General features: G+C 45.9%; 3 protein-coding genes and 2 long non-coding RNA genes across 6 annotated transcripts in view; 3 read left to right on the top strand and 2 right to left on the bottom strand.

Annotated features, from left to right (window-relative positions):
- The window catches only part of Kcnip1 (potassium voltage-gated channel interacting protein 1), a 367625-nt gene extending 234399 nt beyond the window's left edge, over positions 1–133226 (bottom strand). Inside the window, exon 1 of the mRNA XM_059270221.1 lies at positions 132958–133226. Coding sequence (XP_059126204.1) covers positions 132958–133045 — 88 coding nt within the window. The 5' untranslated portion in view covers positions 133046–133226. The remainder of the gene's footprint in view (positions 1–132957) is intronic.
- Positions 98854–106089, top strand: Kcnmb1 (potassium calcium-activated channel subfamily M regulatory beta subunit 1). Of its 2 annotated transcripts, XM_059270223.1 has the most exons (5): positions 98893–98972; positions 99371–99506; positions 100315–100472; positions 101730–101901; positions 105361–106089. In XM_059270223.1, the coding sequence occupies exons 3-5, from the start codon at positions 100339–100341 to the stop codon at positions 105628–105630; spliced, it is 576 nt and encodes a 191-aa protein (XP_059126206.1). In that variant the 5' UTR covers positions 98893–98972; positions 99371–99506; positions 100315–100338; the 3' UTR covers positions 105631–106089. The 2 variants fall into 2 exon arrangements, with proteins under 2 accessions (XP_059126205.1, XP_059126206.1); XM_059270222.1 differs by lacking the exon at positions 99371–99506 and having other exon boundaries at positions 98854–98972.
- A 46873-nt stretch (positions 133227–180099) lies between the features above and the next one.
- On the top strand, positions 180100–222405 carry Lcp2 (lymphocyte cytosolic protein 2). Its single transcript, XM_059270220.1, has 21 exons — positions 180100–180368; positions 184849–184911; positions 187969–188015; positions 201922–201987; positions 202390–202421; positions 203448–203485; positions 204589–204790; positions 206850–206947; positions 208441–208507; positions 208604–208687; positions 209514–209539; positions 209655–209674; positions 209776–209895; positions 211209–211239; positions 211676–211688; positions 212365–212494; positions 214475–214524; positions 216325–216419; positions 217131–217208; positions 218738–218893; positions 220876–222405. The coding sequence occupies exons 1-21, from the start codon at positions 180291–180293 to the stop codon at positions 220996–220998; spliced, it is 1617 nt and encodes a 538-aa protein (XP_059126203.1). The 5' UTR covers positions 180100–180290; the 3' UTR covers positions 220999–222405.
- Positions 222406–224255: 1850 nt separating this feature from the next.
- LOC131915892 (uncharacterized) lies at positions 224256–228568 on the bottom strand. Its single transcript, XR_009380463.1, has 3 exons — positions 228401–228568; positions 226626–226719; positions 224256–224528 (listed from the first exon to the last, which is right to left on the bottom strand). It is a non-coding gene; the product is annotated as an uncharacterized LOC131915892 (long non-coding RNA).
- A 37523-nt stretch (positions 228569–266091) lies between these two features.
- LOC131915891 (uncharacterized) lies at positions 266092–276421 on the top strand. The gene is made up of 4 exons (XR_009380462.1): positions 266092–266547; positions 268394–268537; positions 274016–274196; positions 275725–276421. It is a non-coding gene; the product is annotated as an uncharacterized LOC131915891 (long non-coding RNA).
- The last annotated feature ends 11937 nt before the right edge of the window (positions 276422–288358 follow it).

Raw genomic sequence — 288358 nt, 5'->3', positions numbered from 1 at the left:
TGCTGTAGGGAGATTTAGAAAGAAGACGAAGGAGTGAGTGGGGAGGGGAAGGGTATAGAGAAAGAAAGAACTTGGAGGAAGAAGAGGAGAGAGGGCACTGGAGCTAGAAACAGGAAGGAGACAAGGAAGAAAAGAAATGAAGAGGGGGAGGGGGAGAGAAAAACAGGCTGGTCATGGGGGCATCACAGAGCAGGAGAGCCTGAGAGCGGCGCCTCCAGCCACCACCAACACTCGAGACAGGGAGAATCCTGGCCTGGATTTAGGGGGGAAGCCAGTGCCTAGTTAGTGTCTTCTGACTCTCTGATGTGCGACAGGATCTAAATGATCTATTAAAGCAGAGTGGATTCTACAAATGCCTCCACCCACCACCACCTCCCGGGAAAAACACGCTATATTTGTGAAGTGACTCATCCTGGCTGCCACAACCCCTAGAGATCTGAGGCAGAATGCTTCATGCTTCTCATGGGTTCACCTTCAAAGGACCACAAGACAGCAGGGATGGGTCAGGAGGGATGAGAGTGCGTGGACAAGGAAAACTGGATGAGTGAGTTTGTCAGTCAAGTTGGGATTGTTGCTCTTATCAATGGCCAGAGGGACAATGGCATGATGGTAAAATGTCGCCAACATGTCAACAAGGGATGTAATGCCCTCTTCCAGCCTCCACTGGCATCTGCACTCATGTGCACAAACCCATATTCATGCACACATAAACACATAACTTAAAATATAAATAAAATCTTTTAAGAAAGACTTTAGATGTTATAACTTTGAGGTAATAAAAACCACCCCATCCTCAGCCTGACCTTGATCCTTGCCTGAATTTCACAGTGTAATAGATGGAATATGGTGCTGGAGACTTAAACTATCAATGCTCACGTGCTACACGCAGCCTCCCACGGCCCAAGAACCCTTGCAGAAGAGAGAGTGGAAAGAGAGTAAGAGCCAGAGGCAGTGGATGACTGCGAGGAAGCATCTGGGCACAGCAGAGTGGTTGCACATAGGAACTCACAGCGGTTCCAAAAACAAACAAACAAACAAGTGCATGAAACCAAACCAAACCAAACCAAACAACCAATGCCCAAATTCTACCGAAGAAAAATTCCATAGGAATATCTGGAGACTGTGGCTTTGGGGTGGTGGGTCTTTAGAACATTAACAGCATATATACCAGGCTCTGGGTTTTGCCACTAACTAACCTGCTATGAGAAAATATCTTTTGGTTACCTCCAGCCCTGGAATGGTGTTGGGAGTATCACACCAGTGGACATCTTGTCTAAGAGGCAGGTATTATAGCATGAAGGGTTGGGCATGGGATAACACCATTGATACCTTTTCTTGCCCAGAAGCCTGTATACCACCTTCCAGTACTATGAAAGCTAACCATCTGAGAGAGTTTCCTGGTCAGTTCAAGATTGTTTTTGTTTTGTTTTATTATTTTTTCCTAACAGCTCTTTTTAACAGGTTTCTCTCCCCTAGGTTCTCAACTGGTCTGATACATCACACTAGAGCGAATGCTAACCCAGCACATTCAGAGTGAGGGAGAGATTGTCTAACAGCCCATCTCCGCAGCTACATTCTGGTAATCATATCAGCCGGAAGCAAAACGAATTATCAGTTAATAAGGGACACGGATTCAAGGAATTCACGCTATACAGAAACAAAGAATAAACTTATCTTTAAGAGCTCAGAGACAAGAGCAGCTATTTCAATTCTGATGTGCCTGTCTAGTTCATTCAGGAAAGCATCCACTGTGGATTAAGTCTTTCTGTCACCATAAAATAAACATCTACCCTCTTAGTGGGTGGGAGGGTTATTAGATACGGTTAGATGTGGGCTCCCTTTGCCAAGACAGATCTGCCCTCGCTCTTACACACTCCAAAGGCCTGAAGATTAATGAGAAATAGTGAACATTTTAAGCCTATTTATTTCTTGAATATGAACTATAAGAAAGTGAAACATAGTGAGTAGTTCGAATGAGGGGTTAAGATGCTATCTGAGTAGGCTGTTGGTAAGACAGACTGGAAATATTTACGTTAGCGAAGCATACCTGAGCAATGCTGAAGTTAAATTACAGACACTAATCTAAACTCCTCAAGTTAACTCTTTTCCCTTCTCTGTTACTGAGTGAGCACAGTGGCAATGGTATCGATGTCCATTACCAATTCCCACCTGCCTCTAAACTCCAGGTTTTGTATCTAATATTTTCTCTACCAAAACAAACAGGGAAGATATACATAGGGTCAAATCAGATCATACCTGGAGACTCTTCTGTAACCAGAAAGCAAAAGTGATCTCAGGAGTACCCAGAGAACCTACACAAAAACTAAGAAACTGGACTGAGAAGGTTTTTCCTGACTAAGCTGACAGAGTATCACATACAACTGATAATTTAATCAATTAAAACACGTGTAATCTGTGAGGGAACATAAATTCCCAACCAGCTCCCAAGAGAGCAGTTGCTATAAATGATGAACATGACAAGATTTCATTCTCCACCACTGTGATATCATATCTGTATACATGGATGCTGCTAGTCCTTCTATTAAATACATGTTAGCTTGTTATGCCTGGGAAGGTTCTATGCTCTGTCTTGTAAGGAAGAGTGCATTTCGAATACATCTAATAGTTTGGGAAGAAATAGAAAAGAGGAGTTCTGCCCAATGGCACAAAAAGGAACCAATAACACTGCAGGAGAAGTAGTCAAATGTCCTCATGAGTACAGAAAACTGCTGGTTTCCTAGGAGATGAAATGTGTTCAAAGAAAACCTCTGTTCATGGGAAAGAAGACCCATGTGAAAGAGATGTCTGCATTCTTAGTCAGGCCACATTGCAGCTTAAACACAATAATGTAGAGAAGCTTTTTAGGATCCCAAATAAGAATAAGTAACCCCTAGCCTATAGATGACATTACTTGCCCTTTTCAAGAAGAAATCTATATTTGCAGGATTGGATGATTTGACATGCTAATTCTGGGAAACAATCACATGAAATGTAAAATAGTAGCTTGTAAGCAACCCACCTCTTATATACAGCCATGATCTTCCCATGTGCCTGGGCGGTCTCAGCGTTAAGTAGAAGCATGCAGTTTTTAATCACTACAATGTTTTGTGTGCACTTGGATGGTTTTTAAGTGTTGGAAGCATTTAAGAGAGGCTGACATACTAAATTTATTATTTTAATTAAAAGTGTTGGGGAGTGTTGTTAAATAATTTTGTAAGCAATGCTTGTAACTTTGTGAGATTTTAGTTGGTTCAATTTTTAATGTCTTGACTTATCAATTATGCACATAGTGTTTGAATGTCAAGAGGAATGCTGTTTAATAGCTTCATAAGGTTGGGAAGTTGAACATTAAAGTACAAATAGAGTTTTCCTCGCAATAAATGCTCTGGAAATGTAAAGGATCCATCAATGTATATCAGCCCAAACTCCTGGGTGGGCTTCTGAGCAGACAAGATGAGATAGTACTCATAGGTCTATACTAAGAGTGGAAGGGAGACATGTTTCCTGAGCTTTTCTGTATGTTGTACTATTTGACGTGCATATTAGTCTGGAGATTCAAATGGAAAAGGTATTCATATCTCACAGGAATTGACCCAGGGAATGTATCCAGATCCTATGCAAAAGATGAGAGAGACAGAGGAGTCAGGCCGCCTGATCTCCCACTCAGTTGAATCCAGTGCTTTCTGCAAGTCTACCCAGACCCCAAACTCATGCCCCACCCACATTCTGATATCTTTGTGTTAGGAAATTTTGTATCACCATGAGGAAATTCCTCTCACAAACAACTTAAAAGGGAAAAAGGGTTGTTTTGGTGCAGGGCTTTAGAGCGTTCACTTCAAGGACACTTGGTCCCACATGCTTGTGTAGAACACAGTGATGGTGGGAACAAGTGGCAGGCTGTGGAGAGCTGTTCACTTCATGGCAGAGAAGAAGTAACGGGGGTGCGGGGGCAAGGATCCCCCCAAGAACCCTCCTCCAGTGAGCTCCTTCCTTCAGCATCATATTGACTACTAAAGTTTTCAGAACCTTCCAGAATAATACAACCAGCTGGAGATCAGACTCCCAACACAAGAGCCTTTAAGGCAGTGGTTCCCAACCTCCCTAATGCTACGACACTTTAACACAGTTCCTCACATTGTGATGACCCCCAACCATAAAATTATTATTTTTGCTGCTTCATATCTGTAATTTTGCTACTGTTATATCACATAATGCAAATATCTGTTCTTTCTGATGGTCTAAGGCAACCTCTGTGAAAGGGTTATTCCACTCCAAAGGGGTTGTGACCCACAAGTGGTTGTGAACCAGTGCTTTAAGGAAACATGTCATATTCAAACCGTAACACCATGGGTTTTCTTTTCATCAAAAAAAAAAAAAAAAAAAAAAAAGGGTAGTGCCTAGGAAGCAATATGCAATCACCTTCTCAGTACCCCTGCCAGCGACTTCTTCTCCCAGGCACAAATTCAAACAGAGGGCTCCCTGAGAGCTGGCTTCCAGTGGGACTCACAATGTGCCTCCTCTGCTCTGCTGTCTCCCTCACAGGTGACTTGCACTCTTTACTCTTCAAAGAAATTAGGATTGAAATAGTTGGGAGCAAATGCCGTACAAATGCTGTCAGCCCCTCTTCTCCCTTCCCTTTTCATTAACCGCACTGAGAGGCATGCATAAAACCCAGACTCACATCTCCACACTGCTGTTTCTTTTGCAAGCAGCATTCAGCTGGCCATGCCATTTCTGTTCACCTTCAGTACCTCCAATGCCCTGCAGCACTGCAATCTTGAAAGCTAACACCTGGCAGGGAACCTTTCCCCTGGACTTCAGAGCTCATAACTGTGCCCTAGTTAAAAGAAATCCAAGGTGCCAGCATTCTCGCCTAGACACTCAGACACACCAGCGTTTTGTCTTGTAATGGGAAACTGATGGGGAGATATTTTCTCTGGGGATCCCACAGCAAGAATGGCCCTGAGAATCCCACAGTTTTGTAGAAGACCGTCAGCTCAGGCTGTGTTCGGTGTCCAGGGCCACCAGGAGTGAGACTTCCTGGTGAGAATGGCCAAGGGACAATCCGTTTGTGTAGGAGTCTAAACCAGCCTCAGAACAGTCCTGAGTGGTTACCCTCGTGGGACATGGACCAGGACAGCTGAGTGTTGCTGGGTCTTCTAGTCCATCAAAAGGAGCCAAATTAAAGGAACTCACATCTCCTGTACCTCGCTGTGATCTGTCTCTGACCCGCAAGCCATCAAACTTTCTTATAGTTGCACAGTGAGTAGCAAAGAACTTACAAAAAGTATCTAAAGATCACAGCTTCCAAAGGCATACTTGGACAAAGGCCCTATTGTCACCAGGCCCACCAGGACATCTGTTATGTGGCCTCTGCTGCCTTCTGTCCTTCTTGAACAGCTCTCCTGATAGGCTGCCTTCAGTAAAGCCTCAACCTGCCGGGAGGCTTGAAGACCTCAGCAGCTCCAGTTCCATAAGCTGTCCCTGCAGGAAGTCCCCACACACATCACCTCACAACCATCCAACAGTGCGTTTGACATTTTTTTTTGTCATCCTGGGTTCCAAGTATTATTTTACAAAGCTGTGAAGATGTAAACGCTCAGGACCCGGAGGTCAGATCCATTGCTGTGCCTCATACTGGCCTATAGAGGGCAGCACTCAAAACTGGTCAATGAATAAGAAGTGACCAGTAACTGGGAATGATTGATTCTAATCTAGGCTATCTAGGAAATACTTGAGAGCCAAACCACAGAACAAACGTCATTAGAAGGCACTTGTCACTCTGATTTTTAGAAGGAAATGCTTATTTTCTGAGAGATATAAACCTTAGAGTGAATTTACAGATTCTGCAGATTTACAGGAAATGACTTCATCTCTGGCCATGTGATGTTATGCTACTGATTTGTTTTATTAAGAAACATTCAGTTTTTAGGAAAATAGAATGGAAAATAAACAGGGCATTTTCACCTTGTCCCCACACAGATGCCATCCCCTACACCAGAGTGGCTTATTTCCACCGTCTAGGATTTTACCTTTGCATATCGTTATAGCTCAGTGTTCGTGGTTTACGTTAGAGTTTGTTCTGGGTGTTGTAGAGAGGCTACTTCTAATTAAACAGTTTACATTTTAAGAGTCTCTTTGTGAGCTGTATTTACATTGGTCATCACTGTTGGATGTTTGCTTCGTGGTGATGCAGGCTGGGCTAAGTTGTGAAATAACAATGCTTTTCCTTAAGAAAAAGCCAAATCCTGATCCCCAAAGCCAAAGTCGGCAGAAATAGTTTATCTCACTTACCAGAATTTGCCTTAGCAGTCAGAATTCCAGGCTAGTAACCATATCAGTGAGCCATTTTCCTGCCCAAATCATAACTTTGACACACACACACACACACACACACACACACACACACACAGACCAAAAGTTAAAACAAACAAACCAACAAACCCCAAAAGATAAACAAACAAAAAAACAAGTTAAAACATGCCTGTTTCTAAACACCCCACACAGGGGTTGTTTTGATTCACACTGTGATTACCAACTATGTGTCTGCAACTAAATCAGTTTCAAAAGACAGATACGGGGCTGCGGATTGGAGGACAAGTCTCCATCTAATGAAGGGCAGACTCCAAGGCCCCGAGTCTGAATGGTGGATTCAAAGGGGGAGCATGGCACCAATGCTTCACCACCTACTGGTGTAATTAATCCGAGATCTATCAGTCTGAACTTTCACATCAGAAACAAACTTACATTAGTAACATCCTAATTCTCTGCATTTGTTCCCCAGGTCCTCAAGGCACAGTCCTTGCCACCTCTCAACCCATCACTGACTGAATCACTCAGGATTCGGTCCTGAGGTGGGAGTCAGGTCCGTTTCCAGGAGGAGTTGATTCCTGAATAAAATTGGGTCTGCCAACAAGGAAGAGAGGGAGGGAAGCAAATGGAAATGGCCTAGATTGGTGGTCCTCAACCTCCCTAAGGCTGCAACCCTTTAATACAGTTCCTCATGTTGTGGTGACTCCAACCATAAAAGTATTTTTGTTGCTACTTCATAACTGTAATTTTGCTACTGTTGTGAATCATAATGTAAATATCTGTGTTTTCCAATGGTGTTAGGCGACCCCTGTGACAGGGTCATTTGACCCCCTGAAAGGGTTGCGACCCACAGGTTGGGAACTGCTGGGCTAGATGCTCACAGCTGGCGTTTGGGGGGGCTGTTGAAGATCTACAGGCAAGAGCCCCTCAAAGGAGATCTTGCTCCAGTTGTGTGGGGAGAAATATCCAAAGGAGAAGGATATTTTGGGACTTCTTGTAACTTTGTGACTTTCTCCTTTTGTTTTGTTATTTTTATCTTCGTGTCCTTGTCTTACTATCAGTGAGAACCCTTAACTTAGAAAAAGAAAATTAAGGAAGAAAGAAAAGCGTTATGTTTGTTCCTGGGACGGGGTGTGGAAGACTATCTCCCTGTGATTCCAGCTGGAAGCCAGAGGCTCCATGTAGCAAGGACCCTCTTTGGACAGAGCAAGCACATAAGCTCACAACGACCTGGTCAAACAGCCTTTGGGTAAGTACCTGACATGTAGTAGATGGTCAATGTGTTATTGCGGTGAAGGTGTAGGTTCAGTACCATAGAGAAGCCAGAGAGAAGTAGAAAGGCTTGGAGGTCGCTCAGACTTGGGTTCTGCTCCCAGCACTGTGGGTTCCCAGTTGCATGCCCTAGAGCAAGTCATTGATGTCTTCTGCCCTGGGCCTGTGCATTCCAATATTTTAAAATGGAATATGGCTTGCTCAGCCCTGTGCCAGCTACCCTAACACCCCCTGGCTCCTTTCTTACCTCTTGGCGCAGGGCTAAGGGCATGACATTGGCAGAGACTCTAGGACCACAATGCCAGTTGAGGATTTGTGGATGAAGCAGAAATAGTGAACCGCACCTCTTGTGGCTTTCCACAAGTGTGGCTGTGTCAGGAGTAAGTGTCCCTCCCCAGCCCCACATCAGGCTGCTGGGGCCCACACTCAACTGAAGTGCTGCACTCCTTTCGTTTCAGAGAAAGGCTACTCAGAATGGAACGGGTCCTGATTCCCACCCTGGTTTGTCCAGAGCCATGATCTCATCAATGAGCAGGTGGAGTCTGGAGTTGGCCCAGCTCTACAACTTTAGATGTGTTCTTCTCCCTTTCCTGGGCCGTTGCGTTTTGATCTATAAGGGAGGGCAACCCAAGAACTGATTTTATAACACTAGTCATGATCAGGGAAGCTGGGGTGTTTACCAGAACCATCTGTGCGCGTCAAACCCTTGGCACAGAGCCTGTGTTTGCAAAGCATTTAGGAAATATTAGCTATTATTTATTGTGATTATTGGGGACCCCTCCCTTCTCCAAAAGAGCAGCCCCTCGGGCCTGTGGGGCTGAGAGTCCTATTCTCACCTGTCAGTTGGCTCCCATCAGGCTGCCAGACACTTCTCATCCCCAGGGCTTTCTGCCACCTCTCTGTGCCCCTGTCAGGTCTGAATGGAAACGCATCCCATTTTGCAGGCATGAAAGCTGGAGCCTAAGGGAGACGCATTTCCCCCTTAAACTCCGTGTAGCTGTCTGCTGAAGAAGGGGGCTTAGTGCCAGGTCTCCTGACCTGTGTCCGGTGCAGTTTGTGTTCTGCCCTTGGGAAGGAAGAGCAGGGGAAGAGGGTTGGCAGGGAAAGGGCCTGGCGGGCCTGTTTCCCCAGCCTAGCTCCTCCAGAGCCCAGAAAGGGCTCTGACACTCCCCTACCCCGCAGCCTGTGCTGTCCCACCTGGCTGCCAGGAGGCCTCCAACAGAGAAGTGAAAAATGAGCCACTAAATGTATTATGACTCGTGAGCCTGTCTTAATAATTAAGTTTTATTAAAATGAACACCAAGAAATTTCCTGACATGGCCTGCCTGGTGGAGTCCATCAAAAGGTGATAAATGAGCGGGTTCTGAAGACAGGGAGGATCCAGAGTGGGGAGTGGGGAAGGGGAAAGAGACCTCCGTGGGGAAGCTGGTAGGAGGCAGGAGGAGACTCAGGAGCCTTGAGCAAAGAGACAGTCCTGACCAGCTACCCTGCTTGCTGGGTTTCTTCTGGATTACAGCCAAGGCAGGCGGCCTTGCAGAGTGGCTGTTGATTGTAGCTTCCTAATCATCTCTGGCTTTAGATCCCGGCCAACCACTTCTCATACCGCCCCCCCCCCAACCCCTGCCACCTTCTCTTCCTTGAGCTGGAAAAGTGCCAGAGGAAGAAGTAGTCTGCTACCCTTATGGGAACGTTGGCTCCCTCTTCTGTAGACACTGATGAGACACAGAATTGGCACTGCTTCCTTCTGAAAAGGCTCTGTGTGTGGAGATGGGGTGAGCTAGAGCAACTCCATCATTTGGAGCAAAATCCACTACTCTCCAATCAGTCCTGATTGCTTTTGTACAGCAAATGAACGAGCATTTCTACCCACTCTTTCTAGAGACCTTGAGTGAGGATCAGCCCTGTTCTCATAGTCTATTGTAAGAAGATCCTATCCGATGGGATCCCAGCATATGGCTGTCTGGGGTGGGAAGGGGCTAGGAGTCATTGTGTAATGGGGTTCACGTTTCTCCCTACTTGTTCTAAGGGCTGCATCAGAGGTGAGTCCCGGGGTGGTTGGCAAAGGGCACAGAGACAAAGGACCTCCAGTATCCTAAGCAAGCCGACACCCGAGTTGAGTTTTGCATCTGTGGGACTCTTTAGTATGAGAAAGGCAGGAGAGAAGACAGCTGAGCCTGGAGTCTGGACAAGCACTGGGAATGCAGTCTCCCAGCAACAGTGTGGCCATGGGGCAGTCTTTGACTGCCTCTTCAGTTTCCACACGCAGAGACTAAAGATTTTAAGGTGCTCAGCTGATAACCCTGTCCTCAATCAATAGCCTGGAATAATGACACTCAGGACCTTGCCAGAATATAGTCATGAACCTCTATCAACCCCTTTTCCCATTAGGAAAGAAAGAAAATCTCTCTTGATGGAATTCTTGTTTGTGGAGAATTGACTGAAGGACGTTCATTTCCCAGGACTCTGCATTTTGCCCCTGAATCAAGTCAGAAAACTGTACTCAAGGAAAGTGAAATCAATGGAACCAAATGGACAAGACAGAAATAGCCCTCACTACAAATGGGAATCAGCCAGGGATGCTGCGAGGGGAGCTCACTAGCTATTTGGAGCAAGATAAAACTGAAACCTTGCACCTCACATGTAAGCATGGCTGAGCTAACATTCGCATGGGAGGCAGGAGAGAGAAAGAACAAGACAGAGACTTCAAAATACAGAAAGGAAACAATAGCTAGTGATTTTATAATTGAGTAGGGGGGAAATCTCCTAAGAAGAGCAGTCACAAAGCCACAAAGAAACGGTGACAAATAGGATTATAAAAACAGAGAAGTTCCCATTTGCCAGAAACAAACATCACAAAATTAAAAGAAAAGGGCCAGGGTGGGAGGAGAGGAGAGGCATTCAGTGTGAAACCAGTGATGGTCCGGGTTTGAATGAGATGTCTCTCATAAGTCTTGGGCGTTTGAGGACTGGGTCTCCAGTTAGAGGCTGTTTGAGGAGGGTTAGGAGGTGTGGCCTTGTTGGGGAGGGGTGTCATTGGAGGTAGGCTTCCTGTTTGTGGTTTGAGATGTGAACTCTCAGCTGCTCCAGCACCATACCTGCCTGCCTGCTGTCATGCTTCCCCTCTTGACAGTGACTGACTCTTATCCCTCCGGAATCACAAACCCCAATTAAATCCTTCCTTCTCTAGTTACCTGGGCCATGGTGTCCTATCACAGTAAAAGAAAAGTAACCAAGGTACAAGTGTTTTAAGCAGAGGATGTAATCTAGGGCATGGAGTGGATAATTGTCATGGTTTTATATTCTGAAAAAAAAATGCCGAGTGCAGTGATGCATACCTGTAGTACCAGATTCTCAGAGTATAGCAAGGACTTGTTTGTCTCAAAACACAAATCTCTCTGGCCACATTGGGGATTGTAGAATTATAGAAATCCTATTGGAAGTGGGGAGAAAGGTGGAGTTGGTGGGAACCAGAGAAAGGCTCTTGGTGATAGGTCAGATTGGAGACCATGGCCACTGGAGGCCATGCATGTGATAAGTAGCATGACTGTGAGTGAGTGATATTTGGGAGCAGAGATATACTCAAGGAGTTAGTGGTACACTGGATCAAGGGGCTAGAGGTACAGATGACTTCTAGTTTCTAGGATCACATATCTGGCTAATGGTGGCACCATCCGTGGGGACACCAAAAAAAAAAAAAAGAAAGAAAGAAAGAAAGATTTAGTGGTGTGGGTGTCAGGTCTATATTTTCTTCCAACTTACAGAGTTTGAGATGCCTTTGATCAAGGTAAGCCTCATGGGCCAGAAACTTGAGCTGTCCACAAGGCCCCATATTGGGTTTAATCTCCTCTGTCACCATCTTAAAATCCTTTATAGCTTCAAAGCAAAGTGACTTGTATTTTCATTTCAGACTGAGCTCAGCTAACTATGTAACATGTCCTCCTTTGAGCTATTTTTGAGGAGATACTGATGAACAGTGATCTGGATCTTACAGGAGCTCAAAGGACCTTCCTGGGATGGAAGTAATCACTTCCAGAAAGTGCCTGAGATGACAAGAGGTTAGCAAAGGATTGAGTTTGGACGTCCTTGTAGATGGCTACAAGGATCTGAGAGTTCACGAAGTGGCAGGAGAAGGCAGGAAAAAACAGGAAGCCTGGGAAAGGGAGCACATAGGGAAAGTAGCATCTACGGTGGTTTAAATAAGAATGGCCCCCAAAGGCTCGTAGATTTGAATGCTTAGTCTCCATGGAGTGGCACTCTTTGAAAGGATTAGAAGGATTAGGAAGTGTGGCATTGTTAGAGTAGGTGTGGCTTTGTTGGAGGAAGCGTGTCATAGAGGACAGGATTGGAGGTTGCGAAACCCCAAGCCAGGCCCAGTCTCTTTCTCTGTGTGTGTGTCTCTATCTCTGTCTCTGGGTCTCTCTCTCTTTCTGTCTCTGTCTCTGTCTGTGTGTCTCTCTGTGTCTCTCTGTCTCTCTGTGTCTGTCTGTGTCTCTGTCTCTGTCTTTCTCTCTCTCTCTCTCTCTCTCTCTCTCTCTCTCTCTCTCTCTGCCAGCAGACCAGGATGTAGCTCTCAGTTCCTGCTCCAGCACCATGCTTGCTGCCATGCTCTCTGTCACGATGATAATGGACTAAGCCTCTAAAACTGTAAGCAAGCCCCCAATTAAGTGCTTTATTTCCTAAGAGTTGCCTTGGTCATGGTGTCTCTTCACAGTCATAAAACAGCGATAAGAGATAGCATCTAAATAGCCAGAGATCAAGAAAAATGCAACCTGAGAAGCCTAGTGGGCAAGTGTAATGGTTAGTTCTCATTACCCCTTGACACAACGTAGAATTACCTGAAAAGAGGGACTCACTAGGACATCATCTAAGTCAGGTTGGCCTATGAGCATGTCTCTGGAGAACTGTCTTATTATAGTATGTGGCTTGAGAAGTCCTGCCTACTGTGGGCAGCACCATTCCTCGGGCCTGGAGTCCTGAACTGTATGAGAATGGAAAGAGTGAGCTGAGCACTAAGCATGCATGTACTCTGTTTCTCATCTCTGACTGAGGATGTGATCTACCCAGTTGTTTTAAGTTCCCACCGTGCTGTCTTGACTTCCCTTGCTCTGATGGACTGTAACCTGAAATTGTGAACTAAAATAAACCCTTTCTCTCCCAAGCTGGTGTTTGCCAGGGTATTTTAATCACAGCTACAGATATAACACTAGGACATTGATGAAGGCACAGGTCACCAGTGTGTGTGTGTGTGTGTGTGTGTGTATGCGTGTGCATGCATTCGTGCTGAGAGGGTTTGTGGTTGATCATGACAAGTGGCCAGGATGAGGCTGTGAGCCCCATCCAGTGTGATGGGCAGAGGGAGGGATTTTAATGTTTATTTTTGTAAGAGATGTGAACATGTTAGTAAGTATCTTATTAAGCAGAGGAGCTGTAGAGTATCTGACACAGAACAAGTCTCTATAAAAGTAGAGCAAGGGTTATGTGTGCATGCAAAAAGAATTCTGGGAAGATACACAAGAAGCTTATAACAATACTCCCTCTAAGAAGTGGGTCAAAGGGTTCACTGTATTTCTTCTCTGGATTTTTTTCAACACAAGCATATGTTTTTTAAATAATGAAAACTATTAATTTGATGCCCTCAAGGGCATTTCTTGGACACCAAAAGAACTGATCAAAGGTTTCTCTGGCTTTTAAAATTAATCTTCAATTTATTAAAGTTACAAATTTATTCAGACCTAAGTTCTTCCATAAGCTTTGAAATTTAGCTTATAAGTCTTATTATTTATTTATAAGTGCAGCAAATTTTAACAGTCACTTTTAAGGGGACCTTTGAGAAATGTTGCTACTCATTTACAAATGTCTTTAATTTAATTGCTGTAAAGACTGTAAACTGCATTTGTAAACACTTAACATAGTTGGATTCTTTTTTAAATACTAAAAAATCTCCTCAAGTATATAAGTAACTGCTGTAAATCTAATCTGTTGAACTTACAATTACTTATAAAAAGCTTAAATTCTTCTCTAGGTTCCAATACTTAAGTGTAGTAAAGCTTCAACTTAAAATCTAGTGCCAAAATCAGTTTCCCAAAAATCCCACTCTGGAATGGAAAGGTTACTTTCTAACTCAGAAAAGAGCGCATCTTCATCAATCATAAGAATATAAGCATAGCTTCTTTCCAGCACAAATGTCTTCATGGGAGTCTTGACTCTCTTTACATTTCTATGTTTAATTCTGAAAGGCGATCACCCACAACACGGCTCCCCTATCCTGAGACACAGGCAGGACTTATCCTGTGTGCTTTGCAGCACGCCTGTGCTTCTGCCTATGTACCTGCTTTCTTTCTGCCTGGCCCCCCGAACTTCCCCTGCCCTGGCTAAGGGTTTTGTTTTGACCCTTTTGTGTTTTAAAGCACCTGCTGGGCATTATTCTTTCTTGCCCTGTGTTATTGATAATTTCCTCTCAACTTGAACATTTCACGTCAGCATTTTGTCTATCTCTTTATTAAAGGAAAGTTAAAAATGTTGACTTCCCACCAGGATTAGATATTTAAGGAATGATAGACATTAGAGTCATTTCTTAACCTCTGCTCACTTAACACATCCCAGAAGAACTTCTCTAATATTACTGATGACATTTGTGCTTTGGCGTCCACCAGTGGTTTTTGAGTCTTGGTTTTACTCAGCTTCTCAGTAACATTGCACTCATGACTCTATTTGGAACATTAAACTTCCTTGCCTACTGTGGCATCATCCTTGCCTGATTCTTGTCCTTCCCTCCTGGCTATGGGATAAATGTTTGTGCCTCTATCTCCCACCTCCACACACTGAAGAGCTAACTCCTAAGGTGATAGTAGCTGGAAGTGAGCCCTTGAGAGGTGACGAGAGTGGAGTCTCATGAATGGGATTAGTGTGCCTCTCAATGACTTACACATTTGCCTTGTCCTTTACACCCTACAAGAAATACCAAGAAGTAACCATCAATGGACCAGAATGTAGACCAGGCACCAAAGTTCCTGGCACTTTGACCTTGGCCTTCCAGCATTTAGAACTGTGAGAATTAACTTCTGTTATAAGTGACCAGTCTATAGGATTCTACTAGCTCATCCTCCATGGGCTGAGACAGCTTCTATGTTCCAAAGGCTGGGTTTCTTCCAATCTTTCTCCTAGGTCTTGTGTTTCCACTCTCCAGTCTTGTTGATAAACTCACCTGCTCTTTAAATTCAACCACCATGTCTTTTCAAATGGCACCTCCATGTGAATTTCCACTCTAGACCCTCCCTCTAAGCCCCAGAGTGATATGCCCACCTGCTGACAGGGCGTATCCACTTGGATATCAGTCTGAACTTGAACCTAAGCCCTCTCTTTGCCAACCATGTCCTCCTCCTGGTGAATTATGTTACACAGTTGCACAGGCCATAATTGGTGCACTCTTGGCACTTTCTACTCTCTCTACTCCATATGTCACCTTAAATGGAAACTCCAGTCATTTCTTTCCAGAACACTGAAGTTGCCATCTCACTGGCTTTCCACATCTGTTCTGCATTCCCCACCACATCCTCACCTGCTCTCCAAGCAACAGCTTCTAAGATGTGAAGTTTATCACTATCTACAACCCCTCCATGGTTTGTGTGGTTTTAAAGAAAACTAGAGTTCATAACACCTTTTTATTCATTCTCTTTTGTTGCACGATATTTTGATCGTGTTCTGACAAACAAAGCTTGCTTGGAGTCAGAAGACGGAGCTAGCCACTAGCCAACCAAAATTAACCACAGGGATTTTGGAGGAATGTAGACAGATAGGACAGGAAGTAGGAAGGCGGGGCAGAGAAGGATCTCAGCCTTTTAGGAGGAAGGAAAGGAGCAGGTAGGAGAGGACTGGTGGCTTCTCTGCTTCTTCAGATTCTTACCCTGATATCTGACTCCTGAATTTTTATTAATAAAGATAATTAGAATAACACTTCACTCTTTCCTCTTCCTGCACCTTGTAGCCTAGAGACATTGACCTTTCAGTCACAAGCAAGGATCACTTCCTGGAATCTTGTATGTGCTCTATTTCTAGAGCCTAGAATGTTCTCTTGAGTGTCTCATACCTGTATGAGTAGCAAATTTCTACTTATTTTTCAGATCCAAGTTCAGAACACTTTTCTGCTCTCCTAGTCTGACGAGATTCAGAGCATTATCTCCATTGCTGAGTGTGTATGTGTGTGTGTGTGTGTGTGTGTGTGTGTGTGTGAAGTCTGTTTCTCTCAGCGAATTGTAATCCCCTTGAAGTCAGAGAACATGAATTTCTTATCTCTTTAGCTTCTGCAGACCCCAGCAGCACTTGGTCTATAGTAGGTGTTCGATAAATTAAAAGGCACATGATGAGGCCCAGGCCTGGCACTTGGGTTCCTGGGTGAAGAAGTGTCTCTGAGGAGCAAATGCTGAGGGAATAACAATTTTCTCATATAACTGGTATGGGAGGAAGACATGGGGAAGGAGGAGGGGAAGAGGAATAGCCAGGGGTGGTTTATAGCCTTAAACCAGAACCCAGCTGCTTTTCAAATATTTTCCCGAGGAATGTGCAGTTATGTCCACATACTAATAAGAACTAATGAGTGTGCTGTTTGATATCTCCAGAGGGATTGTTGGGCAGAAAATTTTCATCCTTTGTCCCCCTCCCACAAGCACCCTGACAGGCTTTAGCACGTTGGCTCAGATGGTTCTGCTGGCTGCTTTGTTCCTCAGTTTCCAGCACCTCCCAGGGCTCACATCTCACACGGGCCACTCTGAAAGATGGAAAGCATGTACAGGCACTAATGTCACCCTGAGTGGTGCAAGGCACTCCCTTATGGATCCCTAGGGCTTACCTCCATATTTATATCTAGACACTCATATCCATACCAGTTAAATAGAAAAGAATACCATTCACGGAGTGGGCACCTCCTGAAACATGACTAAGGTTTGACATGCCCCTAAATTGGATGTGTGCAGTAGCTGACCATGGATGAAGGCTATTGCCACTCTGAGGTTAGGATTCCAGAGTCCCCAGCTTCTTGGCTTCCTGCCTATAGTTCCTGTGTAGACAAAGCTTGGGAGTGCCATCGGTGGGGGTCAGAGCATGCAATGGTGAATATGCACCCCCATTCATGCTTCCTGGGATCTTGGGCCTTGAATAACTCCCCCAAACTCCCAGCCTGGATTCTATATTTGAAACACTAAGGTAATCCTACCTGATTACAGCTCTGGGAGAGTTCAGGATGATCAACACTGCACACTTGGTTTGAGGTCAGTACACCCAAGACAGAGTGGGTACCATTTTGCTTTTTGTCAAGATTATTTTGTCGCTTTGCAGTTATTTCTTCATCCCTTTTCAGTTGCTATCAAGGACCATCTGATTGCATGATTCATAAAGGTAAAGGACTATTTGGCTCTCAGTTTTGAAGGTCTAAGAGCATGGCGGCAGCATCTGCTCTGTGTCTGCTGAGAGCCTCTTGCCGAAAGGGAGAAGAAGAGCCAGAAGAGCCTGTGTGGGTGAGAGCAAGGGCAGGTGCACTTGACACTGAGGGGCTCTTGTGGAACAGCATGAATCTCTTCAGGAGGGTGGCACGCCTATGACCTAATTACCTCTGAAAGATCCCAATACCTCTCAACGTTATAACATTTGAGATGAGACCTTTAATATAACACAGGTCAACAAACCATATTCAGACTGTAGAAGGGTCCCTTGTAACACACATGCATTCCAGCTTTCTCATTTCTGTTACAGAAGAAAAAAGACACAGGCCGTAGGGTTTTAATTGGGGATAGTATTGAATCTATAAATCATTTGTTATATTAGGTATCACCATATTAACAATGCAATTTTGTTTCCTTTTTTGAGCCAGATCCTTGATAGGTAGCGGTTTGGCCTTGAATTTGCAGCTGCCCCATGTTGTGGACCTCTGTCCATCAGCATTACTGTGTTGAAATCAGAGGCACTGAGTGTCTACAGGAGATCCTCGCCTAAGATTCCAGCCATTGCCTCCCTCTCTTCTGTACCCCTCACCAGCTGCACATGACCCCAGGAGGTGCTAAAACACATAGGAGGAGGAAAGTGACCTGAATGGGACCCCGGTAACGCATCTCTTGGGAGGTCATCACCCACGCCATCACCAGGACTTTACAGTACTGTAGCTGCCTTTGAGTCATCCATGCTCCTAGAAGAAACCTCTGGTCTGTGCTCCTGGGAATAACCCTCCCCTGTGCTTCTCAGAGTAACCCCAGATAAACTCTTTGGTTCACCACATTTAACTTGAATAGGTTTCTTTGGTCTGTCCTTGGTGTTCTATCTGGGGTGAATAGACATTTGTTCATGTCTCTCGAGAAAAAGTATCCCACATTCTGTCCACCTTACCCCAGTCTTTGGAGGAAACTTTCTTCTCCTTCTCCCTGTCCCCAGTCCTCCCTCCCTCTCCCCAGTCCTCTCTCCCTGTCCCCAGTCCTCCCTCCCTCTCCCCAGTCCTCCCTCCCTCTCCCCAGTCCTCCCTTCCTTCCTTTCTTTCATTTCTCCCTCCCTCCATCCTTCCTTTTCTCCTCACGCTTATCCTTCTTCCTTTTTGTTTTGCATTAAGGGTTAAATCCAGAGCCTTATGCCTCCCTGTAGCCGTCAGTTTTAGAGTACACATTCTGTGTTTGTGTCAAGACCATTCATTAGGGTTAGGGGTAAAGCTCCTTGAGTCAGATGCTTGTCTAGCATGCATGAAGCCTTGGGCTCAATCCCCAGCACACAGGAAGTGGAAGAAAGAAGTCACCTTAGTTACACAGTGAGTTGGAGACAGCCTAAACTACATGAGACCCTGTTTTAATAAAACCAATATCAAACAAGCAAGCAAAAAGGATTATCCATAAAGATTTTATTTTTTTCATATTATCCTGTTTGAAATTAATTTTACAATTTTATTTTTGGCTATTTGTTTCTAAAATACAGAAATGCAACTGATTATATATTAATTTTATATCATATAACTTGATGAGCTTTTTTAGTTTTCATATTTATGACAATGAAGTCTTCGGACTTGTCTATACCTAAGTCCTAAGGAAAGCATCTCCAGTGTCTGTAAACAGAAGACTCATTTCTTGGGGTGAGGATGTTGGAAGGTGCTATGTGCTATAGGACGGAGGGCCCTGGAATGGTCCTAAGATCACTAGGGAGGAGGGAGGCCCTCAGAGCATATCACAGGGCCCGGTCTCCTCCGTTCTCTGCTTCCCAGCTCAGGGTGTGACCGTTCCTCTGGACACTTGCTCCTGTCACTGTCACTCTTAGCAGACGTAATTTCAGATCACCAGAATTGTTAGCCAAATAGTCATTTTCTCTCGATATGCAAGCTGTCTCGAGCATTTCACTAGTGTGTGTGTGTGTGTGTGTGTGTGTGTGTGTGTGTGTGTGTGTGTGTGTAGCACGAGTGCATGTGTGTGTACACATGGTGCAAATGTGCATGTGTGCACATGTGTGTGGAGGACAGAAATCAGCCTCATTTGTTGTTCCTCACAGGTCCTCTCACCCGGGACTTTGAGACAGGGTCACTCACTTGTCCTGGTACCGAACAATTAGTGTCCTGGTACCGAACAATTAGATGAGGCCAGCTGAACAGTGAGTCTCCAGGCTCCTCCTGCCTCTGCTGCTGCTGCTGTTTGCGATCACCGAAGAGGGAGGCTGGATTTGACCTGTTAAGTGGTTTTTCTGTATCTACTGAGATGACAACCCGGGAGGTTGTGTTTTGTTTTCTTTTGTCTGCCCCACCTCCCACCCCACTTAAATGATGTTGTAACTAATTTTTATGTTAAACTAACTTTTCACTTTTGGTGTAAATCTCATTTTGTCATGGCATTACACTTTCTAAAATATTGTTGGATTCAATTGGATAGTATTTTGTTAAGGATTTTCAGGTCCTCGGTGTTCATAAGCAGTACTGGCTGTAGTGGGATTTTTTTTTTTGTAATTGCTTTATATGCCTTTGATATTAGGGCAGCGCTGACCTCATAAGAGCTGGGAAATACCCTTTTTTTGTTTTTTAAAAAGGAGTAAAAAGAGTCTGTGAAGAATGTGTGATAATTTTTTTCTTAAGTGTTTGGTAGAATTCTATAGTGAAGCTAGCTGTATTTGAAGCTTTCCTTTGGGAAGACTGAAAATTACTAGTACTTTTCAATGCCTGGTTGGATTCTGTATATCATGTCCTTCCTTTGCTCTTGACCTTTAGATTGTTTTCTTGGTCAGTTTAGATACAATGTGCAAAGGGGTTGATGTGCTTAAGAATAATATGTATACTTCCAATGTTGAGTGTATTGTTCTACAGATCAATGTGCAGTCTATTTTTAGTATTTTTAGTATTTAGATATTTAGATATTTTTAGTATTGTCTACATAACTTACCTGCTATTATGCCAATTATTGAGAGTAGGGCACTAAAGTTCCCAAACATGATTGAGCTTTCCATTTATCTCTTCTTTTTTTTCAGTTTTTGTTTGTATATTATAGAAGTCATATTATTAAGAGGTCATATGTGTTTGTAACAGTCGTAGCTTTCTGGTATTTTGACAGTTTTTTCCTTCTCCTTTGTCTGTTGGAGCAATTTCATTGATTCTCAGTTTGTCAACACTGGTATAGTCATATGTACTGCCACTGAAGTTCATAGAGAGAAAAGTAGTGGAAACATCAATAGAATATGAAGATTAGAAGATCTATAAAACAACCAATTCCTAATGTTTTCTGGAAATTATGTGGTAGAGATTCCAGGATTGTGTAGCTTAAAGAGTTCTGACTACTGAAATATTCACAGTTCTGAAATGACTTCTGGCTCTGTCTACTATTTTTTTTTTTTTTTTGAGAAATCTACAGACAGGATTTCCTGACTTTTATCAGGAAAAATATAGCTTTCTCTAACAACCATCAGGAAGTTTCCTAAACTTCTCACCTGAATCCTTAGTTCTTAATTTATGTAAGGCAGCTCCCAGGAAACAGTTCAAATGTGTCCCAGAGTCCCCTGACTCACAGGTAAAGCTCCTGATAAAGTTCAGTATCTGCTCCAAGCCACTTGGAATCTGCTCAGGTTGGGGGACAAGCCTTATTCTTTCTTTAGGCTTGTCGATAGCTTCCTAGGATGACTCATCTCTGGTGTGGGTACAATTTGTTCTCTCCAGAACTCACACTGGGGTTTAACGCCCATTGTCACGAAGAGGAACTTAATCAGACTATGTGTTTGGAGGTCAGACTTTGAGGAAGTGATGGGAATCAGCCAAGGTCACATCACTGGGGCCTGGGATTGACTCCCATGGATGTATTAGAGAGAGCGGAGTGTGCATGCTTGTTCTTTGTCTCCCACTTTATAACACCCTGGACTGCCTCAAGATTCTACTCACAGTGAAGCCATCTGCAGGCATGGGCCCTTGACCTTGGACCAGAACCGTGACCCACATAAACTTTGTAATTAGTCCAGGGTGTCATGTTATCAGCAGCAAAAACAGACTGATATACTCCATGTCACTTGGAGACGTCTCATGTATATGTATAAAAATTTAATTTGTTTCTTTTTCTCCTTTTTTATGAGTTAATTAATTTAGTTCCCTGAGCTAACCATGATTAAAAACAAACAAACAAATAACTGAGTATGATGAGAAAAATGTACTCTCCTCTTTTAAAAAAAATGAATTATTCTTCTAGGAATAAAGTTGGCTTCCCTAGGACTTGACTGAATTCTAGAACCATCCAACCTTCCTGTGCTACCATAAATATATTTTTTTTATCATACTCTTCCTGTCACCCAGTTCCTCACGGATCACCTTCCCAACTTCATGTTCCTTCCCTCTCTTAAACAATGACCACAGCAACAACAAACAAAATAAAAATCCACTAAAAACATGGAGCCTGATTTGTGTTGGCCAGCTATTCCTGAGCAGGACAGGGTATTACCATCTAGCCCTGGCTGGCCTGGAATTTACTGTGTAGACCAAGCTGGCTACAAACTCACAGAGATCTGCCTGTTTCTACCTCTCAAGTGCTGAGATTAAAGGGATGCACTGCCACCATGCCTGGCCGAATCTAAGTCATTTCATAGTGTCTGTGTGTCAGGAGTATGGGTACAGTTTAGACATGTTTTCCTAGGTCTCAAGATCGTAATCAAGTACTAACTGGTCTGTCTATACTCTATTTGGTAGGCTCCGTTTGGGGGTACTGTGGTACTAAGACTACCCGGATGTCGGCAGAACTCATTCTTGATGGCTATACAACTGAGGGCTTCAGTTTCTCCATGTCTGTTTGCTGGAGGCCATCATCAGTGCCTAACAGCTGCCCACAGCTTCTCACCATGGCATTCCTCATCACACTTGCATGCCTTATCAAGTCAACAGGGAGAGTCTCTAGTACGCATCATCTAGCATAGGGGTCATGCAAGTCAATGCAACCATGGAAGTGACACACTATTACTTGGTCATGTTCTGTTGGTTAATAGCAAGCCATGGGTCTGAGCTACCTTCAGCGAGTGAGGGTCTTATGGAGACATGGATGGGATATGGCAGAGGTCACAGACAGCTAATCTGTAATCTGTCTACTTATTGGACTAGAATGCTCTTCAAGAGAGATGTCCCAAAGTTACCTTAAGGTCCTTTAAAAAGCAAACTGGGCCCGCCCAGGAGGTGATTCCCTTCCCAACCAGTACTTGGAAGCAGATCTGTCACCTGTGGAGGCTGTAGATAGCAGCACACTGTCTTCCTTCATCTCTCGGCACTAAACAACGTGTAGAAGGAAGTGGCAAAGACCATTACATGGAAAGAGAGGCCACTTTCCCTAATACAGTAACTTTGTTTTAAAGCTAAATTGAGAAGCTAAGTGACTGGATGATGTCCTTTTAATGGCAGCTGAGTGTAAATGTCTTTTGAAAGAAAATGCTCTTTCAGAAAAGATCATTTCCAATGCTCTTTCAAATCATCAATTTGGAGGGAGAAGGAAAATGTGATTAGAAGACCAAAACAATAAGGAATTTTCAGACCAGCAAAAGCGTTGACTGTGTGAACGTATAATTTAAGCTGCCAAAGTGCTCACACATTTTTGATGCCAAATATACTTAATCAGTAATAATCCTGCCCCTCAAGAAGGCTTCTAATTTGTTTTATGGCCATTTTAGATCTGTCGCCTTTCATTTCCTAAAATATAATCGGAGTTCAGCGACTCCATCTGTGAGCGACGCAATGATGAATTTGGGATGGCAGTGATATTCCTTAATCACGCCATTTCCTCGATTGTCACCTCATTTGAATTCACGGCTTTCAGAAAATTCAATTATATTTACAATGTCATCAAGAAAGTATGCAGATAAAGGACTGACAGCGTATCAGTTCACTTACTTGTAGGCTATCAGCGGAGGGCCAGGGAAGGTGCAAGAAGAAGTGAGCGAGGACAAGTTTGATACAAAGAATGGTAAAGCAGTCCTGATGTTCGGAGAATAGAAGGGGAAGGGTGACAATCTTAGACCCTTGAGTGTCAGCTCACCCTGTGCAGAGGATGTGACAGGAGCCATCATTGATCAAGCCTGGCCTAAGGATCCTCCTCAGAGCTCTCAGTGTCCTTTAACAGCATCTATGATGCCCTGGTCTTCATTCCAGAAGGAAACTAATGATGGGAGATTAGAGATTCTTATTGCCACCTTTATCATCTGGGATTCCTGTTGAGTGTCCGGTTCCACACACCAGGGACTTCTGGTGGCTGACGAGAGGCCTTACCTGGACTTTAATCTTGTCAGTAAAGATTCTCTGAGAGGAGAGAAAATTTATCACTCTTCACAGCTAACATCTGTTGGCATTCTGTCAGAATGATTTGGCCCATTAGCCAACTACTGTCAGAGAAGAACCAGTCCCTACAGTCTGTGCAGTTCTCAGCCCCAAGTGCCGTCCACCAGGGGCCCCCAGAATCTTTCCAGGGGAAACCTAGTGGAGAATGCCAACCCCTGGCACTGTAGTAGTGTCTGTTGGGTTGGAAGGATGGCTGTGAGCACCACTGCTGATCCATGTTCACAAGTACCTCTCAGAATCTGGAAGTTGCTGGGATAGCATTTGCTTTGTGCCCCTTTGGAAACATGTAGTCACCCAACTGGAATATTCTTTTTCATGGTATTTTAGCTGATGTTCCTTTAGATAAAACAGTCACAGACACTCAAGACTGAAGAGATGCCCTTCTCCATCCAGGTCTCCATCATGGACACAAACAGAAGCATGCAGAAGCACAGAATGAGACAATTCCCCAGAAAGCACCCAAAACAATATCTTATGCACAAGGGGATTGTTGTCTCCAGGAACCCCTGTGGGTACCAAAATCTGCAGATGCTCAAGTTTTTCATATAAATGTAGTAGTATTTGCATACTTTAAGTCATCCCTAAAAACTATTAATGGACAATTCAACGTAAATGGTCCCACAAATAGATGTTATATTGTATTGTTCAGAAAGAAATGACAAGAAAATGGTCAGTGTATGTTCAATGCAGAGACAATTTTTTTTTACTTTTTCTTCTTCCTCCTCCTCCTCTTCTTTTTCTTCTTCAAGACAAGATCTTATCATGTAGCTTTGGCTGAACTAGAACTCACTATGTAGACCAGGCTGGCATTGAACTTATAGAGAACCATCTGCCTCTATCTCCTGTGTACTGGGATTAAGGTGTATGCAACCACAGCCAGCCTTATTGACATATTTTTGATGTGTGGTTGATTGACTCTGTGAATGTGAACCTGTTAACATGGGCAGAACACCTATATCCAAGATTATTTATGTCAGCCAAGTGTTTTCCATCAGAAATATGTTATCATCATCATCAGTTTTTTATTAAGACATTTATAATAGAAATTCAGGGTGTACAGAACTAGGTGGTGTCAATATTCTTTAGCTGAAGAGCTCTAGGGACACTCCTATAGCTGAAAAGAGCTGTATTCATTGGCCTATTGCAGTGAGGACCAAATGCATCATAGGAGTAGTGAGGTGACTTCATAAGAAGTGTTAGAAAAGACCAAGTCTGCTTGTGGTAGATGACTTGGGGGAGTTTGAATGGATTCTATTAGGTGACAGGGGTGTCTACAGCTTCATGTCTTCAGGAAGCTGGTGATACTGCAGAAGGAATAACTCAGGGTGACCGTGGCCATGGAAACGTAAGCAGTAGTTACCCATTACCCACACTGGGTGAGCTGTCATCATTTAGTGCTTTGGATCATGCACATACGCTGTCATCTGCTCTCAAAGAGACTTTACAATGCTCTTGTTCCTCTCTTGCTCCACCAGTCTTGGCCTTATCTGATGTTGCATTCTGTGGAAACATTCAAGTTCAACAGGAGAGCACAGGGCCCAGCTGTGGGGACCAGGCTGGCTCCTGTTTGTAGGGGCCAAGAGGCTCTTTCTAAAAAAAATGTGCATTTTCAAGATCATAAAACTATCTTCCTATCCATGTTCTCAATAATTTTACTCTCTTCTCAAAGTGATTAAGCACCTGCTGTATGACAAGTGCCAGGTGACAGGACAACAGTCACAGATGGAGTCCCCATAGTCCTGTTTTCCAAATCCCCTGGCCTTCAGAGGAGACAACTCTGGTCACTATGATGGATGTTTAAGTAGAGAGTCACAAGATGTTCTTAGCTACAATTGTATGGGACTCAGCACAGCCAGGGAGAATTCCTACAAGAGCTAAGCCTCACACAGCCTAAAAGCCAACCCAGAATGGCTCAAGGAAAAGAAGGGGAGAGTGTTTCCCTGAGGGGACACTCGTAGAGAAACCTGCAAGGGGTTTAGTGGAAGCAGGAGTGAGGAGTGAGAGCAGAAAACAGGCAAGGGGCAGCGGGGTAGAGAGTCATGGTCCATCACGGTCTAGCTAATGTGTTACAATCATTTATATGAAGATACGTGTACAGGGTGACTAACATTGGTGGCCTAACTGGACACTTTTTGAGCTGGAGCCAGAGACCCTAGGACACATCACTGCTTCTAGTTCTTGGATCTGGAGAACAATGCACATGGAAGCTGAGAGGGTCGTCTCAGTCCAGAGCTCCTGATACACTGCTGCTTCCAGCATCGGCTGGTGCTCACTTGGCACTCGACACGCACCTAACCCCTTAGTGGGCCACTCTATTAGAACAGAATGGGCATTTTTTGCTTCTAAGTTACAGATGAAGACACTGAAGTTGGGTTAAACAGTTTTCGCCCTACAGTTCAACTAATCACTAGGAGAGCTGGAGCTGGGACCTGTCGTTTCTCCCTGGGCATGCCTGAGAGTCCCAAGTGCCTGTTCTGCTTTAAGTATTCATACTGTGCGGTTCATCTCGGTCTCAACTGTGGCTCAAGGATGTATACAGCCCAGGGTAGTACAGGCAGGCCCAAGTGCTGATGGGAAGAGGAAGGCTATTTTGAGGAGTTGGGAAAGGACTGAAAGTTTGGTGGCTTAGTTCGTGTTCTGTTGCAATCACAGAATATCTGAGCCTGGGTGCTTTATAAACAAACAAACAAACGATAACAAAAGTAGTATTTGTTTGATTCACAGTCCTGGGGACTAGGAAGTCCAAGGTCAGATGGCTGCAACTGATGAGAGCCACATGCTGCTTCAACTTGTGGTGGAGTACATGGAAAAGCAAATGAGCATATGTGAAAAAAAGAGGAGACTGAACTCTTGAGTTAGGCAACTGGATCTAGGGAGGAGAAAAGCATTCATTCATCCAGAATTCACAGACCTAGCCCTGTGGATCACCTCTCGACACTGTCACGCTGACAATTGGAGCCTCCATGTGTCCTTTGGTGGCAACAAAATACACTCAAATCATAGGGCTCAGCAAATGAAGAACTTTTTTGTAACTTTGCCAAGTTTGGGTCCAAAGTGCAGGGTTTGCAGTAGATGTTCGTAGTTGTCATAAATGAATGAGTTGACCAACCAAGTGTCTCCCTTCTGAATAGATGGCAACAGAAACACTGTGGAGCCAAGTCAGAGAGAGGCTGGAGTCTCACCTCTGAGGATGCTTCTGATGGAGTGTCCTGACTGTCAACTCGTATGTTAGCAGCACAGGGAGAAGTTGCTGCCTTGACCTAAGCATGGACCTGTGCACAAGTTCACCAGGTGGACAAATGGCCTGCCAGGTCACTTAAATGCTGTGGACTTCAGCATTCCCATCTGTAGGATGGAAACAACAATGCTCATTTCATAAAACGTTTGTGTGTTTTAAAAACTTATTTATTTTCATTGTTATGTGTATTGGTATTTTTCCTGCATGGGTGTCTGTTTATCACATGTGTGCAGTGCCAGAATAGGGCATCAGATCCTTAGGAACTGGAGTTACGGAAGGTTGTAAGTCACCGTGTGCATGCTCAGAACCAAACTCAGGTTCTCTGTAAGAGCAGTAAGTGCTCTTGAACCCTGAGCCATCTCTCTAGCCACTGCTTGGTTTGTTTCTCAGTCAGGACTCACCATGTAGCTGCAGCTGAGGATAGTGAGCATGGACTTTGATCCCCTCTCTCCACTCTAATACTATAATTACAGGCCTGTGACACCAAGCTTGAGATCAAATACAGGGCACTCTACCAACTGAATTGCATCCTGAGCCCTAGAAAGCCCATTTTAAATGTCTGTTAAGGTACACCATGGATAATGGATGCTGGGCAAAGGACAGCTTGTACCCAAACCAGGCATGGTAGTATTATGAATCACTCCATGGCTCAGCTTTATTTCCCCAGTCTGGGGAGAGGGATGGGGACAGGCCTTGTGTTGGCTGCAGAGTAGCTCACACACTATTATTTGTGTGCAGTGTCCTTTCATTTGCGACTTTACATCCTGCCTTTTCTTGAAAAACTATCAAAGAAATGGGTGTTGCTTTGGGAATTATTCCCCATGGTGGTCTTTCTATTAAGGAGTTGTCATGGCAACCTGCCCATTCAAGGGGCTTGCAGGTGGCCCACTCTTCTCCCGAGAAGCAGGCAGCTGTTCCTCTAAATGCTGGGGGTCTCAGCAACTGGGCAGCAATAGGGGAGTGCAGCAAAGTACGTTCTCCTTGAAGGTCTAAAATGTGGGTCTAGGATGATGTAGGATCTGGCATTTGGGAGACCCACAAGAGATGAAAATAGAACAAAACAAGTTAGCCCAATGCTGTGGATTCTGGGACAGAATTATCTTCCTGAGAACAAAAATGTAAGATGCCTTTTTGTAGTCAAGCATTAGTAGTAGGGATTTTTCCTGGAGATTGTTTTGTCCTGAAATAGTTCCACCCATCCAATCCTCTGTCTACCCACTCATCCACCCATCCATCCATTCACTCATCAAAATTAATAGACAAGACACAACATAAATGTAGTTTCTGTCTTCAATTAGATCACAGAATCGTGGACCAGGTAATACTGTGAGGTGTATATGGATTTGGGGTAATCTGGGAGAGTTCTCTGAGGCGGGGAGTGGGTCAAGCTTGACATTTGGATGGTTGGGTAGACATTTTACACAAGAAAAAAGAAGAGGAAAGACTGTTCTAGAGAGAATCGATGGCAAGTTTTGAAATTTTCAAAGTGAGATGAATATAGGGAACTCCAAAGGGGAACTAAGACCATCTGTCTCAGCCAGGCTCTTCATTTTAAACAACGAAGACACATGCTGACTCATCTAAGCAGAAAGGGGATTGATTAGGTAAGGTGACTCGGCTCACTGACCTCTGGGAGACACGCTGATTAACAAGTCTGTGAGCCAGGAGAAGCCCATGAAATATCACCACAGAACTGATCCTGTGAAGACATCCCTACCTGGCAGCTGGCACTGCTTGTGGGGACTGCATGACCAACATTTCTAAGGCTGATTTTGGGTGTTGCTCCTGAGAAGTGCATGTGGGAAATCCTCTGCTCCCGCTTTCACAAACACAGACCCTGTGTGGCTTCTAATTCTTTGGATCGTTGCTTCTAGTTCAAACCTTGGGGTACAAGAGTTTGATCAACTAGCCTGGTTCATTAATGTTTACGATGGATGCAAGGGAGGCTGACAGAGAAAATGTGACATTTCTAGCTTTATGGTAAGAATGGGCCCTGACTCATAAATCATGGTGTGATAAAACACTAGAGAAAGACATTCATGGAAAAATCTTTCCACGCATGAAGTCAGACATGGTAATTACGTTCAAAGGTATTTGCAGCCTGATACAAGGCACAGTGTTCACTGAAAATGATCTGAGACAGTGCAGAAAATGCAGAACTGAGCAGCAGAGAAGATAGGCAAGAAATAGAATGTATGAGCGTTAGGTTCATAGCTTATGATGTGGAAGGGAGCTACATGGTTACCCTGTGAGAATACTGCTAATCCTGACACCTTGTTGTCTCTCTGAGGTAATATAACTAGAGGATTAGAAAGGACTTCCTATGATGGGGGTGTCCTCCAACATCTACTTTCCCTACATCACTCATTAGTCTAGCCCTTCCAGGAACAATTTCTGTTCCATTTGTAATGGCATGTCAGCTCCGTACATTCAGGGCTGCAATTTCAAAATTAATTTCCTCAAAGTCCCCGACATCCCTTCCAATATTTCAGGCTCTGCCATAATGAATATGACACAGCTGCCTAAATCCTGATGGATTTGGGGGTCTTCAGTGGTCTGTGTCTAAGAGAGTGCTGAGAGGACTGGAGGAGGAGGAGGATCTTAACGCCTCAGTAGAACAGAAGCACTAATGGAGACCCGACTTAAGGATGGGACATTCAGATCACAGCTTCTCTAAAGCTCTCTTCCCAAGGACCAGGTACACAAATCCTTTTAAGCTCTTTGTCACAAAGACACAGGGGATATTGTATTTGTTTTTTCCCTAACATCCTTTTGCTTTACCTCCACTTTCTGCTTTGTTTGTTTGTTTGTTTATGTAAGTCTGCACTTCTGCTGTGTTGATATAGTCAGCACAGGGTTTTGAGAATGCCCACATTCCTCCAAAGTTCCCTCAGCGCTTACGGTGTGCAGAATCTTAGCTTTTGTACGATGCCAGTGTCATACATAGTCTGGGAGAACTAGAGGGTACTAGGCTTGTAGACGGGACTAGCGATGCTGACTAGTTGACTTTAACCAGAGGGGGTCACCCTCCTAGATTATCCATGCTGTCCCATGTCCTCACCAATACCCTTTACATGTAGGAAGGAAGACAGACACTGAGACTTAGACGTTTCCAGATTCTATGTTGATTTGGAGGTCATGAACCACAAGTGACCTGTAACAAGCAGATAAAATAAAATAAAAATGCAGGGTTAATCTTGATTGACAACTTAACAGAGAATCACTTAAGAGGCATACCTCTGGGTGTGTCTGTAAGGGTTGACACCAGAGAAGTTTAACTGAGGAGGAAGCCTTCCCTCAAAGCAGTCATTATCATCACATGGAGGGGGTCCTAGAGCAAATAAAAACGGGAATGGAGGAAGTCAGCAAAGCAATGGCGACCATTTCCTCCTCCTTCTTTCTGACTCTGGATGCAATGTGACCAGCTGCTCCACACTTTCAAATTTTACACCTTCACATTCTGTGCAAAAACAAACCCTTCCTTCTCTTAGTTGCCTTTGGTCAAGCATTTTGTCACAGCAACAAAAAAATCAACTAATAGAAATTGAGTACCAAGGTGTAGACTGTGAAGATAACTCAGGCCACGTGGTTGTAGACCTTTGGAACAGTTTTGTGGGAAGAGTGTGGAAAGGTTTGGAGGAGCAGGCTACAGAAACCCTGGACTACTGTAAGTAGAGTTGAACAGACCATTCTTATGGGAAATCGAAAGATCAGAATGCTGAGGGGAAACGTGAACAGTGGAGGCCAAGCTCATGAGGTTTCAAAAGGGAATACAAACTCCATTAAAGAGAAGCAGAGCCAAGCTGGCCACAATGCACACGGCTCCTGCAGCAGGCTAGAGGTGGAGACGGAGCAAAATCTCCCTGACACACCCCAGCTCCCGATATCCTGCACCAGGCTGCAGCTGATGATCTGCAGTGGTCATGCTGGGCTCCGTGCTCAGATGAGAGATACCACTGCCAAGCTGGTGCCCCCTTCTGCTCTTGCCGTCAGCCCTGCAGTTGCCGTGGGGGAGCCACAGCGGCTGAACTCAAGCCTGCAAGAAGGAGTCTGCAGACCCGCAGTATCTTTGGAACAACTTAAAAAAAAAAAAAAAAAAAAAAAAAAGAAGGTCTAATGAGAAGATGCTTTTAAAAAGTAGTTTAAGTAGTTTCATGAAATTGGAAAGAAAGATAGCGGAGCAGAACCGCGCCAGGGCGTCCATGTGTGCTTGGCAGAGAATGGCGGAACTAGAGACACCACAGGGAAAGATTGAGGAGCGCAATGAGAGAGCACAGAGGCAGCAAAGAACACGGTATTACTGAATGAGAGGCCTCAGCATGGAGCAACCGTTGCTGCTTGCCTTGCTGGAAGTAAGAGAGAGGAGCTCCCTTGGAAACATGTTGTTACTGAATAGGGTCAACCCTCCCCCTGAAGGTTGGCCCGCGGCATGGAGCTGCCACATACATGATGTCCATGATGTTTGAACTGCTGGGAAGAGGGGAACATGGGGCCTCGACACCGCCCACAGGCTGCAAGCACAACAGTTGTGCCCAGTGAGCCTTGGGGTGGCCAGCACCATGGGCAGGGAGGTGTGTGGCAGCCTGGAGCTCACACGGATTCTGTCCTCAGATGCCCCGCTGAGCCACAAGATCACCCTGACTCTGGGCAACAGCAAGATATCTGAGATGAGCCTCAGTGATGGTCCAGTAAATACAGTACTTCAGAAACCAGAAACCTTGAACCAGACCAATGAGTGTAATCAGTATCTGTGTACTATGTACTATGTGACACAGTGCCATTTGCAATGCCACTTTAACTATGTGATGGAGAGGTGGGAAAGATGGAGGTGGAGAGAGGCAGAACTAGAGATACAACAGCTTTGACAGGTGTGGGAGAAGACTGCAGTGGACAGGAGAGCATGTTGTGTCTGAGTAGGGCCAGCAAGGTGGTAGGCAGCAGCATGGAGCTTGCTCAGGCTCTGCCCCCAAAATACACTGACCAGTTGCATGATCACCCTGGCTCTGAGTGACAACAGGATGTCTGAGAAGGAGAACAGTTCATTTTATGGACTGGGACTCCTCCAAAGACATCCAGGCTCTATGCTGCCCCTGAAGCCCATGTTGGTATCTGTGATCCGTGCTACAGCCGGGGATGTGCTGGTGTTCATGGTATGTGCTGCTGCTCCAGGCCTTGTTGATGCCTGAGGTCCATATAGACGATGTCCATGGTCTGTACAGCTGCAGGAGGCCGTGTTGATGTCCATGGCCTGCTCTACCACCAGAGGCCAGGTAATTGCCTGTGGTCTGTGTAACCACCTGAGACCATGTTGATGTTCATGGTCCCGGTTACCACTGAAGGCCATGTAGACGTCTGTGGTCTGTGCTGCCACCTGAAGTCATGTTGGTGTCTATAGCCCATGTTGCCACCAAAGGCTGTGTTGATGTCCATGGTCAGTACTGCTGCCAGAAACCATGTGGAAGTCCATGATCTGCGCTGCCACTGACTGTAAAGCGTAAGGAAGCTTCTTTTGCGGTGGTATTGATGACTGCAGACTCACAGTTGATAATTAGAGACATAGAAGGCTTCTGTGACAATCCCCCAAAAGAGAAACAATCTAGACAGGAAGCCATTGAAGAGAACTCTTTAATACTGTGATAGGGATGCTGGAGTGTAGCTCTTCACAGAAAATGGCTTCTGGCAGGGTAGGGATTGGGGAAGGACTCGGTTTTCTTTAAGGGGCTGGTCACCGGAAGTTTGACCATGCTCCAGTGAGTATGATACTGGACTTGGTACTTCTTTATTTTGCTTTGTATTGTTTTCTTTCCTTTTTCTTTTCTTTGGGGAGGTCACGAGGGAGGGAAGGTGGGCCTGGGAAGATTGGGAAGTGAATGCGATCAGGGTGCACTATGTGAAATTTCCAAATAACCAATTAAAATATTATGTTGGAAAAAATAACTCCGTTAAAACATTGTGTTACATCCTGCAAAAAACAAATAAAATTCTAGCTACTTTCTGCCTGGAAATTCTGCATTCTGTCCTGAAAATCTGAGCGAGCCTACATTCCAAAATAATGCATTAAGTTGTTTGGTAGAGAGAATTTCAAGACAGCATGTATGTTAACGCAGGCTGTAGCATGGTTACTGTTCACTACTGTTAAACAGAGCTATAATGAAACAGAATATGAAGTTTGGGGATAAAAAAATGAGTAACAGGTTTTAGTTTTAGACCAGACTATTACGAAAAAAGCAGCTGTAATTGTTAAATATATTAGCACCACTAAACAGAAACCTCTTATTCTATGTTGGGATAATAGGAAAGATGCCATACAGGCAAGAACCCATCCTTTAAATGCTCCAACTTGTGAAGATGCACATTCATTTGCAAGGTGTGAACCTGTTCTGGGAATGCCGCTGGATACATACCCTGATTGTAAACAGCCACCCAGGAAGTGTTTTTTTCAGGCTTAACTGCCAAAGCACACGGCGGTCACCGTAGTTATGATAGAAGAGAGGCAGGCTACATCTCAAGTTGGTAGCAGAACTTGGCAGCATTGTCCACATGGTTTTGCAGACACGAAAAATCCAAGAGTGAGGGGTTATGGGGGAATTCCAACAGGTTTCAGAAAGTTGTTTAGATCAGGAAATTTGTAGCAGGGTCAGATTCTTTACAGGGGGGTCCTGAGAGGCCATTGTACAGAGCTGTGAAGGTAAAGTCCAATTTTCCATGGCTACCCCAGGATGCTGAAGACAGCACACTTATGGGGCATCTGCTGAGGAAAGCTGCAGGAGCTGAGAAAAGCTAACCCAAGAGAGAGACCATCGGTGCTACACGGAGCAGAACTGGAGGGTGAAGCTATCCAAGCCCTGTGGAACCTCGATGAGACCATCTAAAGCCCCAAGAGCTGAACATAAAGATTCAGGAATTGGTATTTGCCCTGCTGGGTTTCAATCTGGCTTTGGTCCAGTCTTTTCTTTCTAGTGTCCGTTTTTTCCCCCTGTTGAAATAGGTTCATTTATCCTGTGCCACTGTACATCAGAAATACGCAACTTGTATTTTGATTCTATTGGGGCTCAGAGTGAAGAGTTTGCCTTGAGTCTTCAAAGGCAATTGGGACTATTCAGCAGTGTTAGAACTGTTAAGACTTTAAGGATTCTTAGATATGAATGAAGTACCTTTTGCACTTCAGAAATACTCACAAACCATTGAGGAAGGTGAGTGGAATGCTATGATTAAATGTGATCTGCCTGGGGGGTCAGATTGACACATGGTTGACTCACGATGGTAAACCTTGATTGTCAACTAGATAGGATTTAAAGTCACTTAGAAGACACACCTCTGGGTGTGTCTAGGAGGGTCCCCTCACAGCAGGTAGCAGCATCCATGGACTGGGTCCTAGCGTAAATTAAAGGGAAAAGGAGGAGATCAACAAGAATTCTGCTTCTGACTAAATGATGTGTGACTGATATCCCAGCCTTCCACTGCCATACCCTCCTCACCATGATGGTACCCTCAAAACAGAATCTGGAATAAACGCTCCTTTCTTAAGTTGCCTTTGGTTAGGGATTTTGTCACAACAGGAAGAAAAGTAGCTTATACAAGTGGATTCTTCTCCAGGGCCTCCTAAGGGCATTCAGTCCCACTGAAACCTTGACTTTAATTCAGTGAGACACATTTTGGACTTCCGACCTCCAGATCACTAAGATAATAGAGCCGTGTTATTTTTAAGCCAGTCACTAAGTCATAGTTTGTGACAGCAGCAGCAGGTAAGGGATATCTTCTGAATTTCTGGGACTTTTATATAGAACAAGAAACCAAGAAAGGGCAAGGACCAGGCCCCTGAGAACACACAGGTCTGAATGAAGAACAATGGCACATTGGTAGACCGCCCCCCACCTTGCTGAATGATCACAGTGTCTTATGGTGGGGTATTAGATTGCTGTGGTGATGGGATAAAGTTGATCTGAGTGGAAAGAATATATTTTTATGATTCGGGCAGACAATCTTAAACCACATGTCATGTTCCTTTGACTGAGTCCCGTGATGCTGTGTTACTCCATCATTACAGACTCAGAAGGTCCCCTGGGATTTTGTCAGTCAGATAGGTTTCTGATTTTTATGCTCCAAGGGTCATGTCTTAGTTAGTGTTTCTATTGCTATGACAAAAACACCATGACCAAAAAGCAAGTTGGGGAGAAAATGGTTTATTTGGCTTAGACTTCCACATTGCTGTTTATCGATAAAGGAAGTCAGGGCAGGAACTCAAACAGGGCAGGATCCTGGCAGTGGGAGCATATGCAGAGGTCATGGAGGGGAGCTGCTTACTGGCTTGACTGCTCTGGCTTGCTCAGTCTGCTTTCTTATAGAACTCAGGACCACCAGGCCAGGGGTGGCACCACCCACCATGGGCTGGATCCTCCACCATTGATCCCTAAATGAGAAAAAGCCTTACAGCTGGATTTCATGGAGGCATTTTCTTACCAGAGGCTCATTCCTTTCTGATGACTCTAGCTTGTGTCAAGTTGACACAAAACCAGCCAATATAGGTCACATCTGCTGCTCTTGGTAACAGGATTGATAAGCATGGAAACTAGCGGTGAGTGAACTGGGAAGAGTAACTGCTCTGTTTAGAGCTCAGATTTTGATATTTATCTGCAGCATGTTGCCAGTGTTGTGGCTGTTGCTGCCACAAGGGCTTCTCCAAGCTTGGTCTTGGAGGTTGAGAACAGAAAAGATTGGGATCTGCATACTAAAATAGACTCTAATTAAAAATGCAGGAAAAGTTGAAGTAAAGGACCAATCCTTGGGCATTTGATGAGAACTGAACTATGCTAAATACAACTGCTTACACCCAAACGAAGGAATGGGAACATACATCTTGTTATTTATGTAGATTTGCATTTTTTTTCTTTTAGCTAAGAAATGCTTCTCCAGTTCTCCTTCAAGAAACTGCCCCTCCATCTCTCTGTCCTTTGGGCTAAGATGACATTTAATGAATCTCCTCACTCAAGACAAGTGATATAACTTAGAACTGGCCAATAATATCATCTATTCTTGTGGTCCTGATGATTGGCTCAAGGTTGGGTACATGCCAGAGGTGGCCAGTAAAATATTAGGATAGCAAAGCACAGAAGCTAATCTGGGGACTGCTAATGACTGTATTATCATCAGCCTTCAGGACAGCAAGGCCACCATGTAGATAACAGCAACAGAAAACAGATTTCCAAGCACTCTTTGAACATCTACTTCAAACTATACCCTAAACCCTATCTAGTCAGTCGTTTGGGGGCAATAAATGCCCCCATCCATTTTTGTCCTTTATTCACTTTGCGATGGGTTTATCTCTCTTGACATTGGAGTTGGAGCCTACAGAGAAATTCCATAAATTTTGAATTCCTATTCTGTGAGAAGGTGTGATACCAGGCATGAAGGAATACTCAATTGCATTAGAAGATGGAACATAGCTTTGGCAAGAGTAAAGTAAGTCTAAGTCAAACCACAGGTTAACACAGGAACCCTTATACCTTGAGTATACAGAGAAAGTAAGCTTAATTAAATCAAGATTTGGAAAGGTTCACATATATTTTGGTTTAGTTTTTGTTTGTTTGTTTGTTTGTTTGTTTTTACAAGCTCCTTGGGGAAGGACATGAGGGCTCATTTCTACCTCTTGGTGGAGTGCTGAGAACAAATGGAGATTGGACATGTGGCAGGTCCCATCTCACCCATAGCTAAGACAGAAGTTAAAGAGGCAACACTCAGGCGCTATGACCTGAACTGCAGAGACATCTCAGCACAAAGACCAAAGGCTAAGATGCAGATGACACACGACAAGACTTGGGCTCAGGGAACACAGAAAAAGTGTGCCCAAGTCGCCATGCCACAGCCTGTGGGATGTCTTTCTGTACACTGTAAATATGTGTTGCTCTGATTGGTTGATAAATAAAGCCATTTGGCCTATGGTAGGGCAGGATGGAGCCAGGTGGGAAAATCCAAGGGAGATAGTGAAAGGAGAAAGGAGAGGCAGGGGAAACACCATCCCGCCATCCGGGGAGTAGCATGCAATGGCACACAGGTAAAGCCACAGAACACATGGCGACATACAGATTAATAGAAATTGGCTGAGTTTAGTTATAAGAGCCAGCTAGCAAGAAGCTTGAGCCATAGGGCATGCCATACAGTTTGTAATTAATATAAGTCTCTGTACGTTTATTTGGGTCTGAGTGGCTGTGGGACTTCTGACTACATACCCAGAATTAATTATCCTGTTGCTGAGCATGCATGGTTGTGTATGCTTCTTGCTGACTGGTAATTGTTATCACATCTCAGTTATCAGATTGGCTGTTGCAGTATCAGAGTGCTTGTCTTCAAGTGAGCCTTAGGTAAGAGCTGATGCTGTCACTCTGCCAACATCATTTACTTCACATCATCTCATTACTAGGCATTGTGTTATCTCTCACCATCAAGAGAAGGACCAGTGTCACACAATTAAATACATTTAGACAGAGAAGGGACGGCTCATTTACAGAACTATCTTACAGTAGACTGTTACAAATGTTTCATTTTATCATTAGCGGTGGCTATTAATTTGTTGCTATTCCTAATTTGTAAATTAAAATTTATAATAGATGTAGCTAGGGAAAACAGTATATTCTGGGTCCAATACAATCCATTGTTTCAGGAGTCTTCTAGGGGTCTTGGGATATATTTACCCAGACAAAAATGCTGTATCTTATTCACCAACTCTTGTCTCCAAGCTCAGGTACTATCCCTGACACAGGACAGAGGCTACACTATTGTTTGTTAAATTGATGACTAAGTGAATTAATAATGTGCAGCAGTGTATCATTCTAGCTATGGCCTTCATGAAAACAATTCAGAAGTAAGGATTTGTGAGGGATGAGGGCAGTCTGCCCACTGAATGACCCCAATTCAATTATCCCTCTGCAAAGGATGGGTTGAGGAAGTTGGAATGGGCTTCATTTCTTCTCCAAGAATATTACATCTGGAGCCAAAGCACATAACAATGTCAATCAGAAATGCAATTGCCTGTGCCTGGGCTTGCTATCATCCCACACAGAGAGCCCTGAAGCGTAAGGGAAGTGGACTCTGAAGAGAAGGCTGCTGTTTGGTTTTTTCTTAAGAAAATGCAATTTTCAGTCTCTAGTGATAGTCCCTAAAGAGTTCAATAAATCATATTTTATTAGTCAGCTTTAAATTTTTTCTCAATTAAGTGTGTGTGTGCTTATGTGTGTGTGCATGTGTGTGTGTGTGGTGTGTGTGTGTGTGTGTGTGTGTGTATGTGAGTCTATGTGCATGTTGTGCCAAGTATGTAGAAGTCAGAGGACAACATCAAGTACCTCCTCAGGCACCATCCACCTTGTTTTTTGAGACAGGGTCCCCCACTCACTGGCTTGGGTTTTCACCTGATTAGGTGAGGTTGGCTGGCAAGAAAGGCTCAGAGATCCACCCATCTCCATTTCCCCAGAGCTGAGATGACAATCATGTGCTACGGTGACCAGCTTTCTCATGTGGGTTCTAGAGGGCTCAAATTCAGGTCCTCATGCTTGTGTGGTATGGTGATTTGAAAAAAAAAAATGGCCCCCATAGGGAGTAGCACTATTAGGAGTTATGGCTTTGTTAGAGTAGGTGTGACCTTGTTGGAGGAAGTGTGTCACTGTGGCAGTGGGCTTTGAAGCCTTCTATGCTCAAGCTATGGCCAGTGACACAATCGCTTCCTGTTGCCTGTGGATCAAGATGTAGAACTCTCAGGTCTTTTTCCAGCACCATGTCTGCTTGTGCACTGCCATGATTCCCCCATGATGATAATGGACTAAACCTCTGAAACTGTAAACTAGCCCCAATTAAATGTTTTCCTTTATAAGAGTTGCCTTGGTCATGGTGTCTCTTCACAGCAATAGAAAGCCTAAGACATCGTGGCAAGTATTTTACCAACAGAGCTATTCAGTTAGTCATAGCATCCTTTTGTTATGACAAAATGGCTGCAACAACCAACTCATTGAAGGAAAGTTCCCAGGGCAAAGCTGCACTTTCCACTGAACCTTCTGCCAGGCTGATTAACTGATTAAAACTTCAATGATGGTGGAGAGGTTGGGTTGTTGCAGGTCTGGAACTTGATGACAGTTATCTTGAGCTATCTCTAATCACTTAAATAGCCATTTCCTGCCAACCTCTGTGTTTGGCCTAACATCCTGTAAATAACAGGTCAAACCTTTCGGAATACATTAACAAAACCCTAGGTTCCACCAACCCAAAGGCTAAGCCGTCATCAGATAGCATTGAGACCTATAGCTGAGATTCTCCTCTTTGCTGTAACCTACCTACTAAATGTTCCTCAATGTATTTAAAAGTGCCTTGATCTTTTGACTTGCTGTTGTTGTTGTTGTTGTTGTTGCCGTAAAAACCTCTTCAAGTTGCTTCCATGTTGAAATATGGAATTTGGGATAACGTAACCCTCTATCCTCAGGTCATGGTCATTCCTATTTGCTTCAGAATAAACTGTCTCTTATCCTATTGAGGTGTGATCTGTGGGTTTTTTTTTTTTGTGTGTTGATATATTTTGCCTCATATTTTCAAAGGCTCCAGTCTTTGCTCCGTTGTCTCTATTACTTGTAGATCTTTGGTTAGGAAATGCATTATACAGGAGCATGTGTTGAAGAGGCTCATGGCAACTGAGAAGCAAAGAGAAAAATGAAAGTCAGGTATCAGTAGCCCCTTCAAAGGCACGTTCCCAATGGCATAACTTCCTCCCATCAGACTCTGCCTCCTAAAAGTTGTGTTACTTCCTGTTAGGGCTACAGGCTGGCCATCAAGCCTTTAACCCGTGAGCCTTTGGGGACATTTAATATCCAATTCCCAACATTTCCCTAGCCTCATCAGGGCATAGTACAAAAAGACATATGGAAGCCATGGTAGGCTCTCTAAAGATGTCTACATCCTAATTTGCAGATCCCGTAAATGTGTTAGGTGACATGGCAAAGGATCTTGTGGGAGTATAAAGAGTTAAGGTTGATAATTTGCTGACAGTTTCACTTAGAGTACTGTGTATGAGCCCAGCGTTATGTTATGAGGTCTGTTAAAAGACAGGAGGGAGAACCATAGAGAAGGCAGTATGAAAAGGCTTCAGCCATGAGGGTGGAAGAAGAAGAGACCAGGGACCAAGGATGTCCCCACTATGTTGGGTGGAAAGCCTCCCAAAGCAAGAAGAAACAGGGGACAGATTCTACCCCCAGAGCCTCCAGAAGGAAGGTTCCCCTACCCGCCTCTGTCAAAGAGTAAATTTGTGTTTGTCTCAAGCCAATGTGTTTCTGATGCATTCTTACAGCATCAGAGAAGAATCCCAAGGCTTGCTCCCAACATGTCTATGTGTTTAAAGTTATAAATGGAGTCAATTATAATGCTCGTTGAATGGGATGTGCTACGTGTGTCTACAATCAGACTTCTTGTCACTGTCACAAATACCTGACATTGGCAGTGTAAGGGAGGAGGTGTTTGTTTAGGAAGCCCAGGGTTTCCGAGACCTCAGTCCATCAGTGGGCAGGACAGTTCTCATCGTGACAGCCAGGAATACATACGGGAACAAACAGCCCGAATTATCGAGCCCCTCCTCCTTTCTCCTTTAGTCCATCCAGTCCTCAGTCTAGAGGATGGTGCCATCAACATTCAGGGTGGGACTCCCTCCCCTTAGTCAATCCTCTAGAAATGCCCTCATGAGTACAGTCAGAGATGTATGTGTCTTGCTGATCTGTTGGGCAGTCCTCAACCCAGTCAAGCTGGTAATCAGAATAAACTGTTAGACTAACAAGGTTTGGGGTTATGAGATTTCTTATTCCTGGGCATTTCCTCGACTGGAACACAGTAGTACTACTACCCCGGAGCTAGTTCTCTCTCCCTCCCCTCCCCCACCCCCGACTTGGCTAGATCCCTGTCAATTCCTTTGACTTCTTCTCATACCTAGAGGTACCTTGGCATATGGTTATGATATTCCATCTTGAGATCTCCTCCCCTCCATGAGAACAGCTAATTCCCAGAAAGACAAACCCAGACACATCTGGGAAACCCGCCTGTGCAGTCCTTGGTGTCTTAGTGGCCAGAGTATAGATAAAAGGGGGTGTCTGGCCGTACCCCGAGCCCTTCCAATTGTTTCTCCTGGGCAAAGGGAGCTGGCAGAGGGTCACCATGGTCATCAGAGGAAGCACCTCTGTCCAGACCTAAGGGTTGTCCTGATGACCACCCAAGGAATGTTGAGGACAGAGAGCTTTATTGCCACATAAAAATACCAGATTTTTCCAAACAATTCTCAAGTAGCATGTCTGTTACCTTTAGCGAAAATCTCATTGAGCCTAAGCCTGGCATTTCACACCTAGTAGACAGCCTGGGAGTGAATAAGTCTCCCTGAAGTCTGTGCTGATCCTCCATTCCCCAATGGAATGGTGTTGAGAGATGGTAGGCCTACTGAAAGTCACTAGGTTATATTAGGAACCAATGCCTGTCTCCCAAGGCTGGATTAATTTTCAGAGCAGTGAGTGGGTGCTCTGCTTTGTCTTCCAGGACTTCATTAGTCACTATACAGCAAAGTTGCCCCTCCCGTGTTGTTTTTTTTACACATGTCCACTTGTCCTTCTGCTTTTGATCATGGCTTGACGCAGCCAAAGGCCTTACTGGTCTCTGAACAGATGTAAATCACTCCGGGGTGTCTCGGCATCCAGAAACATGAGCCAAAATAAGTATCAAGCATCTGATATTCTGTGATAGGAACAGAAAATGGACTGAAATGAGCCCATAGTTCAATTCATGATGAGGGCTTGGAAACCAAATGGATCACAGCAAGAGGCACTGCAAAGGTCAAGGTCAGAACGAGTGTATGGGCATATGGAGAAAGTGGAATTGGCCTGGACATTTTCACTATTAGACACACGACCATGTCAAGCAGTTGAACCTCCTCTGGGAAGCACTATTCAGGACTAGGACAAATGGCTACTTCTCAGGGGTTTTGAGATAGGATTCCTGCACAGAGAGACATAAGAGTCCATGTCCCTTTCAACATGACCACATCAGAAAGCCTGCGCTCACTGACTAGCCCCTCTCTACACTTTTCCTCTGCTCTGAGATCCATGTTTGGGCTGAAGATGTCATTTGAAATGTGCCCCTCTCTCTGAGCACCAAGATTTCCACCCTAGGGGTGCTTTTGAGGACATCATAGGACTCAAATTGGTGATGTCATCTAGGCAGAAATAAGGAGCTGCTGGGTACAGTAAGCAAGCACTCTGAGTGTCCACAACCCAATTTGGCCAAGTTAGATGATCGCTCCTTGGAGGCATATTTTCTGCACATGAGGAAGGTGGGGGAAGCCTTTTGTTAACTGGATATGCAGGCCCAAGTCTAGGATGAGTCCTGGAAGGTCAACTTCTGAGCTCTTTGCAGAAGAAGAAAGAGCCACAGCTCAGAGTAGGACATCAACTTGATCAATGCCATCATTGCCAACGTTAGTGCATCCCTTCTAGGAGCAACAATCATCACCAGGCTCCTGGACCCTGGGGACCTGGCCCCGATGACTTACTTCCCCATCTTCCTTAAGGCTGACAGGGTCATGACCTCCTGGTCTCTGACCAGACTCTGCAGCTCATTCCCTAAGGTCTTCCCATGCTGTTTGCTCTTCAAGACACTCCCAGAAACATGGAGGATGGAAAGAAAGATCCCATAAATTGTTAGTAGCCAAACTAGGGTGGACTTAGCCATCTTACTATGCATGCCCACCGGTGACAGTGCTCAATAAAGGTTTGGAGAAAGGAAGGAAGCTCTGGCCCTGATGAGTTGCTTCCTCTGTCAAGACAGAGTGGCAGTGAGGCTTGCTATAATTCATGGTAGTCTATACTGTCTTGTTCATTGGAAGATCTCACTTTCTCCTTGAAACAAGCCTGTGGCCAGCTTCAGGTATCCTACCCTCAGGGAGGGTCCAAATGGGGCTTCAAGGGATGCAGATCCTGCTCTTTCCTCTGAGATTTGCTCTGCTACCTGAGTCCTTAGCCAGGAAGAGAGAAATCACTGATGGCCTGCAACCATCACCAAAGTGAATTCAGGTACAAATTCTCCATATGGTGGGCTCACCAGCCCTGAGGCTCAGAGGCATCCTCGTGGCTCCCAGCAGGGGTTTGCACAGGGCCTTCTCTCTCTGTCAGAGGTCTCCTTTGCTCTCTCTTCCTGAAGCCAGCCTGTTGTCTAAATTACAAAGCTTCCCTGCAGTGGTGCCCTGTTCTCTCTGCCTCTTACAGACTTCACACAGGCATGTATAACTAGTCACAGAGGAGCTAGGAGATCTGATGGCATCCCCACCAGTGTCCTCGGGCCACCGCTGGCCCTGGATGGCACCTGGAGGGACAGTTATAGAAGCTAATGTTTAGGTATAGGAAATAAAGTAAGTCACCTTTCTTACACAATGGAGGCTGCACACTAAAATCTGTGCCTAAGGCAAGTGTGCCATTTCTGATGAGGAAGCAGAGCCCTGGACAGGCAGGGAAATGAGGGGCCCAGGCTGGAGGAGGCTGCTTGGAGACTAGGCACTGGCATCAGGGGAGTGGAGGATGCCCATAGCCTGAGAGGTGGGATGGAGTTTGGGATAGAGGAATCCAGGCTCTATATCAAATATCAAATTCCCAATGACCTGACTCATGGGGCCATCTTTATTCTGGGGGAATCTGATCCAAGGACAAGCCCTGCCACTTCCTGTCATGTTGGAGTTTAGAGCCTTCCTAAGCTGATTTCCGTCAGTTCTGCCAACTCTCCTTGAAGCATCGGTAATGTCTCCATATTAGAGAAAGTGAGCAAGGCGAGGCCCAAGTTCCGCCACAAATCCAAGGTGGTAGCAGAATCTGAATGCTAAACCTTTGCATCCTTTTCCATTACTCAACCAAATAAGATCTCTCTACAGTCAGATTCCTCTTGGGAATTTCTACCCACAGACCCCTGCATCTTGTCTTCAAACCCCCACTTGTCCATGCTGTACTCAGGGTCCACTGCTATTGTGTCTGCAGCTATCTCAGCCCTGCTGTCTTGGTTACCTTTCCATTGCTGTGATAAAACACCATGACTTAGGCAACTTATAGAAGGAAGCATTTAATTAGGGATAGGAGCCCATCCCATTACGGATGGAAAACATGGCAACAGGCAGGTGTGGTGCCGAACTGAGAGCTGAAAGCTCACATCTGGATCAACAAACAGGAAGCAGACGTGCAGTGGGGATAGTAGGAGGAATTTGAAGCCTCAAAGCTCACCCCTGTGACACACCTCCTCCAACAAGACCATGCCCCCTAATCCTTCCCAAACAGTTCCAGGGTCTGAGAACAAGTATTTGAGCAGACGAGCCTATGGGGGCCATTCTCATTCAAACTACTATGACCGTTGTACTTTTTGTGGTTATAGTTGCCCATGGTCTAAAAATATTAAATGGAAAATTCCAGAAATAATATATAAATTTAGCATTTCATGACATTCCAAGAAGCACAGTGTGCAGTCTCTTGTTGCTTGCTCTGTTTTACCTGGATTGTGAGCCATCCATTTGTCTGCAGTCTCCATGGAGTATATGCTACCTGCCTATTAGTCACCTAGAAGCATTTTTGGCTGTCAGATTTCCTGACATGGCATCACAGTACTTGTGCAATGGTCTCACCTAATATTAACCCCAAAGAACAAGGGTGGTGATTCCTGCGATCCAGATACACAAAGGAAACTTAAAAGTGCTCTAAGCTGAATGGTTGAGCTAATAAGATATTTTGATAGATACCATATTTATAAAACTTATACTATAACACATTGTTATAATTGTTCTTCTTGTTTGTCTTTTCAAGACAAGGTTTCTCTGTGTAGCTTTGTCTGTTCTCAAACTCGCTGGCTTTGAACTTACAGAGATCTGCTTGCCTCTACCTTCTGAGTGCTGGGATTAAAGGTGTGCGACACCACTGCCTGGTTGTTCTTCTTATTAACAGTTATTGCTAGTCTCCTACAGTGCCCAAAGTATGAATTAACTTTGTGATATGTACATACATATGTACAGGAAGAAACACAGCTCACCTAGGATCCTGTACCACCTGTAGTTTAGAAATCCAGTGGGATCTTGGAGTGAGCAGTTCTGTTTCAGACACAGTCTCTTTACTGTGTTTCAACAGTGCTGTGGGCAGTGGCTTTTTAGCAGTGAGGCGATAATTTTATCTTTGACAGACATTAACTGTCTTGTTTTACATTACGTACACTCAGCTGGAGCTTTGTCATTTGAACAGAAACAAACTCTCTAGGAAGCCACGTCCACCTGTCTGCTCAGCATCCTGATGTCCATGGAACCTCTGGAGGTCTCCTGGGAGAGTCCAGGAGGTGCTCTCATCTGGGAGTCAGTTTGCTTTAGTTTCTCTTTTCTTCTAAGCCACTATGTGACTTTGGAGGGTCCTCAGCCTCCCGGCCAGCCCCCCAGTGTCCTAATCTGTGAAATAACTGAGCCCTGATGGGGAACAGTTCTCTTTGTTATCTGACCCCTTGTAATAGGTTGTTCAGGCTAACATCACACACCACTGCAGGATGGCTTAACAAAAGCCATTGCGTTGTCTCACGGTTCTGAGGTAGAAGGCAGCTGGGGGGGGGGTCCTTTCTGAGACCTCTTTTTCAGCTTACAGTCTCAGGGGTTCCTCACTCTGTACATTGCCTTCTGATCTCTTTGAAAAGGATATCAGTACTAGTCCCACCCTAACGACTTCATTTTAACTTGATTGCCTTTTGCGTATGCATGAGTATGTGCATGTGAGCATGCGCATATATGCTCATGTTGCAGGTACACATGTGTGTGCATGTGGAGGCCATAGGTCAACCCAGGGTATTGTTACTCAGGTGTCATTCACTTTGTTTTTTTGAGACAGAGTCTCTCACTTCTTTGGAACTCTCCAAATAGGCTAGGCTGGCTGGCCAGTGAGCCCCAGGAACCCACCTGTCTTCAACCTCTCTAGTGATGGAATTATAAGTGCATTCCTCAACACCTAGCTTCCCCCTGTTCCCCCATGGCTTCTGGGGATTGAATGGATCTGAGCTATCAACTGAGCTATCTGCCCCATGCCTAATTATCTCTTTATTAACACTATTTACATGATCACACTCTGAAGTATGAGAATTAGGACTATGACGTCAACAGAAGACTTGCAGGGGAAATGCATTGTGTCCTGTGACATCTTGATTGTTCTCTACGGCTAGTCAGGCAACCCCTAACCATGTGAAAGAAGAGAGGGCCTGTTCCTAGGACTATAAGCCCTCCAGACTCTGCAGGCCCACCTTCAGATTGGTGGACTGCCTGTTGGGTCACTCACCTGGTGGACTGCCCCAGGTGAGTACCCTTCTGTGATAGAACTATAGATTGGAGTTGAAAACCTACAAGGGGGGAGTATCTGTAAGTCTCTGGGGCTTGCCATGTCATCCCAGCTGATCCAGCCCCGAAATACTGAGGGGTACTTCCCCAGACCCAGTATCCCCCTGGGCAGCCTTGGCTGCTCCCATCGTAAGGGTAGCTTAGGCAGGCTTCTCAACACAGTCAAACTTGACTCTGCCTCTCACACCAGCAAGCGTCAAGCTTCTGACTGAGAATCAGCCAGAAGTGACAGATGGACAGAAGCCAAGAGTCCCCTGCCCTCACAGATCATGCCAGGCTTCCCTGACGTGGTCTGGGAGTAAGCTGTAGTGGCAGGTGGCAAGGACCCTTCCCTGAAGGCAGCCCAGGGCCTGGGCATATGGCCAAGACTGCAGCTACATCCCTCACCTGCATCCACCTGATTTCTGAGGTTCACAGAGCTGTAGTTTTGAGATTAAAATTCTTTCTTACTTCCATCCAGCAGCACGAGGCCAGGGAGCAGAGGAAGGGGGTGGGGGCAGTCCAGGGCTCCTGGTTGGTTCTTGGGTCTACACTGGAGATGCTAAGTACCTCCTTCCCGTCTCCCATGGCTCCTTCAAGGGGCAGAAGCAGTGGGAGGAGAGCTACAGGAGTGGAGAAACACAGGCAGCAGCGATGGGTGGCAATGGAAGGGACCCAGTGTTCCAGAAGTCACTGCAATCGCCTCATGTTGCCTCAAGGATGCTACTCTCTGGTCTTCACACCTCGGGGGTGAAGGGGACAGCGGGATCTAGGCAGCCAGCAGGTCTAGCGGTGACACACTCTCTACCTTAGATCTGGGTTCTGGCACAGGCTCTCTGAGTTTGTTTTCATTTGCTGATAACACACCACCACAGACAGTTACAGAGACATGAGGCTTATTTCGTCTGATGATTCAAAGGCCAAAGGACCTTATATAGTGGCAGCCTCCTTGCTGATAGAGTCCTGTGACCAAGCACCACATGGGGAGAGAGAGAGACAGAGTGTTGGAGGGAATTAGCCAGACTGTCATAGCAGCCCCCCACAGCCCATCAATCACAAGAATGATTAGTCCACTCATGAGGACCTTTTCCTAATCGCCTCTTAATGGCCTCACCTGATTCTAGCTCTTGATATGTCATAATGGGGATTAGGTTTCATGTGCGTTTTGGAAGAGACAAACCACACTGGAGCCCTGGTGCAGACCCCGAGTAGAGACGCTGGGCAGTGATTCATGGACAGAGCACTTCCAGCAGAAGCCACTGAGGTGCAGGAAAGGACATGAGGTATGTGATGTGGGCAGCCTGAGGCTCAAGCCTGACCACGGACTCCAGGAGGCTCTGTGGCACCCCAGGGTTTGGCTCACCTCAAGGCAAGGGATGTGTGCTCTCCCACTCCCGCATGGTGTCTGTGGGGGATTGACTGTGAGATCTCAAGGCTCCGGGTGCTAAGCAGTTAAAAGGCAGCTTCCTATGCCAGGACAGAATTCCTGAGTGTGACGATGACTGGGAAGATACTGAGTTAGTATGAAGGTTATTTTAAGCTGAGGATGCTATGGGTGAGCCCCTTCCCCGAGGTTCTCTTTTCTGTCCAGGGTGGCACCTCTATGGCTGCTGTTCTTTGCTCTGCTGCTGTACCAGGGTGTAACTCAGTTGCTGCTGTTCTTTGGATGTGACTGTTCCCCAATGACTTCACGTGGTGGAAGCTTGGTCCCATGTGACGACGTGAGACCTGCTGGGACCTTTAAGGTGTGGTAACTGGGTCATTCAGTATGTTGCTCTTGAAAGGGATTGAGGTAATTTTCATGGGACCCTAAGTTTATTCTCTAATGAGGCTTGGCTTAAAGGGAACAAGACCAACAACCCCTTCTGTCTGTCTGTCTGTCTGTCTATCTCTCTGTCTTGCCTTATGACCTCTCTCTCTTTATTGCATGTTCTTCTCCCCTAATCATCCACCATGAGGTGACACAGTCAAGGACCTTCATCTGAACCAGTGTCATGCTGGACTTTCTACTTCTAAAACTGTTAGCTAGTTAGAACTCTTTTTCTTCACACAGTAGCTAGCTTCAAGCATTTAATGCTATAATTCCTCTCCCAGGACATCTCCAGCCAGAAAAGATTATTTTCATATCCTAACCTTCCAAAAACCTTGGGTAACCAAGCCTTAAACTATCCCACTGAAGTCCTAACCCCACCTCTTTATCATCTAGTTGATATATAAGCTCCCATCCCAGCTCTTCAATCTCCGTAATGCATGTGAACAAAACCAGCTCCCTCCTGTTCATCTATCTATGGTCAATTAATTCACAGCAGCTCATCCCATCAGTAGAAACTAGGTTGACAAAAAGTTTCCCTTCGCATAGAATATCAGGCCACAGATGACAAAGTAGGAGTGTTGGGCATGGTGAAAGGGACCCAGGGGGTCAGCGCAGACAGACCGTGTCCGAGGGTGTACAGAAGTACACTGCAGACATCTGAGGCCCCACGGTGTACTACTCAGTGCAGGGTGCTGGTGGGAGCAGGAAACAGAGGTACCGGGGCATCCCTCCCATAGATAAAACATCAGTGAAGAAGAAACAGGTGGGAGTGAGGGGCAGGGGTGCTCAAGAGCAAGGGGCTGGCTGTGCAAAGACCTGGGGTGGGAAGGAGTGTGGGTGGCTTCAGAATGTTATGAACCTCCCCTCAAGAGAAGAGGATGAGAGAGCGCTCTGAGGCCAGTGGGATCGGAACATCATCACCAATCATCACCAGGTGGAGGAGGGGCTGGGGCTCATATGGGGGTCAAGGCAGCCTTGCTAAGGCTTTCAGCTGGGCAGATCCAATAACATTGGGGGGGGAAGTTCTCTCAGGGATCAAAGGAAGCAATTTCAGAGCTGGCAGGGTAGCAGAGGACTGGGGAGGAGGAGTACATATAGTCCAACTTGATAAGAGCCCCACTTACTCTCCAGTATGCTATGCTGTCTCACCGAACCTAAGCCTGTTTGATCCAGCTTAAGAGTGAGAGAGCAAGGGGCAGGGGTAAGGGGCTTCCCGCCTGCCATGGTCCCTGTCCAGAGTGGCCGCTTAGGTCTCCTCCCAGAGCCGGTGCTGAAGGGGAGGCCATGGTCTTCCCAGCCCTCCCTCCCCGTGAGTTTGCTGAGGACTGGTGCTGAAGGGGAGGCCGTGGTCTTCCCAGCCCTCCCTCCCTGTGAGTTTGCTGAGGACTGGTGCTGAAGGGGAGGCCGTGGTCTTCCCAGGCCTCCCTCCCCGTGAGTTTGCTGAGGACTGGTGCTGAAGGGGAGGCTGTGGTCTTCCCAGCCCTCCCTCCCTGTGAATTTGCTGAGGACTGACCCCTGTCTTTCAGTGTTTTTCAAGCCTTCCATCTGGCTTCACATCTGGGCCCTATTCCTCTGGTTGGTTGTGTGCTCTTTCTCTCTGTGCCCTGTCTCTGAGCTCTTGAACAGGGTTCTACAGAGGTTTCTACATCTGTTTGGAGGATAGTCTTACTGAACATGTACTTGTGGCTGTGAAGGGCTGGCATGTGGAGGCCAGTACATGCGATGGCATGCAGGATGCCTTAGCCCAAATACACCACCTTGGCATTTGAGAGAACTGCAGAAGCAAAGCCGCCCGGCAGCCTTCTCCCATCCTCCTTGGAAGCCAGCCATAAAAGGATTTTTGGTTCTGTGAGGTGAGTCTTAATAGTCTCTCTAAAGAGTCACCTCTCTTTGCGATTCCCAGGAAAGGATCTCTATCACTGAAGACACGGGGACACAGAAGGACTAGGACGAACAGGCCTGGATGAGTTCTCCTCTTTACAGCCACCAAATCACAGTCCCTTTGTTCAGTCACACGTTGTCATATCATGATCATCATAAGGACGCTCCGCTTTCTCTCTTGCTTTGGTCTTCATTTCTAGAGACTTGAAACAATATTAAGCAGCTGTGAATTTTCTCCTTTTCCTCTGTCTGATGCCTCAGCTGTGAACCTAACCAGGGGTGAGGAAACATCTCTTCTCTCCCACAGATGCGTTTCAAAAGCAGGCGTGTGTGTGTGTGTGTGTGTGTGTGTGTGTGTGTGTGTGTGTGTGTGTATGTGTGTGTGTGTCTGTGTCTGTGTGTCTCTATGTGTCTATGTGTGTATGTGTGTTGAAGGAACAAAGGCCCTGAGAAGCTTGTGGGTTCTAAGGAGCTGGCCAGGTGACAATATTCTTTTTGGTCTAGTCTGGGAGGCCTATAGGCAAATTCCTGGTCTGGAAGCCTTCCAGCACATCTATTTGCTCATGCTCACATGTGTGCACATACCTGTATGCTCACACTTACATGTGTGCATGCCTTACACACCTGGGAATGTGTTGACATGCACCACTCTGCCTCCCCATCAGATGTTTTACTGAATCAGTGCAATGAACCTCCCAGTCCCATGAAGACTGAGAATCACTGAGTAGGACAGGTGGACTCCACAATTCTGGCCACAAGCCTAGTGACTGCTCCTGCGACCCAGTAGGAGGCCTGTTGACCTTTGAAGATGAGGCCTTTGCCAGATATTGCAATATTCTTCACCTGCTTCCGACATTACCTCCTGTCAATTAAGTCTTGAATGACCAGGCATATTTGCATAATGGCTCTCCCCTTTCACTTGCATTAATTAATTATTGTAGAAGTCTGTTTCCCCTTCTCTTTGCCTACAGTACTGACTATAACTCTATGGCCTTCCATATCCAGCAGGGGAAGCTTGAGAAAATGTAGAGACTCACCCCTACCCTCTGCTCACTTCAGAGTTCTGCAGTGCAGCCAGAAGCTAGATTCTTACTTTACATAAAACTGGGGTTCATCTAGGGCTTTGCCAGTGACTGCCTGTGGGGAGTGAGGTAGGGGTGTGTGTGTGTGTGTGTGTGTGTGTGTGTGTGTGTGTGTGTGTGTGTGCTGTCAAGATCAGACAAGGGTGCCCCCTGGAGGTAGAAACAGGTAAGAGGAGAAGTAGGGATGAAGGAGCCTTCTGGGTAGCGATTCTTGAGAGAACATGAACCTTCCAAGTGTTCTCTGTGGGACATAACCCGAGACAACAGTGCTCTGAGCACTGGGCTCTGCTCATGCACAGGGGTCCTTGCTTAGTTCTCCTGGAGCCACACAGGCAGGGCAGATGGGGAGGGCTTCTCATTTCTGAGTCGACAGAGGGTGGGTAAGAGACATCAAGGCAGAACTAGTCAGAACCAGAGCCTTCAGTGAGCCTCACACTTCCTCCATCTGCAGGGTGCACCCAGCTCAACTCCCGGCCTCCCAAACTTGCCAAGAGGAACAGTGACCCCTTCCAGTCTACCTCACAGATGAGGCCACAGGAACATGGAAGCAAGAGTTGTTTGTTCTTTGAACAAAAGTACAAGGCTCCACTCTCATTTGAAGCAAAGTTTTGAAGCAGGCTAAAAGATACCCTGAAACACCCCGAAAGACATCCACCTGAGAGGTTGAATATTAGAGGCTTCCAATATTATTGTCCTACTGTGTTTTCTGTAAACACACACACACACACACACACACACACACACACACACACACACACAGAGTTTTGAAAGGTGCCTTGATTATCATCAGTGTTCAATTAATGCTAGATTCGGTTAGTGTCACTTTGGGACAAGACCTAGGGGTGGGCAAGGGTGACATTTGTCTATGATTAATCCAAGACTCTTCTCCTGTAGGGCAGAGGAAAGAGATGCAGAAAACAGGAGTCTAGACTTCAGTAAAATTTCTCCAGGAAAAAGCTAGGCTGGTGTGTAGAAGTTGGCCAGCACATGGCCTGTGCCTCCCTCTGCTGGTCATCAATGGAACTGGCTGGTGCATGCTCTTCCGCCCATCACAGGCCCCAATCACAAGGTGTGTAAGGAGTGCCAGGAGCTGGGAACTCGTTTCCACTCTGTTTTGGAGGAGGTTTATCATTTTAACTTCCTGGACACACCATGTTTGTGTCTGCTGTTCCTTCTATCTGCAGGGGCCAGCCACGACAAAGCTTCCTGCCTGTAGGTCAGTTCATGCCTGAGTATGTAGGTATGCATCCCACCTGAGGCATCCTTCTTAAAATTTCCAGCCCTGACTCCTGGGGAGGGACATGATGTGCTCTGTCTGAGTTACCACATAACTTGGAAGCTGATTTCAGACCCCAGGGCAACACTAGTTAAACACTGATGATACTCCAGTCTCCTTTTAAAGCGTGTGTGTGTGTGTGTGTGTGTGTGTGTGTGTGTGTGTGTACAGCAAGCTTAGTAGGACAATAATGATGTTGGGTCCTCAAAATAACATCCGAAGTTCAGCACTTTGATGTGCTGAGCTGCAAGGAGGGTCTCAGAGTCAGGGTCTCCCACCTCTTTCACCCCTGCTCTGCTGTCTCTTCATTCTCTTTCTCTTGATAGGCACAGGGATGGACTTTCTTGTGCGACCAACATAGTGTCCTTGAAAAGAATACAGCTATCTTAAATCCTTCCTAGGAATCTTACCAACACAGGGACAAGTCCAGAGAACTAGTTGTCCCTAACACCCAGGGTTCTGGCTGGTTTTATGTGTCAACTTGACATAAGCTAGAGTCATTAGAGAGGAAGGAGCCTCAGTTGAGGAAATGCCTCCATGAGATCCAGCTGTAGTGATCAATGGGGGAGGGCCCAGCCCACTGTGGGTGGTGCAGTGCCTGGGCTGGTTGTCCTGGGTTTTATAAGAAAGCAGGCTGAGCCAGCCAGTAGGCAGCTCCCCTCTAATGGCCTCTGCATCCGCTCCTGCCTCCAGGTTCCAGCCCTGCTTGAGTTCCTGTTCTGACTTCCTCCAATGATGGAGTATGATCTGGAAGTGTAAGCAGAATAAACCCTTCCCCCACCTCCCAACTTGCTTCTTGGTCATGATATTTTGTTGCTGCAATAGAAACCATAACTAAAACACCCAGGCAGACATTCCATCTATTCTTCAAGATTAACTCTGAGTGCACACCTGAGAGACTCCCCCTATGCAAAAGGCTGACCTTGAGTTCATGTCCTAGGTTAGGGGGAGTCATGAGACCCCACCGTCCTAGAGGGACTATTGGCAGTTAATGGTTGGTGGGGAGGGAGGAGTCATTTTCTTCAGTGGTGTAGCCCCTGACAAATCGTCCATGCTCCAGTAAACACCCCACCCCACCATGCTTATGTAACCCTAATTAAACTCGGTGGACTACACATACAGAGAGACATAAAGGAAGTAGGGGGTTTCTTAGGAAGACAAAGGGCTGCAGCAGAAGAAGGAAGAGGATAAGAAGGTAATGGGGCTGTAAATGAATGAAGTTCATTGTATGAAGTTATGGAATTGTCAAAGAATAAGTTATAACAACAGAAGTCAATCTTCATTCATGGCGAAGTTCTACCTCTTTTTTTTTTTTTTTTTTTTTGGTTTTTCGAGACAGGGTTTCTCTGTGTAGCTTTGCGCCTTTCCTGGAACTCACTTGGTAGCCCAGGCTGGCCTCGAACTCACAGAGATCCGCCTGGCTCTGCCTCCCGAGTGCTGGGATTAAAGGCGTGCGCCACCACCGCCCGGCGAAGTTCTACCTCTTACCTTCCCTAGCTTGTTCACAGGATGGTCTATCTCAGTCTAGTCCTTCATACACCACCGCCTGGCCCATTAGCTGCTGCAGTCCATCTCCCTCTAGTGCTCTCAGCTATACAGGATGCTCTATATAAACACCTGCTGTGGTTTGGATCTGAAATATTCCCGCAACTGATGGTTCTGGAACCTTCTCGAGGTGAGGCCAAGCTGGTGGAAGTGAGTCACTGGGGTTTATGCTGGCCGTGTTTCCCATAGCATTCTCTGCTTCTCGGTCCATTGTGATGTGAGTAGCCTATGCCATGTGCTCCTGCCACCATGGATTAATCTGTTGTGGAATATTATTTTAACTGCGCAAAGATGCGTCACATTTGTTTATGCTGTGGAATATTACTTTAACTATGTGAAGGTGTGTTACATCTGTTTCTGCTGCCTTTGTTAACAATGTAAAGATGTGCTTCATTTGTTTAATCACCTAAGGATGTGTTGCATTTGTTTCACCTGGCCTGCCTAAGGCACCTGATTGGGCTAATAAAAAGCTGAACAGCCAATAGCTAGGCAGAAGAGGGATAGGTGGGGCTGGCAGCAGAGAGAGTAGGAGGAGAAATCTAGGCTCAAGTAAGAAGAAGGAAAAGAGAATGAGAGAGAAAGAAAGGAACATGTGCAGGGCCAGAAGCCAGCCAGCCAGCCATGGAGACAGCAAAAAAGTAAGAAAGGAAGAAAAGAGGGAAGGAGGGAAGAGGAAGGAAGAAAAGAACGAAAGAAAGGAGAGTAAGAAAGAAAGAGAGAAAGGAAGAAAGGAAGGAAGGTAAAAAGCCCTGAGGCAAAACGTAAAGAGAAACAGATTAAAATAAGAACTAAGATAAGGATGAGCATTCCTAACTAATAACAACTGTCCGTGTCATGATTTGGGAGCTGGTTGGTGACCCAAAGGAAAGCCTGGCACACTAATCTGTCCCATGTGTCTTCCCCACTGTGATGGACTGGAGCCCTCTGAAATCATAAGCCCAAGTAAACCTTTTCTCCTTCTAGTTATTTCTGTTGGTTGCCATGGTTATGGTGAAGCAAAAGTTAACTAGTGTGGCATCTGAGCCCCACTGGGGCATTTGGTAACTGTTTTCCTGTGACTCTATGTGTGCTATGTAAATTTGCATGCCCTTTCCTCTCTTTAGTCTATTCACTGTTAGCTCATTTCAGGAAACCTCCAGAGGCTCTGCTGAACTAATATTATCCCCATGTTGTAGAAGACAAAAACAAATTCAAATATCACAAATAGTTTGAGATCCCACAGCACACAAGCGGGGTTTGAATTTGGACAGTATGACTCCTTAGTCCTTCCCCCATTGAATTACCTTGCTTAAGACCAGACAATCTAGAGACCAAAGCCCTAGAACCCACCACCAGTCACCCAGGCAGAGGATGAGTGATGAGGCCAGTGGGAGGCATGTCTGGATGGAGATGCAGAGGTCACAGGAAAGAGTGGGGACTCTACAGTCAGGTGGGAAAGGAAGGAGTCCTCCAGCTGTCCCCTTGAGCCATGAGACCCTGAGAAAACTGGTACCTTGCTCCGAGTCTCAAATTTCTCATCTGTAAATAGTGTCTCACTGCTTTCTCTGAGTTTTCAAATATAAAATGGAATCAAACACAGCCTTTAGCATAGTGTGTGGTAGTAGGAGGTCTTACCAAGGGCCAGCTCCCTTCCTTCCTTCCTTTGAAGTTGGACCCAGGCTGCCATCTGCAGCAGAGATGGTAAGAGCAACAGCAATGCTGATGATTTACAGGTAATTATTAGTGCCTTGTATTGTCAGCAAATGTGTGAGCTTTGGACGGACAGGTTGTCCCATCTTGGTGGGATGAACTGTATGAACATCCATAAAGTGTCAAAACACATTTTATGAATGAAGATGCCCTGGTGAGAATCTTCACTCTGTATACTAATCTGAACAGTTACTTTACAAACACAGATGTCAGGTTCTACTCATTTAGTTGGACTGGCACACATCCAGGTCATGACTTCCCAGGAGGTTTACAATTCTGTGTCCGAGATTGAGAGCCACTGAGAATATTTCCCTCTGCCATCCCTTACTCAACACTTAAATATCATTGAGATCTCAGATCAATTGTCACTTAAAGAAAAAAAAACCCTCTCATTGTGTAATTAATGCTGACCTTGAAATCAAAATCCTCCTGCCTCAGTCTCCTGAATCCTGGGTTTACGCTTTGCCTTTACCCTATTGTGTATCCCAGTTCTTTTTCTTCAGGGAGAATTTATCTCATGTTTATTTGTGTGGCTACAACAATGTCTGTCTCCCTAATGAAGTAGTTTTCCCATCTGTAGAAGGGAAAGACTGGTTCTGGCATCACAGCGTTGTTGTGAAGAAACAATATTAACAACAACAACAACAACAACAAGAATAACAATAACAAACAGGTGAAGAGCCTGGTTCAAGGTCATCCTTTTGATTGTGACTCCCTGCAAGCTGTCCTAGGAAGTCCTTAGGATAAAGCAGCGTCCTTTCTAGCTAGCATCAAATCGTGGCTTTGGATTTGTTCACTCTGGATTTGGACTGGTTCTTATGTCACCAGAACCTCCCCATTATATATGGACTCATATCATATTCTCTGAAACCACAAATCATGGTGTCCTTAAAGTGCCAGCTTCCAGCTATATCTGCACTTAGTGTCTCCACTGGTTTTTCTTTTTTGAATAACCAGATGATTCACTCACCAAGTACTTATTAAGTGAGGAACGTCAGGTGCTAGGCATCCTTCCAAATACTTTGCATATATCATCTCCTTTGAGTGGTTTTGCTGCAACTAATCTTTTCCTAAGAAAGGCCTGAAATCAATGTCTGCTGGGACAGATGAGACTAATATATATGAGTGCAGGAAGGAATCTGCTTTTTAGAAGGGAAAGAGAACCTCTGGGCTGCTAGGACTTGGGTTCAAGAAATATCCAGATCTCCAGCTTCACTGTTTCCAAAGAACTGCCTGCCTACCCTACATGTAAAGAAACCTGTATTCTCAGTAGAAGAATCCTCGTCATTTAGAATAGGTTTAAATCTTTTAAAGAGAAGAAAACAGTATAGACAAAAACCTGTACTGTGTGTTGGACAGTACTCACCAGTCTGCCAGGCAGGAGCCTCTGAGAGTGGACAGCTGTCCCGGAGGAAGCAGAGGGAGGGTCCCAGGGCAGAGGCAGAACAGAGGATCAAGAGAAAGGAGAGAGAAGAAACCGATGGCACAGAGGATAAAGATAGCTGGCTGTGAGTTCTGCAGGCAAGTGGCAGAACCAGGCAGGAAAGCCTGGTTCAAATGCCTCCGAGACCAGGAGCCCGGCCTTGGTGGATACTTGGTACCCTGGGGGAACTCAAGCAAAGCCTCAGACTTCCAGGGTCCCTGGGAGCTTGGATGAGACGGGAATGCGTGGACCACTCCTGTAGGGAGGATTCATCATTTGTGTTCACAGACCTTCCCCATCAGGGATAGGGTGGAGGTGAGATGTCCCTTCCTGGCCGAGGTGACTTACTGGAAACTTCTTTTCTGAGGGAGAGTTGAGCCAGCAAGTAGAGGACAGGAGGGACTTCCCTAGCTTGCTCTACCGCCTCCTTCCTGGGGTTTCTGAACCACACCCCTGGAAAGGAAGGACAAGCTGTGTTCTGGGTGTGCTGTGCCTTCCGGAGTCCCAGCTAGGGTTTGGGAAGGACTTGAGAGGGTGTCTACCATCCCCAAGTGTATAGAGCACTAGAAGGAGGCAGTGTATAGAGCACTAGGTACCATCAGCAGCAGCAGAGCCTCCTGGCTTGCACTGAGGTGGGAAGCATCACGCTTCACTTCCCAGGCCAACTGCCCGTGAAAGGAGGCTACTTTCTTCAAGTGCCTTAATTGGAATCCATTTCTCTGACTTGGTTCTGGTGGGGCATGGAGGGACAGGAGTGAAGGAAAGTCTGCTTGCAGGAGCTCAGCCAGCCTGGGAGGGAGAGGCAGAGACCGAGTAAATTCAGACCCTCTGGGACACTGGGCAGGTTGTTAATGGAAGGGCCAAGATCCTGTGATAGCATCACCCAGCCCAAACACAGAAAATAGTTTCAGCTGCCTTTCCCAGATCACCTCCTAGGAACTGAGATCTGCACATTTTTTCTTGTAACCTCCTTGGCCACGGTTTGTTTTATAGCTCTGTCCTCCACTGGGGCCCACTCAACAGGGACCTAGGCTTCCTAAGGTGAGACTTTGGTTCTGGATATGTCAGGTCCTGGGTTCTATCTATCCCAGTTCTGGCAGAGGGCATTGAAGGAGATATCCACCCATTTCCCCCTTGGATTTATAGATGGCTGTGTGAGGCTGTGATGTCTGCAGCTGACACAGCCAGCCTGTGACCGTTGATGTGACAGCAGACAGACCCACAGAGCCTTGACGTGGTGGAGCTGTTGCCAGGGCCCAAATCAGTTAGTTTGTTCCTTGACATTGAACTCAGTTGGTATGGTGTATTGTTTTCATAAAAATAAAAATCAGAACTGGAGATGTAGCTCAGTGGTAGGCCAATTGCTGGGGATGTTTGAGGCCTGTGGTACCATACTCAGAACTAGAGGTAAAAAGAATTTGAAAATTCCCAAAGGCCATATTGTACCTGAGTCTAGTTCCACACACACTATGGTTTGGACCTGGAATGGCCCCCAAAGACTCACGTGTGGGAGGTTTGATGCCCAGTCTAAGGGGCTACTGGGAGATGGCAGGGCTTTGGGGGGGGGCTTGGTGGTAGGAAGGTAGGTCATTGGAGACATGCCTTTGACAAAATTTCTAGACCCCAGCCCCTTCCTTTCTGTCTCTCTTGTTCCCATCACTTGCTCTACCTTTCCACAGGCCCCAAGGCTGTAAAAACCAGTTAATCGTGGACTTATAAAACCCTCTGAAACCATGTCTAGAAGTCAACTTTTCTTCCTTCTGGGCTATCTCAGGTACTTTGTCACAGTAGAGAGCCACTCTTGCAGAAAGCATGAAGCAGGATGTCACACACAATGCCTTAGTTAGGGCTTCTATTCCTGTGAAGAGGCACCATGACTGTAGCAACTCTTACAAAGGAAAACATTTAATTGGGGCTGGATTACAATTTTAGAAGTTTTAGTCCATTACCAACATGACGGGAAGCATAGTGGCACACAGGCAGACATGATGCTGGAGAGGTAGCTGAGAGTTCTACATCTGGATCCACAGAGAGCAGGAAAAGAATGGGACCTGGCGTGAACATCTGAAACCTCAAAAGCCTGCCCCCAGTGACACATTCCTCCAACAAAGCCACACCTACTCTATAAGAACACACCTCCTAGTAATGCCAGCCCCTGTGACCCTGTGGGGCCATTTTCATTTAAACTACCACACCCAAGATATCTGAAAACTCTTCTTCATTCCTGCCCTCTCCCCTGGATCCTCACTCTCCTGGCGGCACCACAACCTCAGATGCTCCCATCCCGTCTGCCCAGGCCTCCTCTCACTGCCTGGCTTCCTTCTGTGGGGCTGTTTGAGCTCCCCCATCTTCCCCACTGCAGATCCGAGAGCTGCCCATGTGGGGCACACACTAGAAGGTGATGATGTGAGCACATGCATGGGGAGGGCAGATTCGAAGCATGAGGAGTCTCCAGGTGGAAGAGGAAGGTGAGGCTTTCAAAAGGGAGGAATATTTGTAAGCCTATTTTCTTTCTACCATGCCCTGAAAAGGTTGTATTCCAAGTCAGGCCATCAGCCTCATCTGGGAGGCTCCTGCAGCAGGGGGCAGGGAGCCTGCTTTCTAGGACACTCATTGGCTTGACTTAGTGCATGTCCTGACCAAGAGGAGGACTTTTTCTTCTTCCCCAAGAGATAGCCCTAGAGTGTACAAAAGCTGCAGGTGGTGTGGTTTCTACCAGATCCCTGCTCCCTGTGTCAAAAAGGACCATTTTCTTATGCAAACTGGGAGAGAGGGATAGCTCTCAGTTTCAGCTTCCTTAGAGCACGAGCAAGCAAGTGCCTTCTAGGAGTGTTCCCCGCCACGGCACCAGGCATCTAGGTAGATAAACATTTCCTTCTAGGAAATCAGGCACAAGCAGACATCAGCACCTCCATGTCCGGGCCCCACATCCACCAGGCCCTGAAGACTGAGGTCCAGGCACACTGACACCTGAATACCAGATGCTGTTAATCATTCCATTTCACAGACTGCTAATACTGAGTCTCAGTGGTCATTGACTTGTTCAAGTCAAAGTGCACAGTGACTTTCAGATCTAGGAGTAATGCATGTGGCCCTGTGACTCAACCGGTGCCCTTTATCTTGTCCTACTATTAACTTTTGTAGAGGCAAAGCAAGAGGAGGGGGAGAAGGCCATGCTTCCAAATCGAGCTAGAAAATGACAGTGCTGTTAATGGAAGGAAAAGAGCAGCTGTCTTGCTGGGCTGATGCAACTGAAATTAAATCTCTCTCTCTCTCTCTCTCTCTCTCTCTCTCTCTCTCTCTCTCTCTGTATGTATGTATGTATGTGTGTGCAAGTAACTCCTTTTCGATTTCAAAGTACTAACAATGGTGATAACAGCACGTCAGGCACACTGGGCTCTGAGGACAAGAGACCCACAAGAGTGACCTGCCCTGGTGAGGCTCTGTACCAGGGTTCTAGACAGCATATAGGCACCAATGGACCTTTAAGAAGAAGGGACTCACTGCAGCCTAGGAAGCAGCAGCTTAAAAACTCCAGAGCTGGAGAAGTGACCCAGGAGGCTCTCTGGCATGTTGGTATTACGGTCACGAGGGGGGCTGTAATCTGTCCAGAGTGGAGAGGGGCCACTGGAGGCCTATTTATACTGTGAAGAGATAGAGTGTGCTGACCCAGGACTAGAGTTCAGGTCACAGCATCTCCCTTGCCAAGACAGAACTTGCCAGCCCTCTGGCTCTTGTCTTGGCCTGCTTTGGTCCCATTATTGCCAGCAGGTAGGAGTTATATGGAGCCCATGAACGTGACACTTTGTTCTCAGCCAGTCTTGTGTGACTTGCTGAGGATAGACACATACTTGGGTTTCAGGTAGGCTACTTCATTTACAGAGGCCTCAGTTTTCCCATCTGTAAAATGGGAATGATAATGCCTCTCTCTTCTGGTGCAGTACATCAGCCCAACAGAACACTTACCAAGGGACTGCTAATAATAATGAAAAAAGGCCCTGACTGCCTTCTTCTCCCCTGCCCCTCACTCATGTGCCCAGTGCCCAGCATGCTAGTGCAGTAGGGACCCATGCATCATGTCTGGGAAGTTCCAGAGTCATGCAAAATAGCTGCATGCAGGGGAAGGCGTGGTGTGCTGTCCGGGTAATGGTTACATAAGCAGCTGTTACCGCTGATGGCATCATGCAAACAATATGAAACATTTATTCAAGTGCCTCACACTCCTGGGAATTTGATTTAATCAGCCTGTACTTCTGCTCTCATTAGAATGAAGCCTGACAGCTCCGGTCCACCGCCCTACCTCCGCTCAGCAGCTTACAGCTACTGAAAGCAAATATTTTTACTGTGCGACAATTAAACATTTATGTAGCACCCAGCTCCCCATCTGGCCTGTGGATGAGAGGGGAGATGCAGTGAATTCGTGTTAGAGAAAGCTCCTGAAGAAGAAGAAAGCGCTGTCTACCAGAATGAACACACCATCTGAAGGGCATTGCCAGAGAAGGAAGCGGTCCATCGGTTCCTACGCTTCTCTGATGCTGAAGCTGGAGGCATCCAAGAGAAGCTGCTCCTCCCTGCTCTTCATCTCTGCTGTTCTGAGCCAAGTGGGATTTAAATTCTCATCTGTCACAACTTAGAACCCATGGGCGACGCTCAGAGGAGTCTCCTAAGATGTGGGACTTAAACTTACGGGGTACGGAAGTAACGCAGCCAAAATCCTGTCTTGTCTTTGCCACAGCCCTTGCAGATTTCCAACTCAGCTGTGGCCCTTTCCAGGCCTCGGTTTCTCTAGCTATAAAAAGCCAGAGACACAAGAATATTTCCTAAAATGTGCTTCCTGAAACTCATCTCAAGTGAGATCTCCTCAAATTAAAGGGCCTGTGAGGTGGCTGAGTGGGTCAAGTGTTTGCTGCCCAAGTATGAAGACCTGAGTTCGGATCCCCAGCATCCATGTGAAAAACAAAGTGGTATGGTCTGCGTCTCCAGTAATGGGGAGGCAGAGAAAGGTGGATCCTGTGGACTTGGCGGATAGACAGCCAGGGTGAAATTTTCCAGGCTCAAGGAGAGACTTAATCTCAAAAGACAAGTTGGGGAGGTGGGCAGATGGGTGGCTGCACATGACTGACAACTTGAGTTCAATCTCAGGGAACCCACATAAAGGACAGAATGGACCAGCAAGTTGTCCTCTGACCCGTGCCGCCACGGTACAGGTGCCACCCCTGTCTTCACACATGCATGCATAGTTTTAACAAATAAAATGGAAAAATAAGGTGGAAACTGATAGAGGATATCCATGTCAAACTCTAGCCCCTATGTAGTACACATGGGTGAACACACACACATGTATACACCACACAGAGTGGGGGGAAAAAGGAAAAAGATTCCATGGTTAAGAGAGTTTAGGGAAGCTGTTTACTTTGGCATCTGGAAAAGATATAGAATATTAAAGATTCTGAGAAGCCTACAGCCAAGAAGCCTGTTTTGTTGACTATCATCAATATCCTGAGTTTCTACCACTATTGATTCAGAGAACTGTCAGGCTGGATCATCTCCAAGGTTCCTTTGATTTTTAATCCTTCAAGTCAGCTTAGGCCAGCTTCCCTGCTCTGAACAGGAGGCTCACTAACCATCTTTGGAATAAATCGCAGCTGCACAGTTCCCTCCATATTAGTAGCTCTGCTAGGTCCCTTCCCGTGGTGTGTCTTCCTCTTCCTGTGGGCTCACAGCCCTTATAGCAGTGGAACCCTCCCGAGTCAGCTGCTAAAATGCTCAGATGCCCATTTTTCTGTTCTCTTGGCTTCCTATCCCACTCATAGAAACTGCAGACTGTTCATTGCTCAGTTTGAGATGAGAAAACTAAGGACCAGAGAAGTTGTGTGACTGAGACACAATCACACAGCCATAGATAGCAAAGCTGTCCTCAAATGTATATGTGTAATTTACATTCTATCCTGGGCTGCAGTTTAGCTCCATGTTCTCATATAATGTTATGAAGCACCTTTCTTACTATTCATGATGTTTTATTACTCCCAGAAAGATTATACTGTCCTTAAAGGAGTATTTGTTTACTTGCACAAGTGTAGTCTCTGACCAGAGAACAGCAAGATGCTGAGAACACATTCACTGCCAGGCCAGTGAATACCCAGCTGTCTCTTGTTCCCTCTGCCAGCCCTCTAAGCCAATCATCACACTCTCTGGAGTGATGTACTCAGTCAGCCTCATGCAAACCATGTATAAACTCCCCTCAGTGTGGGGCAAGTCAGAGGTCCAGAATCAAGTCATCTCTAACAAGGGTTCTCCATCAATCATCCACATGGGAAGAGGGCCTTGGTGAACCGGACCCCAGAATGATTGGCACCCCCCATGAGTGACTGCAAGTGAGGACAAGAACTCAGTAGGTGCAATAGTCTGGAAGCTGGGGTGTCCTCTGACATCTGGGGAGTGTGGCTAGCATCCTACCAAAAGCCCCAGGCTCTCCGGCACCAGGCCAGGGTGGAGCAGGATGGCCCTGTCCATGAACCAGAGCACCAAATTCCAGCTTCTAGAATTATAAGAAGGAAACCTATAATGTCTACATACCCCCCGCCCCTGCCCCCGCCCCAGTTTAAGATGCTTATGACAGCTGCTAAATGCACCAAAACAGAAGGAAGCTAACTTTTACCAAACATGGAAAGAGGTCTTGCCATTTCTGGGGACAAGACTTTCCCACAACCGTGCAGCAAAGGAGGGAACAGGGGATAAGGCGCTCTCACTTTTTTATGTGGCTTGTAGACGGAAGTTTCTGTCCCACCAGGAACTCCCAAATACCTGGCAGCTGACTCCTAAATATTTGACTCAGAAGTGTAAAAACTGGCTGTATTTCAAGAACATGAAAACTGCTACATGCTAAAAACAAAACAAACAGAAAACACTGAAAACACCACTTTTCTATCAAATCCTTTGTCACCAGCAAACAAAACCACACTACTGCCATGTCTGCCAGTAGGTCAGTGACTTGAATTGCCCTGGATGTGTGCCTGCCCTGGGGACCCTCAACACCAGTGCTTCCCACCCCAAGTTCTCTTTTGGAAGGGGGCAGGTTTCCAGGCAGATCTACTGATTCCAGATGCAGTCCATCCACGGTTTTCCAGGTGAGGAACATCTGCCCACCAGATGGCAGTGCACCTATGATATCACGCACAATATCTGCTTTGACCAGACAGAGACTAGAGTAGCCTTCTGCAAGCAGGCTAGCGGGGCCTGAAATGCTGCTAGACTGGAGTGGGATACCCTCTGGGGATGAAATACTACAGGACTCAAAGAGGAGGAGGAGTGGAGGAGGGGAGGAGGAGAAGGGGAGGGGGAGGAGGGAAGGAGGGGAGGAGGAGAAGGAAGGGAGGAGGAGAGGAGAAGAAGGGGAAGGGGGCAGCAAAATATCTCATGAATTATTATTCCATATGGATTTTGCAGATTAAATGATAATATTTTTGAGTATATTGGGTCAGATAAATGATATTAAAGAATGACTTACTTATCTTTCCTGTAGCATGGCTACTAGAAAATCTACTATGCCGAATGTGGCCTCACATCTCCCTGTTGGCTTGAGATAACGTGGAGAGGGGAAGGTGTCAGAGGCAAAGCTGCTGGACCAGTGGTCCAGTCCTGTATGACATGGAGAATGAAGCTTTGCAGATCTGCCTGGGCTTAAGCTGTGTCGCTTTAGTTTATTTCACAGTTTTGACTTAACCGTGTTAAGTGTTGGCTTCCCCATCTGTCAATGGACACAAAAATGCACTGTGTGGTTCATCCAGAAGCTGTGAAGGGAGAAGCAGAGCCACAAATCCTGTGTGCTCAGACCTCCATTCCAATGAGACTCTGAACAGCACCTCTTTTGTGAAGCGTCTCCCGGGGAAAGCAGTAAATTATATGGTCTCCGATGTTAATGAGCTAGCACATACTAAGCTCACACATACCAATGACAAGCATACAGCCATAGGGAAAGCTCACACAACTCTCATGTGGAAGATAAAGATTTCACTTTGTTAATTTCACGACATCTAACTTCAACCCCATTTCAGCATGAAACAGAAAACAGCCTTATCACTTTTGGTCTTATAGAACCTTCTGAATGGAAGGCAGAATTTGGGGTTGGTATATTTAAAAATAGGAGAATGGCTAGGACCAGAACTAGATTTTAAAGACCTAACAAAAGTCATAATAGTACAGAAGCAGGCAGGAACACAAAGACACCAGCCCGGAGGCTGGAGGAAGGAGGCGTAGAAAAAAGGCAGGAATCGGGTTGTTTGAAAACCATGCCGTCAAGCTGGAAATCAGAGGCTTCAGAGCACTGATAGCACGTGAGAAATGAGGAAACGGGCAGATAGAAACGTCTTTGTGGCTTGGGGGGGGGGGGGAGAGAAAGGGTGGAAAGTGGAGAATTTAGGCTGGCAGAGAAGATGAGAAGTCCTGTAATGGATAAGTGTCTGGGTCACCCAGAGGACAGTGTCTGTAGATAACAGAAGAGGAGGCCAGGCAGGACAGGTCAGTGGTAAATGTGCTTTACTCTAGGGGATTCACACAGGAAGGCTCGGGAGGGCGGGTGGGCGGGTAAATCCAATGAGCTCATAGTTGCTCCCTTCACGGGAAGCTGAGTCCAGGATGCTTTGCTAAGGGAGGAGCTTGAGTGCCTGCACCCACAACTCTGACTGTCCTTCTACCAAAGTAAATGAGGGGAGGGGCCACAGGGCCACAGGCAGAGAATAGAGGCTTGCATGGAGCTGACACCTGAAGGGGCAGTGACCCTCTGTAAAGGTGACCCATGGATCAGGAGCCGTCTCACACTGACTGATCCTGTGGATCACTGGCTCACGCTGTGGATCCTGGGGAGGGCAGAAGTCCTTTGTCATCTAGAAGAACAGGCTCGCTGATTCCTCTGGAGATCATGATTGCTGGCAGTCTATTCTCTTATCCAATAACTTTTATTGGGTTTGCTTCTTATTACAAATATAGCACATGTTCATTGTCGAGAAACGGGAGGTCATGAACAAGTAGAGAGAAGAAATTAAAAGTCGGGAGCAATCTTTCTCTCCAGAGAAAATGGCTGCTTATGAATGTACCATTTTTCTGGACTTTCCCCCGATGACCACAGTTCAGGTAACTTTTTCTGCTGGTATGTATGAAAAGATATAATTTAAAACAACCCCTGTTAGTGGAATTCTTTGTGGTCTGTATTTGAAACAGTTCTGCAAACTTGTGACCACAATTTTATACCTCTTGAGATACACCTCCTCCTCCTCTCCCCTCCCCTCCCCTCCCCTCCTCTCCCCTCCCCTCCCCTCTTCTTCCTCTCCTCTCCCTCTTTCTCTCTCCTCCCTTTCCCCACCCTCCACCCAGGTACTTCATGCATCCATGGTTTGGATTGAATTACTAAGCTCGGGGTGCCTAGAATCAATCCTACACATAGGGAAGTACTCCAAAAACACACGTCACTCTTGTCAAAATCTCATTCAGGAGCCAGCTGAATGTTCTCCATGTTAATGCGGAGATCTGGCTCTTCCTAAAGGGCTTCCACAGCATCTGGTTGTGGGATGAAGCAGAGACGGGGGAAAGCTGTTCTGACATCTGTCTCTAGGCTTCCAGGACGGCGTAACTGGGAATGGCGACTCCTAGGATCTTCGTAAGTGTGGATTCTTTCAGCTGAGATTTTGGAGGAGGACACAGCAAATTCAGGCCTCTTGCCTGGTCCAGTGCTGATAGTGTAGCTGACTATGGGCAAGCCCGTTCAAGTTAGAAAGGGACCCATGTTACTGAGATCCAAGCTGCCAGATAGCTTTGTCCCGAACAGACAACTGTCCCCATCTGCAGTGTGGCAAGGGACCAGGTCTGCTCCATCTCCGTCTTCAGGCTCAAGAGTTTAACCTGGATCTTAGGAACCTGCCCCAACATCCCACAGAGAAGCTATGTCATAGGGAGACAGGACAGCAGGAAGCGGGAGGGAACACACTTGAGGACATTTAGGGGGCTTCTGAAGGCTTTCATCCATCTAAGAATAATGCCTTCCCCCTCACCTTGGCCTCCAAAGCTTCCCCATCAAGCTTTATTGGCTCTTGACCCTTCTGTTACCATGCTACACACAGAGTAGCCTCTCCCAAGCTGAATCCATTCTGGCTTCACAGAGGCTGTTCCTTGGTCTGGAGTGCTCTCCTTAAACTCCTTACTGTCACTGTTCTGATACAGGACAGTTGTCAGCTCCACAGGAAGGCTCCCCTGCGTCTCCTCATCTCCACCACTGTAGAATGTGCACAACATCAGCTTTGCGGACAGAGGGACAATCAGGATAGGAATGGTCCTTCATGGGGTCGGACGACACTTTACCAGGGAGAGGCAGATAATAAAGCCAGGCATGAGTGGGTGCACCACAGAGAAAGGGCCCTGGGAGCCTGGACAGTGGAGCTCAAGCTGGGTTCAGAGCATGTGGTAGGAGGGCCCTGTGAGGAGATAACCTAAGACTGGAGTCACTGAAGAAAGAAGGCTCCAATTGTGCCTCCAGGGAAAAGAAGCCCTTACCAGAGATTCCCTTCATATCTACCTGCTGGGACACACACACACACACACACACACACACACACACACACACACACACAAACACAAACACACACACAGACACACACACACACACACACACAGACACACACACAGACACACACAGACACACACAGACACACACAGACACACACAGACACACACACACACACACACACACTTACAAGCACAGAAAGAGAGAGAGAGGGAGAGAGAGAGGGGGGAGGGAAGAAGAGAGAGAGAAGTCAGAGACACAAAACAATGATCCCTACTCCAAGAGTACACACCACACTTCAAGATCAGGGGCTCAAGTAGATTATGATAGGGTTTTATAAATAACGATTCTCCTCTCCCATCCCCCGCCTCTTAACTCTTAAAGGTTTTTTTTTTTTTCTTCTAGGAAAGTTCAAGACAGTTCAGATATATTTGGACTTGGATCCTGCTGGCAAAGAAAAAAGTTGAGGTCAAAGCAACATCACCCTGGTGACTCTGAAAGGGGGCGGGGCCGAGGTTGGGTGGAGTAATGCAGAGTTGCTCTCATTGTGTTGTCTTGCAAGCATCACCCTCCTGTTCACTGGTGCCTTCTCTTACACGGTAATCACAGCAGGGCTAACTGAGCGATAGTGATGTTTTCTGGCATTTAAACAGCCCTTAGGTTAACTTGCATCTCCACATCTCCACATCTCCACAGCACCTTGCAACAAGCTACTGCCATTACTGATCCCATTTTCCAAAGACGCTGAAGCTCAGGGAAGCCAAGCACCATGCCTGAGACAGAGATGTCGACAGGCTGTTGGGAGCTGCCGCCGCTGTCTCTCCCAACTTAAGGATCAGAGTCGTGTCTATAATGGCCCAGCTGCATCGTAAGCGCTGTGACATTTTAATTGTGCAAAGCTATGTTTAGAAAGGTTTCATTATGACAGGAAATGACCCCATTGAGTGACAGAGAAAGACATGCTCAATCCGCAAGTGTCCACTGTAGCCCTGCCTCCTGTCCCCAGCCGATCCAGGCAGGTGCTGGCCTGCAAGGGAGCAAGGGGTCCTGGCCTGGCTTGCTCCCTGGACCTTTAGGAACAGCTTCAGTATTAAACTGTGTCCCATTCTGAAGAGTAGGATGAACATTTTATGCCTTTCTACTCCAAGATGAGTCATTTCTTTGTCAAGTGAATCCACACTGCCTGTTGCCAACTCTCATACTGAGGTTTCTATTGCTGTGATAAAACACCACAACTGTAAGAACCCTGGGGAAGGAAGAGCATGCCCTGATCACAGTCCATCACCGAGGGAAGCCAAGGCAGGGTCTCAGCAGGGCAGGAAGCCCGGGGCAGGAATTGACTCAGACCTTGGAGGAGTGCTGCTTGCTGGCTTGTTTTCCATGGCTTGCTCAGTTTGATTTCTTATGCACCCAGGACCACCTACCTGCCCAGGGCAGCGGCACCCTCAATGGGACAAGCTTTTCCCACCTCAGTCATTAATCATGAAAATGCCCCCACAGACTTGCCCAGATAACAGGAGCTTGTGCCAAGTTGACAAGAACTAACCAGCACGCCCACCTACCAGTTATCTAGCATGCAGCTTGCTTTCAAGTCCTGGTTTTGCTTGTGGCTAAGTAACCTTTAGTCAGCTAACGAATGGCCTCAAAGAGAAGCAATGCTAGTCATTCAGACCTGGTAGGGTACCTGTTTTTAAAGTGCAGAGGTGGAAGTTTTTAATAGGAAAGGAAAAAATAACAATGCAATTGGTAAGTCATTTCAGCTCCTCTCTCACCTAAGTTGAGCTGCATGCTTACACAGGACAGAACATGGGTGCCTACTGGGCTTGTTCTCCAACATCTCCTAAGCTAAGGTCTTAGGATTCATCCCTCAAGGACAAGGGGACATTATTGTCAGTAAAATGTAGAGTGTGTTCAAAAAGAAAGTAGAGGTGTATGGGCATGTGGGGCTGTGGTGTGTGTGTGTGTGTGTGTGTGTGTGTGTGTGTGTGTGTGTGTGTGTGGCAGTGTGGGGTCCTATGGTGGAGGTGTGGGGACTGTGGAGGTGCTGTGAGAAATGTGTGGAGTGTACAAGGGTTATGGAGAGCTGTGTGGGTACCATGTGGGGTGTGTGTGCAGGACTGTGTGTGTGTTTGTGTGGCAGTGTGGGTGCTGTGTGGGGACTGTGGAGGTGCTGTTTGAAGTGTGTGGAATATGCAAGGGCTATGAAGGTGTGGAGGACTGTGTGTGTACTTGCTATGTGGGGTGTGGAGGGCTGTGAGGGTGCACTGTAAGTGGGGTGGAGGAATATTTACCTAGGGTGGTCAGGAAATCTCCCCAGGAAGTCAGCTGAGAGGCATTGAGCCATGTGTCTGTGGCTGGATGGGCAAAAAGCACTAGAGAAGAAACAGCTCTGGAGGCCCTAAGGTGAGAGCCAATGGACAAAGGACAAGAGGTCAGGCTCTGTTCTGGGTCACTAGAGGGCGCTGCACTTCAGTTCTCTCTAGACAGCAGCCGTGGGTACTGGGAGTGTTTGGATTCCTTCCTTCCTTCCTTCCTTCCTTCCTTCCTTCCTTCCTTCCTTCCTTCCTTCCTTCCTTCCTTTCCTCCCTCCCTCCCTTCTTTTTCTTTCTTTCTTTCTTTCTTTCTTTCTTTCTTTCTTTCTTTCTTTCTTTCTTTCTTTCTTTCTTTCTTTCTTTCTTTCTTTCTTTTTCTCTTTCACACTAGATCTGTGATCTACTTAAAACAATAACTCAGAAACCAAACTTCCGGATCAAAGGGTTCGAACACCCAAGCAGTAGGAATCTCCTCCCAGCCTCCCCCACCATAGCACTGACCTTGGGTCTTCAAATGCTAGATGAACCTTTCCCAATTTTTTTACATCACCGCTGGAACATTCAGAGACCTCATGGCTGCCTCAAACTGTTTGGCTTGGCCGTCAAGGCTTCCTCTGTTTGCCCTGAAGGTGTCTCCCATCTTTTTCCTCCTGCTACCCCATTGGACAGAATCTTAGCTTAGCCAACTCATATGTAACCCCAGAAAGCTAACACCTGAAAGAAGAGAATCTGGTGATGGGGAGCAAGTCAGGTAAGCTGCTCGTGGTGGCTGGGTGAGCCTGGCCACCCCTAGGTCCCAGTTTTCCATCACATCTGTTTTCAGCCATTTGTCCTTTCCCTTTTGTTCCGCCTGTGCTCATCCATAGGCATCACCCAGTGCCTTCTGTGGGCCAGCTCCCTGCTGAGAACAAGGCCCCACAGTGTGAGGTTTGAGCTCTGACCTGTGGCTACTCTGCCTAGAGACCTTGCCATTCTCTCTAAGATCCCACCTGCCACGGGAGACTTTTCTGGTCATCCAGAGCCCCTGGTCAGCTCTTCAAACACCTGCTTTTGACACTTGGTGTTTGTTAACTGACACTACCAGAAAATGCTATTTATTTTTATTTATTTATTTTTAATAATCCATGTTTCTTCTGTCTCCCTTGGCTGAAATTGGGAGAGGCCAGAGATCACATCTTATGTCAGTTTTTGAAACTCTCTGTGCTCTAGAAATCATCTGGAACATAGTAATTGCTTATCAGGTATTATTAAGTGTTGACTTCTTGTGAATCTAATTGTTACTTCAGCTCAAACAAGATTGATAGAGTCTGAATCCCTTAACCCAGCACATGGGGCTTTCCTTCAGGCCTCCACTAGAGCCACCTTCTTCTGGAAGCTTTCCAAGAGTCCTGATTTCAAGTTGACTGAGAGCTACCACCCTGCACACACATACACACACACACACACACACACACACACACACACACACACACACACAGGAAAAATTCGAAGGCTTCATTTGGAAGTCACACCTGCCCACTCTGGAATCCATTTCACTTGTGTACCATAGCACACCCAGCCAGCCCTGACCCCTCTGGCACATGCCCTCTGACACCATCAACCTCTCCTCCTGCATCTTGATCTGAATATGTTGTATCTTCCCATTATAACTGAGTTTTCTCCCTTCCTCCCAAACCGGAGCACTTTGCCCATGAGATGTGGGCCACTGTTTGCATTTATAGCAGCCTTATTAATCCTGCCCTGACCTCTGAGCTGCGAGCTCAGCCTGAGGAAACAGCTGCAGTTTCTCCCCACAGGGCCTATTAAAATGCTAGTCTTTTAATTGGTCCAAAGAGAAGATGAGCTAAAAAGAAAGAAAGAAAGGAAACACACACACACACACAGAGAGCAGGGTGTAAGAAGGACACACAGGTGCACCTGCATGACATCTATAATCCCCATATAGAAGGACCCACATCACCCTGCACCCAGCGGGTTGGCAAGACAGGGGGATCAGTAGGAGGTTGTGACCCTCTCATGTGTTTGAATTCTTCATGGCTACTCTGGAACTTGGGACAAAGCCTGCAAAACCAGCAGGCAGTATGAGCTTAAATATAGCTATTGACAAAACTGGCTTTGAAAACCGATAGGCAAGGGCTGAGGATGTAGCTCAGTAGTGGAGCACTTGCCTAGTATGCACAAGGCCCTGGGCTCCATCCCCAGCATCTACATACACAGCAGAGGTGGCGGTGTGTGTGTGTGTGTGTGTGGTGGTGGTGGGGTGTGGGGTGTTGGGGGGGTGGAGGAAGAGGAAAGCAGAGGAAAGGAGAAAGGAGGGACCGAAGGAAGGAAGGAAGGAAGGAAGGAAGGAAGGAAGGGAAGCAGTCAGGCAGACACATATAGCATGGAAAGCCTTTGTCTGTGTGGTCCTTGTGTTGGAGTGTGTCTGATGCTGCAATTACTGGTCAAAGTGCTCTCTGGATATTAGTCCTCTGAGGCCTCACAGCAACCCGGAGGAGGATACGTTATTTTTCCATTTCCAGGTGGAAATATTGAAGCACAATAAAAGTATGCAACTCAACCAAGCCACCCATCTCCTAGCTCTACGCAGCAGACACTTCACAATGAACCTGTGTGACCCCTCGTGGGATGACATTAAGACACTCTATTTACAGCAAAGGCCCCAAAGGGCAAAGTGAAAGGGACCCAGGCTGGATGCCAGCCCTCCTCTTGGCATGGAGTCATCACAAGGAATGGTACCTACGCAGCCTGGCTGCCTGTTCTGTGGCGCAGGTGAGGTGGGAATGCAGATTGGTTCTGTAACCTGAGCTCAAGTCTGCAACTCACAGGCTCTCTCCCTTGAGGAACTGGGCTGAGAGCTGGGGGGGGGGGGGGGGAGTGCCTCAGGCTTGTTAGTATGCCATCAGCAGTAGGTCAGGCAAGTTCCCAACACATTAAGATGGGGGGCGGGTGGCACTAAGAATTGGGGTCATCATTGTGAGGTTTCAAGGCCCCAGAAGGCAGGTCCTAGGGAGTTTCTGTATGAGTCTGAGTATATCTACAACCAACTCCTGGCCAAGCAAGGTGTGGGCGAAGCATCCAAGTGTAAGATTCCCAGTCTAGGAGATGGAGTAATGCGCAAGGGTGGCTTACTTGAAGCCCAGGTCCTCCTTTTACCCGCCCTGCCCCCATGTGACCTTGGCGGCATTGATAACCAGGCTGAGACTGAACCAGTACGGATTGCTGGATGCCTAGAACAGGGTCTGATGCCACAGCCTCTCCTATTTCTGGAGACTAGTGAGGCCCACCTGCCTCACTAGTCTCCCCTTCCACTCACAAGGTCGGCAGCCTGTGACCAGAGGAGATGATGTAGCTCCTGAATAAGAGCATTCCCACTGCAAGTGCCCAGGGCACATGCGCTGTTGGTGGCCTCCAGGTGTTCCAGTAGTGAACCATTTACAGAGCACTCACACTGCTCCCCCTCCGGACTGCACCCCCCATCTTTTTATCACCCACACAGAGAGCCGTGGCCCACATAATCTTTCTACTTCTCTTGTCTTGCGCTTTTGTTTTTACTTTTCAATGGAGACCTTTTGACAAAGACTGCAGGGACAGCTGGGAAGGCATTCTGTAAAACCAGGAGGCATTTAAAATAATTTTCCTTTCTGAAAAAGCCCACCAAACCAAATGAAACAAAACTACCTACAAGATTACCCCGATTATGTTCTCTGCGGGCCGAGAGGGAGAGGAGGCCTCCATTGGGAATGTGACCACTTGCTTTTTGTCTGGCCACTCTGCAGGATCTGTGGGGACTTCAGAACACCAATATGGTGTTCTGAATTATGTGTGGGGTGCTGAATAATTCTGTTTGTGCCCTCAAAAAAATCCCAGCATCTTGACCTCTGAGGAATTATTTGACAAAGAGCACATATGGTAAGCATTTTGGGGGAAGGGGGGAAGCAGATTACAGGGCAGGGTCTGGCTAAATTCTAGAGAGTCCCTAAGGATCAATGGGCTCACAGCAAGCATCTCCCACACCAAGCATCTCCCACACCACACAGCCCTGCTCTAAGCCAGGCCCTCAGGAGCAGGTAACTTCCATCAGCCAATCACAGTCTTTTTGCTATCTTTTCTTCACCCCTCCCCCCCCTTCCCCTCCCCACTCTTCCTCTGATTGATGCCCTCTGCTGGGATTTCAAGTTGACTTCAACCAGGTGACATCAGCAACAGCCCGTGTTCTTTTGTTCATTAGTCTGCATGCTCTGTCCATAGTCTCTCTCTCTCAGCTTATCTGCAGTCAGAAATGCTTGCTCTCCCCCTCCAACAGAGGAAAACCAAGACTGGAGGCTCAGTGGCTCAGCGACATTTAGCAGCTTGCCTGAAGCCACACAGCTGAGCCACTTTTGATTCAACCATGCTCACATCATTGAGGGCCAGGTCTTTAATTAGGACAACACTGTGAAGGTCACTGTCACCACCCTGCTGAGGAGGAGGTTGCATTTTGAGCAACAGTATAATCTGCACTCTTAAATCTGCAGCGGCAGGTCAGGAGCTTCAGGAGTGGGGCACAGTGACAGAGTACGGCCTGGTCTTCTGAGTGACTCTGTGAAGTGTGCAGCTAACTGGGGAGTGTGAGACAGTGTTCACCCAGAGATAGACAGGCGGATTCTAAATCATGTTCTGCAAATTGCCCATATCGTAGGGCAGAGCTTTCTAAACTGCATTTCAAAGAATTACGGCTCCCTAGAGTGTTGATGCCTTTTTTAAAAAATCCATTGGTCACACCCTGGTGTAACACTCAGCTAAGTGGTTAGTTTTGTTTCCTTACTGCAAGATTTGCCAGGGGCTTGATTCCCCTGATTGCCTCGAGACTCTCCAAGCTACCTTTCCTTAATTATGAGATGCTGTTGATTATGAGATGAGTCATTTATGTAATAACTACTTCCCCAGGAAATAGACACGTCACACCCAGTGTGTAGTCATGCCCACTTGACGTTATTTGGTGACCTGATAGATTGCATCATCTAGTAACCTACAGCTCCTACAGCTGCTGTAGCTTGGGTTGGTACACACCACGTGTGTGTGTGTGTGTGTGTGTGTGTGTGTGTGTGTGTGTGTGTGTGTAAGAAACTGTGGCTGGGCAAGACAGTGCAGAGGTTCCTCCATCTTGTATTCTTGCTGAGTCCATTCCAGGTTTAACTAGAATCCAATCTCCTTGATTGAGAATCCCATGGAAAACTATCAAAGGTCAGCTAACTTAATCAACTTTTGTTAAAACTACCTGTTTGTGAAGAATCCCCTCCAGCTAACCTCTTATCTTAGTGCCTGTTAAAACTGTTTGCTTTGAGCTGCTTACTCTGAGAAGCACTTCCCTGTCCCCATGGCTGCTATGTGAGATGCCAGGATGAGGTTTTCACTTTTAAGGAAAAAGCCCATGTTCTGGACACTTGGGGGCCACATCTAGGTCCCACTTGGATGTGGTCCCAGTCTTCTGGAATAAAGACCTTTAATTGGCTATGTATTGCGTCTGAGAGATCATCTTTGGTGAGCTCCACGTAAGAGTTTGGAGGTTCCATCGAGATCCCAGAGACTAGACCCAGGCATGTAGGGACGTCGGGACCCCCAGAAGCAGGAAGTGTGCACTGGGCAGTGAAGACTCTTAGAGAACATAAGGCCTGAGGTGTTTCAGGGCGCCAAGAAAATCCTTTCTGACCAATTGCTGCCGATTTTTCCAGAGGCACCCCAACACAGTCACCCAAAAGAATATATTGAAAGTCATTTGTTCTGAACACCTCTGGAGGTAAGTTTGGTCTGTAGAAGGGAATAGGACACAAGGGGGAGGTCAGATGTGACTGCAGACCCTGTGTCCAGGCTCTGTGTGAGATGGATGTCACCAGAGCCCCCTACCTTGTTGGATAAATGAATGCTTGGTGGCCACCTGCGATTTGGCTGCTTGTTGTTGTTGTCTGTGTCTCTTTAAGTCAGTCTGTCTCTTGCCCTTGTGCTGGGAGGGAAGGCAAGCTGCCTGAGAACCCTCTAAAGTATATGTTAAAACACTTTCAGAAAGGCGTCTCAGATAAGGATGATTGTGGTATTCATTTTTCTCCAGAAAGACTCTGTACTCTGTGAACATGAGTGGCCCTCTTTTAAGGTAGGATGGCTGGGGATCCAAAAATTCCTCAGGCAGTCAGGAAAGTCTGGAATTACGTTACAGGCTCTCCGGACCACCCAAATCAATCCCTTTATGCTGATCATTGGCTAACCCTTTCCCTTCATCCACCCCCATGGTTGAAAACTTGTGCTCTTTCTTTGGGAGTCAGGGTTCTCTTGGTCCAGCTAGGACATTCAGAAAGGTTGAAGGGTGCCACAGGTTCTTCCTGCTGTCTCTGAAGAGATGGATGTTCCTCTTCCTTATGTTCTGACTGGGTCAACAGAAAATGGTAGAGGAGCCAGAGGAAATGGAGGTCCTCCACCCCATTTATGGTATATGTCTCCTCCATCACCAGTGATTTATGTAACTGGAAGACCCCCAAACCCTCATTTTTTCAGAGAAGCCTCAGGCCCTTATCAGCCTGTTAGAAACTGTTTTCTATACACACCATCCAACTTGGCATGATTGGCATCCCTGGCCACTCTGTTTATACCGCCAAGGTGTAAGACTAAATCTGACTGGAAAGTAGGAAGTTGGCTCTGGGTCTGGGCAACAGGACACTGCCTGATGCAAAGGCCAGAGTAGAGCACACTTTCCTGACTAACCAACCCAATGGGATCCCAAGATGATGAAGTTAAGAGGTCACTGGGCACTTTTCACTAGACATTATTAGGGAGACTAAGAAAACCTACCAACTTGTCCAAGGTCAAGGCCCTCTGGGTTTCTGGAAAGGCTCTGTCAGACATACTAAGTATTTATTCCCATAGACCCAGGTGCCGCCCAAAACCAATAAGCCACTAATATTGCCTTTGTCATTAAGTCAACCCCAGACATAAAGAGGAAGCTCCAGAAATTGGAGGGATTTGATGGGATAAATAGGTCTCAACTTTTAGAAATTGTCCAGAAAGTTTACAATTGCTGAAATTCAGCTGAAGACAGACAAGGAAAGAAGCTCTCCCATGCAGTAACTGCTGCCCCTAGGGAAATGGACAAGAGAGGAAGTAGGAAATAGACTTGGAGAAAGGGAAAGAAAATGTCTAGAAAAAGACCAATGTGCCTATTGTAAGCAGAAGGGTCATTGAAAGAATGAATGTCTGAGCCAGAAAGAAAAAGAGGAAGAGAATTGTCCTGTCCTCCAACTAGCCAAATACTGATGGAGCCTGAGCTCCGTATGACTCTGCCCCTGGGAGCCCAGGATGATAACAAGAGTGGGGGGCAAACCCACTAACTTTCTAATGGACACCAGAGCAGCCCATTCTGTTTTGACAGAACAAACCCCTTGGGCCCCTCACCTCCAGGAAGACAAGGGGCAACAGGCCAAGCCGCCTACTTTTCATGGACAGCCTCCTGAATCATAGACCTAGGGGCAAGGTACTGTGACTCATTATTTTCTGGTTTTGCCAGAATGTTCATATCCATTGATTGGAATGCACTTATTACAAAAAGTCAGAACCACCATCTCATTGTGGGGAAACATGAACAGTTTAACTTTGGACTTAGACAAAGCATCTACCAATATTCTGGTCACCTGTCCTCTATCCAAGGACTACCTTTTACACAAGGACTTGGCCACCAGGAGGGAAGAGCTAGCCTCAGACTACCCACAGGAACTCAAAACAAGATATCATGATGTTTGGACCGAGGGAATTCAGCAGGCTTAACAGCACACTGACCACCATAGTTCAGTTATTAAGTTCTGCAGCACTGGTACAAATAACACCACATGAGTCAGGAGGCCAAGCAAGGAGTTCTCAAACACATCAGTTAATTGAGGGAGGAAGGAATTTTTGTCCCCTGCTATTCTTCATGGAACACTCCATTGCTTCCTGCCCTGAAGCCAAAACTCGAGACTTCTGACTGGTACAGGATTTGAGGGAAGTCAACACCGGGTAGAAATCATCCAATCCACAATCCCAAACCCTTACATTCTCCTAAGCTTGTTCCCCAACACCAAAGGAAGATCTATATGGCTCTAGATAGAAAAGATGCTTTCTTCTTCTTCCTACTGGCCCTAGTCAGCCAACCCATATTTGCCTTTGAATGGACTGACCAAGAGGGTGGATATATGGACTTAGTTGCCATAGGGGTTAAAAAACTCACCGACATTGTTTAATGAAGCCCCGAGTGCAGATCTGTTGGAATTTAGACAAAAATATTCACAAAGCACTCTGCTTCAGTCGGTAGATGACCTCATAGCTTCAACCACTGAGGATGAATGTGGATAGGCAACAGGGAGCCTTTAAAAAACCCTCCAAGATCTGGGGTACAGAGTCTCAGACAGAAAAGCTCAACTGTGTGTGTCCCTCAGATCCTATACCTAGGCTACAATCTAGAGGAAAGAAGGCAGATGCTTTCCCACAGCTGTATTTCAGCCATCCTGTGAATCCTCACCCCTCTACACATTGAAGAGATAGGTATGAGAATTCCTGGAGGCAGATGGATAATGGGATTTGCTGAGATAGGCAGCCCCTCTATGCCAGCACCAGGGGTACACAGCCTTTAGAATGAGCTGAACCTGAGCAGAGGGTCTTTGAAGCCTTGAGAAAGACCCTAGTGTCTGTCCTGGCCCTGGCCCACCTAGACATTATTAAACCACTCCATTTGTATGTGGATGAGGCCAGAAGCATTGCCAAGGGGGTCCTCATGCAAACCGTGGGACTTGGAAAAGACCAGGGGCATATCTGTCCAAGAGACTTGACCCAGTCATATCTAGATTGCTGGTGTATATAAGGGTCATAATTGCCACTGCTTGGTTGGTAAAAGAGGCTGACAAGTTAACTTCAGGACAAAAACTGCTCCTTACAGCCCCGTACTCTATTGAGGCCATCTTGAGGGGGACACCTGAGAGATGGATGTCTAACTCCTGGGTGGCTCAGTATCAAGCCCTGCTTCTGGATCAACCTGGCATTCACTTCCATAAGACATCAGCCCTCAAGCCTGCCATTCTCCTGCTGACCAATGACCCTGAGGAGCTCCTGCGTGACTGCCTGGAGGTAATTGACCTGATCCAGTCCATCAGGCCCAATATGCATGAGAGTGGTGGAGACTCAGGACAGGACTACCTGGGCACAACCTTGGAGCAGGGGAACCTTGGCTCAACACCCCGAGCATTTGGCTTTGACTCAAGCACTCCAAGGGGAAAAGACAAGACTATTACTATACACACTGATAGCTCATAGGCTTTTGTCATGGCCCATGTCCATGGGGCCCTATACAGGGAAAGAAGACTGCTAACCTCAGTAGGAAAAGAGATCAAAAACTGAGAAGAAATCTTAGCCCTATTGGAAGCTGTCTGGTTACCCAAGAAGGCAGTAATTGTCCACAGCAAAGGACACCAAAAAGGGCTGACTTGACTGTGTAAAAAGTGGCCCTAGAACCAGTGAGCCCTCTCCAAGTCTTGGTAGCCCTGCCAGAGTCCATCTTACAGGACTCTTTAGTAGAAATGATTCTGCAAAGTCAAAGAGACATAGATCTCTTGATGAAACAAGGATTGTGTAGCTTTAGGAGAAACCTGCTGTTTCTATGCCAACCAATCAGGTATAATTAGGGAAAACCTGGCCACGGTTAAAGAAAAGGAAGAAGGGAGGCAGGCATAGATCAGATAATTGGTATTAGTCTCTGTTTACCTGGTCCCCATGGCTGACCACCTTACTGTTAGCATTAGCTGGACCATTGATTCTTATCCTGATCAGACCCTGCATCTGCATGGCTAACTATATCAGACAGAGAATAAACTCAGTTAAGCTATTGGTCCTTAGGACCAACTATGCCCCCTAAACAAGGATCAGTCAATGATTTGACTCGTGCCATAGGGCCAGTGGGGAATGTGATGGGGTAAGACCTCCATCTTGCATTCCTGCTGAGGCCATTCCAGGTTTCACTAAAATCTGATCTCCTTGCCAAAGGTCAGGATGCCCTAACTAACTTACTTTAATTTTTGTTAAAACTGCCCATTTGTGTGGAACCCTCTCTAGCTATCCTAGCTTCTGTTGAAACTACTAGCTTTGAACTGCTTATTCTGTGAAGCATTCCCCCTCTCACCCCCAGAGCTGCCAAGTGAGATGCCAGGATGAGGTTTTTGCCTTAAAAAATCCCATGTTCCTAACACTTGGGTGTGGTCCCAGCCTGTTGGAATAAAGACTTTCAATTGGCTATAAACTGTGTCTGAGTGTTCATCTCTGGTGAGCTCCCCCATAACAAGACTAACGAGTTCCTTGGAGCATTTCTCCTCGTGAAGCAATGTGTGGTTCCTGATACATGACATGTAAGGCGTGCTCATTCCCAAAGCATTAGCACATGGAAGCAAACAAATTTGTTACTAGGAAGTATATCCCCGAGACTATGTTCAGAGAACCTTCTTTTTCAGGACTGGGGCACCTCAGGACAGTCTTTGGAAACCATGGGCCTGGGAGCAGGGTCCCTCAGAGATATGGCAGGAACTTGGACTGGTCTTCAAATAGGGCAGGAAAGGCTGAAGGAGATGGGAGGGCGTGGTGAGAGCAGAGCATGCCATTGGAGCTGCCTACAAAGTGGCAGGAAAATGGAGGCTTACTCTCAAGACCTGTTCTCTTAATGCCTTCTGGCCAGAATCATCATTTGTACAGAAACGGAGTATCTGTGGTGTACCAGGCACTCTGCAGGGGCTTGGAGAGAGCAGAAAACAAGCAGCCTAGCCACCACCTGCCACCACAATCCTTTACTGAGTCAAAGGAAAGGGTAGTTTCAGCCCTGGGCCAGCAGGTACCACAAGAACCCACAAGAGGGCGCTCCTCCAGCCAGGGAGTAAGCAGATGAGGGCTTCCCAGAGGAAGCTGTCTTTAAGTGGAAGTACGGATAGCAGGAAGACAAAAGAGGAAAAAAAAAGTCATTCTGATATCAGACAGAGAATGGGATTCTGGAAGAAGAAAGGGTAGTTTAGAGAGGGTTGAGGGGACTGGTGGGAAGTTGAGAATCATTGAGGGAAAGGGCCATCAAGACTTGAAGACCACAAGAGCTCATGGGGCTATAGAGATTAATGGGGATTAAGACCATGGGCTCCGCAGCCAGGCCAGCCTCTTTCTCAATCCCTGCCATCCCATTGCAAGACCCTAGATAAGTAACTTCCCAGAGCAAGCCTCTGTATCGTATGTGCGCAATGCCTGCCCTGTAGCTAAGTGTCTTACTGAAGGGCGCTGGCCTTGAAGTAGTACAGCTTGGCTGTGACACATCAGCTGAGACATCCTCTGCACCTTATCTGGCCTCCATTTGTCCCCTGGTCGAAGGAGATGGCCCCGTCTCCTTCTTTCAATTAAGAAACCCAAAAATGATCATTGAAAACAACGGAGCTGCAAGGAAGGGGCGGGGCTAGTGGAGAACCTCAACTGCGGATGCAGTCACTGTCCAAAGAGCAGGCCATAGGTGACTGCTCCGTCTCTCAACCCTTCTGTGGTATTTTTTAAAATGATAACAGTTTTATATTTTCCAACAGAAGCAAAGTAAAGGTATCAGCCAATGTGGAGACTGTCCTTACTCTTTATAAATCCCTGTCCCTTGGCTGTCACTGGGGTGTAGGGTTCTCATCTGGACCTGGGCCTGGCGTCCCTCAACGCAGAACTTATGACTTTCTTCCCTAGCTGTTTGCTTCCCACTTAGCAGCCCTCAGACCCCAGGCTGCTTTCCCCTGCCTCCCCTCAGAACCAAGCTACCCTGAGGATTTCTTCACTGGATTTTGTCACAAGTTGAGTTCACCATGAGCTAGGAAACAGCACGGGTTGTTCAGCCTACAGGGCCAAGCACAGGATTCTTCAAGATGGTGCCAGGCTCACATTGCTAAACTGGTCCCCTGCTCACTTGACTTTGCATCTGGGGCCTCCAGTCTCAGAATCCTCTGCAGCTGGTTCCTAAAGAGAATCACATCATATACATGTCTCCTTTCTGGTCTTGGACCTCATTGATATGGAGGGCCTGGGCTTCTCCACACACAGGCAACAGCAGTACCCTCATTGGGTCAGGATGCTCCTGATGAGGCATGGTCTTTGGGATAAGGAAGGAGACAGATTGTGAGACAGAACCCTCACAAGGTTCTGTGAAGCCAAGCAGGAAGAATGGACCTGGGAAGGGATGGGTATAGTTCCTCTGGATACCAGGTTGGGCAGTTGGGTCTGGCCCTTGCTGAACACTTTCCAGGTATTCAACCTTGAACAGGCCACTTGCCCTTTGGACCAAAGTCACTTTTTAAGAATTCAGTAGTCGCAATTATCACTGTCTGCCCTATGTTGCCAATGTCCACACAATAGCCCTTTGTGGCTACGATGGCTGTTTAGAGATGAGAAAAGTAAGGCGGAGAGGCTAAGCCACTCTGTCAGCATCAGTGAAAGGTTCTGACACTAGGTGCCTTGGACCCAAAGTGAGAGAGCCCTCCAACACCTGGACATTGGACCAGTGGTTTCTAAAACATTCAAATCTATCTTAACCATTTTACTGCTCGTGGTACCCAACCTGCCCATCTTCCAGTCATCATCCAAAAATCTTGAAGTTTGCTATCTGAGAGGAAGACATAATAATCACGAATACAGTGTGACGCTCTTCTAGTGAGTTAGTGTTTTAAAGTCAAAGGACCTGAGGAAGGAGGAGATGGATGACCTCCTCCTTGAGGAGGAAGTGTCTTCGGCTGTTGGGTGGTTCATGCCATGCGACATGGGAGGAAGCCATGTTTCAGAGCCCAGTGGACATCTGACGGTGGGCTCCACCTCCCAGCTATTGTTGGTTGTGTGGTGTTGCCGTGAGCTCACTTGGAATCTTGACGTACAGGAGCTTGGTGTACAGCTGGGAGGACTGCCAGAGGCAGCCTGAGATAGCCCATCTTTGTAGTGTCCCCGACTTCCCAGATCAGGGTATAATGGTCACAATACTGACCTTCAGAGAACAGCATCACAGATGTTTTTGGACCAAGGAGGGCCCATCAGTCTGCTTCCTTCCAGCTCCCTGGCCAGAGACACCAGGCCAGTGGGAGGAGGCAGGGAATCTGGAATGCATTGCAGCTTTGCTCGTGCCCAAGCTGCTAGGTAAAGTGTCCCAGTACAGTTAGGCAAAATGCACGGAAATATAAAAAACAATTTGAACCCACAGATAAATTATTTTTATGCATCGGGCATAAATAAATTTCAATAAAGAAAGAGCAGCCACAACAACAACAATACCACTTGCTCTTTCTGCCTCTGCTTTTAGAGTCAGTTTCAGAGAAACAATCAAAACCACAGAAATAACCACGTCAAGGTGTTCTTTGCAGTCCTACCTATAAGCAGGAGAACTGGAAGTAAGTTTTCCTTTTTGCTTAAAAAATAAAGAGATGTCTAAATAAGCAGTAGTCTGTCCACTTTCCAACCATTATATAAGTATTAAAAATAATGACACCAAGACTTCGCATTGACAAGGAAGAACTGTTCTAAAAACAAACATGAACACGGAACTTGCGGCAGTCACAGGGGCTGGTAAAAATGGCTGCTGCATTGTAGGTTTTCCACCAGCAGGTGATCTCCCCTTACTGCAGTAGACCTGGGCTGGCTTTGTGATCTGCTTGGGCCAATAGACTGCAGTGTAAGTGACATAACTAAGTTCCAAACTTGGCCTCAAGGGGACGTTTAGCCTCTCCTTCTACTGCTTCTGGATCCTGTCACCACAGCCTTGTCTAGTCCAACAAGAAACCCATGGCACAGCCCAGCTGACAGCGGCCAATCCACAGTCATAGAGAAGGCTGGTCCAAGTGATGTGATCGCAGTGTGAGTGAGCCCTCTGGGGATGAGCCTGGCCCAGATGAACTAACCTACCATGCCATCCACCTTCCTGCCCATTATTCCCAATTAAAGAAATATTTACCCTTGGCAGGGAGCAGGGCAGAAGGATCTTCAAGGAAGGGGGGGGGGGATAACAGAGCACTGGTGGTGTGAATAGGAAAAGGAGAATAATGGGTAGGGATGTAGATGGCATGGTAGGGCAGTTCATCTCGGCTGGGCTGATCCCAGCAGATTGATGAGCCATTGTTGCCACTAAGTTTTGGGGTGCTCTGTCATGCAGCAATGGATGACAGATATACTCTGCAATGGTAACCATGTAGATCCAAACCATTTATAAATGGAAGAATTCCAGAAGGGAAGATTCTAAAATACACACAGCACATTTACTAAACAGTGGCATTATAGATGATTTTTAATTTGTGTCAAAGTTTAAGACTACACTTAACTATTTATAATGAAAAATAAATGCAGGTTTTAAAAAGTGCAAAGGGAGGCTGAGTTTTCTTCTCTAGAGAGCTTTAATTCAACCTTTCTGGCACATTTGTGCTCAGGCTTAGGACCTCATCATCAATTTCTGGCTACGACAGACACTGGGTGGAGGGAACTGAGCTGTGTCTTCTGCTCAGGGTAGGGACACAGCTCTGAGCTGTTTTCAACGGTCTCCTTTACCTCCCCCACTCAATTCCTACGGCACTCAGAGACTGAACAGTGCAAGAATGCCACTCCATGCTCCCATTTATTCACTGTGCTTGAGAGCTCCGAAACAGAGCCAATGAAGTAGGATGTGCCTGGCATTTAGAATGTGGAGGCCATTTCTCGGCCTGTTTCTTGGTCCTTTCTGCCCCCCTAGACAGTTGGAGATGAGCTAGCCAATGCCTCTTTCCTCCTGGCCTCGTGTGTGAGACACACAATAAAACAGAGTCCTCCAAAGTTGGAGTAAGTACTTAATCACAGTAATTGTGTATGTTCATGAGGTCCCTGTGTGTGCAGTGTAGAATGAGCAGTTCAGGGTAACAGGCACCTCTGTGTCCTTGAACACTCAGCTGAGTGTGTGTGTGTGTGTGTGTGTGTGTGTGTTGGGAGCCATTAGACTCCTGCTAGTTTTTCATAAAATATATAACGTACCATTTAAGCTGTAAGTCTCCCTGCTGTACTGCAAAGCCCTAGAGTATATTCCTTGCGTATCATTTGCTTTTGATTGAAAGTGGGACAGTTTTGAAGATGAAGGCCTGCTAAGGTGAGCCAAGCCTGAAGAACCACCCTGAAAAAATCATGAACCATTTCTGTTGCTAAGGTTTGGAGTTTATCGTCACATGACCACGGATGACTGACGCAGTACTCTACAAAGATATGGCTGGATTCAGAACCTGGAATGGGAACGTGTGGTCACTTTACCCATAGCCCAATTTATCTGTATGGATTTACAGCCAAGAAGCACAGTTCAGCCTGCCAGAGGACTTTAAACAAAGGAGAGATAAAGGTCTTGTTTTCCTATAGACACACGAAAAAGAAGATCACACCATAATTCACAATTATGCACCTCATATTTCTCCTCTTCTATTTTTTTCCTAATGGAAACTGCTCCAAAACTTTCACGTGTCAAACCCAAGAAAATTTTCTAGGACATAGGGCCCACGTGGATTTCCTGTTCTTTTTCAGCTGCCCCCTCTTCGATCTGTATTACCTTTCTGCCTCCCGCCTCTTCAACTCTAGCTCCTCATTTGTTCCCAGAGGGATGGCTGAGGGTGGGAGGAGAAATGGGAGTCAGAGACCTAGCAGTATTTTTGGAATAGGAGGGCCTTGAGAGGTCCATGCCAATATGTTTCTTTCTTTTTAGATTTATTCTATTTTTAAATTGTATATGTGCACGTGTGCCTGTGTGTGGGTGTGTGGCTGTAAGTGGGAATATCTGTGGAGCCCAAAAGAGAACATCAGATCTCCTGGAGCTGTAGTCACAGGCAACTGTGATCCACCTGAAGTGGGTGCTGGAAACAAATTCATGTCCTCTGCAATAGAAGTGTGTTCTCTGGTGAAATTGATCCATCTCCAGCCCCATAAGTCAATGAATCTTATTGATTGTATGTGTGACTGTATTTGTTAACTTTCTTTAGAAAAAATATTTATCATTGATGGGAGCTAAGGAGAAAGACCTTCACCCAAGAGGAATAATAGAACACATCCAGGAGTATGTGGGCAGCACAAACTAGATTTGATGGGTTATTTTAAAAAAGTAGAACATGAAGTTGGGGAAATAGGAAGATTGGCATGGACCTGAGAGGAGTTAGGGAGAGGAGGGGAGGGAAAATATGATCAATACACATTGTATGGAATTCTCAAGGGATTAATAAAACATTAAAACATTTATTTTATTTTTATGTATATATATATGCTTGCATGTTTGCATACATAAATGCCCACATGAGGGTAGGTATCCTCAGAGACCAGAAGAGGGTGCCAGACCTCCTGGAGTTGGAGTTTCAGGCTGCTGTGAGCCACTTCATGTGCATGTGGGAACAGGACTTGGGTGGGTCCTCTTCAAGAGCAACAAGCTCTCCACTGTGGAGCCACCTCTCTGGTCCCTAGTTATTCCTCTTGTTGCTAAGACCAGATGATTGACAAGAGACAACTTAAGGAGGGAAAGGGTTATTTTGACTCACAATTAATAGGGATACAGTCTATGTCCATTGTAGCTGGAGTTCTTTCTATGTCCACTCAGCTCCTGCAGCCGCTCAGACCCAAGTAAACACACAGAGACTTATATTACTTATAAACTGTATGGCTGTGGCAGGCTTCTTGCTATGTAGTTCTTCTATCTTAAATTAACCCATTTCTATAAATCTGTACCTTGCCACATGGCTCATGGCTTACTGGTATCTTTACATCTTACTTCTCATGGCAGCAGGTGGCAGCATCTCCTGACTCAGCTTTCCACCTCCCAGAATTCTCCTCTCTCTTATCCCACCTATACTATACTTCCTGCCTGGCTACTGGCCAATCAGTGTTTTATTTATCAATCAATCAGAGGAACACAGTCACAGCATACAGAAAAACACCCCCAGCAGTCTATCATAGCAGTAGAAGCCACCTGGTCCTTGGTGCTGATTAGGAAGCAGAGTGAGAGAGCTCAGCTGGCTTCCTCTGTTTTCTCTTTTTGTTCAGTCTGGGATTCCAGCCCATGGGATATGCTCAGTGGCCTTAGTCAAATCATTTAACTTTTCTGGATCTGCAGTTTCTCTTCTAAAAATAAAAGAATGAATTATGGGCATGAGGAAGAAACGGGTGAATGCAACCATGGCTGGCTGGCCAATGAAAGCTGACACCATTTCCTTGAAACATTTAAAAGTGCCAGTCGTGCTGAGAAACAACTGTCAAATCCAGGGCCTACATTTCCCAGTTCCCCTTGGAACTAGATGGGATCACGTGACCAGGGCCCACCAAGGGTACATGAAAATAAGTACCGACTCCTACTTGAAGGCCAATGCGTGTGTCAAACCTTTAATCACCCACATTCTTCCTCTGACTCTCTTGACAACTCAACTGCTGCACAGCTCCAGAGTGACCTCAAGGCCACACCATACGGGAGGTACAAGACAGAAGGAATTTGGTTCCTCCTCTGGAAGGGAGACCCTTAGGCCGGACTCTCTGTCCTGGACTTTGAAGGAGTGAGATATGCAGGGCAACTGGGCAAAGCCAAGAAATTAGGGAGTGGTTGCAGTGGTTTGTTGATCTGGTTAAATCACCTCTAGCCTGGGATTGGAACCTAGATTAAATCAGGTGACTATAGTGGCTTGAATGGTGGCCCTTCAAAGGCATGTCACGTCCAAAGCCATGAGCCTTGGTGTATTCTGTCATCTGATATAATTAGGGAGTTTGAGTGTTTTCTTTCTTCTGTGATGAGAATTGAACCCAGGTCTTTGCATGCTAGACAAGCATTGTACCTGGGTGGACCTTAGACTGCCTTCATCCTTTGAGATCATCTAGGGTTACCTGGGTGGACCTTAGACTCATGCTGTGTGTCTGTGGAAGAGACTCGCGGGTAGAAGACACTGACGGAGAGGAGAAAGCTCTGAGAAGATGGAGGTGCTGGTTGAAGTGATGCAGACACCAGTCAAGGAAGCATAGGAGCCACCAGAAGCTGGAAGAGGCAGGAAGGACCCTCCAGCTCCCAGAGGAGCTCAGGACCACTCTCACACCGTGGCGGCGGCTTTCAGCCTGTAGACCCAAGAGGGGAATCTTCTCTGTGGTTAAGTCTTTTGGTGTGTGGTCATCTGCTCTAGTGCTACAGTGAGGAGTGTGCTGGGCCTGGCCCAGTGCCTAGCATGAGGAAGGCACTCAGGAAATGACAGCTTTCAATAAACAGATTCCAATACCTACCCACTGGCCTCCTTAGAGGGTCCCAGAGAGAAGGCAGGACTCAAGTCTGCTTTGTGAACCCCCAGGGAAGTGTTCAGGGAAGTCAGAACGGTGTTTATGATGAGGGAAAGGGGGCGAGAGCTTGAGCTTGCTGAGTGGTTTTTATTACTTATGGATCACAGACAGAAGTTTTCATTAATGTGTAACAAAAGGGATTAAAAAGTCTCTCCCTGGAGTGTCTCTTTTGATCATCCTGGGAAGCAGGTTGGCACTACCCGCCCGGGAGATGGCCCTGGGGCACAGAGCCTGGTTCAAAGCTTGGTGAAAACTATCAGGCCAGCTGAATCCTACTTCAGACAGAGGTCCAGTGAGGCTCCAAGGACTCGCTTGAGAAGAGTCTGTCTCAGTCAGTAGCCACAGGTGGTTGTTTCCATTGAGATTAATTAAAATGAAATCTATTTCTCTCCTCTGTACATTTCAAGGCTCTGGTGTGTGCCCAGTGGCTACTGTGTTGGAAAGCTTGTGTCCACAGCAAATTTGCACAAAGAATGTCCTCCTGGAGTTCTAAGACAGCAAGGGCCAGGAGTTCTTTGTGCCACCACCTATGCCATCAGAAAGGCTTTGTCTCTGCCTCGGTATCCCCATCTCTAAAAGGAGGACTGTTGAAGAACTGACTTCATGGGGTCGGACTGAGTGAGGTGCCTCAGTCCAGGTGTTCATTGGGGGAAGCGCCTGCCACACATGTCAATGCTCAGAGACTGAGTTCTCTCGCAGAAGAATCTACAGAGGAGAAGTGAGAACACAATCTAGGAGTCAGGAGGCCTGGGGTCCCCGCTGGCTTCTGACACTCCCAAGAGGCTGCAGAGTCAGGCTTGAGTTCCAATCCATGCTTCAAAGCCGAGTGGCATTGAATCACTCCATTCTCTCTGGGCTCTGTTAGATCACTGGTAGAGTACTGTGTGTATCTTATTGGACCCCATACTTACAGAAAAAGACAAGGGCCCAGCACCCTTTTAGAAACAAGATTCTTTGGCCCCGATCCCTGCTGTTAGGAATCTATTGGAGAGAAATGGTCAAAGCAACTGCCTGACATTCTAAGATTGCCACTGAAGAGTAATCTATATCAGTAAAACTCCAAAAACAGTCAAAATGTCTCACAAGTTGAAAACAACAGAATATTGTAGGCACACACAGAAGGTGGACTTTTCCAGAAGCATGAAATACTATTTTGTAAGATAGTATTGCATGAATGTGTCTCTATTTAAACCGAGAACACATTTACAATTATGCAGTCTACTGTATACAATACATTTCTGAACTTGTTTCTAGAAAGGCTTTGTATCTTTAGAACATAACCCATCGATATTGACAATGGTTTCCCTGATTGGACTTGATTAACTTTTATATTCTTCTTTTTGTTCTATGTTTATCAAATTCCCTGGAATGTGCACCTGTTAGCTTTGAACGCAAACACTACAAACAGAGGAAGTTGTCAGCCCGCATGCTCTTGAAGGACCTGCCCAGGGCTGGCATTCCACGAGTAGATAATGAATGTCTGCAGAATGGCCTGCTGGGTGGCAGGGGGTGAGGAGACTGTCTTTAGGGGTTTTCTTCCTTTGAACCTTTAAAAAGGGAAATTTGGGGACAAATGAAACATTTTTCTATTGATATGCAGATGAGAGATGGGTGCCAGTAGCTTAAAGAAAGCAAGTTAAAGCTGGCATGACATAGTTGTCGTTCTTCTAAACTCAAAGTGTCAAGTACAGCCATCCTTCAGTGTCTGTGCGGGATTAGCTCCAGGACCCATGGATAGCCAAATTTTCAGATGCTCACAGTCCTCTTACACAACGGCCTTGCTTCCTGCCTGTATGGCTCCTATTGCACATTGCACATGCTCTGCCAGTGTGTCACACTACAGGACTAGGGAATAGTGACAAGAAACAAGTCTGTCCATGCAAAGTGCATATACAGGATTTCTCCCCCAACCCCCAAATATTTCTGATCAGCCTGGATCCCTGGATGCAGAACCGGAAGGTACAGAGGCCACTATTGTGACAAAGATATGTGGTATCGGCCCATCTCACATCCATGCTATGAGGCCATAATTGGTAGAAATATATTGAAAAAGACACGTGGTACAAGCCATAATCTGAAGATGGTAGAAACCCTTTGTCCTAGAATCTTTGTCGGCCTGGTCTTTATTATAGAAAAATAACCTAGAATGTGTAAACACATTATTTGGATAGCACTGAAGCCCTGGCTATGTAACCTAGGTTTTCTCAGCTCTCATCCACCTGAGGCTACAAAGGAGTAACTTTAATATTGATATGCAAGCCTGCAGAGCTCTCTGTCTTTATCCCTGTATCTGGGGGTTGCAGATTCCCCATGGGCTCAGACTCTTTGATCCATCCTACTTGTAGGTTTTCATGCTGCCAAAGCTCACAGGGGAGTCTGGCTGTTAGATGTGTATGCCCTGCAGACCTGCTCCACACCCCAACAGTCTCTCAGCCCTGGAAGTTAAGCAGAGGGGCCACAGGAGAAAGCTGATGTCTACTTGCCAGTTATACCCAGCGAGTAGGGTCAAGTGATTGGAAAAGGAGTCCCAGGAACAGCTAACTCAGGGAACAGGTGAGATAGAGAACAGCCCCAGGAAGGTAAGGTGAGGCAGTTATTCCCAAGTTTCTCCCTGAGGGAGAGGGCATCCCCTCTCAAGAGCCTCCTGTTAAATCTGGACTTAGCTCTCCCTCCCCCATCTCCTGTGCCAACCTGACCAGCATGTAGGTTGCTCTGTTTCCCTCCACATCAGCCTCAGGGTTGCCCATGGACCATATCAACTCATGGTGTATATCAAGATCAAGACCAAGCGTATCAAGTGGTGTGATGATGAACTAGCTCTTTAAGGACAGGAAAAAGAAAAGAGGAAGGAAATGGCTTTCAGTCTGTGCTGTTTGTGTATTTCCATGCTGTAAAGGTAGAAATTCTCCCTGCCCTAGATTTCCAGCTCCTGATGATCTGTCGGACTCTAACACTGCCTCGCAAAGGCTCTCAAGGGATCAGCAAGATTCAGCTACAGCACACCAGCCCTGCCTGATGTGGGAGTCTCCGGCCTTTACCACGGTAGTGGCTGGTTTCAGGGATGAGGAGGGTTCCCCGTCAATGGGAGACACTGCCTGAGGCTACTGCGGAGCAGAATTGGAAAGAACCACTTTGTTGTCTCAGCCCCAGGGTGGCATTGCTTGTGTTTTGAGCCCCACAAGCCATCATGACAGATGAATTCCCTCAGTTTCCAGCAAATTCATGCCCTGCACACTCTGGCCCAGGTCAGACTGGGGCAGGGCTAGAAAGGTCCTCTTGGGTCTCAAATTGGGACAAATGGCTAATGAGACGTCTATTAACATCAAGGCAGACTCTGGCTGCCGGGTCCTCCCAGCATCCCTCAGTCCCTACCCATTACAGGGTGCTCCTGGCTGGCATACTCCGCCCCCTACTCTAAACTTCTCCAGCCCAAGGACTGGGCTGCCCTTCCCCCAGCTGCTCTTCCCTATGTAATCCAGCCATTTTGTCTACGCCGGCCCTTTTATCTTTTGGCCTCTCTGTCTACTGGTCTCCTGGCTCTCTCCTCTCCATCCTCCTTCACCTCACATAGCTCAGCTTAGTAGTCTGGTCATGTCCACTCTGGATTCTCCCAGATGTCTCTGTGTCTACTGTATTCTTCCTTATATGTGTAATAAAAGCCTCAACCCCTTAGGAGCAGGCATGTCCTCCTTTTTATTTACTTATTTTGTTCAGGTCTCATCTGCTGTAACTTGTATATGCTTTCAACGTGTTCCCTCAAGGGCACTGGAAGCCTAGTCCTCAGTGCGGATGCCAAGGTGGTGGAGTTTGTAGGCGGTAGAGCCTAGTGGGAGGTTATTAAGTCACCAGGGGCCGCACTGTGGAAAAAGACTAATGTTTTTCTCTACAAACCTCAGACAGACCTCACAAAGGCAGGCCATTATATATATATAAAAGTAAGCCTGGCCCCAGAACGTCTCTGGCTTCCTGTCTGTCTATATGATTCTCTCTCTCTCTCTCTCTCTCTCTCTCTCTCTCTCTCTCTCTCTCTCACTTTCTCTCTCTCCCTCCCTTCCTCCCTTCCCCTCCCCCGTCTTGCTGCTGTCCACCATGCTATCCACCATGTTATAATGCAGACAAGGAGACCCTCGCCAGAGACTGATAGATAAGGACATCCAGTCTTCGACTTCCAGCATCCGGAGATATGCATCCCTTCTTTATAACTTCCCACCCTCAGGGGCTTTGTTAGAACATCCAAAAATGGGCCAAGATACCACTGTATTGGCTTCTTATACCTCTATGGTATTTTCATTTCTATCACTGAGTTGGACCCTGAAATGAAATCTTATAAATCCATTGTACTTGTACTCATCAATTGATGAGCATGGCCTGGGTGTATAGGGTGAAACAAGCCTGCTTCGTACAATAGACACTAACAAGAAAGAAAACACCATTGTTCCCAAGATGATTAATCTTCATGGTTAATTTGACTGTATTTAGAATCACCATAGTAACATACTATGAGAAATTGAGCAGGGAAGACCCACCCTTAATATATCCTGTAGCCTAGGGTCTCAGACTGAATAAAACAGGTAAATTGAGCACCAGCATGCATCTCTCTCCAGTTCTTGACTGAGGACACTATGTGACCAGCTGCCTGGTGCTTCTGATGCCACACCTACCCCACTGCAATGGACTGTAATCTCTCAAACTGTGAGCCGAAACAGAACCTTCCTTAAGTTGCTGCTGTCAACTCCTACAGTCCTTAAACATCCGCCAACCCAGCGTGGATGATGCCCGTCCTGGGCTAGTCACATAACGGAAACTGTGCAACCTCTTCAGGAGGATGTTTTTGGTACACACACAAAAGTGGTGACAATATTCTGTGACATGAAACAAAAGGATTTTCTCCAATCAAATGACCACTGCCACTCAAAGCTCCAGGGTTCTGGGTATATTTTTCTAGGAGCTCAAGATCTGATACAGAATAAGAAAAGTGACAGTCCCTGGTCTTAGTGAGTTTGTGCTCTGGTGGAGACGATGATGATGATGGAGGGTGTGTATAGGTCAGTGTGACACTACCTGAAGAAAGAAGTGAGGCAAAGCACTCGCCATTGGAGGAGAGGGCACGTGAGTCCTTCATACGAGTATGGATGGACACATGCCATCTAGAGATTGCCGTTATGTCTGGGCTTCTTCCTGCACTCTTTGTTGTCCAGCTTTTCCACAAAGACAGGTGATTTTGTAACAAGGGGCAGCCATTGCTACACAGTCAGACTGAGCTTTGGCCATGCTCTGCCTGTCTCCAAGAGGGCATTCCAGGTGTTGAACAACATGGTGTCAACAGCATTGCAAGGTAAAACATCTGGTCATGAAGGAAGGAAAATGGGCCGAGGGATATGTGGTTAAACGAGGCAGAAAAAAGAGGTTCCTCCTCCTTGGGGGTGACCACATCAGGCTATTTGCCTTGCCTTTTCATGATGTTTAATTCTCATACTGACATTTCATTTTGCTGTTGTGGTATTTTGTCTTTCCAATGCTATAAACATTCTCCCCTACTTATTTCCTCTGTGTTTGTTTTTTGCAGTAGTTGCCCTTATTTGTGGAGAATGAATTGCAAGACCCCAGAGGATGTCTGCAATGGCAAACAGTACCAAATTCTACACATACTATAATGTTTTCTATATACACATATCTATGACAAAGTTTAATTTGTAAATTAGGTGCAGAAAAATTAACCATAACTAACAATAACACAGAACAACATGATGATGTAAGACAATGAAAGTAATTTAAAACTTATGAATTATTTACCTCTGGAATTTTCCATGTTATATTTTCAGACTGCTGTTGACCATGGGGAAGCGAAGCTGCCAAGACCAAAACCATGGTTAAGGGGAGATCACTGTGCTCTCTTTTGAGTACATCATTTCCCTTTTTTTCTTTTCCTTTTCTTTTTTCTTTCTTTCTCTTGTAGTTTTAACAATCTGACCTCCTACAAAGGATAAGGCTGATCATATTTGTCTAGGCACAGGGGGCACTGAGCTGTCTGTCCCGGGGCCACTGATTCACTCTCCCTGCCACATTCAGAAAATAATACACACTGGGCAGAGGCTCCAGACCTGGCTGGTTTATGCGACTCATTCGCCTAAGTTGGTGGAAACTAGATGCTGATTCAAAGACACTTACATAAATAAGCGGATGCCAAGTTGGAAAAGGGCCTATGGGGGGCTGAGGGGGGCTGTAGCTCAGCTGCAATAGACACCATAGAGCAGTGTTTCTCAACCTGTGGATTGCTACCCCTGGTGAGGTCAAATGGCCCTCTCATGGGGTTCAAATATCAGATACCCTGCATATCAGATGTTTACATTGTGATTCACACCAGTATCAAAATTACAGTTATGAAGTAGCGATAAAAATAATTGTGTGATTGGGGATCACCACAACATGAGGAACTATATTAAAGGGTCACAGCATTAGGAAGGAACCACAGCCAGAGAGACACACTGATCCTCTTGGCAACTGCTCCCATGGAAGTCATGGGTGAAAGAGGGCCTGTGGAATCAGTGGGCACAGATTCAGATCCAGGGTCCATTATAGTCCATGCTGGGGCATGGCGCTGGGAAAATCCCTGGTTTTCTGTGTTGACAGAAAACACAGGCCTTTGTGGAGATTGCTGAGAGGAATGAATGTGTATTTGTGTACTTTACAAGACTTTTCTTGGACACCTGAAACCACAGAGACCACCAAACCCCATGTAGAATGGGTTTCTTTCTACATGCACACCTATGACAAAGTTAAATTTATAAATTAGGCACAGTAAGAGATAATAACTACTAGTCATTAAAACAGTATACCATAATTAAAGTTTTTAAAACTTACGAACATTCTATTAAATATTTTCTGACCATGGTTAAACATGGAAAACTGAAGCAGCAAAAAGCAGACCCTCTGATAAGGGAAGACCGTGTTCCATACAGGTTTGTGTTCTGATTGGATTATTCAATGTCTGTCATGGTTGGAAGGCTTGGTCACCAGCAGATGGCGCTACTGGAAGGTGGTAGAAATGTTAGGAAGCCTTGTAGGAGAAAGTAGGTCACTGGGCGTGTGATTTTGAAGGGTGTATCTTCCACATGTTCTGAACTCTTTCTCTGTTTGTATCCTGTCCCTCACAAAGTGAGCAGCCCCCTCCACCACATGCTCCTCTCTTCACAGTGTTCTTCCTTACTACAGTCCTGAGGCCATATAGCCAGTCTACCAGAGCCGAAACCTCTGAACACAAGAGTCATGGCTACCAGCCATAGAAAGCTGACTAATAATAGCCTGTGCCATGGTACATTGTAGATGCTCAGTAAATATAAACACCCTCTCTTGGCTGCCCTTTGGTTCCAATTGTTCAGCAATGTGAGTTGATGGGAGGGTAGATCTGATGTTTCTAAGCTCCGAATTGCCACTCAATAAATCAGTCTCAGGTTTTGATTCCTACTGGCTGGATCCTTCCACCACCAGCAGCAACAGGGACCACCCCATTTAAAACCACTTGTCGTATGCTTGTTACGACAGCTGTGCAACGAATCACCTCAAAGCACACCCCAGGACATGAACCTTTCATTTACTCTTCTTGGATTTGTAGATGATTTGGAGTTCAGAGGGCCGGAGGGTTAGTTTGTTCCTGCTCTGTGGTCCAAGGCTCCCAGCTAGGAGGCTTGAATCCTCTCCAGCTCAGGACTGGAACCCTCTGTGGGTGTGATCACTCTCATGTCCAGAAAGAAAAGCTAACTGCCTGCAACCTGTATTCAGCTTCCTGTGGTATGGAGGCTGTTTCCAAGAGGAGTGTCCCAAGAGAAGGTGTCCAGTGGATGCTGGAGCCCTAAGCAAAACTTAGCCTTGGTGATCAGTGTCCCCACCAGCATATTCTGTTGTCTGGGTGGGCAGTTACGGAGATCCACCCAGGCTAGAGGAAAGCCATGAGTGTTGCTCTGTGGAGAGCATGGACGGTATATGGAGTAGCTGTCTCTGAAACATACGATTTCAACACTATGTTCCAGGTTCTTAGATGAGCTCCCATTCCTCAAAAGTTACACAGGGCAGATGGTGCAATGACCTCACTCCTGGAGATGGATAGAACAAGGCTCCAGGTGGCCTGCCTTGGGCAAAGTAAACCAATGAACTTCAGCTACATCCCTATAAAATGGATAGAAAGCCTCTACCCCAGAGTACCACTGTGAGCCTCATACTTACTATTACAGAGGTTGTTGGAAGGATAAAGTTGGAGGTTTTTCATGATTTCTGACTGTCTTAGTTAGGGTTTTATTGCTGTGAACAGACATCATGACTACGGAAATTCTTATGAAGGAAAACATTTAATTTGGGCTGGCTTACAGTTTCAGAGGTTTAGTCAATTACTGTCATGGTGAGAAGCATGGCAGCATGCAGGTAGACCTGGTGCTGGAGAAGGAGCTGAGGGTTCTACATCTTGATCCACAGGCAACAGGAAGTGAACTATGACACTGGGTGTAGCTTGAGCATAGGAGACCTCAAAGCCCACCCCCACAGTGACACAGTTCCTCCAACAAGGCCACACCTCCTAATAGTGCCACTCCTTATGGGAGCCATTTTCTATCAAAACACCAAACTGACATTCCAAGAATCATCAAATTTTCCAGGCATGGCACCTTTGTCTCCTTCATGTGTGGCCACCTGTCACACATATTAACCTAACCCTCCCATATTCAGCCGTGATCCAAGATTTTCACGAGCTTATCCTGGAGGGAGAGCAAGGCTTGCCTGTGCATTCTGGTTGTTGCTCAGTTGACTGCAGCAGGTGCTGTCCCTGATTCATTCCATCTTCCAAAAGGGAAAAAAAATCACTGGGAACCTCATCAGTGTTTATAAATTCCAATTGTGTAAACTTTCCTCACCATTAAGTGGATTATTAACAAACCCTTTGCTCACATTCATAAAGAACCATCTATTGCCCATAGTTCTCTCCCAAAAGGAGAAGGAGTTTCTAAATTACTTTGTATGTCCCAGGAGAAAGCTTCTGGTCCTTGAAGGGACCATGGCCCATCATTGGAAAATCTTCTCCTAAGGACTTATCTCAGATTCATATTTCTTCTTCATTGTCAATTTTCCTGTCCCCTATGCTTTAAGAGATCTCTGTCTGTGGGCCTGGGTGGGTAAGAATCTTCACCTGCATGAGGACTGAGTTCAAATCCCCAGTACCCACATAAAAAGCTGGACATAGCTGGGTGCATGCCTGCAAACCCAGCACTGTACGCAGCAGGGGCATGGGGTTGCTGGAAAATGGCTGCCTATCCTCCTAGCTCTAGGTTCAGTGAAAGATCCTTTATAAGGTGGGGCATGATGGAGCAGAATGCCCAGTGTCCCCCTTCAGTCTCCATACATGCACACATGTTTAAATATACCACACACATATACACACATACCATACACACATAATACATACACCACACATATCCACACACACATATATACCACACACATGCACACACACACACACACACACACACACACACACACACACACACACTAACAAATCTCCATTTCTCTGAGGCCCATGAAATAGACAATTGGCTCTCTTGTTAGAGTCATTGAGGAAATGGAAAGGGGATAGTGATCACCACTAGAATATCAAGGAGCCCAGAGTGACAGCTTTCCTTCTGGGCCTCAAGCCACCTCATCAACAGGTGGCAGGCTTCTGTGAGAGGTTCGGGAGCACTCACTGGACAGGAATATCTAAACTGCAAACAGTGCTCTGGGATTAGGGACACTAGAGGTGACTTCTATAACTTCAGGTGTCTGGGAACATACCAGGGGTGTGACATGAGGTGTTGGGCAGGGATGGCTGGGATCTGTCACTGCGAGGGGCTAGCTTCTAATTTAGCTCTGCCCATCAAGTAGAGAAACTATGGGCTGGGCATCAAGTCTGCAGGCCTCAGTCTCATGCGGATGCCTATCAGGGTACCATGGTGTGTGTGTGCATGCGTGCGTGCGTGCGTGTGTGTGTGTGTGTGTGTGTGTGTGTGTGTGTGTCTTGTTTTTCTTGCTTTTTCAACTCTCCTTTTTAAAAAAAAATTTGAGGCAAGGTTTCTTTGTGTAGTCTTGGCTATTCTGGAACTCACTCTGTAGACCAGGCTGGCCTTGAACTCACAGAGATCCACCTGCCTCTGCCTCCTGAGTGCTGGGATTAAAAGTGTGTGCTACCCTCAACCTTAAACTCTAAACTCCTCTCTTTAATTCACGAGAACCTGGAGTGCAGAGGCAGGTTTGCCCCCAGTACCAATATTCAGTTGTCTTATTGGTTGCAACAACTATCTACCAACTGCCTAAGACAAAGTCAGTCTGTGGGAGGTCTCCAACAGGGCACTGTCCCTGGACCTGGATGATCTGCTGGAAGCAGCTGGGGGGCCCACTGCTCCCAACCTCAGTACCAGTGGTCTTTAAAATGTATCCTTCCTTCTCTGGACTCCGCCATCTCTAACTTCACCACAATCCTGAACAAAGTTAAGTTTTCAGAATGCTAATGATACAAGTGAGAAAACAGAGGCCTGAGAGGTGCCATGACTTGTTCAGAGTCACACAGGATGTCAGTGACAAAGGCAGGAGGTCGTGGCTACTCTGGGTTGGATATACCAGGGTTGGTGACATGCCCAACCCCTATACCTCCCTCCCCTGCACCACACAAGGAAAATCATTTCCTATTCTTAGCTTCTCTGCCTGCCCGAGAGATGGAGTGTAGAAGAAACATTCCCGTATATATAAGGATGGTCTTATGAGGGGGGCAATGGGTTTTGCTGTTTGACATGTTTCCCAGGAGACTCTGGGAAATGCAGGGGCAGAATCCCCAATAGGGCTTCAGGGCTAGGTACCTGCTTGTGGAGTTTTTGTCCAGAGGCAAGCTGTGTGCTCAGACTTGACCATGTTTGGGCATGGAGACTCGACCCAGATGGGACTGAAGACTGCTTCCCTGGAGACCAACTGGGAGACCAAACTTCCTGCTAAAGCCTGATGACGTGGCATGGGGGTGGGGGCCGGATAGAAAGAAACCATCTGCCGGTGGAGACCCGGGGAACTGTGAGTACCGCATCCCAGAGAGCTTGGGAAGGGCTTCTGGGAGGTCGATGCTGTGGGGTGACAGTGGGAGACAGCAGCCTACAGTGGCACAGACAGGGTGGTAGAAACCCTACCTGCCCTGCTGCCCATCAGAGTTATGGCACCAGAGAGCCTGGTGTGTTGACCCAGGTCTGGGAGTCACTTCAGTGGCCAGCCTGGAGATCGGGACCAGTCTTGTCACTTGTCATCAGTAGAGGGACAACAGTAGATAGGCCTGGCAGAGTGCTCCATGCTTTTTCGACTCTCCAGTTAATGATAGCTACTGTTTATGAAGGGCTTCCATTGTAGCAAATTTGTGATGCTTGACGGTATTGGTAGCTCCCTGATGTGGGTACTATTTTTCTTGGCTTGTTTTACAGTCACGTGGTTGCTAAGCAGCAAAGCCAGGACTTGATCTCCTGTCTGATGACCTCAGACCCTCTCTTCTCTACACTCGCCCAAATCCCTACACCTTCTGTTTCAAGTCCTTCTAAGGAAGAGGTTGTCACCCCATTGGTAAAACTACACAAGACTCTTAACCCTTTTCCAACTTTCCTAAATCCAGCTCAGACCTAGGGCGACTTTTCTACACAGAAAGTTCCATCGAAGGAGTCTTGAGACATTTAACCTCTCACAACCAGGATAGTCTCCCTATAGTCTAACCGAAATCTCTTCTTTTATCACAATAACCCATTTCTTCCTGTCTAGGCCACGGGGGATATCAAAGGTTCACATCCTTCTTCCTGCGGGAGAGCCTCATTAAGCCTACTCTATCCCAGATTCCCACCTCTGTTTTCCATTTAAACAGAATCCATGACTGAGCACAGGAGTTGCTGTTTCTTTTAGAACTTACTCCATGGGGCTGGTGAGCCGTCAGGACATCTCAGGCAGGTGGGACTGGGACATGTCCCAGGAGCTGGACCACTCTGGAACAGATGTTTCCTTTTTCTGCCCTTCTGAGCTTCCATGCTCTAGCCTTCACCAGGCTCCTACTGTCATTGGTCTTGGGAATGCCCAGCAGTCTAGGAGGGCTCCCTGGAGGAAGCTGGCATGCCACAGGGGAATTCCTGGCAAGTGTGCCAGCTTCTCAGAGAGATAATTGCTGATAATGGATTCTGGGTATTGAAAAACTAATCATAGGCTGTTACCAGAAGGCCTGGGGCCAGGGTGGGGCCCCTGTGAGGTCACAGCCCTGTGGAAGTTGCAACGCTCCGTGCATAATAAGAGCGATATTGGTATTTGATCACATCCTCTCTCACCACACCTCTTTTCTATGGACTATCAACTGGGTGGGTCTCATTTCTCTTTGCCTCCATGGTCCTAGAAATGACTGCTGTCCCCGGTGGCCATGGGGAAGAAGCTGGTGATGGCCCAGAAGCGTGGAGAGACACGAGCCCTCTGCCTGGGAGTGACAATGGTAGTGTGTGCGGCCATCACCTACTACATCCTGGGTACCACTGTGCTGCCCCTCTACCAGAAAAGGTATGGACCTCCCCACTGCCTGGATCCCCACAGGCCTAGGAACCCCATCCTTCTACCTGCCCTGCCCTTGACCCCTCACAGCAGGCTGGGTAGACCTGGCATCCCTCATCCTTAAGCTTAGGGGTTCCAATGCTGGAGAAGAAGACTGTGAGAGTCCTGCTGGTCTGGGACCTGGTGATGTCGGGTTCAGATGCCCTTTGTCATAAAAAACAGCTCTTCAGTGAGAGTGTGATCTTCGGGGGAGAACTGGAATGACAGATTGGCAGCAGTCTGCATAAATGACTCTGAGATGGGAGTTCTCTCTTTGGGGAGCATGCCTCTCTGTGTCTGTGTTTTTCCAATAAGTGGGGAATGTCTGTACTGAGCTGACATCTGTTCCCCCAAACTCTAGGCAGAAATCTTGGAGAGTGCTCCACACCCTCATGCCTCTCTCTTCCCAGCATGCCATCCTTCCAGCTTTTAAAGAAGAGCCATGGAGTTCCTGACAGCTGTTGTCTTTGGAACAGACTCACAGTGCTCTCTCAGCCCACCATTTGCTGAGGGAGGCCTCTGGGCATATTCTGGCTCCTGACAACCCTCTCCTGTCTAACAGGATACAGGGAGCAAAGTCACAGTCCATTTGCTTAGGAGGTGGCCTCTCCTGGGCCTGCTCCGCATTCATGCTTTACAATGCCACAGTCATGCCAGGCCAGAGTGTCACCCAAATGAGGTGCTGCTGGGCAGTCGTGTGCCTCTCCACTCTATGCTGCTTCCTTCCAACCCTGACCACATCAAGCCCCTCATAGAGTTCCTCATTTTTTAGGAGAAAGGGCAGAGATTCTGAAGCGATTTAGCCCTTGTCTCAGGTGATGTGTGTCCCCATTCCCCAAAAGTCACCTATCCCATCTGAGGTTTTCATCTACACCTGTGACTTGGGGATGAGCAGGCTTGGCTGCTCATCACAATCCTGTAATGAGCACTTTAAAGAAAATCAGAGTCTGGGCCCAAGCTCCTGAGAAATTCTGCCCCACTTTCTCTTAAAGTGGGACTCAGCCTTTTAAAAAGTTTTCAGGTGTGAGGTGGGTAGCAAGATCAGAGAACCATTACGTAGAAAACATCCAAGAGCCAACCAGTCTGAGATTGTTCCATGCTTACAGCCGAATGGAGGTGCCAGCCCTGGGCCTCTCCAAAGACTCTCAGTGAACAGAGATTCTAAGTTGGTATGTGTCACTCTTGTTCTGAGGTGTGTGTGTTTGTGTGTGTGTGTTGTCTCCCCAGTGTGTGGACCCAGGAATCTATCTGTCACCTGATTGAAACCAACATCAAGGACCATGACGAGTTGGAAGGCAGGAAGGTGCCCCAGTACCCATGCCTGTGGGTCAATGTATCAGCTGTGGGCAGATGGGCTGTACTGTATCACACAGAGGACACTCGGGACCAAAACCAGCAGGTAATGAATGGGGGCTGGGTATATTAGCCCTGACAGGTCTGTGAGCTTGTCCCCGGTTGCCCATGTCACTAAAGCCAAGGTACATTAACCGACCTGAATGGGATCTTATGGCTGGAATGAGGTGGAGTCAGCCTCAGACCTTCAGTGTTGGAATCAGACAGACGTGAGTGGTTTAAATTTACCCCTCATTGGCTGTGCAACTGGGGGAAGGCCACTGAGGCCCTAGGAGTCTCAGTTTTCACTCTTGTAAATGGGTGCTAGTGCCATACCCAGAAGTGCTATACTGAAGTCCAGTGCCATGTCCAAATGTGCAAAGTCCCGTGTTGGCAAATGGTGGGCCCTCAGAGAAGAGAAGCAGTTGTTAGTAGTTACTTCTTCCACCAACCGAGTCCAGGAATGGAGATGGGTGAATCCGTGGGCCACCTGGAAGCTGGAGCTACAGCAACCTCCATAACAAACATGTAAGAGTGTTTCCCTCAAATTGCACCCCCTCCTGCCAATCACCATCAAAGCCCTCCCTACTGAACGAGCTGGTTCCCTGCCCTCCTTTCCTTCACTTCCCCCACCCATTCAACAACCTCTGAGCCTTCCCAAGTTGGGCTCACGGGTCTCAAGAGGAGAGAGCGTATATAGGAAGACTGATTCCAGAAATGCCACCTGATAGAGTGGGGTCAGAAGCGGCTGAAGGGTACCAGGGTCTGTTTCCTGAGAACCTCTCCCATATAACTATGGAATTAATATTGGCATACAAATTGGGGCATCTCAACTCTGGCTACGTATGAGAACTGCCTAGACTTAACAAAATCAGAGTACTACACCAGACCAACTGAGGCAGAATCCCTGAGTACAGACCAGTTGGTGGAGATCCCCAGATGAGTCTAAGTTTGGATATTATTGCTATGAGCTACTGGAGGCCCAGGGTCACCATTCAAGTGAGGTTGAGAAGACATAGCCAGCAGCCATGTAGGGTCAGCCACCAGACGGAAGCTGGGCCACAGCGGTTCCCAGGACAGGTGTGTGGCCTTGTCACAAGCATGATACTGATAGACTCGAGGCTGATGGGATGGAGGGGCAAGGTGCCTGGTGTGGTGTTTGGGGTGGTGGTGGTGTGGAAGCGAGGTGTGGCAGTGCTCAGAAGTCAGACTTTGGTCATTGTTAGCATGACTGTGTGGGACAAGAACATTGAGGCCTAGCATGGTTAGCTCCTACCAGTGGTTCATGCTTCTTCTTTGGCATCCAGCAACCGTAATTTATCCCAGAAGTGAGAAAAACATTTTCAAAGATGAGAAATGGTGCCATTCTCCTGGCACACTGGGTTGAGGCTGCCTTTTAATCCTGAGGCTGCCAGCCCAGGGAAGCTAGAAGCTACTTTAAACCCTGCTTGGGTTGTGAACAGTGTATATTACTTCTTTTCCAGTGAGGGAAAAAGGGGGCTGTTAAACCACAGCACCCACAACCCACGAACAGAGAGTGAAGGGCAGTCTGGCATTGTGGGACAGTCAAACACATTTCATTCTCTGGCCCAGCATTAGGATGTGTGCCGGGCTGATGTTCCAGGTTGGTAGTATGCCTCTAGACATGCCAGGCTCTCATTCCTCCTCCACGGCCTTCTCTGTCTCCCCCCATGGACCTCAGTCTAAGGGGAAGGAGCTCTTGGCAGCCTGTCCTAACAAGAGTGAAGCCTCAGATTAGAGGCAGGGGCTCCTTCATTTCAGCTCATGCAGGTAACTCGGGGATGGTTGTACCAGGGCAGGTAGAGAGAGGTAAAAGGTCCCAGGCCTTGCCTCAGCCTGGAGAGGAAACTCCTGGCAAGGGTCTTGACAAACAGATCAAGAATGTAGACTCTAGAGGAACTGCAAGCAGGCAAAAGACACAGCAGTGCCCTGGGATGGGTGCAGACCCCTACATCAGAGCTCATGCTTCAAGTGGGAAAGCAGCAGTTACTCCAATTTCATAGGTAAAGCAACAATATTATTATTATTAATAATTCTTCCACTTTTTGAACTTACAAGATCTGGGCTCTCGCTAAGTGCTTTACATAAGTTTCCTAGTTTAATCTCCAGGGAGGTTCTGGGCAGGCACCACTGTAAATGACTTCACAAGGTTTAAGAGATTGTACCAGATGCCAAGGTCACACAGCTTGGAAGCCGTGTCTGGCTCTACAGAGAAACCTGCGCTCAATGGTCAAGGTTACCCAGTGACGGTCCTGCTACTAAACATTCCACAGTGCCCAACACTTCTGAGGACCAGATTCCCCGGGAGCTTCAGCTCTCCCTGGCTCACTGGGGTCTTGCACCTGCCTGCAGCTCCCCTGTTTCCCTGATATTAGCACCACGATGAAGCATCTCTGTGCTGCTAGACTGGGTGCCTGTGGAGCATGCAGCTTGGGAGGTAACTGAGTCCTGGGAAGACACTAGTTCACCACTTGCCCATTGGGCCTCAGGTTTACATATTTGATCTTGGACATGACTACTTCACTAGAATATGGTCCTTGAATGTCTGTCTCTACTTCCCCTGTGCCTGTACCCCACAGGGTAGGAGCTTATGCCGAAGGGCACCCCAGAGGTATTCTCCTGCAGGTCTACAGAGAGGCCCATCCTTGCAAAGTATCTCTTGAGGTTCATACGGGCGGCACCCAGTCCTGGCACAGGAAGATGAAAGCCAGGTCTCCACTCTGGGCTGTCTCTGCAGAGCTTTGCAGCTGGGTCTCTTCATCTCAACAGGCCAGAAGGTTCCTAACAGCAACGATCAGTGCCAGAGTTTAAATGTATGCTGCGCTCTGCCTGCCTGGAGCTCTTCTCTGCACTTTCTCTTTTTCCTTTGGATTCTGTCACAGACCCGCTTGCCAATATATTTTCTTTGGTTCACACAGGATTAGACTTCAAAGAGTCTTCTATTTGGGACTTTAGCCAGGATTTTGAAATCCTGGGAGTTTGCAGGGAAATCGGGTTTTCTGGCTTCTCTGGATGTGTTGGTGGATGATGTGGTGTCTCTTGTCCACAGGAGTGATGACGTCCCTTCAGGATGTGGCTGGCTCACACCCCTCTGACTTGACACTGTCTGCCTAGCTTCCCTCTTCAGTATTACCTGCATGAGTGTGCATACAGAAACCCCTAGTCCCTGCACTTGTGTGAGCCATGATTCTCTGGCCCATTGCTGTGACACTATTAACCCATCTCAGTAATGAAGCCATAAAGGGTCAGAGAGGGTGAGCAATTTGCCTAAGATTTCACAGCAAATAGATTCCAATTGAGCCCTGCATCCAGGTGTACAGCATCATGTTGAGCGGCTCCAACCCCACCGTCTACACACAGATACCAACCATGCTCTCCAGGGGCTGACTCCCAAGCCATCATTTTATTTGTTTGTTTGTGTGTTTTTTCATACCCCAAAGCCTCACTCTGAGCCTCTTTGAAGTGAGCATTTGAAAGCCTAAGCTCCCTTGCTTCTCCTCCACAGTGCTCCTATATCCCTGGCAACCTGGACAACTACCAGATGGCCCTGGCTGATGTGGAGAAGGTCAGAGGCAATTTCCATGAGCACCAGACTTTCTACTGCTTCTCTGCACCCCAAGTCAATGAGACCACCGTTGTGTATCGGCGCCTCTATGGGCCTCAAGTCCTCCTCTTCTCCTTCTTCTGGCCCACCTTCCTGCTGACTGGGGGCCTCCTCATTATTGCCATGGTGAAACTCAACAGGTCCCTATCCATCTTGGCAGCTCAGAGGTAGAACAATCGACTCTGCCCCACAGCGCGGGAGTCACCGGGGACAGCAGGGCTCACAGGCAGGGTTGCTCATCACTCTTCCTCTTCTTTTGTTTGTTCAACGTCATTTTCTACTCAAGAATGTTTAATAGCTTTCCAGTGCCTTTGGATGACAACGAGCTAGCTAGCTACAGCTCCTTGCTCCCTGTCCTCAATTGGTTCATGCTGTTAACTACTATGTCGGTATATACGCCCCAGATGATGAATATTGTCACCTCTGTTCCTATGTTCTCTCTCTTAGCTCAAATGCCTGCCTATCGCTCCCGGGATATTCTCCTTGGCCAAATTCAGCTTCTTTCAATTGTCACAAAAACAAGAGCTCTCATTTATAGGGCAACTTAGTGTATTGCTTTTTGTTGAGGACATTAAGTCACACATTATTCTGAAATTAAAAATTGCCGCTGTCCTTCAATATCCACAGGAACTAGTTCCGAGACTCCCTCAGATGCCAAAAATCCCTTAATATAAAGTGATGCAGTGTGTATGTGTGTGTGTGTGTGTGTGTGAGAGAGAGAGAGAGAGACAGACAGACAGACAGACAGACAGAGACAGAGAGAGACAGAGACAGAGAGACCTCTGCACACCTTCCTATGTGCCTCACAACATCTCCAGGTGACCAATAACACCCACCACCATGTTAATGCTGTAAATGGTTTTCATTTTCTATTGTTTAGGGAATTATGATGAGAAAGGGTCCATCTATGCTCACTACAGATGCAATTTTCCCCCAAATACTTTCAATCTGCAGTTGATTGAATGCAATGGGGCAGAACCTCCTGATACAGAGTCCAAGAATATTCACACAATAACAAAAGTCTTTGAGGAAATAAACACATCAAAACATTAACTGTGGCATGGTGGTTAATTTTAATTTTCTTCCTTATCCCTGTTCATTTTTGTTATTTTCATTTTTCAATAATAGGAAGATCATATACCGTTTTGTTGATTTTAATCTGAAAAGCAATACAGAGCTGTTATTTTGGAGAACGTTGAAAGGGGGCCACCCTCAGGGAGACGAGGGCGGGCTATGAGGGGCTGTTTCTCCTGTTAGAGACAGGCTGAGACGACACAGTGTTAGCCTCCCTGGATGGAAGAATGGCATTTACTAGGATGAGAATTTGCAGTTCATATTGCAGGTGATTTCAATATGTCCCCTATAAACATAGATGTTGGACGTTTAACACATTGAATGTTAACGATACTAATACGAGGTGATTAGGGTTAGAAGGAGGCCCCCAACTGGTACCATCAGCTTTACAAGACCAGGAAGTTGGACCTGAGGTAGCATGTTCCTCTGCTGCTCTTCTCGATGCTCTTCCAACACGGGTGCCTGGTGGGCAGGTGAACAGCACCATTATATCCTTGCCACCAGTCTGATAATTCTGCCCAGGTTGCCCTGACATCTGCTGTTACCCTCCAGTTTCTTACCTGTGGCCCTTCCTTTCAAGGACAAGCCGCTCATTGTTCCCCAGAGCATCTCTGTCTGGGGGTGAGCACAGTCTCAGGAGTCTTCAGGAAAGCCCACATTCTGCTACTGTGGTATAGTTTACAAGATGCTACCACTGGGGAAGAGTCATGACCGGGTAGCAGGTATCTCTCTGTATTGTTTTTTACAACTACACGTGAATCTGTAATCATCCCCCCCACTTCAAATTCAATTTAAAAAGAGAAAGCAAATGTCCCAACAAGGAGTCCGACTTTAAGGGGTTACTTTCTGCAGGTTCCAGCAGGAGAAAACAGACACATCCTTCCAGAAGAATCAGTATGTAGGGATGCCTAGCCTCCCCTGCCTGATGCATTAGTCATGATGACCTTCATTTTCTTTTGAAAAACTGTTGCCCTCCTGTCAGCCAGATGGGCTGCTCCCATCAAAGCCACACCTCTCTGTGCGTGCGGAACTGCGTGGCCAGCCTGAGTATGAACAATGGGCATTTGAGTGTGTCAGAGTCAGATGCACAGGAAAGATAATCTTGTCAACAACGGCTGCCTGCAGACAGAGAGCCCTCTCCCATCCCGGATAAGTCACTGCTGATGAGCATCAGGTGCTTTCTGTACCTTTGCATTGATCCTCACAGGCCACAACTTACACCTGCAGAGGTGTGCCCGGTCTGTTCCTCAGCTGGCCTTTCCCCTCAATCAGACACCTCATGGAGATCAGAGACAGTAGGACCCCTGAGCTGCTGATTTGAAGTGGAAAGAATCCTTGTGAGACACCCTAGTGGTGCCAGGCCTCAGATGGCTCCAGCTCTCTAGCCAAGGCCATGACTAAAAGAAAGTGGGTCTCTTCCATTTTTGAAGGTTCCCAAGGGAAAACCTTCCTCTGCTCTCTGTAAAGCTGGAAGGCAGGTGGCAAAGATGATACATGCTTGCCTTCAGGGGGCTGTCTGTCTTCTTGCTTTGTCCCCAGTTCTATGACCGCCATTATTAAGGGTGATAAGGAACTGAATGGTGTACATTTCAAATCCTGTAATATAGAAACCTTAATTTTTGTGATTTGCTGAAATAATCTCTGTTTCCCTCTAAACCAACAAGTTTCAGCCCAAGTTCTCCTGCTGTTAACCCCCTTAGGTCAGCCAGTGGCAGAGTTACTACTGATATAACAGGTGGCTGGTTAAACTGTCTAGTACCCTTTTATTTCCTCTTGTTTTTGGAGGAATTTGAATTCCATGAAATATCTGGGAAGATGCTGTTTGAACAAGTGAAGCTGTCCAGTTCCTTACCAGCTGAGGTCCCTTCACAAGCAGATGAAAGAGAAGCAGCAGATGCAGGTCAGAGGCACGGAGAGCCTCCCTAGAGTGAAGGGCAGCTGCCCTTAAACTGAAGACACAGGAGGCCACTACCCTTCGGTAAGGACACTGAGACAGAAATTACATCTTTCTCTCCTTGTTCTCCTAAACACATGTGGTCAGAAGTTCCAGATCAAGATAGTGAGATATACCTATCATAGCCAATCAAATATAGAACATTGATTGGAGCTCAGCTGCTGCTTGGTTAACTAGACATTAAAGATATCTTCAAAAAATATACAACAGAGGCGTGAGAGATGGCTCAGTGGTTAAGGGTGTGTGTTGCCCTTGTAGAGGACCAGGATTTGGTTCCCAGCACCCACATCAGGCAACACATATCTGCCTGTAACTCCAGCTCCGGGGGGATCTAACACCTCTGAGTTCCAGGGGCACCTGCACCCACGTGCACATGCCCACACTTAGACACACACACACACACACACAATTAAAAATAAAAATAAATCTTTTAAAATGTAAAACAATGGGATTTCTCTGGATAAAATTTTGTAAGATGAAATTATTTTTCATAAAACGTTTTTGTAACATGCATAGATTTACTATTACTTTAAAATAAAGAAATTGAAATGAAATATTTTATAGTTCCTTGTTTTAATTTGTAAAATGGCAACTACTAATAACTATGACCAATACACACCAACATTCCTTGGAGCTTCAATATTTTTCAAAAGTATAATAAGTCCTGAGCACAGACAGCTTAGGGGTTGGGTTGGTGCATCTAGAGATAAAGATGATATCTCTTCCCACCATGCCCATGGAAATACAACGCTGTCCTCTTCAGAGTACTTCAGATTGCCACTGAGACACAGATGGGAGGTTTTAGTTCTCTGGATTGCCTCTGTGTCTCAGTTCATGATATTACAGAAAGGTCAGTGGATGGGTTATCTCCTGACCTACAAACACTTGGATCATTTGTTTGCATGTCAGATCAATGCAAAATTCAGGGTCTTCCCGGGTTACCCAACTCCTCCCTACTGATGTACAATACACTGTTGTCAGTCAGCTTCCCTGAAGGGGGGTTGGGAGATGGGGAGTGGAGGTACGTGGAAGCAGCAAACTCCAGACTGGATGTGAATCAAGTGTGCGATATATCCCCAGGCTTGTTTCTCTCCCAAGCTGCAGTCAAAGGTGGGTTACAGGGACTTTGGTTCCTCATAATCCCCATCATTCCATACGACCCGCACTCCTGATGGAATAAAATTAGAGGCTCACTAAACATGTATCCTCAAAACGGGTCTTCTCCTCCTACGCACTGTGAAGGGCAATCTTGTGTGAGAGCACCGACGACCTGTGGAGTCTCTTGCTAACTCTGTGTAGCATCAAAACTGCATTACACTGGAGGAAGCTCACATGGTGTCAGAACTGGTTGGTGTCAGAGGAGAAACAACTTTCCCATCTTCCGTCAGAAGCACCGCCAGGGAGAAAACCCTCATATTTCCACATTTCTCTTTAGTGACAGTCTACATCAACACTTTTGATGAATAACTCACTGGACCAAGCTGTAGCCCTTCCATTCCGGGATATATTTAGCTAACCATTCCCCCAAGAGACAATCTGTCATCCCTAATAGTAATAAGAACTAACATTTGTGGAGCACCTGTGTGCCGGGATGTGGGCCAAGTCTTTCCATGTGTGGCTCATTTAACAGTAACGGCATCCTTTGAGGTTAATATTGGCCTCTCCATTTCATAGATGAGATAACTGAGGCATGAGGAAGGGGCTTAACTTGCCCTAGAAGTTAGCAAGTAGAGGAGCTGAGATAAAACCTAGACAGTACAGCTTTCTTTACTATGGCTCTAACCACTGAGTACCTTGTTCTCCTGTCTCTGCCCCTTGATCAAGTGTGCAAAGGCCGAATGTTGAGAGCATGTAAGCTGCCTCCATGGCACCCCACCCCCACCCCGGGGGCCTAGGCTCTCACAGCTCCGCTGTGCTGTTCTTCTAGAGAGCCAGTAACCGAGAATATTTCCCGAATATGAACACTTGATATGTGGGTGCTGCCAAGAACAACTGGGGCTGCCTACAGTGTGCCAGAAGCCACAGTTTCTGGCCCATGACCCATCTGGCCACTTGAAACCCAGGCATTCTGCAATCTCCTGAATCCTTGCATTGCTGGCCACTATTCCAAAGCAGAATAGGACGGCAGGTTTGATGGGACCTTCTCAGTGACCCCACCCTTCTCTTGTGGCCCTTTCTTCCTTTAGCCAGTGTTCACAAACCACAGACTTAATAATCATCTCTAGAGTTTTCCCAGTAGTTGACAGCATAATCATTTATGTTTATCTTTATCATTAATAAAAATTTGGCCATGAGACATCTTCTTGGCATCTAACTGCATTTTCTGTGGATATGCTGGCCATGGTCCTTCAGGCCCTTCCATTTTTTCCAATCCTTGAAAGTGAATTTTCTGTGTCACCAGGGAAAACACTAGCGTGGAACAGTCAGGATCCTTGATGAAGCTCCTGGCCCCATCCAAGATCTGCAGCCATGCTGGAGCACTACAGTCGCCTCTTGGATCTCACTTCTTGTGTGGAAATTGGTAACACATCCAAACAGAATTGTGCCTTGCATGCCCTGTTCTCAGGCCATTGCACCAAGAAGGTGCAGACAGCATTTATTTTCACTCTCTCAGGGCATCTCTTCAAGGGCTCGTTCTCATTCTACAATTCCCGAGCTAAGTGCCTGTTCGCTGTGACATTATTATAGGACCCCGACTGTATTTTTGTGTTTGTCTTTAGTGATAAAGCTTGTAGGAAAGAAGATTTAGAAAACCAGGAGTTCAAATTGCTTTGTCTATGACCTTGGGCAGTTCATTTAACTTCCCCAAGGCTCAATTTCCTCAACTGGGAAAAGAGAGAAACTTCATTTGTTTTATAGGGTGCTTGGCATGGCCGAGTGCAGCCAGCAGAGTACCTGGTGCATTGAAGATGCTCTGGAATGTTTGTCCCTTTCTAGCCAGCTGGCCCTCCAACTCCAACCACGCAGATGCTTTTCTGTTGCGAGCTCTGAGGAACTCTCACTAGAACTTTCCTTCTGGAGAGTGCGACCGAGAACTGCCATGCTCATCTTTCCTTCCCTGTTCGTCTTAAAAATGTCACTTACCAGGGCACTGTGTCTTTGCTTGGAAGTCCTTGACTATGCCCAGATAAACTGAGATCTTGAAGGAAAGCCATCTTGCCCTTGGGACCCACACCGCTGTCTTGTCACACCATCTCAAGAATCAAAGAACTTTGGCTTTGAGAGTCCACTTCGTGGCAGAATCATTACCCATAATAATGATAGGGCTGGACAAAATAATCTTCCCAGTGTGAGGCAGCCAAATCCCTTGGCCCAGAAATCAGGCTTAATTGGAAATTAAATTGCATTTCCATGCCACCTGCAGGATGCCTGTATCCACAGCTAATTTATCAAGGTGATGCCTTATCTGGAGGAAGCCCATGGGAACGGAGTGGCTGCCTCAGCAAAATTGCAAGCTCCTAACTGATGAAAGAATGTTCTTTACCATTTAGCTTGAACTCCTCCAGTTTCTCATTTGGAGCTTTTATGTGCCCATTAGCTATTTCTCTGACAGGCCCTAGAAATACGGATATCAGTGGAACCTGGCTCCATGTTCTAGTGTTAATGGGCCAGTGGCAAAGAGTCACATAGGCAAAAGATTCCAAAGCCACAGCATTTAGTCATCTGGGACTGGGTAGCACAGGGAGATAGAGCGTACAGTGGATGGACTCTGGCAGAGGATTTGATTTTTGTCTTGAGCATGGATGCAGACAGTTTACAGTAATTGGGGGTTGTGCTAGCCAGCTTCTTCACAAAGCTCTGAGCTATTCATCCCATCCTCTGGACAGGAAACAGATATGCTAGGGTTTTCATCATCCGTAGTATATTTACTAATGAAGAGCCCAAGGCTTAGAAGGTGAGTCACTTGCCTGAGGTCACTACTTTGCATCTAATAATCACAGAACTGGAACTGAAACTCGGGTAACTTCTACAGAACCTTTGCCTTTGAACTCTACACTCTAGTGTTCTCTTTTTTCCGTCAACTTTTAGATGTGAAATTGTCTAACTATGACTATTAGAATGTGTAGTGCTCACCCCGACTCACTGAGGATTATCATTACTCCGTTGGAATTGCACTCCCTGTCTTTCTGTGTCTCTCTTTTCCTCTATGCATTTCCGCATCCCCATGTGTGTTTATGTGTGTACATACCACCTAAGAATTAGATTCAGAAACACAAAACACAGGACACAGAGATCAATTTGGCTGGACCAGAATATGGATGTGGTAGGGACAGACAGGGACAGACAGTGACTGACTTCATGGGGTTCGGCTGGGAGGACCAGGCCAACTCTCATATAGAGTGGACAGCATATATTCAACAAGATCATAGCAGAGGATTTCTCAGATCTAGGGAGAGATGGTTATCCGGACCTAAGAGTCTTAGAACTCCAAACAGACAACACGAAAAGAACACCAACTCATTATGTTATCGTTAGAGTACCAAGGATGCAGAAGGAAGAAAGGAGATAGAAAGTGACAGGAGAGAAACTCCAGGTCACACACAAAGACAAATCCATCAAAAGAACAGAGACTGCTCAAGAGTAGCTCTCAAAGCCAGGAGGGCATGAACTGATGTGTTTCTTCTGAAAGGCAGTAACTGCCAGTCTCGATGACTATATCCAGCAAAGCTACTCTTAATAATAGAAGAAAGACATTCTCTGATAAACACAAACTAAAGGAATCGATGACTACCAAACTATCCCTGCAGACTGGAGGGAAAGATAAACACATCCATTAGGCCACAGGGAAGACTAAATTACACCAAAATAGATAAGCAACCGAGGGATAGGAAAGTACCACCCAATATAAAAACAACAAAATGACAGAAATTAGTACATACCTTTCAATAACAACTCTAATGACATCAGTTCTCTGATCAAAAGATGCAGAAGAGCAGATGGGATAGAAAATAGGGCCCAACTGTTGGTTGTCTTCAAGACATGTACCTTATTGGCAAAGACAAGAAAGCCTTGGGGTGAAAGGATGGGAAAAGGTATTCTAACCATCAGATGAAACAAAAAAGTAAGTATAGTCATACTAGTATTTCACAAAATAGACATCAAGTCAAAATTAGAGGAGATGAAGAAGGTTCGTTAAGGTGCAGGCTGACCAAGTCAGCTGCCGTCCAGGCCCAGATCCAGTGCTTTGAGGCAGTCCACCCCAACACTCACTCCATCTGTGAGCTGCTGAACTGTGTGGAGGAGCCGGTGCTACAGAACAAGATCTGGGAGCACTTTATCACCAATGAAGATGAAAACCTGGAGCACGGCTGTAATTGGAGATGGTGACAGCCACCAGCAACCACCATGGACCTCAGAGCAGCTCTGAGGAGCCTGAGAGACCAACGGAGGCTCTAAGAGGAGTGTAGTGGTGGCAGCAGAGGAGGAGTCTACAGAGCCCACAGTATCCCTGGAACAACTGAAGAAAGGAAGATCCTATGGGAAGATGCTTCTAAAAAAGTAGACTCACAAAATTGGAAGGAAAGATGGCGGAACAGAGCTTTGAGCCCTCTGAAGAGAATGATGGAACTACAGAGGCGGCAATGGATGATAGGGGAGCAACGTGGGAGCACACCACAGTGGACAAAGAACATGGCGTTGCTGGATAGAGCTTATCCTTGGCCAGAGGGCCAGCTAGCAGCATGGAGCTGCTGCTGCTGCTGCTCGCCGTCCGGGAGAAGTAGAGGTCAGGGATGTGGCACTGCCTGCATGCAGCAAGCACAATGGTCATGCCTGGTGTCTCTGTGGTGGTCCACATTGAGAGTAGGGAGGTATGTGGCGGTCTGGAGCTTGCTCAGATCCTGCCTCCAGATGCCATCTAGCTGCAACATCACCCTGATCCTGGGTAACAGCACAATATCCAAGTTCTGGCAATGGTTCCATATTTATGGTGCTTCAGAAACCAGAAACCCTGAACCAGACCAATGACTCATTGTGACGAATATTTACGTATAAAGCTGTTTGGGCAAAAAAAAAAATTATACTGTGTTACACACTGCAAGTTTGCAGTGCCACCTTGATGAACAAACATGCAATGAAGAGGTGGAAAAGAGAGAGGAATGTAGTGGCATGTGGGTGGTGAGGAGAGGCAGAGCTAGAGATACAAGAGCAGTAGCAGGTGTGAGAGAAGGCTGTTGTGGACAGGGGAGCATGTCACTGCCAAGTAGGGCTTTTAGAATGGTGTGCAGCAGCCCGGAGCTCTCACAGGCTCTGCCCCTGAATATGCTGTCCAGCCACAGGAATGCCCTGACTCTGAGCAACTACAAGATGTCCTAGATGGAGAATGGCTCATTCTCTGGAATAGGCCTCCTCAAAAGACCCTCGTGGTCCATCCTGCACCTGGAAGCAATGTTGGTATCTGTGGTCTGTGCTACAGCTCAGGGACATGCTGGTGTCCATGGTCCATGCTGCTGCCCCAGACCATGTTAAGGCCTGAGGTCCTTGTAAATGTCCATGGTCTGTGCTGCCTTTTGGAGCCCATGTCAATGTCTGTGGCCTGTGCTACTGCCAGAGGCAAGGTGGATGCATGTGCTCCAAGACCATGTTGATATCCAAGGTCCACGTGGCCAGTGATGGTCGTGTTGATGTCTATGGTCTATGCTGTGGCTGGAGGTTATGTGGGTGTCCATGGTCTATACTCTCAAAATAACCCATGTTGTTGCCCATAGTCCATGTTACCACCAAAGGCCATGTGAATGTCCATGGGCTGGGATGCCTCTGGATGCCATGTTGATATCTGTGGTCTGTGCTGCTGTCTAGGGTCAAGATGGTGCCCATGATCTGTGCTCCAATGGGGGCAGTATTGATGTCCATGGTCTGTAGTGCCACTAGAGACCATGCTGAGGTCTATGGTCTGTGCTGATGCTGGGGGACAGGCCCCTGTGGATGTGCATGATCCCTGCTGTAACTGGAAACCATGTGGAAGTCGATGATTCATGCTGCCACTGACTATAAAGTGCAAGGAAGCTTCTTTTGCAGTGATATTGGTATCTGCAGACTCGCAGTTGAGAATGAGAGACAGAAGGATTCTGTAACAACCCCTCCCTTAAAAAAAAACTCTAGATAAGAAGCCATTGAGGAGAACTCTTAAAACTTGTGATAGGGAGCCAGGCATGGTGGCTCATGCCTTTAGTCTCAGCACTCGGGAGGCAGAGGCAGGTAAATCTCTCCAGCCTAGTCTACAGTGTGAGTTCCGGGACAGCCAGGACTATATAGAGAGACTCTGTCTCAAAAAAAGCAAAAAACAAACAGATAAAGAAATTGTGATAGGGATGCTGAAGTATAGCTCTTCACAGTTGATAGCTTCTGCCAGGGGTGGGATTGAGGAAAGACTCAATTTTCTTTAAGGGGCTGGCCACGGGGAGTTTGACCGTGCTCCAGTGAGTATATGGGTAATTCAAAATGGACTAGGTATTTTTTTTCCTTTTTCTTTTCTTCTTCTTTTTTTTCTGGGAGGAAATCACAAGGGTGGGATGGACCAGGGAGGACTAGGAAATGAGTGTGATCAAGGTGCATTGTGTGAAATTCCCAAAGAATCAATAAAAATATTATATTGAAAAAAAGAAGATAATTTAAGGGGGAAATCCCCTAAAAATTTGAAACATCCACACATCAAACCAAGCATCTTCAGTTTAATAAAACAAACACTACTGGTTGTAAAGGCCCAGACTGATCTCAACAAAATATTTGTGGGTGACCACAATCACTTTTACCAATAGACAGGTCGGCCAGAAAAGCAAACAAACAAAAACCTATCAGAGTTCAATGACATCACAGATTAAATGAATTTAACAGGCATATACCAACTATTACACCCAAATATTGCAGAATATACATTAAATAATTTTGTGTATTTTATCTGACCACAATGAAACAAGACAAGAAATCAACTGGAAGAGAAGCTACAGCAAATATTCAAATCCATGGAGACTTAAAAAGATACTTTTTAAAATTAATTAATGCATCATTAAGAAATAAGAGAGGAAAAGATAAAACTTTTAGAATCAAATGAAGATGTAAACACAATATGTGGAAACCTGTGAGATATAATGGAAACAGTTCCATGAGTGAATTTTATAGCTATATTTTTTTAAACTCAGAAAGATCTCAGATAAGTAACTTGATGATGCACCCCAGTGTCTGAAAAAATCAAGAAGCTAAACATCTGATCAGTGTATGGAAAGACATCAGAAACACCAGTCCAGAAATTAATGAACTGGAAATGAAAATAATAGTACAAAACCCATGAAACAAAGAGTTTGTTCTTGAAAAAATAAACAAGACCCACAAACTCTTAAACTAACCAAACTAACGAGAGTGAAGACCCAAATTAATTAAGGAGATGAAAAGGGAAACATTATAACAAATACCAATGAAACTTAGTGGCCCATTAGGGCAACTCTGAAAATCTATCTTCCCATAAATTGGAAAACCTAAAAGAAACAAACACATTTCTAGATTAATCTATCAAAATCAGCCAAGAGGACTGAAAGTACTTCAACAAATTTATAGCAAGTTGTAAGTTTGAATCAGTGATATAATAGTCTCCCAACTGAAAAAAAACAAAAACAAAAACAAAAACAGAACAAGCCGGGTGGCGGGCATCTCATAGCTGAATTCTACAAAATCTTTAAAGAAAAATTAACACCAATGCTTTTCAAACTATTCCACAAAACGGAATGGTAGGGAATGCCACCAAGTTCATTTTATAAAATCATGATTACTCTAATAACCAAACTGGATATAGACATAACAAAAAGGAAAATTATTAGTGAATCTACCTGATGAACAAGGAGGTAAAAATTATTAATAAAATTCTTACAAATCAAATTCAATGATACATCAAAAGATCATTTGCCATGTTCAAGTTCCGTTTATTCCAGGGATCAAAGATTGTTTCAGTGTATTCAGATCAATAGATATACTACATTACACACATAGGGTAAAGGATAGAAATTATATGTGCATATTGATAGGGAAAAAAGGCCTTGGACAAACTCCAATATCTTTTTATGATAAAAAACCCTGAAGAAACTAAGACTATAAGGAGCATATCCTAACACAATAAAGGTTATATGTGATGAACCTATAATACGATGAACCTGTATTCAACATCATACTAACTGTGAAAAAACTCAAAGCATTTCCACCAAATTCAAGAATAAGACAGGATCATCTGCTTTCTTCTCTTTTATCCAATATAGTACTTGAAGTCTTAGCTAGGGTAATAAGAAAAGAGGTGTAAATAATAGGAGCACAAATAGGAATGAACTCAAACTATATAAAAATGAACCTAAAGTAGCTCCTGCTCCCAACTAAAACTCAGGTTAATTGTTTTAGTTTGTTTCTTTTCTAATTTAATTGTTTTGGTTTGTTTCTTTTCTAATTCACATTTTTCACCTGCACATCTGTCCACTGATTGGAAACACGTGGCACATAACCGTAGCTTTTCAATTCAGCATTTTCAAGTATTATGCAGTCCAAGTGAATGTCCAGAGGTCCTGTCAGTAGGTGAAGCAAAATGTATGTATTTTGCTTCTGTTTATTTCCCTGAAGTTTAGATCATCCCCGACTTCCACTTTAGTAAATAATGTGATAATACCATGGCAGACACCTCCGAATGAAAGTCTATGTGCAGTACACATGCCTTATGTAAGCCTAGAAGAGATTTCTCCATTAGGGTTGGATGGACAATCTCCTGCCTGGCCCATGTTTTGTCTGGTCGCAGTGTGGGAGGAAAGAGATGGGGAAGAAGTAGAGGCTACCGCAGCAAAGCAGAGAGACGCACTAAGGGCTGGACTTCAGGGGTAGCTCTGGGAATAACATTGAAGTAGCAGACGGGAGATGATTCACAGTTCCAGTCGCGAACGGCTAAGAGAAACAGTGAGGTTGGGAGAGAGAAAGATTGGCTATGGCTTTATAAGGGTTCAGCAGAGGTGACAGGCAGTCACTGGAGTAGCAGGGTCTCATGGCTTTCTCCTCCTTCCTCTTTCTTCTCCCTCCTCCTCTTTCTCCCTCTGTCCACCTATCCTTTGAGCACCCCTGTGCCAGACCTTGTGCCGAATGCTGAGCATTCCTAAACAACTAAGGCAAGGCCTCTGCCCTACCACAAGCTTTCAGTCCAACCAATGAGTCACCTGTAGGTCTGGAGCATAAGAAAATAGCCTAGGGAAAGGAAATTTGGGAGTCCCTTCTCAACTAAGTTCACCAGGTGAAGCTGAAGAGGGAGGGATCTTGCTGAGCCATCTTTTGGGGAGCTACCAGCTGTGGGAGGAGCCAGGTCACCCTATCCACATACCCCAGCCACCTTTCAGAGAAGGCTCTCCTTTGGGACCTTGCTTAGTGTGCCCTCAGTTTCTTCACCTATACCCAGGAGGCTGATAGTGGAGCTATCCCCGACTGTGTTGTTACAGCCTTGACTTCACTCTCTCATAGCCAGTTCAGGCTCTCAGTGGCATGTGAGGGTTATGCTTCGAAGTCTAAGATATAATCATTATGGGGACAATGTCTCGCACCTGCTTTTTGCCTACATCATGGTGCCCTGGGAGGCAGAAGCTCACAGGGAGTAGCAGATGCTCTTCTGGGTCCAGCCTTCAGTTTGCAAAGTGGGATTGTTCTGTCAGAGTGTGCCTGCCCAGGACACTTCAAGATTTGAGGCTGATTTCCCCATTTCCTGCTGAAAGAGTTCTCAGGGGAACGTTGCCCCAGCCACAGGTGACTGATCTAGCATTACATCTCAGAACTCTTACATCTACTTCTCCGGGCCCAGGAGGATGATGCAAAGTGGGGGCTTTGCTGTGCTGTTCTTTCTGCTGAAGGAGTGGAAGAAGGCTGGCTGAAGGGTGTGCAAGAAACAGGGAAAGTTCTGGATGCTAAAGTCACTCTAAGTGGACCATTAGCTCTGCTGCTCTGTCTACCAAGAGTGAAACTCTGATTCCATGTAGGGAAAGAGAAGGCAAAGAGAATGGTGGACAAATCGATGACCAGCTTCTGAACTACATAGGTCATTTCAGTGAATCAGTGATTTTCCAGGATGTGGGAGCCCCTGGTTTGACAGTAATACAATAAGGGGAGACTTAGACTAGTTCTTACAAATAGCAGCACAATATGAAAGCAAACACACTGTCGTTCATGAACTCTAATAAGGCACAAACCTTGCACTCAATACTTGTGTGCATTCCTTCAACCAACCTTCAGGATGGACCTTGCTGTACACATTGTATAAATGACAAAACAGAGGAGTGAGTTCCTAAGACGTCCCCATGTAATTAATACAAGTTGAAAGTGGTGGTGTATGATCTGGAGTCTAGTGAATTCCAAAATCATGCTTTCAGAAGGGCTTGGATATTCAGTGGATGAAGGGGAACCTGGGCAGGGGACATTCCATGCCTATACCTTCCATAAACATTTGCAGATGACATCATATCTCCAGAGACGATCTGCTCATTCAAGTGGAGCAGAGAGCAGAGTGGATGTCATTCCATTCCACCCACAGCTTCAGCCCCCCACCCCGCTTCCATACTGAAGTAAATCAAACTGCCCCCAGCTACAGTAACTAAGGAGGTGATAGCTCTCAGGATGATGGGCCCAAGGCTAGATGGCAGGCAGTTTTGCCAAGGGTAGGTGTGGATGGGAAGATGGACATGGGAAGGCAGGAAAATAACACTGGGGCACTTAGGCAGTATGCTGGGCAGAACCTGCAGGAAAGTAGACTTGGAGGTATAGATTCCAGGGTCAGCTTTGCTGACAGCAGAAAGCCAGCTGGCTGGGGAGCAGCCTCTAGACCCTAGGCTTCTAAACTGTCTGCACAACCCCGGCTTCCCCCCAGGGTCTATGTTCTAGGGTGTTGGCCAAGAGCAGGGGAAGCAGTGATGTCCAGCACACAGTTCCTACCTATAGGACTGGACTCCAGTGGATAAGCATGGATATCAGGGAGATGTAAGTCAAGGGAACACTGTGGGCTGTGGAGATGAGAAAGTTCTAGAGATCTACTGAGTAGTATGGCTATGGTGAGGCACATTGTCTTGATTCCTGTGGAAGAGACTTGATATCCTGAATACACTCACAAAGGTAATGGCATGTTGAGACAAATATGATAATTAGCTTGACTGTAGTAACCACTTCACTATGCACACACAATAAAACATCAAATATTGCTCTACACCATAAGTGCATATAATTTTAATACTTTTTTGTTTTGTTTTGTTTTGTTTTGTTTGATACAGAGTTTCTCTGTGTAGTTTTGGTGCCTGTCCTGGATCTCGCTCTGTAGCCCAGGCTGGCCTCGAACTCACAGAGATCCTCCTGGCTCTGCCTCCCGAGTGCTGGGATTAAAAGCGTGCACCACCACCATCCGCCATAATTTTAATACTATTTTTTTTAATGTGTACATGTTGTGTAGGAATATAATGTGCTGTGCAGGGAAACGAGGCAGCATTCGGTGACAGGATATGTCAAAGCATGTGTGGCTGGCTTCAAGAGGCAGCAGAGGGCTGAACGAAGCACAGGGCAGGGTTTCTGGAAAGGCCAGGACCCAGTCAGGAGAACAGTCGTCTACTTGCACAGCTGAGGCTGAAGAAGCTGGTTGGTACTGCAGCAAGGCCCCATTTATAGGGTGCATCGTTCAGGGTGGGGACAAAGGAAGAGAGCAGAAGTCTACAGAACAAACCAGGAAATGGCCATTGCAAGAAGTCTGCCTTCAACTTCACAGATGTCGAGACTGAGGGCTGGAGAGACAGCTCAGAAGTTAAGGGCACTTGCTGCTCTAACAGAGGACTGGGCTTCTGTTCCAAGCACTCACATCAGGAGGCTTACAGTCACCTGTAACTCTAGCTCCAGGGGCCCAATGCCCTCTCTGTCTTACTTGGGCACCTACACACATGGGGTGCATATATATACATTCAGGCATTCATAGGCACACAAAAAATAAAATAAATACACCTTTAAAAGGTTCTTCAAGAATCCATTGGAGGCAGTTTCCGCTTTGTATTTTTAAAATATCAGAATGCTGCACAGATAGATGAATGGCTAAGTACATCATGACACAGCCACACAATGAAATAATACTCCATTATTTAAAAAAGGAATTGAAATGCTAACCCAGGCTACAACATGAACAGATCTTGAAAACGTGCTAAGTGTACCAAGTCAGACACAAAAGAATACTAGTGTACTTGCACAAGGTACTTAGCATAGACAAAAATTGTAAGATAGACAGTGGAATGGTTATGGCCAGGGCTGGGAAGAACAGGAATTTGTGTTACAAAAATGAAAAATGTTCTGGAAATGAATGGTGGTGACATGAATGTACTCTAGACCACTGAACTGTGCACTTAAAAGTGGCTTAATAAATGTAATTTTATAGATATTTATCACAATAAAGAATATAAGAAAAAGGAATTTAATCTGCTTGAGCCACCTTTACAGAATACTACCAATCAGGAATGCCTTCAGTAACAAATTGATATTCTTTCAGGTCTAGAGGCCAAAGGTCAAAGTCAAGCTGGAGGAGTTGGTGTGGGGTGAGGCCTCTCTCCCCAGCTTGTAGGTGGCCACTTCCTCACATCCGTACTGTGTCTTCCTCTTTTGATAAGGACAGCAGTCCCATGAGTTCAGGGCCCCGCCCAAGTGACCTCATTAAACTACCTCGTTCGAGGTCCTGTCTCCAAATATAACCACATTGGGGGTTAGAACTTCAGCGTGTGAATTTTAACGGGGGCGCAGTAAAGTCTACAACAGAAGGTGACACTGGCTGGGGAGCTTGACTTGGGGTCTGTTCCTCTGAAACAAGTCACAGCTTTGATCTTCCAGGTGACGTTGGCAAGCGCTTCAAGCATTGGGGATACGAACAGAAAGCTTCCAAGGGGACCTGGGCTGAGTGTGGAGTTCCTTCTAAAGCCACAGCATTCGGTGGATGATGACAATGATTATCCCTCTTATTTTTATCATATTTGGGATGGCAGGCCACTAGTTCTGTTCTTATGAGTTGTGGGCAGAGTTCACCAGCACCGGTTTGTGAGTCTCTGCAAATTCAATATGCCTCACGGCTTAGAGATATTCCGAGCTCTGAGTGACCTTTAGTCCCAAACTGAAGTGTGTAGATCCTGAGCAAGAAGCCTGGGCTTGGCTTGACCTGCTAAGCACAGGTGGTTTGAAAACTGTCACTCAAACTGACCCAGTTTCATCAAAAGATTACATAAAGAAAGTTGAGGTAGGCTACAACCCCAGCCTCCCTGAGAAAAGCCCCAGGGTTGTGTCTCCCTACTGACTCTGTTCAGTTCTCTCCCTCCAAACAACTTCATCTAAGTAAGAAATGAAAATTGGTCACACTGGACTCAGAGCTGAAAATACTTGCCCAGTGGTGTTTACTCCCCTCTCCTTGAAATCTAGGCTGCTCGGCCAATTCTTCCCCACTTTCTGTTATTTGACTATAGAAGCTAACTGGTAGGTGTTGGTTTGGAGAGCTCAGGCCTTGAGGGTGCAGCCTTTCCTAGGAATGTGCTTCTTTAGTCTGAATGAAGCTCTTGACAACTTTATTTCTAAAGTAAGAATACGTACTGTCTCTTGATTCCTTCTTTAAGATGTGTGTGTGTAAGTGAGAGAAAGTAGTATGTGTGTATGTGTGTGAGAGAGAGTAGTGTGTGTGTGTGTGTGTGTGTGTGTGTGTGTGTGTGTGTGTGTGTGTGATAGAGATTGGGGGATACATACGGGAACTAGGAAACAGACAGCCCAGAATCTCGGCTCTGGCTCTGCCCCTTGCCGACAGGCAGCTCTTTTGTGTTACAGCTTTCTATTGCTGTGACAAAACACCGGAGCAAACAATCTAAAGCAGAGATTTATTCAGACTCATGGTGGCAGAGGTTTTATCCATGGCCAGTTGGCTTCACCGCTGTTAGTCTGTGATAAAGCAGAAAACATGGCAGAAGGGTGTGGAAGCGGAAGCTGCTCATGTCAGGGCAGTCAGGAAGCAGAGAGACAAAAAGGGCTGGAACCAGATAAACCTTTCTGATCATGTCCCCCTTGACCTCGTTCCTTGAATCAACTAAACCTCATTTCCATTACCCCCTTACTAATTCTATTAAATTATGAATCTATCAGTGGTTTAATCCATCAGTGCAGCTAACAGTTCATGACCACTTCCTAGTGGCTGGATGCACTAGCCGTGAACCAAACCTTGAAACCTGGAGCCTTTGAGGGGGCATTTTATATCCAACTTATAATACCCTTCTTTTCTCTGCAGCTTAGGTCTCCATTTCTGTAAATGGGGCTCAGGTGAGCTCCCCACCCTCGGGGTTTTTGTGCACAGTAAGATGGTAGGTGAAAGGGTGGGTGCAGAGCACAGAGGGCATGTTGGGCGATAGTACATGTTCAATCTTTGCTTCAAGTGTAGGTGTTAAATACTGACTCCAACGCTGGAACAGATCTTTGAAACCAGCGGTTCCTTCATTTGGGAGATGAACATGTGGAGGCCCAGAGAAGGGAAGCCACTGCTTAGTGACATGGATTGAAGGTTCATCTCCTCATAAAAAAACATTGTAGCTCTACCCACCCATTGTGATGGCATTTAGTGGTAATTTCTCTAAAAAAAATTTACTGATTTATTTTTATTGGCATATGTGTGTTGTACATAGTAGTGGGTTTTATGCAGACATTTAATTATATCATGTACACTGACCATATCCACCCCTCCTATATGCTCTCTCTCTCTCTCCTCTCCCTTGCTGGTCCCTTTCTTTTGATCAGATAGACCCCCATCTACTTAATGTCATATATATATATATATATATATATATATATATATATATATATGTGTGTGTGTGTGTGTGTGTGTGTGTGTGTGTGTGTGTGTGTGTGTGAACACCCCCCACCCCAACATACACACATGAGGTTTTTTTTAGTTGAAATCACATCATTTGCAGAGAGGTAGATGGAACTTTGGGTGGGTCTTTGGAAGGTGACTAGATTGGGACACTGGGGCCTTTATAAAAGAAGCCAGGCAGCCAGCTCCCGCTTGCTGATGTCAGAGCACAGATGACTGAAGAGAGGTCCCAGTACAACTGTGGGTCATCCTGTCACCCTGATTCTCAGACACTAGCTCCAGAATGAAGGACTAAATGACTTACGGCCACTTCGTTGGTGGCATTCCGTACAGCAGCACTTATGAAATAAGAAAATATGACAGTTTGGATTCAAGACCAGGCCTGACTCCAAGGTTGTTGCTCCTTGTACTCCACAGGACACAGGATGCAACCTTGGTTCACCCAGGCAGGCAGGACCAGGACTGGCCTGTGCTCACAGTCTTCTGCCCCCATCCAGCAGAGGAGAAAGGCTTACTTCAGGCTACAGACTGCAGATCTGTGGCACTCTGGAGGGTTGTTACTCTTGGTGCTAAGTGGCTTCCTCTGAGTTTTTTCCTGGGGTCTTGGCTTCTCCCCCCACCCTCATCTGGCCCAGGTGCCTGTAATATTCTACGTTGCTGCTTCCTCCCCTCTAAGATCTCCTTAGTGTTCTGATCTTCTGTGTGGTCCTCAGGTACTCGGCCCCTCGGGTTGGGATGTAGACACTGGGGAGAAGCTGACCCCACCTGAGCAGTAATGGACATCTCTGCAGGCACAACAACGGACAGCCACATGGACAACCAGTGCAGACTGCTTCCAGGAGGCTAAGAGTGGGGCGAAGCATGAGAAAACTGAGGTGGGTTCAAGGCAGGGTCCATGATTTTCACCCTAGATCACCAAAGACATGCGAGCTCATCCTTTCTGTCAAACCAACACAGGAGTTAGGAAGCCTGTGGAGTTGGAGTGCCAAGATATAGACAAAGACCAGACCTCAGAAAGGGACTTCCAGTACAGGTCCTGATACTGCTGCTATCTAGTTGTTATGGGCTCTCATGGGGTGCAGGTACTCGGGGCGCCTATTACCACAAGTTGAGTGGTTGTGTGGGTATCATATTCTCCACAGTGGCTGGCCAGTGAACACACAGACATCCAGGTAAAAGGAATCTGTTTAGCTATTGACAGATTCCCAGTTACAGAACTTGCCACTGAGGTGACTGGGGGCAGCTGAAATGACTTCAGTAGTACTGATCTAGGAGCCAGAAGTAGAGTCTGGACCAGGTACTGTTGTTTCTTCCAGCTTGGCCTCACATCTCCTTGCTATCAGCCACAGCTAAAGTATGTGAGGAAAGAAAAGTGGCCATCTTGAGCTTTACCAGACCACCGCTATACGCCAGGCACTGTGTGTGTGATATGCTGTCTCATTTGGTCTCGGTAGCTCCAGGACAGAACATCCCTGGCCTCACTGAGTAAAGGAAGAAGGAGTTCAAAATGGGAGTAGCTTGCCCAGGGGAAGCCTGCCAGACCTGGCAGGTTTGAACACAGTCTGTTTCGGGGAACTTGGGATCTGGGTTGACGAAGCATTCAGGGAAGATCCTGTAACCCTAAGAAGATTGGAGAGGGCGAGGGTTACAATGAAAGGAAAGGGGCTTTGGGGCCTCGGGTCTGCAGAGGGCCAAACAAGATCTGCTTTGCTTCCTTCTTCACCGTGTCACGGCATTGCAGCCCACAGCGCCCTCCTGCTATATAAGGGCCATTTCCAGCTACTTTTAATTTGGAGCAAACTAGCCGCTCCCCCGTGGTCCTGAAGTTAATAGGATGTCTGTGCAGCATGGCCAGGCTAAGCATCCTTGGATAAATTATTCTTGCCTGCATTAGGGTTCTCTAGAAGGGAGGCCAGGAAATTTAGGAGACACAGCTTTGGCAAGTGGTGGCGTGTGACTTTCATCTGACTGTGGAGACTCAAGAGAGCACCTGGCCAGCTGAAATAGGTCAGTGGAGTGACGGGCCTGTTATAGAGAAGCAAGGGTAGGAGACCTGGCGGGGGGTATGAAAGCTACTGCATGTGGCCAGAGCCAAAGGAAGTGCAGATCTCAGTGTGGTCGTCCTGCCCTGGGGCCTGGCAGGTAGCTAAGATCCAGGAACCCAGGGGTTGAGCTTTCTGCCTACGGCAGGGCACCAACCCTGAGGGGCGCCTGGACACAGGGAGTGAGTGGGGTGGGGCTGTCTGACGTGGGTCTAGTGCTGCTTATCTTGCTGCTGGGACAATGAGCTAACAGGAGTGTGGTGGTAGGAACCCTCTTCCCCAGCAAGGGGCTGAGCTTCCTAAGGAAGGGGTAGTGTCTTTTCTTTGATAGAGGCCGTTACCATATCTCACAGATCCCAAGTGGCAAGACCATTGATTTCCCAGACAAGTTCTAGCTGCCAGCTCAATGCCAGATGACCGACTACCCCAAATCATGCCTGCTCCTCAACAGATAAGAGCACTTTTCATAGTTTCTCTATAAAAAGAGGACATTGTGGGGAAGACCTCTCATGGGCATAAAGCCCATCTAACATCTGGCACATGCCTTAGCCCTGCCCACTTCTCCAAGAGGTAACAGGGATGCTGAAGAGCATGGGTGTGGCTGTCTTCTGTCCTTGGCCTGCAAGTGGTCCCTTTTCTTATAAAGCATGCTTTTTAACTCAGGTCAGGTCTCCTTCTGGAATTTGTCACAATTCCTGAATGGTAGGTGGCTGCTGAAGAGATCCAGCTGCTACATCAGTTCTCAACAAACCCACCAACACAATGAACAGGGAGCTGGGGTGGGGGACTCTCTGCTGGACGAGGTGGGTAGTGTCACAGGCGGGGGCATCTTCTACAGCTCCGTAAGTGAAGAACAATGTGCCTGTTCCTGGCTCCACGGGACCTGGTGTCTAATGTCAGCGCTGCTGCTTCCCGATTGGGCCACATGACCCAGCTAATCAGCTTCCTTCCCTTGTAAGACGGGGATGGCAATTCCTACTTCCAGGGTTGGGACTAGAGCCAGGCAAGGGGGTTGCACAAGAAGCAAAGAGAGCACACATCCTTAGTTCTCTGCAGCTGCAAGAAAGACATCTGCCCTACTAACTGCCTGCTCTTACTTCATGATCCTCAGTAAATTAAAAAAAAAAAAATCCATGCTCAGTTGGCCTTGCTATTCTCAGATCAAAAGCAAAGACCTTCCAGCACTCGGGGACCTTGTACCACTCACCCACACAGCTGGCAGACAACAAAGTTGGGATGCAAGCCCAGCTGGCCTAAGGCAGAAGCCACACCAGGTCCAAGGTCAAGCTTGTGAGGACCTGGAACAGCAGTAGAGAGGAGACATGGGGAACAGTGTGTCTTCAGGTCTATAGTCAAGTCTTTCCTTGCTTAGACAGGAACATCCTGGACTAAGCGGGAAAAAGAGTTGAAACCAAGGCTTTGTCCTTGACACAGATCCCAGTTCCCAGACTCCTCTTGTCCCATTGCCTCATGGGTGGCCTGGACTTGCTACATGCTCTCCTGGATTAGGTTCCTCCTTCCTGCTTACTGTGGCTTTGTTGTCTGTGCCTCGGGTGGCAAATTAGTTCCAATGCACAAAGGAGAGGCTTTGAGCCTTCCCAGTCAGAGTGCAGCCTGTACCACTTCCGGTCTCTGGTTCTTTGTCAAGGGCTGGGAATGAGGAAAGGGAGGCAGGTGCCCAGACCCCGAGTCTTTCCAGGCATGCAGCCAGAGGCTGGCCTTATACAGTAGGTGATGACCAGGCTGTGGGAGTCACACAGCTCCGCCCCCCCCATGTGTGTGTGTGTGTGTGTGTGTGTGTGTGTGTGTGTGTGTGTGTGTGATGCTGACTGACTGCCAATGTCTTTCTCAATTGTTATTTTTAGGGCCAAATTCTCTCAAAGAATCTGGATCTCTCCCATTCAACTAGACTGGCTGGTCAGCAAGCCCCAAGTGTCTTCCTGTCTCCACCTCCGTGATGTTGTGATTATAGACATAAGCCACCATGCCCAACATTCACAGGGATCCAAACTCAGGTCCTTATGCTTGGGTGGCAAGGACTTTACGCACTGAACCATCTCTTCAGCCCAAGAGCTATGTTCTTAACTCCTAGAAAGGGGTGATGTAACAGAGGTGTTCAAATATCCTTTGACAGGCTAGTGAGACGGCGCTGCAGGGAAAGACATTTGCTGAGACTCCTGATGACCTCAGCTTGATCCCCTGGTCCCATGTGGTGAAAAGAGAGAACTGACTTCTGCAAGTTTTCCTCTGATGTCCACGTACATGCAGTGGCATGCACGCCCGCGTGCGCACACACGTACACACACACACACACACACGCACGCACGCACGCACGCACGCACGCAAGCGCACACACACACATCACTAAATACAATAAAAAAATTTAATAAGTATTTTTGCTCCGAGAAGGCCTTCTGGAGAGCAAGCTGGACAGAGATTAAGCATCATCTGGTGCTGGACACCAGTGGCATAGGGATTGAGAGAGAGAATGTCCCTGCCCTGAGCACTCACAGCCCTGAGGGTACAGGCAGTTAGTAACAGGCACATTCACCCACATCAACCGAGGGCAGTAACAGAGGGTACTGATTCCATTTTATTGATTAAGAAACTGAGGCCAGAGGGATCTAGCCTAAAGCTTCCCTGCCTGGGTGGAGGGTCCTGCGATGGCCCAGTCTGATGCCTCCCATTACATTTGTGATTCGTGTGTGTGTGTGTGTGTGTGTGTGTGTGTGTGTGTAATTGCTTTTGAGACAGGGTTTTCTTATGTTTCCCAGGTTGATCTCCAATCCCTATGGTCAAGTTATCCCCATGCCTCAGCCTCCCAAAGAGTCAGGTTCATTAGGCACCTGCTCATTAGAAACCACCATGTCCAGCGTGGGAACTTTTTTTTAAAGCAAAAGCAAACCATCAAAGAGAAATCTAAAACAAATCCAAACAGAGCTGAAGCAGGGGAGTGCCAGAAGTCTGCTTGCCCAGCTCCTCTCTGAGGACATTTGAGACCGTGTGAAAGTCCAGGCAAAGCTCTGAAGGCTTCGTGTGGCCACGGCTCCTGGCCCTGCACAGAGTTCAGCTAGTGTTACCCTTCAGGTGCGGGACAGGTGATCCACAGTGATACCGAGAAAGTACCTGTGTGAGGCATCCCCCAGACCACAGGCTGCTGGCTCTGATGGACGGTACATTTTATTCACTTAATTCTGCTGATGAGCAAGGCTCTGTGGTCACCGCCCTGGCTACAGTGGGAATGGAGAATGTGAGCTTTGACCTCCCGCAGTGTAAAGCTCGTGGGGAGGGCAGCCTTTCAAATACTACCAAGAGGGACACAGATCACAAACTGTGACCAGGGCTAGGAAGGCAAACGTCATAACCAGTGAGATACATGTTCCGGGAGACCCGAGCAGTTATCTCTACAGCAGGTGGGAAATCTGGGCCTCTTGGTACCTTTGACCAGTCGCAAAAGTGGATGTTGGCATTAAGGGAAGGTGGCTGAGGACCAGGAGCTGGCAGAGGGGCTGGCATGATCTTTCCCCATTCCCCAGGCATTCCCAATGACATAGAGAAGGGGGAGATTCCCTAGACAAGAAGGGGAGCATGATAGATGCGTTCATTTCCCAATTCAGAGTAGGGCGGAGATTAATTCTGCTTTGGAGGGTTGGATTGTTGCAAATCTAGAACTCAGTGCAATGAATCACAGACAGCTGAAAGCAGAATGGAAAGCAGAAACCATTACACAATCATAACGTGTCCACACAGGATGGAGTCTGAATCGTACACGTTGTCTATGCATTGGAAAGCTTTTATTCTGGACTCAGTGAAGACCTTTTTCAGCTCTCCGGCTCCAGGTCTGGCCCAGCTCCCATTGCCATCACTAATTTGGCAAATATTTAACCAACACCTGGGTTCGGCAGTACTACTCTCCCTGCACACGCCTGGCCCAGAGCCATGGCTGTGTAAACATTTGGTCCTCTCTGCAGCGCTGAGGCCAAGGGTATAGGTAAAGTTCAGACACAATCCTCCCCCTCCCTCTGTGTGCTGCCTCCCCGAGACCTAGTTATTAGGAACCTGCCATTGAAGCAGCTCAGAAGAAGGCCAGGCAGCCACTTGGTCCCCAGTGTTAAGTCCCAATCAAGTCCCTTCTACGTCAGGTAGATCTTAGTTTCTGGGATTCTGACCAGGTGTGTGCATGCCTCTCTCTCTCTCTCTCTCTCTCTCTCTCTCTCTCTCTCTCTCTCTCTCTCTCTCTCTCTCTCTCTCTGTGTGTGTGTGTGTGTGTGTGTGTGTGCGCGTGCGCGCGCGCGCGCGCGCGCGTGCGCGCCCTGCTTCTGCACAGCTGGCCTCTCTGCAGAGATCATCGTTCTAGACCCACCAACTCTGCTGACATCATCTTCCCTCTCCTGCCCAGCCTGCCTCTTCTCCACCTCAGTTTAGAAGCTACAGTTCAGAGAAACCCCTCAGCCTGCCCGGGGACCTGTCTTCTGTGCTTACTGCCACGCCCACATCCCCCGTTTCTGTACATCTCAGTACTCAGTGTGGGGTCTAGGTGGGACCCATTTTAGGATCTGTGTCCCATTAGACCCTGCTTTTCTTTCAGGGAAATTTGCATCCATGAAATAATGTGTAGTATGTAAGTGTAGCATATCAGTGTCCAATACTTAAATATTGAGAAAATATCATCATACTCAGTTATTCAAATATTAATCTTTCCTCTCTCTGGAAGTCTGTGTCTCTCTTACACACACACACACACACACACACACACACACACACACACACACACGTCCTTTTGACACACTCTTTCCTTTGCTGACTCACTTTCTCATGCTTATCTCTTCTGTTGCATAGTTTCACTCCGGGGTATAGAGACCCACTTTCAGTTAGCTAAAGTTTCTGACCTTGGTCCTGGAGAGGGCTGAGGCTGGGTCCTCCAACATACATGCATACCCATCTCAGCCTCTGACCCACTTCTTTATATCTAGATACAGCCACGCATTCCACAAAGGGATTCCACATGTGGATTTCCTGGGCCCTTGCAACAGCACTCAGCAGGAGGTAATGAATTCATTTTACAGATGGAAAAAAAAATCAACCAGCCACAGAGAGGCTGTGGCTTTCCCAGGTGGCTACATTGGAGCCGAGGCCTAGGCTTCTTCTATCTGGGCTGGGGCTGTTTCTGGGGCATATCAGGGAGTAGAGGTGGGGTAGGATGCTACCTCACCTGTCAGCCCCTCGGTCTCAGAGGTTCTAGAACACCCTCACTTGTTAGGACAAACTTGGTTAAGTCTCATCCCCTGCTTTCTCCTCCTGGAAATGAAGCCACTGAGCATTGCTGCTACTGTGCCCTGCTCATGTCCCGATCTCTGCCCTAGGCCTCCTAATCCCCAACACTGGATGCTTAGTCCCCAGGATATCCTGGAAGGACAATGTCCTAGTTCAAGAAGAGGCTGTGGAAAGGATGGGAGTCATTAAAGACCCAGGAGAGATTGTAAGAGGCTCTCATAATCCTTGCCACAACAGCCACACAATTGACACCAGATAACCCTGTGCAGCTGGGTACCTGGGCAACGTCATGATTGATGGCCATCCACAGCTTTTGCCTCCTCAGATTCTAGGGTTTGAGGGCTCCCTCCCTCCCTGAAGTCTGCAGCTTCCAGTGTCTCTCTCCCCCAAAGACTTATTTTTCCAGTGAGAGGGCATGAATATTTAAAGACATTTTCCCAGCCACTGGAACCACACCACACTGCTGCTCTCCCTTTAAATTTATGCCCAGGAAGTTTGTCCGAGTTCCCCTCCATGTCCCACTCTCCCTGGCGCAGAGTATCAAATGGAGTCCCTGAGAAGTTAGCCTCCCCGTTGTCAGGAGGGTTACCAGGGCTGCTGGCTGGGTTTGGGGGCTGAAGATGTATGTGTAGTCCTGATTCTTCTCCACGGCCACGCAGAGAATTAATCTGCCAACCTCTTGACACTTCAGTACTTGGAGAAGCAAGAAAATCAGACATGGGGAGGAACAGTCGTCAGAGACAGCAGATCTGTGGACAGAGTCCAGGAGCACAGGACCCCCAAATCCCAACAGGGCAGCCTCAGCATAGACTGCGGAGCTGATCAGGATTCCGAGTTTACCACTGCAGAACTACTCCAGCCCCAGGGCCACCTCCTGCTGCCCCCCTTCAGCATCTCTGCTGTGCAGAATTACTCACAGCCCACTGCATCAAATCTCTCTCTTATCAACAAAACACAACACTCCCAGGATAAGTTTTTAAAACTCCAGTCACGCCAAGCCGCTTCCCAGGCTCCGGGAAGGGTTCCGTTTCTCTGCCCATCTATAACCAATCAGCCACACATCGCCAACTCCATTTCTAAAGTTCCAGGCAATTACAGCCTCCTGAGCTCCCTGGCGGGGCGCCTACCTGCCCAGGGCCAGATCAGGTTGTCAGCAGCCTCTGGCCCAGGTGCTTGTTCCTCAGCCTCCTCAGAGACTCAAGACTCCCGCGTGCCAGGAGTGACACACTCAGCACACACCAAGTGACCGGTCAGATCACATCAGGGCAGGACACAATGATGGAAGTCAGTCTCCCTACCTTTGCTGAGGGTCCCGGTGATGAGTTTAAAGACGGTCTGGGCAAATTTCACGAATCCGAGCCTGCATCTTTTGGAGCAGCCACTCATAATGGCAAAGGTGAGGCAGATTCTTCGGTCAGCACCCAGAAGGGATGGCACCCACCTCGTGTGCCTCTGGACCTTGGAGCCTGCCTAGGTGAACCCTGTGAGATGGATGCACCCCAGAAACCAGTCTCCGGGAACAGCACAGCTGCCTCTGCAGCGAGTCCAGCTCTGCATCCAGAGAGCCTGCAGGGCAAGCCCTCCCTCCCTCTCCACCCCCTCCTTCTGTCCACTCAAGTCCTCACCACAGGAGCACCTCGGGATGCCAGGGCTGGGACGACACTGCCAGGGTACCTAGGGCTCGGAGAAGACTGAGATGCGAGTGAAATTGAGCAGAGCAGGGAGGGAGGAGCTGGAACCCTCCCAGGCTTTGCTGACAGTCTTGCCTACATGGCAGCGGTAATGTAGCAATTAATACTCCAGTCAGAAGGGAGGGACTGCTACACTGAAAACACAGCCCCACAGCTCCTGCGCTCCGCAGGCTCACTTCATAGCTCACTCACTCTTCCACCCTGTCCTTCCCAGTTAAGCTAATAGATCAATTCTTGGAGCCTTGATCCGGATCCAGGAGCATGCCCCACAGAGCAGGAAGCTGCAGCTGCCCCAGGCACTCAGTGGAAAGTTTGCAGGCAGCCTGGGACCAGCCTGATTTGTATCACAGAGAGGCCAGGGTAAGTGGAGAGCCAGAGCTGAAACCCCAAGCAGCTGATCGCTCCATCTTGGGTGGGAAGACCATCAACAGCAGGTACTATGTGCCTCTCTGTCTCAGGATGGCCAGTGGCTCCATCTCCTGGCTTCAGGGGCCCCATCTCAAAAGGAACTGTTAGATCCTAACCTCTGCCCCTGCAGAGCATGCATAAGTACCTGCTGCCATTAACCCCAGAAAGACATAAAGGGGTGACAGAGGTTTCACTAAGTTCATCACAATGCAGTACTACGAACAGAAACTTCACGTAAAGTTATGTAAACCTTATGTAAAGTTCCACCATTGCTTAATAAACACTTGGCTGATATTTTGTGTAAGAAGACTGTGTGAGTTAGAAGAGACCTCAAGGGACATCTCATTGCTCCACAGTAGTTCCACTTCACTTTCTTGGTGACTCAGAAGGTCACTGTGGTGGACCTGGGCCATGAGCATCATCCACAGATGCTTTGCACCTATGTATACACAGCAGTTATGGAGTCCACCTCCTCTGAATCTAGCCATTCCCTGGGAAAATCTCTTCTTCTACACTGGCTCTTCTCTCTGTGACCTTCCCCTGCTAGTTGATCCATAGCAATATGTTGGAGAAGAGCTTTTGAATGGACCCCCGAATTGACAGGATGTCAGATAAACCAGACAGGGAAGTCAATCTTAAAGAAACAGACCTCAGCCCTTCGGGTGGTCACCAAAGAGGTTCAGCCCCAAGGAGAGCTCTGGGAGACAGTCTGCAAGCTTTTCTCTAAGCCCCCAGGCTTTCCAGCTTTGTTAGAGTGCCATGCCACCATTTACACATCGGTGCTGGCAGAGAATATCCTGTTGTGCTTGATGTCTTAGCCTCCGAGACAGCTACCTTATCTACCCTTTACCTTTGGGTATTAAAAGCCCCTGTTACAACACACATAGTTATGTCTGGGAATGTAAATGGTACTTAATCTTTTGTTCACTTATTCACTTGTCCAATATTTACTGAGCTCCCAGCATGCAGAAGAGATCTGGTGGGGGTCTGCATTCAGAAGCTGAAGCCAGTGTCTGATGTCAGCAGCAAACAACTTGAGCCTCCTTTTCCTTCTGCCTTTAATTCTGTCTGGGACACCCAGTCCGTTGGACAGTGTCGCCTATATGCACAGTAAGCCTTCCTTCATTTGGCCTATCCACATTCCAGTTCTTTCTGGAAGCACCCTACATACACATCTGATGTGTGCTTTGCCAATTCTCTGTGTCTCTCAATACAGACAGGCCAACAACTGAGATTCACCACCACACTTAGTCCTTACTGCTTGGGCTCTGAGGTTTAGCACCGGGCGGTGGTGGCGCACGCCTTTGATCCCAGCACTCGGGAGGCAGAGCCAGGCGGATCTCTGTGAGTTCGAGGCCAGCTTGGGCTACCAAGTGAGTTCCAGGAAAGGCGCAAAGCTACACAGAAAAACCCGGCCAGGCTCAGGTTTTTATCATTTCCAGCAGCAACTCAAACTCCAGCATTTGGATTCTTCTCTGTTCTCTACAAGGCATCATGTGTTTGAACTCTGTCGTAGATACATGAGTCAGGCCCAGAAAAGGTCAGCAGTGTCCAAAGTCCCACACAGCAGTGTCTCACGAACATAAGCTGTGTGTTCCTTGCACCAAGACCATTGGTAGAGAAGGAAGCATCGGGTTCACGGTAGGAGAATACAGGACAAAATCATGCTCAAAGACCATACTGTTCTACAAGAAACAGGAGACAAAGAGGGAAAGAACACTTGCTGGGCAAATTAGAGGATCTGAGCATGGATTCCAGCATGCAAGTAAAATGCTGGGCATGGTCACATGTGCACCTGTGACCCCAGCGTTGGTGGACAGAGACAGGAGGACCACTGGCTCTGTCCACCTAGATCCAGACCCATCGAGAGATCCTATCTTAGAAAATAAGGTGGAGAGAGATGAAACAGAACACTTAACCTCCTCCAATGGATGTCCTCTGCATGTGAGCACAGCCATATATGCCCCACCACCACAGAAAGGAAGGAAGAAAGAAAGGAAAAGAGGAAAGAAAGAAAGGAGGAAGGAGGGAAGGAAGGAAGGAAGGAGGAAGAAGGGAAGGAAGGAAGGAAGGAAGGAAGGAAGGAAGGAAGGAAGGAAGGAAGATAGAAACAAGCACTCAGGTAGCGTAGGGAAACCAGCTCACCAGCAGGCTTGTGATTCGCCTCTGCACCGCAGATGTGCATTACCAGGGGAACACAAGAAGTCAGATTTACTCTCCACCTGACTCCACTGGTGGGAATCTTTACACACTGGCTCCAGGAGCAAGTGGGACTCCAGGCAGTCTCTGGAAGGTTGCACCAGGGTGGGTGCACTGACTCATCTGAGCGCAAGGATAAGAGGGTGGACAGGACGTCCACATGAAAAGAACAGGAAGGCTGTCCTCCAGAGGACAGTGATGGTACCACCATGCACTGAGGTCCTTCTCTGAGCAAATGCCCTGAGCGTTTATTTTCCATAACACAAATCCTTATTAGAACTAGTGAGGCAGCCATTATTATAGCACTCATTTTATAGCCTAGATATAGAAAGTGATGTGATGGGGGTCAGGGAGGGAGGGATGGAGGAAGGGAGAGAGAGTGAGTGAGACTGACTCTCACTGGGTATTCTTGGCTGGCCTAAAATTCTTATATAGACCAAGCTGGCCTTAAACTCATAGAGATCTACCTGCCTTGTCTCCCAGCCTCCTGAGTGCTGAGATTAAAGGCATACGTATTTATTTCATGTCTTATTAGAGTTCCAAATTTAAGTGAATAGCATCTTTAGAGGGTTATGTTTGCCTTGCTACCGGAAAAAGCGAGCATTTGCCCATCATAGTCGTAAACTCAAGGAGAAAGCATAGTCCCTGGAATAACACTCTCTCCATGGTCATAGTTGCAGGGTAGGGAGAGGAGACGGGGTGGTCCAGCCAGGAAGCTGAACACAGGCTCTGCCTATCAGAGCATTTCGTGTAGGGACTCGGGAAGCTGGGACTCGAGAAACTGATGGGAACTTGGAGGAATCACAGAGGTGACATTATAGGAACCAGCTTCTACCTTTAGAGATGGACCAGGAGACAGGACACAAAGGAAAGGGAACGAGATCCCCTGGATCCGGAAGCTTGGCAGAAGGACCCTAGAAGGCAGAGACACAGTCCTTCCGGGAGGCTGTTGCTGGATGGTTTTGAGGTCTCTGGTCAGGAATGATGAGGATGTCTCTGGGTTTTTTTTTTTTGGTTTTTGTTTTTGTTTTGTTTTGTTTTGTTTTGTTGGAGTTCAAAATCACAATGATGATTCAACTCCTAGAGGCAAGAGTCCCTGCTCCTGCTGAGGGGATGCTGGCAGGAGAGGACAACCTGCAAGAAACATGTTCCTCCCTCCAGCCAGCCCTTCTTATGCTCTGTTGGAGGCTGGCATGGGGCCGCCGGCAAAGCAGACATGTGCTTCTCAGTTGTAGCTTGCACATCCCAAGTCCAGAAGGGAAGGAGGAACCCCGGACTTGGTCAAATGCTAAATAACCAGCACAGTCTAGATATCTTCTTTTCTAATACCCCACGAGCCTTCTACCTGCATTTGTTCACTCAACAAATATTTGTTCAACATCTTCTATAAGCCAGGGAGTAAGGATCCTCACGTGAGTCCTACAAAACCCCTTCCTATATGGAACTTGTAGCGTTTGAAGGGGTGGGGATGTTAGGACCCCAAACAAATGAAAAGGTGGGTAATTCTGGAGTGAAAATACTCGGCACTTCACAGTCAGCAGGACAGGAACCTCCCAGAACTTGCTGGCCAGTTCCTAAGAGAACAGCCGTGAAGAAGAAAAGGGGGAATTCTGTGGTAGTCACAATCATCATTCAGACATCAACAGGATTCCCCCCTCCCCCTGCTCTGGCCCAATACGGTTCTAGGTGTTGGATTTGGAGGATCGCACCCTAGTCATATTATAAACTCACGAAGCATTTGGATACAATTATTTACTCCACCCGTTTATAGATAGATAAGAAAGTGAAGGCTCAGTGGAGCCTCATTTCATGGAGGGCAAAGAAGGAGGTGGAGTCAATGCAGCTAGTGACTGAGGGGGGAGGCTGGGGGGGAGAAAACCTCCAGGATTCTAGAAGCAAAAATGGTAGAAGGGTTTGGAGGATGGGGTGTAGGGAGAGGGTGAGCTGTAGGTTCTGAATGTCTTAGGGGATGGCACCATCCCTGGGGGGTGGGAATTGGAGTAGGTACTCAGGAGAGTAGGTGAGGACGAGAATTCTCATAAATAAATTATTCTCATGGCTGCTAAGGAAGAAAATAAATGTAGCATCCTAGTAGGCTCCAAATATTATCATTTAAATGCAGGCTTACATAGGTGGATTTAAAAAAAAACAATTTCCTGAGATTTAAATATGATTTTATTTTTTCCTCCAAGCTTCAGAAAAATCAGTTCTGCTTGAGTGTGGGCCTCAGAGATGGAGTCCTCTTGCTCCAGGGTGGACTAGCTCCACGTTCTCTGTGGGAGTTTGCAGCTTCTCCATGTTATAATTGTGAACAAATGATGCCTGAGAAGCCAAGGGCAATTCATCAGCACTGTTTGCAGAGATTTTAGGGCTCATTGCATTGAGAGCAAGGCACCTCATCTTGGGATCTGCATGCACTCTGCTCTTGGCTGTCAGCAAGTCTGTGCCCCACTAGGCCCCCAGAATGATGGATGCTGCTGCAGGAGCTGTCAGGCAGAGATGAAAAGAGACCAGTGGTCCCTGAAGCTTCTCTTTCCCTGCCTGTTGCCCCTAGATATTGAGCATCTCTAAGCCCCACACTGACATGACGGCATGTCCTGTCCAATTCCATATTCTCCTATCCATGTTTGTATCCCGTGCTAAGAACAGACTAACTATGGCAGCTTACTGTGCAACCATGGATGGGGAAACCCTGCTTTAAATGGGATACCAAAGGCTATCAATTCGGGTGCTGGCTAATCCTGGCAGTAACCCATACCCAGCCTTATAGGGCAGACTAATTTTCCTCGTGCTTTCTATAGCCACTGGAAGCACAGCAAGCCCCACAAATACAGAGCCCAAATTCCTAAATAAAGTTTGATTCTGGATGCTACTTCACCTTTTCCCATAAAACCAATGTGTCCTGTGCCCCCAGGCACTTGGGAACTTGCTCTTTCTGAATGACCCTGCTGTTTTTCTCCCATATTCTGTATCTCGATCAACATCTTCAGCAGCCTGCCAGTGTTTCTAGGACACAATATCGGTAACCTCTCCCCTCCTCCTTTTCCTGTATAACTCAGCTAGCCCACACCAGTTCCTGACACACCTACTTCCTTAGGATCCCCAGACCTGCCCATTTCTTACTAGCTTAATGCACATGCACATGCACATGTCCCTCAAAGGGACACCCACATTCCACTCACCGGATTGAATGGTGGGCCCTTAAAGATGGTGTGCTATCCTGGAACCTGAAGAGGGTCTTTGCAAGTGAATCTCAATGAAGCAGTTTGGAAAGAAATCATCTTTGATTATTCAGGTAATTCCTAATCCGGTGACAAGTGTTCTCATGATTGACAGGAGAAGGTGGAAAGAGGAGGGATGGAGCACCAGGCAGAGATGGAAGTGATGCAGCTTGAGGCCATGAACTCCAGGACCAGCATGACAGATTCTCCTGTACCCTGTGGAGATAAGGACACTTGATTTTTGAAATCTGTCCTTCAGTATTCTGAAAGAAAGAGAAAAAAAAAAAACCTTGTCATTTGCAGTCACTTGGTCTGGAAAGATTCATTACAGCAGTCACAAGAAACTAATGCAGCCCATCTAAAGCAAAAATCACTGCAGGAATTAAGAAAAGTGTGAATTCTGGGAGCCACATGCCTGGTGACCTGCTCTACCAGCCATCCCAGTCACTTGGGGTGAGCTGGGTAAGATATTGTCTTTTAGGTATGCTCAGAGCGGCATGGGCTCTGAAATCTGAACTTTAATAACTCCTCCAGCCATTCTAAGGTGTGGGCCTTATAGCCTCTGTGGGCTGAATCCCCTGTGCTTGGCACAGGCTGAGGGCAGAAGAGATGCCGAGTTGGCATCTGGATGAATGGCACTTGCAATCACACAACTCATTTATAGCAGCCACACTCACGCTCCCTGCTCCCTTCCCTAAACGATGCCTTCCATGGTCCCCTGACCAGCAGGATCAGTCAATCCATGGAACCATGGAATAATGGAGTGGTGTCTGTGCACCTCATCAGTGTTCAGTGCTATGGTCTGCTGTGGCTTGTTCCTTAGCAGCACACATTGGAACAGAGTCCCCTCTGTGAGCTGAAATGAGGAATCATATTCTGAATTTGGTGTTTAAAGGTGCATTTTGAGAAGGAAACCAGAGTGGAGGCCCCACTATTGAATCTTAGTGGCTTTGTAAAGGAAGAGAAAAGCAGTACAGGACACATGCACACCCTCCCATCTCTCACCATACGATGCTCTGCACCACCTAGAGATGTCACCAGCAAAACAGCCATCATCACATGTGGCCCCTTAACAGATGCTGAGTCTCCAGAACCACGAGCCAAAATAAGTCTCTCTGCTTGTCACAGCTTACCCAGTCTGTGCTATTACGCTACTGTGACTTCATACTCTCTGTAAAGCCTCACCCAAGCCTCACTGGTCCCATTTTACAGATGAGGAAATTGAGTTCCAACAGTTGACATGACACAAAATGCCACATGGTTGGACCACAGCCACCAGCCTTCCTGCCTCCTTCTGCAGAGGCATGCTCACACCCATTCACCAGTTAAAGGTCTGATTTAAGTATCATGTTTTTCAGATGGTGCCTTTGGCTTTGGGGTAGTAATGACCAAAGAAAGCTGTCTTCTCCCCCTGAGGAACATGATCTCTAAATTTCTCCTTTTCATCCTTTTCTTTAACAGACCCCACACATTTGGAGCTGCACACAATGAAGGATGGGTGTAGGGTTTAGAGAAACTAGTAAGGAGAGTGGAGACTCCATGGAGAACAAAGAATAAGGCAGGGGAACATAGACAGAGCAAAGTCTCTGCCAGTCAACCCAGGACAGGAAGGGTAGCAAAGGTTCCAAACCTCTGGCAGAGCTTTGCAGCGTGAGTGCTAGACAGCAGACCCTGGAAAGTCCTCATCAGTAAAACAGCCTATCACAGTCTGCCAGGAAGACCTCTCCATCCTCTGGCACACAATGCCTTTCCCCTACCAAATGGGGTGAAATTCCATCTCTGCATATTTGTTCTTTTAATTTCTGACCTTTCCATCCCAAAATACAGACACTCCCAAGATGCTGCATCTGACTTTTCACCCCAGTATCACACCCTGACCTCCAGTTTCCTCGATTATGACCAGGGATGAGGCCATATCCTACCTGGGGGGGGGATCCATAAAAGTGAAGGGAAGAAGGCAACCTTGTTACAACGTGCATCAGGGACTCCACATACGGGGAGTGTGGGGGCTCAGATTTGAAATCTGAGTGCTCCAGCCACAGGGGAAACTGCTCCCTTACATCACAGGACTTTTTTCTCCTCTCAGGTGTTCTCATGTCTATCTTGACCTTCCTCCATCTGTCTTTCTGCAAGTCTTTCACAGCCTCCAGCTCCTAGGCAATGTTCACCGAAGGATCAGTAGTCCTCCTAATAGGTCTGCCAGGGCTGAGGAGGAACTTCTCCCCAGGGGTCCAGCCAGCAGGAAGATCTCTCTGGGGGTGACACTGATGAGGTTTTCAGCTGGAGATGAGTGTCCCAATGAGGTACACTCATCCGTCAGTGCTGTTTCGAGCTGGTGGGGACCACAATGCATGGATGCTCAAGTCCTTCTGTAAAAGGGCATGGTGTCCACATAAGTGTCTACTCTAAGTCATCTCTGGATCCCCTCTGATAGCCACTACAAATGTATTGGTTAGAGAACAATGTTAATAAAAACATCTATCTACTTTCAGTAGAGATGTGTCTACATTTTTATTAGTCTCCGCCCATTTACTTATTGGGTGATGGACACATGTTCAGGCCAGAGAATAATGCTCAGGTGAAGGTTCTCTCCTTCCACTATGTGGGTTCTAGGGGTCAAACTCAGGTCCCCAGGCTTGGTGGCAAGTGCCTTTACCCACTGAGCCATCTCACAAATCCTAATTTGCTGTTATTGTGTGGTTACTTGGATGTAGGACCTCATTTGGAACGTGTTGAGAGGGAGGGCGAGTAGATTTGGGAAAACTGGCATAATCCACTCTGTGTTCATAGATGCCCCCCAGTGCCCTCAGCTCGAGTTCTAGGTGTCCCCACAGCCTAGCCCTAAACAAGTTCACAGGAATATGCTTGACATGTTGATCTTTTTTTTTTGGGGGGGGGGGGGAGCTTGCTCAGTTAGATCCAAGAACGATCATAAAGGTCTTGGAGCCCCTGAGAACTGAATTGACTTGCTCCTGTGCTGTGGTTTGTGTGCGTCTCCCCAAAGTTCACACTGGGGAAACTCAAGCCCCGAATTCACTGCTAATAATTATAAGAGAAAAAGGAGGGACCTGAGTTGGCACAGCTCTCACCGTGGAGTGCCCTCTCCCGTGGCAGGATATAACATGAGGCCCTCATTACATGCCAGAGAGATGCTGGAGCTCTGTTCCTGGATTGCTAACTTCCAGAAAAACGATCTAAATAAACTTCTGCTCTTTAAAGATGAGCAGGGCTCAAACATTTTGACACAGAAACAGAAAACAGCTGATGACCATTATCTACATTCACACAGCTCAGTTACTCCGGTTCTTTAAACTTTTAATTTCTTATTTTAAACATGAAAGCAGAGGAGGCACTATTTGAGAGAGGGGGTGAACCATCAAGAGGGAGAAGTGGGGGACAGAGAAGGATAGTGGTAAATAACAAAGTATGGTGATAGACACATACGATGCTATTACAATGAAACCCCATTACTTTATATGCTAACAAAACTAATGGTAAGAGTGGGCACGAGCAGCTCTTCTGGTGTCCTAATGGCTGGGGGGCTTTCAGTGCTGAAATGAGGAAGTCCTGAGTCACAGTGTGGAAGCACAGTAGTCAGCACCCTGAACTGCAAGCAACTGCCTCGTTTCTGTCTGCATGCGGACTCTTGGTCATTTGAGTTTTATGTTTTGCTGCACACCCTGTCACAGATGGCCCTACATCTTCTGTGGTGCCACAGATGGTTAAGGAATAATGACAGTAGGCGCTCAGTCCTTTTTGCTTTTGTAGGTACTCAGAGGGCCATTTGTGCAGATTTGCTCACCACCAGGTCAGACTGCCTGTTCTTCTCCACCACCAGGCCACTTGACAGGAAAGGCTGAGGGGGGCAGGGACGGCGGTTACGTGAACAAGATCCAGGCTGGTCCAGGTCTTCATCAGAACGTTGCTCTAGAAACCCACTCAGAGACCTCCAATAAAGGGAACTTGGAGAGGTGTTTGCTAATTTATCAGGTGACTAAGAGTCCTTCAGATAGCCATCTCATTTTGATAATTACATTAGTGCTTGGAGGACCTCAGAGTCTTGTGCAATGGATGGACATCTGGAGACACTGGGAGCTTACACGGGTCCCATGGAGTAGGATGCTATGCAGGCACTGCTTCCCAGACTCTGGTCCATTGCCCACTACAGATTTGAGAAACCCGCCCCTTGTCATGGTGCCCAGTGCCTCAGATGGTGAAACCAACTAAACGATTAATGCAATTCAAGCCCAGCGCCAAGCTGGTGTGTTCCAGGAAGGGCCAGATTTGGAGGAGGGGCGTGAAGGTTTCCTGCTCAGAGTGACCTTTTTCTCCCCCCAGCCTGTAGCCCCACTGATCACAGAGGACACATCCTGAGTGATTACAGACACACGTTCTTCCCTGCAGCATAATGCAGATAGCTCCCACTTCTGTATTGACCAAGGTAGAGCTCGTCATCCGGGCGAGCCTTGTCTCCTTCATCATCCATAGGCTTGTCTACCAGTGAGAAATAAACCCAGTACACAAGGATTTGGTTTCTAAAGGCAAATTATTATATAACGCATTGAAGGATGATTCCTGAGGATGGCAGGTAGCTCGCTTTCTAGATCTTCTATCCCTGTGAGTTCAGACACCTCTCATAAGCCAGACAAATGAAGACCTTTAGTTCCACAGCCAACCCCTCCAGGGTGTCCTAATCCCCCAAGGACTTATGAGTATCAAATATCTGTGACTCTGCCTTCCTTACATATAAGCTATCTCTGAACACGAGCCCCAGAGCTGGGTGTCCTTGGACTTGGAGTTCCAGAGTAGGCTGAGGGACTGGAGCAGTTGTATCTGGAGGATTTTCCAGGTTTCTCCTGCCTTTTGGCTTCAGCATGGATGGAGAGAGATGTGAGCTACCTCAGAATGTCACTATAGGACTTCACATGACACACCTTCATTGAGGCTTTCTTGAGTTTGACTCTGTAGTCTTCATCTAGGGAACTAATGCCTTTTAGAGATCACTATGATTCAGAAATAGGAGAGGCCTGGCGGCCCTCTCTGGGTATCTGTAAGACACAGGCTGCTGCAGGGCTACCTGGCTTTGTCAGCTGTCAGTTTTCACCCCTTCATGTCTGTTACATGTATGAACGGGAGGACCAGGCATAGACTTTTTAAAGATGTGTTTATGCTATGTATGAGTGCTTTGCCTTCGTGTATGTAAACACATCACATACCTACAGTCCTGCAGAGGCCAGAGAGAGGATGTTGGATCACCTGGAACTGGAATTAACAGATGATTGTGAGCCACCATGTGCGTGCTGGGAACCAAGCCTGGGTCTTCTGCAAGAGTAGCAAGTGCTCTTAACTGCGGAGCCATCTCTTCTGCCCATAGAAATAAACTTCTTTCAAAGGTAGAGGGGGAGGGAAGGCTGCCCCTGAGCTGCTCTTTGGGAACGGGTTGGCTTGGGTGAGGTATGGGTCCTGAACACCCTCTTCAGAAGCAACAAGTGTCATAAGACACAACAGAAGACTTCTCCTATTCTAGAATCTCAGAAAAAATATTCATGTGAAGAGCCGAAGAGAGAGAAGATGGAGGCTGCCCTCCACCTACTGCGAACAGCTGGAGGGTTTTGAAGAACAGTACATCTAACAGTAGACTTTAAATTGTCTGCATGGCTCCCAGTCCCTTAAACCTCCTAGGAAGTAGGCCACACACAAAGCGTTTGTCAGGTTTTCCATTTTAAAAGTGGAAATTAAGGAATGTAATTGATGCGGAATAGATTAGTACATACAGAAAGCCGGGAAACTGCCAAGTCATTGGAAGCAACTGTTCAGAGCTCTAGGCACCTGGACAGCCCTTAACTCTACCTACCCATGTACCATGTCCCCACTACACACACGCCCCAATACACACAAATGCACACACACACACACACACACACACACACAAACACATGTATGTACACACAAACATATACACACAGATACATACACACAAATACAGACACACACACATACACACACAAACACATGTATGTACACACACACACGTATGTACACAGACACACACAGACACACATATACACACACACGTATGTTCACATACACACACATGTGTGTACACACACACACACACACACACACACACACACACACACACACACAGAGGCACAGTAGCAGAATGATTGGGAGAGAGAAGGATCCCATACACCATGGAGTCACATTCTCACAAAATTAATTTGGTTCCAAGCAACACAGCATCTTAGCTGATTTCTGACCTATGAAAATAACAAAAACACTAACGTCAGCTTGTACACTGTCCTTTCCAAAAGTACTTCCCTATATTTGTCTGTTTAACCACAGAATTCTGAGTCTCAACTTTCAGACAAGGAGAGTGCAGACTTAGGAGGTCACAAGACTGCCTCAAAGTGACACCTTCCAGGGTCTGTGCCCACGACTGTTGGATATCTGTTGACTCAGCAGAGAGGCATCTGTTTGCAGGAGTTTCCTAATCATTAGGGTATTAAGCAGTTCCAAAAATACAATAAGATACCTTCTAGAAGGTGAAGCTGAGCCAGGAAATGGAGTTGAAGACCCAACTCTGTCTTGGCTGTGGACAGGGTGAGGGGTGAGTAGAAAAGAGGCCAGCCCATTAGGCCAGCAAATGGAATGATGTGTGTTTGACCTGCCAGGGGAATGTTGGTGAGGAGGCTCAGTCTCCTGAGGAGATCTGAAAGGAACCACATACAGCCAGACCCCCAGGGACCTGCATGCATACAGATGGAGTTCAGAGTCATGATCTTCAGAAGAGTGAGAATTCTAAGATAGGTTGGCTTTCTGCCCTTGGGGACCACAGAGTAGCCAGTTTGTACCAGGACCCACTGATAACCTCCCTGACTGCAGGGGTGGCCTGTGGGTGTTTTCTGAAATGCCCCGCTTTGTCACTAGAGGGAGCCCATGTTCCCACTCCTTTCTGCTCCTGAGATGTGGGCTTAGGAGAGAGAAGTTCACTTTCTTTATAACCTCTCAACAGAATTTAGGGAATCAAGGGGCAGATGCTGTAATAGATGCATCTATAAAATGATTGCTGTTTCTAACGTATGTTGTGAGACCCTGCAATACCCAGCCTAAGCAATAATCCCACGATGAACTTACCACTCCATCCCTGGATTCAGACTCTTCTTACCACCGAACAAACGCAGGGTCTAGGGACCCCAGAGCCAGTGGACATAGATAGAAGAAGCAGAAGAAGTCACTCCATTGGGCCAAGTCACTATTGGAAAGATCTCTGGAAAGGGGAGGGAAAGCTATGGAAAAGCAGGATTTATTGGACCTCTCAGGTTTTCCTGGCCTGACCCTCTGATGGATTTCTTCATTCCAGCTATGTACCCAACAATGACAATAAGCCCACCACTCACCAAGGAGGCAGAATGCAGAGCGATTAGATCTATGGGCTCTGGATGCAGACAATTTTGCTTCCAACCCTCCCCAAACTACACAGAACTGCCACGGGTCCAGGAACCGTGTCTACCCTCTGTACCACAAAACCCCCAATGCCTAGAATAGAGCCTGGCACTGCAGGACATTAAATATTTTATGAAAAAAACAAGAACACCATTCTCCAGTGTGTGTGTGTGTGTGTGTGTGTGTGTGTGTGTGTGTGTGTGTGTGTGGTGTTTAACCTTGGACTAGTTACTTTGTGTCTTGCTCTGTTTTATTTGCAATGAAACAAAGGATACTAGGCGACAGAGTGGTGTAGGGCAAAGGAAAACACAGCTGAAGTCCCTGCTCGGAGTCAGCGGCCAGGTAGGCTTCAATGGCGGCAATTGGATCTAAGCAGATGCTCGTGTGTGTGTGTGTGTGTGTGTGTGTGTGTGTGTGTGTGTGTATGTGTGTATGTGTGTGTGTGTGTGTATGTGTGTATGTGTGTGTGTGTGTGTATGTGTGTATGTGTGTGTGTGTGTGTATGTGTGTGTGTGTGTGTGTATGTGTGTATGTGTGTATGTGTGTGTGTGTGTGTGTGTGTGTGTGTGTGTGTGTCTGAGGTCTAAAGCAATCCTTCTAGGGACACAAGCCTATTGTTATCTGACTTCACAGATGAGGAAACTAAGGCCAGAGAGCCTGAGTGATGTGCTCAACTTTATCTTGCTGGCAAGTGGTGATGGATCAGGATTTAAGGCTCTATGGTTTTGTTCCTATGCTTAGAACTATCCTGCATAGAGCCCTTCTGGATATTATATTCCATAAATGACAATGCATGGTTTCTGGTTGTCTTGTGCAGATTTCCTGTCAACCATTTCTGCATCTGGCACTAACTGCTGATGCCTGCTAGCATAGGTACCTGGTCCTCTAGTCAAGTGCAGGTGCCAACATCATCCCAGCCCACAGCTTGTTCAGATGCTGATTTCCATGGGTCTGAGACATGGAGATCAGCATCTCTACTGAGTTATGATACATCCTAACATACATATTCGTGGGGTGAAATGTGATGTTGATACATGTCCAATTTATGTAATGTTCAGATCAGGGTGGCTAGCATGCCTGTCGCCAGCATTCATCATCTCTTTGTGACAAGGACATCCAACAGCCTCTTGCTTAGCTGTTTTGAACTATGCACAACATTACTGTTAATCTTCACTGTCCTGCTGGGCAACAGAACACTAGGACGCACTCCTCTTAGCTAGATTTGAGCAACTTCTGCTTCCCCTTTCCAACCTCAGCCTACAGAACCACCATTCTGCCTTAACCTCTAGACCAACTTTGAGGATTCCGTGTGTGAGAAAGCTAATCCAGGATTTGTCTTCCTGGGCGTGGCTGATTTCACTTAGCGTGTCTCCTGTCTCCAGCTTCATCACAGGACTGCCTTCCTTTCTGTGGATGACATAGACCTGGATCTTTAACAAACACGTGGATAATTCTAATGCAAGTGCTCACCCTACTTTGGAAGTTCTCTCTCTCTCTCTCTCTCTCTCTCTCTCTCTCTCTCTCTCTCTCTCTCTCTCACACACACACACACACACACACACACACACACACACACACACTCCTTAGAATTATTTAGCAGTGGATCTCAGGCCCTTGTGGCTTTCAAGATCCTCTGCCTAAGACTGACTGACTCCATTTCTCCCTCCCCCAGCCTTCAGGTACCGTCTCTGTGGTCTGCCCTCCAAGGACAGTGCTGAGCTGGCTCCAAGGCAGCCACCCAACCCTGCAGAGAACATCACACCCAGAAAAGAGAGAGAGTGGGGAATTCGAGCTCTTCCCTGCCTCTCCCTTCTTCATCTCTCTCTGCTTCCACTTTGGAGAAAAGGAAAATTGCCCAGTAATCGCTCCTTGACAACCCCTGCTGGTCCACGGTGATTTGTTTTTGCTGGAATTATGAGGGATTGGTGCATTTAAGTGGGAAATCCATGAGCAGTGCAGACCCTAAAAACGCCACTCACATTTGATTTGGGTAAGGGTGCCCAAAGTCTCAAGTCACGTGTAGCCAGTGAGGTAGAGAGAGCAGCCCTGGGCTATCTGCAACAGTCAGGAGTGACAGTAATGTGGCTATGAAGTGGCCGTGTGTCACAGCCAAGTTGTGCACTTTCTCACAGGCTCCCATTCCATCCATGCTTGCAGAAAGACACTCATTTATTCCTGTTTTGCACATGAAGAAACTCAGAATCAAGAGAGATAGTGACTTGTCCACAGCCACTGAGGGACAGGGCAGGGACCCGAGGCCAAGACTAAGCATCCGTGTTTCAGGCTGAAATGTTACTCCCTTTCCCAGGAAAAGGGAGTCATGGCTCCAGACTTGTGGAAACTCCAAGTTATGTGTGCATTCCTTGTTCCTTTACAGAGGGTGTCAAGAAGGTGCCACAGCCAACCTTGGGCTTGGCATCTCTCTTGAGAGTCCAGGCTCCACAAGTCAAGGTGAGGCCCCTAGAGGGATGGGGGAGGGGAAGAAGACCCTGCAGCCCCCCCTGCCCCCCGGAGCTGTGGCACTTTTCATTGTTGATATTTGAATTAATTTTGGTTAGTGTATAGAGAAATGTCATTGAAACACTTTATAACATAGATATCATTATACTCTGTTCTTACTTCCACCCCCACTGTCCCCCATCCCGTATCGTCCCTTTTGCTGGTCCCCTTCCTCCTTCCAAACGGTTCTTCCTTCTGCTTTTATGTCAGCATCCACAGAAAAACAGATGGAGCTAGAGATGGTGTGAGGTGGAGTAGGTCAGATTCAAATATGGAACAAACACGTGCGTGCACACACACACACACACACACACACACACACACACACACGAGAGAGAGAGAGAGAGAGAGAGAGAGAGAGAGAGAGAGAGAGAGAGAGAGAGAGAGAGAGAGATTGTTTTTCTGGCTAACCTGGAACTCACTACATAGAGCAGGCTAAAAGCCACCTCAGTGACACCCCTCTGGAGACTCCCTGAGGGTCCCCGCAGAGTGCCTGCTCTGAGATCAGCAGCTGCCTGGGCACCAGCTCAGAGCCTGGGAGAAAGTAACACCACTGTTTACCATCACAGTCTTCCTGGTCTTGGAAACGCCTAGCTAAGCCTGTCTCCTGGTGTCCTGGATGTAAATAAACACTGACACGGCTGAGAAGAGTCGGACCGACCAAGAATCCACTGAGTTTCTGAGGAGCGGAACCTACTTGAAAGACACACCTGCGCTATCTCACCACCTGGAGGGAGCAAGGAGTGAACAACCAACGGGAGGGAACTGATGAACTAGCCTGCCTCCATCTTAGGCTTAAAAGCTATATTATAGTAAAGACAAACTAGGTTCATTCCTGTGCAGGATTAAACCTGTTTCTCAAGGATTGGGCTGTGCACCACCTGTAACCTAACTACAGTGCTTCTGTACTGCCTGTTTCAAGAAAGGGCAACCATGCCTTTGTTTTAAAAAGTTGTTTATAACCATCTTGCAACCCTACCTTTGTTTCAAAAGGTTGTTATGACAACCTGCCATGACCACCTTGAAATCATGTCTTTGTTTCAGGATGTAGTTATGACTAACTTGTGATGCTTAGGTTCTGCTCCTGTAACCCCGCCTATTATGCCCTCCAAATACCCCGTTTGGAAACTCCCTACCCACATCTATAAAAACCTTGTCTTCCCACACATCCAATGCTGACCTCTTGAACCTTGCCTTAGGGGGAGACTGCCCATGTAAACTAATTTATTTATTTATTTATTTTTATTATTATTATTTTTTGTTTGTTTTTCGAGACAGGGTTTCTCTGTGTAGCTTTGCACCTTTCCTGGAACTTGCTTTGTAGACCAGGCTAGCCTTGAACTCACAGAGATCCGCCTGGCTCTGCCTCCCGAGTGCTGGGATTAAAGGCGTGTGCCACCACCGCCCAGCATAAACTAATTTAAAAGCTTACTTTAATGAATTGTTTCCTAATTAATTTAGCCATGATGATTTGGGTCGAGGGTCATTTCCGTCCCATTTGGGACTAATAGGAACCAACCAGAAGAGTAGAGAAAGAGAAAGGTCCAGCAGAAGACAGTGGAGAAAGGGATGATAACTCAGGGAGAAGCATGGCCACAGAGGGTGTCTCTCTCATTCCACAGGGTAAAGAGTTTGGTAGGAGGCTTTCTGTCCCCAAGACAGATGAACTGGGGAGATTTGTTGGCAACCCTAGAAGAAGGCAAGCTTTCTCTAGAAAGGGGAGGCAGACACAGAACCCTGGAAGTGAAATCCACAGTCCTCTCCTCTTCTTCCTGCGAGGAACTGACCTAGTCTCTGAGGCTGAGGCTGCCCTGTGGTCCTGCACAGGTGTGGTACAAGCAGCAGCTTGTGGTGCTGAAGGAGGCGCTTCCACAGCCCATATTGGGATCCACAGTATGGGCAGCATCCCAACTCCACTTTAATCCAAGATCACACATTGATACAAGCGTCTTCGTGGTAAATGACCAAATAGGCCCTAACCTGGGGCAGGGGTGCGGTGGATGCAGGGCTCCAGAGAAGCCTGGTGCCACTTCCCTAGGCTGACCTTTGAGACCCTGCCACGAGGCCCTTCAAGATGCTTCAGCCCAGAGCACACTCCCATAATCTCTGGACACAATCCCTGATGTGATGGTATAGTCCAGGAAGAAACACTGGGGTCTTTATCAGACCAGCTGAAGGCTTGCAGGCTAACTATTCTTTCAGCTTTGCGGTCTTTCTTCGCTGAAACATTTCCTTTAGCTGTGGACCAAGAGGTAAGGAGACTGGAGAAGCTGCTCTGCCCTCTGCTGGGAAGAAATGACATGATCTCAGTTAATAACAGCCAAGGAGTTGGGCTCATGCTACCTGGGTTTGCAGGTTGTCTGAGGGGATAAACTTGCCATGGCCAAGTCTTTTTCTAGAATTATCTTCCTAAGACATCTTGCTTTCTGTTCTTCACCATGAGCTTTGTCGGGATCAACACCATGTAGTTTCTGTTAACCCTAAGACAAGAGGAAACAAGCAGACAGCTCTAAGATGACTGTCACTCAAGACTGTCAGATCACAGCTTTGCACAAAGGCCACCATGACCCTACATAACCAAGTTTCTCCAGAGATATCTGCTCAGCCACTTCCTGTCACCCACAGGCTCCCATTCTCCTGGCTATTCATTGCCATGGCCAAAGTGGGTTATATTATAATATCTTCTGTCTGTACCTTCATTTTTTTTCCCTTTAAAAACCTCCTTGAATACACAGTGGCCAGTGCACTCTGGTGTTCAGCGCTCTGCTGTAATGGAGGCTGTCTGTCACTGAGCGAGAGTCTGTGGTCTCTGGTGCCTCTCGATTGTCTACCGTAGGATACGGCTGGGACAAGTTCTTTCTAGCAAACCCTTGGCTAGGAGTATCTAGTTTCAATGTTTCTTTTCTCCCTCGAATTAGGCCCCGGTGTCTGTCTGATCCCTGGGTCCAGGAAGGAGTCTTGTGTTGACTAGCGACTGTTTGAATTTCTGTCTTCCTGTGGTTTCACCAGACAGTGATGTTGTTTTGCATCACCCCATTGCTGGGATTGGCGCAATGCTCTCGGCCCACCCTGTGACTCAGGGGTGGAGAGAGGGCCTCTGCTTCCTCAGAGAGGTGCTGGGAGTGTAGATCAGCCTCACTATCACCAAGGAGTGCCTCTGTGGTAGACTCTGAGTGGCCTAGGAGGGAGGCTGCCAGCAGAACTGACCCCTGGGGACAGCGAGCATGGTCAGAGCTGTGGCTGCTTTCCCAACCCCTTGACCTTCCCTGGTTCCTCTCCCCTCCACCCCACGTGGTGAGTTGAAGGATCAGGCTGGCAGGAGGCACAGGGAAGCATTTCCACCTGAGAAAGGAAGGAGAGCAGAAGAGGTCTGATCGGAGCCTTCTTGAGAGTTCATCTCCTTGTCTCCCAGGGAATCAGAGGACCAGCCCCTATGGCTGGTCACCTCCCCAGCAGGCTTCATTTCTTCTCCCTCCATGATGCCTGATGATGGTGGAGGAGAGGATGCCTGCTCCCTTCTCTTCTCGGCTCAGACTGTCCTGATGTCGGCAAAGGAGGGCATTGGGTGACCATCCTCACCACTTCCTTCACAGCCAGAGGTTTTAGGGGAGGGAAGAGAGGGTGGCAGGGGGGCTGGAGGGTGCTGTGGGGTTCTCCTGCCCTCTCCCTCCAAAGGCTGCTGCTCCCAGGGAAAATTTGGAAGCCTCAGAGCAGCTGTGACATCAAATATTAATGGCCTGCTTCCTTTCCCATGTCGTAACTTTGAATGTAGTTACTTGTACCTCCTTCTACCTGGGACCCTGCAGACTCTTCTAAAGGCCCCCATGCTGCTCACATCCCCCCAACTCTACTACCTCAGCTGTACACCATGAGCCCCAAGCCCCAAAGATTTCAAGTCCTTGACTGGGGACATAACATCCTTTCTGGGAACAGGGACTGTGTTCTTCCCAAGCTGTCATACAGTTATGGGGATTTCCCTTGGGTTTAGGGCCACAGCTTCTCAGTAACCCCCTTCGGCCCCAACTAATAGGAAGTCTTGTGCCCCAAACAAAACGGAATTGCCTGTGACTCATATCCAGCCCCAGCTTTTAAAAAATCTGCTTCTTGAGGTTGGAGGCTGGGCATGGAGTGAGACTAGGGTCTGCTGGGAGTGCAAGTGTGAATGTGTGTGAGTCAGAGAGAGGGTGTGCTCTGGTGGCCTTCCAATGAAATGCAGCAGGATTCTGGGTTCCAAGCCAGGGAAAACTATCTCTAAACCATTCACCTCCTTACCAGAAGGTACTCTGGCACCACCCAAACCTGTTTAGACATTTTTCCTTTCTTTTTATTATTTACTTATTTATATATTTTTGGTGTTGTGTAATTATGTTCATGTATGTGCAGATTCACAGAAGTGTGCAGGTATGTGTGTGTATATGTGAGTGTGTGTGTGTGTGCATGCATGTGTGTGTGTGTGTGTGTGTGTGTGTGTGTGCATGTGCAGACACATGTCATAGTGCAAATGAGAAGGTCAAAGGACAGTTTGCCAGTTCTCTCCTCCTACCATGTGAGTCCTGGGGATTAAACTCAGGTCATCAGGCTGGACAGCAGGCTCCTTTACCCACCAAACCATCTCACCAGCCCTCTATTCATTTATTTTCTCTCTTATATGTATGAATGTTTTCCCTCATATGTATATATGTGCCAGGTGTCCATGGAGGCCAGAAGAGGGTGTCAGATCTCCTGGAACTGGAGTTAACCATGGTTGTAACCTGCTATGTGGGTTCTAGGAACTGAACAAGAGCAGTAAGTCCTCTTAATGGCTGAACCACCTGTCCAGCCCTTCCATCTCTTTTTATTTTTTCTTAAGGAGAAGAAAAGCAAGTGGAAGTACATGAAAACAGAGAAGTGAGCCATGTGCTCCTGAAGTAAGTTCCCCAAGCACGTGGGAGAACAGAGAGATGTCTATATGGCATCCTGCACTCCAAGGCAGGGGAACAGAGAGATGTCTATATGGCATCCTGCACTCCAAGGCCGGGGAACAGAGATGTCTATATGGCATCCTGCACTCCACGGCTTAGCCTCATCCTGTGCTCCTGTCAATCTCCATCTCCCTCATCAGCCTTGAATTCCGAGCCCAGTGGGGAGGCCAGAAGGGCCACTGTGGGGACATTGCCACTTGCTTGGAGGCAGCTCTGCTAGAGGGTGGCCAGGGTAGCCAGAATAGCCAGGGTGTCTTCTTGAGGACATCAAGGGTGAAGTTGTTTTAGTTTTAGTTTTGCATATTGTTGTTGTTATAAGAGGGAAATGTCAATGTGCAGATAAACAAAATGGGGAACTGAGACTTGCCATGAGATTTTTTTTTTTTTTTTTTGAGCTGAGGATCGAACCCAGGGCCTTGTGCTTGTTAGGCAAGTGCTCTATCACTGAGCTAAATCCCCAACCCCCGCCATGAGACTTTTGCCTCTCTCTCTCTCTCTCTCTCTCTCTCTCTCTCTCTCTCTCTCTCTCTCTCTCTCTCTCTCTCCCCTTTCTCTCAAGACAGGGTCTCCTATGTAGCCCCGGCTGTTCTGGAACTCACTGTGTAGACCAGGCTAGCCTCAAACTCAAAGACAGCCACCAGCCTGTGCCTCCTAAGTGCATTTTCAAACACTGGCAGAACAACAGAGCTTCCTAATGGGTTAGCCTAATTTCATCATCGTTCTTAATTTAGTCTAAGACAAGAAAGGGAGTCATGTTCGCCAGCATCTTAACAAGAATCTTACTGAGTCACTTTATCTAATCTTCCTCTCTCAAACTCAGTCATACTTGCCTTTCAACTTCATGGTAGGGAAACTGAGGATAGGAAGTGTCTTATCCTTAGATCTGAGATAAGGAACTAACATTCCCAATCTAACATGATCATCAGCAAACGTCCAGCGTTTACCACATCCTCACTGTCTTCTAGCTCCCTCCCTCTTGCTCCAGTCTGGTCCTGCTTGCTCTGTTCTCTTCTGTTCCTCAAAACACTTGAAGATCGTTTTCACTTGAGGCTTTCCTGCACCTCTGTTCCCTGGGAACTGTGTTTTTAGTATTTACCTCTCGTCTGTTTGCTTTTTGTCCTATTTGTTTTATGTCCTATTTGTTCCTTTTTGTCCGGCTTGTTTTGTGATTTTTATTTTATTATTATTCTTTAGATGCCTGTGTTTTCTAAAGAGAGAGAGAGAAAGGGTACATGGATTCAGACGAGAGGGGAGGCGGGGAGGACCTGGAAAGAGTTAGGGGAGAAGAAACCATAATCACATGTATTGTATTTAAAAATCTGTTTTCAATAAAGGGAAGAAAAAAAGAAATGTTAACTATTGCAAAAATAAACTGGGTTTAGCTTTGCTGATAGATATGAACAGTATCCAACATGAAGTGGATGGCCAATAAATACATTAACTAAATAAATAAATATGAGGTGATTGTCTGCATGGAGTCATTAGGTAAGATCTAACCACACCCAAGGTGCACAAGTGCTGAGATGAACTGATAGTTGAGTGCTCAGTCCTAAACAAGACCCTCATATCATTTTCTGTAAGGTTCAGAGGATGCTGTGGAGGAGGGAGCAGGAAAAAAATGCAAGCACTGGAAGCCAGGGAGAAGGACTGAAATGTCATCTTCTTTGGGAAGACACAAGCCCTGTAATCACAAACTCACTGGATCTGTGGGTTCTTGTACCGGGTCTGCACAAAACGGGCATCCTATTAAGAGTCGGGATGGAGGAAGGCCTCGGAAGGCTCATCCACTCAGACATGAACTGTTGGCTCCTGATAGATCCAGGGAGAGAAGAATCCATTGACTTCAGCTGTGCAACCACCATGACTTCCCTGGACTTTAATGGGCAGCTTCAATCCAACAGCCACACAGCCCCGGGTAAACTAAATGCGGACAAAATGAAGCCAAAACTCATGAATTCAGGAAAAGAATTAGTGGGGAAGGGTTAATGGGAATGAGGGGGAGAGTGGGAGTCAGAACACATTCTATACATGTGTGAAATTGTCAAATAACAAAACTAACCAATAAAAAGGTAAAAAAAAAAAAAACACCTTAAGGACACCACTTGGTTATCCAATTCCAAATGCTCATCCCTTTGCAAATACACACATGTATACAAGTAACACTGTACAGACTGAGCATGTTGTATTTAGGAATAAATAAATAAATATATGCACATATGTAGCTGGAGAGTTTTCTCTCTGGTCCGCCAAGCCCCGGCAGTCCGACAGCCCACTTATAAAATAAACACACAGACGCTTACATTATTTAAACTGTTTGGCCTAATGGCTCAGGCTTCTAGCTATCTAATTCTTACATCTTAAATTAACCCATTTCTATAAGTCTATACCTTGCCACATGGCTCGTGGCTTACCGGCATCTTCACATGCTGCTTGTCATGGCGGAGGCTGGCAATGTCTCCCTCCTCCACCTTCCACTTTTCAGAATTCTCCTCTCTCCTTGTCCCACCTATACTTCCTGCCTGGCCACTGGCCAATCAGTGTTTTATTTATACAGAACGATATCCACAGCACACATATATATGCATATAACAATAAGTAATGAATAAAGAGGCCATGAATTCAAAAGAGAGCAAGGAGGGGTATATGGGAGAGTTTTGGGGAAAGGGCACAGGGAAATTATGGGATTATATTATCTCAAAAGATAAAGAAATAATGAAAAATTTCCCTATTTGAAAAAAGAACCACCATTACCACCAACAACAAAACAAACAAACCAACAAATGAAAACAGCAAATACCACCCTCTTGTAAGGTGATCAGGGTATTCCTTTTAAAGCACCCCTCTGGGACACCACCTTGTTTACTTTTATTGTGGAGCACTGTCCCCTAAGCATGACACCCATCACGATCTCTATCACAGTACTGTGAAGATTTGCAGAGGACCTTCAGAGTCAACCTGTTGATTTTCCCTCAGATGAGGGGCACCTGAGATCTCAGCCACTCTCTCCAGCACCTTCCAGATAACTGGATATCCATTTCCCCAGCCACATATGGTCTTAGGCGGAGATAGAATGTAGAGTCTGGAACGGTAACTGAAGGGGAGGTGCCATCTCTATGCTGTGGGGAAGTTCTCGTTCACTGTGGAGTGAAACCTTCAGGTGGTACAGCTGCTCTGTGATCAGCCACTCCTGTGAGTGACCTTTCAGCCATGCTTTGCCAGGAAGCCCAATGATCTCATTGCGTCTTTATTCAAGACTTGGGTGGACTCCTTACCGTGGTGCCCTGTCTGCAATGAATAGATGCTTGTCCCCGTCTCTCTGGGGAAAGCTCACACAGTCACTTTTCAGTGGCCATCACTCACTAGCTTGCTTATTTTGATTGTCCATGAGGCCCACTAGAAAGTATAGTTAGTGAGAATGGAAACTCAGTTTTCTTTTTCTTTTTCTTTTCTATCCACAGAACCTAGAGAAAGGTGACAGTGAAGACACTGGGAAATACTTGCTGGTTGGCTAGGCAGATGGATGGATGGGTAGACGGATGGATGGATGGATGGGTGGGTGGGTGGATGGATGGATGGATGGATGGATGGATGAGTGGGTGGATGGATGGATGGATGGATGGATGGATGGATGGATGGGTGGATGGATGGATGGATGGATGGGTAGATGGATGGATGGGTGGGTGGATGGATTGGTGGATGGATTGATTGGTGTGTTGATGAATAGATGGGTATGTGTATGGATACATAAGTGAGTGTTGGGCGGATACATGAAGAGATGAAGAGATGAGTGGATCTATAGATGGATGATAAATGAATGGATGGATGGCTTGATGTGTGGGTGGATGGATAGATTAGTGGATGATGGTTAGTGTCTACTATGTCCCAGTGGGGGTGTAGGAATAAATGAAAAGCTGTTGTCTGATCAAAGAGTCCACTAGGAAGTGCAAGAGACATTTTTTGTAGTCAGGTGTATCAAGACGTAGTAGGTGTTCTGAGCTCCGAGAGAGGCTAGAGGAACATTAGTGAGACAAAGGTGACTATGGAAAGCTGCTCAGGGGTAGTCACAACAATCTTGTCATAGGGCTTTCCCTGAGTCTATAGACAGTAGCTGTGGCCTATCCTGTAGAGAACCTTGGCCTTGGAGAAAAGACACGGGCAGGATTAGAAGAACAGAGCTCTGTGGTGTAATTGGAGTCTACAACAAACTTGAAAGAATAGTATAGCAAAGACCAATATTCTACCACCTAAGCGTGTTCATTAAAATAAACTTCCCATTTTAAAACATTTTTAAATGTGCAAGAAATTTGCAAAGAGTGTGTGTGGCATTCTCATGCATTTTATAGCTACCACGTTCCTTTATTATCAGCATCTTTTACAATACCTGGATTAATTAGTATTGGTAGATTTATATTACCTAGAACCCACACTTTACTCAGATTTCTCTAGCTTTTACCTACCATCCCTTTCTGTTCCCAGGTCGTACATCACATGTGCTCATCACTCTGCTGGCTAGCCTTTGTCAACTTGACACAAACTGAAGGGAACTTCAACCGAATAAATGCTTCCAATGAATTGGCATGTAGGTATGACAGTGGGCGTTTTCTTGATTGCTAATTGACATAGGAGAGTCCAGCCCACTGTGGATGGTACCCATCCTTAAGCAGGCAGTCCTGGGCTGAATAAGAATGCTACTGAGCAATCCGGATGAAGCAAGCCAGTATGCAGAGTTCCTTCACGGTCTCTGCTTCAGTTCCTGCCTCTAGGTTTCTGCCTTGGGGTCTTGCCCTGGTTTCTTTTGACGATGGACTGTGAACTATAAGCTGAAATAAACCCTTTCTTCTGACCAGTTACTATTGGTTATGTGTGGTGTTAATCACAGTAATAGAAATGTAAACTAAGAAATCTCTTGACTTTTTCTGTGTCTGATGACCTTGACAGGTGGAGGAGCACTTATAAGGTATTGTGTAGAATGTTTGTGAACTGGAATTTATCTGCATGGTTTTCTCAATTAGGCTGAAATAGGGTTGGGAAAGAAAGGCCACAAATGGAAAGTGGCCTCCTTCCCTGCTGACAGCAGGTACTTCCATAATGCTGTTACTGTTGGTGGTGATCTTGATGGCCTCATTAAAGTAGTATTTGCTACATGTCTTCAAGTGACCCTCTCCCTTTCCATGTGTGTTGTTTGGAGAGAAACCACTATGCGTCCCACACTTAAAGACTAGGGAGTTCCATTCCATCTCCTTAAGGACCATACAAAGCACCAATCATTACTTTCCCTAGCTCTGGAAAGGTCTTGGGTCTTCTAGAGAGGTTAATCTTCAGTTTTAGCCTTCTGTTGTGACTTTACATTTTCCTCTTTCCCCCATGAGCAGCCCTTCAGGAGCCCATGAAATTGAGGCTTTGGTTCATGGTGTTACTGGTGTGGAATAGCCCAGAATTCCACTTTCTTCCCCAAGGACACATTGATTCCAGTTGCTGGGCTGTTTTCCATTTAAATGTCCTTTAGCAATAAACACGCTACCTCCAAGAGTGGGCACTGGGCTCGTTTTGTTTGCAATTGGCAGCTTAGTCTGGAAAAGAGGGAGCTTCCAAAGTGCAGGGCAGCTTCTTCAAGTCCCCCTGGAAACTTAATGATCATTTCATGCTGTGTTGTCTTACATCGATGCTCCTATTTCTCGCTCTCCTACCCTTCCACCTCATGGAATTAGTTGGGTACCTGACACACAAATCAGATACATTGTCCAGGTTATGCATCCCTCATCTGAAAACCTCCAATCCAAAATGCTCCAAAATCTAAAACTTTTGAAAACTGATCTGATACTGAACTTGTGTGATGGCTCACAGTCAAAATGCAAGTGCAGTAAATATTTATAAAATTATATATACCCAAGTCCACACATGCACATAATTAAAGATAAGAAAAAGAAATAGTTAAGGAAAAGGAAGACTCAGGCTCAGCTGGAACACCTGTCCATGTGCCACTGGATTGTAGAGGTTGGAACCGCCATGAGGTCTTTGCAGCCTGGCTGGCAGAGGTCCCATGGATCCTTTCCATTCCCCACGTTCCAGCCTACTCAAACATCCCCCAAGTGTGTGAAACTCAAGCCTTCAGAACCGTTTGTGAAATCAGTTTTTGGGTACCAGGTTCCATTAGTTTTTCAAAGGGAATCCTTTTGTGTGATTGTAAACAAGTCTCAGGTTTGATCTCCACCTCTGAGCATTGTTGACTTATTTGTAGATAAGGAAGCTGAACTCTGGGTTAGGGAGGATTCCTAAGTTAAGGAATACCAAGTTCAGGCTGGGCTGGGCTGGATGTGGATCTCTGGTGTCCAGAAAAGACGATAGTCCTTCTGTTTTGTCTCCTCACTGAGACCAATTTGCTTCCTGAATTGTGCACTGCTCACGGCTGAGTTCAGGTTGGAACAGCTGGAAACTTAGTATTGAATAGAGCCACAACAGCAGGTACACAAAGCAGTATACGTGATATTGATGATATCGTGATGCAGACGTGAGCGTGTGCCTGCTCCACCACATTCCCTGCTGATTACATAATTCGTGATTTCCTGTGACTTGTTGCTCAGAAAATGGAAAACAGTATTTCAAAGCTTATTTATTTGGGGTGGGGTGTTCACCACCATGCAAGTGCGGAGGTCAGAGGACAACCTGCAGGAGTTAGTTCTCTCATCCCACTATGTAGATAATGGGGATCAAACTCAGGTTGTTGTGACAAGTGTCCTTACTCAGTAAGCCATCTTCCTGGCCCCCAAAATCATTTTTTAAAGTTAAAATAAATAAGTTGAATGAAAGTAGTACACGAAATAAATTGATGCAACGTGGTTTCTCTTAGGCAAGGCAAGAACACAATGGTGATGTGTGAATGTCTCCAACAGAGATGGAAGTACTGCTGAAGAAGATGGCCCAAATGGGTCAACTCAACTGCAAATCTGTATGTTTCCACCTCTTAGGGTCAGTGGATCCTCTTTAAACACCCACTTGCTCTTGGCAATCCTTTCTTTATATGCAAATATTGCAGAAAACCAGACCTAGGCAATAGTGATGGGCATTCTTGTCCCAGCGCCTAATGAGTAAGGATGGAGACAGGTTAAGGTTTTTCTGGTTATTTAGACAGAACTTTCACATGTGTAAAATAGAGAATCAAAAGTTCTTGCTGCTGTAAACTCAGGGACACAGGAGAAAGTGAATCTACAGGCAGGGGGCCCTGTAGGTGGCTTTGCAGGAGCTCCACCAGAGTCCCCTTTTGTCTGTGCACCCTTTTATTCCAACATTCACTGAAAGCATCTCACTGCTCTCTTGGCAGGTACCAGTCGCTGTGCTGAGTGCTGACACCCCAGACTGGACAACGATCCAGTTCTTTCCTGCAGAATGAGACAGATAGGGCACCAGCAGCTGACAGGGGCTGATACAGTAACATTGGCTATCATGTGGGCCAAAGGAACGGGGAAGGGACTCTGCATTTGTGGGGGAAGTGGATCGGTGATGGTTAGACAGGGTTTAGAAGGCTTTATTTAAGCCAAGTGGTTATTCAATTTAGACAACTTATTAATTTTAACTGTCTCTGTTTCCTTGTCTATGAATAGCAAGTAATAACACTTCTATAGACAGATAATAAACTTAGAGAGAAAGGGGAAACGCTATCCCATTACATGTACACTCTGTGTGCGAGCTTTATCCTCTCATCTATCAAGGGACACTTTGGTTTCTTCCAACCCTTGGCTATTGGGAATGAGTCTGCAGTGAACATGGAGTTGTGTATAACTCAGCCTTGAAAGTGGGGACTCTGTCCTGTGTGCAGCATGGAGGAGCTTTGAGGACATCATGATAAGTGAGATAGACCTGTCTCAGGACAGACACTGAATAGTTTCACACAGGTGGGCTATCCAACACAGTCAAACTCACAGGAATGAACACTGGAGTGATAGCTGACTGCAGCTGGGGGGATGAACTACTGTCCGAGGGCCATGAAATTTCAGCATCGAAGAGAAAACCTCCTAGAGATCCACCAGACAGCAAATACCAATGGCTAACAGTATGGTATGTGCACACATGCATGAAGGACATAGATTTCATTCTGTGTTTTGCACCATAGAGAAAAGGCTTAAGCAAAAATTTCTGGATATGCACTGCATGAATATTTACATTTGTAGAAAACAGATAAAAATGGGAGAGGATGAAGGCCCACTAATGTTTAGCAAAAGTTTGTGTCTAGGAAATGAGGAAAGAAATTCTACCAAGTTTTATTTCTTAGAACAAAGACATCTGAAACAAATGGGGGCAGAATATTACCTCAGCTAAGACAAAAATGGGTGTGCATTGCTGTTTATCATCTTTTACGACTTTTGAAATATTTATCAGTAGTAATTAAGAAGAAAATCATGTTTAACAAAGTGTTTGGCATAAGGAAGGGCTCAGAACGCTCAAGCCAAAAAACACAAACAGAACCCCAAGCTCACTCAGAAGTCTGGAGCTCCGAGAATGTGCTCTGACTCACACTCAGCTCACAGCTCCATGAGGCTGGGCTATGTGGGAGTGAGACAGAGAGCTAAGGTGGGGGAGGGGAGCTGGGGCACAATTGTGAAGAGTTACCACATCCTGATGTTGTGTGCTACTTGGAGTCCTTTAAGCCTGACAAAAATGTTCCTTTTTATTCTAAAAGTCCTCAAATATCCAATGTATGGTAAATCTAGCATTTCCAATGTCCACCAGCAGTCTTAGGTCCATCTTTCTATAAGAGTTGCCTGGCAAGTCTTCTAATACTTCAGGCACCTGGGATTCGCCTGAGCTGAGTGGGAGGTTTTGGTGAGATCATGGGATGTGCATTTCCCCAGGATCACCAGCTGAGAGTGTCTCTGACCTGCTGACCAAGCCTGGATTTACCCCCCACTTCCACCCCTTGCCATGCAGTAGGCTCCCTAGGGCAAGCATTATGAAAATGGAGCCTTAGTGAGCCAAATAAATATTCCCAGGAAATATAAAGAGGCATTGAGTTATGAAACACAAAACACAGTAAACACTGCGGGAAGTTAACTAACATGAGCATGTCTTCCTCTGAGATTAGCTGTTGTGCTGAGTACAAATCACCCTTAGCAGTTTCATAGGCCTCTCAAGGGCCTCAAATAAAGTTTGCTACGTTAACTCAAATTATTGCCTTTTTCATGAAAATCCTAAGTAGTATGTGCTGAAGGCCCACATAGTACTTGCTCCATGCTTTGGATTTGTTCCCCCTAACTCCATCTGATTTCCAATGACCTCCACCAGGATGTGATGATATAATGACTCCATTTCCTAACTGGAAAAACTGAGGTTCAGGGAACTCTTGCCCAAGTCAGGGTCAGTATTCCAATTCAGGCTGCTGTGGCCCCAGGGACTACAAGCCTCTGTGCTGCCTGTATCAGGACTCACATGGGTATGGCAGTTCCCTGATCACATACTGCCTTGTTCCACCAACATCTATACTGGACATGCCTGGCATAAGCCACACACATGCTAAGGTTTCCCTGGGTGCTTTTCCTGAGTGGATACACATGACAAATGCATGGCCTTCTGTTGCACAGTGTTATCCTGCTGGACAAACTGCCATCAGTCACGCCTGATATCCAAAGATCACCACAGCTGTGTTTGTTAACTACAGAAGGACCTTACAGAAGAGGGAGGGACGAGGAGGGTCACAGGATCCTCACCAGAGTACCCGGACCCTCGTCCCTGTCAGTTGGATGCAATTCTGCCCTAACTGCATGTGACCTCAGAGAGGGGCTGAAGTATATGGGCGGGGGGGGGGGGGGGGGGGAGCAAAAGGGGTGTGACTTCGTCTTTGCAGTCCTGGTGGTTCATCCTCCATGCTGTGGCGGCGGGTGGACAGTCACAACCCAGACGCTACATCCACACAGAAATGGTTTATTATAATAGAGAGAGGAAGAAAAGATAGGAAGGAAGAGAGAAAGAGAGAGGGAAAGGTGCAGCTCTTCCAGGGTGGCCGTGTAAGGTAATCTATGCCCAGAACCCCTTCGCCGTTGTTCTACAGGTAAGCCTAATAGATTCATAGGCTTCCCAGAATGAACCCTGGTGCAGTCGCACCTTGGTTTGCCATGGGGACCTTAAGAGGAGGAGGTAGCTGTTCACGTCTTCCCAGGGAAGAAATTTTAGCAATACCTACCCTCTATCATGCCCATGGAGGCAGGTTCAATGGGCATCTACAGAAGTGCGACAGGAGGAAATGTCACAAGGTGGCAAGACACACCTCTGTGACCAACGGGCAGCCGCCAAATGAAAGCCTTCTTTGTCGAGAGCAGAGGGGTAAGACGTAGACAAAACATAAAAAGCTCATATCCTCAATCCAGCACGCCAACATCTAGCAACCTACCCTGAAGAAATAATCACAGCCGTGTGTAGCCATGGAGGTAGAAGAAAGCTTGTTTCTGAGTTGCAATAATGAAACTTGGAACCAACTTAAATACCCAAGCAGAGGGAATTGGGGGAATAAATTCTGGTACCTGCATTCCGTAGGATGCTCAGCAGCCATTAAAAAGCTGCTCTGGGATGGCATTCTATCACGAGGAAAGCTGTTCACAATATGTTGGGTATATGAAACAACATTTAAAAATGCCCCGCAGGGGTGCTAAATTAAATAAGCAGAGGCCTTTAGCTAGAGGCTGCCTCTGTTCTCTGAGTTTCTATGAAACAAACTACACTGCAGCTTGGTAGCCAGACAAACTGAAACCTAAGAGTGCTTTTTTTTCTTTTTTCCTCTCTTTCTTTCTTCCTTTCTTTTCTTTCTGTCTTTCTTTCTTTCTTTCTTTCTTTCTGTCTGTCTGTCTTTCTTTCTCTCTCTCTCTCTCTTTTTTCTTTTTTATAATGAATGACTAGGTTTCAGCCAATCATAGACAGCTGATCTTTAGCCAATCACAGACAGCCACTGTGTCACACCCCACCAGTCAGGTCATGTCTCTGCCTAGAAAAGACAGCTCCTCTCACTGTGTGGCTCTCTGTCTCTCCTCTGGCCCTGAGTTCTGCAGACTCATGTATTGGTGTTTGCCCAAGTTAATGTTATTACAGCCGTTGGAACTTGTTCTTTTTATAGAGCCAGAAAGAATGGCATGAAAAGTGTGATCTCATTTGAAAAGTGAGAAAGTTTGAGGCCGGAGAGATGGATCAGGAGTCGAAAGCCCTTTCTGTTCTTCCATAGAACACAAGCTTGGTTCTCATCACCCGTGTCAAGGTTCAGTCACCTGTCACTCCAGTTCTAAGGGATCCAATGTCCTCTTATGGCCTACACAGGTATCTTCATAGATGGCACACACACACAAATCTTTTATAAACTGTGAGAACGATCTCTCTTTTAATAAAAGGAAATGCCAGAATTTTATTATTGCACTTATTTCCTCGCCTGTATTTTGATTATGTTTCCATAATGATTATGTTTTCTTTTGTAGACAGAAAAAAATATAACGTAATTCAAACAAAATAAGTCGCAGACAACTAGGAGGGATTCTACTGATGAACATGTATGAAGCCAGGGTTCCCTGCTAAACTCCTCTGGCTACTGCTCAACCCTCTGCCTTCTGACCCCGTTCAGGGCTCTAGAAGAGGGACAGGGACTCACCACACTCTAGGCCAGTATCTCAGGAGTTTCCTGGAAATGGAGAAATCCCTGTGCCATGCCCTGGTGTGCTCTGTTATGTCAGAGGAAGTCTAGTTTCTCTGCCTTTGTGTACTCAGTGGGTGTTCTTAAAACCCTTACTTCTGATTCTCTAACCCTTGCTGAACCCTTAGATCCCCCCACCCCCAGGTCAAGCATTTTAGAAGAAACAGAAGAGGAAGTTGAAGAACCACCAAATCTGGAAAGATTCCTACTTGCTGAGAAGTCAAAAGAGGAAGTGAACTTTCCTGAGACTTAGAACGCTTGGGGTTTCTCCAGGAGAAGCCACGCCCACCTCCCTTTCCCAATGCCCTCTTCCTCCATGGCACTTCCTGACCCAGACACAATCTTCCTGGGAGCATTTTCACCTGCCTATATATGGAACCCGTCAGCATGAGGGAACATGTCCCGGTCATCCAGTCACCTAATCAAGAAGCCACCACCGTGCCTCTGTTGGCACAGCAGTCAGTCTTTTCCTGTATAGCTTGATGGGATGGTTATTTCTTGTTCAGCATCTTTTCTTTCATTTCTTGAGTAGGAAGTTAGTTCTCTGAGGGTGGAACCTTGTCTGCCTGTTCATTGCTATAACCTAGTGCTTACAAAAGTGCTTTGTAATACAGTATGGGTCAACTAAAAATCTGCCGAAAAAAAACAAATGAATGAATGAATGAATGAACGGGACATGTATACAGGAAAAAGAAAAGCTCAGAGTTAGATCCAAACACTAGGATTGAGCCCAACTTCACTTCTCACCTAAGGGGCTACCACTGAGTCAGTGTTCTGGCTGTGGAGAGAGATATGCAGCATTGTGGGTTTGCAAAATGCCTGGAGTCCAACCAATATTCTCAAGGGTGCCTTACTCTTCTATTATTCAGAATAAAGAGAAAAACTTTGCTCTAGGATAGAGTGGGAAAGACTTTGATGGACAGCAAGCAGGCAAGCTGAAACAGCACATTCCATTTCTCAGGAAGAGGTGAAAGAGTGGAGTGACCAGGTTTAAGAGCCTCTACCAGATGGGAAGAAAGCCGGAAGCTATGTTTAGAAGTGCTTCCAAATTTCACACATGAAAAACATAACCCTCAAACCACATGCTAGTGGTATTGGAGACATGAGGCCTTTGGGGAAAGGTTGGGTCTTGAATGGCCTGATGTGTCTGTGAATTAATGAATTCACAAGTTGCTGCGGGAACTCTTCTGTTGTAAAAACCCTCCCTCTCACATTCTGCTTTACAAAATGGGGCCCTCTGCATGTTTTGATGCAGCCAAGAGGCCACCATCAGATACTGGTGCTACCGTCTAGTCTTTATAAACCACCCAGCAACGGAAAATGGACTATGGCACCATGTTACTGGGTCTCTCTGCTCATCAAGACAGATTTGATGAAGTTTCTGCAACCAGTCCCTGCACAGGTCCCAGAGCAAACTGCAAGCCCACGACCAGTGCTCAACAGCAGCTGTGGCTGAGAGAAGATGATGGTCTGGCTTAGTTTCCCCATTCTATATTCCCCATCGCCCTCCTGCCTGGAGTCAGTGTCTTCCCATCTTACCAGACAGACTGCTGAAGTAGAAAAACCAGGTTAGGCATCTTGTTCTTTTTCATGTGATGCAGTAACTCTCGAGACCTCACAATTGGCCAGGTTTGCAGAAAAAGAGAAAGCTCAGCCAGACAGGACGGCACATTCTAGAGAGAAGGGGAGGGCAGTTCAGAACAGGGAGGGCAGTTCAGAACAGCTAGCACAAGCGGAAGTGACAGCCGAGCAGAGGGTTATGGAGAACCCCTGGAATGAAGGAGAAACCCACATGAGGTACCGAGAAGCGTAGAGGAGTACAGGGGTCTGGGAGGCCTGGCTTCCAGCACGCCTCTGCTCTTCGATCTCTGTGGCCAGTGAGAGGCCAGTGACTTCCCTCTCTGAGCTCCAAGGTCTCAGCACCTGCCCTCTTGCTTCCTCTATGCTCTTCGCTCATTGGTTCATTCTTTAATTCTACAATATTTCTTGAACAACTGCTTTGTGATGCTGTAGAATTTGGGGACTCAGCAAGGAACCAGAGGTGGCAAAAGCCACATTATCATATCATGTTGATCCTTGTATGAACAGTAATAAAACTAGCAAAATATATTGTAAATTAGTTAGGGATAAGGAGAAAAAATGAATAAAACCAGAAAAGGAGGAGAGGAAGCCTATTCTGATAAGGTAGTTGTGACAGTTCATTTAATTATCAACTTGATACAATCTAATCACCTGGAAAGAGAGTCTTAATAAGGGACTGGCTAAACCAAGTTTGCCTGTGGGCTTATCTCTGGGAAATGATCTTGATTCATTAGTTGAGGCAGGAAGACCCACCCACCATGGGTGGCACCATTCCTTGCACTTAGGGTACTGGACCGTACAAAAAGGAGAAAGCTAGATAATGACTAAACACGCGTGCATTCATGCTCTCTCTTGACTGAATGTGGCTAGGGGTTTCCTGTCCCTTGGTTTTCCTTCAACGGTGGACCTTAATCTGGTTTCATGAACTAAAATAACTCCTTTCTCCCATCAGTGGCTGCTGTCTGAGTATTTTGCAACAGAATTCGGTAACGAAACTAGGACAGAAATCTCTGAGTCAGCACCTACAGAAGTGAGAGAGTGAGCCAGGAGGTCGCTCAGCCAAGAGCTCCCCAGACAGAGGGCCTTCAAATGAAGAGCTGGCTGTGAGATGAAATTTGTGGGCCTCGATCTTTTACACCCTCCAGTTGGCCCTTCAAACCGGGCTCCCCGCTTCACCTCAGCTCTGTGGTCTTTCCTTCACACATAGCTGGTCAAGATGACTTTCACATGTGAGCCAGGCATCATCACTTCCTGCGTAAAAACCACCAAGTGCTACCCACGCTCAGGACAGATGGCCAAGTCCGTTGTGTGGTTCTTCAGCAGGTCTCCAAGCTGTGCTTTTGTCCTCGGCCCCATATACCTCTCCTCAGTCACAACGGTGTCACTGCAAGCCCTGGGCTATCCCAGCAAACCTTAGCCTGGAGTCTGGATATCTTTCACATGGTAATCCTGAGGGGCTTCCCAGCTCCTTTAGATGCCACCCATACAAAGCTAAGTCCTGCCTAAGCTGGCCCCTCCCACCTTCTATCTCCTTGCTGGGCTCTCTTTTCACCTCCCATCAGTTCATGAGCTTGAGACAGGGGCTCTAAGAAGTCAAGTGTCTACTGTATACTAGGTACCCCTTAACAACCTAGAATTAATTCATCTTCTCCCAAATTCCATGAGGATGCTCATATATATTAACCACATTTTGTAGGTCAATATCTTGAGACTCAGAGAAGTTGGGGAATTTGCTTCAAGTCTCCCAGCTGTTGAGTATCAGAGCAGAAGTCACACTCTGGGGCTTCCATGACCAGCCACAGCACTCTGGTCCACAGCAGGCAGAACTCTGCCATGGTGGACACACCTATGTATGTGCTACCTCTTATGGCATATGTGACCGTTGAGTGTTTGAAGTGTGTGCTGCCAAGGAGGCACACTTTGAATTAGTTCACTCTTTTTTTTTTCTTTAGATTAGACAGTCAGGCTGGTGACTAGTTCGTGGCAGAGGCTCAGAGCTCCTATCTGCTTCCCCTGTTCTTGTCTGTCACATAGGCATGGAACTGCCCTGTGCTCAGTCTCGTCGTCTTTGTGGTATGCTGTGGTGAGTGCCATTGGGAGACTAGTTTCACCATCCATGGAAATATCAGTCTTTATGTTAGGCAATCTATGCACATCCTCTCATGTGCTTCAAATCATCTCTGTATGACTTGAACATCTAATGCAGTGTAAACAATCATTAACTACATGGTTTAGAAAATGTCAATGAGAAAAGGTCTACATGTATGTAACACAGATTTAATTATCTTTTGAATGTTTTCAATCTGTAATTTGTTGACTCTATTGATACCAACCCATTATACAAAGAAGACTGAATACATATATATGTACATGTATGTATGACATAATCACTATTACACATACTGTATATAAGCTATAGTTCTATATACTATAAAAGATTATATATAATAGACACACAGACATGGCTTAAGGTTAGCCTGGCACAAAGTAAATATAAATGCTAATTAATTATCTATTATTATCACCCATTAGGCCCTTTTAGACCAACAATGTTGTTTTCTTCACTCCTGCCTATTACATTCTTTGGCACAAAGCAGATGATTAACAAATGTTTGTTTAATGAATGAGTAAGTGAGCCGAACTAAGCATGGGGCTTTAACAAGGTCACAGAGGCACAATGGCAACGGCTCTTCTGGGAGCCCAGCAAGGAGTCTAGCTGAGGGAAGAATGCTCATGGCCTCATGGGTCGACTGAGACTGAGACAAATGGAAGGAACATGGTTTCAAAAGAATTTTCTTGGGACGGGGCATGAAGGAGCACTGTGGTCCAAACAGAACACCCATAACTCAAAGATGCTTAAGGCTGTCACTGTGGAGCCAAGACCTTTTAGGACGCCATCTCTCTATAATGGAAGCCTCTGGATCCATTTCCCAAGGTTCAACTCTAAGCATGACACTGTTGATGGACATTGTTGGTGTGTAAACAATCTAACAACATTGGTATGGGAAGCAGGTGACAGAACTAACAACAGTGACTAGCAAAGCGCCTCGCATGATGCCCTGTGTCTCTTGTTGGACAAGGTTAAAAGTTCTGAAGGACACACCTGCAGTCAACCCTGAGTGTGCCTGTATCACTCCTATTCCTTGAACAGAGAGTAGGAAAGCAATAACCACTTACGTTGCCCTTTCTTCCTCTTCCAACCCATGTTCAGTGTGCTTAGATGACTGACAGGTTCACCCATGTGACTGCCACACAGTCAGGCACTTTACTACCACAGTTTACCTCCATTCACCTCCCAGAGATGAAGATGTGAGCTTCGCTCCAAGGCTTAGTGCCCCAGCATGAGTCATGGTTGTGTCATCTTGAATCCCTCACTGCCCAAGTAGGTCATGGGGTTCCTGTTGATGATTTCAAATCACTCCAACTTAGAAGAAAAGACTTCATCTTTCAGCAGTCCTCAGTCAGAGTAGCATGAAGCTCCTGCAACCAAAAGACATGGCTTGTTCAGCTTACATGGTATCTATCTACCTATCCATCTATCCATCTATCTATCTATCTATCTATCTGTCTATCTATCTATCTATACCTATTGGGTCTGTTTAGCTGATTGCATGAAGGTCTTACACTAGCCCAGTTAAAAGTACACCAACCTGGTTATATTATACAAGCTGTGAGGTTTTTTAACCCATGACAAGGGACAGAAGGGAAATTCTCCTCACAGCAAGGACATGCTCACTTAAGCTTCAGAGAGGCACAAGCCCTCAAAACTCATGGGTGTCCAGCTGATCATCCTCAGCCAGCCCAGTCTCTGTCAGAAAGTGGCACGTGTTGTACTGCTCCCCTTGCAGCGGAATATCCCGTATGCCCAATGAGGGTACCACTGCGGGCAAACGATCCCTTGGACAGTAGTGTCCTGGTGTTTCTCCGCTGAATTATTGTATGCATAGAATCCTCAGGGCCAGAAGAAACAGGTCATCACCATTACTTGTATCAGCAAAGGGGTCAAAGTGGGAGGTTCTAGACAGTAGGCATATTGCTTGTGGAAGGTAGCTGTTGGCAGAGAGGGCTAGTATATCCAGAAGCTAAGGGGATTGAGAAGGTAGATGAGTCCTCAGAGGTGGCTCAGTGACAGAGGTAGTTTTTTTTTTTAAGTTAGTTGATGAATTAGTTTCCTGTTGCTGCTATAACAAATTACATGGCCATAGAACAATGGTTCTCAATGTTCCTAATGCTGTGACCCTTTAATACAGTTTCTCATGTTGTGGTGACCCCCCCAACCATAAAATTATTTCATTGCTACTTCATAACTGTAATTTTAATACTCTTAGGAATCATAATGTAAATATCTAATCTATAACCCCAAAGGTTCATGACCTACAGGTTGAAAACCTCTGAGATTTACAACAATACAAATGTATTACCATACAGATCTCAGATCAACAGCATGATGCATCTCCCTGAACTAAAATCAAGGGCTCTTTTTCTTTCTCTGGGTTCTAAGAGAGCATCCTTTTCCTGGCCTTCAGCAGATTCCAGAAGTCACTCATGTTTGACTGGGTCCCTTTCCCCATCTCCAAGGTCAGCAGCGTCGTATCTCTGTCTTTTCTCGCTGGACACAGCTCTTTGCTCATTCTTCTCACCTACCAGCAAGGACTGCCATGAACAGCAAGCCAGGCAGTGTTCCAAGCGTACTGCTTCATTTCACAGGGTCTCCACAAGCACACGGAGAAGCCAAGACTGCTATTTAGGTTTCCCCACCCTTGGGGAAACTAGGGCACAGGGAGAAAAAGTTGACTAGGTCGCCCAAGGCCACTCAGCTGTAGTGTAGTTGTAGAGGGATTCGATGGTGTTATTCCCACGCCTGGTCTGAGGCTCCACCCTTAGTAAGTTCTCTCTTTGGAAAGAGGTGGTAGCTGGAGCTTTCAAACTTTCGAGGGAAGAGAAGCCGAGACTGAGAGGCTGATTCTGTGGGAGCTGTGGCCATCCTGTGGTCCCAGGTTCCCCCCGGGAGTTGCCAAAACAGGAGAAAAACAAACAAACAAACAAACAAAGAACTCTCTCTGTCAGAGGATGTTTCCATTTGGGGAATTCTGGGCTTGAAGCTGTCTAGGCAAGACTTCCTGAATCACAGAGTGAATACATATGCAAGACAGCCTGACACTGTCCATTCATTGGTCATGGGATGGGAAGGGGACTGTGTGAGGAGAAAAGAGGTATTAAATAAGTGGGGTGTGATAGAATACATCTGACATGGACTGGAGAGATGGCTCAGAGGTTAAGAGTTCTTGTTGTTCCTTCAAAGGACATAGGTTCAGATTTCAGCACCCACTTGGTAGCCCATAACTGTCTATAACTCCAGTTCCAGGAGATCTGACACCCTCTTGTAGCTTCTGTGGGCACTAGGCATGCACATGGTATACATACATACATGCAGGCAAAGCACTCCTTCACATCAAAATACAATATTTTTTTTTTTTTTTTTGGTTTTTCGAGACAGGGTTTCTCTGTGTAGCTTTGCGCCTTTCCTGGAACTCACTTGGTAGCCCAGGCTGGCCTTGAACTCACAGAGATCCGCCTGGCTCTGCCTCCCGAGTGCTGGGATTAAAGGCGTGCGCCACCACCGCCCGGCCAAAATACAATTTTTAAAATGAGAGAATACATGTGGCATGAAAGAAAAAAAAAGGATTACTGGGGTAGGAAGGTACAAGTTGGGGCAAGAGATTGAGGGAGAGAATCAGGGGAAGAGGATCAATTAAAACAATGTATTATTTAAAAAATGCCATAATGAAATGGACTACTTTGTATGCTAATTGGAAAAGCAGCCATTTGTTTTTTAAAGAGGCCCTAAAGTGATAGAGTAGGCAACAAGGAACAGTGGTGCTAAGTGCTGGGAGCAGCGAAAGCTTGCTCATGAGAACCTGGTGCTTTTATCGGCCTATCCCAAGTTTTAATTAGAGCCGGGAACCTATGTCATCTCCCTGGCTAAAGACTGACAGGGGCCCAGTTCTGCTAAGGGAGATGAAGCAGTGCTCTGAGGGGGTCTCACACTCCAGCAGCTGGGCAACAGCAGCTACGGAGTTCAGTGAGCTGAGTATGTGGCTGTCACATTCTCACACACTCCCCTCCCTGCCTGTCTTGTGTTCTGCAGACAGGATCCTGATTACTCACTAGAAGCAGATAGAGTTACCATTTGTTGGGGGCAAGTGAGGAACAGGGAATTTTGCAACTGAGGCAGATGAGACATGACAGGGAAAAGATTGACTTGTCAATACAAGGAGGTGGGAACAAACTAAGGGTACCCTTGCATTTTTATTCTCTAGGCACGGCCCCAAGGTGCACTTGTTGCTCAGTGTCATATAAACAGACCTCCCTCTGCTCTCAGCAGCATCCCTGTTCCCTGGTAACATGTCTGATCACCCTCCGATGATACTCCACAGGAGCTTCGCAGAATAAATCTTCACTACAGGATTCTTTGTGTTTCTTTTGTATCTGTCTCTAAAGTGAGGCAGACAGAATGAATCAGCTACTGAGAGGATCATGGCATGCTAGCACAGAAAGGAAGTACTAGCATTATCTGGAGAAAAGTAAATAAACTGGAAAAGTCTCTATGTTACATCTAGTATAGCTCAGACATGTAACACTAACAGCTTCACTTACCAACAAAAGCACCAAGAAAGATGTTAAGTGTTGTTTGCATCCCACTAAAGACAAGAAGAACCAAGGAAGTAGCATGTGCAAGGCCTAGGTTCAATCCTAGCCCCACTAAACAAAAATATAAAGATTGGGAGCTCAAAGTCAGACACTGCACTGGTGGGGTTTAGCCTCCTGCCAGCCTGTGGTCCACCATGTAGTTACACTAGGCTACCTCCTTTATTCTCTTTGATAGTGTATGGACAAATTGAACAGTCATGTGTGCCTGTTCTTGCACAGTTAGGGCCCCAAAGGTACAGGCATCAGAATTCCCAACCAGCTCAGTAACCTCCTGAAGGATCCAGGGCCCTCACATACCTGCAAACACAGTTTTCAGAATCAAGCTTGGAATGTGAAGAGCCAGGCAGTGACTCGGGCCTCACTGGGCCTCCAGTGGGAAGGATGGAATTCGATGGTCTTTTTCCTTCCTCAGTTTCCCCTTCTCCTCCAGCACCTCACAGCAAATCAGCCTGGTGGAGCAGTGCTGCCTCTCTGCTTGCAGTGCTGTGTCTCTTCTTGCAGTGCTGTGTGTCTCTGCTTGCAGTGCTGTGTGTCTCTGCTTGCAGTGCTGTGTGTCTCTGCTTGCAGTGCTGTGTGTCTCTGCTTGCAGTGCTGTGTGTCTGCTTGCAGTGCTGTGTGTCTCTGCTTGCAGTGCTGTGTGTCTCTGCTTGCAGTGCTGTTTCTCTGCTTGCAGTGCTGTGAGTCTCTGCTTGCAGTGCTGTGTCTCTGCTTGCAGTGTTATGTCTCTCTGCTTGCAGTGCTGTGTGTCTCTGCCTGCAGTGTTGTGTCTCTGCTTGCAGTGTTATGTCTCTCTGCTTGCAGTGCTGCGTGTCTCTGCTTGCAGTGCTGTGTCTCTGCTTGCAGTGCTATGTGTCTCTGCTTGCAGTGCTGTGTCTCTGCTTGCAGTGCTGTCTCTCTGCTTGCAGTGCTATGTGTCTCTGCTTGCAGTGCTATGTGTCTCTCTGCCTGCAGTGCTGCGTCTCTGCTTGCAGTGATGTCTCTCTCCTTGCAGTACACATTTGAAGAACAGCCTGTATCACAAACACAGCATCAGACTCACTCTGCTCCTTCACCACTGGAGAACAACGTGTGCAAACATAGGCCCATCATGTTAGGAGAACCCAAAGGAAAAGGGTTTCGAAGCCGGGTGGATGTGACTGGCAAGACCTGCTCTGGGTGTGCCTGGTACTCAGCTGTAAGAGTTCTACCCCTGGAAACCATGTCTCTCTTGGCAGAAGAACCCACATTCTACCTCCGGCTTTCTGTGGGGCTTTCAATAAGCAGGTACTCTTCCTTTGCCCTTCTTTTCCATTTGCAAAGTGGGTACACATGCCAGATTCCCCTCTCGTGCAGTGGTTGTGAGAGTTACATGGTATAAAAGGCCCACCAACCATTTCTTCTCTCCAACCGTGGAGGTGTCTGGGAAGCGGTGGTAGATATTCTCGATGCTTCGACTTCACCTAAAACATTCCCCAGTCCCTGATCTTGTAACTCTTCTTAACCTCAGACCTTCCTTTCACAAAGAGGGGCAGCTGGACTAAGTTGATTTTGTTGCCAGGGGCTTACATCCCTTCTTTTTATTCTTGAGCTCCGTCCTCTGATCACTATCCCGTCACGTTCCAGCTGTCCATGAAAGAAAGCTAAGGTTTCTCATCTATTAGGCAGGGAAGCCTGCCCCTCTCTCTTGCCCCTGCGTACAGCCACCCACCTTTCCTGTCACTTGGGGAGTTTTCTCTCTGTGACATACTTATCTGCGTTCAGGTGACTAAAGCGAAAAACAGGACAGAGAAGAAGGGGAGGTTTGGCAGGAAGTCCAAATAAGCACTTCCTCCCATTCACCTTGAACTTCTGAGGTACCTCAGTTGAACAGCAAAGCAAGAGAATCAAAGCAAAGAGACCTGAAAAAAATGAAGAATGAAATTGTCAGCCACAAGGAAGTGGAAAATATTACTGGTCCTTGCCTTGCCTAGGGCAGCTCACTCATATTTTCCTCCTGTGTTATCCATGGATGGGGGAGGTAAGACCAGTGTCCAGGATGGATGGGAGGGAGCTCTCAGAGACTGTGGAGATACAGTGAGTGTTACCAGAGGACGGGCTGAGATGGGACTGTGCAAGTCCATTTTTACCATCTCCTATTCTACAGCCCCAAGGTGTGCTAGCAAGCACTGGTCCTCCCGGGCATCAGTTGCTGGAGTCCTGCCCCCTATTCCTTGAACTTTTTGGAAGTATTCTTTGTTCTGCACCATAGTATAGGGTGTCAGTACAGTGCAGGACCCTCTGGTGACTATCCTCCATTGGATCCTCCGATCAATCGCTTTTTGTCATCCAGGATGATCCCATGAACAGATGCCATCTCTGCTGCCTGCCTCTAAGCATGTGGGGCAGGAGGGCTTCCCTTAGCCTCTGCCCTAAGAAGGGCAACATATTCTCATGTATGAAGTCTCTGCTTTCCTCTCTTCTCTGGCCCTGATGTGACAATTCTCCAAGATCCTCCTCCACAGCACATGCAGGAGCAGCAGCTCCCCAGGCAATTTTCTCACCTCTAAAACCAGTCAATAAGAAATGTGGTTATCACCTCTGCCATGTGATTCTGCTGTGGGGTAAAGGAAAAGGGTGGGTGCTGAAAATCTAGGCTTGGTGAAGGGGAGGAGGGAGGGAAGGGAGGGAGGGAGGGAAGGGCTGGAGGGAGAGAGGGAGGACTCAGCCTCCACTGTCTCTGTCCCGATGTTCCAACAGTCAGACAAACTGCAAGAATCGCTTTCTTTCCCACAGCTTCTCAATCCCCATTCTATGAGCCCCGCCACTGTCCCTGGCTCAGTGCTGTCCTCGTGTTGTTCTTACCTGACCTTGAGACATATGGTGGGTCCTCTGTGTCTGCAGACTCTATATCCATGTGTTCAAACAACAGCAGATGGGAAGTATTTTTAAAAATTTGATCCACACTGAATGTGGATAGTTTTTTTTCCTTGCCATTATTCCCTAAACAACAGAGTATCACAGCTACAAACATAACGTTGGTATTCTTAGGTATTATCAGTCTTCTAGAAATGGCTGAAAGTGTGTGAGAGGGTGTATACATATTATGTATAAGAACTGTACCATTTTATATAAGGAACTTGGGCTCAGACAGATTTCAGTACCTATGAAAGATTCCGGAAGCAATCTCTTGCTTTGGCTAACTTTTCAACTTGTTCCTTTGTAAACACTGGGTTTCCCTACCTGTTAAGGTCTAAAGAGATAGGGTGGGACCAGATGCCCCATCAAAGAGGCTTCCTTGCTTCTTCTGCTGGGCCTTGGCTGGGCCCCACCTGCTACTCTGCTTCATGCTCAAAGCCAACAGAATGATACCTTGATGTGAAGTGAGGTCTTGCCATCCTGGTACCACTGCTGTCTTGGAATAAATGTGAAGGCCTGCCCATTTTACATGTAAAGAGACCTAGTCTGGAACAAGTGAGATGACATACTGTCACACACATTGTCCTGGGTTCCTGAGAGCTGCTCTCCAGAGCTGCCCTGCCTTGGGAGTTTCTAGAACACAGGAGATGTGAAACCTAAAATTATTGGGAAATCACCCAGAGATAGGAAGAGGACAGTCTTCAGGCCTGAGGCAAAACACTTCCCCTTTCATAATCTGCTCTCTCTTTGCCCGGATGCTTTATCTGAGGTATGGGTCTGTGGTCCACTGGGCAGGGATCAATTTGAAAAACATTTCAAATCAGCAGCTCACCAGCTTTTTGTGGGCTGCAGACCATAAGCTGCACCCGTGAACACAGGGGCTACTGTACAGGCTCTGCAGACAGACCTAGTTTGAACCCTGACTCCATTCTGGGCATTGTCAAAACATCTTAGAACCTTGAGGAGGTAAATGGTAAGGGACAGTGGCTCTGGACTCAAGCACACTCTTGACAAGACTGGGATGCACAACCTCCTTGAGGGAAATAGGAAGCAAGCAAATGGTCCCCGTGGATTGCTCATCTTGGCCACTTTTTATTGGATAATTTTTTCCCAAGGGGTGTCATATTTAACGATATTTTTATTCTGTCTTCTGCTTTTCTGTTGTTGGTTTTTAACCTGAGTTGGGTCAACAATATTAAAAAACACAATGCTGACCCCCCCCCCCCGCCAAAAAAAACACTGTTGCTTTTACTTTTAAGAATGATCTGGAATGTTCCTTTCCACAGAAGTTCTCTATTTTGAGACTTTAATTGATTGACTGAGGTCCAGAATCCTCACCTATCCACTCCGCCCTCCAAGGCCCTGCCTAAAGCCCAGTTCATCCCATGATGTCTTCTTTACTCTACTTGAAAGTGATTTCTCTCCATGATAGCTGCCATGCTTTGGGGCAGCAGGGCAGTGGCCCACGGGGCATTATCAGTCGTTGAGCACTTAATGTTGAGCACTTAATCCTGGGTGGATGCCTCCTGCAGATCACCATCATGGACCACTTTCCAGGCCTGGATCTGGTACTTCATCTGTATCTCATTTAAGCTCACAAGCAGGTAACGAGACAGCTACAGAAGCAGTGGGGCTTCCTGTAGTGCGTATAAAATGGAAATCATTCATGACTAAAGCTGCCATTGAAAAAGCTTCAGGAAGAGCACCTCAGGTAGCAATAGAGCATTATTCAGACACTGGAATAGGAGTCTGTGCACATGTATGAGTCTGTGCATTCCCATATGTGCAGGCATGTATGTGTGTGTACATATGGTACACTGGCTAACTTGTGTCTACAGGTTGCCACATTGCACCAGATATATTTGCTTTTAGCCTCAGGTCTCACTCACTGCCCAGGATTGTTTCAGTCTATGAGATCTGTTCTGAGTCGGAGACTGAAGGAGGATGCAACAGATCCCCATCTCCTATCTCTAGAGAATATACTCTTTGGCTAGATATATGACTCAATAGCAAACAGGAGAAACGATAGTAGACAGAAGATAAGGAAGGAAACACAGTGTATAGAAGGTGTGCCATCAATAATAACAATTCTTTAAACTTTGTATCTGTGCGTTTGCCTAGCAAAACTAGTCACCTAGACTGTCACTGACGGGACTCACGCTGGCCCAAACATGGCAAACACGGCTCTGGCAGGCCTTGTCCTTCTCCCCCATTCCCTCTGCCTTGCTAAAAACTGTTAGATTACATTCCTAAAGGTAGGGCCATTTCCTCCTCCTGTGGCTGACGACCATGGTCCAGCTATCAAAGTCTTGAAGTCCAGCAATCAAAAGCCCCCCTTGGCTCACTTAATTAACATGCCCAATTAAAATTAAACACCTCATCCTAACACAGGGTTTCCCTTTTCCCTTTATAAACTGCCATTTTCCTATAGACCAGGTCTGTCTCCTCTCTATCCAGAGGCAGTCCTTTGTACCCCTCTGGAACAAATACCCGACCCTCTCTCCCTTCTCCCTCACCCTCTATCTCAGTCTTTGCCTCGTATTCCCTGCTCTTTGTCCATTTGGGGTAGGTAAATATCCTTTGTCCTGAGAACTTGGTCTTGGGGTGTCCTGAGCTGATACTGGTCCCTTCAGTCACTCCATGCCCAAGACTACAGTGCAGAAACATTCATATCAGGAACGGAGCTGGTCCACTGCACCATAGCACCCTTTGCCACTTGGAGCCTAGCTGCCTCACTCACCAAAGATCCACTCATCATAACACAAAGAAGCAGCTGAGGGCGTCTCAGCTTTCGATAAAAACAAACTGGGGAGGGGGAGGTTGGAAAACATGAAGAGACCATCTTCCTTCCCCCACAGTTCACTAGTGAATGAAATTATAGATAATTTTAGGGAACTGTCAAAAGAGACTCTGATCTGCATAGTCCCAGTCATGCAGGAATGTGGTGTCCAGCTTTGGGTGTCTAGAATTCAGATGGAAAAAACTACTTGAACTGAGTTTAAGTCCCCATTTGACTGGGGTGTCTGGGCCAGTGGGGAATTATCAGTCTCTCTCTCTCTCTCTCTCTCTCTCTCTCTCTGCATTGTGAGCCCACAGAGCTGGTCTTCCTTGTTTACTTATTTAGAAGTCAGCAGAGGAAGTGGTAAAGGAAACTAGCTGAGTCGTTTTCTGAGAAGAGACCATATTTGTTCACAGGGGAAGCCACCGCTTCTTGGGATCCGGCTACAGCAGAAACAACGCCTGTTCAACAAGGGTGTTCCTGAGCGTAGTTGGGATTCGAAAGAGCCAAGGACACCTTGGAGTTCTGGATCTGGGTTTTTTTCTCTGTTCATGGCTGCAGCAGCTCTCCTCAGCTTGTGAGCTTCTCCCTCAACAGCAACCATGGCCTTGAAGAACGTGCCCTTTCGCTCCGAGGTCTTAGCCTGGAACCCAGACAGCCTCGCTGATTATTTCAGAAAGGTGAGTCTTTCACTCTTATGTTTCTGGTTGAGCTGGTATGCCTTCAGTGGGGTGGGCAGAGAGTAGAGGCAGAATCTGGACAGAATATGGAAGGTGTACAAGATAGCCTCAGAGTTACCGTTACCACCTGCAATTGCTACCTTACTGGGAGGCAGATGGACTACTGAGCTTTCTAGGCAACATGTCCAGTAGAGAAAGATAGGGGAGGGGACCCTCACGTGCATAAGCCCCTAGTACATACAGACGCGCATGTAGTGCTCCACAGACTGTGTCCTATTAGACACAACCCACTGTAATGTGAGTTCCGTGTTACCGTGTTAATGATATACACTAACAGTGTTGCATCTCAATGTCAATATTTTGTTCAGCTGAAGAGTCAGCTCAGGGAGTTAGAGTGATCCCAAGCTCTTGAGTCTTATATGATCGGGTTGGATTGCAGTTGTGCCTACTTAGCTTTAAAGCACATGCTCTGAAATGCAGAGAATGGCTATATTGACGTCTACTCACTAGAAAAGGAGATATAGAGTCCCAGAGTAGGAAAATGAACAGGCAGGGCAGGAGGGATGGACAGAGGGTTAGATGAACAACAATTTTGGGCATCCGTTGTTCATGATCCTGGAAGAGGGCTAGTGTCTTTTTATTGGTTGGAGCTTTATGAGAATCCTTGAAAGCAGGCCAGAAAGCAGACATAAGCCTCAGGATAGTTAGCGACACAAAGAATGAGCTCAGCAAACTCAGAAATCAAGATGACCACAGTGTTACTGTCCTGCCTTCCAGGCTGGGAGGAGATGGTCAAGGGTCCTTGTTTGGTTATCTGCTAACAAGGACCACATGTCTACTTAGGTATATCCCAGGACACATGACTCCTCTAAGGCAGCCATACAGAAGAGGTAGGAGGTCTTTTGAAAGACAAGGGCTTCCATTGTCCCCATGCCTGCAGACTGGCCTCCAGTTCCACTGATATTCCGGGCAGTGATGAAGATGAGGGAGGTCCTAAAGCTAAGACCATAGAAGTCATCTACTTTGCCTTCTACTTTTTCTGAAGAAATGGGGACCCAAGGGGTAGAAGAAGATCCTTGGGGTGTATAATCAAACCTGTAATATATACATTGTTTCCTTCCCAACCTACAGAAGAAAATGTGAGCATTCTGTATTAATGAGACATGGTAGGAGCACTACCCCACAGATCCTGCCCTTTGCCACTTTTTGTAAATCTTGTTTTGGTTACTTTCTCCCCATAAGGTCATTATAAACGTCTCTTTTAACACTGTGGGTGGAAATATGATTAGACAATTGACTTTTTGAAGCTTTTTTTTTTTAACTACTTTTCTTAACTAAAAGTGAAGTAAGTTAGGGCAGAAAGGTAAATTTGCCAAGGTGGAATGAAGTAGTAAATTATTTCAATAGAGCAATGAGAAAGGAATTGAGAATTAAGGCAGGGAAGTCTGGGGAGAGACCGAGAGGCACAGAAAGGCCCCATGTTCTAGTGTAACTAGGATATTATGTAATCCTGTGGTGCCACAGATAGTGTGCAGGTCCAGCTCCCTTCAGCACAAGGTGGGCCTTAGGGAGGCCAAGTACACATCACTCTGCTTGAGTTAAGGGAAAGGGGAGTTTTCTTCTTGGGGATCATGGAGCTTAGCCAAAGCCACATCCCAGAGACAGGCCTCACCTTCCAGAGGGAAAGGATCAAGAGTAGGAACAAGGAAGCTGAGAAGAAATTTGTAATCCTAGAAGGACCAGCCCCTTCCACAGACACAGATGAGACCCTTCAGACCCCAAGCTCATTGGTCCCCAGCGAAAACACTCTGTGAAATGAACACAGAGTCACGTAAGGATGCTCTTGGATGACAGTGTGCCATTTAAAGGACTGACCAGCAAGTTTAACGTCTCCAGCAGCAGTAAGTTTGGGCCACTGAGATGTCTACCCAGCTCTGGAGTCACACCTTGGTTTGAGTTGTGCCCTTTCCAGCTAGCTTGGGGACTTACTTTCCTTCAGTCAGTTTGCTTCTCTGTGCCTCAACTTACCTAAACAGTAAAACAGAGGTATTAACAGTAACTAACCAGATGAGATGGAGGTGAGGTTGAAAGGAAATGCCTGTGAGGCATTGAGTTCCATGTTCTACCTCACCTTTATCCTGCTCTTCTAAGCAGAACCTGACTGGGGAGGTTGAGGCAGGCTAGTGAAGCTTTTTAACATATTGCCTGAGATATGTGTGCCTTGCCCTGGACTGAGGGTGGAAACCATGGGGATTAAGGCCATAGTCTGCCTGTCCCTAACTCCTCCAATTGGCTCAGGCCTAGCAGGAGATTTACTGGCTCATAGCCATGTGTTATAACCCTGTTGGGTTTCTACCTCGCTGTGTGACATCACTACCTCACTACCTCACTGTGTGACATTACTACCTCACTACCTCACGGTGTGACCTGAAGCCAGACCTTCTTCTCTCTGGGTCCCAGTCAACATCATCTGCAAAGCTGAAAACCACTTGGTCAGGGCCAAGATTGGTGTCTTGGGTGCTAATGGAAATCACTTAGGGTGCTTGTTGAAATACAGATTTTAGGTCCCACAACTCAGATCTTACTGGACTGCATCAACTATCGAGGTTCAAGGCTAGACCTCTAGCTTTGGTTTGGAGTCAAAGCCGGTACTCTGCGGAACTGGCAATTCATCCGATAGTGATGGTGGTGACATGGATTAAAGGAAGCTGGCAGTTCCAAGAGTCTGCTACACACCCTGAGTGTGGTCAAGGAGACAGCAGCATGCTGCAGGTGCTGCCTGCCCACGACATCGACCTATAAATCAGCTTCCCAAGTGTGATATTCATTCTGCCCTTCTAGACTAGGAGGTGACAACAATTACATTTTAAGATTATTATTGAGATGGGTTCTTGAAGTATAGCCCAGGATGCTCTTGGACTAACAACAGTCCTGTCCTCCTGCCTCACTCTCCTGGGTGCTAAGATTAGAGGGGTGTGCCACTCGCCCCCAGCTATATTTACTTTTCACATTTTTTGGGGGGACAGTGTAAGATAAGAAATAGATTTTAAAGTTTCCTTCAAAGAAGGTTGAACTAACTATTTGTGAGAAGAATATAAGGTCCTCAGAGAAAAATGTGTTTCCCTTAACTACACCAGACCTCAATCTTGGAGGTATTTCTGATGTGAAGTTTTGTGCTGTTGAGGACAAGGTGAGGTGGGTGCACCACAGTCATAGGTTAGCCTTGAAAATTAACCAAGACCTTACAGGCACTTACCTCTGCTGATTCTATCACTCTGTTCAGAGAATTTGACTCCAACAATTCAACTTACATAGAAAAAGTTAGGCAGAATGGCATCCACTGCGCAGTATACGCTATCTAGACAGTGCTTTCGGGTGCATTCCTGATCACTCACTGTGTGCACTTATGTACGGGACGTTTTTACTTAAAGACTATTCTTCGTGGAAACACTAAAGCCCAGTTCTGAAGCTCAGCTGTCACCTATGTCACCTTCCACCGATGCAAGCTTCTTAGCCCTCTGTGTCTCTCATCCTTTACCCATGTAACTGGAGGACTAAGTGACTTGGGAGCAGGGCCTGCCGCCTGCAGAGCATCCAGTGCATGGGAGCAGGGCCTGCCGCCTGCAGAGCATCCAGTGCATGGGAGGAGGGCCTGCCGTCTGCAGAGCATCCAGTGTGTGGGAGCAGGGCCTGCTGCCTGCAGAGCATCCAATGCATGGGAGGAGGGCCTGCCACCTGCAGAGCATCCAGTGCATGGGAGGAGGGCCTGCCGCCTGCAGAGCATCCAGTGCATGGGAGCAGGGCCTGCAGCCTGCAGAGCATCCAGTGTGTGGGAGCAGGGCCTGCTGCCTGCAGAGCATCCAGTGCTAACTAGCAGCTGCTGGTCTCACTGCTGAGCTGGCAGCCAGGGAAATGACCTGAACATTCAGTGGTTAAAAATTATGGGAATTATTTAGTAAACGAGGTCCTCAACAAAACATTTAAACCAAGGTTGTCATAGTTCCAGACAATGTTTATCTTGTTGTTTTAGGTCATTTAAGAGAGAAAAAAAAAAGTCATCGTAACAAGACTGAACATGAGTTGATTCCTCCCTCATGCTCAGAAATGGGCCAGGCATAAATGACTGATGTGGTCACTAAGATCATCTTTGGGGACACAAGACAGGGGCTGGGGTTTGGATTCCTCTGTCAGTGCCTTTCTGCTGTCCTTACTACCACGTGGCCATTCTTCTTGAGCCTTGAAGACAGTGTGTTTCCAGAGGTTCTGGTCCCACGGACTAGAGTGCACAATTTCTCCATTTCAGACAGTCCCGGGGGGTAGTGAAAGTATGGCTAAGGTGAGGACCTGGCCCCTCTGTTAGACAAAGGATCAGGAAGGGGCTGGCTAGCCACAGGTACCACAGATTGCTAAGCTCTGGAGGAGGCAAAGGGGGACCACAGGAGCCCGTGACACTGATGGCACCTTGTGCTTCTCTGTGCAGTTGAACTACAAGGACTGTGAGAAGGCGGTCAGGAAGTACCACATTGACGGCGCTCGGTTTTTGGTAAGCTTTGTCCAGTCCCATACATTGAAACAATGCTTTGCTTGTGCGTTCAGACAAACTGTCACTATCCCTAGTCATCCCTTCTGGGCACTTTGCTTTACTCTTTAACAAGGGAAGAAAACGAATTTAAAGGTCTCGTGGGAGATGTTCTCAGATTCAGAGAGAGAAGGGCAATCAAATTGCATGTCTCTATGTCATAGCTTTGTGAAGCTTGACCATGAGACTTGAAGCTAGTTGAAAGGGACCAAGATGCCATATGCTGCAGCTTGCTACACCACACACCAATCCATTTCCTACACTGCATCCCTGCCCTACTCTGCTTCACCTTCTCTAGTGATGGTGAGCTCACTACCGCCTGCAATTGTCTTCCCCTTTCCGGGAACCTCGGAAGTCTCGTGCTGAAATGAATGCCTTTTCCATCCTAGATAAAGTCACGTGCTGGGGACAGAGGAATCATAAGATATGAGATTCCTGTCTTCATGAAACTGTTTTTAGGAGAAAGATACCTTCACAAATACCTTCAACCAGCTCATTTACAAATGAGGAAACAGATGCAGAGATGCGGTGATTTTTGTCTTAAGTCACAAATTTAATGACTAAACTGAAGCATGACTTTAGCTTATCCTATACTGTCTGGGTTTTGCTGTTGTTTTGTTCATAGTGAGCTTTGAATGAAGAGAATTCTCTAAGTTTTATTGTTGCTGCTCTTGCAACTACACTAAACCGTATGTTTCGTTCTGATGCTTTCGCACTGAGAAAACAGACACCACATTGGGTACAGAGGAAGGGCAACACCTTTGAAGAGGGTCCTGGTTGCCCTGCTGTCCTGGCTCATCTTGAGTAAGCATCTGTCCTCTGTCCCCAATCCCCCTTTGCTTCATCCTCTGCCGACGGAACACACTGTGCAGGGTCACAGTCGAGAATAACAATGGCACTTCTCAGCTATGTGGCTCTCATGTGAGTGCCAGGCTTGAACTGACTTGATAGGACCGTTGTTTCCTTGCTTGAGAGATGGTATCTGAACAGCCATCCCCTCTGTTCCATCTCTGGGACCTCTCGGCCCTTCAGAGAAATCAGCCTGGCCTCCTCACCCTCTGAACGGGGGTGGGGGGAGTGGGGGTGGGGGGTGCAAAGGGGGCAGGAGCAGCCCGAGAACAGGGAGTAGAACCCAGTGCCTGCCCCAGCAGCTAGGGTATTCTGAACTGCACTGTGCTCTGGGTTCACTTTGGAAGTCTTGACCCGAGCTCCAGTTACTCATCTCATACCCTGCTGGCTCTGGAACATCCAGGACTATTCTGCTATTGAAGGGAACAATGTTTGCTATCCTCTCTTCCTTCCTCCTTCCCCTCTCCTTTTCCTCACTTCTTCTGTTTCTTCTTCTTTTCTTCCTTCTTCAGTGTGGGAGCTAGTAGACACCCCCCCATCTGTCTTAATGACACATTTGTTTAACATGGAGAAGAATGGAGTCTTGGGGTCTTTTCTGGTGAGAAATTGAGATGCTGTACTTTGAAAAGGTATAAGAAAAGGAGGGATGTAGTTGATGGGTTAACTGGGAATGTATGTGGTCTTCCTCAAGTAGTAAGACATGTACAAGTGGACATGAAGGACTGAGCAACTTCTGGAGGAAGCCCTGAACTTAGGTCCCATTCAGTCTATGGAAAGCCTGGGGGTTTTGTGCTAATCACTCCAAGCTGGCTATTCCACCTCTAGGTTTTATATACATATTATATATAAACTTATACATATATATGTGTAATAGGCAGAGGAAGAGGGGAAAGGTAGAGAGTAAAGGGTGCATGGTGCTTGGTGAATGTGCCCTTATCCCCTTTGTAAAAACAAAAAAAAATGAAAAATAACCATTATTCTGGAGATCTCATCCAGTAGACTGCAGATTACACCTTACTGGCCACAAGTGAGTCATGTGACCCCCCCCCCATCTCCAAGGTAACCTGGGGAGTTAAATATCTTGCACAAACACATTTCCCACCCTGAACCAAATTCAGGTTCTGACAGTAAGGAAGATGGAAAGAACGGACATTGGGAGACAAGCAGTCCTGTCTGCCACCTTGCTTCTCTGCCAGGACCTGGTTTGTAGCTATCCTGTCTATGGACCTCTTTTCTGAACTCAGCATATAATCATGCTTCTAAAATCCATAAATCTAACTCAAGGAAGTTTAGCTCAGGATTGCTGGAGGGTTTTGAAAGAAAGGAGGGAGGGAGTTCAACTCAGCATATAATCATGCTTCTAAAATCCATAAATCTAACTCAAGGAAGTTTAGCTCAGGATTGCTGGAGGGTTTTGAAAGAAAGGAGGGAGGGAGTTCTATCACAAAGCAAAACTCCCAAAGCCTGTTTCAACATTTCTCATCTTCCTTCCCAGCCGTTGTCCATGGTGTAGACTTCATCCTCCCAACATCCTCTTCTTCTGTCTCCAGTCATGGTCATGTATACCTTCTCCTCCATCTCTTCCTCAGCTTTCTCAGCTTGTATCCCCCTCTCAGTCACTTCCAGAGTGTCCCTCTGGAAGACTCCAAGATGTCTTCAACTCATCATGCCATACTCTGAAAAAACACCTTGGCCGTCCGTCCACCTTCCCAGTATATGGCTGTTCCTTCATCCTATCACAATAACTCAGGCAGCCTGACAGGGGCCTGGTCAGAAAACTCACCACAGGTTAATAAAGGCTGGGCTTGATGCTCCAACAAGCACCTTGCCAAGATGCCTCCGTCTTAGCTCCTCTGATGACATTAGCCCAGAACTGCTCCCTTCCCATGCAAAACCCTGCGGCCAAAATACAGTGAGGAGGCTGTCAAATTTTGCCCACGAGACAAATTCTGTTTGGTTTCACAGATTTTCCTCATGTTTGTTTACTAAAGTCATTTTTGTTTATAATTCAGGAAATTTTTATGTAAGATTCCAACTTCAGGATTCCCTTTGAAAAAAGTAAACCTAAGGGTGTTGGGATGACGATGGTTCTCTGTCATTCCCTCCTGAGCACCTGATCAGGGCCCTCCTGTGAGTTTTAACCTGCCTGCCCTGTGTGTCTCTTCTTTCCAGAACCTGACAGAAAATGACATCCAGAAGTTCCCTAAGCTGAGGATGCCGTGAGTACGCCCCCTGGTGGGCAGCAGGATGGGGAGCAGGTTGAAATGAAGACCTGTTGAGGGGAGACTGGGTCAGGTGTATATTAATGTAATTTTAAATGGTAAAATCGGGTAGGGAGGTTGAGGACAACAGCAGAGCCTGGGGAAGAGGAATCCCATGGTGAGCTGGAAGGAAGTAACAGATCCAGGCAGTCATGCTAGGAGTTGGATTCTTTGTCCAACACAAACTCCCAACACTGGATTGTGTGTTCCATTTCCTGCCTTTTTGATAGGATAGCTCGGGCCTATGAGCACAGTACCAAAATCAAGAGACCCTAAGGTTTCATCATGATGTCTTTTAAAAGATTATTTCATGTTAAAATTATGTTGGTCTGTGTGTTTGCATGTGGGTATGTGCATGAGCATAAAGATGCAGGTATAGGCCAGAAGAATGTGTCAGATCCCCTGGGGCTTGAGTTACAGGCAGTTATAAGGCACCTGATGTGGGGGCTGGGAGCAGAATTTGGGTCCTCTGTAAGAGCAGTACATGACCTTAACTGCTGAGTCATCTATCTAGCTCCTCATGGCATCTTCATTGACTCACTGGTTTAAGATTTCAAGACCTTAGCTGGGCGGTGGTGGCGCACGCCTTTAATCCCAGCACTCAGGAGGCAGAGACAGGCAGGTCTCCGTGAGTTCGAGGCCAGCCTGGGCTACCAAGTGAGTTCCAGGAAAGGCGCAAAGCTACACAGAGAAACCCTGTCTCAAAAAACAAACAAACAAACAAAAAAAAAAAAAAAAGATTTCAAGACCTCTGTTTCTCGGTTAATAAAATGAACATGGACCCAAATAAATGATGGCAAAGGAGATCGTTTTATCTGTCGATACTGATTTCTTGGGATAGCTGCTATTGGTGTAATGTTAAGAAGAATGTTGAGGAAAAGGATATAATCGATTAGTAATGTCTACCCTGGGTGCTGAAATGGGAAGCAGCGGTATGCATATTGTGGCATGTATTTGTCATTGTCCTAGTAGAGACCTAACATGCTCAAATACAAAGGCCAGACAGGTGATATAAATGTACAAAGTAGGACAGGTTGTAAACACAAATTCCCATTGATTTATCTTTCTTTTTGTTATCATTGAATATGAGTGTCTCTAGAGAAATATTTTTATACTAAAATAAAATAGAAAATTATGATTTTAAAGACAACCAGTAGAAAGGTTGATTGATGGTGAAACAGTAGGGGGTAATGTTGGTTATGGCAGATAGCACATCACGTGTTCCATTCTGAGAGCCCTGTAGCTACTCAGGTCTAGCCAATGTGGACCCAATGATGGCCAATCTTTAAATTGATAAAAAAAAATAGCTAGAAACATGAGTTCCAATGTTTTATGTCTCAATTTTTCAATACTGACTCAAATGTTATTAGACATTGTGAAAATCAGCATAAAGCTACACATGGTTGGATTTGCTGTTGGTGCTACTGGTTTGAAACATCTACTTTGGGCATTCCCTAGAATCCCTTCTCTTGTTCTAAGGGCCTTAGACTGCATAATGATAAAAAGAAAGTATCCCAAGAAAGTAGGAAGCTGGAAGATTTCTTGGGTATGTAGGAAATAAGGAAAATACACTTAGCCTGGCTATTTCTTCTTTGTCCAGAAAAGTGAATGTAGCTGAAAGCTTTCCTGTGTCCTGTAGCCACTTGATCCCAAATAAACACACAGAGGCTTATATTAATTACAAACTGTTTGGTCTATGGCTCAGGCTTATTGATAGCTAGCTATTACATCTTAAATTAACCCATTTCTTTTAATCTATGTACTGTTACATGGCTTCATGGTGTTACCTGTTCTCTGACATGTTCCTCCATCAGTGGCTCCTGGCAGTGCTCTTGACTCTACCCTTCTTCTCTCTGTATCTCTGCTTGGATTTCCCACCTGGCTCTTATCCTGTCTTACCATTGGCCAAAGCAACTTCTTTATTAATCAATGGTGGCAACACATATTCACAGCATACAGAAAGACCATCCCACAGCAAATAAAGGAAATGAAAGCATTAAGAGTTCACCCTGTGGCTGCCTATCTTTGTTAGAGCTCCCTAGAATTTTTTTGTAAGCACATATGGCTGATTCAGTTTTGGTTAAATCTAAGATCCAGTTCTACCAGCCCACCAGACGTATTTCAGTAGCTACAGGTATGTGATGACTACTAGTCTCTCTTCATTCACGGTTTTGCTCCCCATGGTTTCCACTACCATGACAAACTGCATCTGAAACACAGTGAAATAAAATACAGAGAAAGCGAGAGGAGAAGAGAAGGAGAGAGAGAGAGAGAGAGAGAGAGAGAGAGAGAGAGAGAGAGAGAGCATCCACACAGCTTTTATTTTATAATATTGTAATGGTTGCTCTATTTTCTAATCAGTTGTTGTTGTTAATCTCCTACTGCACCCAGTTTATAACTTGGCCTTTCTCAGAGGTATGCCTTCATAGGCAGAATCATCATATACATTTTATCAGGATCAGTACCACCTATAGCTTCAGGCATGCCTGCTGGGGGACCTCCTGTGGACAAAGGGTGGCGGTGACTTTATATGAGACATGGGCACAGGACAGTCCTACAAGTGCACGAATGAGTTCTGTTAAAAGTCAGACACACAGGAGGCAGAATTGTCAGCCACAGACTCAGCCTCAGATAGATACTTTAGGCTTTGGTCATTGTGTGTTTTAAAAATCATCAAAAGTTTCCCAGAATCTACTTTCTCTTTTAAAAAAAAAAACAATGGAAAGTATAATTCTAGGTCTACATTCTATTGTGACAGCAGTCAGGCGAATGAATCTGATGTCCATTTCCCCTTTTCCCCTTTAAGTAGGATCCATTCTTATCAGTTTACCTTAGATCTCACCAATAGAAACACAGTGGCAACTCTTATGCTAACCCTCAGCTTCCAGTCTCTAGCCCAGGGCAAGGAGAGCAGGGAACCCCTGTGTCTGATGAATCCTCAAGTTGAGGAGCCAGAGTAAAGACTCTAGGAGATAGAATCCGTTAGAGGAGAAAGCTGGATAGAAAATGTCCCGGAAAACTTTCCAGAGTCCCTCTCTAGTAGGGTGCTGGTCAGCCTATGCATTGGAGGAAGCCTGTGTCTGACCAAAGACCTGTCCAATCAGAGAAGTAACAGAAGCTACAAGGTTGAACGTGGTACCTGTTTCTAGCAGTCAGGGTCAGGGTGCCTAGACTCAGTCACCAAGGAGAGTCTTTGCCTCCGAGAAGAGGAATGATCAGTCCTAATCTGCAACCTATTCTGGCTCAGCCTGGTGAAACTTTCAAACAAGGCAGAGATGATGCTGACTGTTTCCAAGCAACTCTACTACATCCTCCAACAAAACGTGAATGTGCAAAAGCATCCATAATCAAACAAAAACACAGTGTACAGTTTCTAATCAGTAACAGGCAAGGATATAAACAAGAAAATATGACCCAATGGAAAAAACAAACGTATTAAAACTGACCCAGATAGCTGAATCTATCGAAAAAGAGCTCCGTAGTATCCAAAGTCAACCTGAGGCAAAGGAAACACAAACAGATCTGCATAGAACTTCTCGAGATGAAAGTGTCTGGGATGAAGGGTAAACTGCTGTAGTTTTACCAGAAACTAGGCTTTGCACGTCAGTGTGCTAGTTACTTCTCTGTTGCTGTCATCAACGTTATAACCAACAGCAGCTGGGGAAGGAAGGGCTTATTTGACTGGCAGGTCACAGTCCATTATCCAAGGAAGTCAAGGTAGGAGCTCAAAGCAGGAACGTGGAGGCAGGAACTGAAACAGAGACCTCTGAGGGACAAAAAAAAATTGCTTACCAGCTTGCTCCCAGGCTCACATTCAGCTACCATTGTATACTTCCCAGATTCATCTTTTCCCAGGGGTACCACTATCCATGGTTGGGCTGGACCCTTCTCCACCAATTAGCAATCAAAAAAAAAAAATGCCCTATATTCTTGCCTACAGGCAATTTCCTGGAGACGATTCCTCAGGTGAGGCCCTCTTCTCTGGTATCTCTAGTTCGTGTCAAGTTGACAACTAACCAACCGAGTCATTGAACATGAACACAGAACCAGAGAAACTTCCCAAAATCAAATGGAGGGGAAAGTATTGCACAGCGAAGGTCTTCAGGGAGCTGGGGGATGGCTCAGGGAGAGAGTGCTTACCTAGCATTCCCGCGGTCTGGGTTTGCTCTCCAGTGCTGGAAGTGGGCAGAGCATCCCGCAACTGTGGGGCCACTGCAACTAGCTGAATGTGCAGAATTATGGTTCCCAAAAGATGTTCCTGCTGAGAGGAGAAGATACAGAAATAAATGACATGAGGAAATAGCAGCTGAGACATTCCCAAGCTGGATAAAAATTGTTAAGTTCACAGATTCAAGAGGCATCACAAACCCTAAGCCCAAGAAACAGACGGACCACTGCTCTGTGATATGTCACCATCAAATTTCCCAAAAAAAAAAAAAAAAACAACTGACTAGACATAAACAGTGAAGAGAAAAACCACCCATGTAGTCAGAGAAGAGAAATCACATCACACCCTGAGGAGTGACTGAAGATGGGGGAGGGGGGACCAAATTCTGTCAGAAACAATGTCACCGAGAAGACTCCTTAAGTCCCAAAAGGGGGAACGATTTCAAGACCAGCCCCCAGTGATGCTTTATTTCAGAAATGAAAGCGAAAACCTTAACCAGATTGCCTTGATTTAGTCTTCATTATATTTACTGCTACTGCCCAAATGATAATCAAAATGATGCCTTAATAATTAATTGTGAAATTCATGAGAAAGTTAGAAGCCTCAAAAGACGTGTCTCTTTGGTCAGAAGACAGGCCTGCTAGGAGTGGCGGGGGGTGGGGGGGTGGGGGTGGGGTCATGTGAGCAGAGTCCATTGTTGTATTGTGCTCTGATGTGGTGTTTGCTCAAGTTTCTCATCGTCTAGAACTGTGCCCAGCATACAATAGGCATTCAATAAATGTGTGTTGTCTAACCGCTGACAAACGCAGGTAAACTAGGACATTTTCAGACATATAAAGTCTGAAAGAACTCATTAGAAATGCTGAGCCACACTATAACAACTGCTAGAGAAAATCTCCCCGGAGGAAGGAAATGGCACCTGCTGCTAATGTGGATCTTCATGGAGGATGTGAAGTGTCGGAAATGGCGGCCATGTGCTTGTAGATATATATTCAACCCGTTGAGGACATCTGACTTCTATCTCTCGGTTCCTACACAAATTACTACTTCGTGACTACCTCATTCTTTTGGTGAAATGCTGCTAAATGCCTATAATGTTTCAAGACTTGTCAGTGTGGGCCTACAAATATAAAGGACAGATCCTTCACACGCAGTACGCTTACATTCTAACTGGAAGAGCAGTTAAGGGCCCATTCTCAGTCAGACATAGTGGCGCATGCCTGTAATCCCAGCACTTGGGAGGCAGAAGCAGAAGGAGTTCAAGGCCAGCTTCAGCAACACAAAATGAGTTAGAGGTTAGCCTGGGCTCTATGAAACCAACCCTGTTGCCAAAAAGAAAAAAAGAAGGAGAGGGAGGAAGGTAAGGAGAAGTAATAGAAAGGGGAAGAACTGTGGAGCATTCTGAGAGAAGGAAGCATATTGTAACAGCACAACAGAGGCAAGCATATTCATTGGTACTACTACTGTGTCTGAGAGTCGGGACGTGTGCAGCAGGGCAGAGGAAAACAAAGAGGCTAACACAGCTAGTTGGTATGCGCAGCTCACAGTTTACAAAGGTCCTGTGAGCTTCTGTAAGGAAGAGTTAGCAAAGGGAGTGTACCAGGAAGAATATCAAGGAAGATGTACATCTTGGATCTGTCCAGGGAAGTGTAAGAGATGACTTAGAGGGGACTCAGCTGGGACATGAGAGTGAGTTAGATGTGGATGCCCTCATGCTCGCAAGACACTGCGAGGACTCTGGGCATGCTGTCTCAGCTCTCTGAGCCTCTGTTTCTCATCTGTAAAGTGGAGATAGTAATGGGACTGACCTCAAAGGGTCAGTGGGCAAATTAGAAGAAACACTGGGGAAATACAAATAAAAACCAACCAAACAAAAAACCATTGAATAAGTATAAGCTTGTCACCAGCATGGTTTCCCATTTTTATTAATTCCATATTGCTGGAAAGAGAGGGTTAGAGCATAGCTAGGGCACAAGGCTACAGAGGAGGAGAGATTGCTTCTAAAGCTGAATGTGCCTCCTGCCTCCACTGAGGTCCTTGGGAAAACTACTCAAATAGTCTGAGCCTCAGTTTCTCCATCTGGAGAAGGGGAAAGTAATATTTCTCAAGGAGGGAGGAATATTAAAGGAACGTAAATTCCTTGGCTCTATCCTTTACAATACAGATATTTAATAATTAGTATTCCACCATCTTATATAAAGATTGGTTTGTCTTGACCATCATCTTGAAGGTCGATGGAAAAGAGGTTGTAGTCAAGTACAGAAGCAAAATAAGATCACATGTCTGGATATTTTTGTATCCTTCCCCACTGCTTAAAATGTTAGTTAAACAGAGACTCATAAAAGACTCATAACCAGACAACGTACAGAGAGTGACAGACTTTGGAGAACTCAGTTCTAAATGGGATGTCTTTACCAAACCCTTCTCCTCGGGGTTCAGGGAGCTGTGCAGAAGAGGAGGCGGAAAGACTGTAAGAGCCAGAGGTGATGTGATTCCAAGGAAACAGCGTCTTCCAGATGAAGCAGGACTGATGCACATATGAATTCATAGAGACCGTGGCAGCACATGCAAAGCCTGCGCAAGGTCAAGGCAGACAGGTCCCAGCTCCGAGCAGGGGAAGTAGACACAGGCTCCTGCCGGTAACCATAAAGCTATCTGCAGTTGATAGCCAAGGAGAAATCAGTTTTCTTCAATGGAGTCTCACAGGATATATTAACCACACTTCAGGGCAGTCCCCGTGCTCAGGAGTAGTTGGCCAACACAAAATGAGCTTAGCAGTATTTTGTAAGGGAAAAAAAATACCAAAGTTAAGTTAGATTTTATTAAAAGGTTGATTCTGTAATGAAATTCTCTTTCTGCAAATACAGTCACTCTCTCAGGACATGGTTGCTAGTCAAGACACCCTGAACATTTTAATAAGGCGATCTTAGAAAAAACAATGGAAGTTCCCTTTACAGAGCCTAGACTGAGCCTCATATTGTAGCTGAGGATGTTGGGGGCAGCACTGGTGTGGGTGGCGCAGGCAGCAGACTGGCATGAGCTGATGCCCTTCACAGTTGACTTGCACTGTATCCATCACATACAGTGATTCGATCCATCAGAGGAGCTGTGCAGAGTTCACGTGTCTCTCTTGACAAAGCCACAGCTTCCTGACAGCAGAGACCACCTCTGTCTCATCTACATAGTGCTTAGCTCTATACCGGGGAAGAGAAGACAATGGGGAAAGAGCAGAGGGAGAGCCTCAGAGGAGAAAAGAACACTCCCTACCTACAAGTAAATAATCAGCCCCCAGCAAAGCAGAAGCAATTATGAATTCGAAACCTACCTCCAACCTTCCCTCTACCACCAACTGGCTAATCCCGGTCCAGGCACCCAGCCCTCCACAATCCTTCTCAATGAGGGGTGCTTCATCTCAGCTGCCACTTCTTCTCCTCCAGTGCAAGTTCAGGAAACTCTATGTAAGGCTCCCTCCGCTGCACGTGGACACAGATCCTCAGTTGCTGCAAGTTCCGCACTGGAAAAACAGAGCTAACTATATCTGCTTACCACTCAAATGGCTGTAAGGTCCAAGTCAAATGTAGGCATGAAGGCCATTGAGAGAGAAGCAGGGAGGTTATGTTGCTCCCCGAGGCTTTCCGACCTACATGTGGGGTTTCACTGAGATCTAAGAGGACTTGAAAGGCCCTTCCTGAGTCTTCAGACAGACATTGTGACTCTTCTCTGACTAAGGAACGATTATGGAAGGCCTGCCTCTTGGTTCAAAAAGGACGATAGTTTCCTTAAAGAATGGTGAAATTCAGAGCAGAGGCCATGATGGTGCAAAGGTGTTCTGGGAGGAGGGCTGAGGGCAGGGTTGGAGGATACACTCTGACAATGCCACTCCAGGCAGGTGCAGATGTCTACTCCATCCAAGGCCTGGAGTATGCTGTTCTAGAGGGACCCCCAGGCAAGAGAGCAGCCTTTCAAGGGAGCATCCCAACCAAAATGGGGGAGAAAGCACTTCCACTGGCCGAGCTATGACAAGAAACAGCCTTGCCCTCACCTCACTGGCTACTGAACATATGAAACAAGGGCAACAAAACTTGAATTTGCATGAGCCAATGCCTACTCTTTCTGTGTGCCTACTCATGAAGCTCCTCTTCCTCTCTCTGCCCTGCTCTCCCACATTTATACTCTCTTCTTACTCCCTGTCCATCTCTTTCTTCGTGTGTGATCAGCACATTTGATCCGAGGTGCACAGGGGAGATAGAGTTGGTAAACCAGAATGGTCTATTGAGCAGAAAGTGTGGAGGCGGATCCCAGGATCCCAGATAGATGAGGCCCTGTCAACTCTTTAGCTCCACTCCAACTTTATTCCCCTTGTAATTACAAAGTTCCTTCTCTTCTATCCTTTTTCTCTTCCTTTTTTTTAAATAAATAACAATCTCCATTGAAATCCAAAGTGACAGAAGTTACTTTGCAAGATTTGTCTGATCATTAGAGTTACCTCAGGGCTGTTGGGAGTTATTCCCTGCCCACTGTGGATTCCATGGATCCCAGACTAGCCCTGGGAATCCATGTGGCAGATGCACCTAGCTCATCCTGATGAGTAAGCAGTCAAGTAGTCAGGTGCAACCTATTTATTACAAAAATTAAAACAAACAAAGAAAAATCTGCGACCTTTAGATGGAAAAGGCTTTGCTGAAGACAAACAGGGTGCTGGCCTTGGGGAGGGACATTACGGTCACAAGGTCACGCTTGCAGTTTCTGTTCCTTGTGCATCCTTGGGAAAGATCTGAGCATGTGATGGTGATGACTTGCTCTGTCACACAGCAAGTTAGAGATGCTTTGGGGCTGGGAGCTAGGCCATTATGTGATGCCACCCTCCTGCAATGGCTTGACTTCCCTTTAGAGGTTCAGTCCCTTCCCAGGGCCAGCACCACCCTCAGATGAGGGGAAGCAGAATACACTCCTGTGTGGATGCCTAGCCTTCTCTTCCTCCTTCCCTGGTTGGGGAGAGAGGGTTGGGGGTTTGTGGGGAGAGTGAGAGTGAGTCATCTCTACCATTCACTGTCACTTGATCCATTGGGGGTGGGGTGCAACTTTGTAGGTCTGTGCAATGGTAGCAGCTGCTTCACCGCCCTTCTGCTAGCAAAGCAGTCAACAGTCTGCCCCTGTTAGGGGTCCCAGCAACTTGGAAGAGTTCTCAGAAGCCCTCTCCTCAACAGCAGGACTCTGGGAGGCCAAGCTTTGCTGCCTGCAGCCAGCCTGAGCCATCCAGCCCTCTCTCAGCTCTTTGCTGCTCTGTGTGGGGCCTGCGGTTTAGCATTTCCTTCCTTTCCAGCTAGAGCCCCAGCAGCCCCAGCCTGGCTGTTAGAGATACTGGTGAGAAATGTCACAGCACTGAGTGGGAGACATTTTTAAGAGTCAAAGCATGTGGGAGCCTGTTAGAGTCCAGCCAAGCTCTGTGGGATGGGAGCACTGAGTGCTGGCTCAGCTCCACCTTCCTCAGGCCCTCACTGAAGTGGTACCTAAGTGCTGAGCACCGGTAGTTTTAAATTGTAACCTCACTGTCCTCCTGTCCAAGCTCCCACCACCATCACATGAACATACATAGTACCTTCTTACTTTGAATATTACTTCCTTAAGTATTAATCGTTATCTAGGTGATAGCATGCACCTTTAATTTCACCCCTCAGGAGACTGAAACAGGAAGATTTCAAATTTCAGGCCAGCCTGGACTACACAGTGGGACCCTGTCTCAAATAAACATTCATTATTACTCTCTCTCTCTCTCTCTCTCTCTTTCTCTCTCTCTCTTTCTCTCTCTCTCTCTCTCTCTCTCTCTCTCTCTCTCTCTCTCTCTCACACACACACACACACACACACACATACACACACGTTATTGCTTTTTTCTCATTTTTGTGTGTATGCATATGCATGTAGATATGTGTGTGTGTGTGCGTGCGCGCGCGCGCGCGCGCTCTTGTGCACGTGATCATGTGCGTGTGTGAAGACAAGAGGTTAACTTCAGTTTTCATTCCTCAAGAGCAATCCACCTTGTTTTGTTAGAATAGGGTCTTTCATTGTGATTTGGGGCCTCAGCTGGCTACCCAGTGAACCTCAGGGATCTGCCTGTCTTTGCCTCCCCAGTGTTGGGATCACAAATGCACAGTACCCTCCCTAGCTTTGATATGGGTGGTGGGGATCAATTGAACTTATACCTCAGGTCCCCACACTTTGTGCAGCAAACACTGACTGAACCATCTCCCCAGCCCCCTTGTCTGCTTCTCTCCACAACACATCAAGTTCAGGAGCAGAGTTGCTGTTGGTATTGAGTGCCCAGCAGAGCTGCTGGCCCTTAGAAGGCCCATAATGCGTGTTCTTAAATAAGCAGGTGACACAAGAGGAGCAGCTGCTGTAGCTGTTAGCACCTACCCTGGCAGGACGCAGGACGCAGGACGCAGTCTCCTCTGACCGTCCTGTAAGAGACCTTCATCATCCTGCTATCTGTTTTAAACAACCACTGCCGGGTCACATGTGACAATAGTCATGTCACAAACGTCCTGATGCTGTGCTTAGAGAGAATTAGGAAGTGCTTCCCACCCCACCCCTGCATTTCAAAGCACCTCTCCCTCTAGAACAGTGGTTCTCAGTTTTCCTAATGCTTTAACCCTTTAATATAGTTCCTTGTGTTGTGGTGACCCCAACCATAAAATTATTTTTGTTGCTACTTCATAGCTGCAGTGTTGCTGCTGTTAAGAATTGTAATGTAAATGTCTGATATGCCACCCCCGTGAAAAGATCATTTGACCTCCGAAGGGGTCATGACCTACAGGTTGAGAACCTCTGGTGATTGAAGTCTAAAGTTCCAACAATGACATTATTATGGAGGGCTTACCATTGCCTTATTTGTCTGTACTCCTGAGTTTCTAGGCTCCTCAAATTCATCTGCCCTGTCACTTGGATGAGATAGGAGGGTACTGAGAGCCCCTGGGAGTGAAGAAGGAGAAAAATGTTAGGGTTGTTAAGGGCTGTCTTTGCTAATCTAACAAGTTTGTACTAGACCAACCTGTCCCCATTAGCTGCCAATCAGCAAAAGAGACACAGACTGAACATCACTTTCACAGCTGGGAAGCGGCTCAGGAGTGCCCAGGAAGAAGACAGCCCAGGGAGAATTGCACAAGGTTGTGGGACTCTGAAGGGGTGCTGAGTTGGAAACTAGAGAGGGTGACTTTGTTGTGCTGGTGTGTGTGTTGTGGAGACAGGTGGCCCTCATCATTAATCTACAGTATCCCTTCTTTTGTCTGAACCTCCGCCACCTCCTGCAAAATATAACTGGGATGATCTCTGAAGTTCCTTCAGCCACATAATCTCCAAAGAGCACCGAGTCTGCTTGCCAGGGAGGGCCCTGCTGGAATCTGCAGGGTGGAGTCTTGTGTTTGGGGTTTTGAGGATTGCTAGGGTCTGCTTGAGATACAGCCCTGGGAGCCAAGGCTTTCCCCGTGCTGGGATTCAGGGACTTGCTAGTTCTGGGTGGCTGTCCCTGAGCATACGGTATAGTCAGGAATTTTGACCGGAATTTGGCCTCAGGGGTTGGATGATTCAAGAGTCTCTCCCTCTGCAAGCTGTACCTTTATTGGGGATGCTTTTCTAAGTTTCTATAAAAATCCATGTGACAGGGCTGGAGAGATGGCTCAGTGGTTAAGAACACTGGCTGCTCTTCCAGAGGTTCCAAGTTCAATTCCCAGCAACCACATGGTGGCTCACAACCATCTGTAGTAGGATCTGATGCCCTCTTCTGGCATAAAGTTGTACATGCAGATAGACCACTCATATGCATCAAATAAATAAATCTTTACAAAGAAAAAAAAAAAGAAAAATCCATGTGGGTGATTTAGTTGTTCATCACTGTGACAGAAAACCCAAGTAAGACAACTGAAAGGAAGGTTTGTTTTGGCTCATAGCTTTAGAGGTTTAGAGCATGCTCTTTGGCTCTATGGCTTCTGGGCCTGCTGGTGTGGCAGAGAGTCAGCATGGAAGGGTGTGGAAGAGCAGAGCCATCCATTCACTTCATGGTAGCCAAAATGCAGAAAGAGTCAGGAGAAAACACTAGGTCTAAGATGCTCTTCGGGTACCAGCCTCTAGAAACCAGCATCTTCCAACCCTGCAGGCCTCACTTCTGTAGTTCCACTTCCTACCAACAGTCTACTCAAAATCCAAATACATAAATGTGTCCGTGCCTGCGCAGCTCGAGACACAGACCACGACGGCCCCCAGTGTCCTGAAGAGTCCCCTTATCCTTCAGGGACCTCCATTCAGGTGAAATCCATCTTTGACTTCACTGGAGAAAAGAATTTCAGGATGAGTCAGTGTGAAGCAGAGCAGAGTTAAAAAATGAAAAGAATGTTTGACATAGATTTAAACACAGGGGTTCCTAGAAGGAGACACCCCCAGAGGGAGAAGAAGCTACACAGAGGAAGTGGGCATGGGCTTCTTCAAGGACCGTAGCCTCAAGTGTCTTAGCAGTCCCCATATAGTCCACTTGGTTTCTCACAAGTTACAACAGAGAGCAGACACCACCCAGTCTGCCTCTTTTGATAAGGGAGATTATAGGATGGCTCCATGGGATTACAATATTATAAAAATAAACTATGAGCCACAAGATTGTGCAAAGGGGTGAAGACATGTCCTTCACTGCCAGTGGAGTCTAGTAAGATTCCTAGAAAACTGTAGGTTTTTAGCTGGGATAGGAGAAAGGTCATGTACACATAGGTCTTAAGCATGATTTGTTGCTATTTTATATTCTTATTAAAATATCTCTATATAAAATGCACAGCTTTTGCCGTAAATGTTAACTGTGCTGGAGTTCTTGACTTTAAGTTGGAGAGAGTCTCTGAGTAGATAGATCCTGGGTGAGGGGCTCCTCTCCTATGTCTCCATCATTTACTCATTTTTCTGTCCTGCCTCAAATGAGTCAAACTGTCACTTAAGGTCAGAGCACTCCTGATCGGATCATCTCTGGAAACATGTTCACAGACACACCGGGAAGTGTGCTGTTCTAATCTCTTAGGTGTCTCTCAATCCAATTAAACTGCTAAGGAAGATGGATTATCCCATACCATATGACATAAGCAAGACTGACCCTCATACTATGTCACTAAGCAGATGCAAAGAGGAACAATTCAGGGAGATAACAGGACGAATAACAGCCCACTGGAGGTTGTGATAAGAAATACACATGGGCCTCTGGGTCTAGCGTATGGTTCGATCACATGTGTGAGCAATATCAACCAAGGCTCAAGGGACCACAGTGTACGAATGACAGATCAGTAAGTGATACAGCTCCAGTGTGCAGATCCTAGGGCCCAGACCTTCAGAGCAGGGAGGAGGCAGGTGTAAACTGACCGGTTTTTAAGGAGAGCTCAGAGCCAGATTTTGAAGACTCAGTAGATGTGGGTCAGCTGGTGATGGAAAGCTTCATGGGAGCAGAAGTGGTTGGTCAGGTCCCGGGGGAAAGAGGGGACAAGGTCTAGCCAGGTGGGAGCAAGAAATGGAGTTGAAGGTGTGAGGCTGGCTTGGGAAAAGGATGGACACAAAAGGAAGATTGGCCAGGTTTGGCCTAGTGCTTAGAGGTCATGTGGGTCAGAGAGCAGAAGGGAGGTGGAGACTAGCAGGGGATTGTTTTGTCTCTTCATATGTGTCTTTCTCTTGCAGGCTTCTCAGTAAGTTAAGTCAAGATATCAACAAGAATGAAGAGAGAAGAAGCATTTTTACACGCAAGTGAGTAGGCAGCTCCAGCCTAGCCACCACTACAACGGAACTCAAGAATTAAAATCCCAAGATGTGCCTTTAAAAGAATCTGTAGCACGGGTTTTGCCCCTACTGCTTCACCTGTGGTGGTCCCCTCTGTCCCAGGGGTCATGAAGAGTCATGAACATTTTGCCCCTGGGTCCAGGACATTAGGGGAACATTCCCTAGATTGTTAAAGAGTCACAGGCTGTGACACCAGTGTGGCTTTAGTGGACTCTAGAAACTGAGGCACAGCTCAACTCTGGTTCCTAAGCAATGAGGGGACAAGTCTTGGGCAGGGAGATATAATCCCCGTTGGTGCAGAGGGCTGGACTGAGGAAAGGAGATGCCATTAGATGGACAGGACATTGATGCTGTTGTTTGCCTTTGCAGAACCCAGGTTCAGCGCTTTCCGGAGGAGACAGGTAAAGGTACCAGGGCTGAGAGGCAGCTGCTTTAGGAGGTGAACCGTGCTTCAGTTCTGGCCTCCTTGAGTACCTTTCATGGGACTCGACTCATTAGCTTACTAGCCAGGTCTTCATCATAAAAGAGTTTGGGTTCCCACTGAGAGGAGGAAGGATGCCAGTCTAGAGGTACGCTGCAGAACTCTGCTTGCTCTGTGGGAGAGCCTAGACTCAGCTCTGAGCGCCTGCGCTGAGCCATGTCTCATTTCTGAGTCTTTCAAGCAGTTTTCCATTGTTCAATTGCACAAAACATCTTGAGTTGGGTTCCTGGGCCCTATCCAGTCCTGTTGACTAAGAAACCCCATGAATAAGGTCCCAGGTCTTACTCTATGAAAGCAACCCTGGGTAACTTTATATAATACATACAAGAAAGATTAGGTACTACTGCTGCTCTCTGGTATGATGAACTCTTCAGATAGAAACGATATGGTCAATAGTTAGTTGCTCTCTTAGTATGTTTTCTGTTGCCATAATACTGCTCCTAAAGCTGGTTACTTTATGAAGGAAAGAGACTTATTAATTTCAAAGTTCTAGAGGTCCAAGAGCATGGTGCTGCCTTCAGTTCAACTTCTGGCTAAATTCACCTTCATTACAAATAGCATCAGGTGGGGAAACATGCGACCAGTAAGGGGCATGGGTAGAAGTGACATACCAGGAGTGTGCCTGTAACAAGTAATCTAGTCTCCAGGCCCAGAGGACTCCTGTGACACCTATTCCAGTCTGGAGAGACCCAAGTCAGTCTCTGGAGAAAGATATTGATCCATTCATGAGGTCCCTTTGACCTAATTATCTCTTAAGGATCCCACGGCTTCTCAATACCATTACATCATGATTTAACATGAGTTCTGGTAGGGTAAACTGTACTCAATACAGCAGTTGCTGGCCCTGAAGCATGTAGAGGGAAGGAAAAAGGCCTGTGATGGACACTGGGAGGGAGATCTGCTCTGACTCTGTTGGGTGCTGATGGTGGTGTTATCTCTTTCACAGAAAGCCATGAAGAAGACAATGGTGGCTGGTCATCCTTTGTGAGTATGGTTTAGGGCAAATCACCTTTATAGTGATGGCCAGAGTGTCTTTACATTGATCGTCGTAATGCTGACAAAGGAGCAAGCTCCCTCCACCAACAAGGCCTTGAAACATCCCATTTCAGGGCCCAGAAAGGGCCCGGCAGTAAATATTTCCAGCTTTGGAAGCCCAGAGGTTTCTCCTTTACTCGCCAGCTCTGCTCCTGGGGAATAGAAGCCGCCACGGGCAGTGAGCAAATGAGTGAGCTCAATTGTGACAGGAGAGCTTTCTGGAAGAATATGGAGGTGGGGCCATAACTTGCTGGCCACACCATCGCTCACCACGACCAAGCCTCATAGCAATCCCACCCTCTCTTCTATCTTTCCTAGAAATCTATGCTACTCTAACTTTTCTTCTCATGGACTTAAGTCACCATTGGTGACACAGAGGGAAGAGTTCCAGAATGAAGTGTTAGGGTCACATTGACAACACCTTTCAGAGTCTGATGGATTGTGCATCCCCTCACCTCAAACTACACATTGTCACCATGCATGAAGCTGGGTGGGGGCTAAGAACTCTCTGACAGAAAAGAAAGCAAGGAAGCCTGCTGGAGGGTGTGCTTGTGCAGACCCCTTTGCTGGGGAGAGGCAGATCTGGGGGCCAGGCTGCCCAGCCCGTGTCTAAGCGGTCTTTCTGGTCTCTTTAGGTCTTTAAAAAACATTCATGGAGGGAGTGTCCCTTGTCTTATTGGGATTCGAGTAACTGAAAGCATTTCATTTGAAAGAAAATGTGTTTTGGTAAAGTATTTTTTTATGGAAAAACAAAGGAATGCAACAGATTTATTTTGTACAAAAGAAACAAGAGAATAGGTTCCCTCAGATGAGTCTGTGCTTCAGCACAGCAGCTGGATCCCTGCCGAGGTTTGTCTTAAGCCCTCCTGTGCTCAGCTGGAGGTTAGTCTTCAATCCTGTCCCGAGGCCACTATACTTTATAGTTTGCTTCTGTGATAGATCTGCCCAGAGGATGCTGAGATCCTAGGCAGAGATCTCACAGAATCCACACTGTAAAAACGTCATCCTGTGACATCTGTACAAACTGTGCTGTTCCTCCCCTGTGTTCACAGGAAGAAGATGACTATGAAAGTCCCAATGACGATGATCCGGAAGGGGAGGACGATGGTGACTACGAGTCCCCCAATGAGGAAGAAGAGGTGTTGGTGAATGATGTTGATGATTATGAGCCTCCACCCTCCAATGACGAGGAGGCTCTGCAGAACTCCATCCTGCCCGCCAAGCCTTTCCCCAACACCAACTCCATGTACATCGGTGAGAGCCTCTTTGCAGCCTGCTGGCCCTGGCAGCCCGGGGACAAGCTGCCCATTGAGCTGCTCTGGGTGCTGATTTTTGCTCAGCTTCTGAAAAACTGGGTGGCTTGAGACCAAAGAATCTACCCTTCTAGCCATTTCCTCAGGCTAATGACAGAAGAGAGGACAAAGGCTTGCCAGAAAGAGGGCAGCTGTGTGGCACTGCCATTTGCAGACTGTCACAATAAATGTGAAGGTATTCAGAGGAGTTGGTCCTGCCTTTACAATGAGACCGTTTTTAGGATGTTCCTCATCTGCCTGTTCTCTCTACCCATATATCCTTCCTCGTTCACTCGTTCATTATTTCACGAAGTCACAAATGTTACTCATCTCCTCTTGTGAGCCAGACAGCATGTGCTGGAAGCTACCAGGAAGGGAGATGCACATTTGTCTTGTGGGAATTACTTTCTATTAGAGGAGGGGACAGAAAATGAACAAAGGCACACTTGGCTTCCTCTGAAGCCAGGCAGCGATGTGTCTAACCCTGGGGGCTGTGCTGTAGTCTGGTTCAGACTCCACTCTGTCACCTCACTTCATGTACTGAAGGACAGAACACTAAAGCCAGCAGGCAGGGAGCTTCAATCATCATCAGAGCTGCTTCAGACTTGGGAGAGTGGGGCAGAAAAGGGAAACCAGGTTGGTGAGTGTCTCTCGGTGTCTGTCACAAAGACAGAGTGATCAAGACAGACCTCAACCTCCAGCACTCTTAGTCTAGTGGGTGAGGCCACACCAAACAATTGCATGTGTTATTTCATTAGCCACCATGATAAAAGGGTTTGCTCCCTCGGGATGTGACATTGAGTGACAGTCTTCGGCTGATATTAAATAGACTATTGGGAAAGAGTTAGAGTTGGTTAGATGAGGCTGAGTGGGGTAAGGGAGGAACATTTGAAGCAGTTGAAATGGCCATGCAAAGGCCCTGAGGCCCCAGGGAATATGACATATCGGAGGAGCTAAAAGGTGGCCTATGATGTGGAGAAGACCAGGCTTGCCCTTGCTCTGAGCCCATGCCTTCCGGAAGGGAAATGACATTCCTCCTAGGGCTAACACAAGAGTGGATCAGGAGAGCACTCAGGATTTTTTTCCAACCCCAAGTACCAGACTCCCTCCACACTCCTCCTAAAACTAACATAGTCAGTTAGGGTTTCTACAGGTGTGATAAAGTGAAAAGCACAAGATGCCAGGAAGCCCTTGGCCACTTGCTGCTCATGCCTCACAGTTCTACTCTGGCCTCTCCCAGCCAAAGGGGTAACAAACCCCAAATTCATCAAGCTGCTCTTGAGCAGTTCTGTGGCAGTTCGAGTAATGTGAGCGTCTCAGGTGAGACCATGTGCTATTTAACTTGGTAACAGAGTTGGGGGCCAGCTCCTCCCTTTAAGGGAGGAGACAGGAAAAGGAGGAAGTAGGAGGGTGAGTCCAGAACATTTGTAAAGGGAAGGAAGCTACACAACAAGGGGGCCCTGAGGGGTAGCAGCTAATGTAACACTGATAAGTAAGTTCATGTGCAGTGTGAGCATATGCATGCAGGCATGCACACATGTGTCTGTGCATGCATAAATGTCAGCATACACACGTGTTTCTAGGTGCACATATGTGCACATGCCTGTGAACATACACACATTATGTGCATATATATGCATGCAGGCTCATGTGTCCATGCATGTATACATTTGTACACCCACACATGTAGAATTTTATCTGAAAACACTCACTGGGGTAGTTCTGTAGAGGATTCCTTTTGGTTGGCAGTGTCTCAGATATCACCTGTTTGAAGAGTCAAAACAGGAAGTGGAGCAGACAGGGATCAAGGACTTCCCGCTTCCTGTAGGACCCAGGCCGGGTCTGACTGTAGCTGGGACTCATGCTGGTGCTGGTGGAGGTCTGGGGGTCCAGGATCAGGTGTTCTTGGCACCTCAAGCTGCATGGGTCGGCATAGCATGTTCCAAGAGAACTCTGCACTTAGACAACACTCTCTTTCAAGTTTTTATTTCTTCTCTCACTTGAATATTGTGTTTTCACAGACCGGCCTCCCACCAGCAAGGTCTCCCAGCATCCTCCGGTGCCCCCACAGAGACCAATGGCCGCCCTCCCTCCCTTGCCGACAGGCCGGAATCACTCAGTAAGCCTCTTTCTCCCTTTCTTTCAGGCCACTTTGTATCCGCAGCAATTGTTTCATTAGCAGACAGAAAAGGAACTAGACATCTTTACCTGATTCTAAGTTTGTAAGAAACGGTAACACCAGGGAAAAGGCAAGCCTGCACGCTCCACTCAGCGATCCGATTTTGTGGTGATACATAAGCAGTTTCTATTTATGTCATAATGTTTATTGGCATTTTTTGGTACCATAAACAATATGAACTGTGTGTTTAATGAGGGACTCGCCTTCCAATATTCATCTATTTAACTGTGGGAGAACTGAGTCTGGTTCGGTATCTCGTGGTGTTGCCTAGGTTCCCAATCTAGGCCTCCCTCCTGCACGCAGTATTGCGCCACCTGCTGGCCAGATCCCGAAACTTCAGGGATGACCGCCGCCTTCAGGCAACAAAATTTCCAATGCAGTGAAGCGGGAGAGAAACAGTGGTAGCAACCCCCCCATTTTCTTTCCTTTCAGCATTCAGTCCAGCTCCTATGGCGCTCACACAAAGCTAAAGGAGTCAGTATCTGGCGATGTGCTCTTTCCCCAAGTGGCCAGGGCACGTTAACAACTGTGCCAAGTGTCCAAGTGTCAGGACCAGAAAGGAAGATTCGGATGAAAGGCGGACCCTGGCAAATATGGAGTCCTCACTGTAGTGAGGATCTCCTTCTCATAGACGGCCCCCTCCTGCTGGCATAGCACTTTTGCAAAGGGGCTTCATGGAGCCCCATGTGTCTACACAGGCATTTTGTTTTTGAAGTCTGGAGAATTTCACCTCCACCACTGGGAGGCAGAATTTGCCCATCACGTTAACAGATATTGATTGGGCGGCTACTACACAGCAGTATTCTCTGTGCCAGGGGAAGAGTATGAGCAGTCCAGAATGCCCTGACTTTCGTGAAGTTTTGATGATAAACAAGTAAATAGATGTAGAAATGTTTTGCATATGTAGTTAGGAAGGTAGAAAACCAGGTAACGTGACCAAGGGTACCAAACTGACAGAAAGCAGAAAGAACATCCCACTCAGAGGAAACACAGCCACAGAGATGTTCAAGAGTGTGTATGGGCTCTGGGTTTTGTGAGAACTGTAAGGAGACCCTTATGTAGGGATCCTGTGAGCATCAGAGAAGAGCATAAAAATTCCTTGGAAAGGCAGGCAGGAGCATCTCATGAAGGACTTCACATGAGGCTTGGGTTTCATTTCTGATGTGCCTAGAGCCCCTGGAGGCCTTGGCAGGAGTTTCTGTGTGCTCCTTTGCTGTGCAGAAAGCCCTTTGCATGAGAGAGTGAGGAAGCTCAGAGAGGAGGAGACCTCAGCAGCTCAGCTGACAGGGGGATGGTGAGCTGCCGGTGAGACCTGAAGATGGAGAAAGGGGAGCAGGTCCAGATAGACTTGGGGAGACAATGCCACCAAGTCTTGCTAAGGTATGTGGAAAAGCTTCCTAACATTTGTTTATTTGTTTTTAAATTTCACGCAGCCACTGTCTCCACCCCAACCCACCCATGAAGAACCCAGCAGAAATCGAAACCACAAACCAGCAAAGTGTAAGCATAGGGTTGCCTTCTGACCACCGGCCCACCTACCCCATCCCCAGCCAGTAGCTTTCTTCTTTTAACTGACCTCAGCCTTTTCCACTCCAGTGCCTCCTCCATCAATAGACAGAAGCACAAAACCTCCCCTCGACCGCTCACTGGCGCCTCTCGACCGAGAGCCCTTCACACTAGGTTGGTATTACTCAGATTTTATGCATGATAATAATGGCTACTTTTATAGCGAGCTAAGTGCACTTTTTTTATACACACCATATCACTTTACTGCTGTGCTGTTGTGAGAAGCATCCTCATTTTACAGAGAAAGAAACTGAGGCACAAAACAGTAACTCCCCAACATCACTCAGCTACCACATGATGATGACAGAGACCTAAACCCAGGTCAGCTGATCTGAGATCCCCTGCTCTTAGTCCCTGGGCTGTGCCTGCTCCATCATGACCACCACCACCATGACCACCACCACCATGACCACCACCACCATAACCATCACCACAATGACCATCATCATCACTATTCAAATAGTTTCTGGTATACCAGGACAATCTCTTAAAGCCCTTGTTCCCAAGTTAATAATTTTTTCAGAAACCAAATTGAGTTCTTTACATAATACCAAGTGTTTGGAGGAAAATTACTCCTTCATGACACACAGGTTTACTTCAAAAATCAAAATATGCTGGACAACAGATGCTTAATCAATGAAAGAAAAGTAAAATCCCAAGAAGACATCAATCCATTTGATGCTCAGTTATACTAAGTCACAGGATGAAAAGAAGCATAGGCCCCCACATCCCGTTAGCATGTACACAGCTGTGTGACTTGGACAAGCCAAGCAGTATTTTTAAGCCAAGAAGATCAGGTGCTCTGCAAAAGATCCTTCAAGATCTGAAGTCCCAGCTTGAAGTCAGTCTTCCCCAGAGACCCAGACATAGTGTTCATCAGAATCTATTCTCAACCTCACACTTGTCCCCAGTTGAATGTTCTACTCTCTCTTGTTTCCAGGAAAGAAACCAACATTTTCTGACAAGGTAAGCTGTTTTTCTGGTTCGTTTGTGGTTTTAGTTTTCATTTTGATTTTTTTGGTCTTGTCCTTATTCTCTGGAAAGTGCTGGACCCTCACATGTCTTCTCTAATGTCTTACAGCCCTCAGCCCCCGTGGGAAGGTAAGCCTCTATTGTACTGTGTCAAGCCCCAGAGTTTCCCTGCAGCTCTCTGCCCAGTTAAAGTGGTTTCTTACAAATACATCCTTTCTCTGTACACTCAGCAGGACTCTCGGGGAGCATTTACCCAAGATACAAAAGCCTCCTTTACCCCCAGCCATGGACAGACACGAAAGGAATGAAAGGAGTGGACCCTTGACAGCAAAGAAGCCACCGGTTCCAAAGTAATTGTCCTGTTTCGCTTGCAGAGGGCCTTTGAACTCCCAGTGCTTGGGAGGGCGAGGACACCTTCCCTTGCTGGTTAGATGAAAAGTACAGAGGTCTGTGAAGAGAATGGAATCGAGCTGAGGAGCGAGTAGAAGTACTTAGTGGGGAGTACAGGGTGGCTGCTGTGGGAGCCCTTGTCTGAAGCAGGTCTCGTTTTTGTTGGGGTTTCTCTACCTTTGTCGGACTGAAGCCTGAACAGCACGGATGCTGTATTTATCGCTTTTTGTCATGAGGGAGCAGAGAGGAAGGACTGGTTGGGGGTTTCTAGGCCAGCATTAGTCTCTTTCTTACTGCTCAACCACTTTTCCAACCACAGGAGACCAAGCTTGGCTCTAGCAGCTTTACCTCTGCTCTAATAAAATCATGTATGGTCTACTTACCAAATGACACAAGTGTACCCGGGATTGTTGTGGGCCAGCCAGGCTACTTGGGGAAGGCACAGTGAGGTTCATTATCTCATCTGTCTATCAAGATTCATAGCCATTGCCCTGGCTTGAGTGTTGTGTGGATTTAGTCAGGACTAGGGCTAGGGTGTACCAGGAAAATCCTCTGTCGTTGACTTCCATAACATTATAATGCATTATTTAACAAAACCAAAATACAGGAAAAACAATCACAATTGTTAAAATATCAAAACTTTCAACCAAATGGGAAGAACTGAAGGATGATAGGAGAAACATCTGGCTTTAGCTATTCGACAAATTGTTCCTCTCTTTCCTAACTTCTTTCCCTCTCTCCCAGGAAGTGCAGATGCCTCTGCAGCCCTTAGATAGCTATTGTCAAAGCTGTTGGACTAGCTTGTTCTTCTGTGCCAATGGCCTATTGGAAAAGCCCAGAACAGGGACCTTTGCCAACTGTTTTCTTATTACTTGAAGGGCAGACCCTGTGGTGTCTGCTTTAAAACCTCAGCAAAGAAGAATATTACTGAAAATGTTTTTATTTGCTTGGAAAAACATCTACTCAGTGAAATTTAATAGCTACTAAAAGCTGACTAAACGTATATATATATATGTATAATTATGTAATTATTTGCTACAGTAGCTCTGAAGAACAAAGGTTTGCCTAGCTCAGCTTGCAATGATAACAGAGCATCCTGTGGCCACATCTCCCTTCTCTCCTTCTCCCCAGCATTTCTGCTGGCATTTGCAACTTCCCCTTGGGCCACGGTTCAGTGGGTTTTATTTCTCCTTGTGCAATTTACTGAAATTATCTTCTGGGGCTGGCTCTTCGAAACTCTGGATGCTCACTCCTGTGCTCTAATTCATTTCAGGCATGGACGGGGACCAGACAGAAGAGAGACTGTAAGTGTGAAACGTCATTTAATAAATGCTTGGCCCAGAGGCTACCAGTGTAGGGACTGGGGAGGAGGGACTCCATCTGCCCTGCCCTCCTCTGAAGTCAGGTACTGAGAGCAAGACCTCCAAAGAGTCTGCTAAATACCAGTGTCTGCAGCTTTGCTGAGTTCCTCAGGCTGAATGGCCTTGCTCCCGTCCCTCTGAGAGGTCCTGGGCGGCTGGCTTCTTGGCAGTCTCATTCCCAAGGGTAATAGCAAGGACACTGAGGGTCAGGAATGGAGGAAGGGGTCAGGAAGATGCTGCAGAGTCTAAGTTTCACACAAAAGTTTCCAACCTGCCTCTTCTCCTTTGAAAACCTCCACAGCTCACAAAAGAGAGGGTTGGTGTTGATGGATGCTACTTTGATGATAAGTTAATATCTCTTACTATTTTTCCCTTACAGGATGAAGATGATGGTATGTCTAGAGATCTTTTTTACAATCTATTATTATTTCTTAAAACTTCTATTCTCTCATTTTTTCTGATCAGCCATTTAAATAGTATTATTGAGTATGGAACCCTACATGTCAAATTAACATAAACAGACATATATCAGTTGCTACACCTCATGGCTATAGTAAAATGGAATAACTTGATTGGTTTACCAAGGGAAACTTAGGTTCATGTGTTCAGAATACCCAACTGTGCAGAAAATTGCATATATGTCTTAATAGGAAAGTTTTTAATATTTATACCCTCTTCATACACGGGTACAGAACCAGTAACTGTGGATAAAGAAAACAGCATATGGTTTGGGCTTGCAAATGACAAAATAAAAATTGTAAATCATCTCTGAAATTCACAAGTTTTCCATTAACAATTTTCTGCCAAGTAAGTAGTTCAAAAGTAAAATGAAAAATCTACTATAGAGAACAACAACAATTTTAAGTGCATTCTAAGGTGGTGAATTATCTAGAAAAAAATATGAGGTAGGTTATCTTCCTACCATTGGCTAATTATATCTGAACTTCTGGATTTTTATCTCTCTATATCACCTGGTTTTGGGTTTGGGTTTGGTTTAAGCTGGGGAGGTACTCTGAATGTCCCCAGATTTGAATTCTGACTATTCATTTTTTTCTTCTTCCCCCACAGTGCATCAAAGACCTTTGCCCCAGCCATCACTACCTTCTATGAGCTCCAACACATTCCCTTCAAGATCTGCCAAGCCCAGCTCCAAGCACACATTCCCATTGTCTCACATGCCGGGAGCCTTCTCAGAAAGGTTCGTGGCTGAGTCACTCAGTTCTAACTAAGAATAATGTCTGGGGCTTGTGTTCCAGCTTCATGTCTGTCGCTTTGACAAATTCTCTGACAAAAAGCAGCATAGCAGAGAAAGGGTTTGTTTTCTTTTACAACCTAAGGTTCTAGTCCAACATTGCAGGAAAGCTGAGGTGGGAACTCAAGTAGCTAGTCACATCATATCCACAGGCCAGAGCATGGAGAGATGAATGTACCCATGCTATCTGCCTGCTAACTTTTTCCCTGGCTGGCTTTCTTCATTCATATACAGTCCAGGTCCTAAGGGCCCATGAAATAGTGTACTTCCGGTGGGCTGGATCCTCCTACCCCAAGTGACCATCAAGACAATTCCCCACAGATCCTCCCACAGGCCAATGTGATCTAGATAATTCCTCAGTTGAAACTGTCTTCCCAGGAGATCTTAGGCTGGGTCACATTTAACAGTTACAACCAACCAGTTCAGCTTAGCATTGTGGTAAATGCCGGGTAGCTTGAGCAAGAAAGAAATGAGCCATTGGGCAGAACTGTCTTTCCTCGCAAGGGAAATGAGCTTGGAGGACAACCTGAAAGCCCAGTTGTTCTCGGAGTTTCTGAGTTTGAGGGGAGTGGAGGCTGACTTGTCTCAAGATTGTCCCAAGGTATGGACATGTTGACAGAAAACAGCGGGTGTTTTCACTTGCTAATTTCAAACAAACAAACATTATTAAGAAACACAGTTAACTGAAGTTCTTGAGTCTCTCTTTCATCTTGGATGGCAAAACAGAGAATGTGCCTTGCACATGACAGGGGCCAAGCACCCATGCTTGGGAGCTGTCCTCAAAAGGATTGTTTTCTCTAAAACTAGAATTTCTCAGGCATACTAAGACCATGCAGAAACAGAGGCATGGCCAGGAGAACCAAGCAAGACCTAGATCATCCCTTCCCAGGCAAGCCAATGGATTGCCTCAAGCTGTTCCCCAGGGCCTCTGGCCTGCTGGTCCACCAACCCTTTAGTATTCAAAAGAAGCCCAAGTTCTCACCCTACATACTGTGGAAAATGGAACCACCAGCACAACCCATCCACCTCTGCCAACTCTCTGGGGAAATTCTTAAGCCTTCCCTTTGCCCCGAGGTCTTCACGCCTTCTTTCTGTTCATTCCTCCAGCCGGCTTTCTCTACTGCTATGTCCAATTGGGCGCATTATCTCACATATGGCTCTAACCACATCTTTTGTTCTTGAAAACTGCCAAGAAGATCGGGTGTGCAGAGCAGACATTTACTATGTGGGCTAATGGCTGGTGTTAGTGCATTATAGCAGAGAGGGAACAGATAGCATTCCAGCACCTCCACAGATTTTCTTTCCCATCCCAGCCTTGCAAATGTATCTCAGATGCAGCAGCACCCAGCACTTTCTTCCCCCCTCTCCCCACCCTCTCCCTGCAGACCAGTATCTCCTGGCGTTTTACTGTTCGCATGCACACTGATTAGTGTGTCTTCCTTCTTAGCCATTCTGTCGACTCAAAGACCTCAAACCACAGCCCCATTTTAAAAAGTGACTTTTGGCCGGGCAGTGGTGGCGCACGCCTTTAATCCCAGCACTCGGGAGGCAGAGCCAGGCGGATCTCTGTGAGTTCGAAGCCAGCCTGGGCTACCAAGTGAGTTCCAAGAAAGGCGCAAAGCTACACAGAGAAACCCTGTCTCGAAAAAAAAAACCAAAAAAAAAAAAAAAGTGACTTTTAAATTTAGTTTATGAGCTTTATTTTTATTGTTTGCCTTGGCTTGTGAAACTTGTTAGACTTTGTCCATCTTGAGACACCAGTAAAGTACATCACATAAGTTCCCCCTTCCATCTTCCATGATGCCAGGGAGGTGTGGTGGGCAGCAATAACAAAGGAAGAAGCATCTACAGTCTTCAGCCCAGCTCCCCAGTCAGGTCCCATCATGCCAAAACCAGCTTAAAGCTGTTCCTTTTCTGTTTCTACAGTAACATTGGCTTCCAGCAGAGTGCCTCCCTGCCTCCATACTTCTCTCAAGGTTTGTACATGTTTACAATCTCTGCCTACCCACATGTCCATATGGTTACAGCATCATGTGTCTCAAAGCCTTTAGGCAAAGGCTTTTCCCTAAAAGTATATGATTTCTTCATTTAACAATTTAATGTCTGCAAGGTACCAAGGGCTGTTGGAATGAGACACTACATAAAATCACACACACACACACACACACACACACACACACACACACACACACTCGCCACCAGCATGCAAGCCTTAATCCCTCATCTTCCCACCCAGCGCTATGTCCCTGATGGTTTGATAAAGAGCTCAGAGCAGTGCTTCGCTTCCTTGTCTCAGCAATGAATCTGCCCTCAGGTTGTGAACTGGGAAGCATATCCAAAATATAGATTGTACAAGAACCCAGCCCCAGAGATTCTGAATCAAACCAGATATGGTGGCTCAAACTTGTAATTTCCACCATGGGAGGTGGATTAAGAGTCTAAGACTAAATAAATAAAGTGTAAGATCATCTTAAGCTAAAGAGCAAGTTTGCAGCCAACCTGGGCTACATGAGCTCATGCCTCAGAAAAACAACGAAAGTTTCTGAGTCAGTGGGAGAGTCCAGAGGCTTTCCTTTTCCAATGATGCTGCCACTGAGTGTCTGCTGTAAGTGTTCTCAGTGTTCAGTGTATGTACAGACGCCTGGGAATCATGTTCAAGTGGATCTAATTCAGAAGGGCTGGGTGTCACCTGAGACTTTGCATTTCTAGCAAGTTCCCACTGGACATTGATGCTATTGATCTAGTTCTAGCAAAGGTCTGTGAGACAGGACTGCACTGGGATGATTTTTAAAGCAAGTGAGCAATTGATGGCACCCTCTAGTCCAACAGTTCTCCATCTTGGGGGACTGCAAAATCAAAACAAACTGAAAAACCACAGCCAACAGTGGCTCTAAAACAACACTCTTCTCCAGGCCTTCCCTCTTGCTCTGTGAAGACACCGAGGGCATAGTATCTCCTCACTGCTGCCATGTGTGCTCACACATTGTTGGTCCACGTGTGCTGTAGTGGCAGGCATCTATGAAAGGCCTGCTTTTTGCATGTTCTTATTGAGGCCCATAGTCAAACAATGTGGCTGTTTTTATAGATGAGCCCAGACTATGTTGTATGCATGTTTAGGGGTTTACTGAAATGTTGGGGTCTTTTCTCAAAGTTCCACTCCATGGTATGGAACACAGCCAAAGAGCCCTCATGGTTTGAAAGAGGAAGAAATTATTTGTCCAACCTCATATTCTTATTTTTATTTATTTATTTATTTATTTATTTGTTTGTTTGTTTGTTTGTTTATTTGTTTGTTTGTTTGTTTTACATCTTGGCTGCAGTTTCCCCTCCCTCCTCTCCTCCCAGCCCCTCCACCAACCTGTCCCTTTGTTCCCACCCCCCCCCCCCCCAATCCATTCCTCCTCTACTTCTGTTTAGGAAAGGACAGGTCTCCAATGGATATCAACAAAACACAGCATATCAAGTTGCAGTAAGACTAAGCATCTCCCCATGTATTAAGGCTGGAAGACCTAGTATGAGGAATAGAGTCCCAAAAACCAGTAAAAGTCAGAGACAGCCCCTGCTCCTGCTGTTAGGAGTCCCACAAGAGGGCCAACCTACACAACTGTAAGATATGCAGAGGGCCTAGGTCAGTCCCATGCAGGCTCCCTACAACCTCATATCCTTGAAAAGATGAATGCCCCTACTGCCATGGGAACATCTGTGATGGATGCGCTATGAGATGAGAAAACAATGACCTACAGTAAATTAATTTTCAAAATATTTTGCTTCGAAAGGTCCCAGCAACAGACCACCTCTCAGAAATGAAGGTAGAAACTTACCCTTGCCAGTTCCAAACAGGCCGCAGCCTCCATCTCCTGGGGATGAAGAGGTAATACAGCTGTTTCTGATTTCTTGTCTTTCTCCCTAGCTAAGGGACCGTATTCTCCCCTAGCAACGGGGCCATAAGAAATGCTCATCAGCTCCTCTGCTGTATTTGTGTCTTCTGTTAGTTTTGTTTATTGCCATTTAATTAAGAGCACAGCTGTGTAGCTCAGTGGTCAAACCTTTGCCTAGCACTGGGTGAAGCCCTTCTCTAGACTGACAGCACCACACACAATAAACCAAAAACTGAGGGGAAGATATAGATGAAAACTAGTGTTTAGTGTTCTTTCACAGTCTTCCAGGGGCATTAGGAAATGAGAAAAATAATCTCATTTTTTTCATCTATTTCCTGGTTTATAGCCTTGAACAAGCAAGTCTCCTAGTTGCTCCATTAAAACAAATTTTTCATTAAGTATGTTACTACTATATAATAAGCAGAAGAAGTTCGTCTATCTCTGTCTTTCCAGATGAAAGTTTCCATTATATAAGGGAGGCTCCTTCCTTTTGCAGTCAGTGAAATGATAAGGAAGCAGTTTGCACAAAATGCCTTCCATGTAGCCCCATCTAAGTGATTCAAGTCAAGAAAACAAATGTTTCAAAGCCCAGAGAACTGAGGTGGTGATTTATGGGAAATATTAGGGTTTTTTTCCTTTTCATTTCTTTTCAGTTTGCTTATGTAACTACAGAACTTACAGTGCTTTTTAAAATTTATTTGCAGACTTCACTAGATGAAGAGTGGTACGCCTCATATATTACCCGACCAGAGGCAGAAGCTGCTCTCAGGAAGATAAACCAGGTATCATTCTACAGTTTATTTTTATGCAGTTATAAATGTTAGAGGAGGAAGGGAAAGGGTATAGATATGCACTGGGACTCAAGTGTGAGCTAGCTGCTGTTCCTGCTGCTAGGTGCTGTTCCTTTAAGAGCCATTAGTACTACCATCCTACCCACTAGCATCCGTGGACTGTTTCCTCCAAGCCATCACTATATATCAGTTGGCAAATATTAGGCAGTTTCATTAATGAATGTGTCTCTTTTTGGTCAAAGGAATCATGCAGCATTTCAGACATCTTACTAGTTCATCTTCCTCTTAACACTCCGTTACCATTCAAGTTCACGGGAAAGACCCATGTTGAAGGCATATCTTCAAAGTCTTCTAGAAATAGTCTTAACCCAGGTCCAGTACTGACCCTTAGCCCTGAGTCCCCTGATCAGAGGTGGGAGAACAACCCTTCATCTTCACACTGTAAAGGCTACAGCAACCATTTGGTCTTAGCAGCAGATTTGGTCATCTGGGGTTTTTTTGTTTGTTTTTTAATCCAGGTTTGTGAGTTTTGGGGAGATTGTTTTAATAAGTGGGAGTGCAGGGTGGGCTGAAGGAATCTTCAGACTCCCCAGGTGACTCTGAATTCAAGCCAAGCCTGTGACTCACTGGTCCAGAGAGGTTTCTTTACCAGATATGTTCTGACTGGGTCAATTAAGTACGAATAAAAGGAACAAAGGAACATCGTTATTGCATATTGATGGCTATTTAAAACCCATTCTAATTAAGTACATGGAGGAGAGAGTGATTTCCATTAGTTTTACTAATTAGCTCTATTTTAATATTAGATCTTTGTCATGTTTTATTACATTGCAATAATTCTTGTATGAAAATTTAAAGTACAGAACAAATCACATTTTATAAAGTATTGGGGGAAAAGGGTGACAAGAATACAGGAAGTCCACATTCTCTTTTGTTCAGGTGAGAGATGGGTGAAAACTAAATACAACAAATGTGTAGGGTAAAAGAGGGTGCATTTCACAGGTAAAAAGTGTATTCTGAGTAAAGACATACAAAGGAAAGTTTAGACAATTAACAGACGTGAGCAGGTATAGTAAGTGGGCCACCTTATGTCTTACGGTTCTTTACTCACCTACTGATTGTTTTTATTACTGAAAAAAATGTATACTAAGAAGCTTCAAAAGCAGGTGGTAGTGGCACATGCCTTTAATTCTAGCACTCGGAAGTCAGAGGCAGGTAGATCTCTGTGAGTTCAAGGCCAGCCAGGGCTACACAGAGAGAAATACTGTCTCCACAAACAAAAACAAAAACAAACAACAACAAAAAGCTCCAAATATGTTAACTTGGAAGACTTCAGATGCAATCTCAGTTGTCTTTCTTAATAATCAAAAGATCCAGGGTACCTGGGGTCCCCAGCTGTGGGGAGAACTCAATGTCAATTGACAAGTGACAGCTTTGTAGGCCCCTAGAGGCTTGTCTCTTACAAGCAACAAGGACTGACTTTCACTGCTCCCATTAACATCAAGCACCTATTCTTCCAGGACGGCACTTTCCTGGTTAGAGATAGTTCTAAGAAAACAGTAAACAATCCGTATGTCCTCATGGTGTTGTACAAAGACAAAGTTTACAACATTCAGATCCGTTACCAGGAGGAAAGTCAAGTATACTTGTTGGGGACTGGACTTCGAGGAAAAGAGGTAAGGATTTCATGCTTCACTCTTTCCCCCAATTGTATGCTGTCTAGCAACCATGCAGTTAAATCACATGCTATATAGCAACTATGCAGTTAAATTACATGCTGTCTAGCAACCATGCAGTTAAATCATATGCTATATAGCAACAATGTAGTTAAATCACATGCTGTCTAGCAACGATGCAGTGAAATCACATGGTGTATAGCAATGATGCAGTTAAAACACATGCTGTATAGCAATGATGCTGTTCAATCACATGCAGTATAACAACGATACTGTTAAACAACGTTAGTGAAGCCCTCCACTTACTGAAGGAAAGAAGACAAATACTCTGAGTTATTTACTCCACTAGAGGGGTCTTCTTGTATTTTCATTCTAAATAATCCAATATCCTAGACGTAACCCACTGTGGTGCTTGGGACTGAACCTGGGGCCTTGTACACATCAGTCAGGTGCTAACACAGAGCTCTGTTTCTGGTCCTGAAGTGTAACTTTTAAAATAAAAAAAATAAATTAATTAAAAAATACATTTAGAAAGTGTCAAAGGCAGTATCATCCATTTTGATTTCTTTTGACATAATTTCAAGATAAGATTATGGTTTGCCTATAAAACTTTATTTAAAATACCATCAGAGGAGCTGGGGAGATAGCTTAAAAGTTGAGTACTTGCTACTTTTGCAGAGGACTGGGGGCGGGGGGTTCTTTCTATTCCCAGGATCCACATTGAGTGGCTCACAACCTCCTGTAACTCCAGTTCCAGGGGCTCTGATGGCCTCTTCTGGCCTCCATGGGCACCTGCATGCACATGGTACACATACAGACAAGCAGGCACACATATACACATCAATAAAAAAACAAAAAATTTAATTTGAAATTCCATATAAGAAAGCAGAGAAACCTAGAATTATTGCTACAGTGATTATTGAGATGCTTGGGGCATTTATTGCTAAGTGAGACATTTGGCTCTGTGAACATGGTCATATTACCAAAGAAATTTTCCTGTTTGGACAAGTCAACTCTTTGGTGTGAAAACAACCATTAGGCTACTTTTGCATACACAAAGAAAACCAGCTGAATGAAACATTAACAGAATGAAAACAATTCACTAATAATTTTAATACAAATACTTTAAATCAATGACAATGCTGAGTATAAAGAACATGATTTTGCTCAAACATTTAGGCCACCTGTTCCCTGTCAACAAAGCTGCATAGTCTCTCCAAAAGCAGAATATCACCTCCCAAGATTTCTCTTGGTCTGACATGAAAACACATATTTCCTTGGAGGGAGGTATCTGGACAGTTTGTCTTGGAACAACTATACAATCCAGTTTAGGTAGAATTTAACTTCTGGTCACATCTAGAGGGGTGAGTGGGACCGACTGTACTGAGTGCTCTAGGTTATAGATGCAAAGATTTGGCTACTGAGCCCACGTTGTGAGTGTGGAGGTGAGAGAGAAGGAATGGTAAATGCTAAAGCTTCACTTCCAGAAATGACCCCCATCTGACCTCCTGGTTCCTTAGACATCGTAGAGTTTGGATTGTAGAGATGTGGGGATATAGAAACCCAAGCATAAATGAAAACCAGAGACCAATACCAAGCCATGGGTGAGCCACTACAGAGGTTAAAAGTTTTTAGTTAAAAAAAAAACAAACTTGTATTTTTGTGTGCACCATGGCACATGGGTGGAGATCAGAGGACAACTCGTAGGCATTAAGTTCTCTCCTCCCTCCATGTGGTTCCTGGGGATTGACTGCAGGTCGTCAGGCCTCTAATCACTGAGTCATGTTGCTGGCCCAACCTAACACTGGTATCTCTTACTTAAAATTTGTTGACTATGAGAAAATCTCTAAAGTACTTGACAAATTTTATTTTTTCCCACAATTTTCCCAAACTGATTCAAATTGAAAAAAAAACCCCACACAGTTAGGAAATGTGCACTGTCCATTCCAATGTTAACTCATCTTCCTATTTGACTTTTCCAGGACTTTCTGTCTGTATCAGATATTATTGACTACTTCAGGAAAATGCCACTGTTGCTCATTGATGGGAAAAACCGAGGCTCCAGATACCAGTGCACGCTGACATATGCTGCGGGGTGTCCATAGCAAGTTAGCCAAGCAAGTCGGTCTCCTGACTCTTGTCAACGCAGGAAGATCAAGCGGCCTTAGGAAGTGGATGAACACTTAGGACTAAAGCAAACCCTCAATGCGGGCACAGAGTTTTGCCCTTTCCTTTAAAAAGTGTTTAAAGATTGCTGAATATCCCATAATTTATTTATTTTCTTCGATGTCTATAAAGTACAGAAGTAATCATGCCCATATATGAAGTCTAAGAGTGCACTGTAGTACTTCATCTCAAGACATGAGATTTTGAACAATCCATTTCAAAATACAGTACTTTACATACTACAGAAATAATGTGGGGCAAGTTTAAGAAGTACTGAAACTGATTGTTTTTGATCTCATACGTTTTATAATGAAACTTTTGTCAGTCCAAGGCAACCTGTTTTGTTTTGTTTTTACACAACTTAAAACAATTAAAATTAACTTTCTGAGCAGCAATAACTTAAGAGGCTCCAGAAACATAACCCCATTCTTTCTCATTTGGTTTTACAGGGAGTATTTTCATGTATTTTTTATTTGAGATAAATGCATGTTGGGATAACTTCCTGGGATTAAATTTATCTTTTGCTTTACTCTTTCAGATCCTTAAAACAACTTTATTATTTAGTCCATGCTGTTATATTTTGGTTTTAAAGTAAATGTAAGCTACAAATTCTGTAAGAAAACGGCTTTAGATTCAGTGATGCAGCTTTGCTGCCAAATACACTGGGTGTTGCTTCTCTACCACAGCCTCCCGTGTCTACATCCGCAGTGTACCCCTCCACTCCCGTCTTGAAAAGCATTCTCTAGTGTTGAAGATCTCCTGGGACGATGGAGCAATGCTTTGTATACACACACATACACACTTCTAGCCCACCTCCCTACTAGATAAAACTTGTATTAGTTGACTTTCACTTAGAAAGTTTGACTTCTGCTCTGTATGGTCACTTGTTCCTGTTCCTTTGGGCCTGTGATGGTTCATACAGGATACTGAAATGGTGGCTAGGAAGCAAAAGCAAAGGAAGATTTGGTAATCTCCTTGAAGGGCATGCACCTACTGACCTAACTCCATCCCACTGGGCTCTCCCTCCTAAGGTCCCACCACTGCTGACTGTTGCCCTGGCTCTGGACCAAGCCTCTAACACTGGGGCCTTTGGAGAAAACCCATCCAAACCTCAGCTCTGCTTTTCTGTCATCAACACAAATGTGCTGTGAAACTCCTGTCTCTTCCTTCTTAGATTGACTTATAAATCATTCACAGCACCTCAACTCTCCCTCAGTTTATAAATCACACTTAATGAAGCATACAGTTGGGTTTCTGGCTTATGTTGCTTTACCATTTTCTACTATATGGCATGGGAGTGATGCTTGTTAAGTACAAACTGTATACCAATGTGAATTTTGCTTTTCCTGGGCTAGCAACAGGTGGTATGAAAGTCTTAGTCAGCCATGTGACCACCAGGGCACCCGCCAGTACTTTACAGTGTTATATGTTGCAAGTGGTTTTTTGTTTTTGTTTTTGTTTTTTTTTTTGTTTCTCCTTTTTTGGGGGGGTATGGAAATTCAATAAATTAAATAATATCTTGAGCATTTTAAGACAAAACAGAGTTTGTGTTAGGTGACTTTGCCTAACCACAGGCTAAAGTGCATGATGTGAGCATGTTTAAGGCAGGCTAGGCTGAACTCTGATGTTCAATAGGTACTGTCAGTAAATAAATTTTCAGTTCACAGTATTTCCCCTTGCCACTGTAAGCTTTATCAAGACATCAGTGTAGGCTGAGGAGAATTTGCAGTTCTGTTCATGTTTAGCAAGCCATAACCTAGTATTCACTGAACACTGACATGTCTTGTTCTTCTAATCTCATTCCTTCAGGACTTCCAGCATCACTGTGTGACGTTTATTGACAAATGTTTTGATTTCTCTGATCTACAAAATTTTCAAGTGAAAAAGAATAGTCTATACTTTTATTTCCATGAGTTAAAAAATGGACCTTAGAAGTCACCAGGTTAATACACTAAGCTAAGGAATAGGTAGAATGCAGAAATGCTTAACAAATGACAATAATGCTCTACAAAACCTCATCCTCACAAACTCAGAGTTCTAAATTTAGGACCCAGAACTAGGGAATGCTAAAGCTGAAAACGCTGTTTTAATTACATTTCCTCAGCAGGTGTCCAACAGGGATTTACAGCACCCACACTGTGTAAACACTGAGTAGGTCCTGGGGAGAGAGCAGCAGGAAACTGCAGGTATTTCTCCATCTAAAGGTGATGAAATTTAAGGACACGGTAGATCTCAAAGCATTGGTAGCTATGATGATTAAATCTGTCAACTTAACTGATTTTTTTATTTTATTTTCTCGAGACAGGGTTTCTCTGTGTAGTTTTGGTGCCTGTCGTGGACCTCTCTCTGTAGGCTGCCCTCGAACTCACAGAGATCCACCTGCCTTTTCCTCCAGAGTGCTGAAAGGCTAGGCTCACAACCAAAACTTCACTGAATTTTGGGTCACTTAAGAGTGTGTCTGTGAGGAGGCTTCCAGAGGAGTTCAACCGAGGAGGGAAGACCCGCCCTAAATGTGGGCTGAGTGCCCAGAGCACAGCATCTGTCTTTCTGCTTCATAATGGCGGATACAGTGTGACCAGCTGCCTCCCAGCCCACTTTCCCCTCTCTGTCAGGATAATACCAACCATAGCCTCTCAAAGTGTAAGCCCAAACCAACCCTTCTTCCCTTAAGCCACTTCTTTACCAGGTGTTTGCTCACAGAAACAAGAAAAGTAGCAGTGGATGACATGAGAGAAATGTATTTGAGTCTCTTAGGGTAAGGGTTACACTCCAGGGACTGCAGTCACAGGAGTCTCACGTTTTCAGGACGAGCACAACATGTGTTTCTTTGGGTAATTCCAATTCTAGTCTTCTGCCAGTCTTGCCTATCTGAGCCATGGGCCTTACGACCCCAGGTGGACCTATCTCCACTGCTCAGCTCTCTGCTCACGGATTAACATCTTAACAAAAGTTAGGCCATTCAGGGACCCCCCTGAAACAGAAAACCAGTCCTTTTCAGGGCCCCCCAAAGGCAAAGCTGTCTGCTGCTATGCTACTCTCCTCTAGCCAGCACATGGAGGAAGCCTGTCTACCGCAGAGAGAACGAGGCTGGCACGTCAAGCACAGCTAGGTCAATTTCCGACATCAGACTTCCAGCATTAACAGAATCTGTTTCCCTTTGAGACATTAAAAAACAAAAAACAAAAACAACAAAAAACAGCTTTTAAGCAGATGCTATGTTCATTTATAATTTTATATTGTTTTAAGTTATACTAATAAACTTAGTTCTTCCAGATTTTTAAGTCAATGAAACCAGAAATTTAAAACAAATACAAAAAAATTCAGTCAGATAAACTGATAGAAGCAAGGGCTACATCTGGTATCTCAGGCTCTTCAAATGGGTGGCTTGTTTCTGCTTCCTTGGGGTCCTCAGTCTTCTTGGGCTGACCAAAATGGAGATTGAGGTCACACAGCAGGATATGGGAGAGTTCTGTGTAAGGGAGAAGACAGAGTGCCACTGGTGTCATAACAACTGTTACTGCTTTAAGGAGCTAGCTATTCCTAATTTCTAATGACGTTCTTCCAATATTTATGATCAAGCTGCTACCAAAGTGTGACCCATTCTGACTGAAAACCATGGGTATACTAGAAAGGCCCTCCACCCATCTACTCAGCTCTCTTCCTACACTGCAACGTTGTGTAAACATATCTTAAACTTAGCTAACTCACATATGCACACAGTGCAAAGAGTAGGAGCCACCCATAAGACATTAATAGGCATCTGGTTTCAACTTTTCTTGAATCTCATTTTCTTTGGTTTTATGTGTGTGGTGGTTTGCCCTCCTTTGGTGGTGTGCCGATTAGTCTTTGTTAACTTGACACAAACCAGTCGTATCTAGGAAGAGGGGATTTCAATTGAGGAATTGCTTATATCAGACTGGCCTGGACACGGGCTTTGGGGGCATTTTCTTGATTGATAAATGATGTGGATGTAGGCAGTGCCATCCCTGGGCAGGTGCCTAGGTGTGTAAGAAAGCAAACGGAGAAAGCCAAGAGGATCAAGCCAGTGAGCCCCATTTCTCTGTGGTCTCTGCTTGAGTTCCTGTCCTGACTTCCCTTCATGATAGACTGTAAGCTGTAAGGTGGAATAAACTCTTTCCAAGTTGCTTTTGGTTGTGATGTTTAATCACAACAATAGAAAGCAGACTAAGTCAGGGTGGGTGTGAGTATGTTAGTATTTCTCTCTGTATCTCAAAAGACATGTTTTTTCTTTTGATTTCTGCCAATTGCTCCTAAAGACAACATTCTTTTACTGACTCCCCACCCCTCCAAATATACTTCAAGAATATATATATACTTTTACTAACTCAACTATTTAACCTTCAGTTTTACTATTATAGGTCCTCTTCACAGCTGAATTTTGTAGGTACATCATCCCACTTTTTTGGGGGTGGGCAGGCTTGCTCCTAACTATACTTGCTTTATTTTTCTCATTTTTTATCAGGAACATGATGCCTCAAATGTCCCCTAGTTAGTAAATTGCTTTTCTCCCTATTCAGAACTTGGCTATTCCCTTATTACAAGTCTCTTCTCCCCCAAGGTATTTCTTTATTTTGCGGTATTAGAGATTGAACTCAGGGCCTTGTGCAAGCTGAGCGAGACATCTATCACTGCTACATGGCCTTCATGTTTTTATAAAGAATGGAGAGTTGCTGGAGCTATCTGGATAAAGGCTTATAAAAAGATATCAGAGGCAGAAATAGTGTCTCTGTGTGGCCACCTCAAGTGTAATGATGACGAGTAGCAGTATACACGGCACAGCAGAAAGATGGAAAGAAGCTGGCTCCTGACGAATTAATTTCAGGGTTGCCCTCACTTTGGATTGTTTCTCCTCGTGGTGTGCATCAGGTCTCAAAAGTGACACAGACAGTATCTACAAATATTAGAGTTGTAAGAATAATTTTACACTCAAAATTATAATTATAATTATCATGGATAGTAACAGGACCTACAGATGAAGAGAGTAGGGGTACAGACTTCAGCTAATCCCCGAGGAACCATCTGAAATAAAATGGGTTAATTGATGACAGAATTCTCCAGCATGCTGGCTCAGGGAGAGTTTATCTCTAGAAATAATCACAGAAATTGTATATGGCTAGGAGAAAATAAGAGACCATATCTATGAGTGACTAAACATCATGACCTTTAAGATCTATTATTACACTAAGAATATACTTAAAATGAAAACCACTTCACTTACAGAACTAACTTTTAATTCTTCATCTGGCATAGTAGGGCTTAGAAGGGATTCATGGATAAAGACACTGAATTTTGTAGAATGGAATATAGTCATGTAATGGTGTTTAAGGAAAGGGAGGTAAATTTAGAAAGATTAGATAACTTATTGGTATCAGAAATAGGAATTCAGGCCTAGTACCTTCAAAAATACAGTTCAGATTATACTGTAGACACTTCTTAACAGGACAATTATAAGCAGTGGGAACACTACCCTAGCTGAAACACACATTGGCTCTCCCATGTCTTTTATAGCAGTGACATGAAAACATGTTGTTGACTCTCTCCTCACCTTTCATCTGCTTCATCTCCAAAGAAATTGTATTAATGTTCTTAATCATGGCTTCCACTTTTTGCTTGTGGTCATGATGATTATTCTTAAACATCTGAAACAGAAATGATGTACGGATCAGAGCAACTTACATGGGGGAGGGGGCTGGTGAGATGACTGGGCAGTCAAGAGCACTTAGAGCTCCTTCGACCTAAATTCAGTTCCCAACATTCACAGTGGGCATCGGTCTCCCACAACTGCCTATAACTCTAGCTCCAGAGGATCCAGTGTCCTCTTCTGGCCTCTTCAGATACCCATACACATATACACACACACACACACACACACACACACACACACACACACACACAGTTGAAAATAAAATTATAAAAATTATTTTTAAAAATAATATTTATGTGTATTTTAAAAATAAGGTAGGTAATTTATAAAAGAAAAATAGTTATTTTAGAACCAAAATCATTGTCTTTCCTAAATGGTTAGGCCAGTTATAACCTAGGGAAGCATCAACTTTTTGTTTTTCCAGGTTTCAAATGGAATTGCACTTGAAAACAATTGCATATGGAATTCTTAGAGTGAAGTTTCTTCTTTATCAAACCACATCCACAAGATGGGGCACTTACAATAGAAACAAGTCCCCTCTGCAGAAATCCTCAACGTTTCTAAACTACCTTACAATTTAGCAATTGTGTAGATTTCCTAATTTTATGTTTATTCATTGTCTCTTACTCTTGAATGACAGTGCCCACTTGTAATTTCTTTAAAACTAAAATATTTATAATTTATTGACAAGGATAAGTGCTTGGTTGTCTGAAATGTATAAACCACCATGTTGTGTGTGCTATATACAGTACAGTAAATATGTCTAACCAGGACTGTGTACAGAGAGATGGCTCACTAGATACTAACCTTTTAGTCAAACCTGGCAAAACAACTTGGAAAAATAAACCACAATTAGCCCAGACAACGCCTGCCTTGTAAAAGTTGGGTAGTTACATATCAGGATTGTTTGTGCAGGATAATTAAACTAACCTCCAAGTTAGACCTTGTCTTTGTACTTTTCCTGAATTCCAGTCATTTATCCTATTTTTCCCTCACTCCCTTTACAGCAGCTGGAAAAATTCTTCTCCAGACATAATAGAACACACTTTGCACCTACCTCTAAGTCCCTGAATATTAAAACAAGAATGCCAATAACAATCTCACTTGGACATGCCAACCCCGGGATTCGGGTTTGAGGGGAAAAAAGAAACACGGTTTTAAATAATAAGTGTAACACTTAATGAATAATGAAAAAACCTGAACATGAAACTAATAGGAAGGCCCTGAACCCCACACAGTGGATAGAGGAGCGAGTGTCACAGGGCTTAGGGTGCCCGAATCCCCCGGGGCTGGCGACAGCTCAGCTTTACCGTTATTCAAATGACACTTAACTGGGCACAGAAGATCCACGCCTGAGGACTAGACAGCGTCAAGGCCAACACAGCGAGCATGGAGGGCATGACGTCACTAACGCACTTGCCCACAGGGCCCGTCCGAGCCCTCAACCCTAGGCTGGTTCTGTTCAGAAGCCTTCCTCCTGAACCCACCCACACCCCTGAGGACCGCTACTCTCCGGGGGTCACCGCGTTCCCCCTGCCTAAACCCTGCTCAGCGGCCCAGGGCAGGCCCAAGGCTGCCTGGAAGTCTCCACAGCCCTCATCCACCCTCCGGGTTCTCCACCCACCCCGCAGCCCGGAAGTTAGCCTGGTGACTGAATGGCTTCCAATAACTCTCACCTTTCCAACTGGTCACCACAAATAAAAGCCTCGTCCCCTTCAAAGGACCCGGTGCGGAGAGACCCTCAATAGTCAGCCAACTCAATGCTAGGCGTGGAGAGATGGCGGGGAAAACCAGGATAGGCTTCCTGATTGGCCAGCATCTCTGCCTACATGATTGGCCAGCGTCTCTGCCTACATGATTGGCTAGCGTCTCTGCCTATAGCATTCCGATTGGGTGGTTTCTTTCACCTATGGCATTCTGGGAATTGTAGTCTTAAATAAGCAACTCAACGGAAGACTCTGGATTCTAAGCTGCAAGTGACTCCTCCTGAGAAGAACAACAAGGCCTCCTTGGCATTTTCTGCTGCCTAGGTGCCGACTTACCTGTATTCTCTTTCCACAGTGCAGTGCCGGAGCTAGGGGCGGACTCTAGACTGACGGTTTGGGTTTGAAGCCGTCTTTACCACTCCTTCGGTTGCATAGATACAGATAAACGTGTAACCATTCTGAGACCAAATCCCCTCCTCCATCTTATGGAACAACAAAAAATATCTTGGAATAATATTTTGAGAGCTGAAATAATTCATCAGAGGTGTTTGGTGAGTGGCAACTGTCCCATTCATAACAGTTTGCTTTTTTCCTTTTTTTTCCCCTGAAAAATGGTTTCTCTGTGTAGCCCTGGCTGTACTGGAACTCACTTTGTAGACCACTCTGGCCTTGAACTCACAGAGATTCTCCTGCCTCTGCTGAGATTAAAGGCACTCGCCACCACCGTCTGGCTTGCTGGGTGTCATTCTTATAAATTTTTCCTATGAGTAGGATACAGATGAGCTGACAGATACAGTGGTTTCTTGCCAAGTGGAGAAGCTGGGATTCAAGCCATCTTTGCTTGCTTCCAAGAGGAATCCCTGCCACTACAAGTTTAGGAACTGGCCCAGGCATTTGACCTGGTGTTGTGGGTTATTATCCTAGACCTGCCGAGACCTTAGGTCTCCAGCACCGGGTGCCAGACAACACTCTGTTTTCCCCAGGCCGCTCACAAACTACAGGTGAGCCTTATTGAATCAATGCCTCCCTGACAAGCCACAGCACAGTCTGTTGGTCATTTTAAATTGTGTTTATCTTCAGTTTAACAATGTAGAATTTGTCTGAGGCTGAGTTCATTAGATGAGGAAAGGCAATGAAAATGGGACAGTATCTTACATTATGTGAGCTTGCCTCTTCAGAGCTTGGTTTTTGTTTAAATGGGTTCCCATTGGTCAGGAAAGTAGCACAAACTGAGACTTCCATCTGACTGGAATCAGAAAGATTGAAAGAATTGCAAGAGGAGTTACTCACCATGAGCACATGCTGTTTGATGCCTATGTGTCCCATACAAGCATCCTTCATATCACTAGTGAGATTTGTCCATGCACTTGGGGATCCCAGGTTAGCTGCTCTCTAACAATCCTTCCCTTTCTAAGGCTTCCTAACCCTCCGTGTGCTAGATATAAATTTTCAGATTCCTAGAGACAGCCTTCTTTTTTTTTTTTTATTTTTTTTGGTTTTTCAAGACAGAGTTTCTCTGTGTAGCTTTGCGCCTTTGCTGGAACTCACTTGGTAGCCCAGGCTGGCCTCGAACTCACAGAGATCTATCTGGCTCTGCCTCCCGAGTGCTGGGATTAAAGGCGTGCGCCACCACCGCCCGGCGAGACAGCCTTCCTGAATCAGCCCTCCACAGTGCTGTGGTTTCACACAGTTCCCTGTGCCAAGACTTCCCTCACTTAATATTTTTAACATAACCACTTGAGGCCTTGTTTCTGTTTGGTACTCTGAGTTAGGAGAATGTAAGTAGACACTAAAGAATTGACAACGGATGTTCTTTGAGCTCACTGTGTGTCATGTGTTGTGTTAGGAGCTTAACTCTGACAGCTCTGAAGCAGCTATTATCCCAGTTACATAGGAAAAGCAGCTTATTCTCACACAGCTGAATTCCTGCCCTGCTCAAGGGTCCATAGCCAGGAAACAGCAGACCCACAGAATTCATCATGTGTCTGTGAATTTGGTCCTTCTGTTATTTTCTCTGCACCGTTATGGCTGCCTCCTAGGCCACATTACCACCTGCTGGGCTAGACTTTATCCCTCTCAAATTCCTGTGTTGGAATGATAGCCCCTAGCGCTTCAGAATGTCACTCTATTTGGAGTGACTTTAAAGATACGTTTGTGCCTTAAAACAGAGGTGTTAAGATTGGACCCCATCACCTCTTAGCAGTACCTTGTACGGAGAGAAACTCTAGCATACAGAAAGAACCAGGCATGTTCACACACAGAGTAAAGATCATTTGAGGACACAGCAGGAAGGAGGCTATCTGCAAGCCGAGAAGCCCCAGAAGGAACCAAAGCTTTGCATCCTTTGGCCTGGACTTTCCAGCCTCCAGAACTCCAGAGGCTTTTTCAGCTGCTCAAGATACTCAACAGTGGTGTCTTGTTAGGACTGCCTGGCACACCGATAGACCCACTTGGGATGGTAAGTGAGCCAGGCCTGCCTCCCTGGACTTTTAGTTTTAATTGACCATTGAACTTAAATACACACATAATAATGGACACACAGGCATACAAATGTGGGGTGGCCAGCACAGAGTGAGTGACATTCGTTTTCTGAATCAAGGACATCAAAAATACAGAGTAAACAGAACTAGCACCAGCGTGTTACAAAAGCACAGATAACTTAGCATCAAAAGAACAGGAAGGATACAGCTTCAGAATCAAACTGACTCACAAGAAGAGCTTACCGTCTGTCCCCGCCCCCCTTTATTTTGAGGAGGAAACTTCACCTCAGAGCTTCGTGGTTGAATAGGTATTTTGGAAATTCCCTGCAGATAATAGCAGGAAGAAAAGGGGTGTGTGTGTGGGGGGGGGTATTTAAGAAGAACTATTGTTTAAGTAGGTGTGCGGAGACAGCATTGGAATTGGAGAATCCTGTAAATCAAGTGGTGAGGAGGGCTGAGACTGGGTGGGATGTGGGGTTCTGAGCACACTGAACCTATTTCAGAATCCATCTAGGGTTTCCAGTAACTGCCATTGCCTCACTTCCTGTGCTTCAAATGTCAGAAGTTTTGGTAACTTCTGTAAGCCGCCCATACTGGACTAACAGAAGTTTTGGTAACCTCTAAGCCGCCCACCTGAATCCCTCTTATAGATAGACTGGAGTGACTGTCATTTGCAACAGCACAGCATTTGTTATTCACAAAGAAATGACTTTATAGTTCTTTTAAATAATCATCATAAGAGGATAGACAGATGAAGAACTCTGAAAGGTCAGCTTTGGCAAGCTGCTGCTTTAGGAGACAAAGACAACTTATTGCAGTGGGTTACCTCCTTACACAGCTATGTATTCTGTCTTTGTGGAATTTTTTCCCAAGAAAATAAAACCATAAAAGCATGATCTGCTACTTACAGCTTGGGAATCTTATTGTTGAGACCCTCCCCCCGCCCCCCCGCAAAAAAAAAAATCTATTGTCCTATTAACTTGGCAGCAGTTGTTGATTCTAATGTTAATCAAATAAAGGAGATTTAAAAGATTGTGAATTCCCTAGAAAGAGGAAAGCTGTTGCTGAACAAGGTGATTAAGCCTTTTATGGAGCTGAGTTGAGTCCCTCAGTTAGTTTTATTGCAAAATCCTGACATAAAGTCTTAGTTTCCTTGGAAAACCAATTGGGTAAATTACCTGACTTTTGCTGGATCTCAGGGCTTCTGTTTCTCTCCTCTGTCAGCTCATTGTCAATTAGAAGTGCTAGTCACTGTGTCTAAGGACCGATGGATGCTCTTGGGATTCGTAACTCCCTTCTGAACATGGCTATGCACCGTCCCTGGGAACATGAATTTGGGAGGTAGCAGCCCTGAACTCACACTGTCTGAAAGGCATGACCAGAGCCAGAAGTATGAAAATTTCCTTTGTGTCCAGATGACCAGGGCTTTCCCATGGCCAACTACACCATGGAAGCAAGAAGCTTTTGGAAGACTTTGGCTGCTGGGATAGAAAGTGAAAGTTGGAGTCCCTGCCATCTTCCAGGAGCTGGTGTCAGGCAGCCATTTCTGAAATGCAGAAAGATGTTAGTAATGGGAATCTCCATTGCTCCTCACTTACCTCCAAGTACGCAATTACAGTTGTATCCCAACATCTCTCTCCCTGAGACAGGGAGCTACCAGCATAAAGCTGCCAGATAAAATACAGGTTATTCAGCTACATTGGAATTTTACAGGAACAACAGAAAATTTTTAGCACAAAGGTCCTGAGTGTCTTGTATGACACACTTAGACTGAAAATTTGTGATTTATCTGAGACTCAAATTTAACTGGGACTCCTGCACTTCTCTTTGCTAAAGCTGGCACATCCCTATCCCAAACACTTCAACTGTGAACACAGCAGTGTGAAGCCTTGCAGAGTCAGTGGGTACAGAAGCCAAGAGAAAGCTGAAGCCTTTCTCTTGCTGTTCAAAATATTAGCACAGATACACTTACTGTGTCAGAATTGGGCTCTCCTCCTCTTCAGCCTTCCTGTGAAGCAAGCGAGGGGCTAGGTGTCAGAGAAAGCGGATGCTGTTCAATAAGGCAGCATTTTCTACAGTTTCTTCCCATGTCTTTTTGTCTGAAAACTCTCAGTGCTTGGCTCCTTAGATATCCCTTCATCTAGCAAGGCATATTCGTGACACAAATTGTGTTTATTTCCAGAAATCCACCAATCAGAGGATGCTTGTCTCTGTCCCCAAATAAAATATGTTTCTAATTCTATTATGTCAGCCATCCATCCCATAACAATACTTCCTCTGTTTATTAAAGGCATAGATCCTGATCTAATGTCACCTCCCTCTGGGCATTGTGCTTCCCCACCCCCTTGCATTCTCATCAGCTGTCCATGGAGTGAGAAATGAGCATCTTTATGAAAGGATTTATTAGGTGAATGAAGTCAATTACACCAGAATCTAAGTGTGCTCATCTTTTGTTATGAAAAATGCTATGTGTGTAAGAGCAGATTTGGAAGAATATCCAGAGGCATATTGGCAAGGATTGCTAACACTTATCATTACAGGATTTAAGTCAGACTTCTTTGTATTTATTTGCTTGTAATTTAACCCAAAGAGCCTTCTCTCTACTTTAAATACTTCTGATCATTGCTCAACATGGTGAATCAGCCATATTCAGGCAGAATTCCTCAAACCTTGCACTGTACCACAGCGGTTCAATGGGTGTCTAAAAAGGCAGATTCAGGGACCTCCCTCAAAGACTGACTTGGCAAATCTAAGGAGAGGACCTCTGAATCTCCAAGTCCAATCCCCTCCCACCCCCACCCCCATCTCTATTGTAACCTATGTGGTCTGTGTGCCTACTATACCTGAAGGAACGCTGGCTTACAGCTTCACTAGGTATCTTCTGCATGACTCAAAAGCATGGCCACAACCTAACATACTACATTCAGGAACATTGTCTCTTCAGATATTTATGTAATTTCAGATCTAAATAAGAGCCACATAAGTAGAGAGGGAAGTGTTTGAGTAGAACACCTCCCCCAGCTCAGACGGAACCAGACTCCTGCTGTCTGCTTTGATCACTGATGTGGGAAGAAGAAATGAGAGCACACTCTCAAGATCTTTCCAATGTAGCTCATTCCTTCCGTTTCCTGACCCTTTTGTTACTGCTCTCTAGTTTTGTTTACCATCATAATAGAAAGTCTAGAACTAAAGTCTAAGATATGGTTATAAAATACATGCTTTTAGATGTGCGTTTTTGCATGCAAAGCTCTTCCTCTTTCTGTCTCCGCTGTCATGCCCTGATGCAGGACAACTTCTTTCCTACCCCTGATCCTTCCAAGAGTGTCCTTCTGGCACCCCACAGCTACTCTTGCCTGCTGGGATCCACTGGAATAAGCTGTTGAAAGTGTAAATTGGATTATGCCCTTCCCCTCCTCTGAGGACTCCAGAGATTTGGCACAAACATCTCTTTCCTCGCCCTGATGCGCAGAGTTCCACTCTCCCTTTTCCCCTCTCTCTTTCAGTCCTGATACATGCTGCCAACAATTGTGCCACAGCTGTTTCTGACCCTCACAGATGGGCTGGCTCCTTATTGTGTTTTAGGGAGCATGCCAGCCACCTTCTCGGATGACCCCATCCTACACCGAAGCCCCTTCTTTGTCTCCACACAACACTTGCTAGTATTTGGGCAATCTTCCCATCTCTATGGCTGTGTGTTTGTTGTGGGGTTTTGAGCTTGTCTTTTTTCTTATAACACTTCAAGGGAGAGCACTGTCTTGCTGACATCCTCTGCCTTTTGCCTAGCACAACTCTTGGCACATAGTAAGTGTCTTTATTTAGCAGCTGGATGAACAGACAGGCCCTGGCCATCGCAGTGCCCTAGAAGGTCAGAGAAATTTAAATGAGTGTTGCCCCCTGGTACTCTGCGGGATACGAGGCTGGGCTTTGGCAGTAGAAGCTACACATGGATATCTTCTGAGACCTCTAAGGAAGGGTGTGGCTGGGCAGAAGTAATGAATTGGAGCCATCCACACACAGCAACCCCAAACTAAGGGTATCCCCATCATTCCACAAAAGTGTTCACTGAGCAACAGAGAGCAGACTCAGAGCTGTTCTAGAAGCTGTGCCAGCCCTGCAAACTTCAAGACAGCCGTGTGTAGGAAGGACCTTGGGAGGGTATCAGCTGTGAATCATCATCTGAATAAAAATCAGATGACTTAGGATCTGTCCAAAATGAAGGATGTTTTAATACTTTGTGTGTAAAAACACTGGTATTTTGCTTCTGTTTTATTAAACAGATTTTATTATTTTTTTCAGAATCTTGTCAGGGTAATCATTTTATGGGTAGATGAAATATTTAGCCCTGCACTGCACGACTTCTTTCTCAGCAATTACCTTGTGGCACTTCCGCTGTAATTAGGTTTCCGCCCAGGATTTTTCCCTGGGTCTGGGTAATAAATGAAATATGACCAGAATTTAAATTTGTCAATTACAAGCAAGCACCATGGGTAAACACACAACAGAGCCATGAATTCCAAACCACAGGCTGTTGCTGGGGGGCAGATGCTCTGAAAATTAAAATGGAAATAAAACTACTGACTGGCAAGCAAAAAGCAGCCCCCACAGAAAGCAGCTCTCCCCTAACACTCTTGCACGATCCTTCCAAATGGTGAGCTCTTGATTACAAATCCTTCTAGCTTGAAAATGACAATTCCAGGATCGAGCGGTAGATTTGCATCAGAGTAATCCATGGGGGTGGTGCTTGTCTGTCTATGAACGCATTTCCTGAAGCCAGATCAGGCAGTTTGGGGATGTGGTAGGCTAGAGTGCCACAGCATCCTGCAGCCTGCTGGGCATGCTCTCTGGGCGGCATAGGGAGATCAGGGGATAGGACCTAAGGTCTCCCAACAGCTTTCCCGACCCGACCTGACTTCAATTATCGCTCCTGTGGGGCCCTCTGCCGACCATCTCTAGTACAGGGAGATGTCTTGGGATTGGTACTGTTAGTGACTGACAAATTATATTTCATTAAAATAGACACAAAATGCAAAAAAAAAAAATTTGAACTTTCAACTATAAGAAGAACTAGGTAGGTGAAACAGGACTTCCAATTTTTGCAAACATACTGTGTGCCATCATTTATTCATAAAACCAGTCTTCCTTGAGTCTCTCTTCACTGTTAATCACCGTGTTATGTTTCATGTATCTAGCACTGAATTCAAATGGACAGGTCTTTAGCTACCTGGGAGGCCACGATGTGGAGGAGACAGGCAGGAGTTCCCAGGCCATACTAACACAGCTCTGTGATGCTAAGGACTAATGACAGGATGAGTAGTCGTACATCACCAGGACACATTAGGCCATATAATCTTATGGGACCACTGTCTTATAAACTGTCCTTTGCTGATTAAAGCATCCTTATGAAGCTCATGATGTGCATATGAAGTGAGCATTTAAATAGACATTGTCCGTTGTTGAGGAAGGAGTCATATCTTGAGGGGTGTCACATGGACCAGGTAGCTTCTAGGAATGGCTTCTCTGAAGAAGGGACACCCAAACTGAGGTGAGAAGAAAAGAGCTCTTTAGGCAGAGAGAGCATTGTGTCCAAGAGCACTGCATCAGGGAGCAGCCTACGGATGGAAGAGACTGAAATCATGTCAGGAAGGATGTAGAGTAATAGTGGAGAGCAAGTAGTATAGGGCAGAAGGAGGCAGGACCATCGAGGATCATGTTCTCTCTCTCTCTCTCTCTTCTTGACAGAAACCATTAGGAGGTCTTATGTAGTAAAGAATATGATCATATTTGTGGTTTGAAAAAATGACCTGGCTAGAGAAAATGCTGGGAATGTATAAGACGTAGACTACACAGAATATAGTTAGGAGGGTGTCATAAAGTTCATGCAAAATATGACAATGGCTTGTTTAAAATGGAGGTAGAAGAGACAGAAACACGATGAACACAAAATGTAGAAGGTAGAATCAGCATGAACTTGGTGATAGGTGAACTGCTTGGAAAATAGAGGTGTTAGGCATAAATCTTTGATTTTCCATATTCCATGATTAGAGCCTCAGAAAGGATTTTAAATTTTTTTTATTTTTATGTGCATTGATTACCTGCATGTCTTTGTGAGGGAGTCAGATCCACTGGAACTTGAATTACAGACACTTGTGAGCTGCCACGTGGGTGCTGGGAATTGAACCCGGGTCCTCTGGAAGAGCAGCCAGGGCTCTTCACTGCCGAGCCATCTTTCCAGCCCCCAGAATGGATTTACACCCACTTTATACCTGAGGACACTGGGGCTTAGAGAAGCTCAGGGTTGGGCTCCAGCTCACTCGGCTGGGTAGAAGCTGGGCCATGTGCCTTTATGTTGTTTGTGAGATTGCCAAGACATTTCCCTAGGAATTTCCCTACATCCTCTCCACATATCACCTGTATTGTTGAGACCCCAAAGCATTTGCTGAGTTTATTTTCCACTCTTTCTCCCTGACTAGGCTGAGCTGGTTGTGGCCAAAGTCAGGTCTTATTTTCCGTTTTGCTGAGAGACTCAAGCCCTTTATCCTCGTGGAGGGGTATGTTCCAAGACTCTTTGGGGAGGCTTGAACCTTAGATAATAACAAACTCTTTCCATATCCTGAATTTTCTTATATGTAAGCCATGTCCTACGTGGCTTGGGTCCTGAAACTCTGGTTAGGGGCAGTGGGGGAAGGTAGAAAGGACAGACACATAAACATATGTTTATTAGGTCAGGATGGGGAAGGGGGATTAGCATGACCAGTCCCATGTCAAAGTACACATCTACTCCCTACTTCACCTACTGGGGGCTTCCTTTGCTTCCCTGTATGTGTGCATGCCTATGATAAAGTTTACTTTAAAAATTAGGCAGAGTGAGAGGTTAACAAATGCAACAACAAAATAAGAAAATTACAATACATTCGTCCTGGTGGTTTCTGTTGCTGTGATAAAACACTGTGATCAAAAGCAGCTTGGGAAGGAAAGAGTTTGTTTGATTTACACTTCCCCACCACAGTCCATCACTGAAGGAAGTCAGGGAAGGAATGCAAGCAGGAACCTGTTGGCAGGAACCTGTTGGCAGGAACCTGTTGGCAGGAATCTGTTGACAAGTATCTGTTGGCAGGAACCTGTCGGCAGGAACTTACAGGCTAGTTTCTCCCCATGGCTTGCTCATCTTGCTTTTTTATCTAAACAAGGACCACCTGCCTGGGAGTGGCACCAATCACTGTGGACTAGGCCCTCTAGCATCAATTAAAGGAATCAGGACAACTTTCAGTTGAGGCTTCCTACTTATGTGGTTCTAATGTGTGGCAAGCTGACATTAAAACCAGCCATCACAATATTATAATAAAAGTTATCTACAACTTATGAACTACTTTATTTGTGGAATTTTCTACTAGATATTTTAATAATATACATATTGTATACTATTATAGCAGTAGTAATATGGTTGACTACAAGCAACTGAAACCATGAAAAAAAAATTGTTGATAAAGAGGGACTCCTGAATTTAGTTGTATAACTAACCCAGAATAATCCAGGGACTAGAGAATAAGAAACATGCCCCAGTTTCTACAGAAGGTAGCCAGTTTAGAGGGCAAAGTGTGTTTAAAACATTTTCAGTGGTCTAGTCCTTGCACCAAGGCCACATTTGGGGGACTGAAATGCAGTGCTCCGAAAAGACTGTTAGGAAGAAACCAGAAGTTTCCAACACCTTAGCCTGGTGCCGCTCTGGATTTAAGCCCAGCTCCACAATGTGTGCTCTAATGGTACTTATAGGCTCCGGGGCTTTGACGTCCTCCTGTACAAAATGAGACTCATTTAAGAATTTACTCAGTAGGCTTGTTGTGAGGATTGCACTTGGTTTTCTCTGCTAATATATGCTAATGTCCGCTATTTTTTTTAAGGATAAGAAATTGCATGATTAGCCAAGAAGGGGTTAGAGTGGGGATTTCTCTTCTGTTGGCCCTGAAGTTTCTGTCACTTACAGACTTCTTTCCCCATGGTTTATTCTGGAATGAAGAAAGAGGAAGCTGGCTCTCTGGAGGTCCTCAACAAGTTGACAGATGTCCCCTAAGGCAGCTTTCAACAGAGAACTATTCTTTATTATAATTATTATTCTTTGTGATTTACAGTGTGTCTATAAGCCTCTGGGCACAATCATGGAGCAGACTGGAATGAATAAATCTGATCTGTTCCCTTCTTAATTCATGACACTGACAAAATTAAAAATGGAGGCAGGTGGGAAGACGGAGCAAATGAAGTACCCCAAGCTGGATTCCGAGGCAGGTGCAGGGGTGTGTGCCAGAGCATGACCTAGCTAGAGCTGTAGCTAAAGCAAGACAGATGGTCTAACATATCAAGGGAGCTTGAGGACTCCCCAGAAAGCCACAAACCTTTCCAGTCCAAGCCATTTTGTTTAAGGATTCCAGACCTCTGGGATCATGCACAAAAGTGTTAGAACAGTAGGATGCGCTGCTTACTGCTGTAAGCCCACGCAAGGGGCTGAAGGTCACAATATCTGGCTATGTGTAGAACTGGGTTCACATTCAAGTCCAAACCACAGCCTATGGCTTTAACCTTTACCATATATTGGTTTTTTATATAGTATATTATAGTTGCTTAAATATTTATTGTACAACTATGAATTCATCCAAGTGAATGAATACCCAGTATACAAAAGGAGCTTAATACATGTACATGGAAGTTTTTCTATCTTCAAGTACTTTCCCACTGAATTTCCCCTCCTCCCTTATTTCCCAATCATATGACATTTACTACTGAAAATAGGCATATTAGAGAAAAATATTGTTTCCCAAGTCACTAAATTCATTGTTGGGATCTTAGGCCCACATATGAAAAGGCTTGGCTATCAGCAGTATTGGTAGATGGTGGAACCTCAGGAGATGGTGCATAGTCTAAGAAATTTAGCTCACTGGTGGCGTGCCCTTGAAAGGGATATTAGGACCCTGGCCCCTTCCCAGCTGTCATGAAGGAAGCCACTTCCCCATCACAGTCTCACCCACAGTTACATACGGTGTTGCTACAGGCCACAAACAAGACCAAAGGACTGTGCCCGGAACTCTGAACCTGTGAACCCAATGAGCATTAATTTCTTTTAGGTCATTCACTTCATGTGCTTTGTCATGGTGGCGCAACGCAATAGCAACAGCAGAAACACTGACACTCACGTATTGTGCCATCTCTCAAATTTCATTTTTCTCCAGTCATGAGAGCTGTAGTGAGGCCTTCACACCTACCTTAAAAGTAGACATATTCCTCATTTCACTGTGCCCACTTTTTGATCTTGGGAGATGGCTCCATGAACTACTGAGTCAAGAAATGATAAATGGGAATGGTCCTCAGTGGACTTTGTTGTCTCTCTCCCAAAGGCAGCAGGATCCAAACTCTCCCCTCAGCAAGACGTCAGTGAACATGTCGCATCACTTTGGGATGTTTCCTTTTAGTTGATGCCAGAGGATGCCTGAAAGCTATGTGTTGCAGATGCCTGAAAGCTATGTGTTGTGAAGCCCATAGGAGCCATTTCTCCACCAAGGTCAGGCCCAGTCTTTATCCAGGCCACAAATACCTTCTCCACATTGCTAGACTTGCATACTATAGTCAATGTATTATTTCAAGGTAAAATTTTTGATTAAAAGAACTGAAATCTTCCACCATAAATAAATGACATTTGTGGAGACAGGTGTGTTTAACCTGTTTTATACAGTGCATATGTGTATCAAAATATCACATGACACTCCATTAATATATATAATTATGTGCTAGTAAGAAAACAATAAAAAGAATTCTAAATACATTTAATTCACAATTATATTTGATGTTAGGGAAGTATATAAGAATGATGACTAAAATACGATACCCAGAAGTGAAATAGAAATACTACTTCAAATGAAAAGTGAAAAAAGCTTCCAGTTAGCACATGTGCCCCAAAGAATGCTAACAGTCACCTCCAGTCTCTTAAGAAACTGTCAATGCTGTAATGTACAGCCTTCTAGCCACCCCCACCTCCTTTACTGTACAGCTTTTGAGAAAGGATTGGTCCTTCAAACGTCCTTAATGTTTAAGAGGACAAGAAAAGTCCTGTTGTCCCTTCCAGAGAGAACTCAGCCATAATCTCTGTTATGTAAACTCTTTCAAAGAAGCAGTCTTTTCAAAGCTGTTGCTAAGTCATTTGTTGCTATAGCGACGCTTGGCCCTAGAGGCAATATACAGCCATCCTGACTCCAACCTCCAAACACACATGGCCATTATCTCCCCAATACCCTAGGGGAGGGCTCACTTTGCCAAAGCTCTTCATTTAAATCAGCAGCTCCCATCTCAGTTATTTGAATTTCTTGTGCTTGCTACCATGTCCTATCAGGGGCTCTAACAGCAGTTAGGGCAACATATTGAGGTCCTGAGGGTTGGGGTCAGCAATTCTTGGTGTTCAGGATGTCTGGGGTAAACAATGTTCTTCTCCTCTACCATTTCAGATGCTTGTAACTGGAGCAAAATGGTATTAGTGGCTGAGCGACAATCCTGTCCTGATAAAACTGTGGCAATAAATACCACATTCACTAAAGCCAGGTAACTGCTGGACTAAAAGCACAGAGGCAAATCTGAGACCATTCTGAAGTGCTCTCAGAATGTCATGTGTGGCTGCAGGATAGTCTCACTGTAGGAAGATGCTCCACATGCTTAATACCTATGATCTCACTTGATTTTGGCAAAAGCAACATTTTACGTAAGAGAAAAAGAGGCTTAGAGAGATTAAGCAATTTGTCCTCTGGGTAGAGGGTGGCAGCTCTGGTTGATTTCAAACTCTTGCTGTCTGTCTCAGAGCTGCCCACTTGCTCTTTGAGTTGCCTTCAAGGACTGGAATAGACAAGCATGGTGCCTCTACTCAGCGCACAGAGCACCAGGATTTTTTTAGTTGGAAGACGCCATCACCCCCACTGGCAGATGGCGAAGCTCAGCCCTACAGATGTGCTACACCACTGCCAGGTGACTGGTTGAACAGAGAGCTTGGGCTTACAGTTACGTGCCTCTGGAGCCTCTACACGACACTTCCTGATATCTAGAAATCATTAAGCCCAATGCTCTTATTTTGGCAAGGGAGGAAACAGACTAAGAAATACTAAGTGGCTTGATCAAGGTCAACTTTTAGGGTCTAGGGAATCTCCTCCCAGCTTTCCCAGGAAGATGGATGTTTTGTGTTACTTTCCCCATCTCTGTGACCAAATACTTGGCAGGGGAAAAAACACAAAAAACACATAAATGAAACAAGATTTGCTTTGGTTGACACTTTCCAAGGGTCAGGTACGTGGTTGTTTGGCCCATGTCTTAGGGTTTCTATTGCTGTGATCAAACAACAGGACTCAAAGCATGTAGAGGAGGAAAGGGTTTATTTGGCTTACAGTTCCTCACTGTAGTCTATCACTGAAGGAAGTCAGGACAGGAACTCAAACAGGGCAGGATCCTGGAGGCAGGAACTGCTGCAGAGGCCGTGGAGGAGTGCTGCTCACTAGCTTGCTCCTCATGACTTGCTCAGCCTGCTTTCTTATAGAACTCAGGACCACCAGCCTAGGGATGGAACCACCCACCATGGGCTGGGCTCTCCCTGTCAATCACTAATTAAGAAAATGCCCCGAAGGCTTGCCTGTAGCTGGATCTTACAGAGACATTTTCTCAATTGAGGTTCCCTCCTTTTTGAAAACTCTGGCTTGTGTCAAGTTGACACAATACCAGCCAGCACAGCCCATGTGTCATTGTGGCCCAAGTGTGTATACAAGTGTGGGTGGGTGGGGGTGGGGGTCACAACAAACAGGAGACAGAGCGGCAAGCACAGGAAAGAGCACAGAGCTAAGAACCCACATGGGCTTACTCATCAGTAACCCGCTTCCTCCGGTGACACGTTACTTCCTGGAGTGGCCACAGCCTCCCCAAATAGCACCACTAACTGGCGAACAAACATTTAAAACATGAGCCTGTGGGTGACATTTTCTTTTCAAACTGTAGCAGAATCTTTAAGATGTCTTTGTTTGCAGATAGGCCTCTTTTTGCTCAGGCCAAGTCCCCAAAGTGACTGAAACACAGCACCCGAAAACCATGCGTTTAATGTGGAACAGCAGTGCAGCATTGAGCATTCCTATTGGCTAGTCTAACTTCATCTTCCTAGCCTAAAAGCCTCACAGGCAGAGAGATCCTCATAGCGTAGGGGTGGGCCCAGCAAAAGGATGACATGCCTGACTTAATTGATAACTTGATGGGATTTTGAATCACCATGGAAACAAACCTCTGAGATTTTCGAGATAGGGCAACACCATTCCATGGCCTGCAGTCTCCGACGGACTAAAAAGGAGACGAAAGGGGCCTGAGCAGCCACATGTATTCTTTTACTGTGTTACTGATGAGAATGCAGTGTGGCCAGCTGCCCAGGACACTGTGAACTGTATCCTTGAACTGTGAGCCTCTCTGCTACTCTTTTTATAGCAACAAAAGAAATAATAGATACACAGATATTTAGCTGTTGCTCTTGCTCCCCCCTGCTGGGTCACCCTAGATGGCTCTGTCTCTTCTAAAGGTCTTTGCTCCATCATTCAGAGCTTGTTAATTACCTCTTGCTCTAGACTCTGCTTTCTTCCCCTTTACCTTCTAGGTTTTAGCTAGAGATCCACCCTCAGAACTCAACCCCATCCAAATTCGCCCACGCTATGGCGAGCTGTCACTGATAAATTACCCAGCTTGCATGTGCCCACTGTTTCCTGTTGAGACCAAGGGATGCACTCGCTCACTTCCTCTCTGACTCATCGGCGCTCTCATTTCCTACACAATAGTCACCTCAACCAGTAATTGCTTCATTTATTATGTGTTTGACTTCTTGCTCTAGAATGAGCTAGGAGAGGGATGGGCTTTCGTGACATATTACCAAACATTTCCCCTACAGTCAGGATGTCCATTTTCACAGACTGGATGCAGCTGTTTGCAGTGAGACCTACAGACTATACTGACTTGTTACCTAATATGGTGTCTTCTCCAGTGGAATTATTCAAAGACTTCTGTTTCAAGATGGAAGCAAAGGTTGTATTCCAGGTCTCCTTCTAACCTAGGTTGCTTTTTCCTTTCTTGGCTTTGTCCTGATGGTCCCCGCCCCCATTGGCTGAAGATCAGAACACAGTTACCCTACAGGAGTCACATTCATTTGAAGAGGCATTTGTGTCTCCTTGTCTGTGGGCTGGATGCCTGTGGGGGCTGGGGCCCAACCAGCCTCCAGTGGAGGTTCCTTTGCCCTAAGGAACCAGGAGAGCATGCAGTTGCCTAAGAAGCCCATCATAGTCCACCCAGATGATTTGGCAAAGAGTATTCAGGAGGGGCCTCATCTGCCATTTATTTAGTGCCTGAAGGAGGACCAATTGCATTTCAGGGACCAGCACGCCAAACATCACCAGTGCTAGAGGCCCTGGTTGCTTTCAAGGACACTTGTATCTCCGTTTTATTGGTTCAAACATCAAATCTTTCATTCGTTTGCTTGAGAGAGAAAAGACAACCCTGAGCGTTCAGGTTCTGGTTGCCAGTGAACTTCAAGGCCAATCTGGCTTCTCCTCTTACTAGATCTGAAACTTGGGGGAACTCATTTAATTCTTCCGAACCTCAGTGTTTTCTTCCAAAAAATTGGAGCTCAGACTTACTTCCTAGGGTTCCTGTAAAGATTAGTCTAGATTAGACAATGAGGAACAAGCATTGAGTGCGCATTAAGTTCAATTTGTGGTAACCAGTGGTGCAAGGGTAGGTCAGAATTCCCAGCAGTCAGGGCTGCTGGGGTCTTTAAAACAACCCAGTATCTCTCTTTTTAAAAGTAAACAGTTATTTAATTTATTTTAGTATTTTGTGTGTGTGTGTGTGTGTGTGTGTGTGTGTGTGTACATGTATGTCTAGGTGTACCTGTGGGTGTCAGAGGACAACCTGTAGGAGTTGGTTCTCTCCTTTCATCTCATGGGCCTTGGGATAGGACTTAGGTCATCGGGCTTGGTGGCAAGTGCATTTTGGCAGTAGTCCAACAGTTATAGGCTTTGTGGGCATGGGATTTTCCTCTCTTAGTGGTCCAGCCAATGAGAACAATGCATTAGTGTTTTCATACAGTTCCCACGTCATTTAACCTGGTCCCTGATGCTCTTGCAACCGTCCTCCCTCAGCCCAGGTCTGTGGTCTCCCACCTCCCCAGCACTGCGGCAAAGCTGAAGAGGAGCCATGCAAACCAGAGGAAAGTGCAGGTCCACATTCACCAAAATGTGCTGGAAACCATCATCCATTTGCTTAGTTGGGTGATGCTGCGTGTCCCGAGAGCCTCAGATTGCTCGTGTGTGACTATAGTGTGACAATCATTTGGGTCCAGGGCTTGGAAGTTGAAGCTATTTCTATTATACTTTGGGTTTTATTTTTACCCTTGGGGAGTTCCTAATGCACTTGGAATGAGTGAATGTGGCTGCAGTGCTAGTGACTGGTTTCAGTGGTCACTGTCTTTAGGCACTACACGGTTGAGCTTGCTGATGCAGTTGCAGATGGTGACCTTTGATTCAAGTACTCAGATGACCCCAAGCCATTTCCTCCCCCTGCTGTCGACCAGAAGCCTCACAGATAACATGAACACTTGATTAGTGCATATTCAGATACGTATAATATATGATGTGAAGTTGTCTAGAACCATGAGAGAACCCTTTTTTACTGAGATATGTAGCTTCCTGGAATGCAGAACTGTTCAAGGTTGGGATGATGAGAATCATATGGTGCTTACGAGGATATTGGCACACTTGAGCTCACAGTTAGCACAGGAGGAGGAGGCTATAAAGTCACAGAAGTACCAGGTGTCTTTATGGCATTGGTACCTTTCTCTCCATGGTGAAGGGTGCCTTGTGTGGCCGGTAAACATTTCAGTGAATGTTAACATTTCATAATCTGTATATATTTATAATAGTAGTTCTAAAAGCAGTCCATGAGCTCCGTAGTTTACAGATTCATGGCATAGCTAAGTTTTTTAAACCATTTTTTATATCTCTGGTCTTTGCAGTTGTTTATTTATTTGTCATTAGAGTTTTTCAATTTGTAGTAAGTTTTGAAAGAAATCTGCATATCCTTAGGCTGTGCCACCCATTCAAATCTGTATTGCTGTGGGTCAAGATATATTCAAAAACAATGTCCTGATTTTTTTCTCCCTCCTTTCTTTCCCCTCCTTCCTTCCTCCCTTCCCTCTTTCTTTCTGCAATAGCTGGGCTGAAGTTAGCATCAGACGGGCTACTTATGTGGGTGGAGCATCACTTGGCTGCTCTACAGCACTCGGAAGGAGTAATGATCCTGCCCGTGGTTTTTTGAGATTTAGGACCGCTCAGTACAGTTCTCATTGCTCAGCTCTTCATCGTGCATGATGAAGCTCTCTGGGCCCCGAGTCTGGCTGCCAGTCTCACCCACCTCTCATCTCAGCAGCCCACCTAGCTACCAACCTGCCATTATTCAGACGTGCGCCCCAGCTTGTGCCACAGAGCTCTGCCCTCGCCCTGCTTGCCCTGCTCACCCCGTCTTTTCTCTTTGTACTCTTGCTGAATGTCTCACATGCTTCCAGACACGGGTGCTCATTGGGACATTAAATCAGTGCTTACAGTATGGTCTGTTTGCAAATTGTCCCCCCAGTGAGAGAGACACGTGATAGAGCATTTTGACTAAGTACTTTTATGGCTATTGAATCTCAGAATCATAAACTTGTGTTTTAGGTCTCACATTTTTCATTTTATTTTTCTACTAATTCATTTTTATTGCACTGCTGTTCCTTGATGTCCACAGGGGACTGGTTCCTGGACTCCCACAGACACTGAAGGTTGCAGATGCTGAAGTCCCTTATATAATAAAATGCTGTGGAATTTGTATAGGAGATCTATAAATAACCCATATAATATATATGGCAACACACATATAATATATTTGCCACATTTTCCTTTATTCTTAATGAACTGTAACATATAACACAAAGTAAATGCTATGTGAATAGTTGCTGGATTGTATTATTTAGAGAAGAATGGCCTAGAAAAAGTCTGTATGCTCAGGGCAGACACAGGTTGTTTTTCTGAGTACTTTCAATCCATGGTTGGTTGAATCTGTGGCTATGGAGCTCAGGTGCCTTAGTCTGCTTTCTATTGCTGTGATAAAGACCAGGACCAAAAGCAACTTGGGGAAGAAAAGGGTTCTTCCCTGAGTTCATTAAGGGAAGACAAAGCAGGAACCTGGAGGCAGGAGTTCAAGCAGATGCCTCGGAGAAACGCTGCACACTGGTCAGCTTCTCCATGGCCTGCCCAGTGTGCTTTCATATATCACCCAACACTATCTGCCCGCAGTGGGCTGGATTCTCCCACAGCAATCCTCAATCAAGAAAATACCCTACAGACAGGCCAGTATGGTGGAGGCCCTCTTTCAACTGAAGTTCCTTTTTCCCAAGTTGACAAACGAACAAAACTCCAGCACACCAGGGGTACAGAAAGCTAACAACAGTGTACAGAAGTGAGAGGGACTGAGAAACAAAGCAAAACTCCCAGGAGACCTTCCAGTTGGGATCAAGTGCATGGAAGGGAGTTTTGTCTAACAATGTAGTTTTCAAAGCACCTTGAGTGACATGAGAGTGTTTGGAAAGCATAGCTGGGAAAGTGACTATTTGCAATGCCCTAGAAGGCTGGAGAGCAGAGAGGTCTAGATGGAGACAAGGAGAAGGAGGAGCAGCATGTGTGAATGGTCAAGGGGAGGGATGGTCAGGAGAAGGAGCAGCATGTGTGAATGGTCAAGGGCAGGACAGTCAGGAGAAGGAGCGGCATGTGTGAATGGTCAAGGGCAGGACAGTCAGCAGTAAAGGACAGGTGGGTTGGGAGGTGAGTCAATTAAAGAAAGGTAAGGGTTTGAAACTTAAAACTTGGAGCAGTGTTTCGTTGACTGTGGGGAGGTGTGAGTTTTGCTTTGTTTCTCAATCCCTCTCACTTCTGTACACTGTAGCTTTCTGTACTGCTGGTGTGCTGGAGTTTTGTTTGTTTGTTTGTTTGTCAACTTGGGAAAAGGAACCTCAGTATAAAAAGGGCCTCCACCATATTGGCCTGTCTGTAGGGTATTTCCTTGATTGATGACTGATGTGGGAGAATCCAGCCCACTGTGATGGTGCCAACCCTGGGCAGACGGTGCTGGGTTATACATGAAAGCACACTGAGCAGGCCATGCAGAAGCTGACCAGTGTGCAGCTTTCCTCCATAGGATCGGCTCCCATTGCTAAATAGAGGACCCTCTGACCTCTTCATCCCCAACTATAAGCTCCATGAAGGTAAGTTTTTATCATGCTGGCTTGCTCCTCACCAGTCTATTGGTTTTCTACAAAAAAGCCTAGCACAGTGCAGATGCTCAGTAAACATACTTTTGGGTCATGGGATGAGCAGGGAAATGGTAAAACTCAAACTGTAGTGGATTATCCGATTGCCCCTGGACAAAGTTACTTATACCCCACTATCTTCATTCTCTGGGGTCTTAATATAAGTTTTTTAAAAAGTAGTGTTTCATTAAATACCTTCTCTTAAAAAGTATGGCTTTGCCATCAGGGAGAGCTAGGTTTAAGCCCAGGCTTTCCCACCAATCGGCTACAAGTCAGTTGAATTCTCAGAAGCTGTTTTTCCACCTGCTGTATAAATGCCCATTTCACTGAATTCCAGGGGACTGAAGTAATCCAAGTGAAAACACTGGGCACAGCTAGGGAGAGGGCTCAGTATGTAAAATCCTTACCATGCAAGCATAAGGTCCTGAGTTCAATCCCCAGAACCCATGTGAAAAAAAAAAAAAAGAGGCTCATGCATGTAATTCTGAAAGGACCAGGCAGATGCCATAACAGGCTGCTCAGTCTTCTCTCAGAGATCAAGCTTCAATTTCAGTTTCCTGAGACTTGAGCAAGCTGTTTCTGGAAGGGCCATGAACAAAAGTCATAGTCCTTGCAGTAGATAAATCCCTTTCTGCATGTACTGGTACTCTGACTGCTCAAGGTTCAGCCAGTTGTTTACTCTCTGGGACCCCTCACCAACTTAAAGCTACATGCATGGGTCAGTGTGAATGTGCAACCAGCCTTCATGGCAACTCAAGGACAGAGCCTAGACCACTGAGTCAGACCCCACAGTCAGTACATGCTAGGCCAGCCAGTCTCCAGCTCAAGGACAAAGCTTGGGACTTGTCCAGGCCTGTCCAAAAATGATAACTGTAACCCCCAAACAGTAAATTCAAACGTTACACACCCTCACCCAAACATAGGACACAAAGGCTTGTACCACCCTGCTTGTGGTTTTTCTCTTTAAAAGCCCCTCACTCTGAAAGCTCAGGGCCATCCTCCTCCACCCGCCGTATCGGAGTGTTGGACACAGACCAAGTCCAGGCTTGATTGTTATCAACAAAACTCTGTGTGTTTTGCATCGGATATCGGCTCTGTGGTGGTCTTGCTCAGGGGTCTTGAGACATGGGCACAATAATCCCAGCTCTGGGCAGGGAGGCAGGGAGATCCCTGGGGTTTACTGGCCAGCCAGACTCCTCCACCAAGCGGGCTCCGATCCAGTGAGAGTCCATTTTTTATAAAACCATGTGGTCTCTGCCTGAGGAATTATACCAAGTAACCAGCTTTCATTTTCCTAAAACACAGGACGGTATAATAGGTTTTACTCTGAGATATCTGAATAAAATAATATAAAAAATAATATAATGAAAACCCAATACTTGGCTCATAATGTTTAATAATTATTGGTATTAATTATTATGATGATAAATAATTCTTCTCCTGACATCTAAAATTCTCAGCATCAAGATAATTAAAAATGAAACAAAATGCCCATAAAGAGTGCTCCCCAAACTTCTCTGGGGACCAGAGAACGCCAGCAGCTCAAGTTCATGCCTACTCGGTTTGGATGTGGTTGTTAGTAACAGCAGGGGGCGCTGTTTCCTTAATAAAGAACCAACAGGACTCCCAGCAGCTGAGAGCTCTCTGAAGTTTGGAAGTTTGATGAACAGCAGCAAGCTCCTTAAGGCAGGAATTGTGAGGTTCTGACCAGAAACATATTGGCCCTCTGAGCCGATAGCAGGCCAAAAGAGCCCTGAATAACAGGCTCATTTTGTGTTTGGCTGTGTGATGGCTTCCTCCCTCTCCTCTTTTCTTTGTCCTATTTATTTACATGCTAGACAAGAGCTCTGCTGCTTGGCTGTCTTTCTAGTCCTCCCCTTTTCTTTTTTGCTTTACCCTTTATCGTTGAGCAAAGGAAGAAAACTACAAAATTATACTCTAATAACTGAAAGCGCTTTTCAATAGTTAAGTACATTGACACCAGGAGGGAAGAAGAGGGAGGAAGAGGAGGAAAAGGAGGAAGAGGAGGAGGAAGAGGAGAAAGAGGAGATAGAGGGGAAAGAGGGGCACTGGAGCTCTTTGAGGAAGGTCTGTTTCTAATTCCTCTGGTTAGAAGGGTGTGCCTGGCCTGGTAAGATGGCTCAGCAGGTAAAGGAGCTTGCCACCAAACCTGAGGTCCTGAGTTTGAGTCTCAGGACCCACATGGTGGAAGGAGAGAACCAACTCCACTTGTCTTCCAACCTCCACCCATTAACTGTGGCACCTGTACACACAAAAATAAATAAGTAAATAAATGAATACAAATAAATGTAAAATTTGAAAGAAGGTCTGCTTCTCTGTTTTGTTTTGATTTGTTTGTCTCTTTGTTTTTATTTGTCATGGACAAAGTGAACTGCAGGTTTTTCAGCCTTTTATCCATATTCATCAAGGTGACATTTTCAGATGAGAATGGTTTCCAATTTGCCATGAGGCTCAGCCTTGGTCCTGTCCTCATGATTATTAGCAACTTGAAGAAAGACTTCCAAGACTGGCTTCTCAGATCCAGGCACGCACAGTATCTGCACATCTCTCTCTGATCTCAAAAGCCTTTCCTGGCCTCCTACTCCTGTTCAGGTGTTTGTCTGAGCTCTTAGGACGCCATTATTCTTACCCCAGCTCTCAGGTGCTACCATGTAACCTGTCTGCATGCCTGTCTTGGCTAACGTTCTGAATAAAAATGTAAGGTCCTAAGAAACAATGATACCTCATTGTGATATCATGTAAAAGGAAAGAAAAAAGTACCATGTTTATTTGGCCTGAAGTAAAGTGTCGATCCTAGTCTTTAGAACTTGACAGAAAGATGGGACGGGCCAGTGCTGGCTTCACAAATCTGCCTAGAGAACATACACCTGGAGCAGAGGCAGACCCAGGTTGGGGAAGGAAGGTGGGGAAGACTCAAGGTGGCATCCTAAACAGGATTAAGAGGAAAACACTTTGTGGGACATGGGCAGTGACAGTGTTTTCCATAGGTGGTTCTAGATATTCACATCTGGAATCCAGGGTTCTAAAGAGAAAGGTGCTTTGCTGAGCAGAGACTAAGGCGAAGCAAGAGAAGAGCATAGGGCCCAGAGCATGAGGATCCCGTGCTCAGATGGTGAGGGAACATGGGCACCTGAGAGCTGCGCCTTCTTTGGAGCCCACGGCCTGGTCTTCTCTCGGCTGCTCCGGTCCTGACCCTCCGCCTAACAGCACTCCGAGAAGTGAAGGACATTAAATATTATATTTATTCAGTGTCCCCACACACACCCAAGGAAACCTCCAAGGGAATCTGATGACAAGTTGGTGTATTAATTGTTTGAACAAAGATTTCTCTGATGCCTCCTGAGTACAAGGCGTCATGCTGGATCTGCCATACAGGGAGATGTCAGCATCACAGCCTTCAGTGAAGTAAGCCGGGAACTGTTGGCACAGCTGGTCAGGACATACTGTGTCGTGGTCACACTGAAGAGCTGCCTGGGGAGAGGGCCAGAGAGAGCTTCTCAGGAGTGGGATGCTGCACCACGTGGTCTCCGGGGCTGTTTCTTGGTCCTCCAATCCCTTTTCTATGTTTTCACTTCTTCCGTACTCAGAACCCTTTGAAACCCAGGAAAAGATTCCAAACTCTGATTCAAGACAGGCCTACCCAGGGTGTTCAGGCTAGGGAGGGAAGGAAGGAGTGTATGGGGAGAAGGATTCCTTCTAAACTCCGGAAGAAACCTTGCAGTTCTCAGCCATGACTTTCTGGCCACTGTGTGGCCTGCTAGTTTGCAACTCTGGGGTCTGACTGACTTGAGTCATAACCTCTGGCCTAGGAACAGAACAGTGCAGCCCGCAATCAGTTAGCTCCCTGGTAAGATGGGGATGGGAGATCTTCAGAAGGAGGACATTCTGAAATACACAAGAAGCATCAGAAAGAGCATCCTGTACGTGTGAGCAACATTATTGTTATTGCTTTGTGTCTGAAGTGGCATTTTTACCCACAGTTACCCCTGCATGCCAAACAGATCAAAGCTGTATTCCCTGAAACAAAGGAACACGGCTTCATGATTGTCTTTATCGAGGTCCTGAAACTTCTGTACACATATTCCATTTTTTTTCCCTTTTAGGGAGGACAAAATAAATTGCAGGAAAATATAATTTTATTATAAAAAGGGAAAAGCCTGTTTTGCTTAAATTGTGGTGATAAGTTAAACGGCCTTGACCTTACTCTTGTGTGCTGATGGCAGAGGCAGGGAATACCGAACGAACCAGAACAGTCTGGAGCAGCCACCATCAGCAGTGGGCAGCTACTGCATGGGGGAACTTAGCCTTTGTGTTGTGACATCACCTAAATTTTCAATAAATTCAAGGATTCAGACTTTTAAGAAGTGTGTGTGCGCGATTGAGCCTGTATGATAATGAGTATTCAGAGACGGGTAACGCCTGGGGGGCACTCACCAACCTAAGACAGAGCACCTGTGGGGCCTGGGCAAGCATCTCCATGATGGCTAAAGTGACCTGCCGACGTCCCATGCAACCTGTCAGAAGCTCATTATTTAATAAAAGGGGGACCTGTAAGTCCCTGGCCCCCGTTTTGGGTAACTGTTGCCTTGCTTGTGGATCTTGACCTTGATATCCTTCCTGTGCTAATTCCCTGCCAGGTTCCACCCTCCTGAATGCTTAAGGGAAGTTCCTTGTCTGTGTATCCTGAATAATGGGCATTAACAGCTTAGATGCAAGATTGTAAAACATCAGTAGCGAACTTCTGCCCTCCGGGGTTCTCCCATTGTGCTGTAAGCCTGTATTTAAGACCTCCTCCCTCCTTCAATAAATGACATTTGGCATTTAAAATTAAAATATGTGTGTGTGTGTGTGTGTGTGTGTGTGTGTGTGTGTGTGTGTAATTGAATGAATACTGTGAATGTAATCTATGAATACCACAAATGTGATTAATATCATGAGTGTAATTAATGAATATCATGAGTGTAATTTAAAAAATAAAAAAAATAAAAAAAAGAAGTGTGTGTGTGTGTGTGTGTGTGTGTGTGTGTGTGTGTCTTCATGAGGTTATGTGTGTCACACTCATGTAGGTACCTGAGTGGGGCAGGGGCATTAAATCCCCTGAAACTGGAGTTACAAGCCACACGTGCCACCTAAGAGGTAGGTGCTGGGAATAGAGTCTGGGTCCTCTGCAAGGACAGTACAAACTCTCACCCACTGGGCCTTCTCTGCAGCTCCAAGAATCCAGATTTTGAATTAAAGTCCCCTGAGTTCATTTTCTATTACCGTCAGCTGAATTCGAACATACACAGTATGCTTACAGCCCAAAGATTTTAGATCAGCCCTGGACCATTGCAGTTTCAGCGTAGCTTAGTCAAAGGCCCATGCTTAACATGGTATTCAAAGTCCATCCCTCATATCCTATTGTCCAGTCTCCTGGAATCTACCTATATTAGATTCCTCTAAAATGTTCTAATTTTTTGCCTTCTAAGATCCTGTATGTAGGCTACCCTTTCTTCTCCCATCTGCTTGAGGAACGTAATTCTCAGTAATCAAGTCTCAATCAAATGTTACACACCCCCTCCTGGAAGAAGTCCTGAAGTATACCCCTCTGCCAGGAAACCTTCCGGCTTTTACTGGCTCTCAGGAACAATAAATGCCAGCTACCAACACTGCCCCACGGCCCGACTCCTCTTGTCTTCATTTGGAAAGATTCTTGCTGTTAGGCAATGAATTACACACTGCATTTTTAAAACTGTGATTTGTTTCCAAATAAACAAAGAAAAAGACAGATCAGAAGAATGAACCCATGTCTATCATCACACATTCTCAATAACCATCTGCTTATGAGCAATCTATTTCATTTGGATCAGACCTCATTCCCTCATCAAAGTTACTTTGAAATGAATTTCAGAAATCATGCATTCTCATCTGCAATTATTTCTAGATACTCTCTAATAAATGATGCCCTCATTGCAGCATGGACAATTTTTAAGAACATTTATAGAGGTAGACAGACTGGCATCATGAATCCCATTAGCTCATTATCTAACTTTAGTGATGACAGATTCATGAGCAACCTTATTTTACCTGTATCTTCCCTTCCAAAATGATTTTTTTAAGTCAACATTCCCATTCATCTGTAAGCATGTTGTGTTTCTACAAATGAAACAGCCTATATGTAAAACAACAAAAATTTACCTCCTACCACACACAAATTCAGACTGGATTAAGAGCTCATATGTAGACGATCACAGTTTGTAGTTCTTAGAACAAAACACAGAAGGAAATTTCAGTTAGGCAACGAATTATTAGATATTGTAGCAAAATACCAGAAAGCAGCAAATGTTATTTTATTTCTTGTAAAAACCTTTATATACCAAACAACATTATTGAGAAAGTTCAAAGGATAATTTACAGAATAAAAGAGGCTATTGCAAATTCTATACCTAATAAAGGTCTAATATTCAGAATAATAGAGTTCTTATAACTCAACAATCAAAAGGAACAACTAATTTTAAAGAGTCTTAGATAGATATTTATCCAGGAGGAAATAAAAATGACCAAGTACAGAGCATAGATTAACATCAGCCGTCATTGGGGCAATGTAAGTTCAAACCACTTTATACACAATAGGATGGTTATGCTAAGACCCTGAAAAATACCGAGGGAAATGGCAGGGATATGGGGATCCTTGTCCCACTGCCTGAGAATGTACAGCTTCTGTGAAAAATAGTTTGGTGGAGCCTCAAAAAGTTAAACAGAATCATCTAGAAATTCCACTTGTAGGCATGTATCCAAAAGAATTCAAAACAAGTGCTCAAACACATCCACGTACACACCTGTTCATAATAACTAAAATATGAGAGTGGAGTAAAGGTCTGTCAGAAAATGAATGGATAAATTGTAGTGTAACTATATGCCGGATTACCATTCAGTCATTAAAAGCAAGAACTGACACATGCCATACAGTGAATTAATCTCAAAAATGTGCTAAGTGAAAGGTGTAAGACACAAAGGAAACATTTTATACTATCCATTTATATGAAATGTCCAGAATAGGGCAGCCATAGAGAACAATGTATTGGGGTGGCGTCAGGGGAAGTGGGAATCAACTTCTTGATGGACTGAGTTGTATTTTACAATAAAAAAACATTCTGGAACTAGATGGAAACAAATGTATAACATCTTGAATGTACTGAATACCGTCAATTTGTTTGCTTTTAAATGACTTATTTTATGCTATGTGAAGTTGATTTCGGTTCAAATAACTCAAATATCATCTTCATCCCTAAAATGTAACACATTTATTTAATATCAAGTATTCATTTGGTTTAAATTTTTTATCTTTGAAACACACACGTGCCCACACACACTTGCTTGCGCGCGCGCACACACACACACACACACACACACACACACACACACACACACAAGATAATTTCAGTTGGGATTCAAAAAGATTCATACATTCTAAATGGCATAGATAGATAGAGAGATAGAAAGATAGATAGATAGATAGATAGATAGATAGATAGATAGATAGATAGATAGGTAGATAGATAAACAGACAGATAGATGGAGCCTCATAATCTATAAATTGCTCCTCTGTCTATCTCTCTGTCACTGATGTTTTAATAAAGAGACTTCTTGCTGTGTGGGTTCTCAGTTGTGCTCACTGTGTCTCTGTGAGGTTGTCATACCCCTTCATTCCTGCACTGTCTGTAGTTTGAACATTAGATCCTGAGGTATCACAAGATACTATATTTTGTCCTTTGATAGCATGGCTTACTCTTGGGTATGTAAAGTCTGACTGTCTTTCTTTAGTGACATAAGAGTCTATGGATGGCCATCGACTAGAACCATTATGCCACTGATTTCACTAGGGATGTATGAAAGTGTCATATTCTACTTCCTACTGCTTTGCTTAACTTTAATCCTCCCATCCAGAGAAATGTCCTAGCTTTCAAATAGAGTGCCACTATGCAGCTCAGGCTGGCATCGAACTGGGAATCCCTCTCCCTCCTCCTTCTGAGTGCTGGGATTGTAGGCAAGCAATGACACACCAGACCTGAAGTATTGTATTTAACATTACATAGGACTTGTTGGCATAGGAACAGTGTTTGCTCTTCTCTGATTTCCTAGGTTTGAAAAGATAGCCAGATCCCTAAAATCTTGCTGAAGTGATCCTTTTTAGTGTCTTTCTCTAAACACATGGATTGGAGCATCATTACTAGTTTCTAATGCTTTGTATTATTATCTACATTGCTGCCCAATTTGTCCCATTTTTGGCTAGTAGGAACCATTTCAAATGTCTTCAGATTCATTTTGTCCAAGCCCTGATAGCTCTAGATGACTTCCTGGCTGTCTTCCTCTGGGATCCCTGGCTCTCTCTAGTAGTTTCATGCATTTAGTGGTTTCCAGCTGGAAGACTTGATTAGAGAGAAAATCCTGCTGGTGATGTGGCTCAATTGGTGAAGTGTTTGCTTAGCATGCATGAAGTCCTGGCTTCCATCCCTGACACTGTAGCCTCAAAAACCAACCGACCAATCAGTCAATCAGTCAATCAATCAACCGACCAATCAGTCAATCAGTCAATCAATCAATCAATCAAGTCCTCTGCTTCTGTAAAGAGCATCTGGCTATAAAAATTTAATGATCATTTCTTCACAGATGCATCCTGTTGAAAATAATACCCCACAACATGGAAGTTCGAGGCACTTCCTTTTCACTCATCCGCAGCACAGTGGGAATGCCCCCAAACATACGTCAATTGCCATGCTGGGGCTTTATCCCTTTCACTCACTCATTAACACAGCATGCCACAATCTTGACATTAATGTCACCATCTCAGTGACAAAGAAACTGAGGTTTAGTCAATGGAATCACCTGCTCATGAATGGCAGTTCACACAGAATGATGTATGTCACTGAGTCTAGTCAGGTGCTCCCGACTCCGCAGCACAGTGGGACTGGACCTACTTAGAAGGTGGATGAGGTGGTCAGGTACGTTTTGAGCTCTTCAGATGCCATTTCATTCTGTTTCTAGTTATTATAGTGAATACCACTACTGTATTTTATGTTTTAAAAAAGCTCTTATGTAACATTAAAAGTATTATTACTGAAAATAATGAAATTTCACTTCCCACTACCTTAAAGAGAAGCTATGTTTATTTTTGTCTTCTTTAAAGATGACTAGAAAGTCAAGGATCTTCATGAAATCAGTTTTAGGGATTTTCCAGGGAGGACTGCAAACTGTTTATCAAATTCTCATTGATTTCTCCCCCACAGGAATTGCCAATGACAGGCAGCACAAAAAGGATTTTCTTTGTGCCTCCTTCCCACCCTTCTGAACCAATATTGAAATAAAACTTTGAAAAGAAAATGCAGAATAGTCCCGGAGGCCCTGAGGTTACAATCTCTAATCCTCTCTCTTTTTTAAGTTAGCCTCAAATTATTTACTTCTCTTAACACTTTGAACAAGGCACTCTTCCAAGCATTTTACAAGCATTAACTCGCTTATTCCTCCCATGAAGCCCCTGTGAGGTGAGTACAATCATTATTGTGTGTCCCAAACGAAGAGACTGAGGCATAGAGGACAAGTCATTTGGCTCAAGGTGATGCAGCCGGTGAGCTGTGGGGCTGCGTGGAAGGCAACATGTCTGAATACACTCTGCTTCTCCACCTGAGGCTCTGCAGCTGTGACACTCAAGTCTACAGGACTCTATGTTTTGGGAGTTAGTTTCTATTAGTAAACGTGCCAAGGGAGGAGGGGGAGCACTTTCTAGACCCTGTGATTATCTCACCTGACTCCAGATTTTAAATCCAACTCATCAGTTCACACCTGTCTTCTTCTGGATGCCAGATGACCAGAAATTTTAAATGTTGTGTTTTATTTTTCCCTAATCAGATTTCTTCTTGACAAAAGAAACAGAAATCCTGTTTTAGAGGTAGCCCCTGCTTGTGGATTCCCAGACACTATAATAGAGCCAACATCTGGTTGAAGAGGCAGTTACATTTCAGGTGTCTAGTCAGGTTTCCATGGCAGCAGCCCCTGACCATCTATGCTTGAATCTTTTACGTTTCAATATGGCTTTAAGGACGGTAAACATGATGGTAGCATCAGGGATTCTAATCATTGTTTTTAATTTGATTAACTTTATTATTAAAAATCTTGCAAATAAATAGCATCACATGACAAAATTAACCAGACCCAATGTTATACATATCAAAGTATTTTTTAAATTATTTAATTTTATTGAGATTATAATATAATTGTATAATTTTTCCTTTTCTTTTCTCCCTCCAAACTCTCCAATACACCCTTCCTTGCACTCTGAAAATTCATGAATTCTATTTTTTATTGTTATTTGTCTATTGTTTGTTATTTTTACTATCTGTTGATACATATGTGTGTGTGTGTGTGTGTGTGTGTGTGTGTATATATATATATATTCCTAACTACAACCTACTCAGTGTGTTAGTGTTACTTGTATGTGTGTTTTCAAGGCTGACCACTTGGTATTAGATAACCAGTTGGTGTGCTCTCCCCAGGGAAGAATATTTCTCCCGCTCTTATCATTCCTTAATTGCCTATAGTTTATTTCTAGGTTTGAAGCCTGGTAAGCCATCCCCCTCCTTGTCCACTTTAGCGTTTCTGTTGCCCTGTTCAGCTCACGTTTAGGCAGTCATGTTGGTGAGATTTTATGGGTGTAGTTTCTGACATTCCTAGGAGACAAAATATTGCAGCCGACTCCCCAAAGGGAATCCTAATCTTAGGGCTAACACCTACTTGGTGGTCACTGAAGTCAAAGAGTATTAGAGTTTCTGTGCTGTTTGAGCTTCGCAATAGGGCTTCGAGACTGAGACAGAACCAATGCATATTTCAGATGAAGAAATCGAAGTGAATCACTGATGTGGAGTTAGAAATTGGTCTGAAAACCAGGATGTGAATTACCTTTTCTGAATGGCCTCTTACATTACAGAGGCAGGAACTTAAGGTAAAGCTGTCATCAGCAGGCAGAGAAATTCAGTTTAAGATTACTTCTTTCTGTATTCATCCATCCATAAGTATTTCCCAAGTTATGATTGTGCTAGGTCATAGACAACAGCAGAGGGATCAGGACCCAGTACTTCATGGACCCACAGAGACCCTGTCATGGAAGAGAAGGGGTCTTTCCAAAGAGATTAAGATGGTTGTGAAGTCAGGTCCCTGGTGATGCCCTTTAGTGCCATAGCTGTCATGAGGGGTTTAGCAAAGACTGCCATGGGGATGCAGCAAGAAAGAATAAATAAATAGCAGAAAAGGCTGGAGGTAAGTCGAGGGGCATTCTGGGCATCAGAGATGATACGCTTAAATGTGGGTCGAAATAAGATGACTTCAGGGAGATACAAAACAAATAGCATGATTTCAAAAGGAGGCAGTGGTGGAGTCTTCCAAAGAAGCTTCTAGAAGAGGACTGTCATGAGCTATCTGCTGCAGCCTTTCTCATCCCCCATGTGTGAGGAGCTATAGCCAGGGAGTGGGAGTGGGCCCTTGACAAGGACACCACCACTCTGGAAAGTCAGAACATCTGATGATGCTAATGATAGCATCTGGTATATTGCCAACCCTGTCTAAACTCCCTGTGGCTGCTTGTAAGGCACCTGAGGTCCCAAGGCACATCTGGTATATTGCCAACCCTGTCTAAACTCCCTGTGGCTGCTCGTAAGGCACCTGAGGTCCCAAGGCAGGAAACAACATGAGTTCTTTCTGAAGACACTCCTCAAGAAATAAGTTACTATCCCAGCACAGGAGAGCTGCTCCAGGGGCACGGAGGAGAGATGAGGAAATCATCACACTCAGCTTGGGGCATGCCGGCCGCCGTATTCATGGGCAACCAGTGTATTTCGCTGCTGGAGAGGCAAACTGTGGGCCGCTTTGACATTGCATGTGTCTATAGCCCTGAAGATGTGTGATGTAGATTCAGACTAGGTTCAGTTCAGCCTGGGGCTTTGTTCACTCGTTTGCTGTGGGACTTGGGCCTCTGTCTCTGGTTTTAATGTCTCTGAAATGAGAGTGGTTATATCCACCTGTTCGGGGACATTAGGTGAGATGATGTGTAGAGACTGTTCTGCCATGCCTGGCACATAGCACTTGATAAATGATGGTGAATGGTGTCATTCTGAGCATGGCTAAGGAGGTCAGTGACCCTGACAAAAATCCTGTGGGCCCAGCATGGGACTGTGAGTTAGGAATCTGAACTTTTATCTCCTATTGTTATGAGATACAACACATACATTTTAGTTTTGAGATTGTTTTTTTACTTACTGCTTTTTGGGTGAGAGAATTGTAATAGTTTGTTTGGAGTGCCAGACAAATGCCATGGATTGGGTGGTTTAAACATCAGAATCTCATTTGTTTCAGCTCTGGAGGCTAGGAAGTCCTCATTCAACATGCTGGTCACTTTGGCTTCTGATGGAAGTTTGCAAATGGCTCACCCTCTGTCCTGTGTGGTGGAATGTCAGACTAGGTCTCCACCTTCACAGCCTCACTTCACCTTGACGAACTGCCTCATTCCTGATGCGGTCACCCTGGGAGGCTGGGTGAGGGTTTCAGTGTGTACATTACAGCACAGTTCAGTCCACAGCAAGCATATTCTTCCTAATCTTCATTTTAATATTCCATCAATATGAATGCCATCATTTACTTGGTCTTTTCCTTCATTCTGGACAGTCAGCTTATTTTCCAGTATTTTGTTGTTGAGACAGGCTGTATAGTACAGGCTAGCTTTAAACTCTTGAACCTACTGTTCAGCCTTCTGAGTGTTCGATGATACAGATGTGCACCACTATGACAAGCTGTTATTAAATTTTCTAGTATCTCTAAAAGTATCACTTTCCAAAAATGTCATAAATTAATTTTTAAATTAATTTTTGTTAATTAATTTACACAAAATTATTCATTCTGTTCTACCTCTGACAATGAGTGAGAATGAAATTTTCATGTGCTTCTTTACATGGGAAAATGTCTCCATCAATTCATATATTACTTTTACCATTTAGTGCTTAGTATAGACAGACATACAACATTATTCTGCAGTTTTGTTTATTTCTATTTTTCTCTGAGTGGCATCTCTAACCCAAAAGGTAAGCCATAGATGATATTGGCTTGAGCAACAACAATCACTACTCATTACAAATGCTTAACGATTATTTTTACTTTTTAATTACATGTTTATGTTTGCGTGTGTGTGTTGTGTGTGTGTGTGTGTGTGTGTGTGTGTGTGTGTGTATGGGGGGAATGTCTGTCTATGTGTGAGTGCAGACGAGGACCTTGGATCCCTTGGAGCTGGTTTTACGGGTAGCTGTAAGTTGCCTGAGGTAGATTCTGGGAACTGAACTTGGACCCTCTACAGGAACAATAAATTCTTCTAATTGCTGAGTCATATCTCCACATCCCACTATTATTTTTTAATTTGGGAGGGTTTTGTTTACTTTCAAGAGGAAATGATAATCAGCAGAGGAGTTTTTAAAACATGTGACTTCGCTCCCCTCTCAGGGTCTGGGTCAGCCCTTCCCTGACTTGGCAGGTGACGGGTTTGAGGGCAGCCTTTCTTCTCCTCTGGGAATCTTCACCCTGGTTCCTTTCAGTCCTCACTTTTTTCAGACTGTGCAATTTGTTCACCTCATCGCTCTGTCATGCCTCACACCTGCCACTTCTTCATCCCACAATGCTCTTCTCCCCTCAGGGGATGAACTCACCCAGAAACAGGCTCTCAGCCAGCAGTGAATTCCACATTCCATACTCCAGCGCCTTAGAAACCAATGATGAATAGCTTTCAGGGCTATGTGCATTTAAAAACTGGACATGCAAAGCTGAAGGGATGAGTTAGACATGGAGGAACTTTAGAGAGAAGCAGTACAGGGGATGAAGAGACAGGAATGAGCTGAAACCATCCATGGAGTAGGATTCAGGGAATTCCCACGAGTTCATTATGAACCTGCCAACTTTTCCTTTTCCTATCTGAGTGTGTTTGGGTTATAACTTCAGAAGCATGAGTGTGCTCATTAGATTCGTCCACTGTGAACATTTCATCTCATCTGTTTTCTCTTTGTACACACACACACACACACACACACACACACACACACACACACACACACACGTGCACTTTTCCTGAGCAATATGAGAGCTGCAGTTAACATAGCCCTGTACCCATGAATGTTTCCCTGTGAGCTTCTAAGGATGAAGATATTCTCTTACACTGGTTATCACTGTGTAAGTTTGAAAATTGATGTGACTTTAAAAATTCAAATCTTCTGCTCACATTCTACTTCTGTTAGCTGAGCACTGATCTTTACAGTGAGTTTCCCTGCGGTATGACATCCCACCCAGAGTCAGGTTTTGTGTTTCAGTATCTTATTTCCTAATCTCCTTAAATGTGAAATGTCTCCATCTTTCCCTCTCTTTGCTTCAGTCACTTTCTGAAAGTGGCTGGGCTCACCTCAGTTTGAATCCTCACTTTACCACATAAGAGCTGATTGACAAAATGAACTGCTTCGTCTCCTAGGCTCGATCTTCTCATCTGCTAAATGGGGCAGCAATACTATAAGCAGATACTTATAGTATATACTATTGCAGGATAGCAGTGGGAGAGATAAGAACAAGAACAAGATGTGTTGAAAATCCAACAAAATCATGCTGCCTTAACCCCCTACCCAGTTACTTAGAACCTTTGCAGTGATCAATACATTTGGTTAATTAGCAATGGGTAAGTTATTGGTGAGTTACGGTTAGCTTCACCTTTGCCATTTGTGGTTATGTGGTCTTGAGGAAGGTGTTTGCCTCTTAGTGACCTAATGTCCTTGGTTATTAAGATGGAGCTTTCAGTCTTTTCCTCCTGGGGCTGAAGGAAATTCCCCAGGCAGAGTGCTGGTGTGTGAGAGTGTGCATCTAGTGGACTTGCCTCCCACCTCCCCTCTTAGTAACCGCCCCTCCTCCCGTTCATGCAGAATTAGCCAAAGAACAGTTTGTGGGCATTAACTCTGGGGCCAAATTCTTTCAGCAGGTGCAAGTCCTGAACACCAATGCTGCTAGCTGTTGAAAGTCGAAGCTGGAAAACCTCACCTTCCCCGTAGAGGGTTTTTTTTTTTTTTTAAACCAAGTGTATTTTGGAATAATCTCCTCTCTGTTGCTCAAACAAACTGTCATTGTGGGTGTGGTGGGTTAGGTGGAGGTTTGGGGTGTGGGTTGTCAGATTGCTGGGTAGCTGTGATTCATTGTTGATTGAAATTTGAGTCTGGACTGTGTGACCTTGGTATCATCATGGAAACTCTGGTGTAAGTGGCCATCCAAAGCATGGCCGAGGCTTGGCACTATCCCTCCTGGAACTTGTCACCGGGTCTTCCCAGGGTCAGATCTCAATTCAATGTCACCTCCACAGGGAAGTCTTTCAAGGGGCTCTGCACATAATGTTGGTTGCCCTTTGGGGTCCATTTTCTTAACTTAACCCAGTCTTCTAGGTGGCTTGGCTGATCTCTTCATCTGACTCATGTCTGTTCTCCACCAATGTTGGGGACCACCTGTATCCCCTTCTTCTGACTACCTGGCCCATGACACAGTGCTAGCCATTTTCACTGGCCACTGGGGTTTGTTGCCTCAGTGAATGAATCTTCTATTCTGCTCCCTTTTGGCAAGTGCAAACTAACGAATATGTCATGCTCTGGCCCCCATCCTGGCTTAAAGGACACTTCGGGGAAGCCGCGAGGGTGTCAGTGGTGGATGAGTTCGGACTGAGCCAGAAGGAAGATGCATTTCACTCCCCTACCCCTGAAGGAGCGGGCAGGGAGGGCAGCCATCTCTGTGGGAAAGGATTTTTTCCTGTTCTCCTTCAGTTGCTTCTGGTTGTCACGGTCCCTCCCGTTCACCATGAGTACAAGCGCACACTTGACTGAGGCTGCCAAGAGATCCTCTCTGAGCTGCCTTCTCACACATAGAGGCATTCCTGTCCACAAGAGCTACAAGTGAAGACAGAAAAGGAACGTGCGCCTATGAAGTGAGGTCACCGATTGCTTGAAGTCATGATACTCACGGAACATGAGGGAGGGGCATGAGGCATGACACTGATTCTGAGCCTTTGACCTCTCACAGTAACTAGAATCAGAGTTGAGCTTCAGGTCCCTGTCAAGCTGCCTTGTATTCAAATGGCATGGATTACTGTTCTTCCTCTCTCAAGTATCAGTTTCTCAACTGTAAAGTAGGCATGGTGATTCCTCTCCCCTGTGAGTACAGAGTGTGATACCCACAAGATGCTGCCTCCAGGGCAGGGCAGGACAGGGCAGGGCAGGGAGTGATCTGCATGGATCCTTCTGGAACAAGCAAGACATCAGTATGTATCTCAGCTCACCCACACACAGGCTGGGTTACACCTCACCTTCCTCAAGCCTGTGTTTGTTCATGGGAAAACTGGCTGTAGTAATGCATTTGGTCTTTGTTTCTTTAGGCTTTCCTTCTGTTGATTCAACCAAAAATGAATAAAAAATATTTGAGAAAACTTGTATCAAACATATGTAGTTATTTTATTATCAGTATTAGCAACAAGTCTAACACTTTACAGTGATAGGGATTAGGGATTATTGAAATTATATGGGAGTGTGTTTATAAGATACATGTAAACCCTATGCCATCTGATCTTAGGGACTAGAACAATCCTGCATTTTGGCATCTGCAGGGATTTCTAGAGCCAATCCCTACAGATATCAATGGCCTAGGTCTCTTGTCCTAGTATATTTCCAAAGACTCTTGAGAGAACCATTTAGAATATATATTATTTTACATCAAATGTCACTAAGGTATTCACTGTTGTTTAGAGCCTTATAAATTTAGACCCAACGCACTTAAAAATAAAATATTTGCTGTGATGTGTCATGTTAGATACCCAAACCATAAATAAAAGAAAAGATGTATTATTCAATCAATTCCACAAACAGAATCAGTGATCTGTACCCAAATGCAAGACAGAAAATGGGGACTGATATTTTGAACTTGAGGGAGTATTCTGTTGTAAGGACATACCCTAGAGCAGTGGTTCTCAACCTTTCTAATGCTGCGACCCTTTAATACAGTTCCTCAAGTTGTAGTGACCACTAAGGATAAAATTATTTCGTTGATACCTCGTAATTGTCTGCTACTATTATGAATTGTAATGTAAATACCTGATAGGCAGTATATCTGATGTGTGACCCACAGGTTGAGAATCACTGCCTTAGAGAAGAGAAGCGCTCTCCCCTTCCCAGCTTGGCTCTATCACATCCCTTTGCCTAGAGCCATTTATGTGTTTGAGCTCCATCACTGTCCCTCTGGAAGCAAAGCCAGCAGCTGCTCAGCTATCTTATCCTGAGATGTGCGTGTTCCATGGCCTGTCTTAGAGTGTTGCCTGGTTCATTTGTGGACAGTGACAAATAGATGGCCTGTGGCTCAGAGAGGCAGGCTGGAAGTGACCTTCTCTGACTCCAGGTCATGGGTTTGTTTGCGAGAACACAGACACACAAGTGGCCACTGACAATATGTGTTCCAACATCACATATGGGGCATATTTTGCTCAGAAACATGCCCTGTTAGTTGTTGAAACCTTTTTTGCATTCCCTGAAACAAATGGCACTATGGTGTATTTTCTTTTAAGGAGCAGTAAATAAAAGTCTTTCATGTTGACAATGATAATATTATATTCTACAATTGATTTGCATTTTTCTATTCTGTGGATTTTTCTGCTTGGTATAAATCCCCAGGCTGAAATGCACTGGGCCTCACTCGGGGATCAGCAATGGGTTTTGCTTCGGGCCTGGATAGCTATTCTATCTGCAGGGATCTGGCTGCCCAAACGTGAAGAGGCAATGCTCAGAAAAGAAGAACGTGCATATGCGTGCAGGTTTGGGGAGATGCACATGGTACCTGCCAGGATCCTCAAGAGATCCACTATTGACCTGATCATCAGAGGGAGCAGGTCTGGGCTCCATCACCCCCAGCCCTGCCAGCTGGGTCCTCGGGAAAGCAAGCAAGAACACAATGCGTTTTTGAGGTTCATGGGGGAGCTGAGCTCTCATCACTTCCTGTGGGCCTTCCTGAGCACAAGATCCTCTCTCTTGCATCAGGCAACCCAGGAGCTTCTGATAAACTGCTCCACAAGCTTGAGCCAGAGTTAATGTTAACCACTGACCACCACTGAGCACTTGCTGTGTGCTAAGCCTTATCTCATTAAACCCTCACCACAGTCCTGCAAGGTAGGTGCTGCTGCTGTCCCCATTTTACAGATGAGGGGACCGAGGCCTCAAGTTCCACTGTGGATAACTTTCAGCATAGGAATTCAACTGCCAGGCAGGTATGGGTGCAATTCCTGGTGATAGAAGAAAATAGTTGTCTTGGGAAGCCATCCATGGTGATCACAAAACCATTGTTCCTATACCTTACTTTGAGCTAACAGAATGAAAATACTCAAAACGAATGAGTTTGTGACTGTAATGGGGTGGTTGTGTGGGTTGCATTATTTAGTATGGGTGAGTCTCTGGGACTTCTTTGTATTTAGACCAAGGCTGTGTCCCCTCTGCTCTTCCTGTGGGGTTTCATTGGTGGAGAAGATGGAGGATGGAAGATGGGCTTAGCTGAAGAATCTGGTGGTGACTTTACCCCCAAACCCTTAGAAAAAAGAACAGACATCTTTTCACTATTTGATCTTTGTGCTGGGGGAGGAAGCCCCAGACCTGGTGGTGTCTGTGCAAGTTGGTTAGGGTAGAAAAAAGAGTCTTCTTGATACCCAGTTTCCAGTGGAAGTTTCTGTAGCTGGATCAGTAACGTCACAGGATGCTTGTCTACTGTGTTTCAAGTCCTCTTGTCTTGTTTCCAGCCTAAGGAAGAGTCACTCAATACGAGGAGTAGATGGGAAGGGGTTGAGACATGATTTCTCTTTTCCTCTTTTGTCCCCCCACCCCTTCTCCTTTTAACTTAGCCTGGGAAATAATTGAGTGGTTGTTTTCAAACTGAGCTTTAAGTATAGCATTTGTGAGTGAAGTCGCCCCTCTTACTTTCAAGGTAATTGAATCCTATTTTCCTGTGGGTGATTTTCCAAGGCAGGTATCTCATTAGCCAGCATGTGAGCATGGCAATGACATTCAGCATGGATAGATGGCACTAGCCTCTACCGTCAGGCAAACTTCACCAGCAAGCCTTAGACAATGCATTGAGTTCACTATGTTCTCACTTGAAACAACCCCCAAAATGTTCACACATGCCCTTGGCTCGTGGCAGGGCTCAGAGGGCCTGGACTCTTGTGTAGAACTGTATCATTCACATGGTGATGCAGGGTGGTCTTCAGGGAAAGCGGGGAGCCTTGGGCTTCCTTGCTCAGTGGTGATCTCCAGCATTGGGCAAACGAGAGTTGGTCTGAGGTGGCATTAGGACAGGACTCCACTTCACACTGCACCCTACAGCGACATCACAAGCTGTCTTTCTAACTCTCAGTCCTTCAGAATGCATGAAAGACAAAAATCTCAGCTTTGTAAACTTGCATCTGAAAAGGAAAAGGCAGCCCTTGGTCTTGGGCATTTTGAAGGTAACAGTTTCTGATTTGGAGGTGTTAAGCTTTAATTGCTTTGTAAAAATGCCTCCCCAATAATAGTACTTTATGGCAGTTCTAAAGGTAGGATGGAATTTCCTTTAAAAATGACTTGACTTAATTCCCCTGACTCTATAGTGCCTGTGGCTGTGCCAGAATACACTGGCACAGCACTGTGACCCTCTGAGATTTGGTGCAATGGCAAAGGCAAAGAAAGAGTGAGGCTGCCTTCTGCTACACTCTGGTTATTCACTGCTGTTTTCTCAAAAGTCACACTGAAACAAGACCACGGGCGCTGAGAATAGGCCTGGCATCATCCTCCCCTGTCCTCATTGCCTGTGTGCCCTGGCCTCTCACATCTCTTCATCTTACAGTGGGTCTTATGAGCAGTTGGGGAAAGGTGGGCAGCCTTAGTGTTAAGCAGGATAGGTGATGTGTCTAATAAATTTGTGTCCTCAAGGTCCAGGCTCCCCACCTCCAGGCCAAGTGACTCCTGTTTTCTCATTCATGGGATTTAGGTTTGCCTCTGGAAGGTGGAATCTAGCTTACTCCTGCAGCCTGCTGAAGACCTGTGCTCCAGGGGACAGGAATGGATGGAGCAGGTGCAGATGGGCCGTGGACAAAGCAATAGCAGCAGCCGCAGCGCAGAGACAAAGTCACATGTGAGTTCTGCGCTACAGCAATTCCTCGGCTCAGGCTGCAAATCTTTGGCAATCGGAGGCAGGCTCTGAATTAAGCTTAATTAAAATTCACTCTTAATTAGGGCCATTACTTAAAATCAACTCTATGTAATAAAGCTGTGTAATCATAATTAAGCCCCAGGAATGGAATTAGGAAGCACGGGATGTGAAAGCCAAACACAAGGGCTTGGTGTTGGTGGGGCATCGACAGAGTCATCTGCAATTAACAGAGTCTTCAAGTAAACAAGGATCAGCCAGTCGTGGTGAGGACTTAGGTAGCTATGGTGTGTCCATCAGAAAGAGGACTTGAAGAAAGTAGACCCCAGGGGCAATGGGATCAGGTAGAGTGGTGGGTGACAGGGTGGGTCACTCTGCGGAGCCGGGCCATGTTCTCACTCGGTGAGTGATGCTCACAAGCCTGACTCTGGATTCTGTTTCCTCAGCTGTGAATTCAGGGATGAAATCAATGTTTCCCAAACTGCCTTTAATTCAGAATTCTTGCTTCCTATGGAGCTCCTGTCAGGGGAGCTCAGATCAGCACAGCCAAGGTCAGCACCATCCACCTGTTTCCTGGTTGTGGATGTCACAGTCACAGTGCTTGATTTTAAAGTGACACTTGATGGCAGCCTCCTACTTTGACGTCTTTAATAAGCCACTAAAGAATGGGAACATAATTTGGGAATAAAAGGGTCAGTTTTGCAAGTCAGATGTACCAAGTGCTGGCAGTGGTCTAGGGTTGTGTTTCCTTCTCAATTCCTTGAGCTACAATGTGAGAATTAAAACAAGCAATGCCTTAAGGTTTTCCTGATAAACATAAAGAACTTATTTAGCATAGTGTCTACAATAGTGCCTACAAGTAACAGCAAATCTCAGATAGTTTTAATATATGTGTGCTTCATGAGACACTGTTCTTGTTTATATACATGAGACTGCTATTGACCATATTAAGTAGACATCATTTCCTCCAAGTTATACATAAATAACTGTGGCCTCAAAGAGGCTAAGGAACTCACATAGGAAGTATAATGTCAATAGGAAATAAACACATAGTAAGAGCCACACATACGATAGCTATTATAAAGATAACATCTGCCTATCTGTCTTGCCCACTCACCAGAGTCAGTGAAGCCCGGTGAAGAATATGAGCCTAAAAGCACATGTCTCCTGAAGGAGACCGCTCTCCCATGTCCAGTCTTCAGGCCCAAGCTGGTCCATTTAATTCTGCCAGAGAATGAGGCTTGCTTATTCCAGAGCTGTGTGTGGAGTTGGAGGGCAAGGGAAAGCAGAGAGAGCTCCTTCTCCCAGCTTCCCCTCCATTTCATTTTCTTTGCTCGGGGTTCTTGGGGGTTATTCTCAGAAGTGGAGAGGGGATGTAGATAGCCATAGCCTTTATCACCTACGTCCCTTCATTCCCCTATGAGTCCGGGAATGTCTCCTCCTGTGTGCTGGTGCCGACATCATGCCTGGTACTGAGTTAAACTCTGCACATACGGTGTCTCTGTTATTCTGCATCCTAGCTTCGGGAGGTGGGAATCATCATCTGTGTTCTGCAGATGAGGAAACAGAAGCTTGGAGAGGCAAAGCTCAATCAGCTCACTGGCCACAGTGAAATATGCCATTTGACCCCAGTTGGGGTCCAAGAGACAATATGCTCTTCCAGAGAGACACACTGGGCCAGGGCCTCCTGGACCGTTTCTGCCCGTGGCAGCACCAACACCAAGGCTACGCCTTTGGTGCGGCCAACGTCTTGCAGCTCACATTTCCCAAATAGCCCCAAGTCCACACAGCAACTCCCCTCAATGCTTGCAGGCCTCACTGAACTAACTCCCTGTGCTCTGTTCTCATGTTTGGCCACCAAGACAGAACTGGGTAGAAATTCGGCTGAGGCCTGGTCTTCATGAAGCCATCCAACTCAGACCTTTAGTATCATCATTAAGTGACAGATGCACTTGCTAATGTTGTTTGGGTGAACTACATTCGAAGTGTTAAGTACTAAGGTCTTGAACCTTTCACAGTTTTGGCAAGGCTGCGGTAGCGTTTCCTCACTTGTTAATGGGCAGAGGAACCAGCTAACCTGTGCGGGCCTGGTCACCCTTGTTGAGCTCTGACTGGGGGGCCTTTGTGCTTTTCTGTTCTCTGGGAGAGGCCGCCTTGATTACAGGCATGGGCCTGGAGGGAGGGGGCATTCTGGTTACCACCAAGATACCACTACCAATCCCCCATGAGCCTTTCGTTCTTGGGGGAAGGAAGCATGTGGTAGTCAGGGGAGCTAGGGGCCAACTTGGGTTCCCCAGGCTCCACTCCCTGACTGAGCAGGGTCCCCACCCGACTCCCATCTCCACACCAAGCTGCCCACGTGGAGGTCCCGGCCTGTGTAAACCCATCATGGAGAGCAACCGCAGAGTGAGTTAGTACCACATGGGAGGTGAAAGCTCCCTGAGGTGTGTGGTTGGCTTTCAGGTGCTTACAGACCCCCAGCTCCTGACCAGAGGAGGCGGAAGTCTCTTTCCTAGCGTGACCCCTTAGTCCTTCAAGATCATTTGCCTCTATTTACACTAAATAGAGCCAGCTCCACTTTTGAGTTCCTGTATTTTGGGCAAGCCAAGCTGGAGGTCCCCAGAGCCAGTCCAAGCAGGCATCAGCTGTCCTGGAGATGATCACATGGAAGGCTCTCCCAAGCCCGCTCCTCTGACAAAGTTTAGCAAACAGCTTATCTCCCACAAAACACGTGAGGTAATGTTTATGAAATATCACCCTGTTCCCTTCACTAGTCCGTGGGGTGCTGGCACGGCCGAACAATGCTGGTGGTGGCCGGGCCACCCTGCCCCCCTCCCCCGCCACCTCATTAGGGTGGGAAACCACCATCATTATCTTTCCCACAGCGGGTCTGGAAAAAGTAAGACTCTATAGACGTGACCAGTGCTTCTAAGTCTCCATGGTTCAAGACGTACTTGAGTATGGAATGGGCACAGTTTTCTTCAGGAGGAAATGGAGGCAGAGAGTAGCAGGTCATTTTCCCTAAAGTTGTAAAGTCAGTTGGTTGCCTGGCTGGGGAGCTGGATCTGACCCCCCAAGTTTCCTCTGAACTGTTCTGTGCTGAACATTCATTAAAGAAGCAGAGTGCTTAGTAAGGATGGAGAGACGAATAGCCACATGGGCAGACAGGAAAAAAACAGCTGGCCTGGTGTAGTGGCCCATGCCTGTAATCCCAAAGCTCAGGGAGCTGAAGCAGGACAGTTGCGAGATTCAGGCCAGTCTGAACTACATACAATGATGCTGTTTCAAACAAATAAACAGGCAAACATGAGGGAAGGAAGGAGGGAGGGAGGAAGTAGTGGAGGGGGAGATGGAGAGGGGAAGAGAGGAAGATGTAGGAGGAAGAAGAGAAGGGGAGGGGAGAGGAGAGGAAAGGAGAGAGTTGTTGAAAAGGTGGTTAGAGAAGAAAATGTGTAAGTAAGTTCTGGAAGAGTACACCGGGAACTGCAGTGTTTCTGGAATGAGAATAGGGGGCTGGTGTGTGTGTGTGTGTATGTGTGTGTGTGTGTGTGTGTGTGTGTGTGTGTGTGTGTGTGTGTGTGATGTATGAGTATATGTGTATATACGTGTGTGTGTGATGTGTGTATGAGCATATGTGTATATATGTGTGTATGTGTGTGTGATGTGTGTATGAGCATATGTATATATGTGTGTGTGTTGTATGTGTGTAATCAGAAGAAAGACCATCCATCACATACATTACTCTTTACTTCCCTCTGAACTTCTGCATGCTGTGGGTGTGAGCACATTTTCAATACTCACAGGGATCAGGCCCACACTGGTGGGAGGATGCAAGAGATATTGTGGGAAAGACACGGTCATTTCCGTGCCTCTGATGCTCTCAGGACCTGGGCAGCTCAGATATGTACTGAAAGAACAGCAGTGGAGAGTGGGTGAAGCTCAGACTATGATGTCTGGGAGCCACACAGGGGCTGCCCTGTGACTTCTTCTAAGTACTGGTGACCACAGACTCCCTTAGCGGTGGCCCAGAGCAGAGATGTTTCCTTTCTTGCTGTTTGAGAATATGACAGACTCTAAACAACCTACATACTCAACAGCTTAGAAGTGGTTAGATGAGTTTTGATTTGGCTCACGATGGACTACCATACATTAAGAACAAATCATGAGCCCTACCTTTCCACAGCCAACATTATGGCAAAACAACCAAGAAAACCCTAAAGTCAAGGATCCTCAGGGTGGGGTGTGACTGGAAGTCAGGCCCGAATATGACAGAATGTTAACACTTAAGGCTACAGAGCTAGCATTATTTTTCAATATTTTTCCCATTTCTAATGCACCAAAAATGCCATTTTTATTGTAAACATTTTATAAATAATGATCTCTTCAATCAAGAACAATAATATAAATCTGTGTAGAGAAATGAAAGCAAAATGATATATTTGGGTGATAGGATCACATTTATTTTTATGTATTAATTTATTTTGTTTCTAGAGACAGAATATTAGTATGTATCCCAGGCTCATCCTGAACTCACTATATAGCCCAGGCTGGCCTCAAACTCACAGTGATCCTTCTGCCTCAGCCTCTAGAATGATGGGATTACAAGTGTTTGCCACCATGCCATGCCTGGCTTCTCCCTTGACTTCATAGTTTCTGAATTTTAGGCACTTTCTGTGGTTCCTTTTATACTGGGACATTCACATTTAAAATGGTTTTTAAAATACAGGTGGAGAGGGAAAGAGATCCACTGCTAAGCAGTCAGTGTTTTCGGTTTCCCTTGACCCACTCCTGGCCTATTTGTAAACGGCTGAGCAAATCCATCCTCAGTGTGAGTCGTATGGTCAGCATCGTGTTGAAGGTGTTTATGACCAACCCTCAGCAAGCCAGGGCCCAAATGTGCAGAGCTGGTACTTGATTCACTGAAGAGCTGGTGATTCTGTTCTTAGCGGGCACTTTATCTATCTTCTGTGCTTAGCTGGAATGTGTTCTAAACCTTACCATATGGTCTTGCAGAAAAAACGGCCAATTTTTCACTCAAAGATCACAGGATAAATTAATCCATCTCAAAAAATGTAAGAAGAAGTCAGACCTTTCTCTTTATTCTGGATGTTGTGACTTTGTCTACACTGCTGCCATGTTTCTTGGTACAGAAGAGTCCTTCTGAAGCCCGTGGTAGTGATGCAGCCGTATGTGGCTTGACATCTCACTGTGGATGTGACAGAGGCGGAGACATTGCGGTGCAGAAGGTCATGACTGGAGATCTGAAGATAGGGTTAGGAAAGGGCTGTGCAAAGGGAACAGACCCAGGGACTTGTAACAAAGCAAAGATCCTCAGGGTAGCCTTGGAAGTCCTGAAAACCATCCACCAAGGGGAAACTTGGAAATAAAATCACAGGGGAAAACCTATTTATAGATGTCCACATGATTCCTTATCAATATTAATGATTTTTGTCTGTCCTTCAGGTCATGGGCCTTTTAGAGAGCTACCTCAACTCTCTTACAACCTTTCCTGTTCCACCTTATCCTGCCTCATGCTGGACATCAGAGTGAAAAGAAAGATAGCAGAGACCATTCTTGAATAAGGAAGCCATGGGGGAGAATGGAGCAGGGACCAAGACTGTACTTCAGAGAGGTGTGAGCCAAGGTAATGTCGAATGAGGCCAGATGGGCAGAGAAGGTTAAATGCTGTGCAGAGGAGCAGCAACTTGAGCTGAGTTCTCAAGGGCAGTGCAAACTGTTACCCAGTAGTAGCTCCAAGAGAGGTGCTTTCAGATGCTTTAGGAGTAGGGCAATGATATATGAGAACCTGTGCTGTACCGAGATCACAGATGAGTTCCAGGAGTGCTGAGGTAGGAAGGTTACGGTGCAGCGGGATGGCCCCAGGGAGGTCACATGTGATAGGCTAAAGGGTCTACTGCAGTAGTGACGGGTAGAGCCTGACAAAGGGGTCTAGGTGCCCCCACACATGCAGTTGCAGGCTCCTTGTGTCCTCAGGGGCAGAGATTGCAATGAGCAATTTGGAGGTGCAGGCCCCTCATCCTTGATCTTATGCCTTCAGTTGGGAGAGAAGGATTACATTAGTCTATACTGTTATTTATCAGATAACTTTGAAAAAGCACACTGGATCCTAGTGAGATTCATTCATTCATTCATTCACTCATTCAGAATTGTTCTGTGCACCCCTTTTGGATCAGTGCTGCTGAAATTACTTTGGGGGCTGCATGGGTTATCAAGACCTTTCTCTAATTTCAGGAACCCTCCAGCCAGGAGGAGGAAGAGGTACATACTGACTGATTCCATCGTGTTAACTGTGGGCTGTCACTGTACCTCCGTCCAGTACTTGGTGGACTTGGGATGCCCTCAGGAAAAATGCTGGCCCTTATTACAGCAAGACTACCTCTTATTACAGATAATAATAATAGTAATAATAATAATAATAAATTTTGTTATTATAAAATTTAGTCCCTAGCAGCCCCTTCTCTAGCCACTGTATGTTTACTTTCAACGATCTCCATCAGAGCCATTTTGAGCATAGGCAGGTGCTTAGCCTATGCTATCTTCTCGGCCCATGTCCCCTAGTCCATGCTACCTGTACTCTAACCTCAGATTAATATTACTTCCAGGGGAAAGCTTTCTCAATCTGTCTGACTAGACCAAGTCTTTGGTGGCCTCATACTCCCTAACATCCCTCATAGCTCTTATTCTAGTCATCATTATTTTGCATTTATTTGTGCAATGACTATAATGTGTCCATATCGTTTTTAATAACCAAATTTATTGTAGTATAATTTATGTATAAGAAACAGTTTTGTCTCAGTGAGTACTAGCAAATCTTTACAGAGCTTTTAACTTGTATAGCTATCACCATAATCAAATATGGAGCATTCCATCTCCCCAGAAGTTCAATGCCCCATCCCAGTCATTCATGTGGTGCACACGAGTCCAGTCCTTTAGACTACTGAGCAACACTGTTCTCATTGGTTCCTGGGAGTTGCCCTTGGTTCCTTAGGCAGCCTTCAGCTTCTTTAGGGCAGGAGATACATTTCCTGATATTTCACAGGGATGGCCTTTGGAAGTGATGTCATCCATCTTCATGGATTTGAGTGACTGCTTTGTACCCACACTCAACAGTTGTGCCAACCTAGCAAGTGTGCTCTCTCATCCCTTGTCAGGTCATGCTTTTGGTCAGAGAAGCGTGCTCATGTCTGGCTCCCTCCAGGATCACTGATGCCTCCTGGAAATACATAGAAGTTCTGGACCAGCCTTGGCAATGAAGCAGTATGGCCGGTGATGGCAGGCAAATCCTTCTAGTCCTATGAACTCGGACACCCTTGTTTGTGGGATGGAGACAATGTTGTCCTTACCCGGTCACAAAGCGAATCCAGGTGTGTGAGGATCTGTGTTCTCTGTCCCTTTCTCTCTCTGAACTTTCAGTTTCTTTCTCTGTCAGGCAATGGCCAGACTACAATTCTCCAAAGTGCCTTCCCTCTTGGACCTTGATGGAACTGGAAAGGGGCCTATAGTTTTTCAGCACAGGAAAAAAATTGAGGTGAGAGTTTAGACAATGGCCAGTTTCTCTGACAATTCTTTTCCTGAATAAAAGGAAGTCCACTTCAGTTTCTAGAGCAGGCCTGCGGTTTTTTTGATCACTGGGCTGATAGCTTAGCTATTTTGAAGCCCATTAGGGAATGTAATAGTGTTCCCAATTTCCACATGTGACCTCTGGTGTTGTGAAGCATGTCCATTGCTGGGAACTAACCCTTGATGGGGATAAATGAGTCACAAGTTAACTGAAGGGTGGGGACAGTGTTCCATTTGTAATTCAATAGTTCAGTTAGAACCACCTCCAGATAGGCCCTGTCCTCAACATGCAGCAACAGAGGACTCATGGGGACCTACTTTGTGTCAAGAGCGGAAAGTGTATTATCACTGTCAACCACTAGAGGTAGTAGTGGTCCTCATCTGTAGATGGAGAAATGAGTTTCTTCCACATGGCTTACCATGTACCTTGATGGGCTCTGGGTGGGCAGAGGGGACACAGTGTGTGATTCTGTGTGGCCAGGGAGGGGGTGAGGGCAATAGCTTCTGGTTGAAATATGAAAATGCCAGGAACTTATGACTATGTTTAATTCTTCAGACCTCGTGATCGGACTAAGTGGCAGCTGGAACTCTTTCCTACACCCTTGGATTCCCAGATCTGAGGTTTTTACTCTGCAGTCCATTCAAGGACAGAGTGGCAGCTGTTGTCAGAAACGAACAACAGAGCTATTTCCAGATCATTGTCTCCAGTGCCCAGGGCTCCTGGTAAGGAGAGGGGATCTCCGGAAACAGTGAACGGAGAACGTGTCTTCTTCATTGAGCTCCACAAATGTCACAACGTGTCTTCTTTTTCTGCAATGTGCCCAATGCCTGAAGCCAGCGGTGTTCACTAATTGAGAGCTGCTGTCCTTATAACTCACAGATGATGGTACTCAGCTGCCTCCTTGACCACAAGCCCAAAATTGCCTGGTTGAGCATCCCAGAGTCTGTGCCAGCCTGAGAATGGGCTGTGGCTTGGGGGATATTTTGCATTGGCATCCAGGAGCCCCATAGACCCCTGTGGATCGTGGCTCCCTACTTCACAGTCTAAATAGAAGTACCCGCTCTGCCGTGTACAGACTGCAGCTTCCCCTACGCCAGGACATTATGCTGGCATTGACTCGGAGAGGCTGACATGTAAACCAAAGGAAGACAAAGGAGAACCAAGAATGGATGAAAGCAGATAGGAGAAAGGTGTGAAGGTGATAGCTGGAGGCACACTACACCCACAGGGAGGCAGGACATGACGGGGGTGGGGGGGGAGGCCGTGAAGGACAGGGGTCTGGGTTCACCATGGCTCTCCTCCTCATGAGTGTGTGATTTGGGACATTGAGGTTTAGTTTTCCTATTTGTACAAATGAAGACATTATTAGCTCCTCCATCAAAAGTTGGCATTTAGAGAGATGTAATGAGGTGCTGTGGTAAAACGCACTGCCTTGCTCACAAGTGCTCAATAAAATGTACCTGTAATCCTGATGCCTATCATTGTCTGCTGTTAGTCAAGTAACCATCCGCTTCTCTGAAGGCTGAGTGTGGGAGACACCGTTAGGATTTGCAGGCAGAGAAACTGGGAACAGCTGGACCATCCCAGTGTGTCACCCCTCCGTTTTGCACCCTGCTGCCATCATGGATGAGTTCTCAGCACTCACCACTGAGTGGTGCCAAGGGCAGAAGCTGAGCTTTCTCAGCTTCCAACCAGCCCCCTCTGTTCCAGCCCAGACCTTCCCAGCTTCTGAAAAGCTGTGATGGGGTTTTGAACTGCAGCAGATGACCTCAAGAGGGCAGCACAGTCTTAACAAACCCAGACAGAACACAAGGACTGGACTGAACTGGCTGCAAGGCTGTGTCTAGCTAGGTTTCAAAGGTAGAGGGACAGAAGGTACATTGAATTAGAACATGCGATCTGTCCTGATGTCCCTCTCCCCACCATCCTCACACTGTCCAATACATGAGATGAACCGGACCAACTGATACGAGGGATCACTCTCCCTCTAGTGATAGGGGCAGTACGGCCTGGCTGGAAGACGGCAGTGGTATATTGAGTGACCTCTAGCCAAGACTGTTGTGTATTAAAAACGGCAGGAAGGAGACACACTATACAACAGGGCCTACGTGGGAGGTTTATTGAGGGGAGGGGAGAGAAGGGGCAGAGAGGGGACAGAGACCAGTCCCTGGGGATGAGAGCGAAGGAAAAGAAAGAGACAAGAGGTGGGCAAGGCCTGCCTTTTATAAGGTAAAGTAGTGAATGTGCACAGAGGGTGCTCTTAATGGCTGCAGCTGAGGACGTATCCTGTCAGGACCCTAAAGACCGGCCAGTGCAGATGCCTAAATGCTAACAAAGACTGCATTTCTTAAGACCACTCAGGACTCAATGGTACCCAGGACATTTCTTATGGCTGGCTGTGCCCAGCCCTTTTGATCTCTACTCACTGTAAGGTTCTGGGTCCCCTGGTAGCTAGGCTCCTGGACCCTCCCCAGATCTCTCAATCAGAAACTATGCCATTTTGGTCAATGGTCCAGTGGAATTCTGAAAGACCCAGCAGGTGACAGAAAATCCTGAAGGGTGGGAAAGGGGAGAACATGGGCATTTACTGATGATTCCCTGCCTAGCCCCAAGCTTAGAGCTTCATAAATGCTACCCTATGTATTTCCCACCTCCATGCTAGTTCTTACCTGTTCTTTATGGCAAGGGACTAGATCACGCTCAGAAAGGTAAGGTGGCCTGCCCGAGAACATAGAGTAGTCAGTACTTAGGGTAGTCTCAGAACCCAGGGCTGTCTGGTTTTATAGCCCGAGACCTTTCACTTCCAAGAGACTAGCCTGGGGTTGAAGAAGGCACCTGGCCCACTGTCTATCCCTTGCTCTCAAGAGTGGGTTCTGTCTTGGGCTCCTACCTTGAGGTCTGTTCTACGTGGAAGACTGAAACGCATTTTATTGTTCAACATCTGGAAGCACTAAGTATCTATTCTTGGCTATGGCCTCTTCCTGAAACAGCTCAGTCCTGATCAGACCAAATGTCTGTGGTCCTTGAACGGAAGCATTGGCAGGAAGGTGGCTGGCAGCGGGGAGGAGGGTCTGGGGTTGGCGCTCTCGGTTGATCCTATTTTTGAACCCTTTCTGCCTCTAGATAACAGGCTCCTCAGTTCTGGTCCTCTGTGCTTGGATCATCGCCATGATTTCACTTTGGGAGCAGTGGCTCTCCTGCTCTGTCTGCCCTGGTCACTTGCAGCCACTCTGTGAAGTCCCTTGGAAGGAAGGGTTCAGGGTGGCGAATGAGCATCAAAAAAGCCAGTTGTCACTGGGAACCGCTGCTGGCTACAGCCTTGCTTCTAGAGAATGGTTTTGGTTTAGGGTGGTCTCTGGCTCTGTTGTCGTGTCTCTCTAGTGACAGGAGCCTCTTTGTGAGAAGTACGGGTGAGAGCTATGCCAGTCTTGGTTCTCCCTTCACTGGTTCAGACATACCTTCCCCTGCGTTGTATCTCCCCATCCCATCCCATTGCATCCCATCTGTAACCTGTCCATCTCTACCTCTTTACTCTTCAGATTAGTTATTGGAATGGTTACAAGCCATAAGTTTCTTCCCAGACTCAATGACTCAGAATTTGTGGGAAATTCTGCCCCTAAGGTTTCTAAGGGATAAAGAATGCTACCATTCCTCTATGGTCTGATCTACTTTTGCCCCCTGAGATTTCAGTGAGTTTGTTCTGACAGGCCCTGCCACCCATCCACAAAACACCTGCTCCCCCTACCACCCCTCCACCCAGCCAATGAGGGATGAGGACAAAAAGAGGCTGCCCCACCTCCTCCAGAAGACCAGATACGGGGTCCCTCCACCTTTCTATTGAAGACAGCTGTAGCCAGACTTTTGATGGATTGGTTCCAGGAAGAAGGGGAGCAGAAACATTAATGACACTTGCTGTTCTACACAGAGGCAGCCTCTTGGGCTGTCCCACTGCCCTCACACGAGACAGCTCTCACTTCTGGAATCTTTCTGGTCTCTCACACCAGGCATCTGCATGCAGCTAGACAGACTCACAGCAGTGGCTGTGAGCTGGTGATAGTGTTGGCTCTACAGCAATATGCATTGGGCTAGGGACTCAGAATACCCCAACTAGGGTATGTCCTTTCCTCTCTGGGAACTTCCAAGTCCATATCACACAATGGTGACTCTTGATCCCTGTTTCCCAGTGTCAGGGAAATGGGAGGGTAGACAAGATCACTCACAGATGTAGTATGGCTGGCTCATAGTCAGCATGGCCCTACCCCTTTGCATTACATCTTCAGGCTCTTTGGAATGCTGTGTTGAATCAATCAATCTCTGGCTCAAGAAAAGAAAAAGCTGCAAATGCTCTTTTCACCTCGACTAGAAATTGTATTTCTGACACTATAACCAGGAGCAAGGAAAGCTTGTAAGAATCTATGCATATGGGCAGCACGTGAAGCAATGGTGTGATTGTTAAGAGGAGACTGGAAAAACTTCCAGGACTTTTGCAAATCCATAGGGAAAGGGGTCAGGGAAGTCAGTCAGCTCTGGGACTCTACCCTTGTGGATTCAGAAGCGCTGGATAATCATGAGGGCTTGGTGGTCCACCAGGAGACAGTTGCGATTGGTAGCAGGCTTTCTTTTGGGCCACCAACCAGCTCCTAAAGAAAGACATGGAGACTTACTATTAGTTATGAATGCTTGGCCTTAGCTTAGGCTCCTTTCTTGCTAGTTCTTATAACTTAATTTAATCTGTTTCTCCTTATCTACATTTTGCCTCGGGGCTTTTCACCTTTCTTTCATTCTGTATGTCTTACTCCAAGTCTGTCTGTCTGGCAGCTGCCTGGCTGTTTCCCTCTCTTTCTCCCTCATTCTCTCCTTTCTCTCAGGAGCCTAAGTTCCTCCTACTTATTCCCTCTGCCCACCAGCCCTGCCTGTCCCTCCACTGCCTAGCTGTTGGCAGTTCAGCTTTGTATTAGACTAATCAGGTGCCTTAGACAGGCAAAGCAACACATCTTTACATGGTTAAACAGATGCAGCGTAAACAAAGCTAACACATCGTTGCCTAGTTAAAGAATATTCCACAACAATGATTCAGTTGGGAAAACAACACGCAGAGAGCTATGTGTAGTTGGGAGTAGAACACGTTTGTAATCTCAGTACTCAAGAGCAGAGGTAGGAGGATCCTGAAGCCACAGCCTGGCCTATATGGCAAGACATTGTCTCAAAATACACATATCGGGGGAGAAGAAGAGAGAGGGGAAGAGAAGAGAAGAGAAGAGAAGAGAAGAGAAAGGAGACACACACACACACACACACACACACACACACACAGAGAGAGAGAGAGAGAGAGAGAGAGAGAGAGAGAGAGAGAGAGAGAGAGAGACTTCTTTCCCTCTACTATATATGAACAAGGATGTTTCTACAATCCCAAAGACAGCTTTGAGACGATCCACACCAGCTACTAACATCCTTTACATGGATGGGGACAGACAAGGAACACAAAGGGAAGAAAGAAGATTTTTAAAAGTCTATTTATTTTTATTAATTTCTGAATTGTTTGCTTTTTCCTAACCACTTAACCTTTTTTTTTTTTTTTTGGAATGAAAGTTATCAGAAGGCTGCTTCACAGAAGTCTTCAGCGAATGAAATGAGGGACTGAATAAAGGCCAATGATCCTACTATTTGCAAGCCACCAAGCCACCCTTTAGAATTGAGATGTTTACATGTTCCATATTCTCTACCAATATGCAAATATGCTTGCCTGGGGCTGATAGAGCTTGTATTGTCTCTGTTGTCAAGATCTTGAACCAGGAGGTTTTCAGCCTCAGACCAACGTCTCAGCTGCTCGCTCCCCCCGCCATGTATGTATGTATGCACATGTGCTGAGGGGAGAAGTGTTAGGTTAGATATCCCTGTGCACCTGACAACATGCTGGTTATGTAAACACACACACACACACACACACACACACACACACACACACACACACACACACACCCCAGAGTTTAGTGAATGCAGGAAGACTCCTGCACAAGCTCATTTCATTCACCCCATTTCATAAAGAAAGGCACTATGAGCTTAGGAGTTTTTGACCCAAAGTTACATCCTCCAAGTGGAGCCAGATGCGGACACAGGTCCCTGCACCCCAAATCAAGGGAGGGAGGTGCTGAAGTTCCTCGCTCACATCAGGAAACTTACGCTTTGAAATGGTGCTGAGGGTAACAGTAGGAGCTACTCACCGGGAAGCCTGAGGCACATCTTTACTCACACTCTGTGAAGTAGTGTAAATGATAGCTTTCCGCTCATCCTCACAAAGGTCCTAGTAGCAGGAACCGTTATTATTTCCTTTCATAGGTGAGGAAACTGAGCCACGAAGAAGACAGGAACTTTGTAGAAGGATGCAAACTCAGAAGGCTGAAGGAGGAGGAGGAGGGTTGAAGCCTGCCACGGCCCTGGAGATCACAGCCACACATTGCAGTTACTCTAGCACTAGGACCCAGGCTTCCGAATGCCCTGCCTCAACTTTTTATATGATGTCAGACTGATGCCAGTGGACAAGCATTACTATATGGATAGTCTAGCATGGATATTCAGTTTGTTCTCTCTCCTGACTTGTCTTGACAGACTTTCTGAAGCTTCCAGGACTGATTTTGACCATCTCTGGGTCATCTCAGGGCACTTGGGTCCCAGCAGGCTCTTGGACTTCCCATTACCCACTACCCACAATCCAAGCCCTGTGCAGCCTGGCCTGCTGCCGCTTGCCTCCAGGGTGGTCAGACAAGTTCCTCCAGGGCTGTGTTAAGAACAAGGCCATTCTCATTTACCTAACACAGTGTATGTCAGAATCCAGCCACTTCCTTCCCGCTCCAATGCTGTCTGCATGTCTGCCAATCACCTGGAACATTATTTATTTACTATCTTAAATTAAATTTAAACAGCCCTATTCCTAAGAGAAAAATCTATATATCATGGGTAAAAATGAAGACACAATGTGTCTCGCCACAACAGAAGGTAACTGTGCCCTGAAGATAAAGCAGATGCAAAGTGCTCACTGACAGTTCTGCAGCTTGTACGCCAATGCTGGAGAGGCAGCGGGGCACCCCAGCATCCACCAGACTTTCTCCTCAATGGCACAGACATTTCAGGGGAGCCGGCATCTGTCGATCTTTGGTACGGCTTTCTGGGTAATTACACACCTATGAGGAAGTGAGATTGGGAAGCCCAGCAAGGTGCTGCAGGAAGGGTGCCCTTATCTCAATGGCTGTTCAGATGTGTTACCAAAGGGTGGCTTGTGCACAGCTGGGCAAACCATACTCCCCTTCCCTCCAGTCAGCTTCTTAGTCTTCTCAGTAACAAATGGAATACAAGTCAATGCCAAACTAGGGCCTACTGGTCAACCCTGCCCTTCAGACTTGTTAGTATAAGGCACATAGTACTTTCTGATTCCAACATTAAAAACACAGAAGACTGATTGCATGCCAACATCCAGAGTATGTTCATGAGTTTGTGTAGTTTCAGAAGCATCTACAGATCTGGCACACCTGTAGCTACGTGGTAATGCTCCCTGGGAGCTGTGTAGGGCTGCTTGCTGAGACAAGATTCAGCAACACGGGCTTCTTAGCCATTAGATTAGTAGCTGTCTAGTATTCACAACATATTAGGAAACTGAATTAAACAGAAAGATTTACTTATCAGTCCCAATTCCCACAAAAGTAGATGGGAGAATTGGGACTGAGGCCCAAGCTGACTCTTGGCTAGAGGACAGAGAGCAGTGCTAGGGCTTCAGAGGACAGAGATGGAGCTGGAGTAAGATGTGCACTATCTTCTCCATGGGGGGGTCTTGTTCCCATTCTGGAACAGGGAGGAGAGAATTAGCATACCCAGTTTCCCCGCCCGGAGATTGCCAGGATGGACCAGGCAGGAGCACACTGTAGGTGGAAAGCAGGGCACCCCCTCTCGTGGTGACTGCTATTGACCCTGAGAGGAGCCCCAAGCCCAAGCTGACCCCCAGCTGGCCTGGGTGTGCCCCTCAAAGAGTACAGAGGGAGTCCTGCATTTTCTGTTTTGACTTGGCAGAGTTGCATACCTGCTCCCCCCACCAGTTGATCCAGCCCTCCTGTTTATCCTGAAAACACTCAAGTGCCCCACACCATCATTTAGAGGCCAGAGGGGCGGCTGCCATGGGGCACTAGGCAGTCTAAGCCTGTTTGAGCTGTCCCAGGACCTGCTGCCCACACGTGCCTAGAACCCATTTGCCTGGGAATTAATGGGCCCACGCCCCTGCTAGGTGCAGACACGAGCCGCCTGAGAGGCAGCCAGGCAAGAGAAGGATATGATGTGATAAGAGAAAGCATTGTTGGGATCTGCCTGACTAGGCTCCTATTGAGCCCTGTGACCTTGATCCCCTAGCTTCAATACCTCAGTTTCCCCATCCTTATCTGATCTCAGAACTCAGGAGACTAGCAAACTCACAACTCAGAAATATCTACTGATGGCAAGAGAGTGGACCCTGCTAGTCATAGTAACATTTATTATAATATGTTAGCAATATGGAGTTAACAGAGCTTCACACCAGGCTTTGAACTAACATTGTAAAAATGTGTCATTGATGTTTACCACAATTTCACAGTAGTAATGGTGCCTAGCTAAATGCATTTGCATACCCTGAGCACACTTCTACAATCAGAACCCAGAACCCCTCACTAGCTCTAAGTCTCGAGGCAGGGTCCTGAATGAATTGTCCTTATAGTCACTGCTTGTCATGGTGCCAGTAGATCCCCACAGATGTAGACTCACTCAAGTAATTAATAGGCCACTCTCTTACTCAGGTCTCTGAAGCCTAAAAGTCTTGCATTCAAGCATGTCTGTCATAATAAGTAAAATTCAACTGCCCAGCCTCATAAAGCTTGAGTCCATTTGATTTCAAGGACATATACTAGAAGTGAGCAAGGAGGAAGGGTAGGTCATGGAGAGGGATGGAGAAACTGATATCAATGGGCAAGAGGCAGGACTGGGCTCCAGCACAGTGTAGAACACTGGCCTGGCATGTTCCAATCCCCAGCACCTATTTCAAAATATGGCAAGAAGTACAGCAAGGTCTGAATTTTCTCCCCCACCTTCTATTCCCTTCTAACGCCCACTTCTGCTCCTCTCTCTAGTACTTTACAGCCAGACCCCGACTGCCTTGTGTCTGGCCCTAACCCCAAGCGCTTCCTCTTTGGGAGGGTGGGGGATTCGGTCTCCACGCTGGAGTCCTCCCCAGTCCTTTCTCTAATATTCAGTTTCCCCATTCGTGAAACCAAGGGAAGAGCCAGGTGGCTGCTGTCAGGGTGCTCTGCTCTGGTCGTCTGACTCTGCTGTAGTTTACTTACGGAGAGTCTCTCCTCCTTAAAGGGCTGTCATTGGTATGTAGGACTCCTTGTGTTCACCTGAATTGTGAGCCAAGCTTCAAAAATGTCAGAAATCTAACAGTAATGAGAACATCAACAGAAGAAACAGAAAATCAAAGCTATCATTTGTAGAGTATTTGGTTTTCCCAGCAGAAAATGGGCATGATGGGTTGTCCCATGGGTAGTTGTGGGCATTGTGACTAGGAGAGTCAAAAAAAAAAAAATCACTTGTCCAGGTTTACACTATAAACAACTGACAAGTTCAGTATTCAAAACCGGGTCATCTACAGTCTAGAGCACATGATATGTGATTTTATTTTTATACCTTGGCTTTTCAAGCCAGGGTATCACTAAGCAGTCCACGCTGGACTCACACTCGAGATCTTCCAGCCTCTGCCTCCCAAGTGCTGATCACAGGCGAATGTCACCGCACTTGTAACAGATGGCCTTAGTGATGACCAGCCTCTAGTTGGTCATCTTTGTACATGGCATCAGGCGTCTGCCCTTCGAAGAGGGTCTTAAAGCCTTGACTGCTCTTTGCTCCCAAATCAGAACCAGTGGTGCCACCTGAGGACATTAACTTCTCTCCTAGAAGGAAACTGAGGCACAGATGTTTTAGGGACTCGTGCAGTATGGGTGACTCAGAGGGATTCAAGGAGCAAGTGGAAAAGTAAAACCAGTAACCAAACACATTTTGGAAGTTGGTGGGTCATTGTGGTTTGGTGTTTTCTACATGCATGAATAGGAACAAGTGCTTTAGAATGGCCTCCTGTCCCGCTTCTCTGGGGCCAGTTGCTGTTGGATCAATGGATGAAGTGAATGTAAAACATTCCTGAGACCTCATGACTCCACAAATTCACTCTGGAGGCCTGGGATGCCCAGAGTGACAGGGTCCCAGATCTGGTCACCTTAGAAACCTAAAAGTCTGCAATTCCTACCCTGGCCAGAGGAGGGCAGTAAGAAGCTTGGGGAGCATCTACTATAAAGTGTACCCCCACAACAGCTCAGATGTCTTTCTCAGTCCCCAAAGGCTATCACTAGGATGATGTTTGTTTATTGAGACAGTCTTGCTACATAACTTGGGCTGGCTCATGTTCAGGGTTCTCTTGCCTTAGCCTCCCAACTTCTGGGATTTTAAGCACATACCACTATCTCTGATTAAGGATACTTTTTTCTTCAAATACAAATTGCTTATGCAGTATGTTTATTTATTCTTCTATGTAACAATAACTTAGGAACCATGGAGGTTTCAGAATGTCCTTCCCATGTTTTGTATCTTTTTCACATTGACATGATTTTGGCTCACCCTGTTCAGTTGCAATATGATAAATGCAGCTCCCAGCATTACAAATACCCAAGTCAACATCCACCCAAGGAAAGATGCCTCCTTCCAAGAATAGATCACATGACCAAGTCTAGGAAGCCTGGAAAATACTGCACCACTGTTTCCAGAATCTACGATGGATGGGTAATGGGCTCTATTTTCTAGGAATAAACCCTTCAGCTTTTAGGAGAGTGGCTGTTGGCTGGGAATCACCTCTACAATGGGCAGTGCCCACTCCTGTGAGCAGTTTTGAAGCTGTTTGTGCCATAGGACCAGGGATAATCTAGCCAAGGCAAGCTCCTGCTGGGGCTCTGCTTCCTGCTTCTCCAAGACTGCCCATTTATCCATGTCCTTCCACGACATGAGGATGTCATGACATGCAGGCGAATCTCTAACTACAAAAACAGACTGCCTGACCCTCACAGCATTGTCAAGTCAGTCACCAGCCCCTCACCTGTTGTCTCTTTGTCCTTGCAACATCCCCCATGCTGTAGATTAGGATGGTTCGGAGAGGTGAAGGGACTTACCCAGGGCCACACAGACAGAAAGTGAGGAGAACATCAGTTCTCCAGGATGCTAATGCCTGCCCTCTTAGGGGCTACCATTAAATGATCCTGACTTGAAAATTCTGGGCTCCAGCTCTAGAGCCTGAGCTACAGCCTCACTTTCATTCTGCCAGCATGAATGGCTCAAGACCAAGGAGACATTGCTCCCGCTTCCCCAGCTGGTCTCGCCTCAGCTGACCCTTAGTCTAGACCCTGCTCCTGGCTGCATTCTTTCTATCAGCTGCTTTCTTGCCGTGTATATGAAGGTGGGAAGTAGGCTTAGAGGACTCGTGTCTATCTGCCCCTTTCTGGCATACCTTCTCTGGGCGACTCAGACACCAAGTTACCCCGAGCCCCCACCCTGCCTCTGGCAAGCCTCCGAGGGTGCATGGGCAATCAGACCTGATCTTGGAATCAATGATGTGGAAAATCCAGGGGAACAAATCCTGCTGGCTCTGGGCAGGTGCAGCTGTCATTGTCCCCAGCCCCAAGTTCTGGCTGGCTGGCCCCATCCTGGGGTTCAGATCCAGGCCGGGAGGGGGAGGGTGCTGCAGGTGAGCAAGGGCCTGGGTGCTGTGTGTACTTCAGCTGGCCATAGCCACACCAGTCCCAACAGCCTCCTGACTAGAACAAACCTGTTCCTCATCCTGGAGAGAAAACACCTCTGGACAGAGTGATATTGCACCTGCCAAATAAACACAGTTACAATTATTGAACGTTTTCCCCAAAATAAATGCCATCAGACATCCCCATCTCCAGGGCCAGGCTCTTTGAGAAGTGTCCACTCCTGCAACACAGGAAAATTAGGTCTCAGAAGTGATTTTTCAACCGTGGATCCAGCGACCCGCTCTGTCTTGTGTTTCCCAAGTAGCATCTCTCCTCTGCGTCTAAAATGTCCATAAAAGAAGATCTCCCTCAAACAGTGGAGAATCACACTAGGGAAGAACACTAGTTCCTAAAACAATATTACTAGAGCCCATGAAG

This window comes from Peromyscus eremicus, chromosome 8a (assembly GCF_949786415.1).
Source record: "Peromyscus eremicus chromosome 8a, PerEre_H2_v1, whole genome shotgun sequence".
Taxonomy (NCBI): domain Eukaryota; kingdom Metazoa; phylum Chordata; class Mammalia; order Rodentia; family Cricetidae; genus Peromyscus; species Peromyscus eremicus.
This window is presented reverse-complemented; position numbering and strand designations above follow the sequence as displayed.

Coding starts and splice junctions, on each gene's coding strand:
- Kcnmb1 (XM_059270222.1), top strand. CDS start 100,339: ATGGGGAAGAAGCTGGTGATGGCCCAGAAGCGTGGAGAGACACGAGCC. Junction 100,473..101,729: donor CTGCCCCTCTACCAGAAAAG/GTATGGACCTCC, acceptor TTGTCTCCCCAG/TGTGTGGACCCAGGAATCTA. Junction 101,902..105,360: donor CTCGGGACCAAAACCAGCAG/GTAATGAATGGG, acceptor TCTCCTCCACAG/TGCTCCTATATCCCTGGCAA.
- Lcp2 (XM_059270220.1), top strand. CDS start 180,291: ATGGCCTTGAAGAACGTGCCCTTTCGCTCCGAGGTCTTAGCCTGGAAC. Junction 180,369..184,848: donor TCGCTGATTATTTCAGAAAG/GTGAGTCTTTCA, acceptor TTCTCTGTGCAG/TTGAACTACAAGGACTGTGA. Junction 203,486..204,588: donor ATGGTGGCTGGTCATCCTTT/GTGAGTATGGTT, acceptor CTGTGTTCACAG/GAAGAAGATGACTATGAAAG.